This window comes from Hippocampus guttulatus, chromosome 11 (assembly GCF_054856545.1).
Source record: "Hippocampus guttulatus isolate MCC_2025c chromosome 11, RoL_Hgut_1.0, whole genome shotgun sequence".
NCBI lineage: Eukaryota > Metazoa > Chordata > Actinopteri > Syngnathiformes > Syngnathidae > Hippocampus > Hippocampus guttulatus.
Window position 1 is genome coordinate 18,185,359 of NC_141271.1, and position 254,289 is coordinate 18,439,647.

Below are 254,289 nucleotides of genomic sequence, written 5' to 3' on the forward strand. Positions count from 1 at the left end.
GCAACATCAGGCCCACTCAGGTTATTTTTTCTCCTTTTTTTTTTTTTTTTCCTTATAGTGCCCACCGATCATTGACTTATTCAGAGTTCGGCAGTATTATCGAATTTATTTTTTATTTTTTGCTTTTGAATGCCTGTATGATGTTTCAGCAACTTTTTGCAGGTAAACGTGGAGCAATGAATTTCCTGCAAAAAATTCGACTTGAATGGATATTTAAACGCATTTGAAAAATGCTGAAGGACTATAAAGTCAGTTGACAGAAAGCGGCAAAATGGCTGCCGACTGAAATGGACAAAATGGGTGTGGATTTTTACGGTTCAACCCGTATTCCACTCAGGCAATATTAATCAGAATGATGTGTTTGGACCGAGTGAAGGTGCTTACAGCATATTATTGTGAAGAAAATTGTTGATTTCCCCCTTTAAATTTTCATAAATGAAGCTGCCTTGCCTTGTCTTGCCTTTAACAGTCCACTTTTCATCATGTGACATCATGAGACAAAGACGATGCCTCGTAACTGCTCAAACGGGATTTTCCCTGAAGAATGTGGTCGCCGAGCTCGGAGTGTCATCAGCAGGTTGCAAGAGCGCAACAGAGAGACTGGAAGAGTAACAGAAAGGCATAGAACAACACTGAACAGTTAGGCAAGTTCGACACAACTTGTTATGAGAAGATGCTCGACAATACGAAATATGGCTCAGTCGTTGGGGCCTGCGGTCGCTGCAGTTCATATGAATATAGCCGGAGCTGAATTTAAAAAAAAAAAAAACGGAGACACTGTAGTAGGGTCTCGCACCTGTAGAATCCCATGAACAGACACATACTGAGACCTGTGTGAATTTTGTCTCGCACCAACCACAGCGAAGTAACACGTGTGAAACACTGCAATGTCGACGAGACCAAAGCCAAGACTGATTTGCAGACTATGCAACCTAAAAAAATAAATAAATAAAGGGGGGGGGGGAGCTAGAATAACAGTTTCACACAGTTGAAACATAGAGGCCCAATGTGCCTTAAAAACGTCTTTTTATCGCCGTCCCTTGACCTTTTATCAACTGTCGGGACTGATGCCGTTCTCCTTTAAAATTTAACGAGGCCGTGTGACCCGGGGAGCGCGGCTCGGCTCTGTGACCATTTTGTTATTTCTGCTGCCATGCGCCGTCAGACGTCTGCGAGTGAAGAACATGGCCACTGTCCCCCCCAAGTAAGCCCTCGGCATGAAAAATTCACACCGACTCTTCTTTTCAGGCCATTTCTGATGAAAAGCGCGCCGGAATGAAACTGACTTATGCCAAATGAATATCGGCGGATCGTTGTGATTGCGGGGGCCGATGTTTGTAACGTTGGAATTATTTATCAGTGACATCGGTTGCATTTTAAGAGTAGCCTTGCCGTGAAGTGTGTGCACTTACTGCCTTGGGACTCCTCTGAGGTTTCCCATGCAACATCGCTGCCTGAACTGACAAACAATAGAAAGTTTTGGTGTGCTCTTTTTGTTTTATGTCAATGTAGTCTCACCTTCATGGACAATTTGAAAATATTCAGTTAGGCTCAGGCTTCATATTGGACTACTGTTATGTTTTTGTAATCTTGCGACCAACTTGATTGAATTGAGTTGATTTCCTTTTTGTGAGTGGCATATACAGTAAATTGCCTGGTGGTAGCCCTAAAGAAGCCCTCAAAGCAGCTCCCGGGTAGCTTAAGAAGAGCTATCGGGCTTTGTTCTATCAAAATATACAACGGATTAAGAATTAGCACAATTAAAATGAATTCAGAGATTTGTTCCTGACAAATATGGGAATGTAAAGATCGGTTGTGGAGATATCACTTCCGTTTTCTTGATTATTTTTTCTTTTTACCGTGGCTTTGTTTAATCACGAAACCATACGAAATAAACAACAGCAATTGGTTCGAAAATAGTGATAGAATAATCGATTCTAGCTAGGTGCGGGTAACTTTCACATTCGAACCAGTTCTGCTACGATTCTCGGTACCTGGGAATCGATACTGGTACCCAATGATATCAAATTTTCAGTAGTTTTTTTTTGTGCGTTTATGAGAATAAATATTAATAACGATAAATAAAGACACACTTTGGATATGAAACATAATACGGTTTGGTTTCATGCGAATTGGTGCTGTGCAGTACTGACCCAAATCGGTCCGTACAAAAAAAAAAATCTACTTTTGTATTCATCCCTTGCGACAGCAGTACTATTATTATTTCTAGTAGTCATAGTATTTTAAATCTAATATAATGACAATCATTCTCTGTGTTAAGATTTTTTGCAATTCCCAAATTGTAGGAAAAACATCACACGATGCCTTCATGGATCAGTTGCTTCTTCGTATCTTCATTACGTCCATGACAAAGCGCCCGGTTCTTAAAATAACTGGTTTAAATAAAAAAAAAAGAGGGAAATATTGAAAGGAGACAAGGAGCAAGCGGGCGGCTGTCGCGTTGCAAGAATAATAGTCATTAAAATCACAGGCAACAACACCAGGCCAACCCGCAGCTCATTGGGAATGCAGCGTGAAAATCGAGAGGCCTGCAGATTATCACTCCGCCTAACGCATGTTTAATTTATGCCGCGGCAATATTGTCGAAAGCTTCGAGTGCTCCCGAAGAACAAGACGCCGATAAAAGCAAGGAGAGGATAAGACCAACGGGAAAGCCCCCCAAAAATAACACGAGCTTGGAGTCAAACGCCGCAAAATGGAGAGAACACACTTGAGAATGGGAGCATTAGGGACATCCTCAACATGTTTAGCACAACTTCACGGCAGTGTAATATACCTGCTTTGGCATTGTAAATATTTCAGGGGAGGACTTTGAATAGAGTTGACGATAAACAACGTGGCAGAAAGCACAGCGCTTCTCTTATTTGGGAGCGCAAACGCATTGCTAGCGCGCCCGCTATATATCACAGACTTTTAAGCGATCGTGTGCTAATTTAAGAGTTGCCTGCCTTCATTGTAGGATGACGTCGTACCACCGAAGGTAACGTTGGCCGTTCTTTGAAGAGGATAAAGAATATCCGCTTAAGGACTTATAACAGCGCTGCGTGGATGCTGTTTGTTAGCATCTCCCGTTATGTGTTAGCATTAAGGTAGCGGCAAAGGGATGGAAAGTTTGTTGCGTTGGGATCACTGCCACCATATAACGCTTGTGTCTCCATTTTTTGCTTTGAAGTTAAAGCAAAGAGTTGGCCGAACAAGTGCTAATCAGGTCACTCATATCTCAGGGGACCACCGTACATGCTATAGCATCAAGCTAGCGGACTTTTCATCAGACAAACGAATGAAGTTTGGATATAGAGGATCTCCATTTTTCTTATGTGTTCATCAACTTTGCTTCCTATTCGGAGAACTCTAAACTCCAAGTAAGCTTCTCGTTTGTTTTTTTTTAATGTGATACGGAAATGTGCTTGAAGCACATCGGATTTTTTGTGTGTGTTCTCTCTATAGTGCAGATTTTCACCAATCGCAGGTACATTCTCCTTGATGAACGGCGGTTCACTGAAATTCTGTTCGACCAAAAATCTCGACCACACAGAACTAAAGTCTGGAAACAAACCAAAAAAAAAAAAAAGCCAAGTCGTGCCGCGTTCAAATATAAAGAAGTGACCATCGACCAATTTCTGACGACTCTGTGATGTGTTTCTTTCTTCTCCTCCCCCATCCCCCTTTCCCCCCCCCCTCCTCCTCCTCCCCACGGCTGAGTGAAATGGAATTGCCTCTCACATTCAAAGACAGCTCGAGGAAGGTGATAATAGAGCTACTCCCTGCTGTCTGTAGGCAGGAAATAGGAAAGTGGCATATGGGGGCCAGGAAGCAAATCGAGAGGAAATGTGACCAGGCAAGAGAAGAAACCCGAGGAAAGGTTAATGATCAGCGTGGAATTCTACTGGGAGCGGGACGGCGTTCCAAGTTGAGAAAAGCAATGAATGTGACATGATGCGATCGCAAACAAACCCAAGTTGTGTCCTGACAAACTTGGGATGGATTAGCTCCCCACACCTCGATGTAACAATAACGCTGGCGGCGATTTGATTGGAAAGACCAAGAGACAAGCCAATAAATTCACAGCCTCGCCAGTACGTGTGAACTTCTGGCTGCCACGTGCGCCATTCCCGGCATGCACCGCGCACATGGCTGCGGTATCTCCGAGAAGATCGCGCGAAACCTACACGAGACGGGATGCGACCGAGTCTGTCCGTCAATTTTGTAGATGTCGTCCATCACTTTGGTAGACCTTGGTCTCAGAAATGAAGAAAGAAAGGATGTGCTCATGATCCAAAATACACGAGCGCATCCGTGAAGCACGGTGGGCTTTGGGGCTTGCATGGAAACTTCTGGAACAGGCTCATTAGCAAACTAATCAGGAGAGGCTTCGTCATGCGACGAGGCAAGCATCCAACGCACACCGCCAGAAATCACACGTCAAAGGACTTCATAAGCGGGGAAAAGTGGAAGGTCTTACACTGGGCAAGTCAATCACCCGACCTTCACCCAAGCGAGCATGCATTTTACCTCATGAAAAGGGGACTGAAGGAAGAAACCCCGGGAAAGAAACAAGAACTGAGAGAGGCTGCAGTAAAGGCCTGGAAAAGCATTTCCAAATCATCAATGCAGCCGTCTTCAGCAGTTACTGCAAGGATGGCTTCGGCCACCACGTATTCACACCTCTGGATAATTTAGAGTCTTCACTGGACACAACGCGCATGTTTTTGGAACGGGTTCGAGGAAAGCACAGAAAGGACATGCAATCTCCACCAAAAAAAAAAAAAAAGGCCAAAGCCAAAATTCAAACCCCAACGTGTCAAGAGTAAGGCGGATGCACTCACCACGGCAACAAGGTGGTACTACTTCGAACATGTCCTTTGCATATACTCCATACTAAAAGTTTAAAAAGACACTTTTGACATTCCATGTCTGGATTACAAAACATGCACAACAAAAAAAATCCGATTTTGCATCGCAAGCTGCAGCAAAAGCAGACAGCCGTGGCAACAGCGGGACACAAGAGATGAAGCCACATCACATGCACGGACGGACATCTTCCACATCCGACAGCTTGATAATTTGACAAGAACAAGATAACACTTAAATACAAAAGTCACACGACGGTGTCATCCGAGGCTGCCGGATCGATACGCCGCCTGATTTGCCAAGGCTCCGGCTGGCTGCTTGTGGAGAAATTTGTGTTTTCTTTCTTTCTTTTTTTTTTTTTAGGGGGCGGAGGCCACTTTCTTAGCACACTGTGTGGTATGTTATCAATCAGCAGATTAAACAAAAAAAAAAAAAAACATTTTTAGAAGAGTCCCACGGGCTACTCAAGTTGGCTACTTGAATACTCACGTAGCGGCAACACATACAAAGCATGGCACAATTCTCCATGGCAAATCCTCTCTCTGTTCTGTGGGAACGACGGTTATTACTTTGCCACATCTCTTCCAGTCGAGCGCCGTGCTATACCCGGCGTGTTGCGGCACGACATTGAAGGTGCGTAAGTCGGAATTCTGACTTTTCCCGCATACTGTAAAAACGAGGGCTGGACGATAATCATAGCAATTTTCCTCCTTAACATTGCATTTGGAAGTTGGAGGGTTCGTTGTTTTTAACGGATGGCTCTAATTTACGAACGGCAAAAGGAGAGATGGAATTCTTTGAATGCAGTTTTATTGAAAAGAAAAAAAAAAAAGACGTCTTCACCGCAGCACGTTCGGCGAACGCAACTCCTCGCGGCTAAAATCACTTGCGGCTTTCGCTTACTTCAACAGCCAATCAGAATCTATCAACATAAAAACATGTCGAAGCAATTATGAAACAACAGAATGCAATTTAGGTTGACATGAAATAATATGATGCACAAACATAAAATGATCATTAATAATATCACATAAGCTTACATATTTAATATGTGATGATTTTTTTTCAGGCGTCACGGTCGACTGGTTACCGATCTACCTGTGTCGAGTTTGCATTTATTTAATTTTTTTTTTTTTAAACAGACAAGCAATACATCAATCTGCATCAAACAGTCGCACACAAATCCGCCATCTAGCAGGTGGCGCGAAGAAAGAACGGCGAGAGCGCAGGTGTTCACTGTACACGTTTGCCCGAATGACACGCTAACATCGAAGGCGCTCGTCGCGATGAGAGCCAAAACGGTCAATGATCCGTCGGCGCCCAAAACAAAAAAGGCGCTCGAGGAAGCCCGCTCGTCCACGACGTCCCCCTTCGCGAGACTGCCAAGTCCAGCGGATCACTTTGACAGACTCGGCAAGTTGCCTTGGTGAACGTCCAGCCTGCACCAGCTGGCAACGTCTCCACCCACCACCGCCGCCGCCGCCGCCACATTCATCCATACACGTAAAAAAAATAAAATAAAAATTATTTTAAAAAAAGGGAAAACAAATCCACCAAAAATCAAATATATGTTTCAAATATTTAACAGTCCCTCATGCTTTGGAGAAGTAAGAAGTAATGCTAAATAATGCAACTGGACGGGGATGTCCCACGGCCCGGCGGGGACTCGTGAGTAGCACCGAGGAGCTCTCGCAGTGACATCATTCACACGGGCAGATATGACGAGACAGTAGCGTACCACTCGGCCGCTTGAGCCCAATCCAAAAGCAGGCAGTGGTGTTACTCATTTAAAACCATCCACTGACCATCTGTTGATGCTAAAATCCCGATCCGAGTGCCATTTTGAGATCAGCGGGCCTTTATTGCCCTCGTTTGAAAGCCAACGTGCTGTTTGGGAAGATGCGTGTGAGTGAGTGTGGGGGGGGGGGGGGTCTCATATGATTCCGGTAGGTGTAAACATAGCCAGTTACGGAAAGCCATCTCCTTGATATCCGCCTTTATAGTCCAAGTAGTACTCTGCTCTTTGTTCGCACTTGTCAGACTTCTCTTCCCACAACTGCCTTCCACTTCGGTAGATTTATTTCTACACACTTGGACAAGCCCACGTTGCTCGAGAGGCAAAACTGTGCATCGCTTGACACGCGTGAGCCAAAAGTATTACGGATCGAGCAATTTTCTTTGCGTTCAAACTTGCGAGCGTTTTGGTGGCCACAGCGAATTTGTAAAGAGTCTGCGTCAACAAAAAGAGCCGCGCAACAAAAAGAGCGCACTCGTACACGGGACCTTCGGATGGATATCAAGAAGATCGGAACAATGGCTTTCCCGGAGGCAGCTAGTTGCTCAGGAAAAAAAAGCAAACAACATGAACGCCCAAGCAGCAGCAAATCTCAACAGTGCACTGCAGATTAGGGCACAGGGAGCACTTTGCAGCTTGTTGTCACAGGTATGACGAGGCACAACTGCGCTTCCGATCCCCAGGTTACAAAAGGTGTGAACAAAATATCCAGCCAATTTGTTTGCTGCACAAGAGAAGAAGAAGAAAAAGAAAAGAACTTCTACGCCACTTGGGTTTCGTTTGTCTCTGATCTCAAATTTAACGATGTGGCTAAAAATAAAAATAAATGGTTTGGCTCAGGTTTCATTTTCAGCTAACTGAAATGCGCTCATAATTGATATCGCCGACATGGGCCAAAACTGACATTTCGTTTCAAAATAGCGTCAATTTCATTTACAAAAGGCAGGAGACGTGTCGGGTGCCTGGTCGACAGCCATGAATTTCGAGTTGAACAGTCAGTACATTTTATTGTTATGCTCGGAGTTCTTCATAATGAGTGCTAGTTGTAATATTTTGACATTGATTGAAGTAATTAAAGTAACCACAATATTAATAACTTTCCGGATGATAAAATGTCATGCCGTTGCCATACGGTGCATCATGCATTCCAAAAACAAATGTTTGTTTGAAAAGGGGAAAGTCAACAAGTTCATTCCAAATGAACATTTTAAATTTGGTCCAGATTTGAACAATAATCTTAAAAGTTGTAGAATATTTGCTTTTGTGGGCCACAAAAAAATGATGTGGAGGGCCACAAACAGGCCCCCGAGCCTTGGGTTGGATACCAGCGGATAAGAGCATCGACATACTGATGCACAAACCATTGAAAAATCAAACTGGTGATTACGAATGCTGTTCCCAACCTTACATTGGGGGGGGGGGGGGGGGGGGGGTGTGAGGGATCGAATTCATTTGCTGGGAATTGTCCGTTTTTGATGAACAGCTCACGAAGCACGTCGGTCAAAATTGAGCAGGAACTTTCTCAAGAATTTTTAGGCAACTCCTTATATTGGATCACATCAGATGCCCAAATCAAGTCAAGCAGCGGACAACTGGAGCCCTCAACAGAAAGCGATCGGATGCAGAATCCTCAATGAAATCGCGAGAACAAAGACACTCATTTTCGAGACAAAAAAATAATAATTGGCAAGACCAACAGCAAACGAGCGCATTCCGCGCGGCCTGCCGTTTTCGCAACTTCCACCCGAATAACACAAACCGTGATAACGTCTCACCACCTGCGGTCGAACCAAACGCCGCACGCAATACTCGGCAAGTTGTTCGGAACGGGTCCGAATGAGAGATTGGACGAATTATGTTTCTTGCCGCGTCGTCTCATCCAAGCACGAGACGGAAAAGTCGCCCTGCCACTAATTCTTGGAGGTGCCAGTCGGATAAAAGCGGCCTGCCAGGATGACATTCAGCTCTAGTCAAAGCCAGATGGTTTCTTAACACTGAATATTTGAGTAGGACACATTGCGCATCGCTAGCAAGATGTGACACCGCGGTGGTCAGCTTCAGAAGCAGGATGCGAGAACCTTGACAGTCCCAGAAAAACGGACTCGACTCTTTGCGGTGTTCAGCGTAGTCGCAAAAAATTGCCATCATCTGTCTTTTTTTGTCCCCCCCCCCCCCCCCCAAAAAAACAAAATTGCATATTTTGATTGGCAGGACTCTCCTCAGTCAACAATTGTATTTCGTTATCTCTGTGTTGACATCACAAAAACTCTTATGCTATTTGTCAACTAAGACTTAAGAAGTGTCCTCCCTTTATGGTTTTTTTTCCCCCTTCACATCAACATTATGGCGAGGAGAGCGAAATCTCCAAACATTTTAGCCGTGTGATTTTCCTGGGCAAGGCTCACGGTTGCGCCTTTTTCAATTAGATGCTAATTTCAATTGCGTCTTCATCAGTCATTAAGAGCATTTGGTTAGCGGACGTCCACCTTACACGTCGCCAAAAGGTGTTTCTGCAACTTGCCGTTAGCCAACAGCGCGGCGGCCCCAAAGCTGCCGCGCGTAAGGGGACTCCGAGGACAAGCGAAGAAAGCCCACGGCGACTTTCACTGGGGATTTGAATATTCACACCTGCACTAGGTGTTGTTTGGGAGGCTGATAAGCATGTGCGGCACCAGAGGGGTGAGTGCAGCAGGGAGGGGGGGGGGGGAGTGGCTCTCATTTGAAAAGGGACCGGCCTTTTAAGACTCATCTATTGAGGACGGTGCTGTTATGTATTGTTCAGGCAATAGGGGAGGACGCAGCCAATTGAGCACGGCGTCCCTCACATCGCAGCCGTGTGCTTAATTGAAGCTGCACGTGGCCATATGGGGACGTGCAAAAAAAAAAAAAAAAAAAAAAAATTGCCTGCCCAGGCAGCGCATAAGGATTCAAGCGGCATGTGGAGAAAGAAAATATGTCCAACATCACGGCCAGTCTCATGATCGTTTGCGGGACGCCTCGTATCGCCGCAATGCAAAACCCGCGCAGATTTCATACCGGGGAGAGGGGGGGTAGGGGGGGACGTGATTCATCTGGATGAAAGGAAGGAAATAAGGACATCGCCAGGCTGATCCTGAAAAGATCAAACAACAAACTGCGCCGGTGCTGTTCAGAGGCAGCCTGTTATGGGAGGTGTTAATTGGCAAATTTAGTACAAATCAAGAGCGCCTTCCCCGTCGTCCTCGCAAGGCAAGGCGAGGTCATTAAAGCCGGAATGGATTCTTTGGGGTCGCCTCAGCCCGAGAATAGCGAGGCGTCAATCCAGCAAACATCCGCACGCTCCGCCGTGCGACAATTTCTCAGGCACTTAACGACCGCAATGAAGTAACGGCGCTGCTGACAACTCCAAACGCACTTTGAAGGGGGGGGGGGGGGGTGGTGGTGCTAAAATTGTCAACTAAATGCTTCTTTATATCTAGCACATGACCATCGTTGAATGTTAATTCAAATAAATCCAGAGTTCGATTTTGAATGCAGAACTGGACTTCGTCAAACCGGGTTGCTGAAATTGCTTCAAACGGAATCGATGAATATTGTTGGTGCACAGCGACACGCTTCAAAATAAAATTGGATACGTTAAAAATACACAAGAGGATGATTTTTCCAGCGCTATTATTCTATTGTCTGTTTTTACAGACGGTTGCAGCCAATCCACCTTCCATATGTGTAATTCTCTTTTGTTTGATGTTTACTTTGACCGCAACCCTGGACTGACAGTCCCGGCGTTCAACAAACGCTGGCTTGCGACCTGCAATGAGGAGGGCCTTTTGCAATGCATGTGTAGCGAACACCCCGCCCGTAATCCGAGCGTCCTTTGGGGTTGTGGGTGCGATCGCACCACTGCCTCTGTCGTCAGAAGCTGTGACTGCCAAATCTTTTGCTCCAAGCCTCATGTGAGAGCAACGCTCTCCGCAATGGAGGAGGGGCGGGGGGCGTTGTGAGACTTAGAGGCAAAGACGGCTTCAACACGTTTCTTCGTACGCGAAGGAGCCCGTCGCGCGGCCAGTCGATGCTCTCGGCTCGCGTCGCCATGCAAGTTGGCATCCGCTCATGCCAACGGTGACCCGGGCACCGAGCGAGGAATATGCTTCTCTCCGAAATTGTTAATCCTCTCAATGACACTGATGTGAAGAGGACATTCAAGTCAGGTGACTCCCCACCACCCCCCACCCCAACTCCTAATCCACTAGCTAGCTTTGTTTGGTTTCCATTGGATTCAATATTGTCTTTTTTAAAACACGGCCCAAGCTAAAATAAAAAAAAAAAAAACACTTCCGTTAACAACATAAAATCAAAATGAGTGCTTCGGAAAAAAAACCAATGCTTACTGAAACTACATTTTATAATTTTAAGTTCCAGTAAGGAATTTAAAATTACACACAATGTCAAATGACGGCAGGGTGGACCTTGCGCAACATGTTATTTTCAAGCACAGAATGTTTTTTTTTTGACGTAACTCTGTGTGTCGTTTCAAATGGGCTACTTTTGAGTCGAGTTCATCATTTTGCAAATCGATTTTTATTTAAAACCCCCCCCCCAAAAAAACAACAAAATGACTTTTATTGATTATAATTCAGAGCAGGAATGTGATATCACATTGGGACCTACAATTTTAGTGTCAAGAGTGAGACGAAGATGCCTGAGATGAGTTTATCCGCACTAAACAAGCAGTGGCTGAGCGCCAGTAGCGTCACTTTCCACCCTCTGGTCTCGAACCCCCTGGCTAACTCCCAGCCCCCCCCCCCACCCCACCCTGACTGTCTCCAGCACCGACTGGTGGTGCGGCAGCACTGCTGATTAGCGCGCATTAATGATGAGGAGCAGGGCTCCATTGTTCTAACACCTCCCCTTCTCCTCCACACCAATCTGTCACCAGTCGGTGGGCTCGAGCTGCCTCGAATGCTTCCCTCCACAAATGACTTGGATAATTAGTTGCCCCTCACGAATGCCACAATCTTCTCACCCCTGATTGCTTTCACCTTCTTGCTCCTGGCAATTTTTACACCTTGTAATCAAGGCCGCTGCTACATGTCCACCTCAATCCAGATCTTCCATCTTTTTTGTGCGTCCGTCTTTACGTCGCTTAAATCGTTCTCAAATCCGCGCGTTTACAACGGAAATTATTACAAATGTTTCCGACGGCTAAAACTTGGTTGCTCAAGTTGACACTCTCCACACACGAGGCGCCACCTTTGCTGGGCATAATCATAATTTCATAAATGTATTATTATTATTATTTATTTTATTTTTTTTAAAGAATAAAGCAAATATAAGATCGCGAGCCGTCCGTGGCGGTTTCCGCTTCCAAACAGTGAATGACAACGTAATTATGAGCAAGCAGCTGTTCGTGCTCCCAGAGAGAAAAGCTTGTAGGCTGCGCTATGTTCGACTCTTCACAGATTAACCAGAAAGGATCATTAGGGATCTGTATTTGCCAGACAACCCCCCCCCCCACCTTCCCAAACATCCGCGGCAACACACACTGTCCATGCTGTGCTGCAGAATGTAAAATGACGTGATGTGTCATTAAAAATGCACTAATAAACATGTAATGTTTGGCATGGCAAATGGTTGGGGGTGGGGGCTGGGGGGGCAACAACAGCTCTACGTTTCCAGAGCTATTTATGAAACACAATTAAAGACTCTGCGCAAATAAATATCAGCTCGTAGTGGATGTAAGAAGTCTACACACCCCGGTTCAAATGAGACCACTATAGAAACTTTTTCCAGTCTCATAATCTGGAGAGCAACACAGAATTTTGTTTTTGAGGGGGGAAACAAAAATTAAAAACTGAGATCTTGTCTTTGCAAAAATGTGCACACCCTCGTACAACAATGGCATAGGCCGTGTTAGGAATGACCATGTCGCATATGACAATCAACTATTTGAAGTGCCTCTGATTCATGACAAAAATAAAGTTCCGATGTTCTAGCGGGCTTTTGGTGACATTTTCTTACTTCTGATAAAAATGAGAAGGTTTCGTGTTAACATCGACTAATATTTGGAATGGTTCAGAGTTCAGTCCACCTTGGTTTTGTCAGACCGGACCACGGATTTCAGGTGTGTTTTTGCAGAAGTTTTCAACCAAGGTTTTTTTTTCGGTATCCCCCCCCCCCCCCAAATTGTATCTTTGGTGCAAACTCAACACTCGTCATCAGCAAAAGGAATATCGCACCTGCAGTAAGACTTGGTGGTGGCTTTAGAGCCGTTTTTAGTCAAGGTCAAAGGAATTATTAACCATTCTATGTATTGATTATGATATTTTTTCTTAATTGAAGCTTTATTTAGGCAACCAGAAGTTATTTGTCAACATATCATCACGCAAAAGGCCAAAGATGATTAGTAAGAGCCACACGTAGCGTTCACTGCTCCGTCGTCACTGAAATAATATTAAATGCGGAACACACAGGTTGGCAAATACGGACGTAATGGAGCTAATTGAACGGCGCGTTTGCGCCTTGATTATTGTGCGTCGTTACGTCTTCAAACCAATTTCCGTGTCTAATGAACATATGGCACGTAAACTTCTCAAATGGCGGCAAACTTGGAAATGTTTCAGAAAAAAACAGCACCGCTGATTGACCACCAGCTGCTTCACAATTACGGCGCTAATTTAAACAACAGGTTTGTGGGCGGAGAGTCTTTCCGCTATTCTTGAAATACGTCTGAATGATTAGCTCAAATACGGTTTAATTAAGATCTATGGAACATTGCATACAGTGCTTACTGAGACTCGGGGGTCAGCGGTTGCTTCGTTTGGCGAAAACGGAGTTTAAAAAGCGAAGCTAGTGTCCATTTTGATTTTTGGTTTTTATGGCGGTCGCGCAAATTTCCATAGATGCTGACATGGTGTTCCTTTCTCGGTTGTGAACTCGTCAAAACTGAAGCGCACTCCATTTTGCCTCCATTTTGCGCAACAATCATTGTGACACATTCTACAGACCCGTCGTGGATTTTTTCTGCCCATCCCACACAAGTGACGACACGAAGTTGGTTTCATGCGTTGCTAGCGTGTCGTTTGTTAGCAACGTTCCATTGGAACATATGCGGATGTTCTCGGGCGCAACTACTTTTTAATAATGTGAGCGTTTTTTTTTGGGTGACCAAAACAATTTTGTAAAAATAACCTAAATTGCAGTCGCATTTTTTTTTTTACCCTTGACTTCCGATTTTGAAACGTTGTTGTGTATCCAGAAAGCAAAATGAAATACAATTTGACATTTACAGGGTTTCGTGTGGCTCGGGGCAAAAAATGATTTGGACGCCCAATCGATGATGTATAAGGTGCCACAAATTTTCCTTGTTTTCGTTTAAAACTGTTATCAATGAAAAGAGGCTTTCAAAAATGAATCAACAAAACGAGAACACCTCGGTCCACCTTACAATAAAAGATTCATCGCAGGCTTTATTTCCTCATTATGCGTCATCATTAAATCTCAGCTGGAGGCCTATTAGAAAAAAAACCCCAAATATATGGGGGGGGGGGGCTGTACCATTCAATTCTTCAATATTAAATAAGATGGATTCAAGTCTCATTACGGTGTCCCGTACAGTGAACGTACATTGCGGCGGGCGGCGCTCGGGCCACGCTTACATGAAGTCTCTGGGCTGGTTTGCGAGCAAAGTCAGCGATGCGTTTCATCCGAAGGTGAGAAATGTGAGTAGAGGTGGCTGTTCATTTGCTCCTGAGGAACCACGGCGTGGCAGAAGGCGCATTTATCCGGGACGCTGCGCTGAGCCGTCGCCATCTCCGCCGCCACGTCGGCGTCCTCGCACAGCTCGGGGCTCCACAGGGACTGAAGCGAGGGAAGCGAGCGTTTTTTATTCGCGGGCAAAAACAAAGACGGCGCCGCGTACGCTCGGCGAGAGCGGAAAGGCTCGCATTTGACGGAAGGAGGTCAAAAGGCCACCCTCGTGCGTCTGGCGACGTTACTTTTACAAACTGCCGTGGCAGTTGCGGATATGTGTCGCAATTCAAAAAGGTACGCGTTGCTTCGTCAGATCCTGACAGCGAGCGGCGCTTACATCTGGCTCACACCTTCCGGCAAACACGCAAGCAGACGCAAGTGCAGAGTTTAAACTGAAAAACAAGGGATTAGCACTCATTACGCGGTAATGTGTTTCAAGTTGCGCCGCGGCGCTTATTTTGGACTTTTTCACACACTGGCGCTCCTCCATTAGCGAAGAGCAAGCGGAAACCGATAATTTGCTACTACTTTTCTCAGACCTGCTTCTCACCTGCTGGGGGCCCCGAACGTCCTCCTGGGAGAGCGAGGAGGACGTCGTGTGGGAGGCGAACGTCGGGATGACAAAAGGCACGGACAGTTCCGAGGGCTCCTCCTCCTCCTCCTCCTCCTCCTGCTGCTGCTCCTGCTGCCCCTCCCCCTCCTTGTTGTTGGTCGCCGCGGGGATGCCGCCGAGGGGCCGCTTCACGGGCGCGGTCAGCGCAACGTGCCTCTCCGGGGCGCTGTTCAGGAAGTCGTATTCGCTGTCCACGGGAGGCGGGAATTTCACGCTGAACTTGGAGAGCGAGTCTATAAAGTCCCTGTCGTCGGGGCTGGCGCCGCGCGACGCCAGCAAGGTGGGCGCCAGCGGGATGTGCGGCGTCGACCTTGACGCCAGGAAGAAGGGCGCTTCGGGTTCTGCCGCGCGATCCGTGCACTGGATGGGCATGGAGAACTGCTGATCTGTCACACAGCACATCCGACATTTGATTTCCAAGATGGTTTTTTTTTTTTTCATTTCAAGTGAACATGGAGGATGCAGAACCGATCTCAAATTTTGACAAGAGGTGTCAACATGAAATAAGTATAATGTTCATGAGTTGGGTTATTTTAGGGTGGGGAATAAAATTCGGAGGGAATGAAATGTGTCAGAACACGCTTGAACTCAGCTTTTGAGGAAATTAAAAACAATTAATAAAAGAAAAAAAGTAAGGAAGAAGATTTGGACGTAGCGCAAAAGATACTCAAAGAGAAAGTCGCAGCTAAGCAAAGATTGAATATTTGTGAAGCTTTGTGAAATCGATTATGAAGCCCAGATGCACTGAAATATGTCGTTGGAATTTTGAAACGACTCCTTTTTCAACCTCTTTGGAATCTCTGTCAAAGAGACGGAGGTATTCCGTTTTTCAATGCCGTACGGCGCCGATCGAAGCATGCTGAGCGTCGAGTTGATTAAATGATTAACTGAGTCTGTTGCAAAACAAAAATAAAATATCCTTATTGCTTTTGTCCGTTTCAAGTTATTTTAGTGAGCAGGAGCCCTTACGTAGGCCCACCAAAAATACTTTTGCGCGCCAGATTCAAAAGGATCATCATTACCATCTTGGCTTTCGAAAAATCAAATTTGAGGTCCGCGGACAATTCAGAGGCACACTTTTATTTATTTGGGATATTCTACTTCGGGTCTCGCACAAGAATCCAACAATTCCTACGGCAGATAGCACAAGTACCAGTTGCAGTTTCCATCCCACCGCGGAATCTCTTCAGGTGATCTTTTTGCCGTCGGGACAGAGAGCGAATCTGCCGGAAAGTTCCATGAATGGCTTCCAGTGCATCCAGCATGTCCTGACTGACAAAACAAATGCACGCATGAGACACAAGCGCACGCTTGAACTTGTGTCCTGTCTTGGGGGGGGGGGGGGGGGGGGGGGATCAATAAAAAATAAAGACTTACTAGTCAACACAGTTAGTGGCAGTCTTTAGCGGGGCAACGGTGCTGAGAGTCTCCTGGGCGGGGGAAAAAAAATTATGATTAGAGTTGAATGTATCCAAGTTAATAGTGAAAGTCAATCTGCATTTGTGGGTGCTCAAGCAACACGTCGGACTCAAGCTTGCAGCAACGTTGTCCTCTGGCACCATCTTGTGAAAGTGAAAGTGCAGTTCAAGGCCACGCGGGGGGGGGGGGGGATCTTCCTTTTCAGCCAATCACATCATTTGTAATTACTAGCCAGTAAAATAAAAATGAACAATGTACTCGGAGATGACCAGCATATAATTTTGAAATCAAGTTCAGGTACCTGTATGTATTTTTGTGGTTGTAATTGAGCAGTTTGTCCACAAGAGGGCGCGTCGTTGCCATTGTTGTTTCGCCCGAGAGCGTCACGCAGTCACCTGAAGTCTCGGACAAGTCCCTTCATGATTCTCGTCTGATTTTCAAACGGCTACATTTGATTTGCAAGTTCCGGTAAGCTTGCATTGATTCATTGCGCTCCTCCCACGTCACAATAACGACAGCTTTGGTATGACTGCAAGCACAGAGCCTGGCGGCAAAACCTGAACTACAGCTATGAATAAACGACACTGTCAATTCTTTTCTTTTTTTTTGTAGTAAGTAAATGACAGCTGATTTTATTCTGTCTCCTCAAAATGTCAATGGCGCTCAGTTCAGTGTTTGAATCTCGCCTCTGTCCCTTCCGGTTTGCACATTCGCCTCGTGCTTGCGCGGGTTTTCTCCGGCTTCCTCCCACATTCCGATCATTCCAAAAACGTGCATTTTAAAGTTCATCGAAGACTGCAAATTGTCGTCTAGTGCGAACGAGCGTTTGTCTACATGAGCCCCGTAACTGGCTCAGGACCAGTCCACAGTCACCCAAAGTCAGCCGTAATTGGCTGCAGCTCACCTGTGATTGTCACGGAAAACAGTTTGAGTATGCGTACACACAAATACAACAACGGGGAAAAGGCGCTTAGTTTGTTTAAATAAAAATAAATTTAAAAAATTAGAGCACGAATACCTGATGCTGTGTTTTCCCATGTGCGGTGGCCCCGTCCACGAGATGGTTGCACGACTCGCATTTGGTCTCCCCTTAGAATCCAAAAGAGTGTAAATGAGTGACAGGCGGGCGGCAAAGCAGTAGAAAGTTGCCTGCATGTCAATCAAAAGAGTCCATCGCCAAGTCCCAGAAAGACGTGCAAGAGGAGAGGATTCGGGTCGCATCCCTCACCTGATGGTTGCCTTGTTGCAGACAGCTGAGCTTTCAGTTGGGCAATCAGCTGCTGCTGGTCTTCGATCTGCCTTTGCAGTTCTTGAGTGTATTGCTGATAATAGTCAGTCTGTTCAAAAAATACATTTGTGGTCACACTGACTGGTCCCAAGCCTTAGCCGTCACATTTCGATGTCAACATAGCAGTGATGAGGCATTTGTTTTTTTTAAAGAGATGCATTGTGCGACGCTACACTCATCTGCCACTTCATTAGGCACCCCTACGCAATCCAATGCGGCGGGAACTGTTCCACGATGTTGGTTGACCTCAAAGTTTTTCTTATCTCAATGCGCTGCATCTTAACATGGCAGTCAATGACATTTAAACAGTCTGAAAAAAAAATCATGTGTAAAACTTTAGTCGTTCTGAAGACACCTGACCAACACTTAATGGAGAGGAAACATTCAAAACGTCCGCAGATAACACGGGAAGCCATTTTGAGATGAGGTGCCCCTTGAACCCGCGTATGTACCGTAACTGATTTATTCATTTCCTGTCTTGTTCAATGGTACTTAGGGAACTCACAACATTTTCTTACATATCACCAGACATTTCTTTTTTAACCCAGGCAACAATAAATTATCACAACATCAATCTACGACACTTCTATGTTCATCTAATTACACACGAGTGCTTTGCGTTGTGGCCTGTGACTGTGGCAACCTAAAAACAGTGGTTCACTATCTCTCCTGGTCCAACTGGCACTGCAAGGTGGTTATTAAATAAATTTTCGTGCGGTGTTGCTGGTGGAAGTGATAGGCGGCGTCCTTACCATTTGCTGCAGCTCCTTTTGGGCATTGTCCTTTTCAATTGAAACCTGGCGATAAGCTTCGAAAGCTTTGTTGAGCTGGTCTCCAATGTTCCTCTCCATGCCGTGTGCGCCGCAATCATCACTGACAGAGCAGACATGGGACCTGTCAATGCAAGTCATTGTCAAGTGTATGTGTGTGTGTGTGTGTGTGTGTGCGCACGCTGAACTGTCATAGATTAGACATCAAAAAATGATCACATTAAGTATGTAGTATTCGGTGGGGATAAACACAATTCTGCTTGAAGAAGCCCATGTCAAGAATGAAAAAGACATCATATTTTGTTCACACTTTTATGCCTCTGTTTGGCAATTTCCCCATTGAACAAGCAGACAAATTAGCCAGAGACTGCCGTGAAACACACTGCCGGACTTTCAAATACTTTATGATAACTTTTTAGACTTTTAAGTACCTCCAGCAACCCAGTTAAGTTATTTACATTTTAGGAAATGCCTTGATGATGAAACGACACTCTGAAAAGCTGTAAATATGATGACCTTGGCAAAGTAATTCCTGCAAGTAGACTTCCTCTAATTGTACTCTCATTTCAAGATCCGATGGCAGGTCAAGCAATAAAAACAAGCCAGCTTCAAACTTCAAGACGAGTAAAATACGACTGAGGCTGAGTAAACTATTTATTGTGCCCCTTCGTGTTTTCGCTTTCAAAAAAGTTCCTGGGTCAAACTTGCATATTTACATTTCCATGTGCCACAGTAGTGGCACGGGAAGTCTAGTTTGGTGAACTTTTGCAAGACCCTCGCCAATCAACAGTTACTTTCCGGTCAAATTCACAACACGGGCGAATTGTAAGAGGTAGACCGTACTGATGTGGAAACCGTATTCAGCAATTCAAGCTAACCGACGATCAATTACGCGCGTCCTACGTCACAACACGAATGCCACTCAGCGTTCGCTTACCTTCATTGGGGATTAAAGGCGAAATTTAATGTGCGGACAACATGATCTTCTTCACACACGCAGACACACGCACATAAGCCACACGCGCGCGCGCGCACACAGAGTTAGGAAGTGGGGCTGAGGAGATGGCGAAGTGTGTGTTTTTACATAGCCTACTTAGCGGAGTTGGGAACTTCCCTCGGGGAATCCCCACTGCTCCGCGCACTTCCGTCTTTGGTTGTTATCGGCCAATGGGCGCGCGGTGTGGCGGCGCGGCGGCCCGCTCTTGGAGTTTGGTCCCGCCCACACGTCTGCTGCGTGAAACCGCCCCCCCACCACCCCCTCCTCTCACCCGACAACTGCAGAAGAGATCGGCAAAGCTCACCTTGTTCTTCTGCTTCTTGTTGGGGTTTGTTTTGGAAGTCGCTCGACGCACAAACTATTTTGGCAAGAAAGACTTTACAATTAATTTTCTACAAAACAGCGTCGGTGGCAAATGTAGGCGGTAGATGAAACGCGTTTTGGATTCCTGTGGGATGTTTGGATCACGATTTGCAACCAGAAATGATATGTCTTAGCTTATCAGTGTTACTCAAACTTTTGTTGTTTTTATACAAAGTACCACCTCAAACCACTGAGCTCTCTCCAAAGACTACCATAAGTATCCGTCCCGACTCTTGATTAAAATAAAACATGCTGCGATGTTAATCATAAAATGTCATTGTAAGAAACTAACTTTACGCACAGTTTGAAAATGAACACTGTGCTTTAATAGTGACATGGAAATATTTTTAGACAACTTTTGTATTGAAATGTTCAAAAGCAAACGTTCGTCATTATTTCATACAAATGTGGACACAAAAGTTCAATACAGCTGTACGCAACATTTTACAGGAAAAGACCTGCGGAGGTGGTTTGTGATTAAAATTAGTTTAGCGGCATTTCTGCACACTACTTGTGCAACTTTGCCATCCTAGTCGAACAACAAATGTCACTAGGGAGGTAACCCATTTCCTACTTGATATTTGCACTCTACAGTAAATGTTTACTAATGGAATTTCATAATGTTACTTAGTGGGGCCATTTGTCTCCATCACTTAAAACTTAACAAACCTATTTTTTAATGAAGAAAGAGTCCATGGGATATTAATTTATTTCGCTAATTCCTATTCTTAATTTTACATGAAGTATTACGATTGTAGTGGAGGCACTCGAAATGACCAGCAGATGGCAGCAAGGAGATTTTCGCATTGTTTTTGCATTGCCATTTTAAATTTCATTTTTCATTTAAAGAAGCACGGATAAATGTACATCTTCCATGTTGCGTCTGTTTCCTGTGCACTGACCTGGCGGCCAAAAAGCATCAGCACTGCAGAGAAGCCAACAACATTTCACAAGAATTGGTCTCCAGGGAGTTGTGGTGTCCATTTGCAGCATCATGCAGCTAACCTCTGGGAAGACCTAGGAAGGCATCAAAGGAAGGCCTTTGTTTAGAGGACATGTGGCAATGTTTTAACCAGCTTTAACAATTATCAAGTTGACTGTGGTGGCGCCTTAAGGATCGAGCGACTCGACATACAGGTTTTTCAAAACACAAGCTGTCATTTGGAGTACTTTTTTTTTTTTAATGCTTTGACTTGTGACCCCAAATTTGACAGATGACCATTTGGCAGATAACTCACCTCAACGCAGCCTGGCATATAGTGACTTTTTTTAAGGCTTCAAGCTGTTTATTACCATTCCTCGATGAAGTTTACTGTCCAAGTAAACATCAAACACAGTGTTACATCTTGGGTATTTAAAAGAACTACATAGTTTTGCCTTGAAGTTCACTAGCTTACTGTTTATACATAATGGCAAATGCCAGACGGGCTACTGAATACTATAGTGTTTTATTAATGGTGTAGCAACACATCTAGACAGATAATATAATACCCACAGGACGGTATGATTATGGCCAAAATGATGATGCTGATTAGTCTTATCAATATTGAAACCGTGATAATTTAATTAAGGCACCACTGCATCGTTTGCAGACGACATACAGAGATCATCTGAGGAAGCTGCGTTCAACCCAGCCGGCCACTGGGAAGATAAAGGTCTGACTGGACCCGGGCAATAAATCTTGTGACAGCATGCGCTTCATTGATGCTTCCTCAAAGGAAAACAAACAGTGTGGTGTAGGTCTGCAGAAATTTGAGATCAGACGGAGGGCAAAGCTAAGCACTCTGCACTCTGGCATGTTTTGGGGGGGGGGGGGGGGAGTGGGAAGAATGCGAGGCCGAACGCATATCAAATTTCAGAGGACCAGATTAACAGTTTGAGAAAGAATTTAGCGGCAGCTCATTGAAGCACAATATGGACAGGGGGAAAAAAAAAAAGGAAATGATTCTCAACAATACAACAATTGTGCCAAACAATAGCAAAACTAGCGTTGACGGTGTTGCAATGCCTTTTCTGCACTTCCAGGAATGCAAACAAACAGGATGTCCTCAAGAGCGGCGCAACGGGCCATGCAGAGCAGACTTCCACGAAAAAGGTAAAGCAGAAGGCGGCATTATCTCAGTGGAGACTCTGGCCTCGGGGGCTTCCTGCTATTTAAAGACTGTAGGCCGACACGTTGTGTGCAAAGAGGCGCTCAGACTCGTCGACGGTTTGTCGCACAAATCCGTCGGGCGCTGCCGCTTGCAGGATGAGGCTATTGTGCGGCGCTCAACAGCTCATGACTTGGCATCACATTCCCATCCCGCCAGCGGTTTTCCAGGTACGGAGGAAGGCTCGGAGCTGCCTGCGTGCAAGCAATATCCCGCTTGATATTCGATGAAAAGGAACCTGCAGGCGGGCGTTTGATTTTGGGCCACGATGGAGCAATTTTGCTCAGCATAAAAGAGGCCGATGGCTTCTCTGTCTCTGAAATTCTGTTCACAAGCAGGCAAAATCTCAATGAGAGTTGACTTAGTTCACACGGAGGGGGACTTGGCCATCTAGTTTCACTCATGAAGTCATACAGGGGATATAAATAGTCTACACCCCCTGTTCAAATGCCTTTTTTTGGAGCGGTCAACAAAAACAAGACGGAGCTCATTCATTCTAACAGATTTTTATCTGCCATTAAAGTGACCCACAACCCGCACCCCAACTCGATTGAATTTGTTTTGAGAAAGGAAGTAAAAATACCAAAATAATGTGGGTTGCACAAGTGTGCACACCCGCTTAGAACTGGGATGTGGCTGTGTTCAGAATAAGTATGGCAGTCAGAATACCATTTAAAGTGTCTCTGAGATGTGTAAGTAGGCTTTTCATTTGCTTTCCACATCCCCCCCAACCCCCCCGCAAACACTGATCGCTATTTTGAACTCTTGCAGGATGACTTCCACCCAGTCCAAAGCCCCGGTTCCAGAGAAAAACGGCCCTAAGCAATTGATGCTGCCACCACCATGCTTTGTTTTTCTTGCGGTGATCTTGGTGCAATCTTGTGTTTGCACCAAATATCCCCTTTGGAATTACGGGCAAAATGTTAGATCATAACACAATGCCCTATTTGTATTTGGGGGATTTTGTTATGACTTTGGCTGAGACAGGCAATTGCGAACACCGCGAAATGAATGCGTTCCATGCAAAATGGTGTGTCAAATTCAGTATCTGAACAAATGCAGTTCCTTTTATTTTGAAATATGTTGTTTTGTTGAACGGGAGCTACTTCCGCGCTGGTTCAATTTAGCATTGGCCTTCACTCGTCGTACAACGATTTCTAATTTGTTAGCGTGAGATAAAGTAAGAGTTCGAATCAATAATGGGGGGGGGGGGGGTTGAGGCCTGTTTAAATAATTTTAATAAAGTGTGACGTCATCCAGTCATTGATGTGTCTTGTTGACTGCGGGACTGAATGACACCTTCCTAATTGATAGATTGTGCTGTATTTCATCTCATTCATTCATTTCATTTGTTTCTCTTCCTTCTGTGAATGATTTGATTACAGTATCGAGAGAGAAGGAGGACATACAGTATATTTCAGCGCGACTTAGAATTTGAAAAAAAGAAATGTCAAGAAGTGAAAGGGCATTTGAGGATATGAGGAAAGTACGCTAAAGGGCCTACAGCAATCTTGAGTTACACAAGAGAGAGACAAGAGTCTGCTTCATTAATCAGATTTTGGGCAATATCATGACAGGATGGACATTTTCCATCACAAATATCAAACAAGCCAGTCTTGCAGCCACTCACAAACTTTAATGTGACCGTTTCATTTCTACTTTGGAGTTCTTTCGGGCATCTATAGCAATTCGTCAAAAGTTGTTTGTACAGTAAATAGAACGCCGGTGCACACCAATACGAGTGGTGATCATTATTTTCCTGCATTGGTGTCCAACTCTGACATGTTTGTCTCATTGGAAACACGATCATTCATCACGGCGGCACTCGAGTTAAAAAGGTCTAATTATTGTAAATGCTCTTTCAGGAAGAAAGGGTGGAACGTCAAAATCCCAACTCATAAATCTGTCAACCATCCAAAACTGCTGGGAAAAAATTTTTTGTCCCACACCAAAACATTGAGGTCCAACTCACACCGTGCAAGGCGTTCGTTGCACAATATATCGCCGTATCGAACTCAGCCAGCATCAAGGCTTTAACGACGCACATCCGGCTGTTTGTTTAGCCGTTTTAGAGACTCATTTCAAAAAAGAGGACCAAATGGCTCTCAAACGATTCTTTTTGAGAGCCGCTTCGCGGTAATTTGTTTTCCTGGGAAGTGTGTGCTCGCCTGGTGATTCTGCTTATTGATTCCTCCTCTTAGGGGGAGAACCAGCACTTCGACTGCAACTGCCCGTCACTCACCGAGCGGCGAAGGATACGCGAGTGTTTGCGCACGCCCCGAATGTTGACTTTTTGTCAAGGTTCGTTTAAGGTTGCAAATGTCCGGCAAACGTCTTTGCGACCCTCGAGCCTCTCCAGTTGGTCCAAAATACTGCTGCTCGCCTGAAGAAGGAGCACAAAATATTTATTTTCTCTCTTTCTCTCAGGGAAGCAAAAACTGCATGAAGTTTTTTGGTCTCATGATCTACTTTGAGAATTCTTCCCCGTGTTTTTCTTCCCTTAAGATACACGACGGATACGTTGTAGATACGAAAGCAAACAAACCCATATGTGTTATTTTATTCCCTCACCTCATAAAAATTGATAGGAGGATCGATACGAATCAGATCAACAAGCGGTATCGACAGTGGAATCGCTAAATTCTTATGTGCATATGATGGGGATTAATTAAATGACCATAATTTGTCATGGGCAACAAATTGGAGGATGACCAACATCCCGGAGCGGATTGTGCTCAACATTTAAAAAAAAAAAAAAAAAAAAAAGATCCTCAGTGGGGGTGGTGCAGCTGACTAAATTCAGCCCTTACAAAGTCTTTTCTCACAGCAAATGTTGAGGCTCTTGACGAAAGAACCCTTTCAATGCATTTCGGACCACACCGAACTTGAAATAACGTGCCCACTGTGCCGTGGCGCTCCATCGCGTGGCTGTTTACTGTTGACAATCAAGTTTGAAGATTTGCCCCGCAGCAGCGTTTCCACAATGAAACACCGCGTTGGCGCTGCTCGTTATGTCAACGTGAGGCCCGAAAGAGCACAAGGACTCTCATTCTTGGCACATTTGACATGAATGCGCTGAGGGCAGAGCGCCAAAGTGAAACCTTTTCCTGCGGCCCGTCAAGTATTTCCTCTCATTCAGCGGACAGGATTCGGAAAAAGGAGGTGAAATGCCGCAGAACAACGAGCGCCGTCAAATCTCTTTTTACATTTGCAATCGAAATCGCCCGTTTGATTTTGTACAGTATTTCTTTGACGCGCCGCGATTTCATCTTCAGCCACGCAAGCTTGTTTGTTCCCCCCCCCCATATTTACCTCAACAAATTATTCCTGGAAATTTCATGTCATGTTTGGAATTCCGTTGAACTGTGTGCTCTGAGTTTGTATGGGTAACGTGATCTTCTCCCGCGCCGATTCTCTTCAACAAGCACTGAGCAGTCAATGTCAACACGCAACGAGGAGTCTTAAATGTGTCCGTTTGTCGTCGTCTTTGCAAACTGGTCAAGCAAATTGTGTTCCTTTCAAGTACAGTTCATTTCCAGTTCTTTGATTTACAACGTTGGGAAAAGCTGAGCCTGACGCGCCAAATGACTTCTAAATGGTTCCGAAAAAAAAACAAAACAAAACAACATTTGGTTTTATAAAAAGTTGACAAGTAGAAATGGCAAAATGGCATGAAGAAAAGTGACAATGACAAGATCCAAACATACACACATGATGTTGATTCAAAAATATCGATCAGAAGAATCAAGTCCAAAAATGGGGGATGTGCTTACACTGAAAACAAAACCAACCTTGCTGCTTTTTTTGGCTCCTGTACGAGAACCCTGGAAAAGACGAGTTGAGTCGTATCAGTTGAAGACAAAGTCGACTCAAGAACTTGGTTGAAACATGACTGCGGGTTTTTGTTTGTAAAGCACAAGATCAGGAATGGCGCGAGAGGCAGAAAGTCCTGGAAAAAAAAAAGAAAAAGAAAAACACACTCTCTGATTTCCCTCGGAAATCCCCAGCGAGCATCAGAGTGAAAATGGGTTTATGATTCGATGAATGTGATCCATGTCGCAATCTCAGCATTTCCAACAATCGTTCTTTATAATGAAGTGGAGCCTCGAAAAGAGCGGTGCGATACGGCCTCGATATCGTGATATCGCACAGAATGTGACCTGGTGCTTGCTCATTGAATGGTGTGCGATTTAAGTGGTCGGATCGAGTCAAAAGCAATCGTGAGAGCTTTGGAAGGAGCCCAGCCGCACGCTAGTTTAAGTGTGAAGAAAAGCTGCGATACTTTGAATCACAGGTTGGGGTTTTTTTCCAAGCGGGAGGCAGCGTTGCGGCCCGCACTAAAGGAGCAGGAGAGGCAATTTTCACACGATGCCGCCAATTCAGGCGAGTACTTACTGAGTTGTTAATAAGCTTGATGTGCGTCTACTTATAATCTGGTATTTTTTTGCCAGAGTAAAAAAATAAAATAAAATAAAAATGAATCTCAAATTATGTCAGTGACAAGCTACGGCAGCTAAGACAGTGACGATGCTTTTGTTGCGGTGAATCAGTTCGTTTTCCTTTTTCCTATGACAGTGGAACTCCGGAACTGAACACACTCGCTGATATAAGTTGAACCAAATGGTTCCAAATTTTCCTCAAATAAAATCATGTCAAAATGATTCATGTTCTTCATAATGATAAATTCAAACCAGCAAATGTTTATGAATAGCACAGACAACACTTGATAGCTTGTCAATTCTTAATTGAGATACAAGAACAAAGAGACGTTAACCACTGTATCTTATAATCGAACAAGAAAAGTCGAATAAATTTAAACTACAATATGTGCTTTGAAAAGTGTTAATGGAGTTGCCTTTGGACAGAGATCATGACTCATGACTACTTAACAAACCACGTGTTCAACTTCTGCCTGGTAAAATGTATTTGTGATGATATCGTACTTTTAATTCCTATCCTGCCTCTCCAATTTTCATATTTATCTTCTCTGTCATCACTTGTACCCTTCGGTGGTGGCCTGAAAGGAGAAAAAGCTAAATTGGTTGAGTGAATCCTTCAGATGCTTACTGACGGGATATCACACTCGATAGCTCACATTATGCATGATAGTTTGAACTTCAAACTTTGTTTTTCGAGGAGGATTTTCGCCCCCCAAATAGTTTGATTAAACTCCTGTTCCACCTTTGGCGTGTTCATTTCGGAAATTCCCCAATATATAATCACACAATTGGCATACAAATATGTGACAATTAGTCTTTGTAGCGAGTGTACTGAAAAAAAATCCCTAAATACATACATAATAAATCTGTTCACTTGTAGTTATCTTTGTTGTTACACTTGATTAAGGTGTTGTGTTGGTTTTATAAACTGCACTATGAGTCACCTGTCCAAAGTCAAATTAAGGCCTCCAACAAAATATTCTCCAACGGATTCAATTGCCTCTTCCCTGCCCACCCACACAGAGCATAGAGTGCCGACTCGGACCTTTCCCTCTTTTTTCCCATGCCGACCCCAGTCACTTCAGCTGGTAAACATGTTTATTTGCTCAACTGGTGACCTTCAGATTCATTTAGGAATGACCTATCGTAAATCACACCTGTAGAATGGTGCCTGAACATACGAGTTCCCCAACTTGAGATGTTTCCGAGTTACACGAATGCTACTGTCAGACAGTTATTACACTTTACAAAATGTTATTTATTTACATTCTCCTCTTATATGATACAGTAATGCTACTTTTGTTGAAGTAAAAATAAGTACAGGATTAATGCTATTTCAAATAATGTCACTTGGGGATTTAAAATAAGGATAAAGATGGGGTCATTTTAAGATCAGGGACTTGTTTTATTAAATTAAAAATGCAATATAGTGTTCATGCTACAAAACAGGTCATGGGTTAGAAAATTTGTTACATATCGATGAGAGGATATTAGAAATCGTTTACTCTTGAGTAATGCAAAGAAACAACAATGCTGACACAGATAAGAGCATGTGAGCAACGTTTCATATTTCCGCGATGATTTTGTGACGTCGACGATTGTGACGTTGTGCATTTTTCATCCTATCTCATTCAAATGTACGGTCAAGGACGACGTCACCGCTTGTTGTCATTCGCCGTAACTACCAGCGTCGTAATGGTCCGTCATCAGCTCTATGTGTGACCAAATTAGAATACCTCGAGCAGTAGGTAATTCAAATCGTCACGAGTGGTAAATGTCCATATTTCCCCTTTTGTTGAAAAAGTACGTTTCATGCAAAGGCAAACAGAACCATGAGGACAAGCCACACCGTGGAATGTTAAGTATGCATCATGTAACACTCCAAACGACAACATGGGGGGATAGCGGGCTCAAAGGCGTGTTCTTAGCAAAACAAGTCATTACATTTTACTCTATACGAGATGTTATTCGTCACCTCATAATGAGGTTTCTGTGTGAATTGGTCAAACACGCCTGCAAACAGCGAAACGTAGCGATAATCTTTGTCTTTTTGTGAAAATTGGGATTCAAGCACCCCTACGCGACCGGCGAAATAGTTTGGTCCAACATTTCAGCCTCACTCTTGCTTCCCACTGACTGCGAGTCATGAAGCCCGTCAAACAGACAAGGCAGGGCCGCAGTCGAAGTTGGGACAGGGCCGTCTGTTACCGGAGAGTCGACGATATCGAGGCTGCGTGACCACAGATATGCTCACAATTCCATTTTTATGCGCGTCGTCAGCCGAGTGAGCGGCCGACATATGCCAGCCGGTTTCCTACTTTTAGGCGAGGGACTTAGTTATTCAAGTAAAAGCCAACTCTCCCTTCAGCAGACCGAGGATGATTTTTTCTAATACTGGAAACCCACTAAGGACTCAGTTTCGCAAACAGGTAACTAATACGTTTTCGATCCGCTCTATTCCGCCTTTACAACTGACTTCCGCACGTCTCATTACTGCTGTAATAACGACGAAACCGAGTTGGACATCAACTCGCGCCCCTAAAGTCGATGTTTATTTGTGCGAAGCTGGAGTGTTGCGTTCAGGGTCTTGTGAAGCATTAATTTGCTATGTGAAAAGGGAAGGTTGGGATTCAGAAGAAGAATGAGGACTATTATGCTAGGTAGGGAGGGGAAAAAAAGAAAAGAGCGCGGTGTTTTAAGGCGCCTGTGTGATTCACAGGTCTCTCGAGAATAAGGTGAATACCGGCTGCGTGCATCACGGAGCGAAACAAAACGAGCCTTGGACTTGACTTATTTTTCTCCTAAGCAACCTCAAATGGCACGAGAGGAAAATCAAAAGTTTTCCAGCAGCACTTAAAAATAAATGGTATGCTCCCCCGTTTGGATTGGATTTCATAGCATTGTCCTTGAAAGGTGATGAGTTAAGCGTTGGAGCATTCAGTTTGTCCCAGTTACATATATTGATTTCTCTCAGAATCTCGCTTAGCCAAAAAGGTTTGTGAAAATAAGCCCCATTTGCTCATGTTCACGCTGTTATCCTGTGGCAGGAGCTGAATGGGCGAGGCCTGTTACTGGAAGCCCTGCGCATTATACAGTATGACAGGCTCAGCTGGTCTGTTGCTGACTGATAAGATGTCGTCCGCTCCCCATTCTCCTCGCAGTCCTGTATCCGAATGAATTGATCGCTGAATGAAACCAAAAACTGACCCCCCGGCTCTCTCGGGGAAAGGAAGTGTCAGTCTCGCACTTAACTGGAAGTCAACTCTGGCTATTCTATAGCATACTGTAGTTACATGTAGAAACACATGCGATCAACTTCGCCGCCTTGACTAGTAATCAATGTGTTTTCCCCCTACCAATCCACATAAAGCTGGCAAACATACGCCGCAGGACTGCGCAATTTAACAGCAAACTCCATAGGGTTTGGTACGTTATTTTCTTATGCAGCTTTCATAGAATAACTCATTAGTACTCCATTTTCCTTAGGTATAGATCAGTTCAATGTTTGTATATTCAAAATTGTACTCAACCAGAATTTGTGAAAGAAGAAAAAAAATAAATAAATCAATGAGTTGGAACCATCATGTGAGCCACATCGTACTGCTGCATTCTTGTTAGACCACATCCTCAGCAAATAAATGATTCATTCCGAATGTGTCCCCCCCACCCCCCTCCCGGTAATGGGCATTTTACATTAAAAATTTTTTTGCAGCAATTCCAAAAATATAATCCTGTCACGCAAATGAACATTATGCTAGTCGTCGGAGTAACTAGTTCAAGCAATCAACTCTACATGTTTTGGGCTTCCTTTGGTTTTTTTTTGGCAACACCCGTTTCAAAAAAATGGCCCATCGCCAACATGGGATGCTTAGACAAACATAAACTGTAAAACAAGTTACGGGAATTAATGCTAGGTGTTAAAATATGTATTCAATGTTATAACATATGTTGGCAGGCAGAACAATCAATTGCTTTCCATTCGATGCGGGAAGGTCCAATGAACTTGTTTGTTTGTTATGTTGCCATGAAACGAGAGCTTCAAACGCCTCCAAATTTCTCCATAACAAATAAATTCAGAAAAAAAAGATGATTAGCTTACATGACCCATTCTACCGCACATTGCAGGAATGATCCATTGGCGCTATTTGAAGTCCCAATATTGAATATATGTGACGCCATTTTGAATTCAGAATTTTGGCCCGTATGAGCTTTTCGGTGGCTCTTTATGATTGAAACTTGTTAGCCAATCAGAGAAGGACTTCCCTGTGTTAGAAGGAAAGGATCATCCGTGCATTATCCCCAATCGCAAAATCGTTGGTGCGTTGTACTCAGGTTGAAGGGGCCATTCCAGCCAGACTGAGCATTTGGACATTTTTGGGTGAAAAAAAAAAAGTCCAAATTCATGTTGCTAATATTAGCCTTGTGATCAATGAAACAGGCCCAGCTTTTTTACACTGACGAATTGAATTTGTGAGTAAATTGAGAGAAGGTCATTGTTATTTCAGTATTCACACACTTTGTGACGTTGGCCTCCGCGCTGTGAGATTTTTTTTGCCATGGCTCCATAAAAGGTTGGGAAACTGGAATAGAGGTGAACTGATTTTTAGACGTGGCAAAAGTTCAGAGTTTCTTTGACAGTCCATCAATCCACTCTCTATCTGCACCAAATAAAGGATACGAGCAACTTTTTGGGCTTTTGATCATGTGTGAGCTTTCGCCTTTTGTTAGTGTGGATACAAACCGCACCAAACAAACAAAACAAAAAAAATGAGGTCCGCTTTTGTTCTGGGCCAAATATTCTGGTGTGAATAAACCCAAAGTCTTTGGGGCAAACAATCCGCACAGGTGTGCTGCCATGTTTCCCGTCGTTTTGAGAATGTGGACTTTTGTCCTATATTTTTTCGGGCTCAATTGAACCAATGTGTGACTTATGGTTTCTCAAAATATCTTTGCAAAATTGTGAAATTAACCACAGTCACGCTGTGAATAAAAGGGTGGGGGGGGGGCCCGTCATGAGACTGCCATTGAAAACAGGTCACACTGACGGCTTTTTGTTTTTTTATTCGGCGGCGACTGCTACTGTCACCTATTGTATTCATGTGACAACGGGAGTAACATTATTGCTCACCGTTTCACCTCCGCGTCTTCATAAAAAAAATATTTTAAAAAATCTCATCCCTCACAGGAAATCCTTTCATGAACTAATTTTGGGCCGGCTCCATTGAGTCCTTCAATCAATTCCTCATAAGTCGACTTTGAGGAAGGCAGTGAATGGACGGGAGGTAACTTGAGGGACAATGAGGACTGTGACCAACAGTCAGATGCGGCAAAAAGCCAAACTTGATTTCACGGCGACGACAATATGAAGACGAGAGAGAAGCTCCTCTCGGCTCGGGTTGCTCAGTCATGTCAGGGTTTCATGCTTCAGATTCCATTAGCTTCCTCTCAGCTTGAGATTCGCCAAAGCGAAGGTGGTTGTGGGGGATAATCGCTGACAAATCCCTGAAGGGGAAAGCTCTCGTCAGACCGGAACAAGTCACTCTGGAATTTGTGTTTTTCTCCTCACACCGGCTGCAACAAGTATAACACTGACAAGTTTTTATTTCACATGCGCTTGATTTGCATTCATGAGCACAGATAAATTAAAAAATAGCATGTCAAGTCCGCCGTACGCAGAGCGGCATGATAAGGCTCCGGATTTACTACTGTATTTCATTCAATTATTATTATTATTATTTTTGGAACCACAAACAACATGGCGAGATTGTCAAGGAAGAAGCGGATCGCCCTGGCCGCTGGCGCTATCATACGAAGAAAGGAAACGGGCAAGGATAAAGGAACGAGTGTGGGCTATTTTAGAGGCTCTTTTCATTCATTGACAAGACTCGTATGAAGTCCACTTGCATGATTCAAATATGACCTGAACTTTCTTTTTAATTCAGTACCAGCCAATTCTGGACCAAGTCTGAAAAGACGTTTAAAAACGTCTTTGGGAGTGAATGAGTTAATTTATCTGCAAAATGAAATTAAAAAAATACAATTTTTATAGATATCTTTTAGCCTGCCACATTCTAATAGGCTAGAAATTTACTGTGAAAAAAATAAATAAAATGACAGCCCAACCTAACCTGCCTTTGACAGTTTTTTTTCCCCTCCACAGTAGCTATTTTGACAGCAAAAAAAAAACCAAACAAACACAGATTCCTCATTCACATGTTGCCTCTCTGTGATTTAAGATCCCCGCCTGACCTTTAATCGGACCCTTGTTTCCCACCTCCAGTCACCCGTTAGCCTCCTGTCTCATCCCATGGCTCCACCCAGCCCAAGTAACAACAGCAGCACCAACAACAGCAGCAGCAGTAGCACTGCAGGCTGGGAGCAACTCAGCAAAACCAACCTCTACATCCGAGGCTTGTCCCCATCAACAACAGACCATGACCTGGTCAAGCTCTGTCAGCCGTGAGTAGCGCATTTCCTCTCGTCGTTATCTACTATTGGTCTGCCATCGATTGCCTTGTTCCAAATTGCGGGAGCGGTCGTACGCCGACATACAACCGCTTTAGGCTCCACGGACTGGTTTGATGATGACACCAGAAAATTCATTCATCCATCCACCCCCCCCCCCCCCCCCATCCGTTTTATCCTCACAAGTGCCGCGGGCGTGCTGGAGCCCATCCCAGCTGTCTTCGGGCAGTGGGCGCGGTACACCCTGAGCTGGTTGCCAGCCAATCGCAGGGCACACAGACGAACAACCATTTGCTCTCACACTCGTGCCTCGGGACAATTAAGCTCACCTGTTAACCTGCCGTGCATGTTTTTTGGAATGTGGGAGGAAACCGGAGTACCCGGAGAAAACCCACACAGGCATGGGGAGAACATGCAAGCTCGAAACGGGAAGGCCCGAGCCGGAATGAAACGCCGGACTTTTGCACGGTGGCATGGACGTGCTAGCCAGTCGCCCATCGATGCTAACAAATTGATTCTGATTCAATTACTTGTTTGGTCCCAATGTGAGAAAATAGGCCAAAGTCTTCAGCATATTTTTCCAAAGTACATGTAGATGGTTGCAAATGTCTTACTTTGATTCAACACAAAGAAAATCAGTCTGCGCTCGTGCGGGACGACAGGATTTGGCATCTGGCCCGGCCGGGCTCAAGCGCCGGTCAATGACCCCCTTCACAACACAGTCACTGGTCATCAGTCCAGGATGTAGTCTGTCCCCCCTGCTAGAATCGTTTGAGGCGAGGTGCCCGGGCTGGGCTGGATAAGCGCTGGAGAAAAATGGATGCGTGGACATTCCTGCCCTTCCTTCATGTAGTTTGACGAGTTACGCTAATGATGAGGGATCGCTTGAGACGACACTGCTGGTTGCCGACCGTTAAGACTGGATTCACATTGCACGACAATTTCGATCGATTTCGATTTTGGGATATCCGTTACTCATGCGGGAATCCTTTTACTTTGGTTTAATAGCTGAAGTGCTGCGCAATGTCCATCCATCCATGAGTTATTTTAGTTATTTTAATTGAAGTAGACCAGTGGTTCTTAACCTTTTTAGGGGTACCGAACCCAAGATAAGAAAACCTTTATACGTCTCGCAATGGAGAAATTCCCAATTTGTAATAATATAATATACAGTATATATATTATGTTCCATAATATATATAAGGTCTCTCTATATATATATATATATACAGTATATATATAAATGATAATAATAAATATAAAAAATGATATGCGCATTCACCGAACCTTTCATGAGTGAAAAATATATATTTTATTTTTTACAAATTCAAGATATTTAAAAAAAAACACATTTATTATAAACAGAAAAAAGTAAATACAATTTCAAGAGATACGTATATATATATATATATATATATATTTTTTTTTTTTAACGTCCTATCACGACAGTCACGCGTTGACTACTAAGCGAGCTAAATTTCCCGCAGCACCGATTGGACAAGCAATGTCATGTGATCATCGGCAGCCAGCGATGGCCAAGCGGGCGTGTCATAGCTAATTGACATGTCGAGTCGCTTGTGTCTCATCCTCCATGGCAGAGGCTCCGTCGAAACCCTGAGACCGATTCACCGAACCCCTGGCGTTCGATCGAACCCACTGAGCTAGACGAATACGTTGAAGATCTTCCATCGGCTAATCATTCTGAATGAATTAAAAACACAAAAGAATGTGAAGTTCCGCCTTTTGCCATCGATGATTCCATTGCTCTGAATGACGTATCGGTATTTTTTTTTGGCAATAGTATCGTTTGTGTATTCTGCATTCATCCAGGGGGTCGCCTATTTTCCGTTCTCATTCTGGGGACGTTGACGCCTGCATTGCAGCCTCTTCCAATGTTTCATGCCACTGCCATGATGTCACCATTGCTGAACCCTCCCTTGTTGCATGCTGTACAACTGGCTCTCTCTCTCTCTCTTTTTCTCCCTCTTCTAATGCATACGGCGCACACCTTGTCTTTCTGCTTGTCCCTCAGGTATGGCAAAATTGTATCAACAAAGGCCATCCTGGACAAGACGACAAATAAATGCAAAGGTGGGTGGTTGGACTCATTTGTATCACCCAGCGGGCACCGCACACTCACTGGCGCTCACACGCCTTAGTCATGGCTCATCGTTGGCTTGCGGCGTACCGTCGAAGGGTAATGAGCCGAATCTTTCGTCACTGCGCAGTTCAAATGAAAACTAGAGTCCAGCTGCTTTAAATCATCCCGGAGCATATTATATTTACAAGTTCCGCCTTTGTTGCTTTGTCACTGGCACGGTTGTTAGGGGGGGGGGGGGGGGTTTCCATGGGAAGTAGCAGACTCTGTTGAGTGACCCAGTACAGATCTCCGTTAAGCGCCCATTGAAATGTTGTCTCGTCTACTTGTACTGTTCCACACACGCGCGACAGGTCAATGCAAAAATGCCCCACGACGCTGGATTTGGAGTTCGAATCGTTCAAAATTTCAATCCGGCATCATTACCTTTCCAAAATGCAGCGTACCCCACGACAAAAGGCCTTTTGGCTTGAAAGAGCAATCCCAAATTCGCCTTTATTTAGTTTGAACGGGCTAAAAATAGCTCGGCTCGGAGCCAGGCGCGATGGCTTCACCGTGTTTGTACGCCGCAGAACAAAGAGCTGACCTCAGCCCGTTCACATCACCCCCCCCCCCCCGCTAGCTGCGCGTCAGCGCTTTTTGCCGCTCGTCTTCCACGTGCGTACACATCCAAAGCGTATCGACCGACAATTATCGACGTACAGGTACAACAAAAGAAGGTTTCGTTTAGTCAAGGATGAAACCATCCACCAGAGACAGGTCGAGCGACATTGATATTATTGATGAACGCCGTACGTCGCCCTGACTGTCCTACTTGTCTCCTTCAGGATACGGCTTTGTGGATTTTGATAGCCCCACCGCAGCTCAGAAAGCTGTGGCTGCCCTAAAGACCAGTGGCGTTCAAGCTCAGATGGCGAAGGTCTGTCTTTTCATATTCACACCCACTCGTGTGCACCGTCAACTGTTTCCGAGGACCTTTGCACACACACACACACGACACATGAAAATAGAAAACGAATTCCCACATTTTTCAAACATGCAAGCAGTTTTGCTTCCCTTTTGTGCTCTGTCGTACAAAACGGTGGACTTGCACAAACCATTGCCATCTCCACACAAGTGTGCGGCACGCACCGTTTCATGAGCGTGCTGCCTGCCCCCACTGGTTTTTCCCTTTGCCATTCAAACAAATGGGAGGAGAATGCATCGTTTCACAGACTGAGGGACTGTGTCATTGCCAAGATGGCTGCCATTACGTTCACCGCTAAATGTATTCATAGCGCCCGTCCACTGTTAGTTCATCACGCTCATCCTTGTCTTTCTCTCCCTTGACCGAAATCGGACTTTTAAACCACAGGTGTCAAAGTCAAGGCCCGGGGGCCAGATCTGGCCCGCCACGTCATTTTATGTGGCCCGCAAGAGCAAATCAAGCATGTCAAGTTTCATGACGCTCGCTAAAGTCGGAACCAAATGTTCAAATTGTCGTATGTAATCCACAATAACAGTCGTTATTTTTGACTTCTGATTTTAAAACTAGTTATCCATCAATTTGCTGTGCGCTGTGTCTATAATATGTGGAGGTGATTTTACATTTATATGGCTTCCCAAAATTCCTAACGGCCCTCGAAGGGAACCCGTAACTACAATGTGGCCCGCCACAAAAACCGAGCTTGAACCATCACCATCACGATAGAAAACACGGATTGTTGTCTGAAATATCGCACCGTGATCTTTACCCTTAAGACGTCGTCATCGTGGTCCTTTGTCGCGCTGTACGTTGCTCATGTTTTCATGCGCGACTCTCACGGTGCCTCGAAGGGCTTCCGCTAGGATTGCAACTCCCGAATTCGTTGACGAGGTTCCCGTCGGTGGTGCCAATCAGCAGATATGATGCGAATATGTACCGAACTACCATATCGGCGATGCCCAAGTCAGAGTATTTAACCGTCAAAAATGAAACCACACCCACAGCTCAAATTCAATGATCAAGCCCCAAAAGTTGGGTTTTTTGTAATAACTGTTATTTGCTGTACTTGATGTTGGACAGTGAAACTACAAAAATGTTTAAATCGTCTCATCTCATTAATACTTGCACACAACAAATTCATAGTTTACTTGTTTAGAGAAGAGTCATGTTATTGTTCAAGTGAGCGTAAATAGGGTCACAGAATTCTCGCAAGGTTATTTCTTATTCGTGACCAATTTGACATTTCGGAAGTAGACGCGTGATTTTCTTTCGGGAGGCCACATACAATGACGTGGCGGGCCTGGAGTTTGACACCTGCGCCGTAGGCTGAATGGAACCGAGCCCTCATCTTAATCAACCTTCTTTAATGATGCAAATTACAATCATGAACACAAAGAGCCATCGCATGTTCCTTCTGCTACGTCATCCGAGGTCGCCCACAGTTCATCGATACTCTGCCGACATTCACATAACAAAGTCACGTTTAGGAAGTAATATCGGCCCTGCGCGCACTCTCGACCGTCGCGTCGTCTCCCGCATCTTGTCGAGACAATCAAGATGCTCAAACACGACGACATCTCCTCTCCTCCCCTCCGATCTCGCCAAACCAGTTGTGCGTTCTGAACCAGTTTCTTCTGGATTCTATTTTCTTTGGCCTGCTGCATTATGTTCAAATGCGAACTGTTGATTATTATTATTATTTTTTTTCCCCTTGTCGTGTGTCACCTTGCCGACCGTCTGGCGCTGAACGCGGCGCTCCAATGCTGATGAATATTAATGACGAGAGCCCAACTCCCCGGGGCCTCGTCACCATCTCTCACATTTCTGCCGATACTATTAGAAGAGAAATGAGCCGAGCATGAAAACTGTGACCGCGCGCGGCTCTACACCACAATTGTTCACCGCGGCCATTTTGGAACCTAAAGCTAACCAAGGATGAACGCAAACGCTTTTTGAGTCGTGCACTTCTACGTAGCGTTTGAACCTCTCGCCCTTTTTTTTTTTTTGCCCTTCAGCAACAAGAGCAAGACCCAACCAACTTGTATATCTCCAACCTGCCCCTATCCATGGACGAGCAGGAGCTGGAGAACATGCTGAAGCACTTTGGCCAGGTCATATCCACTCGTATCTTGAGGGACTCGGGCGGAGCGAGCAGAGGAGTGGGATTTGCCAGGTAGGACCCCAAAACTGCTGAATATGCTTTTCAGGACTGCTGGCAAGTCTTAACTTTTCCCACTTGGAGCTGACGCGGTGTGAATGTTAACACTTGGATGATAAACATGGCTGGCGACCACGTTTACTTTGCCGGACAATGAACGTTTTGTGGCAGCCTTCATCTTTTTAAAAAAAAACCTCATTTAACTATTTAAAAAAAAAAAAAAAAGCCCTCAGGTTGACAGACTGTAGCCATATTTACACCCACCAATTGCCTCCAAAGACCGTTTTGGTTGAATGCACCGCTGCTAAATAGACGAAAGTCCGTATGCGGAAACCGCAGTTCATCACTGGGCCGCCACCAGGAGCGGTGCCGTTGATCGAGTCTCAGCCACTTTGCGTTCTCAAGAACAAACCGAGGCATCGGCGATGGGAAATTGCGCGACACCCTTGCAAATCTCTGCTGTGGCGCAATCGCTCCGAGCAGCATGATTCGACTCCATACGGCACCGAGCTTCTGACTCAAAAGGTTCTTTCAACAAAACGGCCAATCAAGGAAATGTCATCGCGTGTCTTAAAACTTGATATCTGCACGAATGATCATGACCGAAAAGGCCGAGCCTTGATTAGATCTGTTCCGACCCCAAACGTGAACCCAACTGCGATCTTAAAACCAAGGTACGTACCCGACCAATCGTGACTGTTGGCGCACAGTTGCACCTGTAGAAATGAAGGGCAAAATTTCTTTCCAGCTTCGATGTAAGCCACCTTCCTTCTAAAGCAGTACGGTCCTTTCTCATAATCTCCTTTTTTTTTTGTGTGTGTGTGTGTAAATCTTGTACTTTTCCTGGTTGATCGCGGGCCATGGCAACATTCTCGCTGACTCGACTGTGCTCCCCGTCTCCCGTACATTCAGGATGGAGTCCACAGAAAAATGTGACGCAGTCATTTCTCACTTCAACGGCAAGTTCATCAAGACGCCCGCCGGTGTTCCGGGTAAAGAATCTCGCATTGGCATTCAAAACATTGCAAAATACTCCATTTCTGCATTTATCTGCTAGGAGCCGAGTCATACGGCGCCAATGAATCGTGATAATTCGGTCACAGTGAAACGGAAGTCAAGATGAATCGGTCAGTGTTCAGATGCTGGACGCACGAGCCGTGTCAAGGAGGCGGGACGCGGTCAGCCAACCGTTTCCTCCTTCCAAATGGGGGTCTGCAGCGAGAGGGATCGTATACATTCAGCCTAAGAGGCTCACTGCGCCCTCCACTCTCAGTCTAATCTTTTTAATTGGATTATCTGACAGAAATAGTCCCTTGCAGTCATGCCTCCTTTCAGAAGGCCGTGGGGGGTTTACAGGCCCTCAGTCGGCAAATTACAAGCTCGTGTTGTCTGGCTGCTTAGTAAACGACTGTTGGGAAAACACGACGCATAATATTGTTACCCACACCGCTTTTTTGATAAAGCCCGCTCTCAATTCTCTTGCTCCCCAATCCAGCGCCGGCTGAACCTTTGCTTTGCAAGTTCGCTGATGGCGGGCAGAAAAAGAGACAAAGCCAAAACAAGTTTGTTCAGAACGGTCGCGGTTGGCTCCGAGATGGAAACGCCAGACTGGTAAGTTGGACTCAACTTTTTTCCCCCCCGAATTTCAGAGGAAAGCTTAACTGAGGCGGTGCCATGAACTTAATCACTGTCACGCGCGTTTACGTTCGTCGAATGGAAGCCAACCGTTTTGCCGCCTGCTGATGTATACGTTCGTCGAGTCCGTCAGTCGCGAGGCGAGCGGCGCGCCGTGCAATCGCAGTCATTCGGATGTCGCTCCCCACTGACGGTGCCCGGTGAGAAAGTCGAGCGGGACCCGAAAACCGGGTAACAATCAGTGAGATTGACGTTAATGTACCTTCGTAACCTCAAAATAGCCCTGCGGATGGCTCGGTGATGACTAACGTCAAATTTGTTTGCTTGGTTATTAAAGCGACAGCTCGCGCAATTGTCCGTGGTCATAATTACGATATACAAGCTGCTTATAAGTTTCAAACAAGAGTGTCATGTGACTAACAAGAGAACATAACATTTGAAAAAATGGCTCCACTGCAGTGTGCTCATGCTGAAATTGCAGAGATCGCGCGTATGGCCTCACAACACACAACACCCGCGCATTACACACACGTTGGGTGTGTGGGGGTGTCGTGACGACAATGCATTCTTCGCCATTTTTTTTTCCCTCAACTTGTTCTTTTTCCCCTCCAGGCTGGAATGACACTCACGTATGATCCCAGCGCAGCTGCCATGCAAAACGGGTACGTCGTGCTCGCTTGTGAAAAATCCTTTTGCACTCCGTGTCGTCAATCTCACCGAATGCTACACATGCTTCTCATTTGGTGCGCGCAGATTCTTCCCGACAGCGTACAGCATTTCAAACAGGATGATTGCTCACACGCCCTTGTCCACGTACATGTCTCCAGTTTCAGCGTACCAGGTTCGGATTCTTGACTCTCTTCATGCGAGTACTGTACACGTGTACCCAACTGCCACAATTTTCTCGAGAGCCCATCTATGTCTGCGTGTGCTGCGGCACCGCTTGTGTTTAAATATCCGTTGCTTGAAGGGTTACGCAACTCTCGAAACATCTCAGCAGGTTTTGTTAGCCCGTCTATGGAATTTTGCGTTGGCTTTTCTCAGATTTGCACCTTGTTGAAATGCTCTTAGTTTTATGTTTAAAGTTCAACTGGAGGTTGGCAATAAAGTGTGTATTGAATTGGTCACTGCCACTATTTAGCACTGGTAATATATTTTAACTTAAAAAAACCAAAAAAAAAAAACCACGTTGCTCCAATTTGATTAAATAAAGACACGCTCAGGTATCGCTATTCTAAAAGAGAATCCAATACAAGCATCACTTTTACACATTATGATCCAACATTCCTGCCTGTCCACGGCTTGTCATCAAGTAAAAGAGAATCAGAAGGATGACCTCCTTTTTTCTGTGTGACCTTACAGGTGCAGAACCCGTCGTGGATGCCTCATCAGCCCTACATCATGCAGCACCCCGTAAGCACCCTTTGTCTTTTTTTTTTTGTCTTAAATGCTTCAGAGTAGAAGTGAAACCTTTTTTTTCCCCACACAAGGCGATCCATGCAGTACAATTATTATTATTATTATTATTAAGTACCAGGATAGACCTAGCAGGTGTGTTATGATACGAATCGTAAAGATGGTCATGGAATGAGATCTCTGGTTTTGCTTTGTTCTAAAAAAAGGCCAACGTGCGTTGCAACCTGACCGCACCATATGACCGTCCCCTGCTCTGGTCATGGCTTCGAAAAAAAAAAATAATTAAATGACAGTTAAAAGGTGTCAGCCTCTTAAAAAAAAAAAGAAAAAATCACATTTTTGAAAAAGAAAAAAATTTCAACATTTACGCTTGATGTTCCGCCATCTGCATCCATTCCCCTCACTTGTGTTTCCAGAGTGCAGTCATATCGCCCTCTGTGGAGCCATCGTTGTCACTGCAGCCGACATCCCTGATGACTCCCCTGGCCCAGCAATTGAGTCATATGTCTTTGGGCAATGCAGGAGCGGTGAGAGAACAGCGCTTTGTCTCACAACGTTTTGATCAGAAATGCTCTGTTAGCAGGGAAGTTCCACGACATTTTGTCACAAAAGATGCAGTTCAAATCTAAAAACGACAAAACGTTCACTTTATGCAAGTCACCCCCCCCCCCCTTGCCAAGCCTTCGAGCTCTCCTGAGAGGCCTTCTTTAAGGATCTTCCACAGCGCCGTTGTCAGGGAATCTTGATGTCATCCCAGTCATCAAAACCGGTCCCTAAATGACTCCTTGAGCTTGGGAATGGAGGGGGTGGGGAAATTCACGCCGAGCCAGGTCAGGTTGCCCCGGCATGGCAATGTTTATTCTCAGCCGGGAACCATCGGATGCTTCAGGCAACTCGCCTCTCAAGTTCTCGTGAAGCAAACGCCGCAGCATTTCTTTGGAGACGCACCAGTTGATCGTCTTGCCCACATTGAAGGGGAAAACTTGTAGTTTGGTTCTGAATGAGTGAGCCAACTTACTATTTTTTTTGTTTTTTTTTAGATACAAGCTTCTCTTCAGCCTTTTTTTTTTTTTGCAAGCGCAAACTTGTGATAGCAGCGCTTTTGTTGTGGCAGTGAACTCAATGAATCCACTTCACAAAAAGCAACAGTTAAATATTTGGGGGGGGGGGGGGTCTTCATGTTTAGATTTATTCTGAAACTAAGAGAATTACACATTTGGTTTTGGAATCAATCCCATAGCTTTGCCATGAAAAAGTCTGGTCGGTTCAGTGCCTGACAACGCAAACTGACATGCTCATCGATAGTCACGCTTTTAAAAGCCATGAATAGGGAACAACGGTGGTCCGACACATCCGCAGATCATATCACTGGTGAGCCTTGCTGTTACGGTGAAATACTGCCACCCAGTGGCCAAAGTAGGCACATCAGCATTTAAAAAAATAGACAAACGCCGACATGGCGGGGAAGCTCAAACTGGACTATTGGTTTTCCATTCACGACGCGGAAAGACCATTTTCGTGACAGTGTTTTGATTTATGACCGTGGTCAGGGAACACTTTCAGCTTGTATCTCAAGGCACCACCGTATATCAGTTATGACAACAGTCCTGGAACTTACAGCACCTCGCGTATGACCATCGCCATCTCTCTGTCTGTCTTTAGTTCATGGCCACCAGCAGTCCGATGCCGAGTGCTTACATCCCTCAGTACACGCACATGCAGCCAGCAGCTGTCCCCGGAGATGTAAGCGCATCACCGTCCAGAAGCTAAAACCTTTTCGGCCCCAAGCGGGGAAAAAAAGGGTAACTATTGGCAACCTGGGTGTTCTGTCTTTCAGGAAAATGGAGTCGCGTCTCATGTGGACACTTCGGGCAACCCGTCGTCGTACGTCTACCAACAAACCAAGTAGTGCAGACTTAACGTTTGGACAACCACTACAGCAATCCCGGCAACAAAAAGCAATGAACGCTACAAGGCCTTCACCGTTTTGCACTGGTTCTACAATTGTCGCGAGGCTATTTTTTTTTTTTTTTTTGCGATCGTTTTGGAGGAGCCAAAAAGAATACTCTTCGCTTTATCAAATGATTTTAACAAGTACTAAAAGACCATGTTTTGAAAAGTTTTTAAACATTTTCGTACAAGAAAAAAAGGTTTATTTTTTACCAAAGATTGCCAGCAAATACAAGAAGAAAAAAAAAACCGTGCATGATGGTGATCAATGTCTTTTTCTGCTTTGATATTTGGACGTTTTTTTTGTGCTTGCTGTGCGAGTGTTGCCATGGCCAAGTGTTTCACGTTTTCCTCTCCCGTCGTGCTTTCAGATGACAATGCTATCCGATTACAGTTTGCCTTAACAGTTTTGCTACAGTGATTGTTTAGATCGCCACCAAAAACAAACAAAAAAAACAACAAAAAAAAACACGGAAGCGAGGGGCTGTTGCTTTGTAAATGAGCTACGTCATGTGTTTTTGCGGCACCAGGCCTACGGAGTAGATGTAGAAATGTACTGACGCCTGTTGATTTTGTTTTGATATTTATTTGGAAAAAGATTACTTTACATGGTCAGAGATTTTTTTTTGCTGTTGGATCTAGCCTTTTTTTTTTTTTGCCCATCTCATTTAAGCTAGCTGACATTAAGTTGGTGAGGCAAGAATCCTTTTTTTCGTGGTAACTTTGGGTTGCTTTTTAGATGACTTTTTTAAAAAAAAAACTTTTATTTAACAAGCCAAGAGGAACACAGATTTAGAATTGTACACACGACAAAGCCTTGACAATGGACTTTGTGGGAGCTAACAGGAGACACGCGTTGTATCGTACCTCTGTTTTGAATAGGAAACCAACAGTCGGCACTTTGTTTTATCACCAAAGATTAGAAGTTTTATATACGGAGGAAACAGAATCGGTGTCATTTACCAGAAAGCGGGGTGACTCTCCAAAGTAAAGCTCGCGGCGACGGACTGTGCCTTTTCTCAACATTTACACTCAGCTAGCATACGGACAGGTAGTGGTAAATATGGAGGCTAACAAGCGTAAAAGTCGGCCGGAATCCAACAAGTGCCACAGACTACGTTCTGACAGAAAAGGAGACGAGGCAATATGATAATGAGGAGCTAGTGTTTAAAAAAAAACAAACGTGGTTTGATCTGATATGACAAGTGGTGCTTTCAATATATATATATATATATCTATATGTTTTGGGTAACATTCTTGATCAAGGTGCCCTTCTGCTATTCCAACAAGTGGTCAGTCAGACCAGATATCTACCTCAGTTTTTCAATGTTCCTCAGTTCTAAACCGGGTTAGCTAGTCCAGCCCACTTCCCAGACCAAATTCTACGCTCAGGAGCTGGTCACACGGTGTCGTTTCCTGTAGGATTTTTTATTTTTTTTTTCCTGAAAAGGTTTTTCTTCCAAACATCTTTGTACGTTGTGTTTTTGTTTTCAGGAAGGGGGGGGGGGGGGGGGTTCAACCGCACGCTTCTAGCTTTAGTCAACAACTACTACTTTCGCCTCAGTAGATTCCAAGGACAATAAGTTGGTGTTCACTGGATATGTGCTCATTTTCTAATAGTTCTACACCCCATCGTGGGTGTAGAACAAACTCACAAGCGCCATTAGTTGGGTGTCAAGCGTTACTGAGGTTATGCGTCACGCCCGAGACTGAGAGCTAATATCGTTTTGTGAGATTTTGCTGCCCGAAAAGGCGTCTAAACCAAGTGCCATAGTATCGGGGGTCGAAAACTGCAGAAGTGTGTCAAAGAAAAACTGCTCTTACAAGCAACCATCATGTTGAACAGTCATTAGGTTGTAATGAAAAGAAAGGTAATTTATAAAGATGTTTTTGTACAGAGATTGAGGAAGAGGTTTATGAAAAGTTTGGTTTTGTCGTTATTGATTTGTACCACATTCTTGCCTGTGGTGATTTATTTGTACAGTAAAAAGCTTCTTTATGTCTGTTTGGTAGTGTTTGTTAGGGCTGAACTTGGTTCCCCTTGTAGATTTCTGCCTCAGGTTTATTCTTTTTACTTGGATTTTTTTTTAAATAAAAGGAAACAGATTTTTTTAAGCGTATTCATATCCTTTTTGTGAATAAGTGTTAATAACTGTTTTTTTCCCTTGAAATAGTTGCCTGTTAAACTAGCTTGTTTTCCCAGTTTAAAACAAAGTCATCGACATGAATAAACAAGACGCCTTCTTTCTTTCCCTCTTGAGGGAGAAAAACAAAACAGGTGTTGCCATAAAGTGCATATACTAGCACAACGTGTCTAAAAACATTTGAGAGAGGAAATAAGCAACAGATTTGATATTGACCCAATTATTTCCTTTTCACGTCTCAATCTGGTAAAAAAAAAAAAAAAAGCAGCTAAAAAAAAATAGTACAGTAACATGCTTGCGCTCGGTTCCCCAGCAATGTTCTTTCAAGCCAAAGGGGGAAGCCCAAGTAAATAGAAATCGACACTGTCACATGGCATCACTGACAAGATGATCAGGAGGCAAAGCGCAGAAGGTGGATGGAAGCAATGGGTGGGGTGGGTAGTGGGGGACGCAATACGCTCAGATGTGGCAGCACAGCTCTTGGGCAGGCTTTGCCACGACAGATGGGCCCTCACAGTGTCCCTGCGGGGGGCCGCCGGCTCCCAAACGAAGACCAGAACTCGTGCCCCAGCTGTCAAGTTTTTGTGCCCGAGCGCCCCTCTTGAAGTTTTGCATAGACTACAACGCCTCAAATTTGTTCATGTAACCTGTACTATTTTTTTTTGGGGGGGGGGGGGGCTTGTATTGGGAATAAATATCCTACAAACTATTGAAAAAATATAGAATGAATAATTTTTGAATCATTTTTGGAGAATTTTAACAGGGGGGAGGGGGACACTTTTTTCGTCTCATCAACAAGATAAACACCTGTGCCTACAAATCGGTCCAATGGTGGCTGTGAAAACGCACCGAAGCATTACCTTGTCATTTCATATTCTGACAAAGCAGACCACGTAATAGGAAGGACTCAAAACAAGCTCCTGTATTCTATCATAAATATCCATACAGAAAAGTTGTATTACATTTATTTTATCGAAATAAACTCAGTTAACGGGAAACCACACAACAAGTACAACCGCCCCTGGCCTCCCCACTTAAAGCTTCAACAAATAAAACAACAAACTCACCGAAAAAGGCGCTTTAAATCCACATGTTTGAATCCTGTGAGCAGCATCCTTGTTTCTAGGCCGAAGTCCATGCAATCTACTCCAGCGAGGAAATGCCCATGGATGATATCCGTCGCCTTAATAGTTTTTGTAGGATTTCAAACAAACAAAAAGGATGCATTCAAATGCAGCGGTAGATGACGTCCACGTCCTTTACTTCCGGGTCACAGGTAAAATAAGCCCACTATTTTTCCATTTTTGCCCCCTGCAGCATGATCATGTTTTTTTTTTTACATGCACATATGTTAGGCAGTGTCCTGGTATTTTTTTAAATGCATGTTCTTATAATACAGATGCCATGATTGTACACGGGTGTTACTCCAAAAAGAATTGGTCAGAGGCGTTCTGGTATCATCGTCTTTTAAACAAAATCCTGTTCTGATTCGGCAAAATTGAAGACGTAATTCGAATTATTATTATAGTTTTCCAGTTTCAAACTTACATTTTCAACTATATTGCGAGCGACTACCTTTTCTGGAATCTTTGTATCAATAAGAAACTGCGTGACCGCAGTCAATAATAAAGCCGTTTCCAATTTTCGAATTGTCTTTTTGAGCTTTGAACGCGTCATTTGACATTTTAATTTCTGCACCGTTGTTGTGGTTGTTTTTAGGTTCTTGTTAACATTAACAGACGCACCCAGTGGGTGTTAATCTATAAACAATGTCTAAACGTAACGAAATGTAAAAGGACAGTTTGACATCAAGTTGGATCACATTTTGTGCACGTTCAAATCAGCCTGTATTATGCTTAAAATTGAGTCGGCTACAAAATACAGTGCACGCTTTGAATGGGGTAAAACGTGATGCTTATTGTCTTTTTCTTTCTTTCTTTTTAACACTGGTTATGTCACACCACTGAACGTTGTAAAGGGTTCTGGTTTCCCCCTCCGCAGGCATGTTTGGTCCGAACTGGTGGGAGGGGCGAATTCTCCGTGCAGAAAAAAACAAGTGGTGAGTTTTGCTGCTTCTTGTGGCTCTTTTCTGTCATGGAGTTGCTGCAGAAAAATGGTCGTCGTGCTCCGTCCCTGACGTGCTGCTTGTGTGTGCTTCTTCTGCAGCTGCAGGCGGCTTGGACTGGAGGTAAGCACCGCGGCGAACTTCGCCCGACGTACTTTCGTTACAACGCAATGACGACACACGGCACTGTCTTGATTACGTGCATTTCACGGGCCTCTTTTTCTGCGTGATAACTTGTCTTGTTTTGTTGGTTCTGAAAGTCAAAACATTTTTTTTAAAGTCTCCCAAAATGTCGATGCTGTTGTTTACTTTGCAGTCAAGTTTTGGAACCATCGCAGTGTGGTTTCAAATTGCACAATTTCCTGTTAACTCGCCGTTAATCCCCTTAAAAATTATTTTTAGTCGTCATACAAGCGTTACGACAAAAACAAGGTATTTAAATGGCCTAACGAGATACATTTACCATTGTTGGTTTAACGTTGAGCGATTTCTTCATCTGTTGATTTATTACCGTGTCATAAATCAGTTATTACCTAGTATAGAGCGATAACTGCAATTTTGGGATTAATGTCGGGATCATACCTGTTTAATCATCCGAAATTTCCGAGTTGTGGAGCTGCAGCGAACGAAAAATTACTTAAATAGCTCGCACATCAGGTTTTAATACCCTTCGAAGGATGTTTAGTTCTCATTATAATTTCCGAACGTTGAGCATAATTGACAACTGCAAATGTGGGATTACCGCGCAGCAGTTAGAGAAGTTTAAATGGTTTACTAATCCGGATCCTTTTAAGAAGATTTACTCGCATCAAGAAATAAACTAATCTGTTGTTGGAATTATCGTCTTTAAGGGTATTAAACAGGGAACAAGTGGCATCAGAGATAGATGCGACTGGGAAAGCGTTCCTCCATTGGAAGCCCTTTCGATTTTGTCCTTAAAGGGCCATAAAGTTGAGTTTTTACCTTGAGGAAACACCGTTGAAAGTTTCCCCATCATGCTCTCTCCGCAGACTGTCCCGCCGATGGACGCACCTGGGTGCCTTTTAAAGACAGATGCTACCACTTTGTCCACGGAGAAGAAGACAAACTCAAAGTGTATAATTTTGAGAGTGCCAAAAGCCTCTGCCCACACTCTGGCACGTCCCAAATTTTGTATTCACAATGACACGGTTGTCATGCTTTTTTTTTTTTAGGGGGGGTGGGGGGGGGGGGGGTCGGTTGCAGGTGTTCCTACTGTTGTGGCTAGTCAATGTATCTGTCTTTTTTTTTTCTCCAGAGTTGCTGTCCATCCAGAGCGCTGAGGAGAATGACTTTGTGGTTAAATATAGTCCCGAGGTGTGGAAAGGCGAAGTCAACGTGTGGCTCGGAATGTATTACGATACAAACAGTAAGTTTCATGTGACCGCAAACTTGTGGAAAGATGCGCGCTTGTTGCCAAGATCAACTTTCTGGGTTGTTACCTCAATGCAGTTTTATTCTCGTACAGAACGGGGATGGAAGTTCAACGTTTTCATACGTTTTTCCTGGTCTCATTTGTTTATTTGGGTTTTTTTTTTGTTTTAAAGCTCACTAATTTTGTAATTGACTTTTGGTTTTTGTCAAAGAACAAGTAAAAAGCAACTTCCCCACCCAGCTCACTGTACATCCTGACACAGCTTCAGGATATCCTTTTTTTTTTCTTTCATAATGGAGGCACAAAAAGTTTTTTTTTTTTTTTCAGCATTTAGGAAGTGAAAGATGCGCATCAGTGATTTGTTTGAGCAGCAGTCCAGTAGCATTTGTGCTGACGCAAATCACTCTTACCAGGTGAAGGCATGATGTGGTTCGACGAAGAGCCGGTCAAGTTTACCAACTGGGAACCTGGCTCGTCCCCGTTGGATTTTGTGCCCATGGAAACGTGCGTGGCCGTGCACAGCGACACGGGCAAGTGGGAACGTGTCAGCTGCTTGGACGATCTGGAGAACGGAGTGGTCTGCGAGACGGCTCAGAGTACGGCTTCACATCTCCTTTGTACGAGACGCTGGTCCATCTCTCATGCGCAGGAAACGTTTATTAACTTCAGCGAAGATTTTCCCATGGGTGTGAATTTAGGGATGGTTGTTTTGTTTACCAGGGGGGTGTCAAGATAGCATGCATTGATTTTCCTCAATCAGTTGTTACTCACTTTGTCCACTGGAGGGCGCACTGACAACCACTTGGCTCCAGGATTCCATACTTGAGGTGCAAAGTCAGCCGCCTCCATATAAAATGCTGCTGCCACCTTTGCACCGTGAAGAAGAAGAATGCACTTCTGTGAAAATGAGTCCCCTCTCTAGAAATATTTCTCCTTTTATGTGCAAGTTGCGCCTGTGGAAATGGGGGGGGGGGGGGGGGGGGGGGATAAACTGTCCAGTGGCAAGCTAAAGAGGATGACTGTACATACCATCATGACCCTCGACCCCAAGGAACCAAACTAAGCACACTTCATTCCGTACATGCTTATCGATCATGGCACAATCTCCCTTCAATTCAGATTTCTTGCTCCGATATGGAACAGTAACGTCTTGTACCATTTCTGTTTTGGACCGTGAACTCCCTGAACCATCTTGCCACTCACGGTTGACCTTTGTTTTTTTTTCAGAAGCAGATCAAGCCAAAAAAAGTAAGGTCCCCCCCCCCCCCCCCCCCCCCCACTGCGCACACACACATTTTAAGAACTATTTGTATTGAGTGATCACATACCTGCGTTGTCGATTGCCCCCCCCCCCTCTCCCCTCCCAACAGAATCCAGCGGACTGCTGTCTGGCCTGGTCATTCTCTGCATAATCGCCATCGTGGCCGTCTCCGTTGTGCTGTGGTTCCTGCACCAGCGGCAGCATCCGGGCTCCTCGGTCGTCACGGGGTTCGAGTACCACCCGCCGTTCAGAGCGCCCGACGGCGACCGCTCCTGCCTGGTGGAGGCTGACGAGTTAGACGGCGGGCCGTAGAGGGACGGACGTTCACTTCCGTCCAATATACGCCGCTCGCGCAAGCGGGACAGTGCCAAATGTTTTTGACTCGGAATGTAAGAGCTCCCAATTTGCAAGTACAGTAATAGCTACACTAACAAGCATTCATTAGACAGTACATCGGAGTGGCATTTGATTATTCATCAGACAGGAAGAAATCTCTGAAATCACTTTACAGGGTCTGGGAGGAAAAATATTCTAAGCATGCGTGTTAATGCTGTGGAGCTTTGTTTTTGTTTTTAATAACCGCTTCAGTGTTTGTACTTGTTTTGAGAACTGCATCGGGGGGGGGGGGGGTTACGGCATCGGTTCCCTGCCCCTGAAATAGGACACCTTCTGTTCCCGCCTTGAAAAAGCTTTCGGTTACAAACGATGCGTCTTTTGAGCTGTGACAAAATGGTCATCTTTCTTTTCCATCTGTCGAGAACGTGGTTGGTTTCATTTCTTAATAATCGGTGTTGTGACCGCTTTCGAAAAGTGCGAAGGTTGCCAATGAGGCGCGCAAAGGAGAAAAGGCCAAAGCAACAACAAGGGCAATTTTTGTATTGTTTCAGTGACTTCCTGAACAGTTCCGACTCATCCCCCCCCCCCTCATTTTTTTTTCGAATTCAAGCCAACCCAAAGTGTTACTAAATCACCCAACGGCTGCTTTTTTTTTTTGCACAGCAATCAAACGCTGATCTTGTTTGTGTTCTTGAATCAGTCGATCGAAAGTGAATTTTGTGCAATGAAAAGGTTGGCCCTTGTTATTCAAAATGTTTTGTACCCTCCCTCCCATTTCAGCATAGATATGATCGAAATGTGCTGTGTGATCAGAATATTTCATAATTAGGAAAGCGCTTCCATATGATGCTTTTGTGCAATTTATTTGGACATGCATCCAAGCACATTCTGAGCCCTGCTCCTCCATCATAAAAAAAATAAAATAAAACATTGGTTAAAATGACTCGTTTTTGTGGTGACCACCTTTGTGTCCACTGCCAACATCAACGTGATGATTTGTTGAGAGAGCAAACGCGCGTTTTCTTTGGGGCGTATCATGTATTGCCATTTGGCATGCAGTGATCCCTCGCTATTTTGCGGTTCGTTTATCGCAGCTTCAGTGTATCGCGGATTTTTTCAAACATATTCATAAAAAATAAAAAAAAATCATATACATGGAGTACAGTACTGTATATGTTGCTCTATGTGACTCGCTGTTGTTTTGCAGCTTCTCGCGGATCGTTTGCGGACTTAAAAAAAAATTACCTGTATATGTTAATTGGTCGCTACTTCGCGGATTTTCGTTTATCGCGGTTGGTTTTGGTCCTCATTAACCGCGATAAACCAGGGATTACTGTACTCGCAGTTTTTCAGCTGCGCTTGTGTCGATTTCTTGAAAAAAGCTTACTCGGTAAAAGTGATTGCTGCACTCTGGCGCCTCATTTTGTTTACAAAAGTCCCCCCCCCGCAAATGAGCTACTCGCCTTTATTTGTAAATAACTCATTTAAAACACCAAGTGTGCTTCCGCGATGGAGCTACAAAAAAAACCCCTATTTGGCGCCCTCTTGTGCGCGAGGCCGTCACCTATCAATCATTGATGGCAAACAATGCTGTCGTACAGGGGCGTGCAGAGGGAGGGGGACAATGGGGCGGTGCCCTCAGCGACCTCACCACACACACACACACAGACGAGGAATCAATTTGGGAAAATTTCCATCCATGTTAAGGCTTTGAAATTGAGAGTTTTAAACGGGTTAGGGTTTCAAATTAGGGCCAGGGTCTCAAACTAGGATTCGATTTTCAAAGTTGTTTCAAACTCAAGTTAGGTTTTCTAATTAGGGTTTGAGAATAGGGGTACTGTTTCAAAGAATTACGGTTCGGGTTTCACACGAGCAATGAGAAGTGTTTTGGGCCACGTTGCACAACTCAAATCAGGTGACTGATAAGAGCTCTCCGACTTTATGGCCCGTTTGGACTTCGCGCTGACAAACCTGAGTCGAAGAGCGAGCAAGCACCAACTCGCAGCGGGTCCGTTTGGAGGATGTGGCGGCTCGCCGGTCGTCTCCAGCATCACGCCGATGAGGTGAGCTGCTGCGCCTTCTCCGCCTCCCTGTGGGACTTTCCCTCCAGAGCTTTAATCAGGTGGAGTCAGCCATTTTGCAACCCCCCCCCCCACCCCCCACGAGCTTGTCCTCCTTGATTTGCTGAAAAATGAACTCATTCACAGGTCAGTTTTTGTGCACTTTCTGACGCACTCTAAGATGCCACAAGATGGCATCATAGCCCGTATAATAGAAAAGTAGTGTTTTGGTGCCATCTAGTGCACTTTTAAAACTTTTCAAAATGGTGTGTCAAATGACACACATTTTTTTGATGTTCGATGAGCGGAAAAGGAACGGATGCTTCGCCGAAAAAGGTCTTGACTAGGTGACGTGGTGCCCCGCATACACAGTAGTCGTGTATGAAGTACCGCCTCCTCCAGTGAAAATGCTTTGGACACAATCAGATTGGGGCGACATCTCATCCAGTTGAAAACAAGTGACTCACGCTGGAATGATGTTCCTGACGTTCCCTTCGGCGCAGATGCGGCGAGACCAGCGTGGTGGCTTGCTGCTTCTCGCCCCGCGGCCACACGCTGGCGACCGGCTGCACTCTGGGCCAAGTCCGGCTGTGGGACGTGGACGGCGCCTTGCTGCACGCCGAGAAGGACGTTCACGACCTCGGCGTCACCTGCTGCACCTTCGCACTTTGAAGTCGGTCAGTTGCTTTCAAGTTTGAATTCCAATTATCCTGTACCGTATCGATCGTGCAGATGTTGACTTGGAAGTAACTGAGTGCGGACTGCGAGACAGGCGTGCTCCCCACAAAATCACCGACACACCTCTCGTCACATGCGTACGTTGAGAGCGCGACGAGCCGAGGCGCGACACGTTTGTGCTGTCCTCCACAGACGCGTGACGCTCCGACTGGCCTCCTGCGGACAAGACAGCCGTACGAAGTTGTCAAGGACAGCGTAAGGCCACAAATACAACAGAATGGTCCCAGATAACCCCCAAATCTGACATGGAACTGAAATACTAAAACTTGAATGCGCTGATGTCATTGTGTGTTGTGTGTTTGCGCCATGCAACTTTTTTATTTTTATTTTTTGGTGGGCATTGTTCATGAGGCTGATGGAACAGCTGCGACTTATGAACAAAGACTTTGCTCATGGCCCACTGCCAATGGAACAAATACACTCTAACGTGTGTGTGTGTGTGTGTGTGTGTTTTGCCGGCTCCTGTGAGGCTCCTCCACATACTCTCCAGTCAGTCTGCTCCAGTTCTGTGCTGTGCCTTCTCCTCTGATGGCCAACTTGTTGTTTCCGGATGAGTGAGAAACACACACACACGCACACACACACACGCACACACACACACGCACACACAAAGAGGAAGTAAAAATAAACAACTCAGTTCATGTGGTTGCACAAGTGTGCCCACCTACTTTAGAACTGGGGGTCACGTTCACACTTCTATGACATGGCAGTTCCCTAATTGTGCCGCAAGAGGGCGCTGTTTTGTTGTGTTGATCCTGTCTTCCATCAGCTCTTCCGCACAATGTTGAGAAATACACGCTCCTGAGTCGTAATTCGTGCGTATTAATTATCATTGTTCCCTTTCCGTTGCATAATGTATGTCTGTCTTTTTTTTAATTCTCAACAGCACAGTGGACAAAAGTGTTGCAGTTTATGACGTGGTGAGTAGCATCCAAGTGTGTTGACTTGACGCTTGCTGTTTTTTTTTTTTGAAAGACTAAACAAGTTCTTATCCACCCACAGGGGCCAGGAACGCTACTGCAAACTTTAAAACAGCACGACAGGTAAAAAACAAAAAACACAGCTGCTCCTCCATCTTCCCTCTCCGCTGCAGCACACACACAGACCTTTCATATCAAAATACACTTGATTGTTAATTTTCTTCTTGCGGCGAAGCACCAGCGTGCTCCATCGCTGAAGCGTATCGGCCAGCTGAGTCCTTTCAAGTACTTCTCGGGATTAAGATGTGAAAGTGGATTTTTTTTGGGGGGGGGGGGGGGTGCGCTGATCTCTTCGAGTGCCACGCACTTACCCGTCCATCCTGCAGGTACGTGACTGCAGTAGCTCGGTCTCCCAGCATGCCCTGCGTCATGGCCACTGGCTCCATGGACCGAACCGTCAACGTGTGGATGCTACGAGACGGACACGGCGCAACTGGTAAACAACAGTACATGTGGATCATATTGTTTTGTGTTATTTGTTATTTTATTATTGACATGAATGGGTTTTATTTTGTTTTTTCTCAAATATGTTTTATGATTATTATCCAAACCTCCAAGGCACATGCATACCTTACATTCTGTATGATCGGCAACAGGTGAATTGCACCTTCTGCCTGTCACTATAGGTTGCCGACAAGATAGATGACACAAAGTTTTTCTGTTGTAAATTAATTTTTAAAAAAGGGAGGGGGGGGCATGTGGATGTGATTTGAATGTTGTACAGCTAAGATTCTGTGTTTCAGACTGCAGCAGTGTGACGCGTGCGTGTGATGTTTTATGGTGCAAACCTTTTAGATCATGTTCTATTTTCCAAGCTGGCGCAACGGAAAACGCTTGCAAATCCTAAAGCGGCTTTAATGTCCATTTGCCGTCAGATTCAAAGAATATTCCACTTGCTTGTGTCAATGTGGTTCTTATTTCGAAGTGATAAATGTATTCTTTTTTTTTTCTGCCTGCAGGAGCTGAGCTGGAGCAGACTGCGTGCCAGGGTCAATACACTCGCATTATTATAACTGCATATACTTTATGCTCATGTTGCATGCCCACAATGCAATGGTGAGCTTCAGATTTTCCAGGGATGGTTCAATGATGATTGTTAGCCTTGTGTGGTGGCATCACAAAAAAATCCGCCCCCCCCCCTAAAAATAAATAAATAATAATAATTGGCTGCCACCTAAAGTCACCTGCGGTAGGCTTCATTTTTCCCGTAATCCAAATGAAGATGAGTCAATTGACTCAATATGTGCACCTAATGTTGTGTCCTGCGATTTGAAGCGCGCACACACACACACGGTGACGTCAGTTTCGTCTGCATCTGTTCGAGTGATTTTTAAATGAAAAAAGTCTGAGGTTTGCTGCTGGCACTGCGAGTCCATGACTCAGATTTGCAGACTCGAAGACTCCACACGCCATCATTGGGGCCAGGAGAGCTTGGGTGCTCCCGGTGGTGGCGACTTGTTGTCGGCACCTCCTGTGCTTCTTTAATCATGATGATATGTAGAATGCAAAGGAATTTAAGAGTTTGAGTTACATGGAGTTAGTGTGCACTGAAGCTCATTTATGGGTTAGCGACCAGTTACTAGCTAGCACTCGGAGCAAACAGCTTGCCATTATTCCACACTTCCTGACCACTTACTCAACAGTTCAAGACACAGTGGTTAAGTTAAAACCAAAATGGCCACGTTAACTTACCAGATATGAAATAAGCACCGCAAACATTCCTGATGATGTCCACGATCAAGTCTGGGCTTGGTTTAATAACTTGCAGTCACAGGTTCCAAAATGGAGTGTTTCCTATTATGTACAAACAACATTACGAACATGCTGCAATTGCTTGAGAAAATTCAAAAAGTATGACAACTCCCCGCAAAAAAAAAATTAAAAATCGTGTCTCATCAATTTGAGACAATGATGCGCGCGCAGTCTTTGATGAGGTCACGGAAAACCGGACTGCTAATGCTACATTCGAGGAAAAGGGGAAATCGGATTTTTCTGACGTCAAAGAAAAATGGCGAAATGAACGAAACCCTTTAATTTATGTAAATAAAATATATTATGAAAAAGGTTTGCTGGCGTATAAAATGCGTTGCGATGAATCAACGTTGGCAAGGTGTGTGCAATTATAACTCTGGTGTTAGGACTTTCAGAATGCGCTCGCATGTACATGATATCAATTTCAACCATTTTTTTCCGTGTTTCTCAGGAAGGAAGCCTCCATCTCGCTCTTCGCGACTGCTGCTCCCCGATTGGTCGCAGGAGGACGTGCAGGCTTGGCTACACGACGAAGGATTGGTCGACGAGCTGGCCGCCGTCTTTCGAGGCAACAATGTGGACGGCGCCAAACTCGCCCAGCTGACCGAGGCGACGGCCTTGGAGATGGGAATCGGTGAGTGGGAGAGCGAGACGCACAGAGATGGCGGGAATGAAAAATCTTCGATCCTGAAATGACAAGCCGCAATTGGAAAGCACAAACATAAGCCGCTTTCGTCATTGCTCTGATTATCCGATGACATTTTTTAATGTGGTGGTGCGAACAGGCTGATTTAGCATCTGTAAAGCGTAACGCGTGGGGGCACATGCATGTTTTTGGAATGTGGGAGGAAACCGGAGTACCCGGAGAAAATCCGCGCAGGCCTGGGGAGAACATGCAAACTCCACCCAGGGAAGCCGGAGCTGGAATTGAACTCTGTACCTCTGCACTGTGAGGTCAACGCGCTGACCACTGGAAACAGCGGGCCGCAGATATTTAAGAAAACAATTATTATACGGTGTCCACGAATGATGTCTTTGCTGCAAAAATAAGGGCCATTATGAAGGAAAAAAAAATAGCCGACACGATCCGGATGTACACCGATTGCGTCCGCCGTAATCACTGGCCTACAATGGTAATCGTAATTACAGTAAACATTGACATGTAAAATGCAGATTTCACATCCCTTTAGAAGTGGTAACAAGACCTCGCGCACACATAACAAAATAGTCTTTTGAAGTGCGACAATGCAGGTGCGCTGCCAGCACATTTTCAAAACAAACATCCCCCTATTTGTTTGATCACACTGCGTGGACCGTTGTTTGTCATCCCTCGGGTGGGGGGGTCTTTATTTCTCTCCCATGGTTGCCATGGCAGCAAAACTCCATTCCTGTATGCGACCACAATACTGACGAAAAAACATGGCATCGAACGCTGGCGTCGAACATCCACGTGGAAACGGAAGGAGAGATGGTGTAAACCGCAAATGGAGCATGCACTTCATTTCAACGTCTTGGGTAGCTGTGCAAAAATAACGATAGAAAATATATTGCTCTTACACTGAAGCCATTGGTAAATAAATTAATCTAGACAGCAACAACAAGCGAGTAGAGAAAAAGACTTTAAACTCTGTTAATGCGGATTCAGAACATGTACAAACGTATTTAACAAACGCACGCGCGCGCATGTGCCGCGCGCGTCTCTTTTTTCCTCCGGAGAACATTGAACGCAATTTGAACAACACTGTGCATACCGATGACAACGGTCGGGATGAAAATCGACACCGCCGCTCACGAAAAAGTCGCGGATGTGTTTGGTCTTTGGGGTGAAATTTCAGGATGAAGTGAAAATGCATCAGGACCTTCACAGGCGAATTGTATTTGAACTGCTGGAATGGAGATTGCGGGTGGGCGGTATGCATGGTGAGCAGTGAGGGAAGATGGGGCGGGGTTCTGGTCCAACCTTTTGCTCTTCTTTCAACTCTTGAAGGCAAATTCCATAGCGCCCACCCACACGCTCTCCGTTCAAGCGGTTCACCCGAAAGTCCAACATCGCAAACTTCTTTGAGAGTCGCGCGCACAAAGCAAGAGGCGAAAGCTTGTCGAAACACAGGAATGTCCACTTGACTCTCAACCCTTCCATCAGTGCAAAGCGTCCATCTTGTAACGGAAGGCGCGGCGGACCGGGGGGGGGGCATTTGGCACGGCTCTCCTGGGACTACACGTTGGACTCGATAAACGATCGCTTTGGCTTGATGGACGTGATGTGCAGGGCTTGGCCGGGGTTGGCCAAGGACTTGGCGTCTTTGTAGCAGATGAACTTGTCAGAGTACTGGGCGGCGTGCGGCCCCCCGTTGTGTAACGGCGGCGGCCTGTGCTGGTCGCGGTAAGCGCCGCCGGCCATCTTCCCGAAACCGTCGTCGTCGTCGTCCTCGACGGAGTGGTTGATCCGGGCGCGGCTGGCCGGCTGCGGGTTCTGCTGCAGGAAGCGCGCCGTCTTGTCGGTGACGCCCATGAAGGGCCTGGGTTTGTACTCGCCGCCCGGCTGGCCGTGTTTGGACTTGACGTCCGGGCCCATCTTGCCGCTGTCCGACAGGCTGCCGCTGGACGCCAGGCTGCCGGTGGAGCCGGACACGCGCACGTTCCCGCCGGCCTCGGCGTCCAAGTGCGCCGAGGCGGCTTTGGAGGAAAAGGACGCCGTCTCGCCGGCGTGGGTCATGACCGTCAGAGTCACGCGGTTCCCGTAGAGCGGCTCGTCGGCGGGCGCGGCGAGCGGCCCGATGTCGATCGACATCGGGCCGGGCTTCAGCGCGCTGGACATGTGTCGGCTCGGTAAGGGGCTGGAGGGAGCGAACTGGGCTTTGGCTCCGTGAGAGCTGGTCTTGACAATTTGGGCCTGCTTGGTGGGCTGCAAAAGCAAACCTTGCGGGTGGTCCCGAGGGTAGCGCTGAGGAGGAAGCCTGCCCGGGTGATGACCGGCGTTGTTCCCCAGCGACCGGCACCGCATGCGCTCGTCTTCCCGGTCTTCTTCCTCTTCTTCGCCGCCGCGTCTTTGGCTCCACTCCGATGTCTCCTCCCGGGTGTCATCGCGCTCCCGGTCCGAATCGTGGCCGCCGGCCGCCTGCGGGGTGCCGCTGTTGCCGCCGACCGCTCCCTCCGGGCCACCTTTGGAGGTCTGCGCCCGCTGCATCTGCTTACACTCGTCCTCCACCCGGGCCAGCAAGCGACGGATCTCGCGGTTGTTGGGACACAACTTGGCGGCGTCGTGCAGGTCAGCCAGGGCGGCGGCAAACTGTCTGGAAGGCACATTTGGGGGGCACGTTTTGTGTGTGTGTTTATTTTGAGTGTAATTTGACTTTCGACCACTAGATGGAAGCATTATATTTTGTTTGACTGTACATCTGATTTACGAAGAAGAATCAAAACAGTAATTCAGCTCAGCATCATTTTTACTGAAGATTGTTGGACGTCACAATGCTCTTCAATGCCGCTTTTTACTTACTTACTTTTGCTAGCTTCGTTTTAGAATCTACGCGATGAATCGTTTACCTGCTGCTCCTTTTAGCTCGTGCGCGGGCATAATAAGCTTCGTAGGATTTTGGTTTCAGCTCCAGTGCTTTTGTCGCAAACTCCTCAGCCATCCCGAAGTCCTGCGACAATGAGGCCACTCATTGTTAATTCAACCATTTTCTTCTTCTTCTTCTTCAAAAAAAAAAGGAACACGCAACACTCAGAAGTGCTAAGGAAGATCAAAATTCCATCTCACGTTTGTTTTTCTGCGGCAGCGGGAGAGGTTGAGGTAGAGGGAGACCCTCAGGTCTTTGAAGGCCTTCAGGTCGTCTCCGAAGCCCTCCCTGGGAAACTTCCTCAAAGCGTACTGGTACCTCTGAGCCGCCTCCTTCATCTTGCCTTTCTGGAGGACACATTAAGGCACAAACGTGGTGAGCGAGACCGGGAAGGAGGCTCAGGGCCAAACACTCGCATGCCGGATTGCCACTTGGTATCTCACAGAGATGCTCATCGACAAGCCAAACGGAGTGAAGACATGTCCAAGAAACCTGGGAGCTTTCCAAACTCTGACTAGAAAAAGTGCCTGAGGAAAGCACAAACTCGATGAACCCCGATTTAAAATGGGAGGAATATGACTTCATTGAAGAATGGTGATCAGGAGGTGCAGTGGTTAGCGTGTCGACCTCGCAGTGCAGAGGTCGTGGATTCGATCCCGCTCCGGCCTCCCTATGTGGAGTTTGCATGTTCTCTCCTGGGTTTTCGGTGGGTTTTCTCCGGGTACTCCGGTTTCCTCCCACATTCCAAAAACATGCACGGCAGGCGGATTGAACATTCTACATTGTCCCTTCGGTGCGAGTGTGGGTGTGGATGGTTCTTTGTCTCTGTGTGCACTGCGATCGGCTGGCAACCGGTTCAGGGTGTCCCCCGCCTACTGCCCGAAGACGGCTGGGATAGACTCCATTACCCCCCCCCCCCCCCCCCCCGCGACCCTTGTGAGGATAAAGCGGATCGGAAAACGGATGGATGTAGTTTTGACGATGGCCATGACTTCCGACAGCCAAAATTAGCGCTTCACAAACTCGCATCCGTGTTTGTCTTTAGCGCTTTGAGGTGAGATGTTTGAGCTTCAGACTTCCCGGCAATGGCATAAAAGAGACACGTCAGGCTGGCAGCTTTAACCTTTCTGCTCCTACGCTGTAAAATGTCAAAGCATCGATCGGGCACCCTCTGAAAAAAAAAAAAAAAAGCCGGGACACCTTCGTCCGTTCTTTTCAAATTTGCTATTTTCTACTATGCTGAATCAGCACTGGGGACTGTACTGTACCGGAGTACCTGTATTTCTCGTCGAGTACGAATGGGTATTTTTGGCACCCGTGTTCTTCATGTTCCATGTTCCAAAACAGGCAACGTGTTCTCCAAGTGTACCTTGTAAAGCAGGTTCCCCTCCTCCATGAGCTTCTGAAGCAGGATGATGAGGATGTCAGGCTTGGAGGTGGCCATGGCCCAGGCGGCGTTGCCTTCACAAGAGGAGGGAGCGAGACAAGACGTTAGGTCGCTCGCGTCGGAGCCATCGCGGGCGCTTCCTGTAATTTTGACTGCAAATTGTCACGGTAAGGTAAAGTTACCTAAAGATTGTACCTGATCGATCGTAAGGAGACGTTCTGTGACCTTAGTTTAGCGGCAGCGGGTTGGGAAAGAGTTAGCAGAGGGGAAAAGGGAGAGATCACGCACATATCCAAACTCTCTTTCAAGCAGCGATTCTCAAAAGTGTGGTCTGACGAGTCCCACCAGAGCAGGAGTGGCCAAAGTTGTTTCATCCAGCCCACCCAAGCGTTTACATTTAACAATTAATAATTGTTGCATTCATTTAGATTTTTTTTCTCAAAATTGCCTTTTTAAATGTTTTTATTATTATTTTTCTTTCTTTCATAACCCTCTCTTATGGCACATTACATAATTATTTTATTCATGGTAAAAAATGCAGATTAAAAAGAAAAGATCAACTTAATTTTACACCTAATTTTTAAAAAGCATTAATTCATTAGATAGGTGGTTGCATTTTAATAATTAAAAAAATGATTAACATTTTTCGGGGAAAAAATATGTTCTTAATTTATTATTTCAAATGCATTATCACAATGGGTTTTGGTCAATTAATTTTGAATAAATGTACATTGGTTTATTTGATTATGTACTGTATTAAATAATTGGTTAATGGACATCTTCATTCATCACAATGAAATAAATTAGAAATAATACATTAAATGGTGAGATTGTATTCTTATGAAAAAACATTTTGCAACCACATTTTACAAACAATTTCTACCGTCCAACTGAAGTCAAAAAGTGGCCCAGAGAAAGGATTACTCCTACTTATCTTAATTACAGTTCAGTTGTATTTCACTTTCAAGTCCAATACATTTGCATTTCAACCACTGGAACCGATTCTGAATGAATCAATCAATATTTGAGTACAGTTACATCACGCTACTGCGCGGCTTACAACAACATCAAACACTTTTTCGGAACCAAATCTACTTTGAGATGGTGCTTGGTGTCAGAAGTTTGAGAACCGCTGCTTTGAAGACTTTTGCGCCATGCAAACATGCTGAGAGAAAGTTCAAAAGTTTGCCAATGGCGGAGCGCCGTACAGATAAGTCGCAGCGCGCCAGATAACGTCACATAGGTCGTTACGGTGATAAGGCGCATTCTAAACTTAGCCCAGCAGCACATCAGGGAGCAAAGAAAGGACACACATGTACACAGCAACACATACAGTACATACACACATATATGGACACGCAGAGCCAACTGCCAGCGAGTGGATGCCGTGTTTTTGCGCCGCATTCCACCAAATTAGTGTGAGCTTATTTTGAGAGCCCCGAGATACTGCGCAAACAAAAGACCGAAGCAAACGACTTTTATTGACATTTCTCAGGACCAAGTTTGGCAAAAATGTTTCACACACATGCACAAGACTGATGTGTCGGTTTTTCAATTTTTTTTCTCTCGCCCCCCCCATCATAAATAGTGTTTTTTTGTTTGTTTTTTAGCAGGAACCATATTTGGTAACTTGAGTCAATATGTAAAACAAATGCGTCATTGCAGGTGCATGTCAAGACGTTGCTTTGCTAGTTCAAGACAAAAAGTGAAACGTGAAGAGAGTTCATTGCAGGAAAACAGAATTCCCTACCTAATTTCGACATTCAATTGAGTTTAATCATCTAAAAAAAAAAGTCATTTCTTGAGATGGTAAATTAGGTTGTTTTTTTTTTGGTTGTTGTTGGCTGTATCCAATTTATTATTCTGTTCGAGACCACTTCAAGGTTAAACAATTCATCAAAAGAAAAATAATAGGACTTAATGTGCTTCGCGTCCCAATCCCCCCCCCCCCCCAAAAAAAAGATGACAGAAAATTACTCCCACTCATGTTTCTTGGCGTCTCATTGGAGATTTGTTGGCATGACCTGACTATTTTGCTGTGGGAATTTTTTCCACAGCTGTCAATTCAAATTCTTAATTACATAGTGGGTTGAACTGATTAGTTGGTTGGGCAACGTTTATATCTTGAAGTCGGGTTCGGCCATTCATAGTTACAAAAAAAAAAAAACAACAACAAAATAACACCCTACCCAGCTTGGCCCCTTTCTTCAGCAGCGTGACCACCACAGACGTGTTCCGACATCCGATGGCTCGGTCCAGAGGCCGCATGCCACTGTAGTCCACATGCTCCACCACCGCTCCTCTTTCCACCAAATACTGGACCTAAAGGAGGCGCCGCGCTAGTTAAAGGACCGCGTCCGGCTAACTAATAGGCAGCAGTGTGCGCTCAATAACGGCGAGAGTGTTCGGGTCAATGCGATTACGCCAGTCACGCGTGTTCGGGAGTGTACGGCCACGTACGATTTCCGCATCCCCGAAAAAGGCGGCCAGGTCCAGGGGAGTTCGTCCGTTTTTATCGGTGTGGTCAATCACGGAGCCTTTCTCCACCAAAAGCTGCACGACGTTCTTATGTCCTTTTAAACACGCCCAGCTGAGGCCCGTCAGACCCTCCTTGTCCATGGAGGTCAGCGACGCACCTTTGGAGACACACGACACTCACAAATCACGTTCCCGTCTTCGAGTATTCCTGTGAGTCCCAAGAATTGATTGGAACGTCTTAACAGGAGGTGTACAAAGCTCATTGACATTATCCGCCCTACTGTCATTTATAAAAACAGCTTGGGGCGTCAATTAGTATGATTATTTTTTTACATTGTGCTCCAGATGCCCGAGCCAACCGGGAGCAGTACACTACAGGCGCACAAAATAAACAAACGAAGAGGAGTTTCACAACTAAGCAACCAGGAATCTGTAATATTGGTTGTTCTTTGCAGAGGCTAAAGAATAGATGCCTGTGAGTTTTATTCTGCTGTCCATCCAAAGGTGTTGCCGCATCTTTGCGCTCAAATAATTGCTGCTTTTAGGGTTAGAACGATAATTTTGTACATTTTTCCCATTGTACTTCCAAAACCTTTTCGTAGTCTTTTCATTCATCCTGCTTTCATGCCGGGCTTTGTCTCGATTTCCATCTTGAATCATGATTTCATTGTTTCTTAAAGCATGGCGGATCTGCCTTATGCTACGACGGGGGCACATCCACATCACCTTTCCTTTGGTGTGCTTTGACTCATGAAGGCGGTGTCGCCCCGCAGCTCACCTTTGGAGAGCAGAAAGTCAACGGTGCTCAGGTGACCCTCACAGGCCGCCACCATCAGTAACGTTCTGCCCTGCTTGTCGCTGACGTTAATGTCGGCGCCGTGCTGCAGCAGCAGCTCCGCAATCTAGAAGAGAGAGCACGCCAGATGAACACGTCACGGCGGGAATTGCGCCACGGAGCAAAGTGACACATGTCGGATATGTCTGCGTTGACAGCGGCGGAACAAAAACACCTTTACACCCGAATACTAGGAATTAACTCTAATTGTAGTAGATCAATAAGTTATCTTATTGAGCGTGTGGTTGTGAGGTGTGGCATACAGCAGCCCCTTGTGAGGGTTTGCTTTTGACGGTTCAACAACCAATTCACGAGGGGGTTCGACTTAACGCTGCCATTAGCTCATTCGAATTTTGTCACTCGAACCACGCGGCGTCAATCCAACTGAGGTTCGCAATGACACTAGCGCTGGTTCGCAGTAGCCTACATGCTAACTCCATCTTGTGAGCGAATGCTGTGAACAAGCTTATTAGACGCGGCGAGCGTTCGAGAGCGTCAAGCCGAGCGACAGAAGCGCGAATCAATGGTTGCCGTGGATACGGAGGCGACGTTGGCCTCACCTGCCAGTGCCCCTGTCTGACGGCGCAGAATAGCGGAGAGACCCCCCGCCGGTTGACCTGCTGCACCGTCACCCCCTGCTCGAGCAGAAAGCCGCACACCTCCATCTTGCCTCGGCCGGCGGCTGCCGTCAACGCTGAGGGGCAGATAGAGGACACGGCGCGCTTTACTTTGCGAGCCCTTATTTTTGAGTTCAAAGGCACGCTTGCGAAAGGTGTTTAACTGAGCTTTGTAAACGTGTCCTGATTTCATATCGTTCAAAAGTTACACCCTGCTTTGTTTCGGTGTAATGGAGGCTATTTTAAACAGCGGTTGACCCATATGGCCGTAATTTGAGAAGATGAAAGGACCGAATGGGTAAGGACAACACACACACACACACACACACACACACGCACACACACACACACACACACACACACACACACGCTCGCACAGCTGGTCGCTGTCTGTACACAGGACAACTAAAATGTGGTAATTGCACAGTGGAGAAGATCTTGGAACCAAATATATTCTGTAATATACAAAAGTTGCACCCCCCCAAAAAAAGTAATAACAAAATGACATACTATGTCAAGATTTTAACAGTTTGTGAATCATGTTTACGGTTTCATGCATTCGGTTAATGGGTATTGAGTATTTGGTGTATGTGCCTTGGCCCCCAGAGGGCAGCGTAAAACAAGGTCAGACGACGCATAGATTTGATGCAGAGAAGAAGACCGTCCCAACTAAATTCCATTGATAGCGGTTGTTTTCCACTGAGGATAAAGAATATATGCTTGTGTGTATTTTTCTCTCTAGATGTGTTGCCGCACTGTTTGTGTTCAAATATCCCCGTTTCGCAGCAGAACACTAGACCATAAATGGTATTCATTCGCCTGTCAATTTTTTTAAATGAATCAGTTGATTAATTGGTTACTGGAATTTTACTCTGCCAAATATCTGTATCGGCTTTAAAAAAAAAAGCACAATCCTCGGAACAGCTTTCAGTTTGACACCACCACTGCGCCCAAAATGTCAAAACAGTCAAATTAACACCTCTTGTACAGTGTCGATCAAAACTGAAAAATGTTTTGGGTCCCCCCCCCCCCCCCTCATCCTAGTGACCCACCGAGGAAGCCCACCTTCTTGGCCAGGAGAATCACTCTGAATCACTAGCTAAGAACGCGGCTGTGATTGCTTGCTCCATCCAGAATCCCATTACCATCAAATTGTGCAGCCAGAGCCTGAACTCATCACAGGTAAATAACCGGCAAGATTAAATGACAATCTCAATCATGCAAACACTCCGTTCCGGCAAAGGATTCCGAGCGGTGACAAGTGCTCGAATCGCTGTGATTTTTCTCAAGATTCCTAACAAAAGATTTCATCCCCGGAATGAATTACACAAGCGTCTTTCATGGAAAACACACAAAGTCCCCTGATCCTCTGGCACCTTGCAACAAAATAAAGGCAATGTTCAAAATATTTGCCGCTGCTTTCTTTGAAGGGAGTCGATCCCCGCGAAGCAAATCATCTCTCTTTGCATCACGGCGAAGCATCCGGAGAGGAAGCGGGCGCAGATGTGCAATCCAATCACGCTTCGCTCAACAGTAGGAGACACGGCGGGCCGATTTGCATGGAGATGAAAAGAGCGTTTCGTTTTAAATAGGTGATACGCACCCGTATAGGTACCGCCTGGAATGGCATCCAATATGAGCCCTATTCCGCCTTGGCGACAATGTTCAGAAACAGAGAAGCTCAAATGTAACAGTGCGTCGTTTAGTATCGCGGTTTGGGTTCGCGGTAATGTGGAGGCGAATCGTATTTTTACGATGACGTTCCCATCGTGTGGCTAAATGAAGAAATACACAATGTAATTATCTACCGCAACGGAATTGAATGTCAAGAGATTACGCAGACACGTAAACTTAAAGGGGAAGTCAACCCAAATATTTTCATGACAAGAATATGTTCAATGCACCTTCACAAGTCTGAACGCGGCATTCTGATTCATATTGCGTTTGCGGAACACGAGTGACGCAGCGAAATCCACCCGTTCGTATTCATCTCGGGAGGGGGTGGGGGGCGGCCATTTTGGGGGCGGGAGTGTCAAGTTTTTCTTGTAATCCGATTATTCGAGTTATTCGATTCATCGCTTCAGCCCCATTATCTGCCCTCATCTGAATTAAAATACATTTAGCCATTGGCAGACCTCCAAAAATGTATATCCACTATTATGTCTATCCGAGTTGTAATCTTCCCTTGTGTGAGCAACACAAGCGTAACGACAGGGTCATTTCATCTGACCTTCAACCTGTAATACTGGCGGCAATATGAAGTTTCAGTCCCCGCTAGGCTACGACACAGCGGCAGCCCATTTCCCACGAATAACGATGGGCTCCCGGTGGTTTCCAAGTAAGGCCCTTGTGGCAACGGGGGATATCAGAGATTGTGGTCATCACAAGGACGTGAGAGTCACTTTGCCTCAGTTCAGAGCTGCCCCAGACGTGCAATTTCACGTGGGTGCGACGGATGCGATTTCACATCCGCTGAGCGAACAGAGCGCAGACACCAAGTGCGAGACTGTGGCTCCGCCGAGGAGGAATATTTGGGATTCCTCTGTCCCGGCACAGTAATACGGTCTGACGTCCTGTGGCCATTTAGAAGGGGAAATGGATTGCGTCAACAGCGGTAAGGACAGATACGCCGGCCAGGATGACCCGCGTTTTGAACTTTCACAAAAAAGGAATACATTGACTGAGGAGCACGCAGTTCTACTTTTCTCCGGGTTTTTTTCTTGCTCTGTATCTTGATAAGCTCTTCCTATGTGTACACTGAAATGGGGACATACAGTCTAATACGCTGCATTACCAATGTATTAAATCTGCAAAAAAAGCACTCAGCCCTCCATTCTAAAAATGTCTTATTGTAGAGATGCACTTAGCAGGTTGTTAAGCAACCTACTGTGTCTTCATTTATTTTATATATACAGTATATATATATATATATATATATATATATATATAGATTTTTTTTTTTTAAATAAAAAGGAGCGGCTTTGTGTGTTGTTCTAATCTGTAGCAACATTTATTGGTCCAAATTGCTTCCGTATCCAAGGGAACAAAATATACTGTCACAATAAAAGTCAAGCCTGGTTTTCACAGAGATGTCAGCATTTGATTTTCCATCTTAAACTTTGAATTGCTGCCAAACGAGCAGTTGGGATGGGATCTAAATGGAAAAAAAAAAAAAACGGTGTGACATTACGATTGGCCTCCATAAAAGGAGCAACCTTTTATTCTAATCAAATGAGGCGATTCAATTTGAAGCAGATTAGGACTGCTGATGGTTGTGTACATTTTTGCCTATTAGGAGACGAAAGACGATTTTCTTTTAACTGAATGTGACTATTCTTAAGACACAGGTTTTGGAAGTTTTCTGCCTGTTTTGTGAAACAAACAAAGACACAAACAAAAATTTGATTTCAGATAAACCCCGGTCGGTCCCCATTTTGACCGATTATTGGAAAATGAACAGCGTTTTTGGTAATGGCCATTACCAAAAACGTTTCTGTAATTTTCATGCGGCAATTTCTCTTTAATCAAAGCCAGCTGCCATAAATTTGGGTCTAAAATTCCATTCCAACACATGGCGCAATCTGCCAAACACGTGTAAGCAAAGCAAAAGTGGAACATTTTCAGACAACTCATGATTAAGATGTCTTATCTTACCACCGGTATGTCATCCGACAAACCCCGCTCACCTCCCGAGCCACCTAAATCGAAGTATCCAGACGGAGGAGTGCCTGCAAATGTCTAAAGTGTCGTTGGCCTCCAAATAAATAGCGCCGAGAGGAGACAGCGCAGCAGTCATCCAGCGGCGGAACCGGAGAACCATTCCTCAGAGGAAATGCTGTGTTTACCAACCTCTAAGTAGAAACCCACATGACCACAACAGCAAATGCTTTTACCAGAAAGAACACGACACAAGAACGCGGCGGGGCCATAAAAACGCACACGCGGACAGCACACGTTTGGTTTCGAGACCTTCCGCTGTGGCAAGAGCGCACCAGAAATGATAAAACGCCGGCTTGCGATAAAATGAAGCGTGTGATGTAAAAAGATGGATGACGACATACCTGTCTCTCCCCACAGAGTGTCGTGGCTATCAATTTGCACGGCGTACTCATTATTCACTGCCAGCAAGCTGCTCACAACCTGCCGGGAAGAAACGTTGATAAATGGCATACTGTTTCAGCATAAGAGATCAAAATAAACCGCCAGGACGCTCTGCTCATTTGGAGTGAAAATAATGGGCCATGCCAACGGCGTGGTGGCACAAACAAAACTCCGCACTGTGAGGCTTTGGCCTTCGAGGTCTCCAAACAGCAACATGGCATCTTCTCAGATTGAACCGCTAGTTTGTTTGTTTTTTTTGGTTGAGTGTGTTTACAACGGGAGGGTCAAGTGGGGTAAAAATGGCAAGTTCACTTCTGTTGTAGGGGCTCCTTGGTTTGCGATATCGTCTGTCTGCATGCGTTCATTGATGCTAATCTTGTTAGCCCATCTTTGGCGTTTCCCATAAAGTGTTAGCACTAGGCTAATGTATGCGGATCAGTTCATTCCAAGATGTGTAATGTTTTTTCTTTTTTTCTTCTATGTTTGACAGCAAACTTCAACCGCCACAGGTACATTTTGGGCCACAAAACAAACCTGTGTATGTCCCATGCTAGCCGCTCCTATTAAAGCCTGTTGCAGGGCTCTGCTCTTCAAAGTGCGATCCTGCTGCTGCCCCTCGGCGCTCCATTCCATCTCCAGCAGGTACCGGATAATATCTGGATGCCCCCGGAGAGCGGCGTGCACAAGAGCGCACTGGCCGCTCTTATCTGTATGGTCGACCTGGCAAACACATATTTGTTAGCCGGATTGCTTCTCGCAGGGTCAATCTAGCGCATATCCCTTGCCACTTGGTTAAAGAAGATAACCCAGAACAGCGTTCGCTGCTGTCATGGGTGTAACGTCGAGCTGAACAAGTCATCAAATTCAGCCGGAAAATCACTGCTCAGACCGCAGTCCGACAAGTGGCGGCAAGGCGCATCCGCTCACCTTGGCGCCCCGCTTGCAGAGCATCACGACGAGACTCAGGTGACCCGCGGCCGCCGAGTAGCACAGTGGGTTCATCCCATTTTCGGACACCACCTCCACGCTGGCGCCGAACTCCAGCAGCAAAGAGGCGATTTCCAGATGGCCGAGGTGGCACTGGACGCAGATGACGGGCGCGTTGTTCAGCACTTCCGTGCGGTAATTGACGTTGGCTCCTCCCAGCATGAGCAGACGGCTCACCTGACGCGCAATGCAGACAATCAGCAACTGAAAGTGTTATAAGGCTATCATATACATTATCGATGTCCAAAATCGTATCATTCTCAAGTTTCGAATGATAAGATTTTGACAGTGTCAGATAAGTTTAGAATTTAAATTTATCTGACTATCTGACTAGACTTTAGATTTAGATTCTAAACTTATCTGACACTCTTACACTTAAAAACAAGTAGCTTGCAGATGTTTAATAGCAACAAGATACACATGTGACAAAGACTCTCAATAACTTCCGCTAACAACCCTGGTTAAAGTTCACTTCTACCCAACATGGTTCCCTGACCGCAATGACTTTACTGGTGTAAAACAACAACCGTCAGACACAGCTGCTGTTTGATTTGTGATTGAATTAGCGAGTCGGGCAGTGGATTGGGATGCCAACCCATTATGCGGTGGACTGCCGTCTATGATTGCTTTGATCATTTTGAAATCAGGAGTCAAGGGAAATTGTTTATTGAATTATTTTCCCCGTTTATTGGGAAAAAAAAGTGGGTTTCATCACAAAATGTTGTCATATCTCAACCGAAGTCAATTGGCAATTTTGATACAAAATTTAGCAAGAAGCAACACAGCCGCACATGGTTTGCTTTGGTGGGCCACGTAAAATAATGCGGCGGGGCGGCTCTGGCCCCCGGGCCTTGACTTTGACACCTGTAAACTGCCCTTTGGTTGTGAATGCGAGTGTGTACACTGCCTCTTGTCCAGCGTCAGCTAGGACAGAGGACAGGCTGCGGCTCACCTGCGACCCTAATGAGGGCAAACGCGATCGAAAAAGGAGACGATCAATGATATATGCAAAGACCTGATCTCGACACGTTTTTCAGTCAACACCGTCCGTCACCATGACAACAAACAGCAGCTTTAAACGTGTCTTTTCAAAGGATTTGATCAAGGAGTGGAGTTTGTACCTCGTATGTTTCGATTCAAGTCCAAATCTTTTCGAAACGTTACCTTAGCCTGAACTCAAGCGGGTCGCGGTCTCACAGTAAAGGGCGGACATTCCGCTGAAGCAAATATCAAGACAGATTTTTCTCCTCTGCGGGATGAGGAAAATCAATAATACATGTAGAGTGCGACAAAGGCACGGGGGGGGCCCAATGAGTATTCCGAGGACGGAATATGAAAAAGCGTTAATTTGTCGGTTGTGAATAGATTTACTGCGACGGAGGACAGAACAAGGTCACGCTTGTAAACGTTCCGCTGTGAGTGTCGCCGCACTCGCGCATAATAACTCAACAAATGTGTATTGGCGATGACAACAAGTGGAGCGCTAACACGGCTGACAAGCGGGGAAAAAGACAACTGATTCAGCCGCCGGCCAGAAAGCATCAATCAGAGATAATGGGCTTTCTTGAAGAGACTAATGCCTCTCCTCAGTGCAAACAAAAGAGAGCAGGCGCGGCATCTGAAGTGATTCCAAACGTTATTATTAGAGGTTATACAAACTCTTTGGTACGACTCGTTACCAGTAAACAAAGCGCATAAGAGAGTCAAGATTGGTCCGAAGATGCAAATGGGTTTACACGTGAATTGATTGGGTGGCCGGCATCCAATCTTGAATTTAATTGTGGAGCAGCCATGTCTTCGAACACTTTTTTTTTGGGCCATTCTGGCCGCGCAATTTATAGACAGAGTAGAAAACAGAGAGAGGTCAAGCAACAAGGGTCCACGGGTCTATTACCATAACATGCTACGCAACTGAACTTTACAACGAATGGGACTTATTTGACGGTGTAACTAATACAGCAGAAGGCATTTTAGCTCTCAGGCCAAACGGAGTCCACCGGGGTCCCGCGTCCACCTCCACGGCGGTGACGCTTTAAAGTGGATGCTTTATGAAGTGGGAGAGCGCATTTGACCTTTGCGCATCGATGCTTGCGATGACCTGGCGGGGCGCTAACGGCGAATGGTTTTACAGCCCGCTTCTAAAATGGTCATACTTAGTTTCCACCCTTCATCGACGCAGTTAACATTAGTCAAGTCGTCTAACCATCGATTGTTTCGCAAGGGAAGGGATCAAGTCGTTTCTCTACTAAAGTAGATTTTTCCGGATGGATGGATGGATTTCATTGTTTTTCTGTAGACTTTTTTTTTTCAGGTGCATTCAAGGGCCGGAAACAGAACAGGACTTCTTACATATGGATGTGGAAAAAAAAATCAGTTTAATTCCAGAAGAGAGATGCCCCCCCCCCTCCCCTCCCAAAACGCAAAATCATGAAGAATATGCCAGGTCTCACCTTCACATTGGGAGTGTAGAGGTTCCTCAGAGAGGCCAACGCCGCGGAGAGGCCGTCGGCGCTGCAGCTGATCCACAAAGCCTGCAGCACGCTGGATGACACGCCCGTTCTCTTACTCAGGCCCTGCCACACACGTGCAAACGACACCATGAATGCACGCAAACCCGCACGGCGAGTACTGAACACGACATCTCTGTTCTTCTTCCCATTCTTTGACAAAAACACAGGAATGGTCAGCAATAATTCTCTGAAAAAAGCCACAAAAAAAAAAAAAGAAGAGTCAATGCCCGTGCATCTTTCTTACCTTGAAGATGTGCGCCTTAAGAATGTGGTGTCCCAATTCCATGGTCTGTTGCCGATTGAGTTTCCCTTCTTGACGGGACAGCATGAATGCGATGAGAGCGTGACCGGTCCTGCGCGACACAATAGGGCAGTGTTTCCCAACTTCTATTGAGGCCATTCAGCAACCGAACGTGTCACAAAAAGAAAAAAAAAAAAAAAAGGTACGAAGACGCAAATACCGTCTTTGCTCAAGGTGAAATCCGGGCCCGTTTCATTGAACGAAAAGCCGCCACAAACGACGTTGTATGAACGGCAACGAGTGCAATTCTATTCGCCTGTCACCATAGGTCGCCGAACACGATAGATGAACAGAATGTTTTATGTTGTTATGAAATAATACTTTCGGACAAAGCTCTCGTGTGCTACGGCGCCCCCGTTGGGTATCGCTGCAACAGAGCGTGGAATCAATTGTAGGGAAAGAGGGGCGGGCTAGTTAAGGGATAAATTGGCCACGGCAAACGCTTCATAAGGTGTGCGCCGAATCATTAAGAGACGGAAGGCCCCGCGTTGGGAGTGTCATTAAAAGGACGCGCGTGATTGGAGATCACGTTGATTGGGTCCAAATTCTCTGTAGTCGGCGACACATCCGCAGCATGCCGGCTTTTATCTGCATATTCATCGCGTCTGCCAACTCTCCAGCCTTTGTTTTGATGAATGATTAGAATTATGAAAGGCTGCTCTGGTGGACTTGGGAATCTGCTCTTTGTGAGCACGGATAATACGGAAGACCCCAGGAGGGGAAAAAGCAAACAGAACGGATATAATCTTGTTGTTTTCACTTTTAACAAAAAAGCCTTTTTTTAATCTTTTGTTTAGGGTCGAGTCCAGCTGTTATGATCTTATCGCTGCCGTCAAGATTTTCATTTTACGGTTTCCGCGGCGCTTTCGATCTCTTTGTTGTATTTTCTCTTGCAACGGCCTTTTTTGAGCAATGCGGCCACCGCAGACGGCGCTCGCTTTGCAAAAGACGTTGGTCTGTGGCGCGAATAAAAACTGGACTTCCGTAGCTCCAGAGTCAGAGACTTCATTGCTGGATGGTGGCAGTAAAAACTTCGTAACCTCCAACCAGCGTGAGTTGAAAATGACGTCAATTTTGATTCATTTCAATGGGGAAAGTTGTTCCGAGATCAGCGTGATTGCGTTTTGCAAACTAATTACAGTCCGCAAACTCTCACCCTTGCACACATACCAACTTATTGCAACGGAAAAATTGCAATTCCTGGTGTTCTTATTGGGAAACAACGTTCTGATGTGCCACAGGCACAAGACTTTATTATCTATAACATTGCTATCGAACCACAAAAACATGTCGTGATTGTCGAGGAAACGGCAGATTTCTCTGGTTGCTGTTGCTATTTTATAGCGTCGTCAATATCCGATTCAATTCGCAGTCAAACTCGTCGCTGACCGTTGACCGGTTACGAAAGCTCGTTACAAATTCACAAACGTCAATTCTCGGTTGGCGGCATGGTATCGGAAAGCAGAGGACTAACCTCGGGTCACAGAGGAAATCGGTGCTCTCGCCGTCGGCCCGCCACACGAGCCACTCCCTGAAGGACGGGTGGCAAAACATGCGCGTCTTGTCGCGGCGTCTGATGAGGAAACCCGACAGCAAGTCCATACGTTGCTGGAAGTCCTCCCAGGGCAGCTCCCCTTGGACGTCGCCGGCGTTGATGGCGTGGAACAGCTGCTCGTCGGTCATCGGGTGCAGCGAGGCCAGCGCCAGGTTGAGGATGGGCAGCGAGCGCTCGAAGGCCGAATTGGTCATGAACTTCATGTTGCACTGCAGCTGGTAGAGCTCGGCCAGCGAGACGGGCACCACCTTGTAGCTTGAGCTCTTGGTGACCAGGTGGCCCCTCTCGAACAGATCCAGGGTGAGTTTGAGATACAGGTAGGAGCCCTGGCTGCGGGAGATGAGGTGGCCGCTTAGCTTCGCCACCGCCACCGGGTCGGCTTTGCCGTTCAGGCTGATGTTGTTCATGATGTCCTTGCTGCCGCCGACGCGGTACTGGATGTACGCGTTGAGGTCGTTGCTTATCTCTTTATTGTCCGAAAAGTCGTCCAGAGAGATCTTGGAGAAAGGCAGAAGGCCGGTGATCTCCTGTGACAGGTAGGCGGGAAATATCGAAAGCGAGTAACTATAAAAGCACGAGACACAAATGAGAATCATCAAACAGCAGAGCACTTCCATATGGTTTCAAAGATTTATCACACGCGCAATCGATAAGCAACTTGGGACACCTTCGGAGCTTGGCCGGCCAAGCTTTTGCCATTGAAAAATACGATTGTTTTTGTATTATCATGATTATTCTATCGCCAGCGTATGGATTCTCAGTAACGGTCGACGGGAAAAACCACGGAGCGTGTCTAGCCCGCATAATGTCGAGGCGGATGTATCCAAAAGTCGTGACAAATAAGCAAAAGGACAAACCTACGCCGATGAAAACAAAACCTCCTTAGCGAAAGGACTTGAATCTTTTCCTGTAGTTCAATCATATTCAGCATGACCAAACAGAAACAGACTTTTGAGCAGAAGACATCCTCAGGCTATGTGAAAGGAGTCGGACTTGTTTCTTTAAAAAATTTTTGGGCTCCCCTTTGCGCGGGATAAATATCAGAGTAGCAGTCTGCGAGCAAACACACAGAGCCTTCGGGCTCTAGCAGACACTAGTGACAGGATGAAATGTTGACATGAAGTTAGGAGGCATCAATTCCACTTTTAATTATTTTTTTTTTGACAGAGTATGATCACAAGTCCTGATACTTTATCATGCCACCAATTTACTTAAACGTAGCACGTAATCCAAGGGATTTTACTGATGTGGTATCTCAGTCTGAACACCATGGGGCGCTACATCAGAGATAAAGAAGAAAGTAGCGACTCCAAATTAAAGTCAGCAGAAAAAGAAAAAAAAGACAAGACTGCTTCTTGAGAATTCCACCGGTTGTAAATTAAAACTGACGGGAAAGATGAAGTGATACTTGATCCCGCTATCGCTTCTCTTTTCTCAACATGTCACCTGCCCGGCCGGCCCAGCCACGTCGGCTTCGAGGAACTCTGCCTCCGTCGCTGCCCGAGCGTAGTTCATCATCCCTTTGGCAGGACATAATTTACGGCCGGCTAAAACGTGTTGTCATTCGGGTTTACCTTAAAGTATCTGACATATATGCGGACGGTATACGTCAGGCTGATTTTTTTTTTTTTTTGCCCCTTTATATTCTATCTAAAAAGAAACAAAACAAAACCCAACACTCTATATTCAGAGAGCAGAGACGTTCTTGAATAATATTAACCAAACGGAAATAATAACACCATTGCTAATGAGCGTTTTTGTTTCGCAGAAGAACTGGATGGACAGAATCCGAGAGCATCTTCCGAATATGAATAACCTCGATCCCACACGCACACGAGGGAATGTCGCGGCTTCATCCGTTTGCGACATTTTCTCCATCCCCGCTGCTGACTTCCGAAAAGACAGACGACAGCCCGGAGTGGCAGACAACAAATTCACACCACGTTCGCACAATCGCTAAGTGGAAACTGGAGCGAAAACGCCGGCGCAAATGCCAGGAGAGAGAACCGTTACGCCGCCGGTGACTCACAGCTTCGGTGATACGTGATACAATATTGCACTTTTTCTTCATCCTGCCCCCCAAAAACCAAAAGAGTCGGCGGCGTCCGATATTAGCGATGAGATGTGCCTTTACCAGCAAGCTGACACGGACGGTGACCACCAGTTTGAGCCAGGGAGGGAACTTGGTGATGATCTTTGTAATGAAGGAGGCAACGGTGTCTCCGTAGTCGGGCTTGTGGAATTCAGCTTCATTCAGTCCGTCGATCAAAATGATGAAATTCTCCTCTGGAATCTTCCGTTCTGGAAAGGCATAATCGCCGTGATTTCGGGGAGCGAGATGCGCAGTCGGCTTTACATATATCATGTCGCTTGAACAAAGGCCAAACCCGACCATCTTAAAACCTCAAACGGCGACGCGTTTACCTTTACGAAGGTTGGCCAGAGGCTCAAGGACGCCCCTTCGGAAAGCGGCGGTGGGGTCCTGGACGCAGGAGCGCAGACTTAGCATGCTCTGGAGGTGGGGCTCTTTCAGCAAGAGTTCCCGGTATGAATTCAGCTGGTGTGCTCGGCACAGCAGGGCGGCGATGCTGTGCACAAACTCCGGGACCAGACAGGTGTATGTGTTGTCTGCTTGGCAGTAATGGTAGGCCACCACCTGTAACAGCGCAAGATGGTGTTGGAAGAAGGAAGGGGGTTGACTCCTTGGTCTGTGCCGCGTTCGCTAATGTCCCGCTACGGACCGGAAATGAATCCGGGGTGAGTCCTGAAAGCATTACATTTGACTTCGGTGTCGTACGGCTTTGCTGGAAACATTATTACCACAGTCCATTGCAAAAACTTTTCAGCACAGAAGATAAAATCGTCTTTTGAAACCCATCTGATGTGAGAGAAATATTTGCCCAACTACCACAGGGAGCCTGAGTGGGAAAACGGGGAGAGGCGCTTAATCACTTCAAATAAACTCCCCCCCAAAATTCTGAGCAGGCCGAGGAAAGAGGTAGAGCTGGTAAAGAAGGAAGGGAGATGCCTGAGGTGGGGGGTGGGATAACATTGTCCTAATTATACGGCAACCTGGAGGAGTTGACACACTTTCAGGGTCAGCAGGCAGGCGGCAGGGGGGGGGGGGGGGTGACCTGCTCCTCTGCTGGATACGAGCTCAGGCGCTCGCTGATTAGTCATGCAACCTTGACCGGCTTCTGGAGCAGTCACACACGACTTATCCCAAACGAGCAACGCATCAAACGTATCAAGAGTTTCACCCGAATCCTAAAACCAGATCAAGGTTTACCTGATCCCAACTGCATCACGCTGAACCAAACCCAATAAAGGATGAAGGGTCCGAGGCACCGCTACAGTGAAGAAGCTGACTATTGCCTCTGGAGGAACAGCACCTTATTTCGGCTCTAACAAATGATCCCAATAACAACATCCCCCCCCCCCCTTATTTGTACCGTGAACCCACTGACCCACGCCCCCTTCCCATCCTCTCAGTACTTTATACCTTTGCAGCCAGCCGTTTGACAGCCTCCTCCCTGCGGCGCTGCACTTCAGGCGTTCCCGGACAGCTATTGGTCCTCAATGTATTCGCCGCACTCGAGGGGGGAGTGGGCTGCGGGGGCTGGCTGAGAGGAAGTTCCGAGCTTGACCCGGCGGCACCACCTTCGAAGAGACAAACGGCCCTTTTAATTGCCGTTTGTGTGTTTTGGCAATCGGGATCGCAGAATTTTTACGGCGGCCGCCGAGATGTCATTTAATTACTTTTAGGAGAGGCGCCCGGACTGTTGGATGCAATCTGTCGCATGCGTCCGCCGTGGCAGCTCAGCGCCACCAGCCGGGAGATGATGGCCGTCTTCCCGTAGCCCACGTTGCCCACGATCACGGCGCCGTGGCTCTCGGCGGACTCGCCGTCCTTCAAGACGTCTTCCAGCTTCTGGAAGAGCCAATCTCGGCCCACGAACACGGAATCCATGGTGATGCTGGGCACTTCGAACAACAGGGGCTTCAGCATGATGTCCACCGGTTTATAGGGAGAGAAACGACCTGGGAGGGGAGGCGGGGGGGGGGGGGGGTTCAGCAAAATGGGACATGGCAGTGAAAACATTCCATTTTCCATTACCCAGAGAGATTTCAAGTTGAAATTGGGTTCTAATCCAGGATGGGGTTTGGGGGGGGGGGGGGGGGGGGGTTATCGCCGCAGATTGGACGTACAGTAATAACACATATCGCAGTCACCTTTCGAGTCCTGAGGCGGCCTCCCGCCGGTATTGTGCCAGGGGAGGCGAATGGATGTCCGCAGCGGCGTGTTGCGCTGTTCATCGAGATAGCTCAGGTCCTCCAGCTTTGTGGAGCTGGTTGCTATCGATACAGAAGAAGGGGGAAGGAGAAAAAAAAAAGGCAGTGAAGAAAACACCGTAACTGTAACGCACAAAGTAGAGCAATAAACAATCCAGGATAGGGTGATATCGCGCATTTGCTGTCTCCGCGTGGAGATAAGGACACTTTGGTGGTTTGCTTACGAGAATGTAAACGGACACAATTACGACGCGGAGGAACGCAGATGACGGTATTCCGCAAGTCCAACCTGAAAACTCTTTCGTCAACACCAGACTGGACAAGTGGAAGCTTTCTTCTCCGTAAAGGGGGCGATTAAAATGATTTTTTATGTCTGCTGGTGTCACTTCTATCATTTGACTCTTCTATCATTTGACTTTGCGATTGAGAGTCAAATGCAGGCAAGGGGCGATTGCGAACTTGATTTATTTATTTTTTTTATTTGGAGAAAAGAACGAGAAACGCAAAGCTTGGCACGGCAACGGACCCGACTATATATTTCAAGCGGTGTCCGCACACACTCTCTATTTCATCCATTCCCGGTGGTTTTAATTTGAATGCAAAATGCTAGCGGCTAAACTGGCTGCAAATCACACGTTCGCCATGTCAACAGTCAAATTACAAACTTATTCCGGACGATGTCACGCAGAATCAAGATAAAAGATCTTCGATTGTCCTAGATGAGACTTGGGCGACGGGAGCTTTAGGACAGAAAGCGAGGAAACAAAAGACGTCAAGGCAAATTTAATGAAGGAACAAAGCGACAGCAAAATAAAACTAATCTCTGATCTCGGCTCCTAGATTAGTGCCTTCGGCAAGCGGAAAGAGGTGACTTTTTTTGGGTGCTTCTAAAACTGACAAACGTAGACGTGCCTGTAATTTCTCTTGATCTTGGAACTTTGTTCATTTGTGCTTTGTTTTCACAGGGCGCGTCTGGGAACGTTTTGCCCGTTGATGGAGCAGATGGACGGCGATATTGGCCTTACGGTTCGCAATTAGAGCCTTGATGCGTTTTCATTTCAGCTCAATTAGGAGCTCTGGAGATTGACGTGCACATTTCTGGAAAATACCTGCAAATGTGCGTTCAGGGAACTGATCGGTAATGTGAAAAACGGGAAAACCGTTTCAAAAATAAATCGGCAAAAATAAAACGGCCTCGCTGAACCCCAAAAACACAGAAGCCAACACATAAATAGATCATATGAACACGGAACAACGCCATGTTTCTCTGTAGTGAGCACGACCGTAGTGTTTAGTCTAATTATGAGCGTGTTTTCACGCTTGACCTCATACAACCTTCCTGCAATCATATCCATGTAATGGCGCATCCATTTAGACGCCACAAAAATAGTTAGCCCGAAGCCGCCCATTTTGCTCTGGCCTTTGTCTGCACAATGGGTGGTTGAGATCCTAATTACTCTCTTCCTGCGTGCACGTGTTTATGGATCTGGTTTTGGAATGCCGGAGTCCTCTGCTCTGTGTAGAGGATGATTATGTCAGCTGTGAGCATTTGTACAGTTTCAGGTTTTGTTTTTTTTAAATGTTACACAACATAAGCCTCTCTTGGATTGCTGGATGTCAAAATCCGAACATCGGTTATCTCATTCATAGTCTTTTTTTTTTTTTTTAGAATTTGAATTACACTCAGAAAATCTGGGTTAGCTAGTCAGCGTGTTAGCTTCAGCGTGTGCGGAACAAGTTAGCTAAGCGCCTAGCGATATGTACTATCAGGCAAAGTTTGGTGCGCAGCTAATGATGACCGAGATATCTTAAAAAGGTGGTCTCCGTCCGATCGCAAGGTTCCTTCAACACACTATTCCGTCAGATTACAACTTTATCCGTAACTGGTCTGATGATGACATTGGTGAGCGAGCGCGGCATATCTTTTCCGGTTTTGATCAGGGCCAGGGTACCATTTGCAGAGGATGGAGCGTTAGTGCTGAGGGAGAACTTTTTGGCCGATACGTACAGTGAGCTTCTCCTGTGGGGGAAAAAAAAAAAATCCAGCTCTTTAAACCCCCGTCTCAACACTGACCTCTCATTTCTCAGCTTCTCTTTCCCCACAAGCGGAGGTTATATTACCTTTGCCTCTTATACGAGCGCGGAGGGAAATCTTGTCGAGCGAGCCGCAGAAATGTTGCAGATGACTGCTAAACAGCCCGATACCCTTCCCTCAGCACGTTGCGCGGAACAGACCGCACACCGTATGTAAATCAAACCACAATCGGTCCGATGCCAAACACGTCACACTGAGTCGTCATTCAAAAAGACCGTCAGGGTAAGACTCTAGGGAATGTACTGTAAGCATTATCGTTCCCAAATTAAATAGAAGGTCCGCATTCGGCAGGTGAGCAACATGGCAAGTCCGTCTCGGCGCACGGATGTACATGAATATCCCGAGGTCTGCCTCCTATTGGCTGCTCATTGTTGGATAAGGCAATCGCCATGGCGACACATGCTCAGTCCCGTTGAAGAGCAGAATTCAAACCAGCCGGGGCTCTCCTTTATCAGAGCCAGTTGAGAGAGACCACGACGTACACTCAACTCTGCTCACCGACAACAGAATACGAGAGCAAGTTGACATCAATACAACTTTGATGAAGAAAAGAAAAAACCTAAAAAAAAAAAAAAAAACAAAAGAAGACAAAGCCCACTGTGTTAAATTTTCACGCTTTTGTCTCATCATGTACAGCAGCTCCCAGTCATACCACTTGAACAAATGAAAGTGAGACTTACATCCGAAGCAGGAGTGCTGCAACCTTGAGGAAAACATCCCTTTTTTTTCCCCCCCCCTCATCGAGTAGGCCCCCGTACGCAAGTGGCGTGCAAGCTCCTTAGCTAAGTCTCTGGAGTGGGCTCCCAGTGGATGAGCTCACCGAGGCCACAAAAGCAATTGCTGTGCCCCAGTGCACCCCCCCATGAAGGCACACTGACAGCATTCAGCTGCTGAGTGGAAGGCTCGGCTGCCCTCGCTCTCTCACTCGCGGCCGCTAAATGAACGCGACGCTGTTGCAGAAGAGTGTCACCATGCCAGCATGCATGTATTGCACTTAGGTAGACTGCTTCACAGGCAATGCCGGAAGGCTGCGGCAGGGGATGGTTTGCGGGGTGCGCTGATGCGAGGGGGAATATAAAGAAATAAAACGAGAACTCTGGTTTTCAGTGTTTGATTTCAGTTTGAAAGTGGAGAATCAATCAATGGTCCTGGCAGGAGCCGATCGGGCAAAGGTTTAGAGCGAGGCTTATGAAAGAAGAGCGTGTGGGACAATTAGAAGGACACACAAGTTAAGAGTGCAAAGCAAGAACTCAGAACTACATTCTTTTTTTTTAACTATAGAGCAGTATTGTGATGGGATTCAAGGAAGCCACAAAGTTGATTAAAATTAATATCCAGCCCCGGGCAATGACTGCTGGTGATTACTGCATCTCTCTTCAATGCAGCGCTCGTGCGATTTTGAGTTCAAGCAATCTCCCTTATTCTCGCTAGGGTCAACGCGGATGTTGATTCCATTTCGAGCTTGAAGGCTCCGCTGTATTTTTGTGTCAACAGATGCGAGTTTGTAGTAATGCTCCTCTAATTGTTGTGTGGTGTGATTTTACTGGGGGGGGGGGGGGGGGTGTTCCGGTAGTTATAGTCGAGTACAGCTTGTGTAAGTCAACACAAAGATGACATTTCTTTTCCTTAGCTTTTTTTTCCCCCCTCTAATTGTCTTTTACATTTTGCTGGTTAAAAGAAGACATTTTCCCCACCACTGGATCAATAAAATGTCAGCAATGTTTTGCGCGTGTTGTCGATCCTCGCCAGTTATTAAACCACCGGGTGCCGTCAATCGGACTTAACTGGGCTCTACTGTGACAGTTGTTGGTCGACAAAGCGGCCCTTGAAGAGCCCGGCTGCAGCGTCATCCAGACACAAAGAATTCTTGGAAAGGACATTTCATCAGATGTGTCACTGTGACCTTTTTTGGGAGAGCCGGGAGTTTTATTTTGTGCCGTCTGTCTTTTTCTTGTCTCAGTCAATCCATGAAGTCCATGACAACAGCAATCCATCACAACACGCCGACGATAAAGGCCACCGTCTTTAAACAAGGTGACACCGTTTGAAATGACAAATTTCGCGGTCCAAGCCAAATTAAAATACTTGAGTCATACTTCGGCAGCTCGGGTCGATTACGGCGCAATGTCCTTAAATACGTCACATTATCAGTCCTAATAAAACCCATATGTGAGCTGGGTAATCAAACGTTAATACAGATGTCCCGCATCTAAAAGCTTATAAAGTATTCATGGCCTTGCTTGTCAATGATGAGCAGGCAAAGAGATGATGCAGCCTGGAAAAAAAAAAAAAGATTGTAGCTTGACATATACAAGAGAGAAAAGAGTAGACTTTGGAAAGGAAATAAAAGCAAAAACGGAGTGAGCTCTACCTCATCCTGGGCAAGACTACAAAGCTGTCCTGAAACGCTGAACGCCACGGATGAACTGGAACACGTTTCCACAGCTACTCTGACCCCTTATACTCCATATACCGTATTTTCCACACTAAAAGGCGCACTGGATTATGAGGCGCACCTTCAATGAATGGCCTATTTTGTCATTTTTTTCATATATTGGACGCACCGCATTATAAGACGCAATCTACAATGCATCCACTAGCTGGAGCTACGCTCAAGGAAAGTGCCAACAGAACGATCAGATGTCAGTAAAACTTATTGAATAAAGCAGCGACACAGTTCACTTAACCAACTGCAAGTTATAACGTTGACTCGTTAACGTTGAACTCTCTTGCCGCTGCTCTATTTCCGTGTTCAACTGCGTAAACTGATCGCCTTAAGTTTGACCTCTGCGTTGTAAGCATGTCTCTAGCAAGGAGCCATTTTGGGGGTCGACATATTACCGTAATGACCATACACAAGGCGCATCGGATTTTAAGGCCCGCTCTGAGCATATAAGAAAATGGAAGGCTTTTAGGTGCGCCTTTTAGCACGGAAAATACGGTACCTCAAGTGCAAATACTTCAATATGGGATTCCAGTGGCAAAAAAAACCCCAAACCAAAACAATGTCCTTGTCTCTATAATCCCTTTAAAAAAAGGCTTCAGTCAAATATGTAATTCAAAGTACCTACAGTATAATTAGGAGAATGGTCAGGAGAGGATTTTGGACAGGAAATTCGACCAGCAATGTAAAAACAGACAGCTATTTTTGATTTTATTTTCTTTTTTAGACTGACCAGTATTGATTGGACTTCAGCAACCACTGAAAATGAGAAGCACCTGTGCGACCAGCTATAAACAAAACAGCCCATATGTTGCTGATTAATAATGCAAATTATAATCTTCTGCGTGCCAGATTTGGTGCATGCAAATTTCGCACCCGCACGCGACTGAAGTTTCCTTCGGCAATCAATACCAGATAAATGCCGTTCGCAAAACTGCTCAGAAGGCGTCAGGAATATTTGGGACTTTGAGTTTGTTCCGTTCTACAGACGCAGCAGGACGACCATGGCTCCATTTGAGTGATCCAAGGCACCTTGTGTACAGATTTTATTATTTTTTTTAATAATAAGTCCTAGTTCAGTCTGTTCCCGTACCTTCAATCGTGAATCGCAACACTTTGGACCAATTTGAATATTCAAGAGCAACTCAAGATTGTCTGATTATGGAAAGTGGAGGTGTGAAACCTACTGTATGCATTTCCCCCAAGAGACCCCCCCCCTCCCCTCAACCACAGGAAATCCTATCATGCTGTTTTCTGTCTGATCAATGGTTGGTGTCGTCTTGTATTACGAGTAATGGTCTGAACCATTTACATGTTGGAACGGGGGGGGGGGGGGGGGAATAAACCCCTCAATGTTCGCTACCCGCTCTTGGCCCGATCTTCAAGATGCTGCAGGCCTCCATGTCAAAATGCCTGACCTCTTTCCAAACATAATCAACTTTCCAAGTTGGCTTCAAGTATTTATTGCAGGTCTTCTCAATTGCAACAAGTAATTTTTTTTTTTCACAACACACAAACCCGAGATTGCTCTTCTCAGACGGATAATCTAATCAAACGAACAGGTGCTGCCAGGCAGAAGGTGCGATATGAGGATTGAGAACCAAGACCACAGGTGCTGGCACTTATCTAGCGGAAATTAAAGTGTTTCATCACGCTCAGCGCGATCAACGATGATAAAAGTCCATAAAACTGTCGGCACAACTACAAAAATACTTATTTTTTTTTTTTTAACTCTCAAGAACAAGCAATTTATGGAAACGGTCGGCTTCCAAAGTTAAACTTGGGCTCATCATCCATGATGTCGTGAGCTCAGTAGGCATTTTATAGCTGAACTCAAGTATTTATTTCCACAGAAGGTTACCAGAGATGAAACGTGTTTTTCCTCTCCCGGACACTTACACCACACTTAAACAGACTTTTTTAAACACAAACACAAAGAAATTTGAACACACCAAAAACTAGGAAACCCCCCCCCCCCCCCCCCCCCCCCCCCCAAACAGCTTCAACTTTGCCGAACCAGTCCGCTGAGATTCCGTGCATGTTTACGTTAAGAACATCTTCGACAATAATTACAAATTTTTTCCCAACGGGAACTTAATGCGACCCCTAGTCACGGTGTAGAAATGAAGCCGTCTTCCCATGTCCTTGATTTCCTCCCAAAGGGCTTTGTCGCACGGCGTAAAATTTGAGGTGTGAATTGTGAAGGTACCCCAGAGGGCAATGCTGCATAACTATGACATCAGCTCATAAACTTTCAACGCACACGCACACACACAAAAAGAGACGACCCCCCCACCCCCCCGCCCACACACGTGTTCCTGGCCTGCTCACTTTACGAGCTTGTATGTGTCCGCGGCATTCTTATTAATGTCAAGAAGACATGCAAAAAGGTTCAGGACTCTGGAGACCACAAAAAAAAAAGTAGGTCAAGGACAACCTTATAATTGCAACATGGGCCCAGCTTGGAATGGTACGGGGATCAAATTGTACTGGAGGGGAAAAAAAAAAGTGTGCCCAAATGGTTTGCAGAATAAAAGCTCTGCAGCAGTGTTATTTTTATTTTTTTGTTGTCTTAACTTTTCAATGGTGCCTCAGGCGGTTTGCTATCTTATTAGCATTTGCAGGCAGTTCCTCGTGTGGATTAAGATGGCCAGTGTGATATTTTCTGGAACAGGGGTCCCAGAAAATGTCACTTACTTTCAGAATCAAACAATTATGCCATCTTCAACACAGAATAATAACTTCTCAGAGGGTGCCCAATGCTGCACTCCCCATTCTTTTGAGGCTAAGCTAAGCCACGACCGCCTGTGATGACTTGATCTCTACAGGCTCCAGACATTCATACGCGAGTTGGGGCTTTTTAAAAATGCGCTGGAAAAGCACATCAATCCCCAAGGTCAAACACAGTTAACAACAAGAAATGGAGACAAGCGGCAGGAGAGACCACTAGTGGAACTCCCGGACAAGCGCTTCGGCTCTCCTGGAATCGTTCAGATTTTCTAATGTCGGTGCTATATTTCCATTCCGAGTTCGCCGTGTGGGGCGCGCCGCTCAAAACATGCAAAGGACCCGTAGTGTGCGCGCGCTGCGCTGGCAACGACGCACTGTGCCAGACGGCAGCGAAGAAGCCAGGACTCTTGATATATGCTGACGATTATTGACCGTGACGGACGTTCGACGCAGGTCAAAAGTGTGGCTCCACTTCATTTAAAAAAAGAAATAAAAAAGACCAATCTTCTCCGTGCAACAGATGCGAAAAGATTAATATCGTGCAAAGGAGGTTGTACGTCAAATAGGATGAAACACCTCCATCCCAGAGTAGTGTTCCGTCTTTGACTCTCTGCGTCAAGCTTCCCGTGCTGCCTCCGACACCGGCTCCGAGTCCCCCCCCCCCCCCCCTTTCAATCCCACGGTACCTTCATGACACCCACTGCACCGCAGTCCCAATCTGGAAAGTCAACCAATAAAATGTTTTATCCTCACATTGAGCCAACAACAGTGGGTAAAGCACTAAAGCAAATGCCGGGCTAATATTCAGCCGATAGCGTACACCGCATATACATACTGCGTGCCTTTTTAGACTCGTTTAGATATACTTTTCCTTGTGTGGAATCATTAGCAATGAGGTCACTAACGCAATAATGAGAGAGCTTATCTAATACCAGATCCTGAGCTAATGTAATGGTGACAACATGTTTTATGTTTGCGGGGCCGTGGTGCGAAGCCTAATCCTCCAAGTACGCACCCCCGACCGTGGATTAATTGGCCAATAAATTACGACCATACCGGTATGCAATTGAGAAATCTAATATAATTACACAAATCAATGATGTCTGCTGTGTTGCTCTCACGTGCGATGGCTGAAGCAGCGCCATTATGTCCGAGGACCCGGCTGCGTGGTGGCGGAATCAACGAACAACATACCCCTTTACGGTCAGATCCGGCTTTGTCTTATTTATGTGTTCACGCATCATCCACACCAAGTGAGCGTACGTTCTCGACTGCAGGAGACACTATCTGTCCAGAATGTTCACACGTGCTGCCTGAAAAGGCAAATGGGATCCTTTGTCTTCGCAAAACCTGTTGTTGAGTTCAACTGGACCAGCTGCTCCTTTGGACTGCGTTGGACGAGTACTTCTTTTGATTTGCACGCTTGGTTAGCCCGTTAACTCATTCAGTACCAGCCAATTCTGGACCAAGTCTGAAAAGACGTTTAAAAACGTCTTTGGGAGTGAATGAGTTAATAGGCTTTAAATAGCACGCTATAAACTGTGGTGGTGTATTCCCCTGAGGTTCTATCAAATACAGCTCTCGTGGATAATTCAAGCTCATTAAAAAAATAAATACAAATAATCGGAACCGAAAATCGCCCAAATTGAAACGTCGCCCAACGCTACTGGTGTCTGAAGAAAGGTGAGGGCGAGGGGCAACTGGGCTAGCAAGGAATATCAACTGTCACAGCCGTGTCGATGCGGAGCACTCGGCCATAAAACGGATGTTCCGAGGCAGGAATGCAGAACAGCTCAGTCACACGGCGGCTCGCAATTCACACAACAGATGTATATTCCTGATACCGCGCCACCGGCCGATACCGGAGCCTCCTCATGGACTTAACATCTGCGCGTCTGCTTTTTCTGTCCCGTCGCGTTTGCTGACCTAAGAAGATCCAACATACTTCCGTTCCAGCCGCTTGTCATATCGCAGCTACACTTGAACGCACCCGTGAGACAAATGCGGCTTTGGTGCCAACATGAGCGAGGTTATGAGGCTACTGGGTCTCATGTAGTCCGGATTGTTTTAACTAAGCAGTATGGTTCAATTTTGGGCATGTCTATTACGCAGTAAGCCACCTCATCGATCGATATGGATTGGTCTGGATTTCGAATCGCGCACCTTCGGCGTTGTGCTGCAACGTGCGGGGCGGCACTGGGGCCAACTGGAGGAAACGCAGCCGCGAAAGATTTACCTGCTACAGAGTTGGGCCTGGGCATCATCAGAAGAGAGGATGTTTGTTGAGTGTATTGATTTGGTCCCTCAGAAGCGTGGCACAAAGGTTGCGCAGGTCCGACTGCGGCCGCCGCCGACAGGCCGCCGTGCTGCTGCTCCGTCCTGGCCGCGTTATCGGCCGGCGAGGCCGAAGCGCCGCCGGAGTCTTCCTCCTCCACAGGAGAGCAGGTGTCAGCCCGCATCGTCTGCGCCAAGCCATGGCGAGCGCTGCCTCTCAGGCTGCCGTCCTTGCTCCACTCCAGGCTGGAGCCGCTGCGGTCGTCATTCTCCGAGGAACTGGTGATGGTGGCTAGCATCAGGTAGACGGAGAGAAGAATTTGTGGACACGTGTAATGTGGTGATTTTATGTTAACACGGTCAAAAATTTCATTTCCAAAACAAATTTGGGATTTTGAACAAATGGTCATTTTCCTATGTGGGCGGCGGCTGCATTGCTGGGTCTGGAAAGCCGCCGCCATATCACTCCACTCCCCGCCGGCTCATCAGCTCCAGTTGACGCCCGCTCTTGTGCTTTGATTCCACATTCCAAAGTATACAACATCAAACCGGTAACATTTCTTCCGCTCTCGTTACGTTGTTCGGAAATGTCATAAAAATCCGCCCAGATGATTTCACGAAAACCAAAGATGTTCCATGCACACAAACTATCAATGTTAGCCGACAGCATGTCTCCCTCCTCCTGGCCAGTTGCCACGACTGGTGTGCATTATATGGCAGCCCCCATAAATTATTTATCAGCCTTGCTATGAATTGCTCAGGGAGAGACAGGATGACAGACTCATGCTAATTGTGCTCTTTGAAGACTGTAAGACGCTGCAGTATTGAAAAGCCAAACTGTTGTGTTATGTCGTACAGCTTTGGGCTCTCTATTTGTTTGCTCTGCCGGACCATCATCCGCTTTGTGCGCCGAGCTTAGTGAGGTGGGCAGCGGGCATCCCAGTCACGCGGTCCTAAAGTTTGCAAGTGATTTCTCCGCCTTAATATTCGACACGGAGTTTCAAAATCGATGAAACATCAAGAGAGGAAACAGAAAGCAGACTGATAAACACAATTAGCATTTCTGCGGATAGCAATGCGCTGCAAAAAAAAGAGTGAAAGGGCAACCAACTGACTGACATGATTATTTCGGCCGGCAAGACATTTTTCTCATTGTTTACCGCTCAAATGTCCCGCCCCCCCCCCCCTCCCTCCCCAAGTCTGTCTTCTGACAGAGTTTCGTGCATTTTCTGTCTCTCAGAGTCAAATACCGTACAGCCCCAAGATGAATCAAAAGGAGCTTCTCGTACCTATGATTCCGCTGTCCTTACTCTCCAGCGTGGAGCTCGGGCTGGTGATGGTCCCGCACGGGCTGGCGCGGCTGAGCGGGGGCCGGCCGGCCGTGCTGTTGAGTGTGGAACACGGGCTGTCGGTGCAAGGTGACGCGGTGCTGCTGGTCAGTGTGGAGCAGGGGCTGATACCCTGGTTTGGCACAGGACACTGCGGAGGAGAAAAAAGTTGAGGGTTTGAACCGGGAGCACGCCTTCAGCAAATTCACTTAGCGGGTATTGTATCAGCGAAGACGGCTCACTGTGAATTAGATGTGGATCAAGGTGGCACCGAGTGTTAACAGTCATCACCCAAATGTGTTTTCTGACTCAAGGCAAGGAGGTGGAGATGTGAGAGGGGAAAAACGAACTTAAAAAAAAAAACCTTAGCATGCAGCTTTGAGACACAGCTAACCCATAACTAATACTTGTGGTGACTGAGCATATGCAGCATGAGGCAGCACATAATTTGGTGCAGAAGAAAATGAACAGAGCCAGCACTTGCATATGGAGGGATGAGACATGAAAAAGTCCTGTTAAAAGCAATACAGCTGTTCGAGAGAAAAATTGCTCGGTGCTTTTTTCTGATAAAAGCGCACAAGGAAGCTTTTAGGTGTGTAATAACGCAGTGAAGTCGTAATCGCAGTCAATGTTTGTATGACAAACAACGTCGAAAAAAAAATCCTTCACATTTTCATCGACGCGGAAGAAAGAGTGAACCTTTTTGGGCCCATATGGAGGTATGTTTTACCGCCACACAAAACGTCGAACGCGATCCAAGTAAAGGTTTGGACATGACAGAACATCGCTTGAGCAGATACAAATGCAATCCGCCCCCCCTCCCTTCGCTACCCGGCAAGTTCCTCTGGTGGGATACAAAAATATAAAAACCAATCACCGTTTTGGTGAATCATTCCACAGCTGCTAAAACCTCCGCTAATAAGCGCTGTCAGTCAAAACTCAATTTGAAAGCTAAATTGAAGACATGATGAGTGGCGAATGATAATAACGGTGAATAATGAAGTTCATTACCGATTGAGATCATGCGAGAGCACGCAAACGCTCGACAAAAGGATGACACACTTGGCACCGCACTTGGGTGAAGCAAAATGCGGCCGGAGAGAACTTGGTGTGTTTTGAAAAATATCTGCTTTGTAGTCCAAATGGCACGTTGCCCGGACCGCTGTGCGTGTGTGTGACAGCCATACAGCAGCTGCATGACAAGCATAACAATCCGAATCTGTGCGGGTTATCCAGTCCAGCCCGTTGCCTTTGACAAGTATTCTCAATCGACACAAAACACTGCACGCTTGGGAAGAGCGTCCTCCTCGCCACAAACACATTTTTGAACTGCGCGACATTCCGCAGCCATCCGTCCATTTTCAACGGGGCTGGTCCAGTCGAAAATGGCACTCCACGACATGGATCGCTCAACCTTAGCAGAAAGAATTTCTGGGTAGCTTCCGTATCTTAGCTCGACGGTTCTCACACCTCTCGGACGAAGCGCCGTCTGAAAAAAAAATCCAAAGCTCTCCAAATACCACCATCGTGACCGAGATTAAAATACAGTAGCGCAGTAGGCCGAGGTATTCATTCAAAAGACAACGTATATTTAGTTTTATTGATGCCGATGTTGCATTATGGGGTTTGAAAAGTAATTCATTATTTTGTGGATTTTAAAAAAGCGTGTAGTCGATACAAGACTACACCTTCAAATGACATGTCACAAACAATAACTACTGTATTATATTTCCACAGCTACTGCTGTACATCAAACATTTAAACTTTGATTTTTCAAACCTGTTGTGACCTGTTGACCGATCAAACAAGTTCCAACAAATAGCATTTTAAAGGGTGGATGGCACTCAACCTCAAACAATGCAAAACGCCATAGCCCTTGTGTCACATTATACTGCTGTAAGCAACAGAAATTAGTACACAAATAATATCACGACAATCACAGGCATGTATTCTTTATCCTCCGTGAAGAATGACTGATATTCATGCAGCTTACTGAGGAGTGACTGTCTCCATGTATATATGGATTCTTTCTATTCAATTCATTGATGTCACGACTCCAAAAACGTCGTCTTCCCAAAAACGGAAGTACATTATGACAGAAACCTTTTTGGGAGGCCGTAACAAATGAAATCAAGTCGGCTCTTCGCTTGACCCGTTCAAAAGTTTCTGACACAATGCTCTCGTCGGGTTTTTATAGTTCACCGCGGAGAATCTGAGAACCCACGGTTTTTGCCCAAAAACATACCCTGGGCCACCCGGATCTAGTGTCAACATGCGTAAAGTCGATACACGACTTTCCTGCTTCAAACATTACATCTGTACTGTCGATGAAGACACCAAAGAGGGAATATCGTGCTGGCCTTTGCTTCTCACGCGATTCTTTATTAGCAGAGCCAAACAAACTGAAGCTCATGACCACCAGCGTAAACTCTATTTCTGGACGCGGGCTCAGACACTGTTGTTGCATACTCAAGAGCCCCCGGGACAGCACTCAAGTTACTGACACACACGGAACACTAAAAAGCTGGTACCGAAATAAAGCTCAATGCAGCGAGCTCAAACATTTGTTTGCCAGAGCGGAGAAAAGTCAAGAGGAGGCACTTACATTCCCATCCAAAGATAACATACAGCGAGGTTTAAAAGGAATGAAGCGGCGAGAAAATGACAAAAATCCTCTGAAACCACTGTCACAAGTCCTCTCGGCTCTTCTGTCACCTTCTTTCTCACTCGCTCTCCGTCCGTCAGTCTATCTATCCCCCTGCGCTGCAGCGATGGACGCCGCCGCGGCTCGAACTAGCGGGGAGGAGTTGGGAGACGGATGGAATACCTTCTTTTCATTCTTGTCATCCATAGGTATGCGCGCCGAACCGGGGATGCCTTCTCCCAGTAAGAAGCCCAGCCTTGTCATCAGTTCCTGGGTGGCGGGGGAGGAGGAGGAGGAACTTGGCTGTTTCTCCACTTGCCGCTCTAGAGGACGAGAGAGAGAGAAAGAGAGAGAGAGAGAGAGAGAGGGACTCAATGTTAGTACCACTCCCACCGGGGCACTCTACCTGCCACGCTTCCCCGAGTGCCGGTGCCAAATGCTGTGCTCTGCACCATCCAGCTGCTGCGCACACCGCCGAGAGGGAGTGCGAGCACCCAAGTCTGCGCGTGTGACGGTTAACTGGGTTAACTTTCCAAGGCTTTCTGCGTGTTTCCCGCGCTCGCACGTTGAACCTCTGAATCTCAATGAGTGTGACGTCAATTTGCAGCAAATTGATTCTGCGCGCGTGTTTTCGTCCCCCCCCCCCCACCTCCCCCTTGCTACTTCAAACTATTTGACCCAATCATAAGAGTTTCAAAACCACCATGATGGTCCACCAAATGCATTTCCAAAATCGGGTTTGCCTCCGACCTCCACAAGTCCCACCCCAGAACTGTGAGGCAGAGTGAGCCGGTCTAATACTGATATGCGAAAAACAAAACCCGTCTCTTTAACTTTCATGACGAATGCAGTCATCTACGGGGGGGGGGGGGGGGGGGGGGGGGGGGGGGGGAGTATATATTCCTTACTGTCGCTTGTAAGATTCAGGCAGGACGCCAATGCAAATAAGTCATCATGTACGTCCGCGGCACAGTATCTGCCGCTCAAATACGGAATATGAAAGACAAATCAGACAGAAGAACAGACGGGAGGGGAGAGACGAAGGCAGACGCCCAAAGTACACAAGCTTATTACGCTGCTCTCCATCATCAACTCTCCCATCTTTCTCCCCTTCATTTGTTCCTCCCTTCTTCAACCCTCCTTTCGCCGCCTTCTTCCTCTTGAAGATGCCGCTGGCAGTGAATCTGATTAAATGCGAGCCTGTCCAGTGGCAGAGTAGTCAAAGAAAATTCCATCAATTAAAAAGCCATTCAGCCTGAGATTTACACTTGCGACGCCGTCACGAAAACGCCCTTGGATAGAAGAGCTTTTCTTGAATTGCCAAACTGTTGATGTTCAATAACTCGTCAGCTTGTTAAAGTAGATGGTTCTTGAAACTTGAAAGACTAAAAGTGAGAGCAAAAACTACGCATTTTGAAACATGTGAATGGTCTCGGCTCCGGGCGGATAAGTAAGCAAAAATTAAATTGCATTTAAGTACGAGTACTGTTCCTGTGGAATAATATGATCAGGCCTCGAGTTTGACACCAGTGCGCTGTAGGGCCAACCGCTGGAGCATAACCGTTCGCGCTACCGTTGCTCTAGAAACAAAAGTGTCGAGGGCCGAGGCCTTGCAAATCTATCCGATGAATGTACGGGTGCAATAAAAGCGACCATCAGCGGCAGTCATGAAAGCGATGCTGCGCTCCTCAACGAGCGCAGAGGAAGTCTTCGCGTCTCCTGATGGATTCTGTTCAGCAGAATGACGGCACGAGCTTTATGCGCAAACCCATAAAGGAGCACACTTGGGCTGGGATGGCGCTACCTTCCAGAAAATGGATTCGCGCTCAACCGTTCCCCAAGTTTAATGAAACATCAGCCCTTGTACGATTGCCTCGAAAGGCTCTAATTAACTCCTCTCGTCTTGATGAGTCCCGGTTATTAACTGACCTCCGTGCGAGTGCCCGCATGGCCACGTTTGGGCGCATTCAGCACATTTCCAGCTCTCCTGTTCTGCCTTGCCACAATGAAAGGTAGAGATTTGGCAATAAAAGTTGAATCAAACGTGAATTTAGTGGATATGGAGGCCATCTCTCACATTTATGGCGCTTGCGCAATAGAATACAGCCCGGAAGATGATTGTCTGGACTGGTCGAACGACATATCTATAATCTAATTCAGCCGTATAGATGCTGGCATTCCTTAAGGGGGAGGAGGAACAACCCAAACAAGGAATGGCTTCAGTTTTCTAGTAAATATAAGGAAGGTGGTAGAGAGAGAGAGAGAAAAAAAAACAAGCATGGTTTACGAGCAGGTGTGAAATAGCCGTCTTGCGGTGCAATGACGGAAGAATGAAGAAGGATGGAGGATAAGAAGGGAGGCAAGCGGGGAATACACAAGCTCCTAAGAGCTGTCTCGGGCCTTCTCCCTGCTGAGAACGCAATCCAGCCGGCGCTCATTAGCAGCCGGAGCTTCACAAGCGCAAGAGTGGGGCCGCTTTAATGAAGCCTCGATGAGAACATGCATCCTGCCTCCTCGTTTCAGTTTTAAAGGTACCAGGTGATGAGCCCCCTGAAACCATTATTGCAAAACTCGCACGTTAGGGAAAAAAAAAATGTCTGACGAGCCTAGACTGGGCGAGACTAGCCTGCAAAAATGGTGGCCAGTGACACCAGAAGTAGATGTTGAGACCTGATGCTCCAGCCAGGGAGGACTGTGGCCCAACTAGTATGGAATTTTTGAGGCTGATGTCAATTCCGATATTTGGCAAATAATCGTCTGATTAACTTAAAAAAAAAAAAAAAATTACAGGTAGAACACAAGACGGTTTTACTATACTTTGTCCTTAAGTATTTGTTTGCCTTGATTATAACGGAGACAAGAAATGGGTCGATTTGTTTCTGAATTGTCTTTATCTTATTTAGTCATCTGCTCATGTGTACATCAAATATGGATTTTTTTTAAAAAGGCAAAAATCGCCCACCCCGCCCCCCCCAAAAAAAAAAAATCGGCTGAATTCCCGAGTCCCCGAAAATGAACAGCAAAGATTAATGAACGTTCACCGAGTGAGAAAACACGCAGCCAAGCTATCAGACATGAATTAATATCAACAACTAACCTAAAAGGCCACGGCAAGACAGTGAATTATCACTACCCAAAAAAAGCCCAAAAAGAAATTACAGCCCATTCATCTACGCAGCTACAAATACACATAATTCATTCCAGAATGCTAGATGTGGCATCAAGGCTGATTATTAGTTCGAAGAAGCAACAATGAATGATGACTTGACAACTGTGCCGTCTTTTAGAAATGCTTTCCACAGCTGCCGCACAGGTTCATTCCCAAATAGACAAAGAAAATCCATCACTGTGAAGAAATGTCAAATAAGCGCGTGCACGTTGCCAGAACCCGGCATGATATTCGGTGGCCAAATCGGAACCGCGAGAATGTGCTGTCGATGGCCGCATTGACTCCCAGCATTCGCCATTCTCTAAGAAGCGGGTTAGACTAAAAAGCTTAGCAACAGTTGCCATAACGAACTCCACATCATGCGGCCCGGCGTCATGGGATCGAACACAAAGACGTGTTTCAAAAATTTTTTTTAAAAAAAATAAAAAATTTATGATAATGCTCTGTTTGTATTGACGCGGACAGAGATGCGGCAGCGGATAAAATCAACAGTGGAAGAGCTCATAGCTATGTATACAAGTACTCACATTTGAGTACTTGTATACATAGGGGTCTTTTGGAGAGCGTCTTGATTGACGGGACCTTACGCTCAAGAGTTGATTGATGGACACAGCGCTGCAGGAGCACAGCTGAAACCGTACGAGCTCACTTAACCGCCACTTACAAATCCACCTGTGTGGCCAAACGCGCGGACGTACGTTCGCACGAACGCAAATGCACTTGGAAGGCGCATGCCTAAAATTAAAAAGCACATCGACACGCATCCTCTGGAAACCCGATCCCCTCTCAAAGAAACGGCGGCGAGACATAACTCCACGCGTTTCTTTTCTCGGCCCTGGAAACTTGACCGGGATGAAGCGCAACAAAACAAATGCATTCAAACTCAACACGCAAGCTGTACGTGAGTGTCATCGGGAATAAAGAGAGATACACAATTGGACCTGACAGGAGGTCCTCATTGGATCTTTTCGTAATTTCTTCTTGACACGAGTCGGACAACCCAACAAATAGACGACATCATCGTCATTCATTTGAGGTCACCTTGACTGAAGGCTTTAGTGGGACGATATTACGACACTTCAGGACAATCTGCAGACCGGTGCGGAAATATATATTTCGAGAAAATGTGAGTGAACCTCACATAACTATGAGCTGTTATGAGTTGACTTAAAATACTAGATGTGGTCAAAAACATCGACAAATACAAGTCAATATGCACAATTTTTGTCCACAAATTAAAAAAAAGGGATCGCGCGCTCCTATCGCTGTGCGCAGATTGTCATATTACAGCTGTGCTCTTGCAGGTCGACATCATTAGCTTTTATATAGTTCCACATTTTGCATAGAGAGTAGCATGAGTTACCTTGTTGCTGTAATTTCCCAGCAGTAAACCACTTTTGTGAGGGGGGAGAGGGGGGGGGGGGGGTGGCGCTTATTTAACAACTGCAGGTGGCTCCTTTAATAGGACGCAGGTAGCGAGCTGACCTTTCTTCAGTTCTGTAACTTGCAGTCAGTCAGTAAAGCGGAACCTCAAAATTGCAACGCCCCGAGGGTTGAACAATTAGCAATGGAATTCCCGCCACATCGATGCTTGAAAATCTCAAACATACACTGCGTGCAAACTTCACACAACCATACAAAGTGAAGCTAAAACCTCCAAGAGAATAATAAAAAAGGGACAAAACTTTGTGCAACGACTTACCAAACTCCAATTAAATGTCTCCATATTTCCATGACATGAAAATCTGGAGCCGCGCAAAAGTTATCTCCCTGAAGGGTGCCAGCAAAACACCACGCAGCTGTCAGGAGGTAACATTAATCCAGCCTGCGCTATCTGCTGAAAGCCCACTCCGAGCCTAAACAATGCTGCGAACTGAGCTGAATGTCAAGACACCCCCCCCCCCTTGTGCTTTGCCATGTAACAGTCACTACTTTCTGTGAGTACGCGTCATGCGCAACCACTTTCTATGCTGCCTTGTGCTTTCTGATAACACTGCCTGCATCGTCGCAACAACCCGGAGTGGGACATGTGAGCCTCCTTTGGCGAAAATCACAACAAAGCATGGCTTCAAACGCACGTAGAGGAGGACGAAAAGACGGGCAGCAAAATTTGGTTGAAAAAAGGAGTGAAACTGTCATGTTGAAAGTGGGTGCCACAAAGAGAAGAAGTTGGACGCACGAGTGCAACCAGCGCAAAAAGTCGACAGCCCTTCCCACGTCGCTACTGAGCGAATGCTGTCGTTTCTGTTCCGCCACGTGGATATTTCATTATGTGGAGGGATTTTTGCTTTAAATGTTCAGTTTGGGATCATTCCACACTGAAAAAATTAAATAAAATATCGCAAAGCAGAACCTATACAACTGCACGTCACAGGCACCCACGTCACTCACCAGGCCAGGCCCTTCCTTTTAAAGCCACACACATTCAAAGTCACATACACAGGACTACACTATAGAACTTGGCAACCCAAAGTGGACAAAATAACACGCATATATTGTATTGGTGTCATGCATAATAAAGCTTCAATACATGTACAGTATGTATATAAAAAAAATCATAAAAATAAATATAGTCACTTTTTCATGAACTGACGTCACCACCACTAGAAACGAGGGACAACTTTATTTGTTTTGCAGTTGCCTAGAGGCGCACCGGCATCACGGTCCCACACTGTGCTCACCGTTGGCGCATCCGCCGTAACCCTAAAGGCTTACCTCACACAAAAATGTGGAAACAAAATGAGTTACCCAAGTCGTGCCATTAATGAGAGAACGCAGTGCTCGAGTGAGACAACGCATCCCCGCCGCACACTGGAAAATTGACTCCTCTGTAATACAAACAGGCGCTTTCAAATAAACACGGCGCCCTTGTGTTTGTTTAAGGGGTTGCATGATGGGACTGGGCTCAGACACGGACCACTCATGTAGGAACTGATACAGACCTTGCATTCATGGAGACTCATGACCCAGCGGCAATAAAGCTTTAAAAAAAAAAAAAAGCACATAGTTTCACTTTGGGGGCATATGTCATGATACGATGAGGATCCGAGTAAGCGCACTGTTGAATTTGTCTAATTCCTCAAGTAGAATGGAAACCAAAAGATAGATGAAAGACAAGCAAAACTCACCATTGCGGGTTGACTCCTTGTTGTCGCCCGCTTTCCTTAGCGCTGAAACAATGGCATCGGAAGGTACGCGAGGGCTCTCCACATACTTGGGCTTCCTGACTGGACCTGCAGCCGTGAACCAGAGAGACAGGGAAAGAAAGAGAGAGAGAGAGAGCGAGGGAGTGAACAAGAGGGCAGGAGGGAGAGGAAAAAGAAAAGCCAAGACGAGAGGCGTCAGAGAGAGAGAGAGAGAGAGAGAGGGAGAGAGAAGAGGGTTATTGCTGAATTAACATGTTCCAGATGGGATGAGAGGTGGTGGTGTCTCTGTTGGACTGTCTTGGCCATACTCTGGTGCTAACAAAAACTATCACACACACACACACACACACACACACACACACACACACACACACACACACACACACACACACACACACACACGCAGTGTCAATAGCAGCTTCGGTCTGTCTGACAAATCCAGAAATTGTCTGCGTGGCTAGAAACTCCCGGTAACAGTGCTAGCCAGCTCTGGGAATTTAACCGGCAACAGGAAACCACAGCAATTAGGCTCTTGGCAAACTTTTTTTTTTTTTGGGGGAGAGAAGAGATTAAACACACATGCACTGCTGGGGATGGGATGAACAACAAACAGTCTCACGCTTTTTTTCTTTCTTTGAGCTACCCTACAAAAAGCATGCCCTCCTATTGCTGTGAGGATTCATTTGAAGAGATTCAAGTGCAGGTGTTACGGGGCGGGTAAATCTGGCACAGTCGTACTGGGCTTTGATGCGTGTCATTAGCGTGCAGCTAAGGTCAAACGACTGCTCTGTTCTCTCGGCGAGTAACATGACAGAATTAGAAAATCCCGGACCGCCACAAACGCGAGCTCCACATTGAGATTGTCATCCAGGGCTCCATCCAGACTGCTCCTAAAATTTGAGATAAGGCCAATAAATTTTAAATGAGGGGCCACTGTTGTCGTTGTAAACATAGTTAGTCTGGATCTCTGGACTAATTGATCAATTAACTGTGATGGAATTGGTTAATGATTTTGTCTTCGGGCAATTAGGGCGAAATAGAGTGTGGTGTTTAGCTATGGCCATGAAACCTCAAGACAGCATTATGACTGGGGTTTACATCATCTCCCATTACATTAAAATTTATATTTATTCATGTTACGTTATTTTCCCCTTTGGTCAAAAAAAAAAAAAAGAAAAAAGTCACCATTCGTGTCTGCTTAGCACATTCACCTCACAGTTCGGAGGTTGAGGGTTTGAATCCGGGCGCTGGCTTTGCTGCGTGGAGTTTGGATGAATGGCAAAAAACACGAAATCGTTTAAACTCCAAATAATAGATGACTGTAATTGTGTTTAGATGCCTCAAAATGCCAGCAAAGCATTCGAACTGGAGGGGGACCAGAAACACCATGCATGGAGGACGTACACAATCATGTACCCGCGTCACATAAATTATTTAATTTAATTAATATTTAATAGTTATATTACTCAACACAAACAAAACAGCTTTCTGTGAAACTCATCAATAGTATTCGTTAGCATATGCGCCTAACCGGTATTCTGGCTTCCTCTGACTTTCCAAAGACATGTATCTTCAGTTAAAAACGGACATATCCATATGCGTCACCGTTAACGTGGACGCAGGATCGGCTTAGCGGCCAGTTCAGGGTGTGCCCAACCTCTCGCCCAAAGTTAGCTGAGATCCCATCTCAGCTAACTCCAGCTCACCCGCCACCCGAGTGAAGATAAGCAAAACGGAAAACGGATGGATGTTCGTGTTCCATTGCACTCTTTTAAATCCGACATTCTATCCATATGCTACGTCAAAGATTAGGCTAATTTGCCGAGTGGCGGCAAATATTTGTGAAGAGGAATGACGATGAGGTGTTTACACTGGCAGGAAACTCAGCAGGGGGGTGGGGGTGGGGGACTAAATTGCACACCATCAAAAGAGCAACTTTTGAGCAGCTGGCTCAACAGCCTTGTCCCGAGAGATGAACAACAATTAAACGGGAAAAAGAAATAACTCTGAAAGTAATTGAATGAAAATGTTCTTGTCACTGGAATGACTGTACTGTATATGGAACCCAGACGTAGCAGAGAGATAAGGCAGGGTGGTTGATGAGAGCCATTTCCTAATACCGCAACTAATACCACTTCCTCCTTTTGCAAAGAAGCATCCTTGGAATCAGATAAAACAAAAACCCTTGAACTAGAGCTGCAAGCACCCACAGAGGGGTTGTGGGGGGTGGGGGGGGGGGTGCGGTGGGGGTTGTGGACGTGACGAGAGACGGGGAGGCGATTGCCATGTGAGTTTGAAATGAAAGAGGCAAAAAAATAAATAAATAAAAAAGCAGAGAGCCGGCTAAGTTAGACTCACAGTGCCATCTATGGATGCGCCACATGAAACGCACGATGAGTTGCAGCATTCTCACAGCCCGAGGGAACTTTGGGAGCGAGAGCTGCTACTTACTATCTTGCTTGTTAGCGCACACGAGCTCCAGTCAGAACACAGAAACAAAGTTCAGCCGTTTGGAGCTAAAGGCGGCCTTCGTAATGGGCATCGTGTGGTGAACACAAAAACAGGCTTGACTTCACTTGGTTGGTTTGTATTCCAAAATGAAATAGTCCACTGCCACTCCAAACCTCAACCAATCTTCACCCACGGATGGTCAGGAACACTCTATTACCCAAGAGTCACAAAGTTCCAATTAGAGTGAGATCACATTAGGGGGGCAAAAAAAAAAACCTCGACATGTTTTGGGTGGATTTCATCAAGGCACAGCAGGGTGTATTGTTGGACTAATCGAAACCATATGTTTGAAGTTCACGTTCGGTTTACACAGGATGTACGCTTCCGACAACAAACATCTAGCTAGCTATTACAGTGGAGGTGGTTTTAGGACACATCCGAGGGTAGCAAAGTTCAGTTCAGTTCAGTACGGTATGCATTATAATTGGCAAGGTAAAGTGTCCCGAAATTAGCAACCCTCACCCTGATGCATCTTACTTACAACCGGTGCGGTCTTTGTCATTGCAATTTGCCTGTCGTGCCTAAGCAGTAGCTAGCAAGCTGCTTCATTTGTGTTGACTGGTTTAACTCATGAATTTAGTTGTTTATGTGACATGGGTTCATGATTGTGTACATTCTAGATGAACGGCGTTGGTGCTTGATGGCAATCTGTTTTAAGTGCTTTGTCGCCATCTTGTGGTGTCGAAACTCATGACAGTCTAATTATTTGAAGGATTCTAAAACAACAGAAACATAGCATTCCTTACATGGGGTAAAACTTCAGTGTGACTAGCATACGGTACTTCCAATATGGCGATGGAAATATTTCGTTAGCAGAGGGTTATCCCTTTTGAGAAATGGAATGGGAGAGCACAAGAAAACACAAGCAGAGGGAAACAACGTACAATGTGTCAGGAAAAAAAAAAAGATACAAAGTGATTAGAGGGTGTTAAAAATGCCCGCAGTTTAAGATTTCCAAAGTAACTTGACATAATCTAAACATACGAGTTGACGATTCTACCCCGCACCATTCGACCGAATCCAGTCAGTTCTACCATGAGGCCATTTTTCCCAACATTCTTCAGGGCGGACCTCCTGACCTTGTTACATTTCATTTCACAATGAGACAGTCCATCACATCGCCACAGTAAACGGAATAGCAAGCGGCGCTTACAATGGCCATCTTTATGTTCCAAAATGTCAGAGCTCACACTTGGCGCACTTGCTCGCTTGATTCCGATTCAGAGGGATTGCGACCGAAACGTCTGGTTGTGCGCGTGTGTGTGACTCCTGGCTAATTGTTAATCCGTGATCGGGAGGGTATGCTGAACAGTCGAGGAAGCGTGACAGACGCGGTGCTTTGTGTGTTTTTTGAGCGTGTGTGACGTGATTGATGATTCATTTGCTTCTCGCGGCCAGACACATTGCCGTTATTCCCCCAGGCCGAGGAAATTTCCACACTTTACAGCTGTGAGATTGTGACTAAACTTGTAAAATTGTATGTTTAACAGTCAAAATCGATCTCACGCACGCAAGCTCTGGGATGATTATGCCCTCGCTGGTGTTGCGTCTCGTGCATCATCCATTTTGAAGAGTATAAATCTGCAGCTGGCTAAAATACTTGTCATGTACCGTGATGGGTGGACCTGTAGGCATCGTAACGATTTCTTCGGCGGTATCAAGACTGTCGTGTGAGAGTCGGTCTGGAGCCACGGGGCATCCAGACAGCCAGAAAAGATGAAAGAAAAGAGCTGGCGTACAGAAGAAAGAATAAAAGCTAGGCTAACTGTGAGCTTGTCTGGTCAACGCTTCTCTTTGGCAACGACAACAATTTAGAACGGAAGAAGCTTTTTGGATTGAAGGTGAAACGCCGCCAACAAACGGAACAATCGAGTTGCAGATTCCACCTTTGTGGTTCATGGATTTGTTAGCATAAACAGCCAATCAGGTCGTGTGTATGGCGCACATTCTTGGTCGTCAGCCCGAACTGTTTCCTGAGCAGATTGTCGAGGGGAAAGACAAAAAAGAAATCTTAGCCCACCCCACATCACAGTACAATGACTCAGGATGCATTTTCAGAGACATCCGGTCAGCATTAGCCGACTTTGATGACAAGGTTAGGGACAATGCGAACATCTAGAAGGATTATCAGTATGTGTTTGTACGCCACTTAAACATGATCCCAGCGATATTGGACACACATTACGAGGCCGGACAGTTTCTTTAATTTCTCGGGCAGAATGTATCGATCGAAAAGTGGGCTTCCTCATCAAAGGCAAGCGTGTGCATTGAAGTGAAGTCGAGCACAGTGTTGAAGTTTTCATCAAAGCAAACTGTCTAAAACAGGTCTCTCTCTCGCAGCATCACAAGATCTTTCGCGGTACGGCACACCGAAAGACATCCATTATCTCCCAACGGGACGTGTGGTGCGCGGCGTGACTTCGGCGGAGCTCCCTTCGAGTGGCACTAAAGTGGCGTCTTTCTTTGGGGAAAATAAAGCGAAAACCAACGGAGCTCATTTTTGAGTTGCGCAAGTAAGCCTTTGAGCGAAAAAAAAAAAAAAAAAAAGATAAATCAATCAAACAACCTTGAGAAATATGGCAGGTTCAAAGGTTTGGTTGATTGCATCAGCGATGAGGTGAGTAGGTCACAAGGATTTTTTTTTAAATATCCATTTATGTAGCTTCTACTCATCAATGCCTTTAAACAGTTTTTTTTTTTTGCCACCGTCAGCATCGTTGACAACGTTAGGCTAGACTGCAACAAATAACCTGTATAATATGTACTCCCTTGTGGATCGCTACATCGTCTTGACAACACATTGATGGATGGTATTACATCATTTATGGAAATGTATTCCACGAGGGAACATATTTGATTATACATCAAGTATTTTCTATATAAATACATACACTGCAGCAAGAACTTTACAGACGAGTCCACCTAATGCACACAACAGTGCAAAACTGCCCTGCACTGAAACCTAGTCCTCATTTAAATCTCGGTGCAGAATTTTTCTTCTTCTTGCAGTTCTTTCTCGACAGATTTCTCCTGAATCTTGCATCGTGCAAGCGTGTGGTTCATGCACAACGGAAGAAAGGAAGTCATTCGCTGCCACGATACTTTATTGGCTGCCTCGGAAAGCAAATTGAAATAAACCAAGGACAGCACACCGAGGCGTTGGTATGCGAGCGTCAATCGGGAAATAAAAACAAAGCCGACATACAAATGAGCCTACAAGACCGGACAGAACTCGAGAAAACCGAATACGCATGGACAACGAGACACGGGTGGCGAGGACATTCTGGTTGACGGGAAACGGATTTGTTAGCCACACGGGTAAGACAGCGGCAGACAAGTTTGAACATTAACGCGGTGGAAAAAAAGTGTTTGCAGCGGCCAGTCCGCCTCAGAGTGCACAATTCTGCTAACAGCACGCTGAAATTCAATGTCGCGCAACACAATGAAGAGACACGAGCCACCCACATACACCAAAACCAATCTGGGAAAGCTGCCTTCCATCACAAATTCAGGAAAACACCGCCCCAAATCGGAGCGAAGCTTACTCACGTATCGAAGAGTAATGAGAAATTCAACCGTCTTGACATGACAGCCATTTAAGGCCAAATGAAATGGCATTGTGGGCAGGTCCACTCACATCCAACTCACATTCATCTTGCAAGCCTGATAAAGGAATATTCAAAGATGATTAAAAATATAAACATATATGTGAGCATGAAGTAACCTGGATAATTCAAAGGCGCGTCTAATCAAAGAGAAAAGGGGGCCGCTCCGCCGGGGCTGTGAAGCAATGCATTGCACAGTAACTTCTTGCAGCCATACGAGGTCACTGTGGCGACATGAATGTCAACGGACACGTTGATGGGAAGATCAACTCTGACAAATGTTTCAACCAACCAACCAACCAACTCCACAGCTGTTTTAGGAGGTCAGTAACTACACTCGGACACTTTGACGACAAAGGTTTCAGGTTTTCCGTCGGCGTGTGGGTCCACTGACTCATTCAAACAAAATGTCCTGACTCGGGTCTTTGAAAAAAAAAGGCTTGTAAGCTATTAATCCCAAAGAGGCAAGGTGCTGGTCAACACATGGCAGACTTCTGTGTTTCATGGCTTAGCTGATCAAAGCGGTGGCAGCCAGCGCCACCGGGACTTTTGGGCTCAGGCATTCATCAAACTCCCACTTAAATTTCAACGCCGGGGTTGCGTTCGCCGAGGTTCTCATTAAAGGAACTTTACAAAACTGCAATCGATTAGGCGGTGGGTCGGGAAAACGAAGCAAAGCCACAGAAGCGCTTTCTTGATTCAATGGCGAAACCGCCTCCCCTGTCGGATATCTGGAGCAGGAGCGGAGACGCTTTGGATGCATTCAAGTCTAAACGCATGACTACAAAAGGTGCTTTTTGGTTATTTTTGAGGGTGAATAATCAAAACAATGTCTAGACTGTGAAGTTTAAATTCATCCACCAAATGAACAGTGACTTTTTTTTTTCTTTTTAAGGACAATCCCACGGCATGCGAGTACCTCTCATGTCATCACGCTCGCAAGACATTGTCTCTTGGAATGCGCCGGGAATCCACATCTGTGAGCAGCATGTAGACGTTTGCCTTGATGGATTCAGACTTCGAAATGTCGTTAACGCATGCTTGTGAATTACACCGAGCGTTTTGAAGAGAAATGTGCAATTTCGCAGCATGGCCGTGGCTGAGCGTAGGAGAGATGCGGCGTTATTCGTACACGCTGTGGCTTATTCTTAAAGCGCATTTTAACGTGCTGGAGCTACAGTGCTACGTTCCGTTCCATTGCTGATTTAACTGTGACCTGGTCATTTTGCACTGAGGATAAAGAATATATGACTGACTCTTTTGATACAGTAATATCTGTCTACTTGTGTCGCATTACTGTCCGTGTTCACATATCGTTCCCTTAAAGGGTTGCCAAATAGATGCTATTCGTTAATGGGGTGTTGTTCGAATGGGTTTCTATTCAAAAAAAGAACCCAGAAGGAAGACACTCGCAGCACGCAGACACAATGTTTTCGTCGCAGAGTTGCGACATTTCCTGCAAGATGTGTTTATTAACTGGAGGTGGGAATTCTCTCATGTGGGTTTTCACAGGTAGCTGTAAAGATAGTGGAAAAGCGTCTTTGGACCATCCCCCCCCCCCCATTTCCTCGGCTGGCCTCCGGAACATCACCGATTTGTGCATCCTTTTTCTGTCCGTTTTTTTTTTAAGTACGTACCACGTTAACCTCCCAAGTGGGCAGTTGCCTTTAATATGCAATCCCGCTTTCCTGCACACAAGGTCATTTTCACCTTCATAAAGCCGCCGGGGCTCTTCTGTGGTTGTCTAAGCGGATTCGGTAGTGTGGCGTTTTTTTATTTTGTGTGATTGGCTTTAATATGATGAGCCAATGGTCGCGTAAACACGAATAAGGTCTGAAAATGCGCATCTGGACTGGAACAGCTGCACAAACGCCGACGAGGACGCCATCGGATAAGATAAAGCCCGAGCGTATAGTATGTGTCAGTTAACTCGACACGCGGGAGTGTAGATCAAAGCCGTCGCCGGAATAAACAAAGGCCAGAACGGCGCACAGATGAGTACCACATGTAAGTGGGGCCCACGTTGACCACTTAAAGGATTTCTTATCCTCTTTGTCAAGATATTGCGAGACAGAAAGCCTCAGGTTGGAACAAGTTCAGCTACAAAAGGTACGACCTTGCTTTGAAGGCCCACGCGGCTGCTGACAAGAAGATTCTTTGCGGTGGCGGAACGAAAAGAGAGACACACACAATCTATGGCCAGCCAGCTACTTTGTCAATGTAAACATACGGCGCCGATTAAACACGAGGATGAGGTGACACACATCAGATCACTGACAAACGATCGCCTTCTCACAGACAAAAAAAAACAAAACAGGAATGACAAACCTGGAGATCTTTTGCTGGGACGTAAAGGCAACATGTAGGATTGTCGCGGAAGAAGAGGCGAGGAGGGCAGAGACATGGACGCTCCCTTGGCGAAGCTTAGTCTGAAAAGATCATCTGGAACGTTGGGGTGGGCGCTGCCGAGGCCTGGGGGCACGAGGTTTCCTTCAGGTGGGAATCTTCTTTGGCCATTGTGGCTCTGAACATCTCCTGTTTGGGAAAACCACAGTATTACAATATTACAGTATCCTCGCATGCAATAAAATGAGGACTTGCGTCAGACAATGTCACAAAGCTCGCCTTATTTATGTCCACTTTGTCAAAAAAAAAAAAGTGTTTTAATCGGTAAGACAAGAACTATGGGTTACTGTTAAAGTCAAATAATCCTTCAAAAATAATTTTGTGGGCCTTACTAAAAATTGGTGACTGACACGGGGTCCCACAACAGTAAGATTCCAGACCCCCTTGTTTTTGCTTTCATGTCGAGTCTGAAGCGTGAACGCTAGGAATGTAAAAAGCCTCGTTTCCCCTTTCCACCAAGTGGTACGCTTCATTTTCGACGGTACGTGGTACAGCGCAGATCAGTAAAGCCTGATCAGGCTTGCCTCTTAACCACAGACTATGCAGGTGGGACGGCAATAACGGCATCGACTACCTAAATAGCGTAAAATCTCACCGTGAAGGCGGATCACTTGCCAGTTCCTTAAATGTGACAAACGTCAGTGCAGCCTTTCCACATACCGGTCAAACTCAATGCCCTCTTAGTTTTCTGACACGCCATAAAACTTTATCAAGGCAGAAGCATTCCTTTCAATGCTATGACACAGGCGGGCGTGGGTAAATAGTCAGCCAGGTTGGCAAAAGTCCAGAAGCTTTCGTTGCCCTTTTTAATCTTATTTTGCATTTGATTCAAGTCAAGAACTTAACCTATATTCTCTTGCACAGCCTTGTCAGATGATTTACTACAACTCCAAATGTGCTAATGAGTTTACCCGACGGCTGCTCTGCTCGTCAATCCAAACCCGGGATGTTAAAAAAAAAAAAGGTTTTTCTGCGCTGAGAAAATAAGAGTCCGGATTTGAATCACGGAGCCAGTCAGCGAGCGCCCGAATCAACTGTCGGGTGCCAAAGTTGCACACTCATAATGGCCACAATTAATATGGAGAATGACGGACCTCAGGCTAGCATGTAATCCCTGACTAATAATATGTCAGCATGCCCAGTGTGCTTATAAAAGCAGATGCGGTAAACCACAGTAATGACAATGACTTTGCAGCACAGAGTAGCTCGCGCAGACTTTAGTAGACATGCGGCGATGCCTCCGTCACAGATCACCGCAGTCTCAACTACAAGTCGTCGCAAACATCTTTTCGCGTCCCGCTTCTCCCCCTCTGGGGACGAGGAGTGTTGCTGGGCTGCCAGGCTAATGAGAAACAGAGAGACCCATTTTCTGCAGGCCGCGGCCACAACACAGGAGACACAAAGCTGTCCAGTGTTTTTTAAAGGGCTCCTAAACAAAGATGAATGCCAGACACAGGAAGCGGAAAGGTTGCGGTGACACCTCTGCGTGGCCTCTGACATCCAGAAAAAAAACCTGTGAATGTCCCAAAGGTGTTTTAGCCAAGGCCAGGACCTGCTGTCACCCTGACCTACGAACTCCCAATGCGTCCATATTCTCACACTGCACGGCAGGCGGATGAACTACTGCCTTCAGACACGAGATGAATTCGTTCCACGAGCATCTTAAATCATCGTTCCCCATTGGAATGAATGGAAAGGCCATCAATCCAATCCAGCTTCAGAAAAAAAAAAAAAAAACATCTCAATTTCACAAGAAAAATTTGCATTCTACATGACTGTAATTCTTTTTTTTTATATCATAATTACATAATTACAGTAACATTCCATGATTAATATACAAAATTGATCCTGAAAAAATGATCCACATTTAAAGGATTATTGTTTTGCAACGCCAATGCTCATTTCGTTCACCCGCGTATGGCTTGTTTTGCATTGCGCGTTAGCATTAAGCTAATGGACTTTCGTAAGGAAAAGTTACAGCAACAGCTCCTATCTCGAAAAACGTTACTGTTGACCTCAAACTACAATCGCACGTCATCTCACCGTAATTTCAAAACGGTGACAATGCACACGGTGCCGAACGAGCGTGTGCACAGGTGGTCCTAAAAAGTACGTACTTCTTTTACGGCTACATTTGTTCGAATCTCATCGCGGTGAGTTCAGCTAAGTTGAAACACGTTTTGAGCCATGTCGCATGCAAAAGAGATTAACGCAGAGTTGTAATTTGGGGTGGATGGCTCTGAAAACAAGGGGTGCCACATAAAAGCACATCGTCCAAGTGCTGGGGAACAGGCTGCAGTATGTCATGGTGACAGCGCTTGCCATCTGACCGATACTATACGCAGAGAGACGCAAGGACGGAAACTCACCAGAGCTATTTCGGTGACTTTCCTAACCCTGGTCGGGGCAAGGCCTTCAATTTTAGGCCCTTCTGCGGTGCAGGAAATCAACCCTTTCTAATTACACGTTGCTGCCCCGAGACCAAGCAAAAAATGATTATAGTGCCATGCATGCTCATTACCCCTCATCAAAGTAGATGGCCAAAGCCCACTAGGATATGCATAAGCCCGATGAAAAGTCCAATATTTTTTAAAGGCACTCATTAAAAAAAAAAAAAAAGATTAAAAAGGTGACGATCTGTCCCAATTGCAGGTCAATACACGTTCTCACTCTAACTAAGGCTGTGACTCATAATTTGACCAAGTTCACTGTTTCCTTTCCCCAGAAAGCTATTAGAAATATTTAATGTGAGTACTGGATAGTACTCAGTCTTTTTTCAGTCCGCTCCAAACACATTTCTGAATTCACCTCTTTAGGGTGGAGTCTATTTCAGCTCTTCAAGACTTTCCATAACATGCCTGGACATTTGGTTAGTGTTGTGGCATCATTGCGTTCTGTCGGTGATCTGGATTTCTGGATCTTCGGAAGAGTCCAGGGCAAGCTGTAAATGGTGTTCTTTCTTTCCGTTCAAATCTGGCGTGAAAAGGCAACGTTATCCCGCTGTGAAATTGTTAAGATTAATGACTCATAGAAAATGTGGCTTTTGATTCCGAAGCAGTATTCGGGACAGGCCTTGTAATTTTGGACTCACGATTGGGCCAAGGATCTTTACGTTGTCACCGTACTAACATAAGTTAAGGATGTTGTTCCTCAAATAAATGTATGAAGGCCACAAGACTCGAGTTCAACATCTGCAATCTCTGATCCTTGACACAACACTGCGTTAGGAACCAGCAGTCAACTTAAGCTGATAGAACCACAAAGGGTTTTGGGTTACTTTGAAAACTGCTGTCAAGCACCACAGTATTTAGCTACATTAACACATGCCAGCAAAAACTTTGCTTAAGGCCTTAAGTAAACTGTGTCCGGAGGCAATGATGGACCATCGCACAGTGGAAACATTTACTGTGGTCAAATGTGTCTTTTTTTTTTTTTTTTCTCTAAAGGGGGAAATGGACACTGAGCGAAGACAAAAAAAAAAGGACCAACGGGACTATAAGCAACAAGTGCTGTCTCACGAGAGCTCATTTCGGCTAGCATCGAAGGACTAACTTTTCTCATTCATATTCACAATATGAACAGATTGCGCAATTTTTATTTTTTATTTTTTGGCATCAATTTCAAAATTCCTTGCAAAGAAAACATAGTCTACTAACAAATAAGCAGCTGTTTTTTCTTCAGGTAACTCACCGTCCTGTTGATGAGTTTAGACTGCAGTTAATTATACAGTAAAGGCGATGAAGAAAATGCATAAAGGCCATAATGAATGCAAATTCTTTCAGGGGACTAACAAAGCACCAAGGGGCAATTCTCCCCCCCCCGCTACGCCGAGTGCCAATGTGGATTCCCTGTGTACTTCCGAGACCAGGGTGACACTCTGACAAAAGCCGTCACGGTTAACACACTACGAGCCACAGTGGGAAGAGAGGGCCGGTCAACAAGCACAACAGATTGGGGGAGGGTCTTCGGGGCAAGTCTCCAATGATGATGAAGGATGGGTTAATCAGATGTTAATCTGTCTCATTAAAATATTCCCAACGACGTGCTTTACGATGAATTGAAATAACAACCACGGTGGTTCAAAGGCAATTCCTCTTTGTCTTGGGCCCCTTTTCCAGTGGTGGTCCTTGAAGACACGTTTTTTTTTACTTGAATTTGTGTCACAAATCCAGATCCACCTTCCCACATTTACACCACGGCATGTCACTTTCATCAACAACTATTAAATTCTCTCCGACTGTCCTGAAACTTTTAAACGGGAACTCATCTATGCCGGTGGTCCCTGATGGAGGCGAACCCAACAGGCGGCGTGTTTAGCTTTAGCCCTGTCGGAAACGTGAACCGTTCCCGAAGCCGTAAAATGCTCATCTCAGACTCGTGCCTTTGATTTGCGGAAATAATAGAAGTAATATTGCTTTTTTTTAATGGGACGGTAATGCGATATAGGAATGGCACGGATGACAGCCAAGTGGCGCAGATCAAAACAATAAGACTGGAGTGGCTCTGTTCCACAGCTCTCAAGTGGACTGTGCTCAGGAATGCCTTCCCTCCTGGCCCCAGGGGAGAACGAAGGGGGTGGGCTGGATATGGGGTGGTGGGGGGGGGGCTGTCTAGGAGAGAAGGCATGGATGAGGAGAAGGGGGAGAAGGGCTTCACTGTGACATTTCCCATATCTCCGCATAAAGCGGCAGTCTAGATGGCCATGGGAAGAAACAGACTCGTACTTGAAAGGGACACAAGATGGATGACAGCAAAGCACTCCAGTTGAATGAATTGACCGAAAATGAGAATGAATCCAAATCTTCCTATTTTCAGTCGCGTAAACCGGAAGCGAGCTCACTATATTTACTGTACGAGGCGTGCATCGATAAACATTGCTACTCCGATTTGTAGAAAAACTGAAACGACGTTTCCTATCAGAAACAATCTAAATGGAATTAATCCGTTTCTTTGGGAAATTGCCGTCGTGTCCGCAGCATTCTGTGTGAGGTCCAATCTATCTGTGGGAGCATGCTTAGTCTGGCACGTGGTTTATTCTAACACCAAGATAGATGACGCGTCACCTCGACCGCAGAAAACCAACGCAGGATGCATAGGCCCACCTCCGAACAGAGCATGCCATTGTAACTTACACAGAGAAACCATCACGATGGGTGTCGGCATCGCCAGGAGGTCCTGCGATCTGTCAATGAGGCATTCCCAAGCCTGCCGAGGCTTTCACGCATGGCCTTCAAACCCGGGGTCGGCATGTAGTTTACACGAAGACCTGGATAAAGTGGGACGGTGTTTTCTTTGGTTTTACAAAAATAAAAAAATGTTCAAAAGGAAAAAAAAAAAACCTGAATGATGACTGATGAGATATGATAGCAGTATAGTAACTGTTAAAGTTGCGAATGAAACATGATAAGCAACAAAACCACTATGTGCCGCCATTGCAGTTTTTTGTTGTTGTTTGTTTTGGTCTCACCTGTGCCAAAAGAGTTTCTCTCTTCTTCCGGTCCACATACACAACTATTAACTCGCGTGCCTCCGTTTGGAATCAACAGTGGCACTTCCCATTCCGATTCTGAAGACAAGGAATATATTTCCTGGCATATTTGCAAAAGGGACTGGAGTTCATGTTGCCGTCGCGATGCGGTGCAACAGCAGCTCAGATCATTAGGCAGAGCTCCTTCTTTTCGGGCCAGGTGAGGTCATGAGAACGCCACTAAGCGCCGGGCGACAAGCGACCCCTGAATGGACGCGTCTATAAAGCTGTCCTCCCCCACCCGGGAGAGCCAAATGCCATCAACAAACAAGGAGCATGGTGTTTTCACCATTCAGAAAACACAGCTCAAGGGGAATTTGTGCACGTTTAGTGTCAATCGCACCTTGTCTGATCACTTAAGACGGTCAATTGAATTGAAACAAATCATTAGCACCGTGATGCATTGATGGTTTCAGATCAGCTTCCTCAACGCAGCCGGAGCAAATGCAAATCTCTCTCCGATGCCCTCGACACACTAAAATAAAAGCGTTTCTGTTCAATTAAGCAAAAGTTAACGATTGGAATGCAGTAGGTATTAAACGTTAAGATGAGAGACGACTCTGGTCCAAAGTCTTTCTCTTTGCAATTGACGCTAACCCTTCACTCCCTTTGAGACCGGGCACAAAAGCAGCTGGGGTCATGAGTTCAAGCTGTCTCAAATCCTCCTGAGCCATGCGTAGCAAGACATTCATCTGCAGACACACTTACAAAAAGGCTCTATTACTCAGATATGTTGAAAGTAGGATAGAAAGGGGAAAGCCCCCTCCTGGAAAGTCAGACCTGAACAGAGGTCTCCACAGTCTTGACAAATCTAGTGCAAAACATTAAGTCACATCGGTCCAAAACTGACGATGCGATTGTTAATGCACAAATAGAAAGCGAGTGCTTGAACATTCAAGTTCTTGAGACGGTGGGAAAAAAAAGATCCTGACGGTATGAAGGAAATAAACGGAAGATCAGACAGAAGGAATGTGTCTCCCAAAGCAGGTCACGGTGTAATTAGAAAAGCTTGTGGCCTGCAGGCCCCTCAAGCCAATGAACCGCCTTGACGATCCCAATCACCTTTTTCAAAGTTGACTTAAAAAAAAAAAAAAAACCAAGGCATGCAAAACTGATAAAACTTGTGACTTCTCTTTGATGTAAGACGTTCGTCATGACTACAGACGGGTAAGTGTTAAGGGGGGGGGGGGGGGGGGGGCGGCATGGAGGCCAAGGGATTCTAACTGGCGGGTTCGTGTGTCGTGGATGACATTCGTAACCCCTTGCTTCGAATGAGACCCTTGTATTTGTTTGGCTTCTTGTCCTTTGCCATGTTCCCACTACGAGGTCACGGGGTCACATGGAAGGTAATACAGAGTGTCTTAAGAGCCAAATTTGGCAATTGGAAGAGGAGCCGGTACACAGTAGGCCAGTGTAAATCATGAAGGCTTTTCTCCCCCCCCCCCCCCCAAGATGAATCCCGGCCGGAAACCGCTGAGCAGGAGGGAGTGCCATGAAACTATCTTCTATGTGCATATTCAAAATGCTGCTGCTTCCATTTACGACAAAAGCATTTTTAGCTCGATGCAATGCCTTAGTTTTGTGGGCTATTTAAGTAAAGTTGGATCTCGGGCTGGGCGGTATAGCCTAAAATTTGTCGCAATCTGAGCTAATCCTCCCTCTCCTTTCATGATAACGACACCTGTCGGCTTTTTCGCCGCCATGGAGGTGAGGAGTGGTGATTTAGAGGAGCCTCTCTCAGTGTTTAGCCACACAAGCTAGCCAGCCGCAGCTCGTAGCTGGCGCAAACGAAGCACGTTCGCGCCTAACATCGCAGTCAAAGCAGTAAAAGATGTTCAAAGGAGTCAGGAATCCACCACTGGTAGCCCAAAAAAAAATCTTTTTAAGTTTTTGAAATACAAACAAATTAGAGGTTAATCGGTATATCTTGGAGCGGATTGTGTTTGAGCTTTAAAATTCCAGCGTAAATATCTTGACCTGCTGAAGAAAATTGAAAAAAAATAAATAAATGGCACGCTGTACAAAACGTCAAGTGTTTTTAGGTAGCCGGTGCCTAATGTTTGTTGTAAGAGAGTCAAAGCAAACAGAATACAGTGAGACTGGTCGGCCAAGATCACTGCCTTCCCCCCAAGAGCCCTTATTTTACTTTTCAAATGGGGAGACAGGGTGTGTCTAATGTGGACACACCTGAGGTTTGTGGGCGTGTTCATGTATGCGCGTTTCTGTATGAATGTGTGTAACCAAAAGATGTGGTTTGAGCTACGCCCTGCTAAATCGTTGCCTGCTGGCTGCGCGGCGCTTCGCTAGCCGCGTCGGCTCGCTCTGCACTCAATGGTCCCCTTTGTGAAATCGCTCGCATTCTTTTCTCCGCCGTATTAAAGCGTACCTTAACAGTCTGGAGATGAAAATCAAGACAAACATGACTGGGAACAAAAATAACAAACACGAGTCCAAGAGCCACTTCACGTGTTTTTTTTTTTTGGAGGGGGCGGGCGGGGGCGGAAGAAGGGAAGTTGACACTGGAGTCAATAAAACTATGTTGGATTATTTATGAGCTAACGAGATTGAACAATTGTTTTGCACCTTTATAAATTCTTTCCTGAGTATGTGGGCCACCAAGATGAAGAAGATTTGGGTCCCGTGAGTATAGTACGACAAACTATGTGTCATCTGTGGCAAAGACAACTTGTGGTGGTTGGCTGCCCTGCACTTGTTTGCCTGTTGTGGTGTATAATGCACATTAATTACTGTGAAGAGTTTGTCCTCTCTTCTGAGTGCCTCGCGGTGAAGGTTAATGACACAACATGAACATTTAATACTCCATAATGCCTCATCCAGACCTTCCTCCACCTGGATAGCGGCACGAGTTTCCAAAAAGAAACTTCCAGCCGCCACCGAGATCACTTTGAGGGAGTTTTGAGCAATTCCTTTTGGAAACCACAGGACAAGGAGGGAGCGTGTCTCAAAATGGCTGCGGTAGAAAACGGCTTGAAGAGAGGCTACCACCCAGCTGTTGGCGGAGAAAGGCCAGGCCCGCAAGGGCAGTCCGACACTGGAACCAGTGGGCAGACTTTGTTTGGCGCTGTGTTTCTTTTTATAAGTCATACAATGTCTTTATAGGAGATGTAGCATTGGCGGAACCTACGCAGAGCTTGGGCATGTGTTTGGACGTGCGCAGCAAAAGCAGGGGAGGTCTAAACCTGCTCAAAAGACCTGATGGATGGATGGTCAATCTGTGATTTTTACCTCACATGCCGACATTGCCGCTAACTCATTCGCGAGTGACATTACGTGCCCTCTTTTGGGGATCAGGCTGAGCTTTCTGAAGTCATCAAAAGTACAATGACAGCTAATCAAGTGCGTCAAAATGCCATTCGTCAGAAAAAAAAAACCATGCGGTCCATTTGTGATCCACCAGTTTTAAACCAAATCAGTAATTTATGAGCAAGTAACGCCGTTACCACCCGACGGGGCGCTGTTGTATTTGTAATTGATTCAGATTGGTGTGAATGCCCCCGAAACAAAACCTTCTCCAACTCGAAGTCCTGCTTGGTAACCAAATTAGTGGCGTCAGAAGCCTTTGTAACAAGTCAGTCACTGTTTCATGTCAAAATACCCGAGAAAGCCACAGAACTGTTGAGACAGCACAAGCACCAGTCACAGCTGAGGCAACACATTGCTGTGCTTAATGGCCCCCCTCCCCCCCGCACTTGCTCACACACACACACACACACACGTACACACTCGAGGGGACTTGTGCCTAATTTATCCACATTCTAAATATTCCCTTCATCTTTCACCTTCTTTCCGAAATCGAGATGAGGTTGTCCCAAATCAGCCGCTGGCCCATTAAAAATGACATCACAAGACATAAAAAGTCCGCGAGCTAATTTCACATTCTTGTCTCGCTCTGCTTATCCTCAGTCGGCCCTCATTAAATTTCTCGCTTAAGTAGAAAAGTCACCCCCCTGCCGCCCAAGACCGCGTGCTTGATGAAAGCGAGGCGACCCCGGCTGCAATTTGTGCCGCCTTTGAGAACAGAAAAGCCACCCGAGAAGAGAGACTTCTGGTGCCGCCAAAAAGAACTGTCATCAAAAAGGACATTTTAATTGTCTCTTACAACTGTCGACTCATGCGATTATGTCACTGTAAACGCGCAAAGCAGTTGAGAGTATGCCGGTGGTAATCTGAAACCGCAGCGGGGGAGAAGGGCTGAAACTTCCCTTTCCTCGGTGCTGCTCTCTCTCACACAGTCAGGTGCATGCTACGGTTATAGCTTCTGTCTCCAGCCCGCCAGACAAAACGAGAGGAGTCACGATGACTGCTGTATCAGGACGTGTCCCGGGGGATAAACAGTCGAAACACAAAGGATACATGACAATAAGGGATAAGCGCTGTCGTCCGGGCAACAGAGACAACTTGCGGGGTAAACTTGCTTGGAGCAATTAAAGCATGGAATACCAAGCGCATGCTGACCACAGGGTCAGTGAATGAAAACCTTTGCACAGACCGAAGAACATGGGTCACACATTAAATTTTATGAGGAACAACCGGCCGCCGTCCAATTGGGGGTTATGTTATTTCCAGATCACCAAGAACCGGGAATCGAGTCCTTCATCAGTGCCAGACAAAAAACAAAACAAACAAAAAAAAAAGTCGGATGTTGCGCTCAGTACTGTTCCACTCCGATCCTGTAGGTGGGGGTAGAGAGCATATCAAACGGGCTGCTAACCTTCCCAAATGATGAAGATGGACACCATTTCTCATGCAACGACAAATAGAACGATCCTGGATCTGCAGCGACACTTAACTCATTCACTCCCAAAGACGTTTTTAAACGTCTTTTCAGAGTTGGTCCAGAATTGGCTGGTACTGAATGAGTTAACGGGATTTTCCATCTGTCTACTCCTTCCTCCCCCACACATGGCACTTGTCCACTGGACTGATACTTCTTTATTTTTGTGCAACCCTGCTTTCTATAAAACCAAAAATGTTGCATCGACTCAAGCAATTGAAGGGCCAGCTGCGGTCACCAATACTTGCGGCACCAATGTGAGTTCGACTTGGCACACTTTGGTCCCCGGCTGACTCGGGCATTGGACGTAGACCCGATGGACAGGACCTGCTTTCTCCAGTAGAAATGCAAATGAGAAGTCGGAGTTTGTCACTTCATACGATTCCAACTATCAATTCGGAAAAACCTATTTCCAGCCCTAAACTATATATTTTGGGAGACAAATCTCCCACGTACATGTTTACATCAAAGGCAACCGATCCCCGAGCCAACCAGCATCCCACTTCCACCATGGCGCACCATAAATTTTTTTTAAAAAGGACTTAGAAGGGAATCTAAAGGCCAAGGAGAGATGGGAGGAGAGGAGGAATTTAGGAGGAGAGACCAAATTAGCTCGCTGTGTTTTTGTGGGATTGGCAATGTGGCGATCCCAAAGCGAAGCTAATGACTGCAGCGGGATCTGGCATGGGAACCAAGTTTCCTTGACTGCTTTTAAGTCGTCTCCAGTCAATTGCCGCCATGTCAGGGGCCACATATTCTGATGTATCACGGTTATTTGTCATCTTCGGGGAGTGTTTCCTTCTCAACTTCAGTGGGAAAATAAAATGTCTGCGAGCTGAAAGGACACTTTTGATCAGGACGACCTTCCGTGCTGGGTTTTAATGACCCAATTGAGGAATTTGAATATACCGCGGGTGTTTCCACACCTCTCGTTTACTTTCTCTCGTCCAAACTTGATGGATTCATAAACTTGGTTCACGGTGAAAAGCAGTTTTGTCATACTTGAATCGTATCTTACTGCTCACAAAAAAAAACAACACATGAGCAATAAGAAGGTTTGTCGTAAGAACGTGTTTATTGAAACCACATTACGTGCTGAATCTGAAGACGTTTTCTGGAAGTCAACTGCCTCACCTCGTTACACAAGACCTGCAGCTCCAATACATCGCCACTATAGCTCTAAGGGACAAACCTCCATGTGGCTTTCTCCTCACGACCAAATCAAGGCAGATTCCTTTCGCTTGAGTTGGTCTGCACCGGAGCCTCGGGTACTGCGTTCGCACTTGATCAAACAACCTGAACTCATCCGGAACACAAACCAGGGTGTGATCAAAGCATTGGTTCAATTCAAAGACCTCTGGCGCAAGCGTGCATTGACGAAGCGCTTCTGTCACAAAATGGGGTTCAAAGCCCATACGCTTCGGTTGAAATTCTTTCGACTAGACCGAAGTCTAGAACAACATACTGTACAGACAAATGGCTTCCGATAACAAATTAAAGATTAATAAGTCTGACCTACTGTCGCGATCTGGTGTTGCATTTAGACTAATTAATTGGAGTGGCATATTTCAAAGTAATCTTGAGATAACTCATGTACAGATTAACTAGCCGCTCTACAGGAAGTGACCCACATGACTGCCTGTAAAAAAAAAAAACAACAACTGCGCGAAGACGAAGAATAAAAGCGAGTGTCGCGATTGGTGCCCTCATGCAGGGCCACCAGAGGGGCAGAGCCTCTCTTCGGTGACCTCTCATCTGTCTTGAGAGCTCTAAACAACCAAGAGGAGTCGCCCCGTTTCATTGTCCCAGCATGAGAAAGGGAGACGGGGTCGGCGGGGCATGACGGACGGTCCCCCAACTGGAAGAATGGGGCCCAGTTCAAGGAGCCGTAAAACTCTGCTGCTGGCTCCCGCTCTCGGAGCGTGTAACCGCATGCGACAATTAGGTACAACAAGCGCCGATAAATCAAGCCTTGGCGCTAACCGTTGAGAAGTCAGACGACTCACTCGCGAGAGCGCCGAGACGGCAGCGGTGTAGCACTCAGCTACGCCATGATGCGAGCTGAGACGGGCAAAATGAAAGTCCAAGCAGAAATGGTCACAATGGAATATGGGATAAGCAGAGGACGAGTCGACATTTGCTCAGGCACGGTGACTCATTTCGACTCGTGTTGTCATGTATCCAAGGAAAGAAAACATCTGCGGTGACACTGGGGAAGGGCTGTTGCTCCGGTCGCAGTTTAATAAATAAAAACAGTCAACATTTCCTGCGGTAAAATGAAAGTTAAAAACACGGCGCATTTTGGAATGGTTCCAAAAAAAATCAAATAAAATTGAAGCGACAGAGGCTGCTTGTCGTGGAGTTTTCTCTCAGCAGGAATACGACCCCGCTATTCCGCCTCACTGTTTAACATAAACCAAACCGAATTGATGAACAGATTAAACTGTCACCGGCTGCTTAGATTCCAATTCATAAAGCAGCGAAGAGGCCCGGGGTGGCTCCAAAGCGCTAATGGGGTAAAAAAAATAAAAATAAAAGCTTTCTACTTTCATTTCAAGATTTTGGCTGAACTTTGGTGAAGTCTAATCAACTTGCTGTTTGGTCCCTTCGATGTCACTTATACTATTTATTTAGAAAAGAAAGTTGGAAAAGACTTAAACAAGGTACACACGTACCGATAATTGGGCCTAATTTAAGGCCGACTACCCCTTTCAAATCAAAATCAATCAAGGTTTCCTGAGCAATGATCCTGTTGCGCGTGTTCAGAGAGATGAGGCTGGTGTGCCATCTTCTGTCGTACATATCCACCTTCCACGTACCTGAATCCTTCCTGCTGGCTTTGCCTCCGTCTCTGTTCTTTTTCAGCACCGCCTTGAACATGGCAACACTCCTGGAATCTTCCGTGTGGGGACCTTGAATTAAATAAAAAGACAAAAGATGGAGGTGAAAAGTACGAAACTGTAAAGATTACGGGAAGCGATCCACAATTCAGCGAACCGCCGTGATGCATGACGTCATGCCGGATTTCTCGAGACATCATAAATTAGCCTCCCCAACCTCCACCCACCCTTCCTCAAAAAAAGTGTTTTTAATAAGAAAAATAATACTCTATTTAATTGTATTTTTTTTTAAAAACATCCAGTAGTGACATGATAAAATAGAATGCAAAGAATTAAACAGTCAACTCTTCTGTCACCTGGACGATCTATCGACTGAGTAACTGCCACTGGGCGTGCCTGCATTGGCCACCTGGGGGCAGTATAATGCAGATTTACGGAGATTACCCGGATACCCGGAGACGGTCAAGGCTTCTCAGTAAGACACTGTTGTAATAATCGTTCAACTGGGGGGAATATCCGATTGCAAAGTTGTATTGTTTTAAACACACAATGAGTAATTCTCTTTGTTTGATGTTTACTTTGACAACAGGCAATACAACATGTGTGGTCTCATTTTGTAATTTGGCAGGTTTGATGATAGCAATTTCCACTATTTATTTTTTTTTTTTAATTCCGCCAAGAATGTATTTCAAAGACATGAATAAGATGTACTATATTTAAACACTGGACTTTTTTTTTTTAAAGCAAAATACTGCAAATCGCCATTGGATGCAGTTCAAGCTGGCACTGGCCTGGTCATTTTCCCACAGCATTCCTCATTCTGCAGGTCACCAGTGCAAGAGTACACGGAAAGAATGCTTCCACACGTACACAGAAAAAGAGCGTGTGGTGTTATCTCGCCGAGGAGGGAAACGCTGAAATGCCCCGAATTCCACGTGTAATTGACGCCGTGTGACTAAACTTGGTCGTTTGAGATTGCGTTCGGCAGGGTTCGCGAGCGGGCGAGTGATACAACAAGAAGTCAAGGTCCCCGGCCTGTACGTGCTTGTTGACCTAAGCGTGACTAACAGTCCAGTGGAATCGGGCGACGGTAAATAAAACGCTTAACTAAACAGCAGCTGAAACGGTAGTGCCGTGGTTCTTAAGCAACCCACGCTGTTGTATTAATAGAGGGCCGAGGAGTCATTCCGATAAAGACAAATGAACGTCTCCGTCCAAATAAGGCCTGGCTTTTTACAAACACTACACAAATAGTCCGCACATTCTCAAACGAAGACGGGCGGCTTACGGTTGCTGCGGGAGAGCGTCTCAATCCACTACTTTTTTTTTTTTGTCCTTGTTGACTGACTTGCCTTGAGTTATGTACAAATGGATTTGTTTACGTATTTCTTTTCTTACCATTTGTTTTGTAACGTGACTGGGAATGACCAAATGCCTGACGAGCGATGGTAAGCTAAGCTAACATCAATACGTTTACCTTGCGTTGGCGAATGTAAGATATACTTTGGTGGTACATGTTGCACTTTTATATTCCATTTTTAAGTGTGAAATCATCCAAAATTTGGACATTCACTCACAGCCACGGTGCAAACGTATTCGTATGCGGAGTATCGCCACTGCAGTAACGTTACAGCACGTCGAAGGATGATCCTGCGAAGCTTTCGTGACAGAGGTTCGCTTCACCCCTTTTTCATAATTGAATTTTTCAATTTATTACAGGAATGATTTTGCTCAGCAAGTAACCAAATGATTCCTCTTCACGGTTTACTTTCAAAAGAAGCGCCGTGAGGGGTGTGTTCAGAGACGTAAATCATGTTAAGTACAGTCTAACAGTCTATTTGTCTTCAACGTTTGCCATACGATAAAATACGGTAAAGTGTGGACCCTGGTGAAACATGTTTTACAGTATAAGAGCTGATGATTAATTTCTCATCTACTTAATGTAGTTTAATGTATAAGAGAGCAGTCCATTAAGTGTGACGGATTAGCCGTTGCTATGCGCCGCTTTACACGTTAACGACTAACATCAGGGAGGCTATGTGAGTCAATGAGTGATGAGTTAAACAACTACTACACTTGTTTTTCCAAAAGGGGCCACGCAATCAGCATCCGACAAGACGAAGGTGTAACCCAGCTACAACGTTTGATGTTTTCGGTCAACTCGTCTGACTTTCAAGTTGTATCATTAACCTCAGTTGCTCAGACGCTTTGGAGGGGATGGACGGAGGGGAGGAGGGGCATGTGATATCACAACAAAGCAGTGAGAACGCAGCATTCGCAAGGCTTTGTGGACACACTGCCCAAATGGACCCTGAATATTTACACTTGCTGTGCGGCAGCTAACGGAAGAACAAGATGACGAAGATGAAAAACCGAGAGGGGCACAGTACACGTCACTTTAAGAATTGCAAAGAGGACTCTACACCGGTGACATTTGACACGTGCAATAGAACAAGTTCGGAAAAGTGGCAAAAATGCAGCTCACCGGAAGCGTTTTCTTAAAACGGCGGAGAAAACAGGAAACCGGGGGGGTTGGTTAAGAGGCGGCTCAGAAGCGCCTCAGGCTATCGCCATGCATGTGATAGCGGGTCAATGCGGTGAAATCAATTGACTGGCTGGCCAGCTGAAATGCCGTCATCATCAGCAATTACGCATGAGTCATGACGGCTAGGTTTGGCACTGTCGTCATCGATGGTGTTTATCAACACCAGAGCGGTGGTTTACAACAGACGCGTTTTGATAGGCCGGCGCGCGCATATATATATATATATATATATATATATATATATATATATATATATATATATATATATATATATATATATATATATATATATATAGAGAGAGAGAGAGAGAGAGAGAGAGAGAGAGAGAGAGAGAGAGAGAGAGAGAGAGAGAGAGAGAGAGAGAGAGAGAGAGAGAGAGAGAGAGAGAGAGAGAGAGAGAGAGAGAGAGAGAGAGAGAGAGAGAGAGAGAGAGAGAGATCAAGACAAAGGATGAATAAAAACTGCAAGTCCCCATTCCACTGAATGCAATTGTGGTAATTGGTGTAATTAGTGGGCGCTAGTTTCTCATCCAATGAGCCAGGCCCCATCTAGTGAGGATAAGCGGTACAGTTAGATAAATGGATGTTTGGTCACCGCGTATCCCCAAATCAGTTTAGATGGCTTTATTGCCTCATTAGCGAGGCGGTCGCCGCGTAACGGTATTATGCAGAGTTGGTTTCGGTGCATGTGAGTCAACTAACAATAAAGCCGTGGTTAAGTAGCACTGCTGATAGTGTCTTTTACATCCAGCTTTCTTTTGCTTGGAAGTTGCAAACGTGTTCTTCTGGGTCATTGGTTCGGCTGCTGCTCGCATTGAAAGAGCTCATCTTCATAAAATGAAATAAATGAACATAACTTGAACCTTCATAACAAAATCACTGTTTCAAAAAAATGAATCGAACTCAATTTTGGGGGGGTGGGGGGGGGGGGTTGCAGGAACTTACGTCACTCAATCAATATGATTTTGAAGCATTTGAAAGCTGAGTGAGGGTCAAACCCACCTTTAGGCGCCAGAATTTTTTCAATCAAATATTCTGTTTTTTGATAGCACTATTTCGAAAGGCTGTAGCTTGAAAAATTGTTAGCGTGAAAGGCGTAACATAGATTTTGCTACTTAAAGCGTTCAAAACTAACTCGGGGGTGTCAAACTCATTTCACATTTTGGCCTCGGTAGATGTCAAGTGGGCCGGACCATTAAAATTATACCATATTCTGCTATAAATAACCAAAATATCATGTCTACATACACATGTGCATATAAAATCTAAATGTAATCCCTGCCTACACTTTACAAACTAAGGAGAAAACAGTGAGCCCCTAGCGGATAATCCATGAATTGCATCTTATGAAAAATATTCATTCTGTGTCTTTTATGCATTTTTTCACTTTTAAATTATCCCGTGGGCCTGATCAAACCTTGTCTGCGGCCTGTTCCGGCCCACGGGCCGTATGTTTGATACCCCTGCTCTAACTTCCACGGGTGTGAATGAGAGTCTGAATGTTCCTTTGTCGATATTATCGTAACCTGATTCTGGCCCAAAATAATAATAATAATAATACATTTTATTTATAAGCGCCAGCCAAAACGCGCCAGCGTTCACTCAACCCGGAAGTCAGAAAGAGGAATAGTCAGAAAATGACCTGGCTTCAACCCTAATTAGGACATTCATTCATTCTCCGATCCGCTTATCCTCACAAGGGTCGCGGGGGGTGCTGGAGCCTATCCCAGCCGTCTTTGGCAGTAGGCGGGGGACAACCTGAACCGGTTGTCAGCCAATCGCAGGGCACACAGAGACGAACAACCATCCGCGCTCCTAATTAGGAGAAACGCCACCAAACGAGTGGCTCATCACGCACATCTCAAAAACTGCTAAAATGAATCACGGCACTTTTATCTGTCAGTACAGGTTCGACGCTCAGGTTTGCCGGCATGGAGAAGATGCTGGACTGTGGCCGCGCTGAGGTCAGCACTGGACCGGATCAGACGGTCGCGGCGTCACACTCTGCGCTAAAGCCACCGCTACGAGCTAAGCCAGTGGAAGGAACAGTCGGTCTTTTGATGAGCTATTCACAGATCGCAGGAAAAAGGCCGGGCCCCGGCTTGTGTGCCGCGGCGCGGCGTAAACAATGGCCACTTAACTAACACGGGCTTGAATGGAGGAAGCGGAGGGCGCAGGTATGAAGGACAGCTCCGTCTTCGTGTCGGCCATTGTAAGCAAATGCGACTATTCGCGCTGGCCCGACGGGAAGGGAAAGAACAAAAGGGCAGATATTTTTATGTCACGGGCCGGCCGCTCTGGCTCAAGTGCATCCTTCGCAGCCCTGCCTTGCGACTTCCTCTGAATAGCTCGGCTCTCTAACGCCTGAAGAATGCTGCAAGGGCTGGACCGTGTTGAAAAGTAACCCAATTGCGAAGTCTGGCGTCAGCCTACGTCGGTAAGTCTGATTTCATCAATAATGCAAACGAATCTGTGACTGGATAACTTCAACTATTCATGTATCATCAAACAGTGATTTGTAAACACGTGGCCTCCACTTTTTAAAGCAACGAACTTTAACTCATTCACTCCCAAAGACGTTTTTAAACGTCTTTTCAGACTTGGTCTAGAATTGGCTGGTACTGAATGAGTTAAACAACGGAGGCAGTGATTTGGCCTACCCTGGACCAATCGCCAGTCACAGTCATGTTTAGGGATGGGCGAGAACTGATACTGTACCGCTCTTGGTGCAAAACCGCTCTTACGATTAGATATCAGGTATTCCTGGAGGCTGCCACTACCAGCCACCGAGACATACGGCCGCAATGGACATTGTGGTTCTGCGTCTTGTGTGATCCGCTCCTACGGGTGCATTCGCAGTTGTTAAGCCGGCGGGCAAAACCAGGTGGTTTATGACTGCGGCGGACAAGTTTGATCCAGTCAAAAGGGGGGATCGCATGGGAAAGCGAATTGTGCTTCCTGCCCTTGATAGTCTGCGACATGATTGATGCGTCAATTGGTGCCTGTCTGTGACGACGACAGTGTGTGAAAGGCAATTTCTTTCAAACTCATGACGGTTAGCCCTCCAAAAGTGTCAAGGCATGTTTTACAGGGTTCTCGTTGCTTCCAATTACATCTCGGGCTCCTTAAAGTGACTAAACCTGAAATTAAAACAGACGAGACAAGACATTGTACATGCTTTTTTTTTTTCCACATTAAAAAAAATAAAATCGTATTTCATCATGTGCCACATGGATGAAATCCAAACTCCAACAGCCACGGGCTGTAACGTACATGAAGCGGCCTTGACGTATCTTTGTGGAATGTGTATTTATGGGTGACGGCAGTTTCACGGGGCATTTTTTTCCCACGTCAAATGACTGCAAAATCATCCCGCGACAACTACTGCGCTCTTCAGAAATCGTCAACCTCGGGGGAATCTCACTTATTAAGTGTCGCTATCCCCAGTAATTGTCTCGCGATCCCTCCATTAACAACCCACGGAGCCATTTATGTGCAAATGAACACCAGGAGTCCCAAAAAAAAAAAAAAGTAATGGGAAACTGCTTTCTGGACTCGGCTCAACATTTGCCTCTGGGGAAGCCTCGTATTTGATGAAGAGTGAAATATTAACAAGTTGCCTTTAAATGTTACATGAGGTTTCTCCAGAGGGGAATGAGAAAATTAAAAAAAAATAAAAAATCCTCCCATGCTTGGAATTGCTAGTGAAACACAACAATGGCATGTCAAAGGTATTTTATCGAGTAAAATTGTCGTTCAATCAGACTAAATTGACTGAATCAATGGAAAATGATCCGATTTTGATTATTATTTTTTTTACAGTGGAGCTCACGTTTGCTTCAACTAATTCACTCAACAATTCATTTTTTCGGTGCTTGTCCTCAGTTTGGGTCACGGCTGACTTTGGACGATATTCAAACGCCGAACCTCCGTATTGTAAGGCAGACGTGCTACCCACGAGGCCACCGTGCTGCCCTCATTGCCTATAAATAGCAAGGGGAAAACTCGTTGGGACGCTTTTATGAGCGCTTCAAAACGTGTGAAACTGAGCGCAAGTGTCCCAAGCGTCTGACCTTACAGACTCGCATTCCCGCATATTGTTCTACGGCTGCTTTTCCTTTCTTTTTTTTTTTTTTTGGTCCTCTCGCCACAAATATGCGAACGCCGGGCGGGCAATGCAATTTCACACTATGCTGCGCCATTCCTCCGCACGGTGTTTGCATCTAGCGCGTCACACGCTCGTGCTGATCTCTCAGAGGGAACGTCACTCTATGTCTCGTGAGGCTTTGGTGAGAAGTAGTCACCGAAACAGACCAATGTGGAATATGATAAGTAGGTCAGTGTCGCAATTAAAAGTGCAATAAAGTTTTGCCAGCTGTAAAATTCCTAAGTCAGGGTTAAATTGTTACGCTTCGGATATACCACACGTGTGTACAGTACTCGTATTTGTAAAAATGCACCGATACCACAATCTGATACTGCCGATCTGTGAAATATTTGCGTTATCACGAGCAAGTTATTGGTGGAAAAAAAAGGTTGGGGGGGCTGGGGGAGGGGGGGGGGGGGCAATGCTTTAAACAGGTGACAACACTTTTCACTTGTTTTCCTGTCACCGTTTCATTTTAAAACTAAAACAGCAACAGTCTTGCATGCCTTCTTTTTGTAGTTAACACACAAAAGGGAACGCGGTATCCGTGTTCCTACTTGTTTGTTACAACGAGACTCTACATTCTTATTCAGCTCTTATTTCTTCTTGGCCCCTTATCTGCCATCCTCTTTATGTAGCGCCGGTTCAGTTTGTTGTGCATTTTTGGCTTTGCAACAGCCTGAATCGTGAATCCGATCTGTATGCTTCCAACTAGGTGGGAACACTTGTGGGAAGTTATTTTGGCGTTCCAGCATTACTGCGCTCCAGGGCGCCGAAGAGGGTCCAAAAGGCATGTTTGGAGTGGAAGCGCCTGACTTCAAACTCATCAAAACACCTTTGGAATGAACTAAAACAGAAATGGCGACCTCAGCTCTTACGAATGTTCACCTGGATGAAAATTCCTAGACACGCTTGGAATTCTTTCAGAAAGTCTTCCTACAATAGTGGAAGCTGTTTTAAGTTGCCCGGCGGGGATCTTTTTTGTTTTTGAGCAATCTGTTGCCTTGCTCAAAGAAACATCAGCGGTACTTAATGCCTCTCCATCAATCAATTTCAACGTCAAATCCGTCTAGCCTGAGCTGGGTTGATCTATTGCGAGTGGATCGAATCCAAGTGCAGATCTGCAAACCTCACCAAAGTTGACAACAGTTCAGTTTATAAGGGCTCGGCGGCACCTGTGCTTTTCCTCTCAATCCGTCTGTCTCGGGAGTGTGGGGGGGGGGGGGGGGGCTTTCAAAAATGTTAAGCGAGAACAGCTGCCGCACAGCAGACCTTCCAATCCCAAACAATCACACGCTAACAAGTGCTTCAGCCACATCTAAAGCATCACCTAAATACATTTATTTGCGTATAATTCGTACGATTTAATCGCACTTGACAACATGGCGGCACAATCACTGTTAATCTATTCAAAATGCCTCTTCGTGGGAATGTTTGCGAGTGTAACAAGGCCACTTTGACTTGGGGCAAGCGGTGGGGTACACACCCTGGACTGGTCGACGGCCAATCAACACAGGAAACCAAGACAGAACGCCTCAGATAAGTAACACCTAAAAGGCTCAAGTGTATCCCACCAGGCATCCTCCAATTGTTTACGATATTGTAAACTGGATGTGCCATTCAAGTCACCAAAAAAATCATGTTTTAATAACACACTCAGTGGGATCGTGCGATATTACACGAACCATGGCACGGACACTTTCCTGTTTACTATATTCCAAGAATCCTATAAAGGAACAGCATGGGGAAAAAAAAACTCCTGACTTGTACAATTTGGGAAAAATAACCCGACAAAGTCACATGACAGTGCCCGGCCTGGTGAGTGATGTGGGTGTTGATACACTTGTCTACTGTACTACAAACCAGCTACTCTCGAAAAGCAGCCTTTCCTGTGGGAACCTCTTTCCCATCCTCTTCATCATCATGACCATCATGAAGAGCTCAGTGTGTGCTGTCAATCAGGTCACTCGCTCCAATAAGGTCCCTTTCCTCAGACATAACAATGCCAGTCTGCTGCCAGCTTCTGCTCTGAGCCAACTGGCCCGGGGACCATGGGAACCAGGCTATGCTCACCCTGGAAGGCAATCAGTCTCTCCTGGTGCTTCTCCCTAATATCACATATTTGTGGTAAGTGAAGAAGCATCCGGCGGGCATTACAGTGCACTAGAATGATTCCTTAATCAGAGTAAAATTGCCCCAAAATGGTGCGGGTGGAAACAATACTGCGAATATCCATGTCCACCGGGAAACGGCCACTGGAAATGCAACACTGTTTATAATAGTTTTAAGTCCAAAATATGGGTTAGCTTGTGGTTTATAATCACCGGGTGGCATTTAACATCAAAATACACAGTTAATTAAGGGGTGGAAAGGCAATATTTCAACGATTGTGTATGCGTTAGCGGTTAATAATTACATTTAGTGAACTATTGTGCATATCAACAGTTTAATACGGTGTACAGAGTGATCTGTGCAGTATTATAATGATCATTATAGCATTATACTGGAGACTGCTTTCCGCATATCAACATTTCTAAATTGCCATCCCTCTTTTAATCTTGCGTGACCTCAAAATGTGAAGTTTCACATCCATTTATGATACTTTTTCACTTTAAGAGGCTTGCAGACATTTGAAAATGTGAAATACATTTGACAACGTCGGTAAGACACGGGTAGCTTGTTTTATATCAGGTGTCTCATTAATTGGAGATATTAGCGTAATGCAGTCAATTGGCCATGCGTGTATCGTTTCATATCACGATACACGAACGGACAGTCTTTGGTAAAACAGAAGTAAAACAAATAAAAAGCAGGTCAAGTTAACTTGTAGAGCTTGTTTAGCATGCTAACGTTAGCTTACTTCACTTTGACTTGCGTGTTGCGTTCACGGAGACGCTACCTGACCAACAAGTTTCAAGCAACAAGAATTCGCCAAGAATAGCGGACGCAACGTCAAGCAGTAAATGTCGCCTTTTTGTAGAAGAAAAAAAAACATTGAAAACCCGCCCTGTTTAATTTGACAATTCGTTCACATAGAAAAAACTAATAAATTTGAGACGGAAAGACTCCAAGTCACTGTCAGTCCCCGATAGATGTGATGGCAGCTCCCGCTGGGCATGCCCCAACATTTCCCCGCGGTACCTTGCTTGCTACTAAACTTAATAAATATCTTACCCGATAAATGTCACGGCTGTAGACCCTCATATAGAAAAAAGAAAAAGACAATAACCGTCCCCCTGGACTTGAGAATAACTCCACACACAAAAACTCTGCTCCCACTTGATCCAGCACTAAGGTAAAACTGCCGAGGTTGGACTCCTCCTTCCCAGCATGAGGTCATCTGTGAGGGAGGCTCGTCGTCGAAGGGCCGGCGGGCTGCCCCGGATCATCCTCCAACTTCCTCCTCCTGCCGCTTGGACGCCTCATGATAGCACAAATTGATGCTGCGCTTACATTAGGATGAGTTCATTTACGACAATCTTTCGAGTTTACGAACGTCACGCAATGAACTGAGGTTTATTTTATACCCATGGCCAATAAATTATTTTCATACAAATGTTTGCTCTGACTATGACTTTACTACTGCGTTCGCTTAAATTCGGAATGGATTTACTTACGAACACATTCGTGTTACGTCGTCAACCGAGGACACATGATACGAACAGGTGATTCAAATTTGATTGGTTTTGACTGCACATTAGGCGACAGCGACATCTTGTGGTGAAACTGTTTAGTATTACTAGTTTCAATAACCGATTTTTATCAAATCACACAGTACAGTAGATGTCTTTCACCCCATTTTTTCCATGTTCTCAAATGCAGTTCAGTTAAAACGTGAGTAAAAAAAATACCGGACCTTTTACAATATTTTGATCTTTTTTCAAATTCTGCAAATACACGCCCTGTCAATGACTTTACCACCTTAAAAAAAACGTACCATAACGACCAAGATTTAGAAAAACTAAATGACACTACAGAACAAACTCTGAAGCAAACAATCGGTTCCGCGACGCAGATGAGGTGGCTTGGGCATCTGATTCGGATGCCTCCTGAGCGCCTCCCTGGTGAGGTGTTCCGGGCATGTCCCACCGGGAGGAGACCCCGAGGAAGACCCAGGACACGCTGGAGAGACTACGTCACCCAGCTGGCCTGGGAACGTCTCGGGATCCCCCGGGGAGAGCTGGAAGAAGTAGCTAGGGAGAGGGAAGTCTGGGCTTCCCTGCTAAAGCTGTTGCCCCCGCGACCCGGACCCGGATAAGCGGTAGATGATGGATGGATGGACGCTGCGCAACGGTTTTAATAAACACTGCATAATAAATCTAAAGTCAAACTTCTATTGGAGAGGGAAAGGGGAGGTTTTTGCAAGGTAATACTGCTGCCTAGTGGCGTTCTGTGTGTTGTGCAGTGAACTCCTTTAATTTGGTAAACGCCACTCTTAATCTATTGAGCAGCCTTAGAAACTCGCTCACAAGGCGTCTTACGTCTACAGATTTGATTACAATCGCTAAACAAAACTGTAATGATCTGTTGTAAATTCAAGACTCCTGTATTCATCACCACGTACTGCTCATTGTGAATTATTGCAAAAACAAAATCTCAGAATCTTTTTTTTTTATTACTAAACATGCAGCACACCAAGCAGTACAAAGATGTTGACATAGAAGAAAAGATTCAACATTTTAAACATCAAAAACTCATTTCACAGACAAAAACATGAAACCGCAACTAAAGAAAGAAGTAGAGCACAGCACAAAAGCTATTTTTAGTATTTCAAGAGAATAGATTTTTTTTCCCCTCAAAAGTGTAAACTGCTGAAGACAAGCACACTACAATACATCAATGAGTCATCCTTCAGAACTTCCTGGGCTGCTGGATGCAGAAAGTCCGAGGGGAGTGGAGCTTCTCCACAGCGGGTTGCACTCTGCTGTGCCGCACACTCACGGGCGTCTCGGGAAAGTCGTGGCTCAACTGACGAGATTCAAAATGGGAAACCTAAGAAAATTCCATCAACCATTTACATCCATTGACAATAACGAGCATTTACCTTGTCAAGAGTTCCAGCCAGAAGAAGACCCACTTGTTGCATCCTGTTGGCACTGGAGACAGCCCTGAGGCAACGAGAGAAAAAAAAAAAAAAAACCTCACTAACCACAATTAGGTCCTCAAAGCTGCCATCAAAAAAAAAGGTCAGATTAATGTTAGCTGGCTCAGCGCTGTTATGTAAACTACAATCATAACAATTATCAGTTATGTTTGATAAATTGTTTTAGACCGCGACTAGTACTCATTTACTCTGTCAGGTTTTTTTCGTACCCGATTTCTTTATGGGATTGAGCGGAGAAAAATCTTTGCCAACTCTGGCAGCATTGTCTCTCTTTTGGATGAGCTCATCATGTGTAAGCACCTAAAACATAAACGGGCCCTTGGAAACGCAGCCATTAAGAGCAGCTTGTGATCGATCAAAGCTTTTGTCACATTAAATCTTCCATAAAGAGTGTCACAAGCGAAGATGGAGGGTATTTAAATTCAGAAGTCGAAGCGATGACAATGTACACACACACTACTACTACTACTAAGTAGTGCTCAAGTAGTTTATGAAATATAAATTGTTACACTCGTGATTCATTGTAAATACATTTTGCCATCACACTTGCATTTTTGTCGAGGGACAGGACGAGTCAGATGTTTGAGTTAGCACTAAAAAAACAAAACCAAAAAAAACATTGCGATCCAAGTCACTGTGCATAAGATGTATCACAATATCACGTGAACCTTGAAAAATCAATCAGAAAATAGCTGGCAGTGAAAGAGTTTAAGACCTGTTCAAATAAACGTGAAATGGAATGATACCGATACCTGGCATTTGTACTTACCCACCCTAATTGATCCCTAACCAAAGGCAGATTTGTTCTTATATTCATTCAGCGAGTGCAAGCCGGGCTGACCTGGGTTTGTCAGGCCTCTTGGTTTCCTTCTCCGGAGTCCCCTGGTTGCTGCTGGCCTCTTCCAAGCCTTTCTTAGCCACTCGCTTGCCTCCAGCCTTCACTAGTGCCCCGAAAAAAAACAACTTTTGAATTATCACGCGTTTTCTCATATAAATATTTAAGTTATGACTTGCATACAAATCCGTTTAAACCAAACTCAATTGTCAATAGAGGACCCCTAGAAGTTGGAGTCATCATTTTATCTTTTTTTTTTTTTCCGTACGCTTTAATGGCCTTCCATGTGGGAAAGGAAATCCACAGTGGTGGTGCCGTTTTTTGGCCATTTTTTTAACAGTAAAACACAATGAACGCACTCACGCAGAAGCTGCTGACAGCCCACGCAAAGACTCGCCATTGTTGCACGCCACCTCACCAGGGCCAATCTCTTAAAGGCACATGCATGTACACAGCCAGACAATTTTCCCACAGTAGCATGGCTTCATTACATATTGTCATGTTCTGTTTCCAGTCCGTTAACGGGAAGCCATGCCATCGTCTCTGTGAAACTTTTTACAATAGTTTAATTGTGATTTTTTTTTGGGGGGGGGGGGGGTCAGGGCAGAAAATCCAGAGGGGAAAAAAATATTTAATTTTATTTTTTCGGTGCCACAACCCCAAACAAGTTTCCGTCTGCAGATCAGCGGTTACTAGTCGCATTTCTGCTACCCGGAATATCCTGGCACCCGTTTCCAAAACTTGTGAAATAACTTTTCCTGTGCTCGTTTGTTTTCATGGTGACGTCGCACGTTCGCGCAGCTTCCTGTTGCCAGGCAGACCTTGTTAAACTCAATCATAACCCATTCCACCCACGCAAAAAAAAAAAAAAAAAGAAACACTGACATTCCTTCGTCAACTTCAATTCCGCCATCGAACTATTGCTTTGCATCAAACGTGAAACAAACAAATGTTACTAATCATAGTGCGTATGCACGCAACAAAAATGATATAAAGGACAGATGCATAAAACGCGGGTAAACTTAAAGTCAGCTTGAAAAGAATCGAGTGGGGTGCACGACATACACACGGACCCCATGACACGCTCATAAACAACGTTCAAAGCCAATTTCAGTGCGTCGAAGTGGGTCAAAAAGCGAACCAATTCGGAGAACTGAAGTTTAAAAACTTTTTTAAAATACCAACCAGCGGGGGGATGTCCAGCTTTTAACAGACGACCGTCTTTTGGGCAACTTTTGCTGCCTTGTTGGACCATCTTTCGATGTTGGCTTTAGGAAACCGTGAAAAGAAAAATCACCTCGGCTTCACTCCGCTCGCCTCACCTTTTTATACGCTTAGCTGGCGTCGACGTCCCGCCCTGAGCCACGCCCCCTCATCGCTGATGCCCATAAGCGTGACGTCAGCTTGTTCGTTCAACGTATATAACATCTGTGCTCTTCAGATCCGAATTTTACTCATTTGGCAAACTCACCGACCACTTCATTAGGTACGCGCGAGCAATCTGATGGCAACCAAAACATGACAATTGTGCTTCTTTTTCGATTGACAGATGGCTATATTGATAGACAAATTGATCAATTATTAACTCTGATATAAACTCTCCATGATTATCTTTCTAAAGGGTGCCTTTGGGTTTCTTTTTATGTTTTTTTGTTGTTGTTGTTTTTATTCAATATTGCACAGGCTAACTACTTCAAGACATTCGATATTCAAAATGTCATTTGAGATATGATATTCCTCTTTAATGTGAAAATAATTAGACTAATACGGCATTTCATCATCTTTAAACGTTAATGTTTTGACCTAATCGATCCAAATTGTTTAACATATTTTTACTCAGTGTTTCATATTCGATTAGTACAAAGTACGAGCATTTATTTATACACATACAATAATTTTGGTCGTAATTTACATCTTTTTTACCTTTTGAATGGCACCCGCACATGTAAAATATTATGCAATATATAACTATGTAAACTGTATTGTACATGTGTAAAATAGAATATACCCAGTGTATTTTCACAGTATTATATCACATCATATCATTATCATAATATACTTGAATAACCGGCTGGAAAAAAAATGACCAGAGGGGGTACAAAACAAAACTGTCCTTTTTTATTATCAGATCATGTTTATACTATGTATACATATGCCACTGTTGCCTCCACATACTTTCTTCATATTTATATATATATATATTTATTTATATATATCTCTAGAGAATTAATATGGCACAAGTTCAGGATTTGTATAGCAGTGCAGATGAGTGTAAACCAGGCCACATGTACTGTATTTACAAGAAAACACAACATCGTTACAACAGTAAGTACAGCTAACACTTTCATCCTTTTGTACAATCTTTTCCCCACTCCATGCTGGCTTCGGCACATACACACACAACCTCCATCTTGACTCTTCCCGCAGATCCTCGCATCACATGACTCACGCCCTCGCTGCGCTAAGACAAGTTGTTAAAAAAAAAATCTAACATATAAAACAAAGCAGGACTGTCATTCATGTCCAATTTTGTCTCCCCACATGATTTTCTTTTTTGTCTCTAAAACGGGGTACACACATCGGATAAACGGCCAAATTTGCGCAATTCTGCACTACTTCACATTTTTAAAAGCCATTTATGACTGGGGACGAGTGAGTAATGCTTCCAGGTATTGATATCAGGCACTCAAGAAGGATGCCGTGACCAGCCAGTGATACTTGAAGCAAATTTTTTTTAAAAGGTAAGTCTTCTTGCCAATAATAGCCGATACAATGTGGGATTTCGTGAATCATCATGAAAGGTCATTGTTCCAGATTATCTGTCATTGTGTTTAGTGAACTTTTATGTGTCATAAATACGAGAGGTATCAGTACATGGTATCGGTATCGTTGAGTACTCAAACTGAAAGCTCGTGCTGGTACTGGTCTGAAAAATAAGTCATCCCCACAAATCAAAACATTAGAAATTGCTGTGTGTGTCCCCCCCCTCTCAACTACTTTAACTAATTCCCTTCTATTGGCACACATTCCATAATTCCCTCTGCTGTCGCTTCCCTACATTCAATGGGTATAAAAAGTCTACACATCCCTGGTCCAATGCCAGGTTTTGGTGATGTGTAAAAAAAAATAAAATAAAAAAAAATAAAAACACTATGTTGTTTTAAAGCTTTTTCCAACATGACCTGAACAACTCTGTTAAATTATTCTATATAACTTGTTTACACTTTTGAATAATATCACAAGTCATGATCCGCGGCCATTTCCAGTGATAAGAGGGTGTGAAGACTTTTGCAACCATATTTTTGCACAATTTTTTCATTATTTTCTACTTCCCCCCTCTATAATATTTATTTTTCAACTGAGTTGAGACATTACTGGTGGAAAACATTTTGAAATAATTTTTGTTTATATCACGAGTATTTGAACAGGGGTGTGTAAACTTATCGCTATCCACTGTATACACACGCACACATTCACACGTCTTTTTTTTCTCTTTCTTTCTTTTTTATTTTATTTTAAAAGCCAAGTTCATGGTTCGTGGTTGCGTTTCAGACCCACGAATCGGGAGAACCGGGGTACTGCTCGGCCCGGTAGGAGGGCCTCCGCGTACTGGCGTAAATGTCCACGTAGTTGTTGGCGGCCTTGAGCGTGTGATGCTGGCCGCCGTAGTCGACGGTCGGCGCGTACGCCATAATCTCGTCCATGTAGGCGTCGTCGTAGCCGAGCGGGTGCTGCACATACATCCTGTATGGGTCGTAGGCCCTCCTGCTGGGCTCGTCGGCGTAGTACAAAGGCTGGGAGGAAGACACACACAGGGCGATGTTACAGATGACATCACCATGATATACAGCGGTTGGTATGAAAAGTCTACACACCCCATTCAAATGTCTGGTCATTGTGATCTATGTGCAATTAAAATATCAGATACCACCTAAGGGGGGAAACATTGATTCCCAAGGATGGCACATTTTATGATGTATGCCTTACAGGTCCGAAGAGAGATGCAACAAATGTAGAAGTCAATATCCAAATATTTCAGTTCACTCGGTGATTTATCACGACACAAGAGTCGGTCGCGCCTTTCTCTGACTTGGAGAAGGAATGAATGAGAATGTCACACGTGTGTGTGTGTACATTTCCATATGTATATATGTCAATATTAAAAAAGCCATAATTATATAAAGAAAAAGTACATTTACAAGGGGAAAAATGTGAATGATCTCACCTGTGTTCTTCTAGGCTCCTCTCGCGTAGGCGACGGGTAGTAGTACGAAGAAGTCATTCCCGACCCTGCAATCAGAGTACAAAACTTTCAAATATGCGTGAATGGAATGTCAGTCCCCATTGAGGGAAAATCAAAGCGTCGGGCTGCTGCTTTCCACTTGTTTACACAGCCCACAGGGATCGGGATTTACGTTAGCATGCCGTCTCGCCACTGGAATCCACTATTTTTTCTTCTTTTTTTTAAAATTCTGCCCTCCCACTCTCCTGCCAGCGAGTATGTGCTGGCAAGAGCTTTCGTCTGGCGTACCCACTCAGCGACACCCGCAGCCCCCCGCCTCGCAATAATAACACTATTGTGTGGTCCGGTATAGACTAGCGGGTCCATTTTAGTGTTTTGCGGCTCTCAAGTGCCGCATGCTGAAGTGTCAGAGAGCCAGGACTGAGGCAAGCTCGAAGAAGCTAAAGGGGGACGAATCCGCAGCAGCAGCCATTTTGGAACAAGCACTTGAAATCCACTTAAAAAGAAGGCACAATGAATCCTGGAGCCGGCTACTTGTAAAACAAACATTTGTGGGGCATACGTTACATAAAGAGAGACCAGATACAATGCTGCTTTAGCATTCTTCCCCATTGAAATGCCATTAATCTGTTCCAGCCCCCCCCCCCAAAAAGAACATTTTTGGCATGGTTTTGTGAAGAAAAAAAAATGGACCGCCGGTATTGTATAGCGGTGACTTAAAATAAATGAAAATGCTACAAATCCATTTCAGTCCTACCGCAGAAAAAAAAAAACACTAAAAATTATGAAAATATCACTCCATAATATTGTACATTATAGTTCCTAGTGAGACATTTTGAATCTCATTCATATATTGTATGAATATGACTACTGTCATATTGTCAGTGTACATGTTGATGCCGCACATTTCGGTTTCAATCGGTTGCTTGAAGATTTAAAACATGGTAACATACAAGTTCATTAGCACTAGCATTAAGCTAGTGGACCGGAAGGCTACGATATGATTGGTTTACATGGTGTACGTTGAAGTGAGTCGAGACGCTTCGTTTAGATAAAAGCATTGCTTTGCTGCCATCCTGTGGATTTTTGGTGCCAAAGAACCATATTGAAGTGAGTTGAAGCGCTTCACCGAGACAAAAAAAGGGATGCTTTTGCCACCATCTTGTGGGCTCTATTGGCAATCACACCACATTTTAATGTTGAGTAAATTCTGATTTGCCAAAGGCCTCAGTCCCGATGCCGTGCGAATAGTAAGGGTTCGCTGTACTGTAAAAAAAACAACAACCCATAAGCAATGAGAGCGTAAAAATGCGATATATCAGGTCAAAGGAAATACCAGAGCAGATTTAGAGCACCCCATTACCTGGATAGTGTTTTTTGTGAATACTGTTGTCCACTTGGTAGTTATAAAACTGCATAGTTGACTGTGCTCTCTGATAATCTCTCAGGGTGTGATCGCGAATGGCCGGGGACGACATGGCGCTGGCAGCTACAAGAGGAAGAAGAGCAGCCAGCGCGTGAGGGGAGCGTTGCACGCTTGCGGTGTGCGCCAAAAGCAACACGGCCTACCAGGATGGTTGAGGGGGGACATCTGGATACTGTTGGTGGGCAGGGTGGGCTGCGACTTGAACCTGTCCCGCTCAAGGGTGGATACCGGTGTGAGGAAATGGTTTTGGGTCCATCCGTCCTGTTAGGAAATACAAATGGAGGACATTTTACGTCAAGCGCGTGTTTGTCCGGGGTTGTTTAGTTGATTAAATTACGCCACGAATACACGAGTATATATCAATATTCATTTTGACAGTGATGTTTGTTTTTTTTCTGACGGAAGTCAAACAATCAATACAAATTAAGCAAGTTCTTACTTTCTTGTAGATGGCGCGTAGATCTCTGTACTGCCACAGCGTGTTAAGAACCTGAGCGGACGCCTTCACCACTTTCAGAGAAAATCTGCCAAAAAAAAAAAAAAACATACAAAAAAATCATTTTCATACACTACTCACAATTTTTTTTGTGTTCTGGCCGTTCCCTTACCGGCGTTTTGACAAAAATCGTGCCCGCTTGGCCGGCCTTACCTGTCCCCTCTGCCTTTGGTGATGTTAACCAGCTTCTCGATGCCGCCCGTGTCCGCCAGGGCCTTGGCGTTCTCCATGTTCCTGCTGGTGACCTCGTGCAGGGTGCAACAGATGGCCGCCACCGTCTCGTCCGACAGCAAGGTGGTGTTTCCCCCGGGCAGGCGGTTGACCAGGTCCCTCATGGCGTATTTCCCTGACAGCGAGGACGGACACGTGGAGCTAATATGTTGTGACGAGGCCTGATGCTCGGTTTGGTGTGTGGATTACAAGTACAGAAGCGAGTATGTTCACTTAGGTGACTTGATATTCGTCACAGTTGGTTCAATGACATTGATCATGGATGATTTTAGGCTTTGGTATCATGACGAGGATGTTTTTCAGATTAACCTTTAAAAGCAGGTGGTGGTTCTCCAGGTGTGCTACACTGGCTCCCTCTTGTGGTACAAACAGTGTAAATGTTGAAACTGCATAAACGTTTTAGAATCCAGCACCGTATGTTTACATACATAGCGTATATTCGCAAATTCTATTCAGTTGTATTTAACTTTGAAGTAGAAAGAATTTGCGCGAAATGTTTTACAACAGTTGATGTGTCAACAATTTTGTTTTAATTTACAGTAGGTTTTGGCAATTAGGCAAAAAAAAAAAAAAATCACAATTATTTTGAGTGATATTGAAATTGCGGTTAATCAATACTATTATTCTGTGACCGAGTGATTACTTGAAGGTAAATCCCTGCCGTAACTTCCAATGCTAATTTATGCTAGTTGGTCAATGGGGTTTTCAATTGACTGCTAGCCATAAGCTAATGATGTTTCTAAAATTAACTCATTCAGTACCAGCCAATTCTAGACCAAGTTTGAAAAGACGTTTAAAAACGTCATTGGGAGTGAATGAGTTAAGTACGTGTTGTATGTCAATATACAATGTGTGTAAATCGTGAGAAGCCAACATTTAAATCACAATAATAGCCCAACCATACATTTGAACGTGCTTCTTACATAAGCGTTCATGTAGCAAAGGGACATTTGTTGTGTTATTCAATCTGGAGTCAAATGTCAATGTTCGTCTACTATGGTGAGCCCCTTACCTATGAGCTCTTTGTTCCGGACATCCAATGCCATGTTTCTCAGCGCGGTGGCCACCGAACACACCACCCGGTCGTTGTCCATTCGTAGCAGCTCCACGAGGATGGGCAGGCCTTTCTCCTTACGCACCGCGGCGCGGATGTACGCTGCAAACTGCTCCAAAGATGCGAGGAGTGAAACGGGCAAAATGGCAAAGATGAAAATGGATTTGGTGAGGTTCCCGATATGTAACCAAGCACGAGTATCACAGAGGAACTACAAAATGTGTTTTGAGATGGTGAGGAGCTGAACCGAAATGTATCTACCTTCCAGTTGCCTGCCGACAGGTTCTGAAGTGACCCGGCGGCGCCCTCTAGTGTGGAAGGATTGGAGCTCTCGGCGAGTAGTGTCAAGTAAGGCTTCACCACCGCGGGGTGCCAAAGCATCTCAGCGCCCGTGGGTGGTTTCGAGAAGCCCGGGATGGGTCCCACTCCATCCCACTGAGGATAGAAAGGCAGCACTTAGTCGCAAGGTGACGCTACAATACCCACAAAATTCTGGTTCATCCTGACATTTCGCCCTCGAACGTCATTCTGACTAGTCCACGTTCTCTTTGCCGTCTTGTCACACTCACAGTGTCTTCCTGGGAGTTCTTTTTCTTCTTCTTCTTCTTCTTCCTCCCCCAGCAGCTGGAGCTGATGTCTTTGCTCGGCGACTCGCTTCCCAAAATGGCGTCCGCCTCCTGCACGCCTATCAGGCGCGACGGGGGCAACTCCAGCTCCAGACGGTAGGACAGGTTCCTTAGTGTGCAAATGCAGTTCTCCACTATCTGATGCGGAGGCCACACGGAGACATTTGGTCAAAAGAACATCCGCATGCTTTGCGTGTTCCGACATTAAGCAGGAATTGTAACAAAGACTGTAAACAAACACTTTGGGGAAAACAACAGCTGTTTGGCTTACGGTGTGTGTCAGGCGATTTAAAAAATTCAAACTAAGACACATTTTATGCGTTGAGATGTTTTCCTCTTGGCTGAACAATCGTGCGCCTCTGTGCGATGTGTTGAGTGTGTGTACCTTGCTGTCAAAGTCTGAAGTGTTGACACAGGCTTTGATGACGTAGAGCAATGAGTCAACCAAACCCTCACAGGTGCGCATCTGCTTTCGGGCCTCCTCGCCAGCTGAGCTCAAGTTCCTGTTCAAAGAGCACGCATACACACACACAAGCAGCCACACAAAGACATGCACACAGACACATACGTTATGCACACACTAAATGACAGATCAGTGTGTGTCTGCTCCACTTGTGTAATCATTCCTGCACACCATCTATTATGGATGAAATGTGCGTGTGTGGTCTGACTGACTGAAATCATCCCCTCTTACCGTGAGTGCGGGCACGGGCACGGACACACACACACACACACACACACATGCGCACACACACACACACACACACACACGGGGACGACAATCAGAGAAGAGCGAGAAAGCGTGACATCATCGTTTAGCGTGATACGACCATCAAAGCCACGAACACAAAACGTGGGTTGTATGCGGCGGTGTTCAGACGAAGAGTGGTGCCTTGAGATACGAGCGTAACGCTTGCAACGCAAAACGTTCAAGTCTCGATTCATCTTTCCCCACGGAAGTGAAGGGAAGTGCCATTAATAAGCACCAGCCTCCCCCAAGAAGTTTTGTAATTGGATTTGTAATGAGAAAAATAGCGTTATATGTTACTTTTTAAAAAATGCCCTAATGACACGACCTTAAACATAATGTCCAGAAATGACACCGTTTTGCTTCAGTTCAATTCCTATGGTGCTGCTTTTGCTAGTGTCCACGCTTTGGCCACCTGGGGGCAGTGTGCTACAGACGTCTGCAGTAATATTAGTTGTACCTTGAAGAGGATAAAGAATATATGCCTGTAAGTATTATTATATGTGTTGCTCCACATAACTCAATTTTATTTATATAGTAATTTAACAACCAACAGATGAAAAAAAGTGTTGTATAAAAATAAAAAAATACAAATTGAACATCAGACATTTATTTTTGTATCCAATGCTCAAATATCCATTGCTTAAAGGGGTGTATTTGTTTCCCAATAGTTGTTAGCATGAAGATAGCAGACTTTAGGGCAACGTTATGCGGTTATTCTTTTTGTTTTGTGTTTAGTATGACAATAAACCTTAACTTTAAACGTATCGAAACATCTTACTATCTGACAAACTGCTGCCAGTTGGGAAGTAAGTTGAGTTCACTGCTGCTTTTTCACGCTTATTCAATTGTCCTTACTTCTACTGAAGAACAGAGTGTGAGTACTTTTGCCACCTCGGTCTGTGTCTAAAACCTGCAAGCTTTTTTTCACATCCAGTCAATTTGATTTGAAATTGTACGTGACGCAAAACGACCACATGGAGGTGCTCGTGTGCCGAGCGTGTGCATCAGGTGGTTACCTCAAGCAACCTGTGGTGTTCCTCAGCACCAGCGACGAGTGAAATTTGAGCTTATGGTCCTCTTCGAAGGTGGAGCTGCTCCATCCCGAGTGAGGGATGATCACAGTGTTGGTCAGGGTGGTCAAGGCGTCGCGGATGATTGTCATCTTGACGGCGTCGCACGACGACAGGTTCCACAGCACCCCTGCGGAGACGGCGCACGCAAACGCGGTCAAGTCGAAGGCTGGTGGCAGTGACGGACGGCTGAGACGGACGCACGCTAGGCTTCGGGGTATGTCAGTTGTCGGGTGCGCTTAGGGTGGAGCCCGCAGAGAAGGCCTGACAATTTGGGGGTTTTAATAGCTGTGTGAAGTTGAGGGTGTGTGTGTTGGGGGGGGGGGGGGGGGTGTTAATGCAGGGGACCTTCAGTGGAAATTCTTAAAGGCCATAAATGGATTTTTTTTCTCAAACGTTTCTGTAATAGCTGGCTCTCTGCAGAGCTTGTCCACCCATCAAAGTGTGAAATTAAACAACAATCTTTCGTGAACGCTAAGAATGCCAGTGAGCGAGCCATTTGCCCTTTCCCTCCACTTTGATGTAAAAGTGGGGCTAATTTGCATAATGACCACACCCGGCACCACAGAAATAGTTGGGTTTTCCGCATCAGCTGAGGCTGATGCGATCCTAACCAAGCCTTGTTGCCTGAACTTATGCTTGTCCACAAGGCTGGAACAATATCGTATCGAAACTGAAAATCGCAACACGCTGAGACACAAACATCTATTCCAGATCCAGCGATATGAGCTCACATTGCTAGCATACTTAAAATCATAATTATTATAGTACCGTTTTATGTTCATTTGAAAACATTTCTTGAGCTAGCATACTACAGCATGCCATGACAAAACTGCGGCTAACGCTAATGCTAATGCTGGTTAACACTTTCAGGGACAGCGGTTGCTACAGTGGACAGCTTATCGTGTTATCAGGTGATAGGGTGCATGAAAAGGTTAAATTACGTGAGAAGAGCGCAGCGGTAGAAACATGGCTAGCACATTTAACATCACTGAAATTGCGGACCCGCGCTTGCTCATTTAGGTGGTATGGGAGTATTTCAGCGACCCGGTTGAGAACAGTGATGGAACACGCGTAGCGCGTAATATATCTTCTATTATAGAGCGGAGGTATGGAAACTATGGCTTGTGGGCCATTTACGGTCATTCACCCTATTTTCATCAATTTCGTAAGGCCCCATGAGGGTGTTATAAATACCAAAATGGCCCCTGGTCGGAAAAGGGTTCCCCGCCCCTGACTGAAATTACACATGCACATTCATCCTCCACATCACAGCAAAATACCTTCGGCGAGGAAAAGGGCATTGCTCCAACATATGAAATGGATCATAAATAATGAAAGTCTTTCAAAAACGATGCCCTCTTTCCACTCAATTCAAATGTCCTTTTTTTTTTCCTTCTCTTTTTGGTAGTCGCCACTGTTGCTCCTGCACAGTCCTTGGCAGCCTTTGATGCTGCATCTGTCAGGGATTAGCTAGTATGTGGCATGTTCTTCTAATTAGATGCCTCTCGCTGCCAGGCTTACGCTGCGGCACGGCCTGACTTCTGCGGCGCACCAGTTAACATGAGAGAAGGCGCGCGTTGCAAATAAACGACGCGATAACAATATGACGACGCTCGACTATGTGAAAAGTCCGATTTAAATCATGTTTCCGTCTTCATGGGCAATCATTTCTCATGGGTTGACCCAATACGCGGGCATCACGTTACCGTAACATCTGCTGTGTGCTAATTTACGTTGAGGATTACGTGTAAGCTAGCGTTCATCTTTCATTCGACAAAAATACATGTTTGGGTTTAACGTTTTAGTGTGCAGTCAGCTGGAAGTAACGAACAGCTTGAAACACACACGCCGCGCCTCTAATTTGGAGAACGTTAATCCATTTAAAGCCTTCAGTCCATGCTGAGGATTTCATCATTCCATTTTTTTGACTGAAAAACATCAAAGAGAAATACAGACGTTCTCAGAAGTTCACATAGAGGATGTGCCTCGCCCCGGAGCTCGCGTGCTGTGTGCCTCGTGCGGCTGTATCCTGAAGAAAAATTGTTTCAATGTATTTGCTCAGGATGTGGCAGGCAGTTGCATCCAATAGGTTTGGTTGGGCTGCCATTGTCTCGTTCTGGTATTCCGTTGAGGTCACTAAAGCAAGACCGGGAGCCCACTGAAAGACTGGTTCCCCCGATAAAGCATCCGTTGAATCCAAAGTCTTCAGACTTTAGAAGGGTCATCCCGCTCAATGATATTCACATTCATGTCGAATCAAGAATTCTTACGCCGGGTCACTTTGACTCCACAAAACCTCTTGCCGACTGCTCGGCGCCTTCACACCCACCTCACTGTCATGTGACCTTCAGTCAATGGACATGTTCGGGGGACAGCATCCAAAATGGCACGGATGACTGATAAGGCCGTCAGAAAGGAAGCAGGAGCGACAATGCCAATAAATCATCTTTCGCACTTTCAAAATGTCGAGTCGTCCGTCTTCTTCTCTGCTCCGTGACATGTTCTTTGGTGGTTTGACCCACTTAGGAAAGACCAACTGTGTTTTCCTTTGGTCAATGACACCGCGACCTGTAATGTGTCTCTTGAGCAACGCTCGAGAGAGCAAAAGGAAGGGCGAGTTCAAAGGCGACAGATGCGGGCGCCGAGCTATGAACCGAAACAACTTGAAACCGGCTCGGTCTTGCCCATTTGTTTTTGCCGCAGTCAAACATGCAAGAAGCCGAAGGTCTTTCGGGTGCTAATTTGTTGACTCGCTTCCTTTTACGAACAAATGGCTCACAACTGATTTGGGATTTGGCTTCTTTATCAAGACAGAAAAGGCACACACACACACACACACACACACACACACACACACACACACACACACACACACACACACACACACACACACACACACACACACACACACAATACGCACGTAAAAGAGCCTTGCCTTGAGCATTCTGGGAGCGACGCCACAACTTTTTATCTTAAAACACAGACCTATTTATTTGAAGTCTGGCGTGAGCGAGTGACTCGTTGGCAGGTTGGAGATTATGCGGGGTTTAAAGAGAGGGCAAATGTCAACATTCAAGACAAATCCATTGTTTTCATCTGCAACACCGCTGACATAAATCGACTGAAATTTCTCTCGAGCACTTGAATGTCTTCAAAGTTGTACTTCCCCCAAACTACCTTTCAACTTTTGAATCCAGTGGGGGCCCCCGTCTAAAGTTATGGATGGATTTATCTCTATAAAGTTTTAGGACAGTTCTGCGCGTTTAGCGGATCAAAGGAGCGGTTTCAGGCCTTTCATGACAAACGACAGAGCTGTGATGTTTGACCTCAAGAGTCTGTTTCAGGACGGAGTGATAAACCGCGACAGCTGAAAGAAGAGCGGGCAGGTAAAGACGCGGCTGTTCTGTGTCCGGATAACATGACCCCTGACCCTGAAGCAGCGGGGTGGTCTGGTTTTACCCTTTCAGAGACGGCGGTCGCTAGAGTGGACAGCTTATCGGGTTACAGGTTATCATTGTTGGGGCATGAAAGGGTTGAAGCAAAATGATCACCTGGACCCCTCGGCGGAGTTGGAACTGGTTTTGGATGTCCCTCGACAGCAGCGGTTGTGTCAGCTACAGCGGTTCATTTAGTTGAAGCGATCATTTTTAATGGATTTTCACCATGTACTTGCTTCACTTAAATAATGTACACTAAAAGGCATTCTGGCGCTCGTTTCAATTTAGCGGCAGTGATGTTATTTTTGCTGAAGCTAAGAGGTGTTTGGTTTCTCACGTCAACCCCCGCCAACTAAATATACTACAGTACTGTGCTAGTCTGTCCTTTTTTTTTTTTTATTAATCTCGGAAAAAAACATAACCATTGGAGTCGTAACCCGAAACAGTTGGAACTTGGGCTGAAGCTGAGCAAAAACAGCTGAATCAACCACCTGGGAGCCAAATGGCTTGGCTTGCTCATTTCTGCTCCACCCTCATCCCAAACCGTGCGGATTTGCAGCACGTTTGCCGGGCTCAGATGACAAACAAAAGCGAGACGCGTACAATCCGCTGCTGTCGGTAGTGTCAACATAAAAAAAAAAAAATAATAATAAAATAAACAAGAAGACGTGTCTGCAACAGTAAAAACATGAATCCAATTTGCTCTGAATGAAATATTTGTGAAACAATTATGGTGAAAACCCAAAACCTGTATGTTGTTTTGTCCTTTGTGTGTCTATTTTGACCAAAGAATATCAAAGACCTTTTTTTTTTTTATGTAGGCGACTGGGAACGAATTCCACCGCCCCCAAAAAAAAAACCACACTGACAGTCATATGTCTCTTTTAAATCAAATGCAATCAAGGTCCTGTCAGCACTTGCGCAATCACGACAGACATCCGTCAATCTCATCGTTCATGCAAACAAACAGGACTGAATCCGAACGAATCGACCGAAAAACGGAGACTTGCCGGCTCACCTGTGACGAGCTCCCGCACCTCGGCGTCGACGCTCTTCCTCAGCAGTCGGAGCAGAGCCGGGATGCCTCCGGCGTTCCTCAGCGCGATCTTGTTTTCGTCCATCACTTTCCCATACACGAGGTTCCTCAGAGCCCCGCAGGAGTTCCGCTGGACCTCGAGGACTTTGTGGTCCAGCAGGTTGACCAGGTGCTTGACGCCGCCGAGCCGACACACCTGCAGGGAGAGCGACCAACATGCGGATGCTGTGAAGCGCACAACTATCAGCGGTTGGCCCGCTACATTCTAATATTTGCTCCTTGATATCGTGTGAGAGTCATTGATTCTCAACAGTCTATTCTCATTATGCTAGCATTTCTCTTGGCTGCGCCTGCCTCTAAGTACATATATGTGGATGTTGGATTTTGTCTTCTTTCTAATCATTTCTATGTGTCAGCATCAGCAGCCTTAAAAGACGAACTCAAGGTGGGCTACATCCGGCATGCGCGTGATTTTTCTGGACTCCCGACAGCTTGCTTCGGTTTAACACAAAAATGTGACTGCCTCGTTTGCTAGCCACACGTCTAGTCTGCAAACATACACAGTGCAGCTCAGCTTCTTGTAAGCGGACGTCATGGCTCGCAATATGTAAAAAAAAAAAATTAAAAATCCCTCCTCCCCAAAAAAAATTCTTGTTCCAATGAGCGGCGTGCCTTGTATTTGTAACGCGCAGTTCTTGCCATAGTTTGTTTCGCTGGCCAGCAAAGGCTCGACAGTATCGGATAAGTGCTTACCTCGGCCTTAATTCGGTTATCGCCAAAGCAGAGGTGCTGAAGGTACGCGGCTGCGTTGGCCTGCACGGAGGGGAAGTGGTGCTGCAGCATGTGAATCACCTCGGTCAGCTCCGGGTCCCGCCATGCAAACTCCCTGTAAAAAAAAAAACAGATTGATGCGTAACAGCAAAAAAAATAATTAAATAAACAGACCCTGGACGGAGAGAATCCTGTTTGTTCAAACACAAACAAACTAAGATTTAATGAATAAATAAATGCATAAAAACTTAAGGCAGCTTTTGTATCTTACTGTGTGTAATAAGAGAGAGAGAGAGAGAGAGAGAGAGACCGCCCTATACTTCAATGCGGTGTAAAAACGCTGCCAACCGCGCCAAGTAAAACGGTGGTGAGCTGCGCAGGATCCATGCAGCGGAAAAGCAGCCCGCTCTACCCGAATATGTCATTACACTGACAAATCAGAAACTTTGAAAAGCAGGAGCAGGGCCTACCTGGGGTCCTTCTGGATGCTGTCTATTGATGGCGAGCGGGTGGGATCGTCGATAATAGCAGCCTGCCGACTGTAATTGGAATCGCACGGCCGGTACTGTGCCGAGCGATAGGGATCCGCATAGGTGGCGGCTGTGTTAAGAGCCAAGTTGTTTCTTTGGTAGGTCATGGCACTGGGCGTCCGCTGGAGACTCCCCACACCTGAGGCCAAAAAAGCAAAGCCCTCAGAAATGAAATCCAAACGGTCCGCGCGCACAAACGGACAAATCCAGGTGAGATTGGCTGCATTCGGAGGTTCGGGTTAAGAACGCCAAGAGCAAACTGAAACTACAAAGACGCAGCCGCTCTGGCGGACGTGGCAGATTCTCAAATCTGGAACCAATTCATGTTACGGATAAAACACAGCTCCCATGGTTTCGCCCCAAAAAAGAAAAAAAAAAAAGACTACTCTTCTTCAAAAGGCCCGCTTGCTCGTTGCTTTGTTTGAACAAGATTGCATTTAGCCAGGAGGGCTTCAACTGCTTTCGGGGGGGAAACCAAAAATCAACCTGCGTGAGGATCTGCAAATCCTCTCCTCTGCTCCTTCCCGCTGCCCTGTGCCACCGTATGCTTATAAGTTAATCTTGCCAAACACAGCAGAGTGGCAACGTTAAGCCGAGACCTGCCCGAAATAGCTACCGTGGATACCCACGCGCAAAGAAGGGAGTGTCTTAGGACATGCCGAGTGGACGCTTATGCCTCCAGACAAAGTTCTTTCATCAGCTGCCGCTGTTGTGAAAGCGCTATATAAATCAGCATGTATTGTATTGTATTGTATTCCCTAAAAGTGATACCATGACCTCATTTTTTTTTCATACAATGGGCCCTTCCCAAAACATTGGTTGGAGGGAACAAAGTACAAATAGTTTGTTGCCATATCTTTTGTTCAGGTGTAGGTCAGGGAAGATGTTATCATCAACTGCGAGAGCAAAATCGCAGACAGCATACGTCGCTTGCGGAATTAGCAACATTCTTGTATCGCGTTGACATTCTAAAAAATATTAACTTCAACCAAGCTTAGAGTAACACTCTCGATACTAATCAGTCATGCTAACAACATAGCAGTCTTGGCTAACGTCAAATTGTTGACACTGGTGATGCTAGCTGAGTATTGGTCGCATTATTTTGGCGAACTGTGAAGTGAAGATACATTCGAATATTGCCAGGGGATTTGAAAACGGCAAACTCCCCCTTTAAAATAAGACAAAATAAGAATATTCATTGGCTTTTGAGGCAGCCATCAAAACACCCGTTTTCATCATGGCCTTTCACCCATACGATACAAAGCAAACTTGTTTTTTTTTTTTTGAAAGGCTTTATGTAAATTCAAGTCATTATTAATATTATTTGACATGTGTACTTTATCCAATCCTCTTACACTTGTGTACTTTTACCTAAATACAGAGTGTGAGTACTTGGGCACATAAATGAGCTGTCGGCCTCTTGCACTTGTGTTGCGGCAGTCAGATCTCCATCGACTATGAGCATTTCCTCTCTCCAAATCCCTCCTTCCTATCAGAAGCCAACGTGTCACTGTGAATTGCTGCTCCAAAAACACAATTTCCTCACATGGCTGCTCTTGCGTAAGGCCAATGTACCAGATGATTCGTATAAACATAGTGTGCCCAAAATGCAATTTTAGACTCACTATTTTTGATTTAAGCTCACATTTATTTTTCAGAAGAGGATCAATATCTATAAAAAGTGCCCATTTGCACGGAGGAGGTACACAGAGAAAACTCACATCGAATAAATCATTGGAAAAAAAAAGGCGAGGCAATATAGCCTTAAAAATTGATATATATTATATATAGACAGGTCTTTTTTTTTCATAAAAATAAATCTTTTAAGCAAAAAGCTTATTTTTACTTTCGTACCCCCCTGGGCTTATTTGAAAAAAATGACAATGGCATTATTTAAAACAGGTTTTGAAGCAGAATAAGCCTATTTTGTGATAAACAGCTGTGTTGCTTCAGTGCAAACGTTTGCGTCCAAATGAATTTCTGCAGCTAGTCATTTTATTTGCTGAATCACTCATGGCTCTAAGACCTTTAAAAAAACAATTCAGAAAAATGAAGTAACTGTCGTTTGGAGGGTGGAACGGATTAATAGCATTTCCATTCATTTTGACAGGAAAAGATTGTTTGATATGTTTTGACTTCCAACTCATATCTCTAGGCACCACTGAATGTGCGTAAACAAGCAGTCACCTGGTCACTACACAATTTTCTCGCACAGCCACTATGAAAATTAGGTAATGGGCGCCTTTATGGCGGCGCGACATAACAATGGCTGCCTGGTATGCCTCAGCTGAGCCTTTTGTGCCCTGTGCCGGAGGCAGTGAACGTGAGAATGGATAGACAGCAAGGGACAGAAATAATGAAAGGCACATTTGTGGTGCTAAAGGGCAGACAGGCCGAGATATTGTGTTCCTCAAAAACAACGCACCTCGAATCTACGGACACCAGCGCCAACACTGTCAACGCTTGCCTGCAAAAATGTAGCATGACAATTTTCATGTATCGAACCTGAGGCGCTCCTGCAGATGGTGCCCTGTTGCGTGTGGCCCGGGCTGTGATACAATGGGGCTTGGAACATGCGGTCCTCAAAGATGGGCGCAATGCGACGCTCCGGGGATATGGTGGACCTCAAGTCTTGGGCCAACTGACTGTGTTGACTGGCATATGTGCTCCGCATGCCTGCAAATACAAGAGAATGGTTGGAATGAGATTACATTTAATGGTGATGAGGTTTGATTTGCTTTCACCCAAACAAATCAACAAAAAACAAAACAAAACAGCAAAGTAGGTATTTAAAGTTCTCACATCGGCGGCGCCCGGTACACTGTGAAGCCCGCAGGACCGGGATACAGTTGCCGATTAAACGCTCATTGAACATTTCATCAGCCTCCGTGTGCCTCGTGGGTCTACTCCTACTGTACGATAAAGCCATTTCATCGTGCACAGTAAACAGAACTATGCGGTTTCCTGTCATTTTGTTTTAGATACACACAGGATGGAAGAGTATTAGAGTCCCGCTGTCAAGGGAAAAAAAAGAGAAAGTACAAGAATAATGCTGGCGGGGAAAAGTAATAATATTGAGATAATTAAAGGGAACAGTATATGGATGTCACTCCAAGCTAAGGTTTACTGGAAAATCAAGCATAAAAAATAGTTTCACCTTGTCAGGCCTACTAGCTTAATGCTAACCCACAATGCAAAACACCATAGAGGGGCTACGGAAACTAGCATCGATGTATCCATAATCCTAAACCTGAAAGTAACTTCTAACTTTGTGTTAAAGTGTAAAAACAAAATGGCAAAAATCGGCCCCAAAAAACTTTTGCCGATTTTAAAAGCGTCAATATTGTGTTGGGCCCTCGTATATACTGTATTATACGAGAGAGAAAGAAAAAGGGGGGGGGGGGGGGGTTAATGAGTTGGCACCACCCGAGAAGTCTCTCGTGTGAAGCCACAAGACGTTCGGCGGACTGAAGGAGAAGGACGTGCTCTCTCCCAGACAAATGCAGACCCCCCCCCAGCATCAGAGCACACAGTATACATTTTGAAGACATGCATCTTTGGTGCCTTCTACACTAGAACGGATTGTAGCCTTGCAGGCTTGTGTAAACAGCGTGCGAAAATAGCAGAAACACTGCGCCGAGCGCCGCTGTCTCGCCGACGATGAATGGCTCGCATTCCGCGTGTACTCGAGTCATTTAATTCTCCTCGTCAGAATCCTCTCAAGAGTGGCTTTTTACAAATTACACTCGGTGCTCGGCGGCGTCCTGCCGCACGCCTGCTTGACAAAAACAGACGCTCAAATAAAGGCGTGCAAGTGCATTCCTCGTCACCAGGACGAGCAGGCATGATTTGTTCAACCTTGAACAATGAAGCATCAAAGAGCGCAGGCTAGTTTCGGCACTTCAAAAATTGGTTAAAAAATAGCACCCACAGGTGTGCAATGACCAACAGTAGGTTTCGGTATGATTAATCTGTTATTGTTTATTTTAATATCGATTAATTAATTGCTCGTGTTGGTTAAAATACATGGGAAGAGGATCTTGAAAAAATCATCAGTGGCTCAAAATACTGCTGTTCAGCTCTTAACTGGAACACGTAAGTGGGAGCACATACTTCCCGATTAGTGTGTCTCTCCTTTCCCACATGCAAGGGCATCGGAGCAAAGCGGAGCAGGGAGTATTGTTAAAGCATTTCTTCATTCACAGAAGCAGAAGATGGAAGATGCCAGGTGGAAGGGAGTCGTGGGGAGGGGAAATGTTGAGGAACCAACCAAAGCATCCTCTGCCTCGACAGTGACTGGAAATGACCAAGAGGCGGACGAAAGACTTGTGACGCACGACTACGCTTGAGCCAAGGCTCCTAAATCGAATGAATGTGAAAAGTTAACGGCGCAGGCACGGAGAGGAACTATGAGGCCCCGGTTCACTCCATCCTGATTTGTCAGATGGCTGAACAGCTGTGGGGAGCGGCGCAGTTTGCCGAGCAGCCGACATCGGCGGCCTCTGGAAGCAGTTGTGTGCGAGAAAAGGGCAAAATCACCTGATTAAATGACACATTTTTCTAAAATTATGACTATATTCTCGACAAATTTGCAAAATTACAACTTATATTAAAACCTCATCCTTTATTATTACTACTAATAACATTGTTATTATTCATTGCTTTTTTCAAATGCTCCAAAAATAAATGAGTTGAGTTGGGTTGAGTCGTAAAATTAAGAGTAGTGTCTTCAAAGTATGAACTTATCGTTGTAAAATTAAATTGGGAAGTTTAACCCAGGAATGAAATTTCTACCTGACTTCCAATGAGGAAAAAAAAAGGTATCGTCTGAAGTGTTCGGCCCCCAAGGAACAACGGTACAATATTCATCGTGAAGGCATGTGGCTGAAAACGATGATGACATCCCGACCTTTCGCAAGTCGTGGTCAAAAGTGCAGAAATGGAGTTGGGGAATGAGGCGTGTACGCACAGGGCCGCGACGGACAACCATACACATATGCGGCGACAGCAGCAGGCACAACGCTCACACAGTCGCACACAAACGAGGATGGGGGCGGGGGGTGTTCACCTTGAATGTCATCATCCACCAGAGCGTCTGAAGATATCCCCAGGCAGCACAAAGTCAAGCACATAGTCAGTTCACCTTACAGCATCAGGATTGCAGCAAAAAAAACACTAACCCAAAAAAAAAAAAAACCCCAAACAAAAAACTTGCTTGACAGCATAACACATGCTTGGTGATAACTGTGGTTTTCCTGTTTGCTTTTTGTCAGTAAAATAACTATGAGGGACAATGGGAATACATTTTTCATATTGAGAAATATTCTGCCAGCTGGAAAAACACATATTCTTATACAATGTCCCCTCGCTATATCGTGCTACAGTGGTGCTAACGAAAGCAGCAAAACGGGGGACAGAAAATATAAAGATAACGGGCATGTATTCTTTATCCTCTGCGAAAAACAACAACTAATTTCATATCTTACTGAGCAGGTGTGACCATCTTTTTCTGTGTGAACATAAGCATATGTTTATATTATACTGCCCCCTGGTGGCCAAGGCGCATACACCTGAAGCAGCCACACAATATAGGAAAGGATGAAATCATGATGCACTGTTTAGTGCTCGATTTAATTGTCTTAGGACTGCACGATTTTATGAAATATAATCCCGGAGAGTGCTATTTTTCTTGTTAAATTTTTTTTTGGGGCGTTTCATGGGTAGCTGGAATGAATTATTTCCAGAAATTTCAATGGGGAAGTATGACTTCAGAAACAAGTGTTTTGAGTCATGAGCCTGGCCACGGAATGAATTTCACTCGTGTCTGAAGAACGTTTCAAACATATGAAAACTTCTTCTTCTTCTTCTTCTTCTTCTTTTTTAATCACTTTGGCAAGTCCGAACTTTGAGTTTTACGCCTTGAGTGTAGCATCACAGATAACTCCAGTAATATTGGTAGTTCCCATGTACGCACCTAATAAATTCATAGATCACAGAAAATTCAGAACGCATTGTAAGTTATTCTTATTCATCACGTGTATTGTTTTTAAAGAAATGCCGCATTGCCCCAAAAATATCCCCTTAAAAATACGCCCAAATTAATATTTTTATACCAGGCAGAGCAAGACAAAATTAAAAATTGAAACCTAACTTGCCCTTTAATTGTCTTCCACCGCATGACGACATGCAAAATTGGCTGTTCTGACAAGATTAAAAAAGAAAAAAAAAAAACATGCATGGCCTCATTTGGACTGGTTTTTTTTTCCATTCTTTCTTTCGCCCCAAAAGTAACTTGCAGTCTACACAAGGCCTAGCTCATGTTTATGCTGTTCTCTTGCGGGAACATTTTTGGCTGCATTTCAGTACAACCACTGCCACCGCCTCAGATTATGGGTTGACTGCAAAGAGCCTTCTGCAACATTCAGAAAAATACATAAACAGGTGGCACCTGGACTTTTCAAATGGCCCGACTTAAAAAAACAATAAAAATAATTAAAAGACAGCAAAAAATGTGGCGGCAGGTTAATTTTAAGCCATTTACTGCCAATCCAGGTTGAAACTCAGTGTAAAACAAAACAGAAAACGAGGCAAAAACACACATATTTAATAAACAAGAAAGATACACGGGTGGGGAAAAAGACAAAAAAAATTGCACTTTATGCTGAGAAAACCATATTGTCTTAAAATTATGACTCTTAAGATTATTTATTTATATATTATTTTCGCTGAGGTTTTTTTTTTCTAGTAATGTTGCGAGTATATCCACATAATATTAGTCATTTCACAACATTAGCAAAACAAACAAACAAAAAAGGAATACAAAGAAGCGCGCATGCGTTTTGTACCTGCGAGGCTGTCGGGCCGCATCCTCTTGTCGTAAACGTCGTATCCCTGCGGCCCGTAGGCGTCGGCATTGTGGATGAGGGAGCGGGGCAGAGTGGAGCTGTAGTGCTGGGGAACGGCCACCATGCTCGCTCGCGCCGGAGACGCGTGACTGGGCTGCTTGCTCATCTGACAGTTGTCCGTCAGAGTCAGCGGCGAGCCCATGCGGCCCGACGACGAGCCCAACGATGCCTGGTAGGGCGACGTGGTGCGGCTGGTGCTGCCCGGTCTGGAGTTGGCGGAACCCACCCGTCGCAGGGCGGCGGGGGAATTTTTCTGAGTGGTGAGGGGCGAGCCGCCGGCGGTCCCGGTGCGCTGGGCGGGGGAGGGCAAGGTGGTGGAGAAGATGCAGGAGAGGGGTTTGGGTTCCGTGACGATGGGCGAGCCGTAGCCGCTGCCGGCCGAGGCGTGCAGGGAGCCGTGCGAGGGCGACGTGCTGCTGACGTGGGACGGGGAGTGAGAGCGAGAAGGCACTGAGCTGACTCTCCGCATTGCACGGCCGGGCACTACTCCGCTGACTGATGGCACCTAAACGACGACCAAAACACATTTTCCATTCGTGGGAAGAATTTAATTCTTTTGAATGCTTCGACGAACATTTAAGACTTTTGCACTAACGCTGTAGTGTGAACATATGACGTGTCAAGTGAAAAGATGCTCCTTAGTAAAACTTGTACAGTGAAACTCCTCTACAATGAAATCATGTTCGCAACAAGACATTTTTCACAACAGGGGGCTTTTCACTGTAGCAAATTTGATCTCAGATGTAAACACACACACACAACGTATGTGTGTGTGTGTGTGTCTTTACTTTCATTCCAATACGTAGTGCATAAATATGACACTTATTTGACACTTCATATCGCCAGTGTAGAAAGAAAAAATGACCAGCATTCACTTTCACTTACATCAATTTCTTGCATAATGTCTTTTACTTTTCTTCCTTCATCTTTCATTTTTATTCATTTTATTGTGTCTTTAAGCGTGAATGCTTTTCTTTTCTTAACTCCTTGGTCTTCAAAGGTCCGTTTCGTAGCCATTTTAGCAATGTAACATTTGTGCTGCGTCTGAAACTAACAATAACAAATACTTCCTGGACTACTGCGCATGTGTAAACCAGTGTGGTGGTTGCTTTTGCCGTTTCCGAGCGAATCAGTCGAGGTCGCTGTGGCATGCTGAGGTTGGATTAGACTTTTGCGGAAGGCTTGTTTTCATTCGAGTGAATCTCCTCGCGAGGCAAGAGCAGAGATTTCGTATAACGGAACAGGGGGACATTTCGTCGTAGGGGGAGCAGAAAAGTGGGAATGGCTTTCATGCGTGAAAGTTTTTTCATACTAGGGGGTATTTCACCAACAGGTTTCGTTGTAGAGGAGTTTCACGGTATTGCTACCAAACATTGTGAAAAGGTGTCAACTGTAAGTTACGGCGAGGAAGCCGTGACAAGAATGCAACCACACCTGCGCTGAGGCCTGCCCCTCCGCCATGGCGATCTTGACGGGGGTGCTTGTGCTTATGCTTGTACCCGCGCCGGGGAAGGAGTGCTGCATCCTCAGCTCGGATTTGACCACCGTCTGGCCGACGTGGTAACCGCCGGTCGCATCCTGGTAGCCGCTGTCCGAGTACGAATTCATCTGAGTTGAACTACGCGAGTTCCCCGTGGACCCTGAAAGCAGAAAGTAGCATTGATTCTTTGAGAAGAGCCGTGACCTTCACCTGTAGGAGAATGATTAATGACATACGTCCCACCAGGAGGACGGCGATCACCTCACTGATGTGTTTTTCGACATCCTGTCATTTTCACAGAATTAGATCAATACGGGTGAAAACATACCGTGCTGAATTTCCTTTCGAAAAACTATTTGATTTGAAATATTGGCTTTATCCTGATGCAAGGAGTGTATTTCAGCGTACTACCACCATGTTCTCTGTCATTTTAAATCAGCAAGGCGGCATAAAGAATTGCTTCATTCAAATCTTTTTTCCCCCCAAATGTCTTTCCCGTTATTGATCAATATGAATATGACCCTGTCATGCCCTCGCAGGTGGGAAAGGAGAGCCACGGACGCCGATGTACTTTAGCGCGATATCCAGGAGAACAATATAACAGTGAGCGCATTCACGTACAAGTCTATGTTGGACACAACTCATCCGCAGACGCACGGAGAATAGCTGATGGCTCCCCAACAGGCCCCGCCTCTTAAAGGCACACGCATGCACACGAATACAAGCCGACAATATGTACAGTATTTTCTATTGAGCGGTGCTTGCAATTTTTTTGGTGGACAAATATGTTAACAATGTGGTTAAAATGTGCTTTAATACATTTAAAACGTCCTAAAAAGGGATATCGTTTTTTTGTTTGTTTGTTTTTTGGTTTTTTTTTTGGTTTTGTTAGTTTTTCATAGCAGACATTCCCATATTCCGGGTGGGTGTGGAACAGATCGAGCGTGACAAAGTGGGGTTCACGGGAGTAGGAGGGCAAACCCCCGAGGAAAAGCAACTGCAGGAGAGAGAGAGAAGGCAATAACGGAGCCTCACTTTCACAGAGGCAGGAGTGCTCCGGGGAGCGCGGAGACAACTGCTCCGACTCAATCCTGATGCGGTAGCTTGGCGACCGGGAGCTGCCGGCGAGCCGTGACTGGGGGTCCCCTGGGGCGGGGGCGTCTGGGAGAGACACAGTCAAAGAGGAATCCGTTTGACTTCAGACTCCAATTACTCATTGAGCTGATGGGGACTTTATTACCAGCGAGCCTCCTCTTTTAATTTCTGCAACATTAGGTCCATAATCATGCGCAGTTCGGCTTATGTATTTTACGGCGCTGTGTCGTGTTTTATTGTGTCGCTTAAATGGCCTCCCTCTCTTTTTCCCCTCGCATACATTCACCAAGGGCCAATATGTTTTGCCCATAATCACAAATCATCACTACGACAATAGTAAGCGAGTTGCAACGACGGGATATTCCCTTTTTTCACCATTCGTTGTTTTAGATCAGTGGTTCTCTGGGGTCGCTGGCGTTAGGAACTAATTTGTCCATATGTGTCCTGCGATTGACTGGTGGCCAGGTGAGGGTTGTAACCTGTTTCTCGTCCAGTCAGGGATAAGGCGAAGGCTTTCGCGGCACCCACCACGGAGTCGAGTGCGGCACGGCACAGCCTTGTACGCATTAATGACAACTTTATCATGTATTTATTTATTCATGATTAATATGAACTCTCATTGAATATTTAACCTGCGCAATTGAACTGAGTGTCGATTCAAATTTTGCTAGCGGTGTGAAAAATGCAATCTCCCCCTTAAAATGAGTTATTTGGGTAGATGTCAACAAAAACACAATGTTGCAATGAAATTATGTGTTTATTTGGTGTTTTTTTAGGGGGGGGGCAAGATAATTTTACTTGGTTGATGCAGCATCTTCAACAGCAAATTCGTTTGAATAATACAATAAATAAATGAAATAAATTTTAATGAAAAAAGAAATGTCAGATAGGTGTCAGGTTATGGTTAAAAAGTGACAAAAAGGCTTTCATTGTGGATGTGACAAGGAGGTATGGGGGGGAGATGGTGGTGGTGGGGGGGTTATTTTCTTGTCTTAGTCCACATGAGGTGTAACTGCATTGACATTTCTGGCAGCCGCAGGCCGGTTTCCACGGCAACACCTCCGTCTCAAATGCCGGGCGGCATGTGGTGACTCACGAGGCCAATAAGCCTCACGGGGACTCGCGCCTCGCCACGTTTTGATCGCAACAAGTGCATCGGCGCCTTGGATAGTCGTTTATCATCCAAACCACAATGACGACGAATCAATAGCCAAGCATCACCGTAGCCGTTACTTCTTTTGCCCTCCTCCAGCGCAAATCAAACCAGAAAATGAGTTACAACACTTTTCTCGGTGCATATGTACAAGCGAAACCCCCACAGGCTTCTCTGATGAAATCGAAACAAGATTAATAACGGCTGCACATGTTTGCAATTAATAAGCCGTGAAATGCATTGGTAATAATTCGTTACCATCTACTTTGTCTCAAATATGTTTTTGGAGGACGTGAGGCGAACAAACAGAAGCTTTTTGAGAAAATCCCTCTTGCCGGCGGTGTCTCCAAACCGAAGCTCACGGGAGATAAGAGGAAGAAAAACGCCGCGGGACTGCCAATTATTGTAAACTCGCCCAGCTTAACAAAGTTAATTGCAAACATTACAAAGCACGGTGATATTGAACGACTATTATCTCATTAACGCCTTCACTGCCAGCAGTTTTTCTCAAATTGGAAGAGCCATTTTGGACCATTTTTGACTCATTTTTGAAGGCCGACAGAAAATGGAGTTCTCCAGCTATATAAACATTGTGCCTGCGTGCGTGTGTGCGCGTGTTCGTCAAGGATGACGATGGGACTTTATCGTGTTTTTTGATTTGAAAAAGCTGTTTTGTAGCGTTAGCTGCCGGTATTCATCCATGTTCTCAACACCACACTGCTTCCTCACATCACCTCGTGATGTAGGATCGCCGTACCCCACCCCACCACTCACACACTGTAAGGACCAAGATCTGATCAAAACCACTCCTGCCATCTTGTGGTGACTTATCATACTGATATCATTCGCACAGCCTCGATACTGACGGAGGAGGTGGATGAAGCCCTTTATTAATATTTTTAACAATCGTAAATGTCTATTCTGAAGTGTTAAAAACATTACTATTGGGGATAGATTGAATGCATCCTACGTCGTGTAATATTGAAGTGGATCCTAAATATTGTTGTATATACGCACAGGGCCATATTTAGTTTGTGCGCAAGCAATGGGTGAAAAAGCAAAATACCTATTTCATTAAAAATAAGAAGCAATTTCCAACCTACCGGCAGTTCTCCAAGGGAGGGACTTCTCAGATGAGCTGCGAGTGGAGAAGAGGAAATGAAAAAGTGAATATGAGAGCAGTGACAGTGACACGTTGTTTACCGAGTACATTTTTCATTGGCCTTTCGGGACAGGGTCACAGATGGTAATCGCTGTCTTCCAGGCTATAACGAGCAAAGTCATCCGGTGTAACGCTTACAAATCAGATGTTAAGTCCACTTCTGTCACCTTTTGTTCATCTGGCCGTAAAGGTGACTTTTGAGCGAGCGCTGCCCATTTTTTAGACGGCTTGCCAACAAAAGCGACGTCATTACAGAGCAGCGTGAAGTGTGCAAATGTAGTTCAAGTGTAGAAAAAAGGCGAAGGGATGGATGCTGACACAAACGGAGAAAAGTCCACATTAATAGAAATCGTTACCAAAGAGCCAGGATGGCCTGGCGTGCATCCGTATAAGTGCCCACCAACCCCCCAAAAAAATAGGTAAAAATAAATACAAATTTGAATCACTGGTTTGTCGCGCAATTCACACACAACGTAACTCGATATGCTTCACATTCCGCAATTAAAATTCCAACATTTAAACGCAATTGAGACTCATAGATTTAGCAACATGAAGAAATACAGAAATTAGTTGACTAGCCCTAGTTAGAATAATGATAAAAATAGTGGAATACAATGACAATGCAGGTACTCCAGCATTTGATGCATCATATAATAAAGTGCTTGGTCTCTTGGAAAAGTCAAGCAGGTTGACAAGATATACGACTGCGACAGCAGAAAACCATAATAAGGGAATAATAGGCACTTCATCATTTAAAAAAACACTCTGTGACCAGAATGAAAGCACTTTACTTTGTCTGAGGCCTTTCGAGGATGGGGAAAAAATGCCGTCCGTTACAATCAAGCACCCGTCGTTACAACGACCCTATTCGGCTCTATAATGAGCTTTAAGAGGCACGACTCGCTGGACGGTAATGGCAGCATGCAGGCAATTAAAAGGAGTTAGTTCGATGAAATGTGCTCCACTGAGCCATGGCGAATGGAAGAAAGACGGAGCCACCCGAATGACAAGAAAGCGTGGATGCTGAAAGCCAACTGGATGAACTGGATAGCACATTTGTTGATTCATCGACAGATAGATAGTTAGATAGATAGATAGACAGACAGACAGACAGCTAGCTAGCTAGCTAGCTAGCTAGATTCCTCAGAAATAAATGATAGTATTGTGAATGTTAGGTTTCATCTGGCTATATTTGAAGATGTTTCCACAAATGCCGCGGCATTAGGCTTTGGAATTAAATCCATGTCAACTTTCTGTGATTTTACAACTACGACTCGGGAAACGTAGCTTCAAGTTGGCTAATTCTTTCTTTTTCTCCGTTTCAAGGCTGCTCGCACCACATTTGCAGGTTGTCTGGAGCTGTGCCGAAATTTACCATCTTCAAGTGACACCCTAGCGTGTGACCTAATCCCTGCCGTCACCCCTTTGAGCTCCACAGCGGGACCTGCAATGTTCAAACTAATCTCCATTTGCAAACAAGTACACAATGACAGCCATTTCATTTGTCTCTTAAAAAGGTGTTTCAATCACAATGGGAGATTGCTTAGGTGCGTCCCTAGGGGTGGGGGGGGGGGGTGCGGGGGGGGGGGGGGTAGAGACAACTCCACCCCCTCCAGAGGGCAGTGTGGTTTCCAATTTCAGATGTACCAAAAACAGCAGTAAAACCCCTGAAGTAACTTCAGAAACAACTGACATAACATGCCCATTAGAGGTCATTTATTTATTTATCCATATGCAAAACCTTTCACAAAAATCTATTGGTATTTGTGTTTTTAAGAAAGTCAACGTCAAGAGAACGCACCCGCAACTCACCAAAAAAAATGCGTGCCTTTACTGTACATTTTGGTATAACATCTTCATTTTGTGTCCTTTGTCAATGATGCATGGCAGCAGGCTGAGAGCCACAGCTGTGTGATAGCGGACATGCAGCAGCATCTGTACCACAGTTGTGAAACGGGTGACGAAGGAACGAATCCCCCTCACCAAAGCCAACAGCTCTTCACTGTCAATACTGCCGCGGTAAGCAAATAACACTCCACCACAATGTGTGTTCACGCACACAACACTGGCTCAGCGTTTTCACAACAAACACAGTTGTATTTAGCTCAAATGTATTGTCTCGCGGCTTTCAGCTGAACTAAACAAACATCGGCTATGACTGAAGGGCATCGCCAAGAAGGATTACAGTACCATATAAAAATATCTTTTAATGAAATTGTTTCGCTCCTCCCACATGCTTTAAATACATTCAAACAGAAACTATCCACTGTTATTCGATGAAAAGAAAAATCACTGAAAGAACTATGTTTAAGTGAGGCGAGGCGCTTCATTTAGTCAGAACAGCCTTGTAACTTGGATTTCCTCTGTCTGACGAAGACATGGACAGGTTTCAAGGTGATGCATAGCACAGAGTCAGCCCTGTTACGAGTTTTTATTAACATCCACGTAACAAATGACTATGGAGACGATGTGTGTCTGTTTCCATCGGAAATCCGCAGCATTTGATACAGTATTCTGTTGGCTCATTTGCAGCACCTGGTGGGCACTGGCAGTAGTGCCCTTGAGTGGTTTAGGTCCGATTTTGCTGACAGAACATTTTGCGTTAGCCTCGGTTGCCCTGAATCACGAACTGCCCCGCTGTCGTGTGATGTTCCACAGGGCTCAATTCTGGGGCTTCTGCTGTTATCACTGTATCTGCTCCCTTTGGGGTTCCATCTTAAGGAAATGTGGTATTTCCATCCATTGCTATGCGGATGACTGTCAGATCTATTATTCGTGAATTTTCGCGATTCCTGGGAGGTAGGAGACTGTAAAAAAACAAAAAAAAAGAAAAAAACTAAACAACAAATGCGATTATGCGAAAACGGTGGACTCCTACATAGAAGTGGAATACTGTAGCTCCGATGTATGAACGACTTACAAAATTTATACTACACAATACAGTACCAGTGCTGTCACAATATCAAACTTTGATATACTGGAACAATCTCATGAGCATTAAAGCCAGCACATTTATGTTCACTGAAATTATGTGTTTGGTTCAATGCACTTCAAAATCATGCCCAAGAGTAAAGATACATGATTGACCAACATTCAGGCTGACTGTCCAATGAGAGGCTGCTTCATCGGAATGCCGCAAGGTTTACACCACAAAAGAGGATGGAAAAAAAAAAAGGCATGTGTTTGGTTTGCGTGTGCTAAATCGTTTCATTACCTGCTGCTTCCAGCACCCGGCGATTCTGCCCCAAGTCTGCATCTTTCAAGCTGATTGGCCACAATCTGCCTCTCAACCTCCAGCTCCCGCGTTAGCCGCTCAAACTGAAGCTCCTGCGCGTACACGGCAACAGAGAAAGAGGGGGGGAAAGGGTAGTGAAGGTCAGTCATACATGAATTTTCCAAGCAAATTGGGGAGAGAAAAAATATCACTCAACGCACGCTACACCACAGGATAATTCTTTAATCTTCAAATTAAGCTTGATTATCGGTATGCATGCACACCACTTAGTTAGAATATTATAATATCGAACAGGTAGGTTTATCACCCACAAAATGTTTTCCAAGTGGATCAATGATGACAAATAACTCAACACACCCAACAAGGATAATCTGTACCGATAATCTTCAATCGGCCTTTGCTGGCACTGACCAAAAGAGAAGAAAAATGTTAAAATTAGGCATGATTCTCCAAACCTTTGCTCATCATTATCTCATATACAGGTAAAGAGTCGATGCACACCAAATTGTGGGATACTCGAGTACTCCCTCACAGCTACGTCGGCTATCCACCAGCCGCACACCCATAAGCACCTCTTGCGTACGCGACATTTGGCCTCGATGGCTCTGTTGCTATGGGAGCCGCATAAAACTCGCCATTTTGACTAATCACCATTTCCGTCGTTGAAGCTTTTACTTGCACCAATTCTATGTCACACAGTGACACTCTGCAGCACAGACCTACAACATGGCGCACCTGCGCAGTAATTAGGGAAAACTGAGCGCTGTCATCCAAAGCACCGTTTTTTCCCCGGATTGGCCGCACTCCACTAAGAGCAAATTTTTTTTTTCTGGTCACGCTCACCATGACTCTCTGAGGAGATGACAGGATCCTCAGATCCTCTCATGTAAAAAAGCCTTTGCAACAGTCCGTTACATTCAGAGCCCCAATCGGCAGCGTGAACGACCCATGCGTGGAGGAGCTCATCTGCTGTGAGGAGATTCGGGGAAGGTCACTTGATAACATTTTGGGCGAAGCTACTCTTCCACACTTACTTTTCCAGTGTTCTTTGGGTGCCACTCCGCAATGAACAAAACGAAGGACCCGACCCCCCCCCCCCCCCTCCAATGGTTGCGATATGCTCTCCAGCGCTCTTATCTCCATCACCTCAGTAGATAAGTGGAGCTAGGCTGCAGGCTGTGGTTGCTCCACAATCAAAGCTTGCCAGGGGCTTAGAAAGAGAGTGTGTGTGTGTGTGGGGGGGGGGGGGGGGTGCTGCAGTTTAGCATTGTAAAGACCCAATGACAAAAGTAAGAGAGTTGATGCTCAAGAATCTGGTGGGAACCGTGGGGAACAAAATACGAATTGATTGGTTTGAATTCAAATACTTTTTGCCCGTGGTAATAGAACTGATTCAGATCCTGTAAACCCCACCCCCGACCCCACACTCCCACGTGTCCTCAAATAAACAGATGACGGCACGGCATCTAAGCCACGCGACGGACACGCTTCATCATCATGGCTGCTGACAACACAAGAGCCGTGTGAAACGCCTCAAGCGCCTTCTTGTTACTGCTGATTCAGCACACTCAAAAGGTCTCTGCAACCTTAAATGTCATACATTCACCGGGGGGGGGGGGGGGGGGGGGAATACAGTTTGGCAACATCCAAACAGTTCAATTTTCTCTGTATTCTATTGATGTTCACCGGGTCATACGGTTAGGTTCAAACACGATAGTTTCTCGGGTTTCGTTCCTCGCTGTTATATTGCAGTTGCTTTCATTAACTTGTGTGAACCCGATTTGATCCATTCAAAAATTATGGAAGAGTGTGAGAAATGTGACAGGATAATGATTACAGAACAGTTTATGACACGAACAGTGCTGTCAGAATTCCTCAGAGCAAGTGTTCACATGACTACAGAAACGAACACGGGAAATATGCACTTTGGTTTGAATAGCCGTCAAAATGTCACAGTTGCAAGCTGTTGCTGAGTCCAATTTTTTTTCTCTCATCCTTTCTGTTGCAAGCCTAAATTTTTAATCAGGGGTAGTTCTGCAGCAATTCTTCAAATAACTAAAGAATGAGTCCGCAAAAGAAGTTTCGATATATGCTACCAGTTCAAAGAGAAGCTAAACTGCAATGTGCAAACAAAGCCACGGGTGCACTATCAATCACTTTATTGATTGAAACTTCGAGAAAGCAAACGGTAATAAGCAGCACACAAGGTATGCCGATCACCACGACTAACGGTGAAGCGCTCAACACGCGGACGGGCCAAATTAGCCAGTTCAAAGCCAGCCAACTCTTATTGGCTGACGCCCACGTCACTCACCATGCCAGGCTCCGCCTTTGAAATACAGTCCAAGTCACAGTTATTTTAGTGTGGAACGTGAAGATCCCAAGTAGACAACAATCATACATGCGGAACCTCAAAGGCTATTTGAGGTTCTGATATTCCAAAATAAAGGCGTCACTTTATTTCCCTTGTTCTCGCAAGACCCCTTGTTGAGGCTTGTCCTTTTGCAATAACTGCTGGGTGGGTGACAAAAGTCAACTAAATATTTCCTTCCTTGCTGAACCAAACTGACATTTTGGATGCTGCCTTACTGCAACCTTGTTGCAACAGCAAAAGATAAAGCTAAACACATAGAGAGTGAATCCTTTATTTTTGGCCCTCCGTGAAAATATGGCTAAATTCGAAATGGTAGAAGTCTTGGGACAGTGCACAGCAGCCGTTCCCCTGCTTGGGAGAGGGGGGGGGGGGGGACATGCTGACAAGTGAACTGGTACAAGCGCAAAGGTTGATGGACTCCCACTCACCTATTTTCTAAATGTCTTCATAGCCCTGCCTGATTTGCATTCACTCTGCCGTTCAAATAATTGCACATAAAAGCCACCGATGTGGAGATTCAGCGAAAGGTTTATAAGTAAACGTTAACAAAATTGTTTATCTCCATTAAGTCTTGATTTACTAAGTGTTTGGAGCTGCCCAGCACAGTGTTACCAGAGCATGCAAACTGCTACAAAAGGTTTTCTGTGATGTTTTGAACAATCGCACAAAGGTACTCTGTGTTGCGGCCAAAAGCCTAAAACGGCACAGCGTTGCATTTGCCCATGCTGTTTGATTCATAATAGCCCTGGAGAACACAGAGGACCCCATTTTCATGCTCAGTGCAAGTCTAGTGCGCAAATGGATGGAGTTTTTTTTTTTCCTCAATTGGTATTTTCGCTGTATAAATGGGCGTTTGCACCGTTGTGGGAGGCAAGCACAGGTGACTTGATCCCCAGTGAATCGGAGCTGCTCTTCTCATTCCCCTCAAATTCACCACCGGAGATGGGCGTGGTCTACATGCCGCAAGTATAACAGACTCGCTGGAGTCGTCTAGTAATATTGATATAAAAAGTTTCATTGAACACAATGGCTAAAAATTGGAGACAAAGACCTTTCTTTCTGAAGTAGATGACTCAGGAGGACTTACATGATGTCAGATTGGGTTTGCCTTAGGTATCGGTAGTTGGTATCGGAGCTCTCCATGATACCTATTCCTTAATATAAAGCTGCAATCAGTACTCGCCCATCCCTAATAAATACATTGTTATGCATGGCCATTTCTGTTGCTTACACTTTGAAAAATAATCCAAAATGCCTTATTTTCTTTCGAGTCCTCTTCCCATGTATTTTTTGGACCAACACAAGCAATACATTATGTGAATTACAATAAACAATATCAGATTCTTACACGAAATAAAGCCTATCAACCGACCAAAATGAAGCTTCTTCCAAAATTGTAGCCCTTGCAATAGTTCAGCCCTAGTAAAATCCCATTAAAAAAAGGTACAAATGCACAAAATAGCATGGGCGTGAAAGATGAATCGTGGGGGGTGGTTGTACACCGTCCTTCTCTCCAAGTGCGTGATGTATTGCTTCCTACCGGCGTGGTGATCAGGGAGATAATTATAATTATAATGATGACAGTGACGTTCATGAGAATTAACAGTTAGGCGTGGGGGGGGGTTCCCCCGAGCTGCATTCGAAACAAGACAGCGTTGTGCCAGGCCCGACTCACAACACTCCTCTGGCAACTTGTCACATGATTGTCTCCTCGTTCCTGATTTTCAGCTTTGCTCTCCATTGACAGCTGCCTGCCACAATACATTTAGAGAAGGCTTCAAAGCTGACAGCCTATCTAACGCCACCATTCTCCATCAAGCCCCCGCTCTCTCTTTTTTGTCCTTCCCTGCCTCCACATCAAAGTGTTTTGTCTTTTTCCACCGCACGCCAGAGCACTCTCCTTCACCTGCATGCCGCCGCTGCGAATGTGCAGCACTCGTCCTCCCTGGCGGGGGTAATTGCTTGGAGCCGGGCTTCCATTTTCATGTCCATAATCGAGGCCATGATGCTCATGGGTCTCCATTTCCCCTCGCCTTTGTCACGGCAGAGGCCGCATCGGGGAGAGGGAGGCGGATAAAAACCGGAGGAGTGGAGAAAAATGGGCAGTCAATTGTAATTAGGGGGCTTATTCACTTACGCGTACCAAGGTAGGAGATCATTGCCCACAAAGAGAAAATATCTTCTGTGGCACACTTTGGGCAGGAAATTCTGTCCTGACTTTCTGTGTTCTACTGGATAAAGAGATCTATATTTACAGCTCTGGAAAACATGGCTTCATGTTCAATTCATCCACTGGAATCCGATTGCAATGGACAAATGTATTTGTCAAGTACATTTTTTAACGGGTAGGCATGGGAGAGGATCTTTGGACAGCTGATTTGAAATCAGCACAGCTTTTGAGTAGAACATCACGATAAGGAGATGAATCTCAGCTTGTCACGTCAATCTTTACGGTCAGGTGGCTTGTCTTCAGAGTGGATAGTTGCTAGTTTCCAACAGTACACGCTGGAGAATTCTGAAAATCTCCCTGATCGGGAAAAGCCGAAAGAAACTTCTACTTCATTCAAGTCAAAAGCATCATTAAGTAAAAGTTGTAAAATACTAGCAACATCCTCTGCAGTTGTGATATTAATCAAGTATTGATATTGTCAGCCTGAATGACATAATCGCAAAAGTCATGATTTACTTACTGGCACAATATCAAAATAAAAAAAAATAAAAAGCATTTTCTTCATTGTGATTTTTGAATTTGATTATTAATTTTTTTTTCTTCTTCCAAAACCTTCAAATATGACTTCTGCTGTGAGGTTTTACAACGCGACACTTTCCTACTCTCAATGCGCACACCGCCTCAAAAGGAACAAGCAGGACGTTAACAATTAACTGAAAATCCATCACTATTGGTCTCACGGAATTCCACGCTGCTTTTTCACTTCGAACTTTCAACCTTTTTATTGACGAGTGCCCAAGTGTTCGACACCAAACACTATTGCTTGGGGGAATGAATTATTCATGACTCGGTCAAAATAATTGAGGTTAAGCTATCAGCCACACTGACTGATTCCCAAAGTTTTTCCACTCAAGACTCATAATAGAAAAAGCCTCCTTGCGAAATTACTCCCATACATTCCGTTTTCGGCATGATGTCAACATAGCTGTACGCACAACAAGCATGAATTTAAAAAAAAAATAAAGTATTTGTCAAGAAAATGAGTGCCTTGAAAACCGATGTAAATAGCATTTTACTCCACCCGTACGAATCGAAGTTTGGGATAGAGTACAAACGAAGCAGCAGGAAGAATGCGGCTAATAAAATGTTAGCGTCCGCTGCCCTTGTTTGGGCATGTGGGCAAAGTCTGCCTGCTTCAGTCACATGAGAGAGAGAGAAAGAGAGAAACCTAGCGAAAAAGTCAACCAGAGCAACAGGAAATTAACAAGTACATGGAAAGAAACCAGATAATGAAGGGCTAAAAAAAAACAACCGAAAATAGACTTACCAAGCCCTCGGACATCCTTCGCCCTTCACCGAAACTACAGCCGAGTGGGGGAGCATAGTGGGATTCCTCGAAAATCTCAACAATCAAAGGAAAACCTCCAGCGAAGGCAAAGGGGAAGAAATACACCCACTGGCCTGGGATCTCATTTCCTCCCTTTTCACTCTCACCCAGCCTCTCATCTGACTTTCCAACGCGGCGATGGTTTTACGCTTCACGGGAGGAATCCCCTCGGGGGGCAGGTCAATGAAAACCACACAACTCTGGCAGGCGAGGCGCTCTTCCTGTTCGGCTACGCGGATATCATGCTCGGACCGGACAAATCACGATCGCGAAGACCCTCCGAGGAAGGAAGTGACATCGACAGGTGCTGCCTCTTTCCTTTCCTTACTCGGGCGAACAAAGGCCACCTTTCTTCCAGGAAGCTCCGAAGTGACTTGGGTGCAGTTTTTGTAAATAAACAGCAGAGAAGTCAACAGTCCTTGGAGGGATTGCGTGAAGTGTCACAGACTGTGTTGGATTCCCAGAGTGATAAATTCCAGAACAAACAATGCAGAACTAAGTGAGGATGCCGTCGTGCGCCGTCATTGTTAGAAAACGTCCACGTCCACTTTCAAGTCCCGTCTAAAAACACACCTGTTCAGGATTGCCTACAACACATAGCTCTTCCATTTCCTATGTTTTTATGATTTTATGTCCTGTTTTTATATAATATCTCGTTTACTAATTTTTACATTGTATTTTCTTATTGTCTGTACAGTGTCCTTGGGTGGCATGAAAGGCGCTTTTAAATAAAATGCATTATTATTATTACGTCTTTTTGTTACTTGAAAATGCTCTGTTGAATGATTGCAGGAATGCCGGATTTGAACGCATCGACCTGAATCATTCCTTTATTCTAGCAAGGTTTTCTGGTTCCGTTGGTGAAGAGCAAATTTTAATCAGAGATGGCTTGCTATGTTCCTAAATGTATTTCTGAAGCTGATTTAAAAAATAAAATCCTGGCTTGTTTTCTAGCACATTGTGTTTTTTTTTAGATTAGGCAAAAAATTAAATAAAATTAAAAAAAATTGTTACCATCCTTTTCCTCTTCATTGCAGACACGGAAAACCAAAAAAATAAGTGACTTGGGTGCAAAAAAATGTGATCAGGAAATCCTAACATTTTACTGCATCTCGGGTGCGACGCTATTCTTCTGTGTTTCATCAACTTTATATTTAGTAGGGCCCGACCGATATGGATTTTTTTTTGGGGGGGGGGGGGGGGGGTGCTGATGCCAATTCTGGTATTTGGCGTCATAAAATTCTAATGACCGATTAATCGGCTGCTTAATTTAAAAAATATTGAATGAATAAAATGACTTACTTTATAGGTCCCAACTAAAGATACGACTTACAGGCAAAGCGTTTGACTGCTTGACAAGACTTTGGGTATTGAAACCTGGTAAATCGTGTACATTGAGTGGCGCGAGCAACGTGGCACGCTACCTGTTCTTTCACAGAAGCCAGAATATTGTTGGCCGTGTTGATCGGCTCCGTGCTGCGGCCAGCCGAACGGCTGCGGGAGGTCAGCAGAAGCCCCTCCTCCATCACCGGACTCTGCTCGGGGACTGGCATTTCGCCTGGACACACACAACAACAAAAAAACCCACACCTGATCAGCATCTGGATTGATCGCAAAGCTCGTGCATGCATCTGCCTCTCCTTGATTCTCATTGACAGAAGACTAAATAGCCATCAACGGTCACGCGCCGCCGCGAACAGCGAGGCACAAGCACCCCCGCACACGGACGCACTCACACATACCATATGGCCAGAAGACTGTCGGTGACCGTGCAAATCAACGTTATATGGCTTTGGTACAACAACAGACAACATGAAGAATAGTTTATGGCATCCGATAACTACACACAGTCCAGAAGCAAAAAAAAAAAAAAAAAAAAAAAATCCCAGTTTAATTTGTTTTGTGACCATGAAATTTTCTAAAATGTCAATCTGTTTCAGATCCTCCAACAAGCACCATTTTTGCTAGATTTTCCCATCCATCCATTTTTTGATTCGCTTTATCCTCACAAGGGTTGCGGGGGCCTCTCCAAGCTGTCTTCGGGGGACACCCTGAACCGGTTGCCAGCCAATCTGAGGTTACAGAGAGACAAACAACCATGCACGCTCACACTCACACCGAGGGACAATTTAGAGTGTTCAATCAGCCTGCCATGCGTGTTTTCGGAATGCGGGAGAAAACCCACGCAGGCATGGGGAGAACATTCAAACTCGACACAGGAAGGCCGGAGCCAGGATCAAACCCACGACCTCTGCACTCTGAGGTCGGCGCACTAACCGCTCGTCCACCGGGCCGCCCCGTTAGATTTTGAAAAAAAGAAAATTACCCTGAATTGTCTCAAGCGTCTAAAGAGAGCGTAGAGCACAATACCGGTCCAGGGACGACGGACACCAAACTACCAAACTCCCATTATGGAGTCTCGCTATGCAGTTGTTCTATGACGTTCAAGTGGAAAAACTCATAAGTTGGGCCACTTGTAAGCGAAGGCCTCCACTGTATATTTAAAAAGATGAAAAAATATGAAGAAGGAAATGAAAATGAAAACTGCCAGAAGATAAGTGGGCGCCTTTGCTCCCATTGGCCTGCGGTTCACGGACAAAATGAGCAAGCGGAATACACAAGGTGCCGAGGCGATGCATATTGATGAGGAGTCGCCGTCAGAGCCGCACACGTCGGGCACCTGCGATGACGCGTTGGCAGAAGCAGACAAAAGCGCGTGTTTTCTTTGGGGAAACATAAGATTGTACAAGGAATTTTTACGACTGGAGAGATGCACCGCAGCTGTCATCTGCATGCTACTTAGACAAAAGATTTAGAGACAAAATCCGAGCTGGGGCTTCCTTACACAGAGCGCGGGCGACGTGATTTACAACGCTTAAGCAGGCAGGATGCCAATTTAGGAGTCGCTTGTCAACATCTTCATGCATAAATACATATACTGTATGCAGCAGATATCAAACATCCACGCGCGCCGCTAACAAATGTCAGGTGTGGTGATGCGAATAATGAAACCCAGACAAATACATGTTCACCCCCACTCCCCACCAAAAAAAACATATACAATTCAATTTTATTTTATTTTTTTTAAAGACGAGTCATTTTGTCCATTTACAAAATGAGATGTTTAGCTTTGATCTCAAACATCTAGATCCGCATTTGAGCCAGTGTGTTCAGGCTCGAGCCATTACCCAAAAAAATTTTTTTTTTTGCAGATCGCTGCCAAAGACGTTCTGATTAGTCTCCAGTCTCTGGCACATCCCACAGTCTGCATCCATGAAAGGAGAAACTAGACTTTCCAAAAGTACTCTTCAACTTTGAAATAATACAATCCCCACTGACACTCGAGTAATCCGCTAGTGGGGATAATAATTGTAAATAGCCCTTAAATGAGATTATAGAAACCTGAAGGAATGTGATAGATATTGGACATTTCACTTGTGAAATTCTACAGCCAAGTCATTATTTTCCTAGAGTCTCTCTTACTTGATAGCTCTTTTTTAACTATTTTTGTTTTTAAACAAACCACGAAAGTCGTCAGAGAATTCGTTAAATATAGCACCAAGTTAGTAGCCACTTTTTCCTCGGTTCTTCGCTAAAAAAACTTGCCTCTAAACTGTTTCAATGCTCTCTCAGAAACATCTTAGGATGCCACAAGATGTCACTAAAGCCTTGTCAAATAGAAAAGCAATTTTTGGGGAACATACGAGGCAGTTACAAACCATTTTAAAGGGGTCCTTATTTACTTGGCTCGTTCCCTAAAGCCGCCAGTCGTGTCAAAGTGTTTCAATCCTGACGCTCTCGCATTTGGTTAGCATCTCATATGCAACTTGTCTCTTACATTGACTTACCCCTTGACATCTGGATTTTGGTCTGTTTTCCTGCCACTTCCCCTTTCCTCCTCGCCTCCTGCTCTCTTGTTCGGAGATGGGGTTAGGTGGTGTTGAGTTAACGTATATGACGAAATGGCAGAGCAGCCAGCAGTATTTGTAGCCCATTTACTCGTCTTGTTGTGTCGCTGACGTATTGTAATAGCTTGCCGGTGAGCAGACAACCGGCGATTCCAAAGCCTCAGTGAGTCCATTCGGGTGCAGACAGCTCTTACTTGAACGGCTTAAGGGGTCATATCCTCTCCATGTATGTGCGCCTGCCGACTTTAAACAAGGCAGCGCTTACGGCACACACAGATGAGATAATTCAACCGAGGCTGACAGTCACTTTGCCAGACGCTCGGCTTGTTTACAGTGAGGACATAAAAACACGTCTTGTGTTTTAGCGAGGGTTAAAGGAGGGGTCTTTGTATGAAATGCACTCGGTGGTCCCGCGGCTAGCTCGTTGTAAAACAACTCAAGGGTATTCTGGGAGTGTGTCAACGAGGCGGCATTTCATGTTGTCTGACCCGATTTGAATCATGTGCCAGCACCGGCCTTCGACGACAGACACTAAAAGTATCCACACGGAGTACGCCAAGGGGCCCTCCCAAATTCCTTTCCTACTCATTCATACTATTGCAACACACCTCCCGTCCCTCCCTTCTTCCTTCCCACTTTCGACTGCAGCTCCCAAATCCATGACATGCAGCATTATTTCCAGAAAGCAGCCAGGAAATTTCAATTTGACCGCGCGTGTCTTCCTCCGACACACGGTGAAAAAAAACACACACAGTGGGAAGTGTAAAAGCGAAAGGCTATCATCACTGCAGCTGGAGGAAAACGTAACAGTTGAAACGGCATTTATCTGCCTTTGTCTGGTGAACCCCCGTTTATTGCGGGGGGGGGATATGTTAGCTTGACCCCATCCGCACGCTTTAAACAAATTGAAACATATTCAAACGCCCTATTAAAACCCCTTTCATGCACCCTGTTACCTGATAACATGGTAAACTGTCCACTGTAGTAACCGCTGTCCCCGAAAGGGTTCAATCAATTTTTTTTGAAAAACTTTGCAAGCTCAAAATGGATAAAAAATTACTAATAAGGCCTGACCGAACTTGATTTTTTTAAGGCACATGCCAATTGCGATATATGGCAGAAAAAGAAATTTTGATCACCAATTAATCAGACCAATTAATCAGACGATTAAAAAAAATTCAGATTAAAATAACTTGTTTATGGTCAGCTAATGTTTACATCACATGTGTCAAAGTCAAGGCCCGGGGGCCAAATCCGTGTGCGTTTGACCTGACAAGAGGGAGAAATTTTGTGCAAAAACATGCTCCGCCCCCTAAAAATAAAAAGAGCATGAATTGACGAATTCAGCTTCAGATTTAGGCCATAAATGTTATGATTTAAGTTAATGCCTAGACATTCTTCTGATCCTTTATTTTCTTTGTGATTAAGTGATGACCTCAAAATAAAACCCTTTCTCACGTGTCAAAACATGTCAGTTTTGCGAGTTGCATTTGAGTCATACGATGCACAAAGACAGACTTGAACTGACGTGGGATCCAGTTTGAACACGAACGACACTGGTTGACAACAAATTTTAATCAGAGATGGCTGTCACTTAACATAGTTTTGATGCTGATTTCAAAAATGTCTTTACATACTTTTTTCCCCCAGCACATCTATAAAAGCTTGTGCAATACGAATTTCACCATCACGCCGACACCGAGTCGGAACTAAACCCGTGCTGCCTTCCCAGACGTCAGGCAAGTGAACCACTACACACCAACCGTGGCTTTTATACGGAGCACTCCCAGAAAAAAAGCCGTCTAAGGGCGGCTAAGACCATCCCACCTTTCAGGGCAACCGAAACTAGCATGAAGACAAACAATGGCCACCCGCGCTTGTTAGATTTACGCGCATTCTTTCTTTCGTGGATGAATCATAGCTATGTGTGAATATAATCGCTCAATCCTTGGCAGTCCAAACACGCCCGCAGAAAAGAGCAAACGCACAGGTCGCCGAAGCCCTGAGAAAATAACACCCAAGAAGGAAGCCAACATGTAATAATGTAAATACGAGGCGACAGAAAAGCCATGATTTCTGATCCTACCTTTGAAAATCCCCATGAGACCACGATCCAAAATCCGCCTAACAGAGTGAGGTTAGCCCCCCCAAACCCCCCACCCCCCCTAAACAGCCTTGAGAAACTCAACTGACAATCCCGCTGTCAAGCTGCGGCGGTCCTTTAAGTACACAACGGACCGGCTCTTCAACATTTCTGTTTCTCTTCAAATGTGACGGAACCAAACAACCCCGATGGACCTGCCCGCCAAATAGCAGCGTCATGTTGTCAACAAGCCCCATGGGAGTTTGAAGGAGCTAAACTCAGAGAAGTAGGTGAGAGAGGCGGAGTAAGAAGCCCAGTCTGTGAAGTTTTTTTTTTTTTTTTTTTCCCCCATGGCCTATAATTAGGTTTACGGTAATACCTAACTACACTGGTTCCCCGTGGGCAAAAATGACCTCGTTTGGGGCTAAACAAAGAGACAAACTACAGACGAACTGGTACATTTGAATGCCCCTCGGGGCCTACAATTCAACTAATTGCATGATCCAAACTTTTTTTTTTTGACGACTCTCAAAGACTTCAAGTAATAGCTTCTTCTTTGTTTTTTTTTGGGGGGGGGGGAGACTCTTATTCTAAAGTTGTCATGTGTTATAGCTAGGGGTAGTGTGTTTTGTGTTTGGTGAACCCGTTCAGGGATAGCGGTTACTTAGTTATCGGATGACCCTTTTTGGTCAGAAACCATCTCACTGACTTTTTTGGGGCAATAGCGAGTCATCTGTTGTACTAATTTGGTATTGCTCCATAAATTAAGCGGAATGCATTTTACTCTGAATGCGTTTGTATGTGAAACTATCTCAAGAGCACAACAAAACAGATGACGCACGATAAAAATAGGGATTTGTTTTTGTATGCCAAACTGTAATCCGCAGTCAGCCAAGAACACTCTTTGACTGACCCCACCCTGACTCAACGCGACACGTGGTCCCCTCAAGTGACTTCGGAACTCTTCCACCCCTTGGAATTTCTTACACAAGTCCTCTTTGACTGAATCTAAAGTATCCTGAATGAAATGGAGCTCGCCGTGCAGGATGGGCGGGGAAAGAGCACGTTGGAGAATGTAAATGTTGAACTTTGAGTATTAAAATAACCTGGATACGAAGTGGAAAAAGTAATTTAAAGTCGATTCAATGAATCCCATTATTCATGATCGAGATGAAAAATGATCCATCAGTCCTCCTGAGCCCGCCGAATTCCACCTGTGTCTTGTGTCACCTTCCCCCGAGGAACACCGCACACTAGAATTTCTAATACGAGGAAGCGCACAGGCTGAGTTTACATGCACACATGAAACCGGGTTACAGGTTCAACGTGCAACAATTGATCAACGACTAAGCCCAATTCATTTAATAATTGACAAATTACCCGACAGCGTAATCACCTTATTAAAATAATCGTTAGTTGCAGTCCTGTTACGGATTGAAATCAGGTTAAGGCAGGAAAGTGCAGCAGCTGTCAAATACTTCTAGAATAAGATAAGATAAGAAAAACCTTATTTGTCTCCAATGGACAAATTCGCACGATTCTACCGATCATGCCATCAATTTATTGAGTTATTGGATAACAACTGTTTTGCATTTGTAAACATGTGCATCTAGTGTCCAGGTATTATCTTTGTCCACTTGGGGTTGCCGTCCTCACATTCCCTACTCGGTGACTTTGAGCATGTGGCCTTTGAAATGTGGGGCCCGGCCTGGTGAGTGACGTGGGTGTCAGCAAATGAGAGACTAGAGTTTGTAGCTAACTGTTAGCTGCTATGCTTATGAAAGGCCTAAAGCGATTGCAAGTACACCAGCGGCTTTGTCGATCCTCGGCTACTCGTGGTGTCATAAGTATTCGGACGAGAGGAGGCGTGCTATATTAAATTAGCTATCGATGTTTGCGTTGCCTCGCGTCGGCGATCGTAGACTAGCGTTTTGCTACGTTCGTTCTGCTGCATTCGATGAATCGTTTCAGCCCTAAAATAGAATAAATGCAGCTGGGTGGTAATCAAGAGTTAGCAGACCGAGGTTTTATTTTGCTTTCTATTTCATGACACATCAGTGTGGAACCTGAAAAACCCAGTTCGGTTTTGAACATTGGGATTTGATGGGGTTCAAAAGTGCATCGTGTCGAGCAAAACGACATTTTGACTCACTGTGCCGCGCTATGTTGGACACAACGCCAGCTGTGAGTTTGTTGCAGTCACATTCTTGCATACATGGCGGGACTAATAATCAGCTTTGTCGAGTTCAAATCTTAATCCTGATTTTCTGAAGTGACATGAATGCGTTGCAGCAGAAATCCAGAAAGCACCAACGTCTTCCTGTTTGCAATCTTCTTTGGAAGAGTACAAACCGCTATCGCTTGAAGTAGAAGACATGTCTTGTCAGTCATCCGTGGGCTAATTCGTCTTTGAGGCACACCAGGACACCCGCATTCAAAACAAAAGATGAGGAATGACTAGCAGCCATGCATACGAGTCTGAATTTAAAAGTGGCTCATTTAAGAAAGGGATTCAAATGCTGATTGGTCTGCTTTTCGAAAGCTCAAAGGGGGGTGGGCTGAGAAAGCTGCTCGGAAACCCGGGTTGCATCCTTGCCCCGGCAAATTAAAGGACTGCTCTGAGAAAACAAGAATATCATGTGATTATAAATCACATCTTTTTTGGTGTCAGTTGAATCTGCAATCACGGGGCTTACGTCAGCAAACAACCAATCACACTCACATTCACACCTACGGGGCAATTTGGAGCCTTTGGTTTAGTTAAGCTAAGATGCGTGCTTCGGGAATGTGGGAGGAGGCTGGCATAAACCAAAGGAAAAAAAAAAACACGCGAGCCCGAAGAAACTCCAAACCGGATCGTTTGGGACTGTGACATGGGAATGCTAACCACGACACCATGCTGCCTCCCATCCAGTAAAAGGTTCTAAAGATAGTCGTGGATGAGTCGTTTCGACGGAGAAAACCCATGTCAGCTCTCAAATATTCCTCAAATTTCATGGTGTGTTTACAAAAGAAAGTAAAAACATTTTAATTCTAAAACTCTTAATTAGAGGGTAATAATTGGAGATAACGCCCAACTTGAAATCTTTAAAATCACTCCACTTAGGCGGCGTACTCTCTGGTTCTTATACTTTTCAAATGAGTGAATGTGGAGTTTGTCAAGAGGTTTGGGCAGTGTATCCTGTCGATAATTTGTTCTTAATTTTGCTCATTCTGTATGGTAACAGAGAAGATTTCTACCAATTTTGTAGTGATACCAACCTGCTTGCGAATCGCTGTCATTTCAAAGATATAGATCACTGCCTTTAGCCGACACCTCAGGGATGACGAGGTTGAGAACAAAAGTGACTTGTGTTTTGGTCGCTTCAGTCCCAACTACACCTGAAATCATCAGAATGATAGTAATCTCAAAATTACTCGTAAGTAGTTGGGAGTCAAGATGTAGAGGCGAAGGGAAATCGAAGCGAGTGCTGCAAGAGTGAGTGAAAGAGCAGAGTGCAGCATTTTGGAAAGAAATGTCCTAAAAAAAAACGGGATTTTGTCAACTTGATGTCATGTGGCTGTTCCTGCCATATCTCCGAGGCACTATGTGCAAACAGGCTGCTATTGTGTGTTGTGTGTGTGTGTGTGTATGTTTTGCACGAGTTGAAATCAAGCCAACCTCAGCTAAAGTTCAACTTCCTGAACCTGAACACCAAATGTCAGAGTTTTGGGTAGCCGTTTTTAGACTATCCGCTGGAACATGTCCCGTATTTTGCGCACTATAAGGCACACCTAAAAGCATTCAATTTTCCCCTGTTAGTGTTTCTATGCCGTCTAGTGGTGATTATTAGCAGGAACCAATTGTAACTTAAAAAGGGTTCTGCCCGACACTAATTGACATGCGCATTCGCCAACACACACTCAAACAGACAACTACTTTGTGAGCTCTGCGCAGCCATTATGAAACGAAGATAATAGCAAAAGCATAGTTAACTACTGACTAAACGAAGGAAGAAAGAGACAAGCAAGACTTCAAAGGCTATCGTGAGCCCACGAGATTTGTGTGCCTTTTTGTCGAATCAATTGTCTTCAGAACTTTTGTCTTTCGTTTATTGTTTTTGTCATGCCATTTGTATTTAGATGTCTCGGTTCTCATGTTGTGGTTGTGGAGGCGCTATATCAATAAAGCTATAATGTACTGTATTCCCTTTAGCTCCATCTAGTGGATGGTTAGCGCAACCGCAGCCACTACTGTAGGTTCTATTCTATGCTCCTTATAATGTGATGCGCCCTATACATGAAAACAGTTTTTAAATAGGCCATTTAATGAAGTTATGCCTCATCACCCGAAGCGCCTTATAATGCGGAAAACACGGTACTCAAGTCAGCTCGTTGACTATTCGGGGGGGGGGGGGGGGGAATAAACCCTCTACACGTTGTCATTCGCCGAGGTGGAAACGTTCGACTTTTTGGTGCACTCAACAGCTGAAAATATTTTTTCAGACACGTCGGATGAATGTCTTCTTTTCCACGACAGAAAAAGACACATGTGCCCACTAACCTGTCACCCTGTCCATCGTTAAGCCACAAGCCCGAGCCTCATTAAAAGAGGCCCGGCATAGCTCTTCTGCACACGGCAGTCGCGGTGTGCATCCACAGCCTCACCTCCGCTTTGGATTTCGGAGCACCCGCACGCAAATAAAAGACATCACGGTTTGGCAAACTAATGCTCGAGACAGAATTCGCCGAGTTGCTAAAATATGTTGAGTTGGAAATAACAAAGGGTCAAGCCAATGACAGTCCACCTCATCTGTATTTGCGCCGGACGGCAGTACAAAACAACAGGCATGAAAAGCTCCTTAAGGTGATTATTCACCCACGGCACCTTCGAGGAAAAGCTCGAACAAATGAGAAGCTCCCCAGGGTAATACGCTTTGACAGATGACATAAATTATTCTTATTGGATGTAAATCCTTGAAATGGAATCAGTATCTGAGCTATGAAGACACACGTCATGTCATTAGACGATTGCGTTTAACAGCCGAGGGCTTTCTAGAAACAACTCGACGGGATGCGTGTGGAGGAGGACATTCGGAGGTGGAGATAACATAAATTGTCATGATTTAACGTATAAGGCAAACTCACCCAAATTTGAGTTAGGACACCGAATGCAAACTGGGACGCTTTTTTACTGAGTCGAACAATTTTGCCTGGTCAGTGGCCGTTAACTCTTTCATTCCACAAGACGTACTTGTACGTCTTTTTAAAATTAGGCCCCGCCTACCAAGGACGTACTCGTACGTCTAAGTCTTTTTTTTTTTGCGTCATAGAGAAATCACCATTTCCATGAAACTTAGCCATTTTATAATGCCGATTGCTGAAGAATGGAAAAAGATAGAAACTAATTTTTTTTTCTGCTGAAAGAAGAGAGTCAAAACTTTATTTTGGGAGGCTGCATGTTTAAATAGCATTAGAACGAAAATATTCTGTGGGCCTTCCAAGATCAGTCAAAATCCAGTAAAACGCTGGGATTGAGGGAGTTGGTCCAGTGAAAATGGCTGGGATAGAACGAGTTAACTAAATTCAAGTTTTTGAATGTTGCCGATACTACGAAATCCTCAAACATGGCCAGTGGTCGACAGTTGCATTGCGCTGGGCACGAGAATAGGGCCCGTAGTGTTCAAGTTTGGTGTGTCATCTGCAGGTCTGTGCAAGCCTCATCGCTCATCATACGCTCGTTTGCCATGGCCTCCGGGCAAATCTTTTGGCGTTGGTTCGAACCAACGCCAAAGAAGTTCGCTAAAGAACGCAGTTAAGAGAATGCAACACAAGAACCTGCAAAATAAATGTTTGTCCACATGAAACTTGATGGGCTCTGCCGGAACAATTTTTGTTCTTGTTAGCGCGAGATCACACTAGTTGAAACTAAGTCGCATTTTGTTGCAACAAATAGCCAAAAACATCATCACATCACACAAGGTGACGATGGAATCAAATCTCGAGTACTCCGATTTTTTAACGCAAGTTCACGTCTTGTGAAATTTGTAATTTCAAATGTTTTGTTTCCGTCCACTTGGAAATTTCGCAGTCCCGCAAAAGGATTTTAAATGAGGCTCGGGCCCAAGGACTCACATCCTCAGAGTACTTTCCACTTCGTGTGTGGGGAGCTATCGCATTCATCATTGCCAAACTACAAAATGGCTGCAATTCCCTTTTTTCTTTTTTCCCCCCCCCATCCCGATATATCTTCCCATCCCCGTAGCCAAAAGATTAGCTCCCTCTTTGAGCTGAGTGATAAATGATTTACCAGCATTTCCGCTACAACAGGAAATTGTATACGATGTGCGTTCACCTGGGGAACGAATGCATCCAAGCAAAAGCAAAAATAAAGAAGGCTTGGAATTGTGCAGACGACAGGGGACAATTGAGGACAAGACACAGCGCTCAGGATAGTTGTCATACTTTAGCAACCATTAAACAATACGACGGAAATATCATTGTGGACACCAAAAATGATATATATCCCCCCCCCCCCTACCCCCAACAAACATTCTGAGAGACAAAGAGAGAGAGCGAGAGAGAGAGAGAGAGAGAGAGAGAAAACAAATCCAAGCTTTTTTATCCAATAGCCCACGTCTGACTCAAGTCCAGAAGGTTTGTGAGTTTATATTAAAAGCCTTTTTAAATGTCATTCCAATGCTATTAATTCATTTTCAATCACCAGTCCTATTTCTTCTGAGGTAAATCTATATGGCAATGATATTCAAAATGTCTCGACATTTAACAAGCAACACTCCCACTTCAAGGGGAGCGGGAAGGGCTTCTTTTACCAAGACAGGAGCCATCGTTCGGCTGATATTTCGCTTTCACCTGAGAGCAAAAAAACCCAAAAAATTCTGACGCAAAACTTGTGCGGTGGCGGTGGACTTGAGCTTCTCAATGTCATGAATACTCCCTGATCAATGAAACGATCGATGATCCCTTCTAAAATGATTTGCTTGTGACGGCGCTACCTGGAGCCGATTATTGGCCTTTCCATTGATTTCAATGGGGAAAGATGACTTGACACACACGTTACAGAGCGATCTACTCAGATATCACCTCTACTTTATCACTACGCTCCTTTCATTTTATTTCACGCATTGACTTGACAACATGCTGGCAAGTAAGCGTGTTAAATTGACAAAGTAAATGAACATTTCGTTAATGGACGCGACAGCTTCTTGTTCCTTTCAAACTTAGCTTGTAGCAGACGTGTGCACTTTTTCAGCATGACGTCTTTGATCCACTGGTGAAAAGGGCACTTTGATTCACTCCTCTTTCATCTATAACTGCTTCAAGTCGTGTTCAAGTCTATGTTACACATAGAGCACATTTGACAATAAACTTGTACTTGACTTGAAGTTTAACACGACCACTGCCAGTCCGGGAGGGGGGGGGGGGGGACAACAACAATTTGCATTTTTACCCTATTGTCATGTATTTAAACGCTGCACAAATCATTTTCAGCAAATGGGAGCGCAATCGACATTTACATAACAATGGGAACATGACAAAAGGCTGCCAAAATGTCAAGTAATTCCTCCATTTTCCAGTGAAAACTGACTGAGATTCCACATCAAAAGACTTGAACGCGAGGCAAGCTAATGAGGCGTTGTGTGCATTCATCCACACCGACTCCATCCCTGTCCGCACAAGCAGCTGTCCTCACCGGCCCGACAGCACAGATTTACTGCAGGAAAACTGTTTTCCAGGCGTTTTAAAAAAATAAAAAAATAAAAACCAATGCAAAACAAGCATCGTGTATCGTATTCTTATTTCACGTTAGCATTGTATCGTATTTCGTAGTGATGTTTGCGCCCACATTTTTTTCAGGACTGATACCAGAACAAGTATTCACTCTATGAGGACTTACCGAAACGGTGCACCAATACTTTCCAGTACTTTGAAAAATAAAAATTCATTGAAACGTTCACAAAGGCCTTGCTGTCTGACGCAGTATCGGTGACAAGTATCGGCAGCCTACATAAGTATGCGATGTCTTAAAAATAAGGTTGCAACGGCGCAATATCGATATCCGGTATCGGTACTCGCCAAGCCGTAGTGTTTAGTTTGTATTTTTTGCCTCGTCTGTTTCTTCTTTCACTGCATCCTGACGCAAAGTCAAACTCCTTGTTTGAGCTTTTTTTGATTTTTGACATAAAAATCCATTTTGAGACAAGACAAAATATGTCAAAATTGAAAATCAATCGTTAGTTCACGGATCATTAGAAGCGGCAGCCATCTTTGCGGAACTAACCCTCCGCCCCCCAAAAAAAACAACAAAAAAACAATCACTTAAAATAGCTCCATCACAAATAAATCCACAAAAATATAAATAAAATAAAATTACTACAGGGCCTTGTTTATTGCCCACACTGCTCTTTTTTTTTTTTTTTTTTTAATCTTTTACAAATAATGCTGTCACAGAAATTCTGATGGGTCTGCTCAACTTCAATTTCAGCACATACGATCTTATTGGTGAATTATTTTTTTAACTGAAAAATGTCAGAGAGGTGGAGAAGCGGTTACTCGTGAATCAAATGAAACTCAAGTGTCAAGGAGATATCGTGCATCCTGCGCTGTCGTGGTAATAAAACAGTGCGGCTTTTCGAAGTACAAAAGCGCAAGCTCAACCCAAATGCCAGATCAATCGGATCCTTTTGTAAACCTGGTGACTTCTGTCGAGATCTGGAGGAGATAAGTGCTTGGGGCTACGAAGCTAAAAGACAAAATGATAGATTGGCGATTCCACGACTAAAACGGCTCAAGCGTTGATAATAGACGTCAAGATTCGAAGTGCTCCGCCGTGATGAAAAAAAAAACCACAGTGGAAAAGAGAGCCATCCTCTCGCCGCTTAAAGCCCACAAAGCAGAAAGTCACGATGGGCCGTCTTTCGGACTCAGCACGTCGAACCCACGGAGGCCTATTTCACCAGACAAAAATCTATTGTGCACCTAATCTCTCGAAGCGCTGACATGCTTTCTGTTCCCGTATTATCTCTCGCTGCCGGGGATCCAAACAAAGCATGAAATCTAGGGGTACCTTTTGCTGGAATTTATTGACATATCCAACTGGAAAGTTGTCTCAGAACCCAAACATGTTCACTCTTGCTCAAATAAGCGATTATGAGTATTCTGTATTTTTTTTGTTTGTTTGTTTGTTGTTGTTTTTTGGCCAAGCTGACTGAAATCGGATCACAAAGTCCTCAAAGGAAGGGTTGAAGGGAAAACGTTCCGTCTGGAGCGCACTGTGCAGATTGGCCTAAGAAACAGTTTGATTCACGGCCCCTCATTGGCTGATTGCTAAGCGTGCGAACTGTTATTATCGCCCGTTAAGTGGTGCCGCGCAGCTGCAGGCTTTCTTCGTCAGCCAAAACAAACAAAAGACGACATCGACTCAATATCCTTCAGTCTTTGGAACAGATCTTCAACCATCAAGGCCGCATTAGACGTGCCCTTGCGTCGAAATGAACAGAAGAAAAATACATTTGAGGGATTCGTGAGTCAACCAAAACGCAGGAATCTGATTGATGGCCACTTAGTCCGGCTCAACTTGGAGGGGAATGTGATTGATGATTTGTGCACAGGAGTGCCTCGTACATAAACAGGCTGGGGGGGGCTGGTTTGAAGTTATTGGGGATGAGGGCAAAGGCTGGCAATACTTTCCCCACCTCTAAAGAAGGAGGCGGTGGGGCGGGTGGAAACCCACTTTTGATCCCAGTGGGAAAAAAAAGTAAATCTGACATCACACACAGGGGGTGAAGGCTTAAACCTTGATGTCGGGCCCGAATTAGGCGGCGAAAACCTGCCTGCCAAAGACTGCTTAACTGCGGATGTCCCTTCCCATTAAATTGCACAGCCTGTGAAGACTGGGGGCAAACAATCACATTCAGACATTTTTTTAAAAACTTTTTCTGATCAGTGTTTTAAAAATAATAACTTAGACCAGGGGTGTCAAACCCATTTTGGTTACCATTTCCCTTGAAGGGCCATTATGACTGAAATCATATAAAGAAGTCAAGAATAACGGTTTATTCAACTATTATTTAAGTTACTTTAATGGGGTGTTTGGCAACAATAACATGTTTACAATATCTCTCTTATTTATTACATATGAGAATTTGACATTTTGGTCCATATTTTAGCAAGCATCATGGTAATTTGCCGTGTTTGATTTGCTTTCGCGGGCCACATAAAATGGTGTGGCGGGCCAGATCTGGCCCCAGTTCCTCGACTTTGACACTTGTGACTTTGACTAATAAAACACCTTTTGAAAGGTAATAAGGATGCTCGGACGACTACAAAAGATGCATCAATCGACACGCTGCATCTCACAATGCTGCGGTTGTGTCCACTGAAAGCAACCATTTCCTTGGTTGGTTATGCTTGCTATGCGGATGATGCGCAGAGATATTTTTTTCCAATGTCCCCAAATGACACCAGTTGGGTTAAAGTGGTGGGTCGCTGCCTTAAACCAAAAACTCAACTATGGTGATTGTTTTCGGCAACACAGAAAAAGGTTGATGCTTTTAGTAGACACTTGGAGTCAACTTTTCCAAGGTCTCACCTAAACAAAGCCAATATTTTCATACTTTGCATTCATTCTCATGTAATTAAGGCATTGTCTGGCGTTGTGCGTTCACCCTCGCCAGGTCAAGTGACTCTCACACGTGCATGGCCCACCGAATAAATAACCAAATACTTAACTTTGCTCAGCATTAATTCACTCAAAAATAAATAAATAAATAAATAAAAACAATTTAAAGCTGCGTTGACGCCGGCAGCGGTCGGCCGCCCGTCACGGTTCTGTTTTGAATGTTTTGTTTTAGAATGTAAGATACTGTTTGCATTTCCCATTTGGAATTCATAAAAAGCTACCGAATGCGCTATCCTGGAATGGATTATTTCTATTTCCAAACTTTCCAACAGGAACGTTTTTTGTTTTAAAATCTGAACCAATTCAAGCACGCCACTGTGTGTTCGATCCTTTCTCAACATGCCTCACATGCCGTTTTGGCCAAGAGGACAAGCTGAAACTGGCCAATAACAAAAACGTGAGCGGACCTTTTGCATCAACAACCCCTCTGTTGTTCCAAAGCGGCGTTGTCACTGCTGTCAGCAATGAGGCTGCAGTAATGGGAATCACGAGGAACATGACCTAGAGACTCCCCTCTGCCTGTGTGCATGCGTCAGTTCACAGTCGACGCATCTCCGCTGCTGAAAACCGAAGCAGCGTGCATTGTGGTCGCATCAAGCGAAGCTGTCAAATTAACATTGCCGCATTTGTATGGCAACAGGGGAGCCAGGGGCCTGCATTCGTCAAACAAAGACATGACCGTGGCTGGATTTACATTACATCGGTTCAAGTGACACCATTTGAATTTTGTTGCTTTCGTGTGAGTGTGACGAGCGCGCTCACGGAACAAATTAAACTTAAGTCTGCACGTTCCCACCTTGACGCAGACAATTTAGCCAAACATAATATTATGAGCATATACTAATACTGAGAAATCTAAAGCTAACCCGTGCTAACAACTGCAGCTCGGCTTGCCTTTTGGCTTTGATGTGACAGCGCTTCATTGGCCATATCAAAGTTGGTTGTTCTTTCTGGAACATCAGTCCGCCTAGCCGCCGAGTCTGGGAACTCATTTAGCTGCCGGATGAGAAGAAAGACCTGTGGCTAAAGCCAAGCTTTGGCACTTGCCAGGGTTTTTACTTTCTAGGCCTGGATTTGACACCTCTGACTGTCTCAGATAGTCACTGAGGACAGTTAATACTGTATTCTCATTGTGGGGCAGAACCCTCCAATTGTGTGTCCATATTTGATTAATTTAATATTTTCCACAATTCGACACAAGCGGTCAGTCCTCACATGGTCTGTTTTTTGGTTTTTTTTACTTTTTTATAAAAACTAAGCAATTTACATTATTATAAATAACTTGGAAGTAAAATTCCAATGACCACCCAAAAAATAATCAGCAAAAATATGCCAATTTTTGGCAAATTTGGGGTGGGGGATGTTTGAATGGCATTATCTTTGTCCAATGTTGAAATAAACTCATGGCAAAACAAAACAATTGGCAAAAATCTGCAAATAGAAAATATATCAGTTGATTTCTACTGATTTTAAAAGAGCTAATATTGGCTGACTAATTGGTCAATTAAACTCAATTTGACACTTCATCTGTTGAAGAAGTCTCATAGCTCCGCGTCTTCACTCCTTGGAAGCCTTATGGCAGGCCTGGTTCAGATTGAAAGCAGCAACAAGACCCCCCCCCCCCCAAAAAAAAATAATTACCGGGTATAAATAAATTGTGCAGGCTTTGCACCCTGTGTCTATCATTCTAGTCAATGGCGGATTGACAGCGTAATTACATGAGTGGGTTTTTTTTTGTCTACGACCTCATTAAAAAAATCATCTTCTATGTCCCTTTCAGTCGGAATTGGACAGTTGGACCTGCAGCGTAATTCCAGCCCATCACAGGCAGCCCTCCACGCATTCCGGAGATTCACCCCCTCGCCCCACCACTGCCGGCTCACCTGCCTTCCTCATCTTTGCATGACCTCCTGGCAGCATGCGTTCAAATGCAAACTGCGCTAAAGGTGAACGTGGTCCCCTCTAGAATTTAAAAAAAAAAAAAAAAAAAAAACGAGGGGCCTGAAGTAGCCATTTTTGCATCCCAATGGCACGTGAAGGTCTCATGAAGGTGTGGATGTACCTCTTCCGAAAAGATGAGCGCATTTGCCTCAGTAAATGGGACTTAAAAAGATACTCCATTACATTCAAAACCGCCGCAATCCCATAAACGAGTATTTGAAGACTTTTCCGAAGGGAAAGTAGCACTTGGATCCCGCCTCGCGTGCGCCGTGATGCTTTCACGTCTCGCGACTTTTCTAAACTCAACATAGTTTCAAGAGAAGAGGTGAAAATAAATACCTCAGTGGAGTTGTTGAGGCTTTGCCGGGTGGCGGCTTTCCCCACTACATCTGAGCTGGAAACTTCATCGTTTAGTCCCAAACGTATGCGAGTACCCTGCTCGCCTCCATAGCCGAGAGACTGAGACCAATCGAAGCCCCTCCGCAAGCTCCTTGCTTCCCAAACACCAGCCCCGAGCAAGAGGGTGGAGCGAGAAGGCAGCGAGCACTTGTGATTGGTTAGTGTTTGAGCTGGGGGGAGTAACCAAAATGGTTGGAGTTGTTGAATGGACCAATCGGAGACGCAGACGTCAGTTTCCCTGGTTACACTTTTTGTCAAACGATACATTGGAGTAGCGCAGAGAGGAATACGACTAGGAAAAATGTGGTAACTGCTTTCTTTTCTCATTAAATATCGACTTTAGTGTGCATAGTATGGGTGTGTAATAATTATATTAAAGCGTGTGACTGTATTTCCTCTTTAAAAATCACATTACACTCCGTAAAGATGTTTAGAGATTCAAGTGTTTTGAGTTATGATCAGGGAACAAATGAAACTCATCTGTAATATATAATGAGATATTGATTAATTTTAAGACACCTAATAAGTAGTGTATGAAACCTGTTGATGTCCATCATGTGTATGCATCATACTTTAATTTTACTTTGAAACTTGAGAGCAATATATCGTTGACTAATTAGTGAAAAATATTGCATTCCTACAATGGATAATAAAATAATAGCATTTAAACTGTTCGTTTACATGCAGCGGTGTAGAATTGTTGCATGAATGAATCTATTAAATGATTGACTGGAAAGGAGAGTCATGTAGTCATTCATACACAAAAATGAGGGGACATAATGGTGTTGTACAAAAGTACAACAAAAAGTACATTTCTCTCCTCAGTTCGCAACATTTAGGAGAATTTCAGTAACGTTGCATTTTAGCCACTAGGGGCGCGCTTGTGTTTCAAAACGCACCTTGCCACTTCCGTGTTAGTTCCGCCTCTCTCGCGGACGGCAATTACGTCATCCACGGCTGACGAATATTTTCCTTTAAACGTCAAAGCTAGCTGCTTTCTACACAAACCGCTTGTCACTGATTTACCTTTAGACAGGTAGCCAGTACATCTGTGTAACATCCTTTTTTTCACCATAGGAATGTACATTTCGCCTTCATATTGAGAAATGCTTACTTATATTTGATATGACTAACATAGTTCCTGCATTTTTTTTTCTTTTATAGATCATTTGTATGTACCCTTGATTGAAAAAATACAACTAGCACCTGGGCAATGAATGCAGGAGGTCAAGCATTTATCACCAGCTACAGACCAGAAGATTTGGGTGAGGGATTACAAGTGTGAAATCTGAGCTAGATGGAATTCCATTAAATGTCCTGACGTGGCTTTGATGCTTCTGTTCCATACGGCTTGTTTGTTCACCTGACTTTCTGGAACTCTGCTGAACTGCAAACACAAATGTCTTGACACTGCGACTTTGCTCCGCCTGCTGGGCAATCTCTTCTGCAGTGCATCATTTGACTTCTTTTCTTGCTCAATGAAAAGGAACTTTTGACATGGAATGCGATTTGGTGTTCTAGTCTTCCAGATATCCAAATCGAGTGCATCCTTTCTTGGTTTAATGTCAATTCATCCCATTGAGTTAATTGTTCTTGGTTCAAACTGTCACTGATATATGGGTTTCACATTACCGTAATGCTCTTGCATGTGGGAAAGGAGAGCCACACTGACACTGACTTTACCTTCCGTGATTATTATTAGTGAATACGGGAAGTGAAAATAACTCTAGCTTCCACTCTCTTGTCACTTGAGTATCGACCCTTGTTATTTACTTTCCTCCATGCAGACAAACTGACAACGCAACTGAAGAATGGCCTGTACAGATCAAACTACAAGCCGACGGAATATGCCAAAGTGCAAGCCATGGTTGACGCCAAACGGCTGGAGACTGCTGCGATTGGAAAAAAGGTGAAGTCAGTATTTATCGTTAACTTTTGCAGCAATCCTGAAACGCAAGAAAAGAGACGCATCATAGTGTGTCTCTTTTCTGCTTTTGAGAGCCCGTCTTCGGCGTTTTGCATTGTTTGCCAGCATTAGGCTCAGTGGGCTTCAGGCAAAGCGATGTAGTTGTTTTAAATACACAATGTGTCTTAGTTTTATTTTTAGTTTGACGGGTAAACGTCAACTGGGAGTGGCACGAAACAGCTTGAAGCCTCTCTTTTGCATTATTTATTTTCTCACTATCTGCCAAACTGCTGCATGTTGTCAAGTGAGTTGAGTTCACTGCCACGATCTGAAAAAAAATAATTAATGGGTCAGTTGTATCTCAAGGCTCCACTTTATTAGACAGAGCTTTGGCTTGAGCACAAAAACAGCAAATAAGGGGAAGGCGCTATGCACGCAACAAAAAAGTCAATTATCAATGTCATCCGTCCATTTTCTAATCCGCTTATCTTCACGAGGGTCCCGGGCGAGCTGGGGCCTATCCCAGCTGTCTTCCAGCAGTAGGCAGGGGCACACCCTGAGCTGGTTGCCAGCACATCGCAAGACACACGTAGACAAACAACCTGTCGTGCTCACAATCACTCCTAGGGACAATTTAGAGTGCTCCGTTAACCTGCCACGAGATGTTTTTGGAATGTGGGGGGAAACCAGAGTACCCGGGAAAAACCCACACAGGCACTGGGAGAACATACTAATCCCACAAATTCGGAAGGCCCGAGCTGGAATCGAACCCTGCACCTCAGCACCGTGAGGCCGACATGCTAACCAGCCGATCGCAGTGTCGCCTTTTCCATATCACGTTCCCTTGAAATGTAATAACATTTGATGTCGCGATAAGACGGAATGGCTCCAGTCGGTAACGGTAACATTTCCATGGTTCTGTCAAGCACGTTTATCCAGAGTGCCGCATGTTGTTGTCATTATTATTTGTGATGGTAAAGGATTCCAACTGACATCGGACCATATTGAAGAGTTGAAAGAGAGTGGCAATATCGCCGCCACACACTATAGTAGCGCCTCCTTTGATGAATATTCATCAGGCTGCCTTGGGTCGATGCTAAAAGTGTTTGAAGTTGGACTCAACGCGCGGGGAAAATGTCTGTGCTTGTGGCCAAGCAGATTAGGCTGTTCAACCTGCAGTGTTTTAATTGCTTAACTGTCGCAGGAGCCTTTATTATTATTATTTTTTTTTTTTAAAGTAGCCTTAAAGTTGCCTTTGCACCCTTCCAACCTCACTCGCTGCATAACCCAGATAAGACATTCGCATTTTTGGGCTCGTGGCGGAATAGCAAGCCCGGCGTTCTGCACACATCTCCCATAGGTGACACGATGGAGGGTAAATAAATCACCAATTGTTGCCTTCAGCGCATTTTTGCCCTCAAGGAAGAGGCCAGTGGCTTTTTTGTTGTTGTTGTTGTTGCTATTAAACGTCTGCTTTTGCGCCTTTTGATAAGATTCTGTCCTTCACATGAACAGGAATGTACAGCAGTGAAAAACAAATGCATGGTTATTGGTTTGGACAAATGAAAACACTGTATGACGTGGGAGTGTAACCAGTCAGCATGGAAAAAATATATATCTAAAAAGTCCAAACACCCCTGGGGTTGTTGTGATGCGAAAGAAAAAAATAAAATAAAAAATGATGCCACGATATTTGATTTCAAAACCTTTTCCACCATTAAAGCCAGTAAGACATCACGTAATTGACGTCCATCATGACTGCAAAATACCTCAAATACATCGAGCATAAAAGTAATTGAACGTAAACAGCCGTCGGTTGAACATAAATAGCCAACCGGTTTCATAAGTCAACACCCCGATTAAATTTGAACGTGGAACAACTTGCTTGAATCTTTAAATTGCACGACATTTGTGTTTGTGCAATTATCTGATCCAGCTGGCATCGGTGGAAAACAACAACAACAGTGCGGGAGGATAATTAGTTGCCGCACGGATGGAAAAGGCCTCTTATTTTTGGGATGAAAAATGAAAACAAAATGAACACATTAAGCCTGTCTCTTCCCCTTTCAGCAGAACTCATGATACAATGAATAAGCATTTTTGTATGTATTTTAATGTCTCATATTAGTTCTGTTCTGATCTCACTCCTGACACCAATTTTAAAAAAAAAGAGAGTTGTGATTGCATTAATTTATGTTCCATTTTAGTTCTACGGTGCTTTTCATTGATTTGAACTGTGGTTGGATTCACAGCTAACCATCCAACCTCTGACACCATTAGTAAATCTGACTAGTAGCCGCAAACTGGTTTTGAACACAAATCAATCGGCTTGACAAACACTGACTACCAGATCAAGCTTTGACCCACCAAAGCAAATTATCTGTAGGTGGAATAGCTCTCATCACTGAAGTACGAATTTAAAAGGAGTTTTCTGCCCGCGCTGCAGTTCCTCGGCAGTTGTTTCATCTTGCGGCGTATTCATCTTTCTCTCGCAGGTTCGGAGGACCCGATGTGTAGCCAAGGAAATAAAGGAGGGCGACATACTACGGCAGCACAGGCAGGTGTGGAGCAGAGAGTGCCCTCGGCTGCAAAAAGCAGAGTAAGAGAAAGTCATTATCTTCTGCAGTCGTGTCTGTCTCTGCTATTACACTAAACAGCCAATTCCGCCTAAGCCCCACTGAGCCCCAACGGGGATCTCTGGGTGGGGAAAACATGCTCAAATGGGAGTGGGGGGGGGGAGGAGGGAGGAAGATAAACTCAAATGATGGGAAAGAGAACATTCGAGCATGTTGACTTGCAGTGATGACAATGTCAATGGGGGCTGAGTGGGAGAGAACGAGTGCAGGGGAAGCTTTAGAAGGGTAGTGAATACATTAAATGGAGGATAAAAAAAAAAAAAGCACAATGCTTTGTGAAGTGAGAAAGGCAGCAGGGACCCCGGGGTGCGGTCTGTTTGCCTGCGTAATGTCTAAGCCACCCAAGGTTAATGATGTTCTCGCACGCGGGCCCCGTCGCCGGTAATGAGCACAGTCACGGCGATGTGCGCCTGACACTTCGGCCTGGTCGTGTACGATTAGACAGAGATTTTTTTTTTTTTTTTGAAAAGTACCTCGTTAAACTCGATGCACGCGTTTCGCCGTGGTTACTCCTAATTGCTCGACCGCTTAGCCCGACATGAGCACAAGTGTGACGACACGATGGCCCCGATTGAATATTTCCAATGACAAATAAATATTGGGCGCTAAATCACGCGTTAATAGACACGATGCCCATCCATCTTGTGGATTTAGGAAATAAATCACCCCTTTGGATGTGTGCGCTCTTACCTGCATCACAGATCTCTTTTCTATCCAACATTATATCCAGTTTTGAAACAGAATGACTGGTAAGAACAGGTGCCCCCAAGGTGATATTTATATTCATCAAACGTTGCCACTGACAAACTGTTTATACAGTCTATTCGTTTTGTATGTTTTTCAACTAGCAGGGACAGAAGAGGGTCTTGCCCAGCTTGTCTGTGAATTTCCGGTTTGTAAACCACATGAACGACTAACAGATGACCGTAATTGGTAAATTTGCATCACTTTCGATTTGAAATCAGCACAGCTTTTGAGTCGAAGATAAAGAATGGGCAATAAATCTCATTTTCTCACAATGATTTGGAGGGTCACTGTCCTTGACATGTTTGACTAAGCTTGTTTTTACACAGATTTTTGGTCGCGACTCGTGATTTCTTTTTTCGTGAAACCATAACATGTTCTCATGCTGATCAAGTACCAATACCAGGTATAGGTATCGTTCTGATACCACCCTTATTTTAAGGTGTCAGGTTCTTGTGGAAGCTGCCGATACCAGTCACCGATACTCAAGGCAAAAAAAGAAAAGAAATGGAGTAACTCTTCATCACCAGTAGTTGACGCTATTATTATCGCTATTATCATCTTTGTCAGAAAGAAAGATCTTTGTCCATAATTATTATTATTTTTTTGTCATTGTGTTAGATGCAATTATATTTATCAAAATTACTCCAGATATCGGTACTCGGTATCGGTGAGCACTCAAAAGTGAATACTTGTACTGGTATCATCCTGAAAACAAGTCGTAATGAAATATCATCCCTAATATTCTGTAGGTCTGGAACGGTCAGTGAAAATGCCCGAAAAGGGTTGCCGATATGGGGGAACTCTGCTTTGAACACAGCTTACTATTTTATGTGAGCAACGTCTGTAAACAGTGGAGGCAGACGTGCTCGCCACTTCTCCACCGTGCTGCCTCACTTCATCGTGCTTCATCCACTTGGCAAATAGGGTGAAGGCCGAGAGTGAACTGAGCGACTTCATCGAGAACATCAGGCCACTCAGCATAGAAGACACCGCCATCTTCTCTCTCAAAGATTACGGTGAGCTACGGGAGCGTCGAGCGGCAATCGAACGGCATTCCAGCAATTTGTTACGTCACGACCACTCATACTTAGAAGAGTCCTTCTTCGCCGTGTGTTTAGAAGTGTTCCTCGAGAGGGACCGCAAGGCATTCGTCATGGGCACTGTGGCGCCGGTTCATCAGCTGAAGGAGGACTTGTGCTTCAGGTTGGAGCAGGAACAAGATCGGGAAATCAGCAGCCCTCACTCAAACCGGGAAAAAGTGCAACATCAGGTGTGTGTGTGTGTGTGTGTTCCAGAGAAGACTTGTCAACACCACACTATCCTCTACAAACATTTTTTTGAGCGTAATCTGCAGGATTTAAGTTGCATGACAAACGTTGTCATGTTTAGCAGCGGTCCCCAACCTTTTTTGCACCACGGACCGGTTTAATGTCAGACAATATTTTCAGGGGCGGCCTTTAAGGTGTGGCGGATGAATACAACAAAATAATATGATATAACCTGCGTGAAAACTGTGGTATTTTGGAAACGTAATAGTAAACACCAATCATGACACGAGGAACATCCTATCTGGACAGAACACTCTGGTCGCTATGGTAATGTGACTTCAAAATAAGATACAGCGCAAATACGAAGTGCATGAAAAACACGACTCACCATCGCCGCATCTTATGCAGAGTGGGGCTTGGTGCTTGGGAATCTCCCGTTGAGATAAATCCGTATTTGAAGTTGGACTCCTGATACTTTGTCTTGGAAACCAGAGGCTCCTCTTCTATGTCCTGGCTGGGCCTTTTCCCCTTCTCAAAGAAACTTTCCAAAGACGTTTGTTTTTTATCTCATTTTGTTAGCGGTAACCTGTCACGTGACCGAGAAATGACCTGCGTCAAGAGTGACATACTGTAGATGGATGTAGCAGAGAATCCGGAAATTTTTTAAAATACAATATCTTTCAGATTCTGAAATGAATCAATTATTTACTCTTTCTGTGTGGCCTGGTACCAAATGGCCCACGGACTGATACCGATCTGCGGCCTGGGGGTTGGAGACCACTGATGTATAGTACAGCGCAGTAGACTAAAATGACACAGCACATTTTCCTTCTACATTCCTTCAGGTAGTTTATACGGAGCAAATCAGGCCCATCATTTCCCATGAGCAAACATTTCTGAAATAAGCTCTACATTGTACAGTAAGTTTGAAATGTATTGTTCTAGGTCAATTTTGTGAAAGACCAGCAAGATATCATCACGGCCAAACTTCAAGAAGAGTACCGTGACCTCCAAGAGGAAATTACAGACCTCGCTTTAGAGGTATGGCCCTCTCTTATCGGCAGCGTGCCAACGCGAGTATGCAATTCCTGAAAGATGAACGTGATCGCCCACGCAGAAATATCTTCCAACCTTGGATATCTTGGTGGGAGACAACATTCCAGCAGATGTTTTGGAATCGGACTGCCCTTACCCGGAACTGAAGGAGTCACTGATCCAAGCCTTCCACTCATTGTCAGACATCAACCACACTCGCCTGCAATGTCTTCAAGATCACCTGAAAAGAACAGACAAGTCGGGCCTGACATTTTTCCTTACCCTCAACTACATCTTTGCAATGTGTGTGTGTGTGTGTGTGTGGCAATCATTGAAATTGTATTCATGTTTTTGTTTTCGGATAATGTTTCAGATACTGCGGCTGGTGTCCAGATGACCACTTTCGCTTCCATTTCACCTTGTCGCAGTACACGCAAGACGTACCCAACTTCCGGGCACTGTGCTTGCATATGCTTCAAAGGGTCTTCCCGGAGAAAGTCAAACACGACCTGGTAATGAGCATTCCCTTCCAACATCCTGCCGTACAAACCCGTGACCAAAAAAAAAAAAAAAAACCAACAACTTCACACCAATCTGTTTTAAGCCTATTAAGGCAGCGATTTTACTCATTTAAACCTCTAAATGAAAGCGAAACACCACGTCAGAGTTTCGCTAGATTGCCAAAAAGTTACGCATTGAGTGAAAGTAGAGCGCCGGTCATTTTAAGCTTTCTCCTTTTCATGCAGCTAATTAACGCAGCGAGCATATCTTGGTTATAATGGCCATATCTAGCTTCTTCATTTTTGAGGGGGGGCAGGGGAGAGCTTTTCATTTGGAAAGCAATTACAGTTTTAATGTCATGCACCCCCAGGGATGCTCGCGCACCACTTTGGGAACCCCAATTCTGCGATGTACACAACATTTGTCATCGAATGAGGTCGAGTCTGAAGTTTCCCTTTGTAATTCCGTCACAGAAGCTCAAAATGAGAGAAACGGCTAACATCTTCAAATATCAAATCTGAGCATGAGTATCTTTCTATATTTAGAATTGTTGAAATCTCTCATCTTGGCCTTCGTAAAACACTTTTTTCGTTGTATTAAATGCATATTTAGTCCCCAGCATGCTGTCACCGGGTAATGGACGAGTTGCTTCCATCATGGCTTAGTGTCACCATGACAACAGTCTTTGCCGCTGTCTCTCACACGCAGCCGGAAACCTCCCTCGTATCACAGCTGTCAGATCCTGAGCTCAGCCTCAGGGGAGATGCAAGGATGAAAATGGCAATTTTCTTTTGAGAAAGAAAGCCGCGCCTTTACTCGTTATTGACGTGCCTCGTCTGCAATATTTACGCCATTTGCCAGGTGCAGATTAGCTGGCTGGCAAAGTCTCGATTTTATCGTGTCTCATCGCTGAAGTCAGCGCTCTGATTGAGACCCGCCCATTTCGAGGCGAAAAGAGCCAACTATTTATTTTCTGTCCAAATGGGGAGTTATGTTATATTGCTCTTCGAATGCCACAATTAGCCATAGCAGGTCTTGAGGAAATTTCAAAGTGTACTTTCAATTAAGTGTATAATTTTATCCGCAATTGAGTTAACGGAAGACGTGCCTTTGGAGCTCATCTTGGCCAACTGTCAAGACCTCCTCAAATTTGAGTGGCACTTTTCCAATGCCCCCTCCAAATGCTCTTCGCTGTCGCCCTGGTGACACGTAGACCAGCAAAGCGCTGGCCGGATCGTGGAGTAATTCCCTCGCAATGTTCCGCGTCAGGTGCAGGACGAAGCACCTTGTCCCAGTGTATCGGGGGAGCCATTTTTATCCCCTCTTGTCTTCGTGGAGACATGACTTCACCCAGTGGCTCCGCGTGAGGCTGCAGCAGCTCTCTTGGCGACTATTATATTTCGACGACAGTTTTGTGGTGTCCCAGTCAGAGAAAACCCCGTTACAGAGCAGTGGACCTGCTTCTATTGTGGAGAATATGTCCTGAGCCATTCCGAAAACATTTTTCGTACAAACAAAGAATAGTCCGACAACAACTTTGAGTTGGTAAAATGTAATCGTATTGAGTCTTTTTTTTTCAGAAGGTAAAAATTTGGTGACTGTCAGTATTTTTTTGTCTACTAGTGTTGCGCCACCTTTTGTGTGAAAAAAAAACTCCATTGCTTAAAGGCCTACTATTGATGCTAATTGTTAGCCCGTCGATTGCATTTTCCTTCATGTGTTACTATTGAAATAGCAGGGGGCATACATAAGGCAAAGTTTTTGGCTCGTTTTAAATACCCCCCTGCGTGATTCCTTTGATGTTTTGTTTGACTGTAAACGTCATCTGGGAAATGCATCGAAGCAGAAGTTGGAAATTTGATCAGACGTTTAGTTGAAAATGTTTCCCTGCGATACGCTCTACAGCGTGTGCCCCCCAGTCGTGATGATGAAGTGCAAGATGGTTGGGGGCGGGGGGGTCACGCTAACCCATTTCAATAACAGCAATTCAGCACAGGGGGGTGCGATTTTGACACTTTTCTACATTAATGAACATGATTTGCCTCACAGCCTCTGGCGCTTGTGTTCCGTCGGCAGGCCGGTGGCTTCGCTCATTTTCAGTAAAGTCAGTCAGCCGTCTAATGCCTTCCCACCATCAGTTAGCTGCTATTAGCCCAGAGATGAATATCATTCCACGTGTTCCGCAAAAGCAGCCAAGTGATGCAGCCGCAGTGAGTCCTGACAAAATGATGAATAGCGTGTGGCAGCCCTCACGCAGAAAACAACTGCTTTTCTTCAAGACGTTGCACAGCCAGGAAAGAGAGAGGAGGGCCTTTTTTGTCGTCATTGTTGTTTTTATTCACTAGCCTTGCTCAAACGGAGAAAGACTTCTCCCTATGGTCCTCCTGCCTTTATCACAGGCTGTATGTCTTGTAGAATGGCTGTAAAAAGCGTTTGCATCAATTTAGCACCAGAAGCACCCTGAAGAAAACTCACGAGGTCACTGAAGTCTCGACTTCAGAGCGACATTTTTCAGCAGTGGCCTTTTGTCACCACATTGTCCACCGCATCCATGTTCTCGCAGATGGAGCACGAGCGTGCGTTGGCCAGGCAGCGCTTCACACAGACTCAGATAAAAGTCCTGACCCAGCAGTGGCAGCAGGACCAGGAAGAGCTCCTGGCGAAGGCCTTGGCCGTCCTGCAGGAGGCCAGGGACGCCTACCAGGAGGAGTTGGAGCTCCAAAGGGACCGCCAGCATCAGCAGGATATCTGCTTCCGCCTCAGGGAAAAAGTAAGTCACAAAAATTCTGATGACGCAAAAAAAAAAAACGTGACTCAAAAATTCACAACAGGAGACTTTTCACAATAGCAAATTTCGTATTATGCAACAGGGGGGCTTTTCGTTGTAGGGGGAAGCAGAAAAGAGGGAATGGCTTTAATGCATGAAGATTTTTTCACACTGAGGGGTGTTTTCGCACATGTAGGTTTCGTTGTAGAGGAGTTTCACTATTGCTTTTCTTTTGGGGGGGGGGGGGCTTGCTTTCATTTACTCCCACTTTTTTCCCACTCTCAAGAATCTTCGATAAGCAATAAGGTTTTATACATCGTAAATAAAGCCCGGGGGCGGGGGGGTAGATTGCTGCAACATGTTCAAGTGGGAAACTAACAACAAACTGGGACAAAAGGTGTTCAAGAGATGGTTTATTTAAAGGAGTTTATCGCGCCTGAACTCTTTTTTTGGGGGGCATGATTGCACTTTCGTAATGGCCATCAAGTATTCCTCAGCTCTACTTTGTGCCCTTCCAGTTTTGTTTGTTTCGTGTCCCTTTGAACAATTCTGTAAATAGTGAGTCAGTGGCTTATCAGGACGTGTGCGAGTCACTCCGGTAGGCGTGACACTTTTCATCTTTGTCGATGTTCAGAATTGGCCACTTTGCTCACGCTCCTTCCCGAACGGATTCACTCCCATTTTACCATGCAAAGTCTGTCAATTAGACGCGCGGTGGAAAATTCTAAAAGCTGCTGTGACTGAAGACGTCAATGTAAAATGAAGCTTTTGTACAAGCTGCGGCACACAGATAAAAAAACAAAACAAAAAGAAGGAAGGCCATCATTTCTTTTGTCCTTTTGACAGACTTTACAATGCTGCATAAAAGGACTCTGCTGGCTTGCCTTTATTTCATACTACTGGACTACTGGTACGTTGCATGATAGAGAATTAATGCTTTAGGATGTTCAAGGCCCCTTTGTTGCCATTGTGCACCCTGGATCAAATTTAGACACAGGTATTACGTACAGAAACTGCGCTCTCGACGGTCGATTGCGATCTTCAAGCTGCAGTCGTTGACCGGCACGCAGACTCGCTAGCGGGCACCGCTTCCTGAGTGCCACATTTACAGATGTGCGGATAGCGGGCAGTTGATTTTGAAAAAATCAATAAATAAATAAAATACATGTGACCCTTTGTGTGTTGTAACATATGTCAAGTTAAAGTGGCCTTTAAAACTAACTGGAAAGCACTACCGCTACTGTGGTGACATTTAGCCAGAAATAGTCTCATATATACAGTATATATATATATAAAAATTATAAACTGCTTCTCAAATTGTTTTTTTACTTGACTTTGCAATTTTATTATGTTACAATTAAACTCACAACTGTCAAGTCAACTTTGTAAATGTCTTGATGATTTTCTACAGTGTCCTAGTGGTGGTTTAGCAGAGCTTTGTCCGAGTTCCCCCGAGACATTCAACACGTGCAAAAAGTCTAGATGATACTGCCCTGGTGCTAATCCGTGCGGGAGCGTTTTAATATGCACACCATTCCTGGGGGGGGGGGGGGGGGGGGGTACCCTCTGTGCTTTCCTCTTGATAGGCCCGAGAATCTGTCTGCGAGCTCGGAATGCCGCACTTGAATAGCCGGCACGCTGCAGGGAGAGCCTGCGGCATAACCAGCCTGTCACTCACAGGAAAATGTTGTCGAGTGAATGTGTGTGTGTGTGTGGGGGGGGGGGGGGGTCTAAGTAAAGGGCTGAATGATTTAGAAAAAACATCTAATTGCAGTTTTCCCCCCTCGATGATAATATTGCGATTTACATTTATTTTTTTAAGGTCATTTTTTTAAGTTCCATGTTTTAATTTTTTTTTAAACACAGGCAATAAATGAAGCTCAATTACCAGTCCAATAAAATCTCCACATTTGATACGTAAATGCTTTAGTTATACGGGTTAGTCTTACGCCAAAATAAAGTCAAATGAATTAATGTAAGACATTTTTTTTTTGAGTTGTGAACTCATTCAACTCTTTGACCCGCAGTCCTTTTAAGCAAATTTCACTGCTTGGAAATGAGCACTCGACATGTTAAACAGTTCTACAAGTCGTTTCAAACGTGTTTGCTTTTGAAATTGTATACTATTTGACTCCGGTGAGTGAGCGTGAAGGAAACGTCTCTCTTTGCATTCAAATATCCTCAAGTGGCTGCCAGCCTAAGTTGAATTTCATTCAATACGAGCTCTGCATTTTTGCCTCGTGTGTGTTTACAGCTGCAGCAGTGGCGGGCTCATCAGGAGGAGGTGGCCGAGCTGCAGGCGGCCATCGCTGCCAGACAGCAGGAGGAGGCCGAGGCCATTTTGAAGAGGGAGCAGGAGAGAGAGGCCGCCCTTCGGGCACATCAGAAGGAAAAGGTGAGTCGCTCGGACGCACCGGAAGCCCTGAGGTTGGACCGTCCGAATTGGACGAAAAATTTTGGGAAATACCGTGGCTCTAAAAAGTCTACACACCCGTGTTATGTCACATGTATAATGCCACAAAAACCCCTTGTGACATAATAAAACAGAGACCTGGAAACTCATTTTTTTTTTTGGCTACTATTGTGGCTTATAACGTGTACAATTCAACTGGGGGGGTGGGGGGGGGACATTTTGAGGGGAAGTCAAAATAAACAAGTGAAAAAAAATGCAGTTGAACAACTTTACGCGCTCATGTCAAATGGTTGTCAGGTGTGTGTCCACTCCCATTTGAATGCCTTTGAATGTGATGAGTTGATCTTAAATACAGGGGTGTGTAGACTTTTTTTAGAACCACTGCGTATCACGCTCGTTGATTTCCCTTCTGCTGAAATTGTCTTTCGACATTCTTACGAGTAAAATGCTGCAAGGTATTTTGTCAGCACTGCGTCATCGTGCTTGTAGACCAGATTCCTTTAAATAAGAACAGAACTATGTCAGTGCGACTGCTTCATTAAGTCTTTCCCCCGGACCGAGACACGATGATTAATGAGAGCATTTACCATGCATTTGATTCCTCATAATTTACCCCAATAGTCGGCCAGACATTGAAATATCATCCCATTTTCTCTATTTACACTTACCTGACTCCGGCGTGGTCGCAATCAATAGGACGCCAGACCGCTAAGAGCCGTGCGCAAGTGCGATTAGGGAGCCGACGTCACCGCCCTTCCTGGGACTCTTTGTTCGTAAAACGGTAATGTTCTCCCCCGCAGCTGCGGAAATTTCATTTGGAGCAGCAGAGGAGGAGGGAGGAGTTGGAGCAAAGGGATCAGGAGAGGCTGGCGAAACTGAGGAGTGCCATGGATGAGCAGGCCCGGCAAGATAAAGAGAGGTGAGCAAAGCATCGCCGGGTGGAGACTTTGCGCCGCTTGACATCAAAGTGAAGCCCAATGACAGTTATAGCGTAGCGACCATAAAATGGCATGCGTCGCATGGATGCCGAGTCTCCCCCAGAATGACCTTTGACCCCAGACTTGATACAAGCTGGAGTGCTTTTATGCCATACTATTGATTCATTCATTTTCCGATCCGCTTTTTCCTCACAAGGTTTGCGGGTGGTGCTGGAGCCCATCCCAGCTGTCTTCGGGCAGTAGGCGGGGGACACCCTGAGCTGGTTGCCAGCCAATCGCAGGGCACACAGAGATGAACAACCATCCGCACTCACACTCACACGAGGGACAATTTAGAGTGTTCAATCAGCCTGCCATGTATGTTTTTCGGAATGTGGGAGGAAACCGGAGTACCCGGAGAAAACCCACCCCGGAGAACATGCAAACTCCACATAGGGAGGCAAGAGTTGGAATTGTACCCGGTACCTCTGCACTGTGAGGTCGACATCCTAACCACTGTACCACCGGGCCTATGCCATACTAAATCATACCAAAACATACCATGCACGTCATGTAACACATTTCCAGTTAACTCGTAGTTGTGTCACTTAACCGTCGAATTTCCATCAGCTGCAAAAGAGCCTTTTATGAATACACACACAGCTGAACCTGATTTGCTTTGTATTTCCATCACCATCTACACTCGTATTGTGTGAAGCTAAACACTTCAGATGCGACAGTGAATGAAAGGAGGACTGCTGAGGCCTGTGGCGTATGAAAACAGACAATAGAGCAGCGGCACTCTTGACAGCCTGATAAAAAGCTCCAAAGCTTGGAGTTGTGCTGTGTCAGGAGCGGTGTGTGCGGTATGTGTGATGTGTGCGGACTGTGTGGTGTGTGCGTGTGCGTGTGCGTGTGCGTGCGTGTGATTGCAGCACAGTGGCAGATGGAAGGGGAGGGAATTCTCGAGTCTTAATGTCTTCACCTTCCGCACTCTCCCCCAGAGTCCGCTTCCGGGCTGAGATGTTGCAGCGGCGCCAGGAGGCGAGGGAGGCGTGCGAGTTGGAGCATCAGAGGGAGGAAGCGGAGAGGCACAACCGTTTGGAAGCGCTCCGGAACCAGGTGGATCATTATGTGCTCTTAACCCCTCTCAAAGCCCATTGATTGGACCCATCACTGGAATTGACTCATTAGATTTGATGAAGGCTTGAATCTCTGCTGGGGCACCACTGCCACCATTTGGCAGCGAGTGAGTGATGCAGCTGTCCTCACAGTCAGAAATATCCAATGCAGGGCCATGCAAATAAAAATTATAGGGGCAGCAGAAAACATTTTTTAAAAAGCCATTTATTGAGGTCACTCAGGCCACATGCAAAAGCACAAGAAAAATACAAACTAACCCTTTCGGGGACAGCGGTCACAACAGTGGACAGCTTATCATGTTATCAGGTTACAGGTTATGATTTTTGGTGCGTGAAAGGGTTAATATAAAATGCAAGTTCCATTTTGACAAAAATGAAAATCATTTGACATTGTACTTCCTTCATTAAGATATGATTCTGGAAGACAAAGCACACGGCTTCCTCAGTAATCCCATCACATAAGACACGCTCGTGGCTAATGCTAACAAGGCACTTCCAGTATACTTGTGTGTTGCCACCAACTTGGTCACTGACATCCACAGTCCGAGACTGGGACGCCGTATTCATAACTTTTTCTTCCATTTTTACTGTTAACAGTTCTTACGACAGAAATGACAAGTCCACCACAGTCACTTGCTGTTGTAACTCACTCCGCCACCGAAATGTCACTTCTGTTGACCTCAGGTTGCAGTGGTGGCAGAGTCGGACGCAGACAGGATGATGGGAGGCACTCAGTCGTGGCGGAATCGAAACTTGACCGTCCGAGAAGTCGATATCCAGAGGCCTCTCTTTGGACTTCATACATACACGGATGCCCAGGTGAATTTGTTTGTATCAAGTGTGGGACGGTGAGCCTACCCTCAGAGAATAATTCATTTTTTGTGGTTCTATTTTATTTTATTTATTCCCGTTTTTTTTTTTTTTTTGACCCAACTCTTTTTAGAGTGCACCACTCATGTATGTGAACTGTAACCAATACAACTCCAGGGAAAGCTTTCTCGAACAGCTGAAATTTATTTGGGGGCTTACTCAGAATCGGAGGCAATTTATATTGTGGCAATCGTGTGCTTTAGACCCATTTAACATCTATTTAAATGTGACTGGTTATTTGTGAACACCAGGTGCATCCCCACTTTTAAGAGGGTGTGCACACTTCTGCAACCACATTATCTGAGTGGCTTATTTTTACACCCGCTGTCAGAAGTGCTTTTTTTTTCAATTGCACAACTAACTGAGAGGTCACATTAATAAAAAAAATCAAATTTCTGAAATTGTTTATCGTGATCTCATCCGCAAAAACTTGGCATTTGAACAGGGGTGTGTAGACTTTTCATATGCGCTGTACGCTGCGTTCCTTCTTCCTTTGGAGATTCAATTTTAGTTCTATTTTGGCTTGACTGCCTGAAATGACAGCAGGTTGTCAAATGTATTTTCTTTATTTTTCTCAAGCTGCTGTGACCCCCACCCCCACCCGAGATCCTTTGGCGCCCCCTAGGGAAAGCAGTAGATTTTTTTTTCTTTTTTAAACCAACCACTGCAGCTGGTTTGCCCTTTGTACCCGAGCTCCGAATATTTCCACCCGTTTCACTCTTTTGCCATTTCCGTGCTGCTTTGTCTTTCATCCGCAAGTGATCGCTGACCCGCGCGGTGCCGTCGATTATGCAAGCTTTTTGGCGGCTTCAACAATGTTTGCCCTGCTTTTCGCAGACTGTTAGGAACAGCCTTTTAGCTCAAGGCCACCCGGTACAGTCTGCAGTTGCTCTTATGCAACAGTGACGAATCATTTTGTAACTCGGAGAAACGTTGCCCTAAAATGCCAACCGGTGAGAGATGAGCGATTAATCACCGGGCGTGAAATGACTTGCAAAGCAAAGGCGTGTCAGGCAGAGTGTGAATCTTGAATCGTTGCCTTCTCTTGTGTTGTGCAGATCGTCGCCGATCCCAGATTGCGGGTCGAGCAGGCCCTGAGGGAGGCCGGCTTGCACCACACGCAGTACGCCCAAGAGGTCCTGGCCCATATTAAGCCTCCCAAACCACCACGACGAGACACCAAATCCGAACTCCAGTTTTAAGCGAGCAAGTGAGAACGAGTCTGCAATTTATCTCCCAAGTGATTCATTCCATGGCCAAATTTGACATTTGGCAGTTAAATTCTACTTGTGAAATGTTGATATTATGAATGGAAATGACACACACACACAAAAATTAGAGAAAGTTCCGATCGAGACATTAATGAATTATTGATGTCCACTTTGGATGTAACACAATCTTTTAATTCAAGCTGTTTAAACCACACCCAGTTGGGGTTTACTGTCAAACAAAACACAATTAAATGAATCAGACTGTTTTTATTTCAAAACAACCACACAAAATTGCCTTCAACGAAAACACACAACAGTGATACGATCCTATAAGCTTGTGGGGAAAAAAAGAGAGTTGTATCCCAGTCACATGCAAACTACACCATTTAAGATACATTTACTCTCTCCGACCAAACAATCCAATATTCTTTTTTATTTTTTATTTTTTTTCTTCAAACAACCAGAGAAACATATTTGTAAAATCCTTATTAATAGCAGCACCAAACTGTGACACATCCAATGACGCAATACAAACTTAAATCCATTTTACATCATATTTAACTTATTCCAAACAAAGTGTCTAAATGGCACATATGAACATTAGGTACAGTGTATATTTTAATACACACACGCGCACGCACGCACACACACACACACATACATGTCATATCTACATACATTGCTTTGAAAGGGCAAAGACTTTTCAGGCAATGTGTCCCAGGCATTTCTTGATGAAGTGGGCCACCAGGACTTGAGGTCTTTGCTGGTACTCCACCAGAACATCGTGAGGGGACGTAATCTGGTCGCCCTCAAAGCGGTTCAGCAGTGTGACGCAGATGACGGCCGCTAGAAAAATCACCCAAAAGAAATACAGTCATGACTACATGAAAATTCAGTGGAGAAAAATTGTGTTTAATTGTATATACTCTTAAAACTGCTGGGGCAAAAATACACCGGGGTCAATTTGGCCTAACTTGTGTATTATTTTTTTTTAAAAAAGAAAAAAAGAAGTAAATTGGTTGTTTTGGTACAAAAAGACCCAAACTTGAGTCTCATTGACGCAAGTAACGGGCCAGTCCAAAATTTGGAGTAGAATTGGGTTATTTTTGACCCAGCAGTATTAAGGGTGTATGGAGTACACTCTAAAAACATTAAGTTGGATAAAAAAGAAAAAAAAATCAGTTATAACTTGCCTTGTTTTGTTCTAAATAACTCAAAAAAATTGGTTGTTTTGTGCGAAACACCTCGAACAAATTGGGTTGTTTTGTGGGTTATGATAAATGGGCTGTCACTTGTGCAGCGCTTTTCTACCTCGGGTACTCAAACCGCTTCACACCGTTACCGCATCCACCTGCTGGTGACGCAGCACCAGGAGCAACAGGGGCTTCAGTATCTTGCTCAAGGACACTGGCAGGGGATTCAACCACCCACATCCGCCTCGGGAAACAACCACTCTCCCACCGAGCCATGCCTACTACCTAAAAAGTTAAGTCAAAATGACCCAAGACTAGAGGGAGCTAGTCCTTTTTTTGACACATAATTGGGTTATTTTTCTTCCCCAACGTTTTTTTTTGTGTTTCGTTCTTAAACCCCTAAAATGAGATGCTTTGTGTGTTATTCATTCCACTTTTTGCTTTAGATGAGTTTTGACCCAACCTTTTGGGTTATTCATTTACAACTGACCCAAGCGGGTTCTTTTTTCATCCAATCGTTTTCCGTGTTTGACGAAACACGTTTTCGTCATTTCATACAGCAGCAAAATTCACCTTTGAGGTCACACACGCGACACATGGCTGCAAAGACGGTGGACTCCATTTCGATGTTCCTCACGCCGGCTTCGTACGCTTTCCTCAGATACTCCAGTTTTTCCTCGTGGGAGAAGGAGCACAGAGCACCGTCGAGCCGTCCTTGACCTGAGAAGCAGAGGATTTCTCACCGCTTTGTCATCGAGGACATTTAACCCTTTTAGGGGCGCACTCATCGTGTCATCAGGTGACAGGGCGCATGAAAGGGTTAAACACCAGGTAAGGCGAGGTCCGGCTACCTTCGTAAAAGTCGTGGGTGCACATGGTGTTTCCGATCACGGTGGGAAGATTCTGCAGTTCTGTGGAGCACTGCAGAAGCTCGCTGGCCACCCCTTCGTCCAGCTCCGTGCTACGTGTGATGACTTTACCCAGAACCACCTGCTCAAACTGAGGCCGGAAGGAGTAGTCAACCGCCTTTTCCGTCACGACCACCGTGCCCGGAGCCAGACCTGGATGTAATCACCTGTTACTCTCCTTGAAAGTTACTTTTTATGGGGTTTTTTTTTTTAAAAAATTTTTTTAAGAATGTTGTGACTTTTGGGAAGCGCAGCGGGAAAAGTCATTACCGACTCCGCCGGATGTTCCCAGACGAAAGAGGATCACGTCCCTGCAGTGGGCATGGTGCAGCAGTTTGATGAGCTCATGCAGCATGATGGAGATGGACGGCACACCCATGCCGTGCTAAAAGAAAAACATTTGCTGTTAGAACGCTCGTGGCGCCATGTCCGGCGAACCCTCACATCTTCGCGGATTCACAATTTTTATTTTATTTCTTAATTCAAGGGAAACCGTTGTAATTATAACCTCATATAAATGCCATTTTAGTACAAGGAGAAGAAAGCAGACTCTGTTCTATCGCCACTTTGTTTTGAGACAAAGCAAGATGTCTGGTTGGGGGCACCGCTTGCTTGAGGCAGATAGATGACCTTGCCTACGGTGAAACCGTCAGGCACCTCTTGGAGCAGCAATCAGGTTGTATTTCAATTGTCGGGCCAGAGCCATGTCTAATCTTGGAAATATTGCTCTGATATCATTTTGTTGCACCTCGGTGCCAAGGAACTTTGTTAAAGTGAGGGGAGGTGCTTAATTTATAATAATAATGATGATACATTTTATTTATAAGCGCCTTTCAAGACACCCAAGGACACTTTACAATCAGACAAAAACAATAGAACACAGTACGGTTTAGTCAGAACATTGTCACATCTCAAGAGAAAAAAGGGTGTTTTGCTGCAATCTTCTGTCATATGCAGTTTAGGCAATTGTGAACCCATTTAGGGGTCGTCGATTAATTGTGGATTGGCTGCAGGGCTCAGTAACTGGGGGTTCACCGTGGTTTTGTTTTGTTTTCGTCAACCAGCCCATCAAAGTGAAGCGATTGGACCCTCACACTTAAAACCAGCCCTCGATGGGTTGACTCCACTACTTACACTTATAGACAGCACCGGCCCCACTTTGTACATGCAGTAGCGGTCGGTTCCCTCGCAAATATCATGGACTTCCGCAGGGTCACCAGGCAGATTTAGTTCCTTGTGGATGAACTGGGCGAAGGCCTTCATTCGATTGGCGCTGCCGCCAACGCACACAAACTGTGAAAGAGGTGGATATCATATCATGGCTGTCTGCAGTCGTCTGGTATCATTGGTTTCGTCTTGAATGTAGTACCTTAATGTCGCCAAACATCTCGGGTAGGTTGTGAGACTTGGTGCTCAAGCTGAAGTGGTAGAGAATGTCCTCCTCTAAGGTGTGCAAGTAGGGATTTTTTACATGGACCTGCTGTCTAAAGCAAAAAAACAAAAACAAAATAACAAATACATATTAAATTCCTGCCCATTTAAACATTTTAAGAGCAGGATATTGATGGCGAGTCAACAAACTATGTGTTGAGCTCTCCCCACACGCAATGGTAAAACTGCCAACAATTTTGTGATTGTGACATCACACACGTTTGTCGAGTACACTTTGTTCAAATTTGGTAGCCTTTGGACAGAGTCTTTTTTTTTTTTTAAAGGATCCCCGGAAATGGCGAAAATGACCCAAAAATGGCCACTACAAACTAAAATAGCAGACCTCCATTGTCTATTTGAGCATGAATTCTTGAGACTTTTTTAGGCTTCTACTCATGACGGACACGCCTACCAAATGTCATGTTGCTAAGTGGAACGTATTATATGGAGACTGAATTTTCAAACAAAAAAAGAGTAGACATTTCTAGCAAAATGTCCCTCAAATGGCCACTTCAACCAAAATAGTAGACTTCTAGTATTTTTTTCTAGCATTACTTCGTGAGGCTTTTTGAGTGAAGGGGGGGGGGGGTGGCTACTCATGGTGGACATGCCCACCAAATTTCATGCTTCTAAAGCAAGCAATACATGGCGGTAGAATTTTCAAATTAACAAAAAATGCCAATGCACAGCGACTAAAATGATCCGCAAATAGCCACTTCAAACCCCCCACTTCCAGTGTCTTTTCCAGCATCTGTTTTTGAGACTTTTTTTGTGGGTCTCCTCATGATAGGGAGGTCTACCAAATTTCAAGTTTTTAAAAGTAAGCCCCCCCAAAATGCCGATTTTGCGGTAATCACACGGTAAATTTTCGCCAGGATGAACCAGCAAGATTTGGAGACTTTTTGGACACAGAAAAGCCCAAAGAATAGTAACCACAAAGAAAAAAAGAAGAAGATTGGCCTGAACATGTTATTTTGTGTAATTCCTTCAATGCCACTTTTTTTTTCACTAATTTAGCAGGCCAACCGAAAAAAAAATACTTACTTGATATATTCACTGTGGTCGTTCCCCATGGAGTTCAGTAAAATGGGTGCCATGAGTACAAGAAAATCAAGTCAAAACTTTTCAAAAATATTTCGCTGCTGCAACTGCTGCTATTTTCTCCACTAAGTTTTTGTCTCCGAAACGAGAGCTGATATAGTCGTGACCTGTCACCTCACTGCTGATTGGCTGGATAAAAGAGGAGTAGCATTCACGCGCTCACAAAAACATCAACCGAACTTGAAGGGGCGGGGCGGGGGGTCATTCAACTGGGAAATTATTTGGTCTTGCGTGTGTGCGTGTGCCCTCAGAAATAACGTATGTGTTATGACATTCTACTTTTCACCGGGAACACTCCGATAACAGTTGACCCTGACTTGTCAACACAAAGACAGGCTGCATTATGTCAACCTGTGCCAACATGCAACCAGGCCGAAAGCGTGTTATTGTGACTCGGAGAACATTTTCACTGATGCAACCTTTGCATCGCATCCGTTTGTTGCCGTCGTGCTCTCGTTTGAGTGAAGCACGAGCAATATGGCCTTAAAGACCCGTCAAGCGAATTCAGAGAATTGTTTCGAAATACATGATATAGGTTTGACGGGACTCAGGCGTGAGTTTTTCTTCCCCTCCGCTTATCGAATATTTGAGGTATGGTGGCAGTGGAGCAAAGCTGGGATAGCCGTTTTTAAACGAATGTGCTCCCTCTTACGTGTTCCAGTTAATAGACCAGCAACAGCATTCTGAACCAACTGCCGAAGTTTGAGGGAGGGCTGGTTGACTCCAAAGTTAATTAAATTACAGATGCTTTTAAATTCATGTCTAATCATCACTCCAGTTTGCCTTTTGCAGATTAACCAGATTCTTCTTTTTTTTTACTTTGAATATGAACTTTGGCTACTGATTAGCAAAACAGCAGAGTCAATAACTACTTTAAACATTTGCTCTTTTTGCGACGAGCCAACACATTTGTCATGACTCTTCTATGAATCATTATTGTTGGTATTTATTTTATTTTCAACTGCTCATAACAAATGTTTGAACTTTTCAGCAACACACAATCCTGTCGTTCACATTCACCTCTAAGAAAAAGTGATTAAACTCCGGATTTCATGAAACATGTTCTGATCTTTGTGTCAAGTCACAACAGACAACTTTTTTTTAAGGTGATCCCACAAAAACAATGATGTCTCCATGTTTTAATTGGAGGTCATGCCACAGTTTCTCAAATAGGTTGAGGTTAGGACTCAATCCAGAAGACGGACTTTCTTCCGCTGAAGCCATTCAGTTGTTCATTTACTTTTGTGCTTTCGGTTGTTTTCCTGTTAAGTAACCCATCCTCTGTTGAGCTTCAACTGAACTATTTTGAATTGAAATGGCGTGATAAACTTGGTAAGTCTTTTTTTCCTTAATGATATCAAGGCGCCCAGTCCCTGAGAAAGCAAAGCAGCCCCAAATCCCAAATCGAGAGGTTTTGATGCCGGTGTGCTGTGGGCCATCTTTCCACACGACTCAATGTTGGTCTCAACCGTCCACTGACTAGTTAGCAAGTCGCACTTTGGAACATCCAAAGGTTTTTTTTTTTAACAAACATCCACATCCAATTTTGTTAGGGTTCTTGTCTGGTTGCGTCACCAAGCCTCAACTGACTGATTTGAGTTGAAATATCGTGATCAAACTGGGCAGTCATTTTTCTGTCCGCTAGCATTCCATCCAGTCGCTGAGGTCTCAAAAAGCCCCAAACCACAATTCCTCTTTAATCATAATTCCTAGTTGGGTTAAGGCTGTGATGGTGTGTCCTCCCAAGACATCAAATCTTGTTTAATGTTTAACTGATCTTACTTTTGTCAACAGATTTGAGCATATGCCAGATTTAGTCTTGAGCAGACACTTTTGGATTGGTTATCTTGACATGATGGCCATTCCGAGGGACGAGGAGCAACAGTGCTGAATTTCCTCCCACTTTGGACTTTTGTGACCTTTTCCAGCTTCACGCAAGCAAAGAATTCTTAGTAGGTTTTGGTCGAGCGCTTTTGTATAAAGGGAGCATGGTTCACGTCAGGCAATGATTCTTGACAATGGTAAACTCAAAACTGGTGCATGCCGGGCAGTTTTATCTTTAACCAACACCGCCAGTCACGTCACATACTAAACACAACTAAAACACATACTGTACTAGAAAAAAAAAACTTGTGTGCTCAAAGGAAGTGATGGTCATCATTTATTTATGTACATTGTTTTGGGGCAACTTTGACCGACTTTATTTTTCCACCGTATAGTATGACGGCAGCACCGTGGATGTGCGTGCTCTTGGGCCGTCATCTGTACAGTCTTGTGTTATTAGTGCTGCGGTTTGGGGTTTCTGACGGGTCAATGACATTTTCCAAAAGGTACATCGCAAAGACCAGCTGTTAGCCAAAGCAAACAATGTCTAGCTTTGATTTGAGTCCTCTCGTCTGCGTGTGTGCACACTTCCGAGCATTAAAAAAAAAAAGCTGTTTAAGGCCACTCGGTTAAACAGTATGTAAGAACAACACTGAATGTGACATTTATGATTAATAAAATTATATGTGCTGAGGTAGTTATTTCATATTATATCATATATATCATATTTTTTCTGGTCAAAGTCTAATATAAAGAAAAGCAATGAGCACACACAATACAAAATTAGAGTGCAAAATGTGGACAGGAAGTACTGTTTCAAACTTTACACCAGTGATAGGATAATTTCCAACTAGATCAATAAAGTAAAATATGATATTCAATCATAATTAATTTTCTTTTTTCGTATTTAATTTTTTTGTAACGTTGCTTCCGGAGAGTTGGAGAGCCTTAGAAAACCGCTTAAATGCAACAGCGACCTCTGGTGAGCATACACACACACACACACACACACACACACACACACACACACACACACACACACACACACACACACACACACGCACACGTCTACTTAAATTTGCATTCTAATGGGTTTTGCACTTCTATTTACATTCTGTGTCTCACCATCTCACATCCACTTCAACTGTAGGCCGAGAAACCACAAGCACATTTTGTCATCCATGAAAAAACTGATGTTATACAGCTACCCTAAATTTGATCCATCCGTCCATCTTCTATAGTGCTTTTATATGCAGCCAATAACAACACAAACAACAACTCACTTTCACATCCTTTTGGGGGAAAAATGGCAATCAGATTATGCAACCTAATATGCAAAGTTTGGGAATTTAGGGGGAAGCTGAATTGCCAGGACAAGCACTGTGATTGGCTGGCAACCAGTCCAGGGTGTACCCCGCCTGTTGCCCGAAGACAGCAGGGATAGGCTCCAGCACGCCCGTGACCCACGTGAGGATAAGTGGTTCAGATAATGAATGGAGGGAAAGTTTGGTGTCTAATTTCAGACGTGGTTTTATTTCGAAACGTCTCGCGGAAATAGGGTTTGTTTTATTTTGGAAGTATTTACCGGAAGCCTCCCGCAACATGTCGCTACGCATTGTGGGCAACTGAGTCTTTAGCAAACTTCCTGCTTGAGTCAATCCTGCTTACTAGCGTGTCCCCCGTCTCCTCTTCCTCCTCCCTCCCCCCCTGACGGTCGCCACCGCCTTCGTTCTGACTTAAGAAGTCCCCACGGCTGCTACACAAGAGGCGAGCTGCGTTTTAAAGAAAAAAATGTTCATAGTTCGTCTCTTCCGCGTCGGAGAGGCGAGGTGAAAAGTGAATTTGACGAAGCCGGAGCGAGCGAGAGGACGTGGTTGCGGTGGTTGTGGGAGGGGGGAAATGTTGGCGCCGCGTAGCCGCCGCAGCGTCTTGGACTTGGGCGAACAGACTGGCTGTAGTCGCTGAACGGCTCCCGGAGATGGACACCTCCTTCCATTTGACGACCCCCTTTTGAAGCACTTTGAGACGAAACTCCAACGAGGTGAGTGTCTTAATGGCGTAGTTTGCACCATTTTCCCATGTTAATTAATATGTTGGCTAGGAAGTTTTGAAAAAGGAGTTTCGAATGATAATGTTGCCTTCCAGAAAGCCTGCAAAAAACGCGAAGCTTGTCGTCACGTACACACAAACGCGACTCGGCATTTTTGGATGATCGCCTCAGGCCAAACAATTTAAAATAGAACGAAGCAAGTCTGCTTCGTTTCCAGGGTTGTAATTCCCAAAATGCAGCTTTTTAAAGTTGGCAACAAGTTGTTACTCGCGACTGCATTGTCATGCAAACAGTTCTCTCTGGGAGGGTCGTTTTTGCGTGATCGTGTGTCATCATCCCACGCTGAGCACTTTTTTTAACATCACAATCGCACTGTCCTTCTGGGCTGGAGGAGGATGGGATGAAGGGCTTTACAGTACACTCGGCACCTAGTATGAACGGATAGTGAATTGCCATGATGGATTTTTGCAGCACAGACCAGAATCGATGCATTTTCAACAGGGGTTCCCCAGCTGGGAATATGTCAAAGCAGGATCCATCGACGATGCAAGGAAATTTCAAATTTGGACCCGAAACTGGAGTTTTGGAGCAAGGACTTGAACTTCAGTTCCCCAATTTATACCCAACACGTTTTGAAAGATCATTTGTTTAGTTGAATAAGAATAGTTTTATTGTCGTTGTACCACAAGGTTCAGTGAAATGGAAATCGACACAATCTGTTGAAGAGACATAGAAACACAATGAGGTGTGGGGGGGGGGGGGGGGGTACAGAACGTGAGCCCGCCGGGTCGCCTTTTACATTGTCCCGTTTTCTCAGATGAAAAGAAAAGAAAAACATGAGGAAGGGGGGAGGGGTGCAACAGCCCCAGACTAAGCTCCTGTAAGGGTAGCACGGTATGGAATTTGGAAAAAGAAAACCATGGCAAACAGGTACAACTGAATACGCAACACACATGTAGCGGCGGAGTGGATATGGACGTTGTCAATTGATGCTGTCCGTCAGCAATCCGAACTAAAATGATCACAATTCATGAAGAAAATTTCCCCAAATGGCTACTTTTTGAACAAAATTACGTGCTAGTAGTAAATCCTTATTCTTGAAGGCGACACGTTTTGTAAGAGCATTTCCAAAATGGACCCCGCCCTACGAATTCAATTGGAGGTGCAACAAATAATTGACAGCTAATTGATTACCGATTGAATCAGCAACTATTCTAATCGTGAATTGTGAATCCTTTGAATTTAAGCCTCTCAACAATAAAAATTCTCCGATCTCTTTAGTCCTCCTTGAAGGCAGACTGCCTATTTTCTGACAGTTTCCCCGCCAAACCAGTTAACCCAATCATAATAAATCTATGTTTGCGCATTTTTTTTTAATTATTTGCACTGTCAACTTGAAATAATGTCCTGTTTTGGAATAAAGGGATAGAAAGTTTTACATTTCTTTCTCTGATTAAGGGGAACAAAACTAATCAGCAGATTAATTCATTTTTAAAACAATTGTTAGTTAGCGCCCTATGTTAAGTCACGTCCTACATTTTCTTTACTGCCTATCCTGTTCAGGGTTGGGAATTGCTGGAGCCCATCACAGCTAACTTTGCGTGACTGCACCCTGGACTGATAGCCAGGCAATGAACAGGGCACATCTACGCAACGGACAACTATTCATCCTCACATTCGAGTGGCAAGGAAGCGGATTTGAATCCATCGGCGGTTAAAGTTTGGGGAATCCTCAATCGGCATGTAGACCCGCTGATGATAACTTCATTAGGGAGGTGCCGATTCTCGCTTAAACCATTCCCGGACAATTGTGCTGATTAAAGGACCTGCGAAGGTCTCACACCCAAGCGCTACAATCGACTCCTAGCATCATTGCGTTTTGCCCCTCCCCCCACCCTTGGCACAGTACCCCTCGCCCCCTTCCCCCCACGTCAGACAAACACATTAATCAAGTGTGTCTGGGGGATCACTTGAGTGTGTTTGTACTTGATTACACATCCGATGTAGAGGTTTAAGCCTTTGCCAAACAATGCGAATGAGACGCTCAACCGCCATATCGCCAGGTGAAGTTATACTTGAGGGACAAAATATAATCAGTAATCAGTTCGGCTTGAGCTTTGGGTATGTTCTCCAATTGGCACGCCAATAGTGGCTGTTCATCGTTTTCTTCAAGCCGTTTCTAGTACCCGGCGAGTTGGAGTCTGAAGTTTGCCGAGCTGACATGACATAGGTGGTCGCTCATTGGTTTAGCTGATATTTTTTTTAAATGTAGTCATCCGAAGCTAATCTTTCAAATGTTAACATGTTACAGACCGCATACCAAACCAGATCCGGTCTGGCATCCAGACTGACGGACAATACAAAGAAGGGAACAAGCTTAGGTTCACGGTCTTTTTCAGTAATTCCACAAGTGGTGGCAAGTAATTCTCGTACATTTTTTAATTAATTTTTTTGTGGTAACTGACCGGATGAGACGCATGATACAAATACTCAGACGCAAACTTGCTTGTCTATTTGTGTCTGGCAGCAGCACGAGCTTCAGGTCGCTTACCGATTTTTTTTTTTCCCACGTTAACCATCTTAGAGTCCGTGGCTCGACCAAACTTAAGGATCGTCATTTACAATTGGAGTCAGCCCAGTCGTACCTCAGACGTCTCCAGTTGCTTTTAAATAGTTCTGTTCGCATCTTATTTGAAGCTGGCCACCCGCCAGCCGTTCGGGGTGCCCGTTCTACCGAAAGGTCATTTTCACGAACGTTTTCATTTGTTTTTAAATCTTGAAACGGTCTCGCCTTGCTTGCTTCATCCGTGCGCTCCCGCCTGGTGTCGGAAAAGCCATTTTCATGCTCTGGCGTTCAATTCGGGCAGAACGAGACCTCAAACAGAAACACAGGTTCCCCGGGGCGACTGTCTGCCTCAGCCGCTCGGTTTTGAATGGTGAGGGACTGCGGTAGATAGAGGAAAAACAAGATTGATCGGGAAGTGGCAAATGCTCAAATGCGGCCTGATGATTGGCGTGTTCTGCGACCTCCACACTTGACCCCGTTTGCCATCTGAGAGCGCTGGACAATGCGGTTTGATACGTTACGCTCTCCGCTTTGCTGCAGCAGTCAGTTCTCCCTTGTGCTCAGTCTTTCCTAAATTTGTCTCGCTGCCAAGGCAAAGAATGCAAATCCAGGAGATCCTTGTTCGATTCGGTCGTCGTCGTTTGTTCGGGTCTCATTCGGGTGGATGAGTTCAATGCGTGGTGGTTCTGCCGCTTCTCATGATTCTGTATACAAGTGGAGTTATGCTCGCCCCGAGCAAGACATGTACAGCGTCGACTTTCAAAGGGATCATAATGCCCCTGTTGTCTGTTTTTCAAAATATTGAGCCGAGATACACAGCGGGATTGGATCTTGAACAGTCAAGCAGTCATGCGCCGCGTCAAAGGTAAATGGAAGAACAAAAACCCAGATGTACGAATCGCGGCTCGGCTCGCTGACCTTCATCTCACCCCCCCCTGCGGGCTCCCTCAAAATATCGCCATTGTTCGCAATTAAATCAGCATTTTGTTTTTGGAGGGAGGGGGGGGGGACAAAACAAAACCCTGCGCGCCACCACCATCATGGCGCCCGTCGACCCGCCCATGCAGAACAGCCTGTGACTATTTTGGTTTGTGGACGATCTGCAGACGACAACTTCCTAGTCTGCGGGTTGTTGACTCGGCTCGGTGTGCTCGGCGGCTCGCATCGCTGAGCGTGAGCCGATGCTAGTCTGATAGCAGGACGTCTGACAGACGGGACTGGCCGGGTGATACCGACTAGTCTGACAGGTCCCCAAACAACAGAAGACGGCTTCGTTTGGTTTTAGTTTCCTTCTTGGTTGTCTTGAACCAAAAGAGTCGTAATCTTGGGGTCTCAAACTCCGGTCCTCAAGGGCCGCATTCCTGCCTGTTTGCCATCTCTCCCTGCCGCAACGCACCGGATTCAAATGATCAGCTCATCGGCAAGCTCTGCAGGAGCCTGATTGCGATGTCGATTCCTTTGAATGCGGTGTGTTGCAGCAAGGGGGAGATGGCAAACGTACGGGAAAGCGGCCCTCAATGACCGGATTTGGAGACGCCTGGAAAATAGTCTGCGAGATTACTGCAACCGGCGCTGCATTTCGTGTGTCCACAATGTGCATTATATTGCAAATGAGAAACTTGACCCTTGCCCCGTCAATATACTCGTGCTTTTGGCTGCATGTGTCGTGCGCGTAGCATGTTTGTGGTAGGGCGGAGTTTGGCTTCATACCTGTGAGAGCAATTATTTTGTGCGCCGAGTCGTTTAGGTGTCACAAGTAGTCTGCGGCGCCGGCTGGCAACAATATGCTAGTGAGGGGAAGTGGCTGGATCCAAAACCCAGAGAGTGGTGGTGGGGGTTCTCTGTGTGTGTGTGTGTGTGTGTCTGTGTGTGTGTGTGCGCGCGCGCTCTTTCTGTGTTTGTGTGGCCGTTTTTCTCTATGTGCGTGATCCCCATTCGTTTGCCCCATCATTGTGTGTGTGTCCGCATGTTCTTGTTTTCCACATTTGTGTGGCCCACCTTCATTGTGGGCGATGGGGGTGCAACACTGAATTGACATTTAATCGATCACCAAATGAACCGAAAGCCATTTTGGCCATCAATGAATCGTTTTGCGCTGTTGTTGAGTTGTACACTAGTCAAAGAAGTCTCTGATTTCTGTTGCCCTCCGTGATAACTTGCCACCGTTTGCTTTTTGTTTGGGAAACAATTGATTAGCCGTTTACGTTATTTTTTTGAGAGACGGTACGGAAGAAACCAGTAACTGAATCCATCCATCCATCCATTTTCCGAACCGCTTGATCCTCACTAGGGTCGCGGGGGGTGCTGGAGCCTATCCCAGCCGTCTTCGGGCAGTAGGCGGGGACACCCTGAATCAGTTGCCAGCCAATCGCAGGGCACACAGAGACAAACAACCATTCACGCCCACACTCACACCTAGGGACAATTTAGAGCGTCCAATCAGCCTGAATCATAATCACTTTATGGGGGAGGGGTGTGTGTGTGTGTGTGTGTTCTTGTCTTTATCCGTTTGTGGGTTCCATCTTTATGGTGGGCATTTGTTTTTCGTGGGTGATCTCTAGTCTTTCACCCCATTCGTGTGTGTCGACAGGTACGCGGGTGTGCCTGTCGTGATGTTTGTGTGAGCCATTTCTGTTTCTTTCACCCCATTTAGCTTGTGTGTGGGCGCCATTGTGTGTGCCCCCCTCCCCGTTTGTGTCTGGAAGTGTGTCTGTCTGCGAGTGCGTATACGTGCTCTTGTCTTTGCCCCTTTGTGTGGCCCACTTTTTTTTTTTAATTGTTGTGCGCACTTGTCAAAATGCTAAGATGAGCTTCCATCACCCCATGACTGTGTGTGCATATGTGTGTGAGTGTGGGGGGCACGTGGATATCAGGTTACAGAGTCTGTCATTAAGAAGAGAACCGCAGTTATGAGACCAAGATAGACTTCAAGTCTGAGCAAGAGTCTGGAGCTCATCACTCCTCCGTGTCAGTGGAGGAAGTTGAAGAATGGGGGTGGGGTTGGGCCGCTCTGCTGTGTGTAGGATAAGACGGAAGGCTCGAATAAAACGGCCGTTTCATTTCAAGCCTGGCGTGCGTCTGGCTGGCTGGCCGCTATGTGTGACTGCGCACGTATTTACATTCTGCGTGTGTTTGTTTCTCCCCCGATATGCTGACTTTGCAGAAAGTTTCCTTTGCATTCATGATGGCTGGCATAAATTGAAGAGCTTAGGAACGCAGCATGTAGGTTGAAATGGCCTCAGTGGTCAGCTTTTTATGACAAAAGAAGCCTTCTGTCTGCTGTGTTGTTTTTTACATCCACCCCCCCCCCCCGTTTTTTTCTCCCCCTGTATAATTTTGCCCCTAACACATTGCATCATGATGAGCTGTCTGGAACTCGTAGTGCCGCAGTCTTGACAATGAAAGTTGAAAGGAAGTGGCGGTGGTGGGTGGGTAGCTAGGGGGGGGGGGGCAGATAAAGAGAGTCTTCCTCCCCGGTCTAGTCTTGTTTGACTATCTGTCCCTCTTCTCTGCTGGTGGCTCCGCACGGGCGTATTGATCGCTTCTTTTTCTGTGTTTTTTTAAATGTGGATGCAGAGCGGCGGAGGCGAGGGGGAAGGGGGAAGGAGAAGAGGAGACTGTCTGCTCAGAAGCACTCCAAACACGGATCTGCAGTGCTTTTGGCTCCACTCGTTTGCGCTCCGCAATACACGTTGTGCGAGTCGTTCTCTCGCTTCGCCGCGCTTGTCCTATCGCTCGGCTTTTCAGGGGCACGTGTACAGTACGTCTTTTGTGCCGTTGCGCCATCCCCGATTACATTCACAGGCCAGGGAATTAAAGCACTTCCACCGGATTTATTAGACCAGTTTACGTATCGGATCAGTTATGCATTGCTACGAGTGGCCTGCGATTGGCTGAACGCCAGTCCGGTCTGTACCTGAAGTCAGCTTGCAAAATTCTGGGAATTTTTAGGATTTGAAATAGAGCCGTGCAATATACGGCACAGTCCGATACCAAAAAATATTTTAAAAAATCATGTAATTTTAAGGAATTGGGATGTCGTTATCAGGATATATATCAGGGGTGTCAAACTCATTTTTGTCGCGGGCCAGGAGTTACGTCTTCCTGCAGAGGGCCATTATGAAACCGAATAAATGTTTAATCATCACATTGTATTATTACTTGTACACAACAAATCAAATTGATGGATTACAAGTTTTGAAATCAGTCAGCTGTATGTTGTTTGTTGAATTATTGACAAAGTGAGTGTAAACAGGGGAAAAAAATAATTATTAGTCTTGCAAAATTTCAACGTTATTTATTACACACGACAATTTCACATTCCGGTCCAGATTTGAGCAAGGATCATGGAAGTTCACACACATGATATGCTTTTGCGGGCCACATAACATGACGTGGCGGTCTGGATCTGGCCCCTGGGCCTTGAGTTTGACACCTATGATATATAATATATACGGGTATATAATTTTAAAAAAGCAATTTGATTGTATAAAATTCAGTCCAGTCATGGAAAAATCCAAAGGTTTTCTTCTCTGATTCGTTTTATTCCCTGTTTTATTTCTCTGGGCTGTTTATTTGCATTTCAGTTTACAATTCCAAAGATCCCGCAGCTTGAGCACAGTTTGACTTGTGTGTTAAATATTCACGTTATTAAACCGAACCTGAAGTCATCTCTTGCTGGCCGTTTCGCCAATTGACTTGAACTCCCCCCAAGCTACCCGCTTTGGCTAAACTGTTGGACTGCAGTCTATTCGGTGCGCTTACCGGCATGTGAAAGTCAAGGGTCAGGGCTCCGAAATCAATAAAAGCTATAAAGCCTTTCGATGTCGTGACAAGCTGCAGTACCTTAGGAGCAAAATGACCGAGTGGGCTTTCAGCTTTGAAAGTCTTGGGAATTCTGGGGGCCATCAAAGCGGACGCTTGGCCCCGGGACGCGATGCTCAGTGTTGCGCTGTTGACGCTTTGATTGTTTTGTCGCACACTTGGTTTGCCGAGCGCGGCATTACCAGCACGGCGGTCAAGGGGTTGCCGAGCGGGTCACACAGGAAAGACGGCCGCAGAAGTCCCCCTTCCCGCACCATCAAGACTAATTATTCCCCTCGGCTCTCGCGGTTCTCTGGTCTTTTTTCCCTTTCTGTTTGCCTCTCTGACAAGGAGACGCTTTGCCAAAAGCTTTCGCCGGGAGACGAATCAAAGCAAGGTTTGCTTTTGAGAAGAGCGGCGCTGCGGGCCAAGGAGCTCCGTGAGATGCTCTTTTGGAGTGTTTGTGCATTCCTGCGCTGGCAAAGACTGCGAAGGGGCCGTTAAAGACCGTGTTTGAATTGGCGCTTGAAAATGTTTTGATGGCTGTGTGAAAAGTCGAACTGCCATGGCGACCAGAGCCGGAGACCACTCGTTAACGGCGTCTTTAATCACCGCGCCGTATAACCTTTTCGTTCCGTCTCAAGCCACTTGACGCGTCACGGAGCCCGTATTCCGCTTGCGTGAGAACCTCTCTTGCGTCGAGGCTTCTACCGACGTGTTTTTGAGTTGCCCCTCGCCGACGTAAACTGGACAGTCGCAGGATGGAAAACTCATACGATGAGACATTCCGCACGTTGCAAAAACGAGGCGGATGCTAAGATACTGGAAGGCCTCGGCTCGGCCTGACTTATTCCGACAGCCTTTGCTGGGGGGGCGCCCCGCAGAAGTAGCTCCTTCTTCATCCCTGCTTGAGGAGGCCCTCGTCCAGGCAGGCGACTTTCCAAAGGTTAATGAGCTTTCCTTTAACTTCTTTAACCGTGCCTCTGACACACGCAAACATTCCCAGTGGCGGGTCAACGTCATCAGGGAGCAAGACGGGATCACTCATACTTATCCGGAAGGAAAGGAATTCACAAATCTGTGCTGCGAAATGAAATTAAACCTTCAAATGAAGGCTCAAGAGGCCAATTTTTTAAAGGCCGATTCCGATATTTGGCAGAAAAAAAAATCAGATAACCGATTAATTGGCCCATTAAAAAAATACAATAACTAATTTTTGGCGTCCCTTTAAATATTTACAACCACAAAGATATGAATTCCAGGCAGAACGTTTGACTGTTTTACAATCCTTTGTCCTTCGGTATTTCTTGAACAAGCCATTCTTTTTCTTCATTTTTCAAAAGGTTCCCGCATACAAAGAGTATCCACCGTCGCGCAAATGTTGAAACTTACCCACAACTTTCTCCCGCATGCCCTTTCCTCCCACTCTTCCACGCAGTGGATTTAAGATGATGTATTTGGGCGGGCTGAAAAGCTGAAGCTGGCCGCCATTTTGGACAGAAGTTGAAGTCAATTTCATGTCATATTTTTGGAAAATGTTGTTGGTGCTTTAGGCCATTTGCAGATTCCCAATTTCTGCTTCTTCTTTGAAAATCTTTCACCAAAGAGAACCCGGTAACCCGCATCTTGGTAGGTTTTGCTCATTCTTATGTGTAGCTTTTATTCCTTGTGAAATCAAATTCTTGGGTCGTATCTTCAAGCCAACGTGCTGCGGGCATGAAGCGCCCAGCATCGGCTCGGTCCCTTTTTGGGACCCGGCGCTGTGTTCGCTACTTCACTCAAGTCTGGGTTACCTTCAGCCCAGCGGTTTTTCAAAGAAGTCTTGCTCGTTCACTCAATCAAAGTTTCATAATGGCAACAGCGGATGGACGCTGGAATAAATCATTTCAATCGACTGATGGGAACATTATTTAAACATGCGGACAAAGAGCAGCTTGACGAGCGCGATGGAACAGATTGTTCTGTCGCACTCGAAATGATGTTCCAAGAGGCGCTGAATTCTAATCCGGTCCGCCTCAGACGTCCCATCCGTCTGGTGAGTCCCACAGCGGTTTGACAAAGGGGGGCGTCTCAACACGCCAGTCTTGACAGCCTGGCAGTCAACATCTCCCGGCCCGTTTGCCGCATTGTGACCGAGCAACTCTGTTGCGAAGCAGTGACCTCACAGGAGTTCTCATTGATGTCGTACCGTGGCTCTGAGCCAAAAAAAAAAAGCCAAGCGCCACAACAGTATCCACTTCCACTCGAGACGAGAGGTGACCTAGATGGCAGCGCCTGGAAGGGCGCTCTTAACTCATTCAGTACCAGCCAATTCTGGACCGAGTCTGAAAAGACGTTTAAAAACGTCTTTGGGAGTGAACGAGTTAAATAGGTGGGCCCGATGTCTACGGATAACACTGATGATTTGTAATCGTCTCGCTGTCGTTGCAGACTCGGGCGTTCGTTTACGTTGTGGTCGTCTGTCGATAGGGTCTCGTTTTGAACTCTGGCGTTTGGATGATGCCTTCAGTCGACCGTCGGTCCAGTTGTCTGGCTGCCTCTGGAATCACCTGACTGCAGTTTGCCGCAGTTTCCTCGCCGGTTGGGCTTTTTGTGCCATGGTAACTGTGCCAGGCTGCCAGCTCAGACGCAGATTGCGCCTCCCGTCTCCCCTTTCTTTTTCTTTTTTTTTTCTTTGCCGGCATGATGACTCAGCAGCTCCTTTAGGGCGTCCAATCCACCACCAACACCACCCCCGCCCCTCCACTTCCCTTCTTCACTCCCTCCTCAACCTCACTGCAACACCATTGCTCGTCAGACATGGCGCACGTTATCATTTGCTCCATCTTCTCGACCCGAATGCATAACCGAGCATTCTATTTCGTTGTCACCCTGAAAGATGAATGCGTTTTGAGCTTTTGACATTTTCTTCTCAACGTGAAAAGCAATTGAGTTGATTAATTCGTCACAGCTGACAGAATGTCTCCCCCTTTGGAGTGCTTTCCCTTTATTGGAGCAACGTGTTTAAATATTTCAATCAAACCACTTAGGCGTCAACTCGGCATTATAAAGTGCGAACGATGACTTGGACTAAAAACTGCGAGTGGAAAGGAAGTTTTAGAGCATCGGTGTCAAACTCATTGTTGTCACCGGCCACTTTGGAGTTACGTCTTCCCTCGGAGGGCCATTAAGACAGTGAAACCGAATAAATGTATCATCATCACATCATGTTATTACTTGGGCGACCCGGTGGGGCCAGTGGTTTGCGTGTCGACCTCACAGTGCAGAGGTACCGGGTTCAATTTCAGCTCCTGCCTCCCTGTGTAGAGTTTGCTTGTTCTCCGGGGTGGGTTTTCTCCGGGTACTCCGGTTTCCTCCCACATTCCCAAAACATGCATGGCAGGCTGATTGAACACTCAAAATTGTCCCGAGCGCGGATGGTTGTTTGTCTCTGTGTGCCCTGCGATTGGCTGGCAACAGGTTCAGGGTGTCCCCGGCCTACTGCCCGAAGACAGCCGAGATAGGCTCCAGAAACCTCAGCGTCCCTTATGAGGATAAGCGGATCGGAAAACGAATGAATGTTATCACTTGTACTCACACACACACACAAAAAAAGACATGGCTCACTCGTTTTGAAATCAGTCAAATATTTGTTCAATTATTGCTCAAGTGAGTGTAAACGGGGTAACAAAATCATTGCAAAATCTCACCGTTATTTATTACGTGTGACAATTTGAGATTTCGCTACAGATTTAAAAGAAGAATCATGGACAGATGATTTGCTTTCGCGGGCCCCACAAAATGATGTGTCGGGCCGGATCTGGCCCCCAGGCCTTGACTTTGACACCTGTGTTTTTTATATTGTCTTTTAATTGGGTCACGGCGCGCTCCCGTCATCTCAATCGTTGAGTGTAAGGTGGTCTTCTCTGCTGTTTCAGATCAGTCGGTTCCTTCAATCTTGGCCATTTTTGACCATATGAAGTGTTTGATATTATCACGTCTTTCAGTCTTTGCACTGACGTGACACAACCAGTAGATGAGCTCGAGCAAAGCTGTAACTAGGGAACAGTAACTCAGGCCACGACGATCGGTCCATATTCTGTTGCGTTATCACTTTCCTACCGTCTGTTTGGTGCCTCGTTAAAAATCGCGTTTTGTTTGAAATCAACATCCGACTGTCTTTGAGTGACTGAATCTTCAAAAGCGGGAAACACTGACATTTGCAGTCAGCGCCTCGCCCTCGTGCGGGTCTACGCTTTACCGCCCCGTACGAGGTTTCTGTTTACCGTGTGCTGCCGCATGACTATAAAAGACAAGTAGATCGGAGACAAGATGGCAAGCGTGACAAGGATATGAGAGGGCGCCCATGGCTCCGTGTCACTCGTGTGAACACGGCCCTACCGGAGAACTCAATACTCCGGGAGAGACGTCTCTCTGTTCACACACGGGCTACACCGGGAGGTTGCTTCCCTCAAATCCCCCGGGGGGGGTTAAAATATCAGTAACCAGATAGCTTGGCTCCATGTCTGTAGTATCTATTTTGGGAACTAATTCAGCATGAGTGGCATAAATAAAAACAACCATGATGTGAGCTCAAGCAGTCATTTGCCTTGGCATGTGTTGAACGTTTAACAAACCATTATGGATGGAGAGGAAGATTGAGCTCATTCTCAATGCCTCATTAAACTTTTTTTTTTTTTTTTTTTTTTGCATCCGTGAATGTAAACCAAAAGCGCAGCAAATCATTGACGTTTACTAATCGAGGCCATTACGGGCCGCCTGCAGCGCTTTGTTCCGTTAGTGTGAGCGAGGTGAGCTACAGATGTCGCGACCATGAGTGACGCCGTACGTGCCGCTTGGCTCACGGAAATATTGCCCCTAGCAGTAAAACGGGAATCTAGCTACCTGTTCTTTTTCAATAGAACTTGGCAAGAAGCAGGATGTTCACATAGCAGCAATATACAGCCCGGAAACAAAGAACTACACGTTTGACAATGAATGGAGTTAAACTGCAGGTCTCGGTGTCATTCTGTTCAATGGTTCGATCCATCTATTGGTTATTTTTGTCTATTTCACCGTAGTATACAAAATATATTACAAAGTGGCACACATGCGCCATGGCTGCGAGAAATGTAAATAACCCCCCCCCACGTGTCACCATCAGGCAATCGCAACACGGAAGTAATCAAAGATGTTCTAGCTCGCAGGCTACCACAAGAAGGCGCTTAAAAAAAATGCAGGTTATACTGGCAGTGTCACAAGAAGACAAGTCAATGGCGATGCGACTTAAAACAATGAATGAATTCACCAAAACCTGGAAATATTCAGGGTCACGTTTGAAATCATTGCATCTCGAGACCCGCTGCCAGGAAGGTGTCCCACTCCCCAAATCGCCCCACCCGCACCCCTTTGGGGCATCGATACCAGGCAACTCTTTGTCCCACTTCCCCGCCAACACTGGCCCAGATTCTCTGGCCCTCCTCTGACCCGCTGTCCCCCGGCTCCCCTCTGGCCATACCTCGCTTTACACCTCCCATTGAGGATGCGACCCCCCCGCCCCCTCCTCGCAACCACCCTTCTCCCCTGGTCAGACCGATTATCCCTCTTTTGTACTCTGATTAAAGGAGCAGCATGTGGCCTGCGCGAGTGGCCCACACAAACGCTTGTTGGTAAGCTAATGTGAACATGACGCGCTTAATCATTTATGTCTCGGAGCAGGTGGGTTGGGTTGTCCGCGCTTTGTTAAAAGCTAACGGTGAACTTGGCACGTTTCAAGCTATGGTGTCAGTGCAAAAAAAAACAACAACCCAAAAACAAAAAAGCCAAGTGTGCGCCCGCCGTCTGTGGACGTAACAACAGCCGCATTAAATATTGAAGGATTAGACAGTCTGCAGCCCTCCAAAGAGGACACTATTTGGGCACCCACGCTAATTCTCCCCACAGCGCTCGCTTCCTCCTCCTCCTCTCACGTCTGTCTGCCCCCCCCCCCACCCAGTGCCAAGCAGCTCGTCCCTCCAACACACACACATCAACACGCACACCCATACACGGACCCAGGCAGCCAATAAGCAAGCACCAGTCTCCCCATTGCTTGCCACTCATTCCTTGTTGCCAGGACAACAGCAAAGCACGAGTCCCACTTTACATTTTTTAAACTTGCTTTTGACCCTCTTGCCGAAAAACACAAATATGTGTCTCGCTGCAAAAAAAAACGGCTGTCGAGTTGACACATCCCGACGATATCTGTGGTGGTTTTGAGTTTCTTCCTTTGGCGGCGGCCTCCGAAAATCCCTCCAAATGTTCACATACGCCCATGTCGTGGTGTTTTGGACATCGTTATTAAAGCTTGTGTTTGTTTCCCCCCCCCCCCAACGCAGGTCTAAAATGACAACCGGCCGGATGTTCCTTTTGATTTTGATGGTTTTGGTTCCTCCCTGTGCTAGCTTGGAAGGTAAGGATGCCTCCTCTCCTCTTTACACCTTTTCACATCCGATTTAAGGGGCCCGGGGGTGCTTCCGCAAGGATTAGCAAGCATTATCTACTCGAATTTAGATCCCCGGCTAACTATAGATGGGCGGTTTTCAGTCAAAACACACAGTCTCAGCCTCTCGGTGTCTGTCTGAGTGCCCCTCGAGCAGCTTGCATGCACAGACTGATCATTCAACCACGCCCCCCCCCCCCTTCTCCACACCCTCCTCGGTCTTTCTAATCCTCCGTCTCGCAGTTATTTTCGACAACTGCAGTGGTGCGCAATTTCCAATGCAGCGAAAAGCAGTGTTTTTCAGTCGACGCCAATGAAACGCCGTCAATTGTCTGTCATCCATACAGCCCAGGGCGACGCCAGGCGCTCCGAGTGCCTGTGCGACGGGTCGTCGTGCAGTGGCGGCGACCGGTGTTTGGGCCTGCAGTGCTTCACCTCCCTCTCCTTACTCAACGGGGCCTGGGAGCTTCAGAAGGGATGCATTGTGGGTAATCTGGAAGGAAAGTGCGGTATGCCGCCAACTCCCGAGCTGGTGATGGAGTGCTGCTTGGGAGATCTGTGCAACATGAATGTGTCTCTACAGCGGCACGTGAAAGGTTTGCCTGCTGATTTTTTATTTTTTTAATCCATGAACACATTACAACATACGATAACGATAATGAAACTTTCACATGAATTGAATAAAGACAAAAGTGGAGTTACGAGAGTCGGACTGCAACTGGATACAGCTTGACAGGCCACTGGCGGAACAGCAGGCAGCCAAAATAAGGACTGTGACAGATTTTATGACGATGTTGCATTTTGTTTTTTTTGTTTTTGGATAAAGTTTATGGTTACCTCATCCATCCATCCATTTTCTGATCCACTTTATCCTCACAAGGGTCACGGGGCGTGCCGGAGCCCGTCCCAGCCGCCTTCGGGCAGTTGGCGGGGCACACCCTGAACCGGTTGCCAGCCAATCAATCGCAGGGCACACACAAACAAACAACCGTCCGCGCTCACACTCCCACTTAGGGACAATTTAGAGTGTTCAATCAGTCTGCCGTGCATATTTTTGGAGTGTGGGAGGAAACCGGAGCACCCGGAGAAAACCCACGTTAGGCACGGATTGAACATGCAAACTCCACACAGGAAGGCTGGAGCTGGAATCGAACCCGGTTCCTCCGCACTGTGAGGTCGACGCGCTAACCACTGGCCCCACCGGGCCCGCCTGTACCTCATTTATTATTTTTACCATTGAAACTGAGCTCCTCCCCCTTGACATTCAAAGACGCTAATCACTCACTTGCGATGTATCACTTCAACTTGCTTCCTTGACACAAACTCTCCTCCAAGCCGGGGCATCATCTTTTAGCATTGTATAAAAAGTACAAAAAAGTAGAAACGGGTCAGTTCCGAACTCAACTAGACGAGCTTGTGACTAGCGAATATGCGGGTGTTCACTGTAGTGATACGCCGGTAATCTGAGACAACCCAAGCGGGTGTTCATGTTTTTAAATAGAAAAGTATCCCGGGTAAAGAGCCTGCAAAAAGCTTTGATCCCTTGTCATGTCTAATTGAATGCCGGTTAGGAGAATGGGAGAGTGATGATATCGCGCTAATGGCTCTCATCTTTATCTCGGCTTGTGCCCATCAGATGTGGAAGCGTCTGCCGGCAGACCGGTCCTCAGAGAGCAGGAGTGCGTGTGCGAGGGCGCCGCCGCCTGCCAGCCCCGTCGGCGCTGCGCCGGCCAACATTGTTTTTCCTCCCTGAAGGTGACCGACGGCGCGGCCGTCCAACAGAAGGGCTGCCTGAGGGACGACGACGTGGGCCGAGCCACCTGCGCCACGCCGCCCTCGCCGGCCCACGTTGTCAAGTGCTGCCAGGGCCATCTGTGTAACATGAACGTCACCGTGCAAGCTCCGGGGAAAGGTGCCTTCCTACACCGCGCGGACAAAACATAACACTGCCACAGCTGTGCCAAACACGATCACGGAGACAGTAGACAATGGCCAATTCATTCAATCCTTTTTCATTGTTCAGAGTTAGTAAGTATAACTTTGCAACCTTTTTTTTTTCCAAAATATTGACATTCAAATATTGTTTGAATGTCATTTATGTGGTTTATCAGTTACCATTTGTTCATAACAGTGGAATGATATCAAAACTAAACCTGACCGACCATCTTTTGACTAAAAGCGCTAAAACAATTTCAACCAGCCAGGTCCAAAGTTCGCCCCATAGCAATGCGCTTAACGCCGAAAAGACTTTTGTGACGTCATTTACAGAATGCCATTGTCATGTCTTCGGCATTGTCGTCGAGTTTTTCGGCGAAGCGCCTCGGCGCCGTGTGCCGATGCACGGCTCCCATTCAGGCAAACGGTTGTTTGAGTGCCCAAAAGACAAGAACAAGGGCACGTAAATGGACCAGAAAATCGCAACGAAACAGCAATTCTATTTTGTGTGGCGCTCCTTTCACTGAATCTCATGAGGTAGTGCGGTGCGGGTGTTGCGGCTTACCCCCCCCCCCCCCCCCCCCCACCATGAATCTTTTACAGAGGAAGTGAAGCCCCTTGTCAAAGAGAAGCACGAGTGCGTGTGTGAGGGCAGCTCATGCGCCACGGGGAATCGCTGCATGGGAAGCCAGTGTTTCTCCTCCCTGACCGTCAGCGGCGGCTCTCTGATGTACCAGAAAGGTTGCTTTAATGTCTACGAGCAGAGTACCATGACCTGCAAGACTCCACCTTCCAGAGACCAGATTGTGGAATGCTGCTTCGGGCACCTGTGCAACCTGAACAGCACCGTGCAGCTTCCCGTTAAAGGTGGAGTGCTAAGTTTCTCATTAGGCCTCTGCTTAGCGCATCTTATTTTCACGTACGCACGATCACAAGATTGGCAGCATTCCCGTTGTCAATACAATGAAGTCCCTTTTGTCCTGGGGTTTGGCGGTGGGGGGGGGGGGGGGGGGGGGGTGGCGCTACGTTCCAGGCCAACCTGCAGTGGCGCAAAATTCGTAATGTAAAGAAGCATATTCGTTTTTAAAAAAATCTCTTTATACACTTTCTGGATTGTTGAAATGCATTTAGAATTTTACAACACACTCAGTATTCCTTTGCACCTGTTCTCGGTCCTTCAAACAACTTAACACACATGGAGCAGCAACACATACAAGCAAAGCAGTGCTCATGTTTAAAAAAACACATTTGTGAAAAATGTAAAGTTGAAGTGAGAAAGCCACAGATCTGTTTGCTTTACTTTTGTAATTTGTCTTCTGGACTTGGCAACATAGTGGCACGGTGGCCATCGGGAATTTTCGGGACATTCACGAATGGCCAGTTCGTTTCTTGCTTTTTTGTTTTCATACATGGGAAGAGAATTTATAATTATTATAAAATTGCATTTATATTATTTTTCTTAATCATTTAGCCCTAATAAAGAAAAAAAAAACATTAGACAATCTACAAATGTACCAGGGGCACAAACACTGCACAACAACATAGCAGGTGGGGGGGGGGGGGGGGGGCTCACTTTAGTGTGACTCACTTAAGTGTGACAGTTGTGCCACGTCAGCCTCTGTGAGGTGATGCCCTTGCCATCCCTCGGGAGCGGAAACCATGCAGACCCTGCGTAAGTCGTGGGGCGGGGCCTTGACTATTACTTAGTCATGGTACCCCCCCCCCGCTGTCCTGTCTGTTGCCTGACATTATCCGGAGGGCTAGAAGGCACCTAGGGAGTGTGAGCGAGACGGAGAGCTAAATTCAGCTCGACGGTGTCCTGCCGTCCGACTCCCATGGTGCACTCGATTAGCTTCACGAGATGCCTCACTTCATGCGACCGCGATGAGTGTGATACCGTGGAAAAAGCTTTGCAGCCAGTCCTACCTTCGTCGCTTTCATGTTTGATTATTGAAAATTGTTTTTTCTCAGCGATTCATTTGTTCTGTTTCGTGATTTGGAGGTGATGCCTTGCAGTTTTATGTGGTCCTGGGTTTCTCCCCCTCCCCACAAAAGATAGTTATCATCATATTAAGTGTGTGTATGTGTGTGTGTGTGTGTGTATTTGGGTGAAAGAGTTGATTCTGCGAGGTGGGAGAAGGAGTGCTTTATGTTTGATAAAAGCAGAGGCGAGTGGCTTTTCACCTTGGAATGTTTGGAAAGAGTGAATGGCGGTCAGTTCTTCTTGCTTGAGTGGGAAATGAAAAAAATGTAGGTGTGTGTGTGTGTGTGTGTGTGTGTGGAGGTCTTGAGGTGTGGCTTTGTCCAATGGAAATTAAAAAGTCTACACAGCCCTGCTCAAATACCCTTTTTTTTTTTTTTTTTAAATATCTAAAGAATGAGACCGAGCATAATCATCATTTTCAGAAATGTTCCCAAACTTTGCGCCCTAAAACCCGCACACCTCTGTTGAATTTTTCTTTAAATCTTTCCGAGAGGCAAACTAAAAATAAACAACATAATGCGGCTGCGTAATTCCTTCCACGTTGTCTCTGGTCGCAGCTCCAGCTGAAGAAAAGCCCAACGAATGATGCTCCCATCTCTCCCTTAACTGTTCCACCGCTATTTTTTTTTTTCCTAGCTTGAACTGGGGCCTGATGCACAATTTGACATACTGTAGCAGCCCCTGTGAGCACAAAACCTTCAGATTTCTTCTAAAACCCAAAGACACATCTGCTTGAATTGATTTTCTACCTTGTAATCTTCTTGTCCCCCCCCTGCAGCCGATGAGCTCTCCGCCTACAGCGTGACCATGCTGGCTGTCGTCATCGTGGCGCCCATCCTTGTCCTGGTGGTCCTCTCGGGCATCGCCATCTTGGTCTTTCGACGCATCCACCGCAACCAGATGGAGAGACTGACCTCCCGGGATGCCGAATACGGGACCATCGACGGTCTCATTGCCTCCAACGTAGGGGAGAGCACGCTGGCGGTGAGTCGCAAAGAATATTGCGAGAATCGCTACACGTGGGAATAGACACACAAATCCCCCAAGCGTTGCATAGGTGGCGTTTTACAACAAACATTGGGTTCAAGAAAATCCTATCGTGTTTGTCGCCGTCTTCATCAAATGGCCGACGCTCGGAACTTTCTCTCGTGCCGTGCGAAAAGGCTTCAACTGACAGCGAGGGGTGTTGCACATTATTCAAACAACTGAAAGCAATTACAAATTACATTGTTCAGCAAAAACCAACTCCAAGACAAGTTGGGGTGATGTCCTTTCAAAATAAAAGCATGCAAGTGCAATCATCATTGCACGACAATTTGCGTCCCCGTGGCTGCAGTCATTTTTGAACTTTTTGGGGCTTGTTTATTATTCATGCGACTGCCAAATAGGCGACCATCTGGCTAAAGAAATGCGGTGAAACTGTTCCGATACGGCGTGCTTTTATGTTGAAGGTCTGACGTGGCACAGGATGTTAGGCTGATGTTGCCCCAATATGTCAGCGTGCTTTGCCCTTTTTACACGATTTCCGAAATGCTTCTGATGAGCGTGCGTCCAATCTGGACATTTAATTGCCAACTCATGCATGTTTTTTAAAATTTATTTTGTTTATGAAAACCAGGACACATTTACGTCAAAAATTAGGACATACTGATGTTCCACTCAGTTGTTCATATAATGTGGAGGGATTTGTTGGGAACCAAATCCAAGATATATCTGCAAAAAGTGAAAAGGAATTGCAAATTTCTGGAAAAAAAAGTAAAAAGAACAAATCAGTTTTGCGCGAAAAATTCAGTCGACACACTTGATTTTGCTTTGGTGGACCACAAAAATGTATTTTGATGGCCAGCCTTGAACACACACACACACACACACACACACAACGTGATTGTTTCTAGATGAACGCCCTCAGGACTGAGGTGGATCGAAAAATGCTTGTCATGTACTTGTGTTTCTCTACAATTGGAATTACATATTTAATCAGCCGTAGTCGCGGCTGTGACTGATGTACTTAATTACTCGTGTTTACAAAATTCCAGCACTCTAAACGATTAAAATGTAGATTAAGCTGTCTTGTGAAACAATTCCAGTCTTGTGTTTGGTGTGCGCCGGCTTCAGAGAGACTCTTTGTTTCTCCGCAAGAAAGCCCCTCTAATGCTTGTTTGGCTTCTCGGGGTCATTTTTACTGTCTGCACTCGGAATGTCCTCTCTCAGCCAGAGATTGTGAACTTTTGCACACTGCGGTTTATGTTTGGTGGGGGGGTTTCACTAGAGGGATCCAGAGTTTAGGTGGAGCCGCGCGTTCGAACAGGCCAGCGCATTCAGCGGCTGTGGCTGGGCGCGCTCTGCAATCACGCTCGAGCATGGACGGCATGACCGCAGCCGTCGCAAAATAGACTCCGCGTCCATTTTGCGAGCATACTTTGGGGATTACTCTTTCCGACATTTCCACTCTTGAAATCCAGATGATCCCAACGATATCCAATACACTGCGGGATCGTTGCCGCGTCACGTTCGGATGCAGTGCGGCCGTCGATTCGGGCTCCCGACAAAATTTGGCAGGGAAAACCCAGAAGCCGCCAAATGTTCATTTAAGTGCCGTAAAAATGCGCTCGGCCGCGCGAAAGCAGAAACACTTAGCTGTGGCTGTCAAACACGCGCCGAGAGTGCCGTGCGGAGGCCATCGGGATTTTATTTCAATTTGTGTCACATGCCTTTTGAAATCAGACTGCTCTCGTTCTTTTACGGTCTCGTAACACTGTCTCGTCCTTTCACGGCCAAATAAAGACCTCTCTAATAAACGCCTTGCCTCTGATAAATGCCGAGCACTCTGCGCAGTCCAGTCAATGCCCCCGCCCACTGCAGGGTGGGGGTGGGGGGTGCTCTGGTTTGTTTTGGCAATGACGTAACCTGGATTTCTCCTGAACGTGTCAAAGTCTGTCTCTCACGAACACAAATGTGGAGAAAAGTGTCATTTCACAATGCATTCCACTCCGAATGACGGTAAATGTATGAAAAATAAATAAAAACATCCACCCATCCGTTTTCTATCGAGTTTGTCACCAAAAACGTCATTGCATTTTGAAGCATAGTTGATATGTAATGAGAAACAAAAAAAAAAAAGGTTTCATAGCTTAGAAATGTATGAATCGCTGCTCATTATTCATCAGCTCCCCGACAAACATGCTCATGTCGCGATTCACATACTTGGACACGGACACCGCTTTTAATTTCACCCATGTCTTGCGGTACCATCATGATCCAGCGTCCAAAAAGTTTATTTCGAGCCTATAATCGATTTCATTTCACAGCTACGCTCTTCCGTCTCGCAATTCCAGTTGTCTCGCAGACAGTTCATCCGTAATAAATCTGTTTGTTCGAGGCGTCGGCCTCCCAGGTTGTATTCATCCTTCCTTCCTTCCTTCCTTCCTTCCTTCCTTCCTTCCTTCCTTCCTTCCTTCCCTCTCCCGCTTCACCGGTTTGGTTTTCCCCTCAGTTGCTGACTCAGCACTGCCCTCTGGCGCCAGCACTGGGTGCTGCATATTATTTCTCCCTGCCCAGTTAAAAATGAAAGGCTTAGCAGTGTCGCGCCTTGTTTTGCCGCTTGGCCCGGAGATTAGCTGGAATGTCCAACAGCCACAACACTTCAATTAAAAATAGTTGTGTACTTCTGCTCTTTGTACAATAGAGGGCGCTCTCTTATCGACCACAAAACTCTCGAGTTGACTTTTGCCTACTTGATGAATCTCTTGGGTACCGAATGACTATTTCGGCTTCTCTTCCTCCCCAGGATCTTCTGGATCACTCCTGCACTTCAGGAAGCGGCTCTGGCCTGCCCTTCTTGGTTCAGAGGACGGTGGCTCGACAAATCACTCTCAACGAGTGTGTGGGTGAGTGTCCACTCGAAGTTGTTATCGACGGTAGCTCTGCGCGAGAAAATGGAGCCCTGCTCATTCATTTTAATGAGGCCTATATGTCAGCACAGTTGGGGGGGGGGGGTGCACAACACACACATACACACGCCCGCGCGCATACACGCACAAGGAAAAGTACAGAAGAATTCTCACAACTGTTGAAAACAAATCGATACTGGATCTACGTTTTGCCCAAAGCAATTCCACATACTTCCCCCCCCCCCCCCCCGAAGGCTTAAATCTCCATAAGACTGTCCAATCTGTGCATCTCGTACAATTCCAAACCTGCTTCTCATGTGCTGTGACTCATGCATAAGCATCGCCAACAAACTCTCATGGCTTACAAGAAAAACAGATGCCAGTGTTGAGGTGAAAACCATCTTTGGATTGCCAAACAGGCCACTATTGTTGTTGCAACGAAGGCAGGCAGAAATCAACTGCTGAAGAAATACGACTCCCCGGCGTCCTCCGTGTTGCGCATCAATGTCATACAGATGACGTGGTCGGATTGGCTCAGCAGAGTTTAAGCTCGCACCACGGGTATGCTTATTACCTCCTCTGGAGGTCATAAAACACATCCATAGTACATCAAATTAGGGCTGGACAATGAATCAAATTCGAATCGACCTTGCAATGTTGGAGAATGTAATTTTCAAATCGCAGAAGTTGCTATTTGGAGAGGAAAAAAAAACAGCTTCAGACTTAAAAATAATAAAAATACATGTAGTGCCAAAACTGACCTGTGAGATGCAGCGTGGTGTCAAAGAGCATCTAAAATGCTTGACTACAGATTTACCTACCAGACCAAAGTATTTTTCTATTTTTTTGGGCGGTATCTTCTAACTTTATTATACATTCCAATGACACTGTCTGCACTGTAAACTGGCTTCAACCAGATACCCACCATCACTTAATGTGTTGTTGTTTTTTTTTGCCCGGTGGCAGGTAAGGGCCGTTACGGCGAAGTGTGGCGAGGCCAGTGGCAAGGAGAGAGTGTGGCCGTGAAGATCTTCTCGTCCCGAGACGAGAAGTCCTGGTTCCGAGAAACGGAGATCTATAACACGGTGCTGCTGAGGCACGAGAACATCCTGGGTAGGTCACAGACGATTTGTGAAATATCCCTTCAAGGCTCAATCAAAAGCAGCAGTTTCCTGCATTTTGTAAATACCATGATTCCAAATCATGTCATTGATGTTATCAAGCATCTTTTTTTTCATGGAAACAGTAATTCATTTCCTTTGTTTACCTTATTTAGCTTAATATGATGTCGTAAAGTTTGTGGTTAAATGAATGCCCCTGGCGGTGTCAATTAAAACTGAGCATCTTTTGTGAAAGCGGAATTTTCTCATTCGAATGTACCCACTGACATAATTAAACTTTAATAACTGCAATTATTGTGTCAGCACGCTGGTGGCAATTAAGTATCATAGCGTATTTATCAAAGGATGAGTCATTTTGAGAGTATTCCCCCCCCCCCCCCCGACTGATCTGCTTGACAGCAACAACGAGACGTACGCCGTTTTGCGCGTTCATTCGCGCCGAGCGTGACTCTGACGCTTTCTCTGTTCTCACCCCAGGCTTCATCGCCTCAGACATGACGTCCAGGAACTCCAGCACGCAGCTGTGGCTCATCACCCACTACCACGAGATGGGCTCGCTGTACGACTACCTTCAGCTGAGTACCTTGGACGCGTGCAGCTGCCTCCGCATGGCGCTCTCCATCGCAAGCGGCCTGGCGCATCTGCACGTGGAGATCTTCGGCACCCAGGGCAAGCCGGCCATCGCCCACCGGGACCTCAAGAGCAAAAACATCCTGGTTAAAAAGAACGGCCAGTGTTGCATCGCTGACCTCGGTAAGAACAAGAAAATCCTTGCTTGCTTGCGTTTCCGAGGCTGCACATTATTGTCCCGTATTTTCCGCACTATAAGGCGCTTCCAATTATAAGGCGCACCTTCACTGAACGGCCTGTTTTAAAACTGTCTTCTTATCCACGGCGCATAAAATAGAAACTACAATAGTGGCTGCGGTTGCGCTACGCATCCACTAGATGGTGCTACGCTAAAGGGAATACAATACAACACAGCTTTATTTATACAGAGCCTTCACAACCTCTGCATCTGTAACAAAAGCCATCAGAACTGGTCACAAACATGGACATGAAACATATAAATACAAAACACTGTCGGCTTTTGGGAAAATTGAAGACTTAAGTGCGCCTTATAGTGCAGAAAATACGGTCCACTAAGAGAAAGACGAGTGAAGCATTAATTCATATGAAAGACACATCCGGGCACATTTGACCACAAGGACAGATTTCAGGGTCCAATCTTTATGTTCCTGCTGGGGAACAGTGTCAAATCTGGACTCGTCAGACCACAGTTTTGCTACGGAGTCCATTTGTTTATTCGATGCACCCATCACGAGTCTGGAATCAGGGAAAATCCAGACTCACTGGATCATATGACCATTTTAGCTTTGCTCCCAAGTTGGCCATCGCCGACGGTGATGTTGAGAGCGAAGAAAAAAAAAAAAAAAAGACTGGGCAGTGTCGCATGCCGTGCATCACATGGAAGAATACAATCCATGTGCATTTGCTTTCATTTATGTGGTTAAAACTATGACTGAGGGGGTTTGAATCTCCAAGAAGACAAAGGCTGGCTAACAGGATTTTATTTATTGCGTGCAGCAAAGGAAATAAATCTAATATTGTTCCTCTCGTCTCTCTACTTAGGCTCATTTGTTCCTAATTTAAGGCAAACAACAGGTGCTTTATGTTCCTTCCTGTGCCTTGGCTGTAAACACATTCAGAAGTGCACTTTCTCGAACGCGCCAATGTTCCAGTCGCTCAATTAAAAAAAAAAAAAGAAGCTCAGCCAGGTAGTGCGTGACATGACGGACGGTCCTGACATGTCCGCCTCGTAATGTATTAAATGCCACGTCGGTTGACGCAATGTGGGCCGTCTCGTCTCCGGGCCAAGGTGTTCTTGTGTCGGGCTACATCCTGTTGACAAAAACATCAAGTCGCTCAATGGAGCTCGAGCGCCTTTTACGCGTTTGTGACGAAACGCGGCCGTCGTCCTCTAGGTCTGGCCGTCATGCATTTCCAAGACACCAACGAGCTGGACGTGGGCAACAACCCCAAAGTCGGAACCAAGCGCTACATGGCCCCCGAGGTGCTGGACGACTCCATCCAGATGGATTGCTTTGAGTCCTACAAGAGGGTGGACATCTGGGCCCTGGGCCTCGTTTTGTGGGAGGTTGCCAGGCGGACCGTCAGCAACGGTGCGTGTTCCCGCTCTCGCAAATTCTCTTTGGCTGTCTCACCATCGAGCGAGAATCGGAATTTCGACAACACGATGAACTGACACAGTGACCCCACGGGTTGCTTCATTTCAGAGCTTACGTACTTTTTTTTTGTGGGTTTGAGTATGTCAAAGTGCCTGTGTTCTTCCCCCAAAGGCATCGTAGAGGACTATAAGCCCCCGTTCCACGACGTGGTTCCCAGCGATCCCAGTTTTGAGGATATGAAAAAGGTGGTCTGCGTGGACCAGCAGAGGCCCAACATACCCAACAGATGGTTCTCAGACCCGGTGAGTCATCCCACAAAGAAGTTCGATAGCTGCGGCGGACCTCCGCTATTTGCGTGAGGGGGGTACTGAGCCCTACCGTAAATTGGGGGGAAATTAGCATCAATGTTCCGGCAACGCATAAAAACAAAAGAGAATGATACGTTGTTCAACGTGAGTATGAAATATTTCTCAATGTTCTCGAAAACTGTGTCATTTCTTCCAAAAAGTTCAATAACTGAACGCTAACATATCATGTGAAACATCATCCAGAGCTCTTAGCATGTCGATGACAATAATTAGCAACATGCATGACCTTTTGATATATGACCTATTCTCCCCCCGCCCCCAGACTTTAATCTCCATGGCAAAGCTGATGAAGGAGTGCTGGTATCAGAACCCATCGGCCCGCCTGACGGCGCTGCGCATTAAAAAGACTCTGACAAAGATCAACAGCTCCGTGGACAAAATGAAAACAGACATTTGAGCGTGCCCGGCGCCCAATCGGAGGCGCTGCAGTACTTCCCGCCCTTTCAGATGGGCCGCGTGCCCTTATAGCGGCACGGCCCCGTATTTATTTTAAAATACTTGGCGGGACACATTTTGGCATCCAAAGATGGCTGACCGGGGGCTGTTGGGGAATAGGATGTTAAATATGAAGCAGTCACAATGTGGGAGCTGGTTTTCGGCCATTACCTGGGAGTTGTTGCTTGTGGTTTTATTTTTTGATCCTCAGTTTGGACAACAGGTTCGCATTGAGTGACATAGTTTTGTTTTTTGTTTTTTCCTTGGCTTTGTTTGTTAGCCTTGTTGCAAAAAAAAAAAAAATGCTCATCACTCTTCCAATGTCAGCAGTCCTTTAAACAGTTGTACAGTTCTCAAGCTTAGCGTATGACCGTGGCGAATGATGTACGTGCTCTCGACGTGATCTTCCTTTTATTTGTTTGAGTTCTGCACAAAAAAACAACAACAAAAAAACAAACAAAAAAACCCAGAAAAGGAACACGTTAAAAATATCTGCAAGGTGATGCTAAGATCAGCCCTCTTCTCCGCTCTTAATGGAGGCCTGGACTGGAAGTTTGCCTTTATACCGTCTTAACATGTGCATTGTCAAGATCATGAAGTCAAACTTCAACCTTTTTTTTTTTTAAACTTTTATTTTGTTAACATTTTATATCAGCTAGTGGTTTCTATTAATTAAATAGAAAACAAGTATATGATCTGTCTGGTTTGTCTTGACACTCATTTGTCTCTCTCTCTCTCTCATTAGGGCTTTGTATGTCATTTACAAATCTTCAACCCCCCCCCCCCCGACCCCCCGTGTCTTCAAAACCTTTCGAAAGTAACGGAATCACCTCATGAAAGCTGAACCTGACGACTGCTGTCGTTTTAAAAATGCTAACAGAGAGTTTCCAGGCCAGTAATGGCGAGCCGCCGCCATCAACATATGCATCAACAGCTGTTTGGACTTTTGACCGTCATCACATTCGCTGTCATTTAATCCATTATGCTCCCACACGGCTCGCTCGGAAAAGCCCCGCGCCCCACCACTCCCGTCGCTCTCCTTTAGTGTGCTACGGTGCGTATCTCCTCCTGAAATTGCCTGCTGAATAAGCGAGAAAAAAAAAAATTGGATGATTGCTTTTTACAAGGTGACACACATTGCCGAATGCTAAGTAAACATAAGCAACCGCCTTCAATGGTTTCCTCTCGGCGCTCGGAAGGACACGTGGACTATTCCGGCTGCAATCTTGACACTCATGTCCTATTTAAACTGTCGGAACACATCAATGTTTTGTACATAGTGTCCAAGTGCAGCATATGTGTACTGCGTTTAATGAGCTGTCATGGGGGAGGAGGGGGGGGGGTTGCTAGGAAACACATGCATGTTCACTGTTGGAGGCGCAAACCTACCAGCTCACCCGCCCACCACCAACCTCCCCCACCTGCATGGGGGAGTAGTTTGCACAATTACAACTTTGCATACTTGTCAATAAATCAAATACTACTTTGGATGTGTTTTTAAAAAGTCCACTTCTTTTTAAACAATGCTACCAGGTTTTAGTGTATATTTTTCAAGAAATATGTAAATAATATTTTTTAAATATTTATTGAAGAAAAATCTACATATATTTTTTAAATATGTGAATGTTGGGATTTGTTATATATATATATATATATGTATATATATATATGTATATTCATAGCAGTATTTAGACACTAGAAGAGCAAGATTTTCCCCCAGTCTTTGTTTTTTTTGGGGGGTCAGGAAAAATACATTTTTTTTCTAATGGGAAATTTACATCCTTATGGTATTTGAATTTCTCTTCTTTGACCCCCTGACCCCCCCCCCCCCCCGTAATATTTCATTTTGCAACTTGTATATTATTTCTTGCATAAATCTTATATTCTCTCTCACTCGCTCACTCTCTTTCGATGTCGCTTTTTAAAATATTCAAATAAAGCAGTCGGTCAATCAATCTCGTGGCCACATGCACGCGTGCGCACACACACTCCTGATACATTATTGCGTGTGTGTGTGTGTGCGCGCGCGTATGCTTCACATGTCTCCATCAGTGGCCCAAGGCTGTGTAATCCTCTTACTTTCTCTCCCTGCAGGGGAGGGCTGCAAAGCTCTCACTCATTACGTCGCACACTTTCCTCCTGTCATTAATGTGTGTGCGTCCGTATGTGTGTGAGAAAAAGAGAGAGAGAGAAGTGTGTGTGCGCGTGTGTGTGTGTGTCTACGTACATGCTGCCCCGCGTGGACTGAGCAGAGCAGCAGCAGCAGCAGCGGCCGGCCGGACGGAAGGAACCCATGCGGTCCTTGCCATGACTCGACCCGCCGAGCACATCCTTCACACTGCCTGGATTTTGCTATGTGTGGCTCAGCTGAGCGCAGGTACCACACACACACACACACACACACGCGTACGCACTGGAGAACACTGTCTCTTTTTGTGTGTGTATGACTCATGTACAAGCTTGTCTGCTTTGTCTTACTGTCATTTATTGTTTCAATACTCAAAATAACATCGAAATGTCTTCGGGGTTAGTTGACCTCATGCTGTGTCCCGTGCGTGTGCTCAACTCCACGAGTATTGGTTCATTTGCTTTCACTGTAGCAGAACAGAGCATGAATCCACGCTTAATATAGTTCACAACGCCGACAGCTTCGTGAGGAAAACGGTCACTGCCGCGTTTTGCGCCGGCTAACCGCAGCGCAGCTCCTGGCAACGATATGCGCAATACGTACGGCCGCACGCGGTGGCGACGACGACGTCACTCACTCGTTTTGCTGAGAAACTTTTGAAGCGAGAGGGTATCGGTGTCAAGGAAGCGGGATGTCTTTGCCGTTTGCAGATTGAGCCCCGGTGAGTTTGTCGTTGGTGCGAAGTGACAGAGAGCGTCACCGCCGCGTGTTGATGTTCTTGCTGCGCCGAGTGGTTCCCTCACGGGTTACAATTTCGTTGTTCTATTTGTATACTAAAGTTGTGCATTGTTTACTTGCTTTCCACCGGAGTTGTTGCTTGGCAACCGTCAAATTGAATGATCAAGACGTTTTGATGACTTTTTGAACTCTTTGGATTACGCCAGCATGTTTCAGACCGAGACCGGCTCGCTGCAAAATTGGTCACAAATCTAAAGGTGTGCAGTTGTCTTCTTAGCCACCCCCGACATTGGCATTGCAATATATCTCCAGAATATCATCATGTTGGCACATGCAATATGAGGATCTCACTTGAAAATATCCCAACTTTTCACCAGGTCCCATATGTGTGCAAAGTTTGGTGAGTTTTTGCTCATGTTGAGGCCCTCAAAATGGTGAATTGTTATGGCGAAGAAGAAGAATGACTACAGAAACAATAGCGACCTCTCAGTGGTCCCTGCTTGGGCCCTAATTAATACCTTCATCTGGTCTTGATATGTGTTTGATGTTCATCTGACTTTGACCAATCAGATGCAACCTTAACTCATTCACTCCCAAAGACGTTTTTAGACGTCTTTTCAGACTTGGTCCAGAATTGGCTGGTAGTGAATGAGTTAAGTACTCGCCAGTGTTGGGGCATTGTGATTTTCTAGGAATGGTGTATAAGTATCGTTTAGAAATGTAATACATATTGATTATTGTGAGATGTCAAAAACATGATCTCAGTCATCGCATCACTGAATATCATTCATCACGACATTTGAGCAAATTTCGCAAAATGTACAATGAAAAAAATATTTCTAAAGTCTGCATGTAACTCGGTAGCCCTTCACATTCACCATGACCCAAAAAGCATCTCCTCACTCCAAAAAGGGCGATGACCCCCGATCTCATGGTCACACAATTAGTGTCCGAGTCTCCCCGAAATTCCGCCGCGTTGCTCAAATGCCGAACTTTAACGGCCGTGCGTGACGGCAAGTTCACCGAAGGCTCCCATGTCATGTCCAGTAGTTGACGGAAATGACATCAGGCTTGGGGGTGAGGTGGCGATCACAGGCGGGCTTGTCAAACAAAGCCTGACAGCAGCTCCAAGTGGAACATGAGATTAGGTGGGTGTTAAACTAAGAGGCATTACGTACTTGTATTCCTCCGCAGCCGCAGCAGCAGCAACAGCAGCAAACGCTTAACGCGGTTGCCGTTACGTAACAGGTCTGCTTCCAAACTCGCTAACACTCCGCCAGGTGCACCTCGCAGGCAACAAACAGGAGCCCGTGTGGAAAAATAGCAAACATAGGAACAATAATAATTAATATTGCTTTGCAAAAATATATTTTAAAAACTGCACCAAAAATTAAAATAAAAAATCAAATTGACCCCAATTTTTTATTTTTATTTTTGGTTGACACAAAAAGCCATTAAATGGGTTCTTTTCGAAACTGCACTGAAAAAGTTTTTGTTGGATTGACTCCACTTTATTTTGTCAAGTGGTTGCACAAAATAAAAACGAATAATCTGGATAAAGATGATTTTACATCTACTGTAAGTAAAAAAAATGTATCTGGATCCGCCGGGCACCCGCAGCGGCTCCTCTTGTTTTATGTTGTCTTGAGAGGGAAGAAATTTCCATCTGTGCACATACAGCACATTTGACAAAGCTGTACTTGACTTGACTTTTATTTTGCGTAAGTACTTGACGAAATAAAATGGAGTCAATTCAACACAGCACTTTTTTTTCCACTGTTTCACTTGCTTAAATTGAACTCGCAGCACAACCCAATATGGACAAACAAAAGTCGACGCTGTAAGCTACATTTTTCATTTCAGTCTGTACTTTTTTTGTTTACCTTCACTTAAGTACAGGCGGTGAAGCTGCACTGCTCTGCGTCAGATCTGCTCGTGATTGTTTTCCCGTTTTGGTTTCAGGTCTGAAATGCGTGTGCCAGCTGTGCGACAGCCAAGTGTGCGAAACGTCCGCCGACGGCGCCTGCTGGAACTCGGTGATGCTGGTCGACGGTCGCGAGGAGACGCTCAAGTCATGCCTGTCGCCGTCGCAGATGAGAGGGCAGCTCTTCTGTTTCAGCTCCCCCAACGTCTCCAAGAGGAACTGCTGCTTCACCGACTTCTGCAACAACGAGACGCTGCGCTTACAGCCCGGTACGCTCACGCCTGTGAAACCACTTTTGTCCTGCAACGTGTCACCGGGAAGAATATTTTTTTATTTTCCACAAGTCCGCACGATGATGAGCGGTTAGCAAATCTGTCTTGCGGTTCTACTTCAAATCAAGGCCTTCTGCTTTCCTGTGTGGTATTTGTTTTTTTCCGGAACTTGCGTTTTTTTTCCCCCCTGTGTTTTATTCATTATATATCCATCCATCCATCCATTTTCCGAACCGCTTGGTGCTGGAGCCTATCCCAGCCGTCTCCGGGCAGTAGGCGGGGGACACCCTGAATCAGTTGCCAGCCAATCGCAGGGCACACAGAGACGAACAACCACCCACGCCCACACTCACACCTAGGGACAATTTAGAGCGTCCAATCAGCCTGCCATGCATGTTTTTGGAATGTGGGAGGAAACCGGAGTACCCGGAGAAAACCCACGCAGGCCCAGGGAGAACATGCAAACTCCACACAGGGAGGCCGGAGCTGGAATCGAACCCGGTACCTCTGCACTGTGAGGCCGACGTGCTAACCACTGGACTACCGGGCCGCCCTATTCATTATATAGATTTTTAAAAATAATCGGCCGATGAATCGGCCATCCGAATTTATTTATTTAGCAAACACTGTATATATATACTGTATATATATTTTTTTTGGTTATTTTTTTTCGCAAACACTGGAATCGGCGTAAAAAAAAAATCGGTTTGTCTCTTCTACAAACATGCATTTCCACTTCATTTAAAGGGGTACTAAACGCAAGATGATTTTCAATATCATACCTTCCTGATCCGATGATTACTTCCCATGCACCCAATTTTCAAATGATTTCACCGCTCTGTATTAAATATAAAATACACACCACCAAACAGCTGGCAGCGAGGACGGTTTGCGGCAGAGTATGAATGATACAACTTCCACGGCAAAGAATTGCATTTGTGATTGTCAAATCACATTTACGGATGTCGCGTCTGTAACGGCGCCTCCGATTAATTTGGTTATGGCCGTCATCGTCATTTGTTCGTGTTCTTGCCGGGCAGTCAATCGCTGAGGGATTTCCCAATCATTGTGGCCCCGGCGAGACGAGGTTGATGCTGATCCTGCTTAGATTCTGTGACATAACAGCGCTGGCACAGGGCATGGGAACATTTAGACACACACACACACACACACACACATGTGCGGCGCACACACACCTATTTATAAATATTGAGCGATCCAAGCGGTATATGGTGGCTATAAGGCTGAGAAGGGTTCATTGCACCTGTAAGTTAGGCAACAGGAGTCACTGGAAACTGTCAAAAGGTTGGAGGGAATTCCTCATTGCAAAAGAAAAGTGTTTTTTGTTTGCTATCCATGGTATTTGCATGATTTCGTCTTTTAACTTCATAACATTGAAGTTGCGACAAAGCGGGTCAGTGTGACCGTAATGATCAGAACCATAATTGGATTAGTTATTTTGTGAGTAGATGCCCACAACACTATACAAGGTGTCATAAATGATAATGCAAGGCCTTGGAATTTTATCATGTTGTTTTGCTAAGCCACTTGCCGGGTAGCTGTAGAGCAGATTGGGTTACTTTTACCCAAGGTTGGGTTAAATGATTTGGACCCAGGAGATTGTGTTGAAGATTGGATCCTGGCGGGTTGAAAGTTATTATAGTTTACTAAATTTGGGGGGAAAAAAAGGTTGCACTCAAAAAAAAACTGCATATATTTAAAAAATGAATAAATAATGAAGCACTTAAAAAGTTGTTCTAAAAACCTATGAAAACAAAAACTCTATGATGAAAGTTCACTTTTTTTTTTCAATTTTAGTTGTAATTATTTTTATTCGTTTTATATAATAACCTCGGGCAAGGGTAATTAAAGTTGGTTTGACGGCACATGAGTGTGTTGGCGGTTCAACAGCAGGACTCGTACGGTATTTAGGCAAAAGGCCGACAACGTCTTGGGAAACTGCGATGGAGTTCAACTTCTCATTGGGCCATCTGCACGTTCGAGCCAACAAACGCACATGATATGAGCACCAAACGCCAGTCAAGTGTCACCGGCCATAATATTAGGGAACACCTTCAACTCTAATAAATGGACTGTGTGCAGTGCCCCCCCCCCCCCCCCCACTTACAAGGTCTTCAAGATGCGAGCTGTTTGGGTGATTTTATTTATTTTTTGCGCTTTGATTTGTGCTCGCTGTTTTGTTTGTGTCCGCCCACAGAGCCAAATAAAGGTCAGGCGAGATTTGACGTTTGTTTTGTTTTTGGGCAATTGTTCTGCATGTGCTCGATAAATAAAACTGAGATGAGGCAATCGTATTTTTTTTTTTTTTTTAATTTGCCTCGGTAAAGCACGAACTGGATTAGGCTTGTGTTTGACCAGCTTGCCTTGCCTTTGGTCACCAGAGAGGCCTTTGGAAACCGGCGACGGTGGCAGCAGGCTGCAGTTGGCCGCGGTGATCGTGGTGCCCTCGTGCCTGCTGTGCGTGGGCGTCGCGGTGGGGCTGTTGGTGGCGCAGCGCCAGCGCTGCGTCTACAGCCGTGCACGCAAACATGACCCGGAGGAAGCCCTGGACGAACACATGCTCATGTCTCCTGACAAATGTCTCAAAGATCTCATCTACGACATGAGCACTTCCGGCTCGGGATCAGGTTGGCCGGTCTTCATTCACCATTTTGTATTACATGCTGATATATTCTTTTCTTATTCTTATTTTTAATGCTTCCTTTTAGTTTTTTTTTCAATGTATGGACTGTTTATTGAGAAAAGGTCGAAACTATTGTGTCATAAAATTATTTAAACTACAATTCCCAAATGACAAGCTCATGTATGATAACCGACAAACACAAAAACTGACATGTTTTCCTTTTTATTCATTTTTTAAAAATTCGTGAACAGAAATGTTTTTTTCTCAATTTACTTTTCGTTATTTCGTTCGTATTGGTTAACTGTAATCATCTCGTAGGGCTTCCACTGTTGGTCCAACGAACGATAGCGCGGACCATCGTCCTCCAGGAGAGTATCGGGAAAGGTCGCTTCGGTGAGGTTTGGCGAGGAAGGTGGCGAGGAGAGGACGTGGCTGTCAAGATCTTCTCCTCCAGGGACGAGAGGTCTTGGTTCCGCGAGGCCGAGATTTATCAGACCATCATGCTCAGACATGACAACATCCTGGGCTTCATTGCGGCTGACAACAAAGGTAACGGAACCTGAAACAGTTCTGCTGGCTCCATCTAGTGGCCGGTAAAAAAATCACAAAAATTAAATGTTAGTTGGAGTTCAGATTTTTTTTAAATTTGACCTTTGTCACTATATTTTAATTGAGTCATTATTGAAGAACATTTTTTTATTTTCCTAAATTTTCGTGCAGGAATATATAATTGAGCAATATAACATGAGGAAGAGCGATGTGTGTTCTCATCATGGTTGCAATTCGACTGAGCTGTGATACTGCCTTCATACAGCAGTTCAGCGAGTGCCCCTTTTTCATATCCCACAGCAATATGCGAAATCAAATTATGATTGGTTTTGTTTATTTAATCAGTTATTCAACCTCGCCAAAACAAATATTTTCGAATTATACAATACAGTACAACCGTCCTCCGTTGTGGGTTCTGGGTTCTCGGTCCTGCATATTTTGCAGGTCACCACTGTCATATAACATCGAGACAGAGGAGAACGATAGCTGGTAGCTTTCTATTGACCACGTACGGTGTGTTGCAGACAACGGCTCGTGGACGCAGCTGTGGTTGGTGTCCGAGTACCACGAGCACGGCTCGTTATTTGATTACCTGAACAGGTACACCGTGTCGGTGGAGAGCATGGTCGTCATCGCTCTGTCTGTAGCCAGCGGCCTGGCTCATCTCCACATGGAGATTATCGGCACACAGGGTAGGTGTATCGGACACACACACACACACACACAGCACTCAACTGCCACCATAAGAAACATATAGGCAATTTCTTCAATTTGAGTGCAGCACAACAGCTAAATGCCGCTTCACCGTGTTTACTTTGAACTCTGGACTCCACTAATTTAGCCGTTTCTGCAGACCTCAGAGCTCCATTGGAGTTATCCCCTCTGAAATGAATCGGGGCCTAAACCATTCAGCTATTTAAAGACCAGTAGCAGAATTTTAAAATCTTTGTTCTGATGTCCTTGTTCTGGTCAGAACCTTAATAATCTGCTCTGTTTGCAGGGAAGCCAGCCATCGCTCATAGAGACCTGAAGTCAAAGAATGTGTTGGTGAAGAAGAACGGCACGGCGGTCATCGCCGATTTGGGCTTGGCCGTGAAACACGACTCTGGCACCAACAGCATAGACATCCCCACCAACCACCGAGTGGGAACCAAGAGGTTGGACATATGTCACTGACTGCACACTAGCATGATCCAAAAACAGCATCCAGCTATCCAGGATGGAAAGTGCAAGGATGGACTTTCGCTTCACGTTTAACTCCCAGGACGTCAATAGTCCTGTTGCCTTCTGCAGGTACATGTCCCCTGAAATCCTGGACGAGACCATCAACATGAGCAACTTCGAGTCCTTCAAGCGGGCCGATATCTACTCGTTGGGTCTAGTGTACTGGGAACTGGCCCGGAGATGTTCAGTCAGAGGTGCAGTGCCTTCCGCCATTCTCACATTCCAGGTTTTCATGGTTCAAAATTCACCGCAAAGTCTTTTCGCGCAGGACTTCACGAGGATTTCCAGCTGCCTTATTATGATCTGGTGCCTTCAGATCCCTCGGTGGAAGACATGAGGAAAGTGGTTTGCGAGCAGAAACTGCGACCGAACATTCCAAACCAGTGGCAGAGTTGTGAGGTGAGCTTTTGAATCCGGCAGCAATAATAATTTTCATGCTCATTCTGCAATGCCCTAAAATGCCCAAAGGATGGCGCCAAAGTCATGACCATATTGAGCAGCAGTCAATTCGTGTCAAGGAACTTTGCTGAAGTGATACATCACCACTGAGAGAAAAGCTATGCAGTGGAATTAAGTTTAGCCTGGGTTGTTCCAAGAAATTACATTTTTTTCGCTGCATGTACATTTTTCTGATGTTCAACATAACAAATGTTTCTATTGTGTAAAATGAAAAAAAGAAAGCCTCATGTTTCTGTGCATACTGTGTTGACAAGCTAGGCTCTGCGCGTCATGGGCAAACTGATGCGAGAATGCTGGTACGCCAACCCCGCCGCCCGCCTCACCGCCCTGCGGGTCAAGAAGACTGCCGCTCAGCTTTCCGCCATCAGAGACGTCAAAGAGTAGATTCATTGGTTAGCCCTACGATGGGCTAGCAACGGTGCTGCTGGATTGGGACCACCCCAGGAAGGTACCGTCCCGGGCCCACATGGTCTTCAGAATGCAACCACGGAGAGTCGATTGAGGTTGCTGTCGGTGCCAAAGGATAATGGGAGATGCCTGTGGGAGCTTAGCACCACTGTTATGGTTATTAGAACCAAAAAGGTTGTATTCAAAACATAACAATGTATAAACCTTTGCTACCTCGCATATTGAAATGCCAGAAAATTGCTCCTAGTCAGTCACCTTGTTGTGCCATGTCTTGTAGCGAACACAATGTTGTAAAAAGTAAGTAGCGTGCTATTTGCAAAGGTTACTCAGTCAGTCAGCCATACTTACCGTACTCTTAAATGGCACTCGCATAGGACATCTCGGACAATGTGCATGGTTTTTTTAAAATGAAACGTCCAAACTATTTGTGGAAAGAGAGGCACTTTGTATTTTGCACCCCAAATCAACAGGGAGCAGCAGTGATCCAGCGCCCCTAACTTCCTTCTTTAAAAGGGGGATGGATGAATGGCAGCGGAATCTCGAAGGGTTAAATACAGTCCTTTCCGTGACTCAGATCAACATGCATTTTATTTGGAATTTTGAAGGATTTTTTTTTCAGTCGGAAATAAGTGAACCAGACTTCATTACATTTAAATCACTGTAAAGTGAAAACAAATATGCAGTGTAAATTTGACCCACCCCAAACAAGTGTTATTAACGACCATCCTAGCTCACTATTGCCTCTTGATGATTGGAATTACAAGACAAGTTCGCCTCTTAACTTCAATGAGTGAAGAATGTTACAAAAAAAGGATTTTCTTAAGACTTGAACGTCACACACTGTATGAATGTTTAAAAGAGATTTTGCACAGATGTAAAAGCATTCCGTTGCCGAAAAGAGCTGGGTGCTAGTTTTTGGGACAGACCGAAGCTCATCCATGAATGTGAAATGTATGTTTTGTTTTGGGGGTTTTTTTCCACTGTGTGTTTTTATTTTAGCTGTCAAAAACCAAAGTTGCCTGAAAACCAGACAAATGTTATTTGGAATAGGGAAAACATCGCCTAAGGCTGCTTTAGGAGAACACCACGTATGTAAGAGTACTTGAAAAGGATGTTGGAGAAGGGAAAGCGCACATTGGTACTTTGGGTGTGTTTGGACTTCAACATTGAACTTGAATCTCTTGGCGTTTGTTTGTAGTTTCCAACCACACTGCGTTTATCCAACCATTTATGTGCACTTGTATTCAATTCACCAGGAACAGGACATATTTCCATGCCTGCGTTAAAAGAGGACATTGATAAATGTAGCGCGTGTAAAGCACATATTTACAGCTTTTTTTTTCATGGTAGCATGCTGAAGGAATCCAAATGCAGTATTAACAAATGCACTTTTTTGGGGGGAGGGGGGGCTTGATTTTTGAATCATTGCTATCAAAGCTTTAAACTTCCATTGTGTCAAAACGGCTTTTCTATGAGAGTCAAATATGCAGTCTTGAGATCAGAAAGTCATTGTAAAGTGGAGGGATTTTGAATGTGCAAGTTCTTCGATAATCTCTTGTCAGAAATACAAATCATTCATGTCATTCATGCGACTGTCGACCCCCAAAGTTGTAAAATTCAGAATAGCAGCCCACACTTGGAGTGGCCCTCGATGAGTTTTTGAAAAATAAAAATGTGAAATAAACTCAGCGGTCTTAAGTTGTAATACAAGTGTTCGCCACTAGATGGCAGCCATTGCTCACCAGCGCCTCCAACCCTCAAGACTGTCATTGTGCATCAAAGAAAATTCTGTTTTACCGATAAAATAGGCAGGAGATTTTATGTATGCCAAATTTAAATGCAAACCATCTGTGTCGTTTGCTGAGAGACGCCGCCAGCCATAACAGATTTCGACATAAGTGGCCACTACAACACCCGTCTCAAAAGTGCAAAACAACAGAACCATTGACGGTTCGTTTGAAGCCAATAAGGACTTCAAAACTTGGATCTACTCGAGTGTAACAATGTTACAAATGCGTGTGGTGGCTTTATTGGACAAGTTGGCTGTTGTGTGTTGGTGAGTGATTTGGCCTATTCATTTGCCGCTTTAGCATGGTTTTTTTTTTTCAGTATAACGTTCAGTAATACAAATTCGATCAAAACATTATTTCTTGCACTGAATGTTTGGTTGCTGTTGAGCAGTTTTGTGCCATCTTTGAATGGGGGATGTTATCCAAGGGAGCCCTTTGCACAAGGAAAAAAAAATGTTGGCTTTGTTGTTGAAGAGCGGATCTTTTATTTTTGCATTTGAAAATTACGGTATGTGATATTGTTCTGTACGGTGGTTCAATTAAATAAAAATTAAAAAAAGGCACATGCATGTCTTGAGTGGCATTTTTGCATACGGCCCCATCCATTGTTTAATTTGCCCATCTTTGCAAAGAGCATTTCTTTCTTTCTTCCAGTTGTTTTTTTGTTTGTTTGTTTATTTTTTGTTTTTTCTGATCCCCAAGGGTACCAGAATGGGAATAAAGAAAAGATATGATAAAGGTGGCACTGCAACTCGAACTCTTGGCAACTTGTGCAGGTCCTATATGCGTATCCATCCTGATTTGGTCAGCGAAATCAGGCTCAAAAAACAACAATTAGAAAGTGCGACGGAACAGATTCACCGCGATGCCCAAACTGTTTAACTGTAGTCGTGAAACATATTGTCAAGTAGCTGTTTTTACATTACCTTTAAATGGGTTTAAAGATTGCAACAATTTGATCCTGCTAATACAATTTTCACTATTTTCTATGATTAAAGAAAAAAAACATTCTAAATTCTAATTTCAAACATATTGGACATCAATAAGATAAGACAACCTTTATTAGTCTCACAATGGAAAAATTCCAATTCACAGCAGCAAAGTTATGAAAGAAAGAAGTAGAAGAACAAAATCTAGGAGCTGCTGTGAAGGCAGCCGCTCTCGTGGCGCCATCTTGAAGGATAAGACTGAGGCTGTTTCAATTTATTCACAAATGAGTATTATAGCTTGCGTTATTTATTAAAAGCAAGCCAATAAAGTGTTTGGTTTTTTTCTGAGTGAGGAGTATGCGGTCCCTTTTTAACTTTTTGATTCTTACCGGCCGTGACTCATTCTGGTCTTTTCTGTTTTCTTCATGAGTTCGCGATGCAAGGACGTCCGTTAGACAGGAAACCGGGCTTGCAGTCGTCAGCGCCGCCTTGATTTGAGTCAAGTTCAAATGTGGTTTGAGTTGCTGCTCGCGCAGCATTTCATGGGAAACATCTTTTCAAGGTCTTCATTCATGTTAGAAACTTGATTTGGGTTTTTCGGGACTTCTGCGCAACAGAATGACCTCACGTACAACCGCAACTTGACGTGTACTTTGTTGTCTCGGGAGTTTGCTTGCTTGGTTTCGTTCGGTGTTTGCGGGTTCGTTGTTGCTCTCATGTGTCACGTAAGCGTTGTTCTGTTGTTGTCTTTTGTTTGTGAAGTTCATCATATTCCACGAGTTTCTTTGTCACTTTGAAAGTCGTTTTACTGTTTTTAGTACGTAATACTGGACGCAGGAATTTATGCGTGGACAAAACAAACATCTTGGAGTTTCCATTGTGCGGATTCTTAATATTGTAGCCGTACGTCGTACATGACGTGAATATATTTATTCAAAGAACAAAAAAAAAAACAAAACGGAAGCTTTGATTTACTTCCAAAAGAATATGCATGTGGATTTTCCTCAATCCGATCCAGCCCGTACGATGGGACTTTGATCGTGATGATGCCATGAATATTTTGGGGGCTCTCAATACAGGGAGTGCCACAGGAGTGTGTGTGTGTGTGTGGGGGGGGGGGTGTTGCCTTCAATAAATCTTCCTTTTGATCATCCCGATAAGGCGGGTGAGCCTTTCTGCATGGGAGCATGCAAGCTAAAACCTTCTGAGGCTTGCAGGTGTTTGTCACGCTTTGCTTGTTACCGACACTCGGTGCATCAAATTGCTGAGACTGCCCAAAAGGAGAC

General features: G+C 45.2%; 10 protein-coding genes and 1 pseudogene across 31 annotated transcripts; 6 read left to right on the forward strand and 5 right to left on the reverse strand.

Annotated features, from left to right (window-relative positions):
• Positions 1-5,704: 5,704 nt before the first annotated feature.
• On the reverse strand, positions 5,705-46,596 carry tank (TRAF family member-associated NFKB activator). 8 transcript variants are annotated; one of them, XR_015102291.1, is made up of 9 exons: positions 19,423-19,574; positions 18,468-18,609; positions 17,656-17,764; positions 17,446-17,516; positions 16,386-16,438; positions 16,162-16,280; positions 14,935-15,394; positions 14,302-14,503; positions 5,705-5,794 (listed from the first exon to the last, which is right to left on the reverse strand). XR_015102291.1 is itself a non-coding variant. In XM_086123939.1 (9 exons), exons 2-8 carry the CDS (start codon positions 18,564-18,566, stop codon positions 14,333-14,335), a joined length of 1,071 nt encoding a protein of 356 aa, XP_085980065.1. In that variant the 5' UTR covers positions 18,567-18,609; positions 19,423-19,572; the 3' UTR covers positions 5,705-5,794; positions 14,302-14,332. The 8 variants fall into 8 exon arrangements, 7 of the variants coding, with proteins under 7 accessions (XP_085980065.1, XP_085980064.1, XP_085980063.1 ...); XM_086123939.1 differs by having other exon boundaries at positions 14,946-15,394; positions 19,423-19,572; XM_086123938.1 differs by lacking the exons at positions 5,705-5,794; positions 19,423-19,574 and adding exons at positions 20,748-20,862; positions 46,332-46,596 and having other exon boundaries at positions 14,087-14,503; positions 14,946-15,394; positions 18,468-18,588.
• rbms1b (RNA binding motif, single stranded interacting protein 1b) lies at positions 28,564-45,240 on the forward strand. The gene is made up of 13 exons (XM_086123805.1): positions 28,564-28,863; positions 32,715-32,893; positions 34,932-34,990; positions 35,825-35,916; positions 37,977-38,134; positions 39,032-39,111; positions 39,615-39,730; positions 40,367-40,416; positions 40,508-40,595; positions 41,117-41,167; positions 41,587-41,697; positions 42,833-42,913; positions 43,008-45,240. Exons 1-13 carry the CDS (start codon positions 28,813-28,815, stop codon positions 43,077-43,079), a joined length of 1,188 nt encoding a protein of 395 aa, XP_085979931.1. The 5' UTR covers positions 28,564-28,812; the 3' UTR covers positions 43,080-45,240.
• A 687-nt stretch (positions 46,597-47,283) lies between the features above and the next one.
• cd302 (CD302 molecule) lies at positions 47,284-51,262 on the forward strand. Of its 3 annotated transcripts, none has more exons than XM_086123942.1 (6): positions 47,284-47,452; positions 48,340-48,465; positions 48,606-48,716; positions 49,136-49,318; positions 49,950-49,970; positions 50,093-51,262. In XM_086123942.1, exons 1-6 carry the CDS (start codon positions 47,359-47,361, stop codon positions 50,293-50,295), a joined length of 738 nt encoding a protein of 245 aa, XP_085980068.1. In that variant the 5' UTR covers positions 47,284-47,358; the 3' UTR covers positions 50,296-51,262. The 3 variants fall into 3 exon arrangements, with proteins under 3 accessions (XP_085980068.1, XP_085980070.1, XP_085980071.1); XM_086123944.1 differs by having other exon boundaries at positions 49,953-49,970; XM_086123945.1 differs by lacking the exon at positions 48,340-48,465 and having other exon boundaries at positions 47,286-47,452.
• Positions 51,263-52,340: 1,078 nt separating this feature from the next.
• On the forward strand, positions 52,341-56,639 carry LOC147198465 (WD repeat, SAM and U-box domain-containing protein 1-like; annotated as a pseudogene).
• On the reverse strand, positions 56,115-129,976 carry tanc1b (tetratricopeptide repeat, ankyrin repeat and coiled-coil containing 1b). Of its 2 annotated transcripts, XM_086123432.1 has the most exons (27): positions 129,856-129,976; positions 119,969-120,061; positions 106,750-106,956; positions 98,288-98,392; positions 92,174-92,313; positions 89,308-89,497; positions 87,981-88,310; positions 78,417-78,539; positions 77,943-78,224; positions 77,686-77,843; positions 76,608-76,839; positions 76,318-76,484; positions 74,103-74,710; positions 72,572-72,680; positions 72,268-72,390; positions 69,758-69,994; positions 69,365-69,550; positions 68,791-68,869; positions 64,673-64,806; positions 64,056-64,179; positions 63,260-63,435; positions 62,989-63,121; positions 60,995-61,024; positions 60,782-60,873; positions 59,613-59,759; positions 59,396-59,496; positions 56,115-59,142 (listed from the first exon to the last, which is right to left on the reverse strand). In XM_086123432.1, exons 2-27 carry the CDS (start codon positions 120,027-120,029, stop codon positions 58,065-58,067), a joined length of 5,352 nt encoding a protein of 1,783 aa, XP_085979558.1. In that variant the 5' UTR covers positions 120,030-120,061; positions 129,856-129,976; the 3' UTR covers positions 56,115-58,064. The 2 variants fall into 2 exon arrangements, with proteins under 2 accessions (XP_085979558.1, XP_085979559.1); XM_086123433.1 differs by lacking the exon at positions 60,995-61,024.
• Positions 129,977-131,277: 1,301 nt separating this feature from the next.
• dap1b (death associated protein like 1b) lies at positions 131,278-133,957 on the reverse strand. Of its 2 annotated transcripts, none has more exons than XM_086124502.1 (4): positions 133,806-133,957; positions 132,627-132,726; positions 131,726-131,789; positions 131,278-131,649 (listed from the first exon to the last, which is right to left on the reverse strand). In XM_086124502.1, the coding sequence occupies exons 1-4, from the start codon at positions 133,873-133,875 to the stop codon at positions 131,533-131,535; spliced, it is 351 nt and encodes a 116-aa protein (XP_085980628.1). In that variant the 5' UTR covers positions 133,876-133,957; the 3' UTR covers positions 131,278-131,532. The 2 variants fall into 2 exon arrangements, with proteins under 2 accessions (XP_085980628.1, XP_085980627.1); XM_086124501.1 differs by having other exon boundaries at positions 131,278-131,673.
• A 759-nt stretch (positions 133,958-134,716) lies between these two features.
• pkp4 (plakophilin 4) lies at positions 134,717-188,373 on the reverse strand. Of its 6 annotated transcripts, none has more exons than XM_086123296.1 (23): positions 188,208-188,373; positions 170,680-170,813; positions 163,304-163,416; positions 160,031-160,065; positions 157,715-157,840; positions 156,634-156,839; positions 155,140-155,704; positions 153,363-153,389; positions 150,800-150,970; positions 148,235-148,433; positions 147,747-147,879; positions 146,976-147,189; positions 142,464-142,647; positions 141,082-141,199; positions 140,640-140,834; positions 140,332-140,505; positions 140,029-140,179; positions 138,939-139,131; positions 138,729-138,813; positions 138,433-138,550; positions 138,227-138,352; positions 136,846-136,910; positions 134,717-136,414 (listed from the first exon to the last, which is right to left on the reverse strand). In XM_086123296.1, the coding sequence occupies exons 2-23, from the start codon at positions 170,806-170,808 to the stop codon at positions 136,169-136,171; spliced, it is 3,573 nt and encodes a 1,190-aa protein (XP_085979422.1). In that variant the 5' UTR covers positions 170,809-170,813; positions 188,208-188,373; the 3' UTR covers positions 134,717-136,168. The 6 variants fall into 6 exon arrangements, with proteins under 6 accessions (XP_085979422.1, XP_085979420.1, XP_085979421.1 ...); XM_086123294.1 differs by lacking the exon at positions 188,208-188,373 and adding an exon at positions 175,250-175,338; XM_086123295.1 differs by lacking the exon at positions 188,208-188,373 and adding an exon at positions 173,104-173,347.
• A 160-nt stretch (positions 188,374-188,533) lies between these two features.
• LOC147198469 (coiled-coil domain-containing protein 148-like) lies at positions 188,534-205,853 on the forward strand. 3 transcript variants are annotated; one of them, XM_086123771.1, is made up of 15 exons: positions 188,534-188,573; positions 189,432-189,532; positions 190,055-190,176; positions 192,669-192,772; positions 194,481-194,572; positions 194,675-194,826; positions 195,770-195,865; positions 195,942-196,117; positions 196,233-196,371; positions 198,924-199,130; positions 201,382-201,522; positions 202,341-202,459; positions 203,462-203,579; positions 204,284-204,418; positions 205,528-205,853. In XM_086123771.1, the coding sequence occupies exons 2-15, from the start codon at positions 189,481-189,483 to the stop codon at positions 205,669-205,671; spliced, it is 1,797 nt and encodes a 598-aa protein (XP_085979897.1). In that variant the 5' UTR covers positions 188,534-188,573; positions 189,432-189,480; the 3' UTR covers positions 205,672-205,853. The 3 variants fall into 3 exon arrangements, 2 of the variants coding, with proteins under 2 accessions (XP_085979897.1, XP_085979898.1); XM_086123772.1 differs by lacking the exon at positions 188,534-188,573 and adding an exon at positions 189,186-189,303; XR_015102267.1 differs by lacking the exon at positions 205,528-205,853 and having other exon boundaries at positions 202,675-203,579; positions 204,284-204,320.
• Positions 205,854-205,932: 79 nt separating this feature from the next.
• On the reverse strand, positions 205,933-210,425 carry upp2 (uridine phosphorylase 2). Its single transcript, XM_086123773.1, has 7 exons — positions 210,257-210,425; positions 209,151-209,265; positions 208,916-209,074; positions 208,052-208,166; positions 207,725-207,934; positions 207,447-207,593; positions 205,933-206,526 (listed from the first exon to the last, which is right to left on the reverse strand). Exons 1-7 carry the CDS (start codon positions 210,307-210,309, stop codon positions 206,384-206,386), a joined length of 942 nt encoding a protein of 313 aa, XP_085979899.1. The 5' UTR covers positions 210,310-210,425; the 3' UTR covers positions 205,933-206,383.
• Positions 210,426-213,799: 3,374 nt separating this feature from the next.
• LOC147198471 (activin receptor type-1-like) lies at positions 213,800-240,633 on the forward strand. Its single transcript, XM_086124331.1, has 12 exons — positions 213,800-214,178; positions 227,913-227,986; positions 228,364-228,612; positions 229,653-229,928; positions 230,555-230,818; positions 232,714-232,919; positions 235,723-235,822; positions 236,792-236,938; positions 237,424-237,699; positions 238,932-239,129; positions 239,307-239,437; positions 239,766-240,633. The coding sequence occupies exons 2-12, from the start codon at positions 227,920-227,922 to the stop codon at positions 239,898-239,900; spliced, it is 2,049 nt and encodes a 682-aa protein (XP_085980457.1). The 5' UTR covers positions 213,800-214,178; positions 227,913-227,919; the 3' UTR covers positions 239,901-240,633.
• A 141-nt stretch (positions 240,634-240,774) lies between these two features.
• On the forward strand, positions 240,775-252,637 carry acvr1c (activin A receptor type 1C). Of its 4 annotated transcripts, none has more exons than XM_086124333.1 (9): positions 240,775-242,315; positions 244,767-244,997; positions 247,403-247,648; positions 247,963-248,193; positions 248,718-248,885; positions 249,194-249,350; positions 249,487-249,611; positions 249,686-249,816; positions 250,131-252,637. In XM_086124333.1, exons 1-9 carry the CDS (start codon positions 242,087-242,089, stop codon positions 250,287-250,289), a joined length of 1,677 nt encoding a protein of 558 aa, XP_085980459.1. In that variant the 5' UTR covers positions 240,775-242,086; the 3' UTR covers positions 250,290-252,637. The 4 variants fall into 4 exon arrangements, with proteins under 4 accessions (XP_085980459.1, XP_085980460.1, XP_085980461.1 ...); XM_086124334.1 differs by having other exon boundaries at positions 250,135-252,637; XM_086124335.1 differs by having other exon boundaries at positions 249,734-249,816.
• The last annotated feature ends 1,652 nt before the right edge of the window (positions 252,638-254,289 follow it).

Bases quoted from the DNA above. Each gene is read 5' to 3' on its own strand.
- tanc1b (XM_086123432.1), bottom strand. From the start codon at position 120,029: ATGTTCAAGGCGGTGCTGAAAAAGAACAGAGACGGAGGCAAAGCCAGC. The intron at 74,711-76,317 runs GTAAAGGCACAT...TACCTGTCACAG, and splicing joins CCGTCCGTGTCAGCTTGCTG to GAGATCACCGGCCTTCTGCC. The intron at 68,870-69,364 runs GTTTGTTTTGTG...TCTTCCCGGCAG, and splicing joins CTAGCATGGGACATACACAG to GTTGTGAGCAGCTTGCTGGC.
- rbms1b (XM_086123805.1), top strand. From the start codon at position 28,813: ATGATTTTTTCTAATACTGGAAACCCACTAAGGACTCAGTTTCGCAAA. The intron at 40,417-40,507 runs GTACGTCGTGCT...TGGTGCGCGCAG, and splicing joins GCAGCTGCCATGCAAAACGG to ATTCTTCCCGACAGCGTACA. The intron at 41,698-42,832 runs GTGAGAGAACAG...GTCTGTCTTTAG, and splicing joins CTTTGGGCAATGCAGGAGCG to TTCATGGCCACCAGCAGTCC.
- upp2 (XM_086123773.1), bottom strand. From the start codon at position 210,309: ATGGCACCCATTTTACTGAACTCCATGGGGAACGACCACAGTGAATAT. The intron at 209,266-210,256 runs GTAAGTATTTTT...TTTTTGCTTTAG, and splicing joins GACCACAGTGAATATATCAA to ACAGCAGGTCCATGTAAAAA. The intron at 208,167-208,915 runs GTAAGTAGTGGA...TTTTTCTTTTAG, and splicing joins GGCCGGTGCTGTCTATAAGT to CACGGCATGGGTGTGCCGTC.
- acvr1c (XM_086124333.1), top strand. From the start codon at position 242,087: ATGTGTGTGCGTCCGTATGTGTGTGAGAAAAAGAGAGAGAGAGAAGTG. The intron at 247,649-247,962 runs GTTGGCCGGTCT...ATCATCTCGTAG, and splicing joins CACTTCCGGCTCGGGATCAG to GGCTTCCACTGTTGGTCCAA. The intron at 248,886-249,193 runs GTAGGTGTATCG...CTCTGTTTGCAG, and splicing joins GGAGATTATCGGCACACAGG to GGAAGCCAGCCATCGCTCAT.
- cd302 (XM_086123942.1), top strand. From the start codon at position 47,359: ATGGAGTTGCTGCAGAAAAATGGTCGTCGTGCTCCGTCCCTGACGTGC. The intron at 48,466-48,605 runs GCACGTCCCAAA...TTTTTTCTCCAG, and splicing joins AAGCCTCTGCCCACACTCTG to AGTTGCTGTCCATCCAGAGC. The intron at 49,971-50,092 runs GTAAGGTCCCCC...CCCTCCCAACAG, and splicing joins AGCAGATCAAGCCAAAAAAA to AATCCAGCGGACTGCTGTCT.
- dap1b (XM_086124501.1), bottom strand. From the start codon at position 133,875: ATGGTCCAACAAGGCAGCAAAAGTTGCCCAAAAGACGGTCGTCTGTTA. The intron at 132,727-133,805 runs GTTGGTATTTTA...TCGGGGCACTAG, and splicing joins AGCTGGACATCCCCCCGCTG to TGAAGGCTGGAGGCAAGCGA. The intron at 131,674-131,725 runs GTAAATGCTCGT...GAATTTTCTTAG, and splicing joins TGGCTGGAACTCTTGACAAG to GTTTCCCATTTTGAATCTCG.
- pkp4 (XM_086123294.1), bottom strand. The intron at 147,880-148,234 runs GTAGGCCCTGCT...TTTTTTTTACAG, and splicing joins AGCATCCAGAAGGACCCCAG to GGAGTTTGCATGGCGGGACC. The intron at 138,814-138,938 runs GTAAGGCCGGCC...TTTTTTTGGCAG, and splicing joins ACCAAAGGCAGAGGGGACAG to ATTTTCTCTGAAAGTGGTGA.
- LOC147198471 (XM_086124331.1), top strand. From the start codon at position 227,920: ATGACAACCGGCCGGATGTTCCTTTTGATTTTGATGGTTTTGGTTCCT. The intron at 237,700-238,931 runs GTAAGAACAAGA...GTCGTCCTCTAG, and splicing joins GTGTTGCATCGCTGACCTCG to GTCTGGCCGTCATGCATTTC. The intron at 239,438-239,765 runs GTGAGTCATCCC...CCCCGCCCCCAG, and splicing joins ACAGATGGTTCTCAGACCCG to ACTTTAATCTCCATGGCAAA.
- tank (XM_086123939.1), bottom strand. From the start codon at position 18,566: ATGGAGAGGAACATTGGAGACCAGCTCAACAAAGCTTTCGAAGCTTAT. The intron at 17,765-18,467 runs GTAAGGACGCCG...TTTTTTGAACAG, and splicing joins AAAAGGAGCTGCAGCAAATG to ACTGACTATTATCAGCAATA. The intron at 16,439-17,445 runs GTATTCGTGCTC...TCCCCCGCCCAG, and splicing joins ATGGGAAAACACAGCATCAG to GAGACTCTCAGCACCGTTGC.
- LOC147198469 (XM_086123771.1), top strand. From the start codon at position 189,481: ATGAATGCAGGAGGTCAAGCATTTATCACCAGCTACAGACCAGAAGAT. The intron at 192,773-194,480 runs GTAAGAGAAAGT...CTTGGCAAATAG, and splicing joins CCTCGGCTGCAAAAAGCAGA to GGTGAAGGCCGAGAGTGAAC. The intron at 196,118-196,232 runs GTCGGGCCTGAC...ATAATGTTTCAG, and splicing joins CACCTGAAAAGAACAGACAA to ATACTGCGGCTGGTGTCCAG.